At 38.4% G+C, this 288358-nt stretch overlaps 1 protein-coding gene across 1 annotated transcript; it reads left to right on the top strand.

The window, feature by feature from the left end:
* Window positions 1-82825: 82825 nt before the first annotated feature.
* KCTD8 (potassium channel tetramerization domain containing 8) lies at window positions 82826-254371 on the top strand. The gene is made up of 2 exons (XM_081161715.1): window positions 82826-83802; window positions 253020-254371. Exons 1-2 carry the CDS (start codon window positions 82857-82859, stop codon window positions 253478-253480), a joined length of 1407 nt encoding a protein of 468 aa, XP_081017841.1. The 5' UTR covers window positions 82826-82856; the 3' UTR covers window positions 253481-254371.
* The last annotated feature ends 33987 nt before the right edge of the window (window positions 254372-288358 follow it).

The raw sequence follows: 288358 nt of genomic DNA, 5'->3' as shown, positions 1-288358 counted from the left end.
CTTCCTATGTATTATTGAACTTGATTTTGAACATGAGCAGCCTGCCTTACTCTATTACTTGACCAGGAAGGAATTTACAGTCATTAATACAGAGCAATGCAATTTTTAAAAAAAAAGTTGAATATAGGCCTTTGTTTAACCCATTTAGTATATTTTAATTGCATTACTTTATTTGGACACTGTGATATTATTAACCCATTGAAATACTTTCTTCTGAAAATGTATCTTGGTCCTCAACTCTCTCTGTTAGAATACAGGGATTTTTTAGCCCATGGCCATTCTATTTGCTAAGACTATGGAATTTATATAAAAAAACTCGTGACTATTCTATACCAAATTTGTTCTACACCAGATTTTAGTCTGCTTACAATTACAAGTCTGGTTGTGTGACCTTAGGCTCATTCTTTAGACTCTTCTGTATCTAATACTTGTTTCCAAGGCAGTGATCTCATCCAGCGTTAGAGCTTTAGATTCAGCTCTATGCCAATACTCCCACACTTTCTAGGCAATTAAGGGCTGGATAAGTAATGCTGTATCCCCCTGGGTTGAGTGAAGGACCCCAAGGAGAACCCTCTCTGGGAGTATTGCTGAAGAAGCAGGAATTTTCCATGGGAGTTTCTAAATGAAAAGTATCTCGGGCTTTTTGCCATTTTGTGGGAGAACTCACTAAGAATGAAACCAACACAGGGAAATGCATTGGATTAAAGATAGATTTTCGATGGGTTCGTTTGAGCACACAAGCCCAAACATGCAGGCCAAAATTTACCTTCATTTGCTTTAAGCCATTTTAATAAGGTCTCAATTTTTTGCAAAGTCAATGACACAGAAAATACATAAATAATAACAAATGGTAAAAATTTTTTAAATTTCTAATATTATTTCAGATGGTAAAGCATATGCAAAGAAAAACAAAGATGTAAATTCTCTTTGAGAAATAGAATTTAGAATGTTGCTATTTAGTGACCTGTTTTAATCCTCAAACTTTCTATAAGTATCTGTTATGTTTATTGTTAGAAAGGCTGCATGTTCTAATTTTATAAAAACTAGCTTTTCCATATTATGGATCTTGCTATTTCCTCAGCATTATTACTGACAAATATTTTTGTGCTTAAATATGATTTTGCTTGAGAGTTCAATCTAGTAGATTTATCTTTATTGGATGCATAACTTTGAGTTCATTAAAATTTTTTTTTTTTGGCTAATAGCGTTCTTCTAATTCATAAAGACTTTTGTTTCTTATTTTAATTGTGTTTTTAAACATATGGTTCTCACCTCTAAAATTTTAAATGTTCTCTTCTCTTGCCTATGAATTATCTCTTTGCTTGTTTTTTTTTTTTTTTTTAGTGCATATACTTTCCTTGTCTCTTTGCTTTTCAGAATGTGACATCACTAATGTATTTACTTCTAACTATTCCTTTAAGTGCATTGAAAGCAGCATCTTGCGAATATCCATTAACAGCTGTGATGGAAGTGGACAGTCATTGTTATATTCAACTCTACTACTACTGTCTCTGTAAAAACACTATGTTTTTAAGCCTTTGTGTTTTGAAAAAGTTTGCAGAAGACCCAAGCATTATGTGCACTGGCTCTTATTTTAGCTGATACCTATAATTTATCCAAAATTATCATATTAAATTATAACTAAATATTTGAATACATTTTATATATGAATAGAAAGAAACTATATGATTCATTATGAGTTTTGTCCACTACGTAAGTGCTAGAAATTGCAGTGTGTGAGTAGCTAATGCATAAACGTACATGGAGCATTGATAAATCTGAGGCACTTGAATGTTAAAAGGCGATGCAAGCATAGAATTTTTTTTCTAGCATTGGGAAAAGAGTTTTATTTTGATTAGAGGTTATTTTTTAATATTCTTTCAAATACCAGAGGGACCTTCAGCAATAAGAAGAGACACTCTCTCCTTGAATTCTCAAGCAGAGGCTCTAGAATATTTGGCAGAGGCTGAATTGGGAAAGAATAGCATATGGAAATTTTGCCAATCTGCCTATCTGCGTTAAGGTTATAGGACTAGAGCTGAAAAAGTTTCTACATTAAAGTCAGCATGGATCAATTACAGAAGAGACAGAACTCTCTGAGACTTGCATAGAAGCTCTTATAAAGGAAGTAATTAGCCCGGCATGAACCAGTTTAGGAACAGAAGAGGGTTAGTGGGTGGTTGGAAAAAAAAAGAGGTAAAATTAGCAGAAGCAGATCTGGACCAGACCTGGGGCAGAGACAGTCCTGTAGGGACTCCTGACAAAGGATTTCACTCTATCTTAGAGCAGAACGATGATCATTCCCACTAAAACCAGGTACTAGTCTTACTGCTTCTATATTCTTTGTTATTAATTGTCATGCTCAAGACTACGTAATTTATTCCATAACACACGTTCAATTTTTCTCAACTTTTTTGCCCATGTAAATGGAGCTTCAGGGATTGTTAAACTCTACAGGAAGAACTTAAATTCCATTCAATTTAGTAGGACAAATATTTCTTAAGGGCCTGGTAAATGTCAGGCACATGACTCAGTGATAAAGGTGAAAAAGACATCACTTCTCACCTGGAGGCACCCAGACAGCATAATGCGGTACTCTAGGAAGCATGAACTGGGATAATAAAAGGTCACTTTATGTAGGCCTCAGTGCTGCAGGGGACAGGGCTGGGTGACCGCTGAGGCTGGCTGAGGAGCTGATGCTAGAACTGAACATCGAAGAATAAGAGCGTGTTATGGAAATGGTGACGAAGACATGGTTGGGACTGGAGAACGGTGGAGGGTGAAGGAATATTCTAGAATCAGAGAGTGAGGTTAATAGACGCATGTCAAGGTCCTGCTGCTGCTAGTGAACAGGCCACCTCAGCTGCATGGCTTTTGTGACTCTTTCTTAATTTTTAAAGATGAGGAATATTTATTCATCCTGATTCAAGTCTTTATTAATTGCTAATATTAGACATTTTGTTTTTGTTAAAGACATATTTCTTACCCATTGGAAGCCTGGGTTTAGTGTAATATTTATGGTTTGCAATGATTTTTGTGATATAATCGCCTAAAGTTTGAAATATCTGGTTAATGAGTTTTTCTTGATTTTCTGGAGGCATGTGTGTATTGCTATTTTTGTAGTTTTGTATCTTTTTAAAGCTGTGCTTCATATAGCTTACTTAGCCTACTTTACTGTAATGCCTAGAGATATTTGTAAATCAAAATGTGTGTGTTTTAAAATCTTATTGCCTCTTTTTTCAAGTAAAACCACTGGTTAGGCTTGGGAAATAGATACATTTGCAAAAGAAAGGTATTAGAAGCTTAACAAATACAAGTATCCCCTACTCTTCAAAAGTTCGTGTTATGACACGTAATTTAAATGAAAGACCTACCTTGTTAACTGTTTTCACTAACTGAAAGAAATCCAAAGAGGATTTTCACTTTTATATAAAATAAAATAAAAAGGCAAAAAGCAATTACACTCAGCATCTCAGTATCAAGCCAGCATAGCTTTGAACTGGGTCTGTGAGCATCTGTGCTTTATCTGGATTTATTTTGTGCATCCATTTGCAAGATGCATCCTGAAGTATCAGAAAATCCTAAGAGCTCATAGGGTGTTATTCTAAGTGTAAAACTAGATGTAATTGTTTTGGTCATGGTGAAGGAAATCAAGATATTATGTGTGCATTGAATTTTGGGTCTGGGAACACTCACATTTTTTTCCTTATAAATTAGTGCCAGCTGCTTTTTCTTTTTACAACATCTTGGCTTACAAAAGGTTTCAGCTACTCTTGGAGAGCGAGGGTAACTTGTAAACCAATTGCTTAATAATTAAAATGTTTGCTTCTTTTTAATATAATTCTGTGCCTTCAAAAATGTGGAAATACACTCAATACCATATAATGTATTTGCAAAAGCAAGTAGAGCTCATTATAATAGACATAGTAAAAGAGAAAAAAAAACGTGATGGGACATGGAATCAAATTCTATAACCTGGGTATTTCTGTAATGCTACTGAGCCAGAATGTAAAAAAATATACATACTTCTGAGTTTGCCCAAAGCAACGAATCTCTGTCTCAGTTTGTTTTTTGCTAGGCCCTATTTTGCTCTTTCTCTTTGCTCTCTTCTTGTAGCCAGCACTTGGGGAATAGAACCTCAGATGCTGTAGAATTTGAAAGCTTCCTGTGGGTCTCTGCAGATAAAATAATTTTCTCCATGCCACTTAAATGTTAGACTTTATCAGAATGTTAGCCACTGCTTTTACTTCTAACCATTTTTCTAAATGTCTCAGGTTCTGTTTCCTGAAATACTGTAATTTAATTATTTTGGTGCTGTAAGGGTCTGCTTTGATTAGCATTGGTCTGTGATTATTGTATAATTCTTTGGAAGTACATTGAACTTAATTACAAATACATAAATAAGCTTTTTTTTTTTTTGGTGCTATATGTTATTGGGACTTTCTGTCTTTAGTGATGAAGATTTATGCTAAATGATTCCAGATAAAGTGCCTGGATCTATTTCTTCTCTTTGTTCTTTCTATCTACAAATATACAGACAGAAATTAGTTCGTTTATTTTTATAGTTTCCAATCTTTAAGATTAGATTTGCTCTCTTACTCAGCCACTGAACATAACTTCATTGCTTCATTTATCTTTGCAACTATAGCCAAAAGCTCCGAGTGTTTTATTTCCTTACTTTATATGGATTGGGAAGCTTTCAGTGACAATAGGTTAGCTTTATTGACTCTGTTGCCTAAATTAGAATAATTCTCCCATTGCCTCTCCTGTGGACTAGCCAGGGCTATGTGCGAAAGGAGAATGTAATTGTATTTACTTCAAAAGAATGAAACTGTTTTAAATATTTTATTGTAGCCGTGTTTCTTCTTAGTTTTATATGGTTGCTTTACTCTTTTAGAATTATTTAACTTTGTGTTTTGCAAAATGTAAAGACTCCAGCAGAGATTTTTTTTCTTAACCAAAGTCTATTCAACTCATTTTGTCTAGGTATTGGAGAGATTATGTCCACATAAAAATGAATTTCAGCAGACAACTTTGAGGGTGCTGAGAAAAATACCTGAGCAAAAAGCATATTCCAGAATCCTTAAAAGAAATTAGTGATTTTTTTTTAATTACAAAAATATGAAGTATCTTCGTTTTTCACTACTGTGTAAAAAATTGCTCCAAAGCACAATGGTTTAAAATTAAATGTTATTTTTATCTATTACAGTTCTATGGGTTGCTTGGGCCCAACTGGACAGTTCTCACTTAGGGTCTCTCACAAGGTGGGACTGGAGTCACTCAGGCCCTGACTGAGGTAGAATCCAAGTCGGCTCGTTCACAGGCTGGCGGGTGATGCTGGCTGTCAGTTGGTTGCTCAAGACCAGAGCTTCTACCCATGGACTAATCTTGTAGTTAGGGCTTTCACAGCGTAATAGCTGAGTTTCAAGAGGGTAAGACCCAGGAATGAGCATTCCAAGAGGCCCAGGAAGAAACTTAGCTTCAGAAGTTCCCAAACATCACCTCCATAGTGTTTTTTAACTAGTCTGGCAATAGAATCTGGCCTGATTCAAGAAGAGGGGAATTAGGCTCGACCATTTGATGTAGGTGTGACATGTGAGTATGAAGAGTGGAATGGATGGTGGCCATATTTGGGGACAGCCTACCACAGGGGACATCAGTCATGAAAAGACAAATTAATTTTCAACCAGTTCATCAACTGCAGTTATGATCACTGAAGTTTAGCAGTGGTTAGGATTGCCCATTTGCTGATAAATAAAATCGTTTAAAAAAATAAATGTTGCCATTAATTTGTCAATTTACCCTTTGAACAAGTATTTATTACAGACACAAAGTGATAGATTACAGCCTTTTAAAGTCTGTAAGGGAAAAAAGAATAAAAAGCCAAACCCCACCACTCAGAAATATTCACTTGTATCATTTGGCATCTTTTTCTTGTTATATATATAAATATGTTCATGTATATTTATATAATTTTACATCAATATACTCACATAAACATAACCTTTTTTTATGGAAATGACTTATTGTAGGACATATTTCCATGTCAAGAAGTCTGTAGCAATGCTCCACAGAGGGTGTTTTTTGGACCTGGCGGTTTCATGGACAGGTTAGTTCTTGCAGTAGAAAATAAATTATATTAATTTGTTTTCAAACATGTTATAAATTTACACTCTAAGATTGATTGTGATTTTCATAGAAATCTTATTATGTTCTTAATAAAAATGAATGTTCTCCAGTTTCGTGCACGTGCATAAGGACTATCCTGGTCACTTGTTTCAGCTTACATTAAATTGAGTCTAATTCCTGAAGAAATCATTTTCATAGGATTTCATATTAATCTTTACATTTATTAAGATTTATAAGCCTTATCAGTTTATGTGGTATTACAACAGATCAGTGGGTCAAAAGTTGTTTATTGATGGGTGAAAGAAGTAATGGAAATAAAAACAACGAAACTACAATTTAGAACATCATAATTTTAAGTCCAGTAACCCAGGGTGGGGGTGGTGTTGTTTTAAAACTTGGTCAAGTCTCTTTTAGTTCCTGGAAATGTACTTGGGAAAGAGGGCGGGAGGACTCAAAGGAATTGTTCAGAGGGAAGAGGGTAAGAAATCAAGACTTTGGAGGTGGTTCAGTTTCTGGTGATGCAAAGGTCTAGTGAAGTAAAGAGAAAGGTCATTGGGTCTGAGGACAATGTTGGTTATCAGTGAGAATGGTGACAAGTTTGTTATGAAGAGGAACATTCAGGGGCAGGAGATAAAATTCAATTGCTTTAAATAGTTCCTCTAGAACAATGTTAAATAATATTGAAGATAAGGAAAGTAACTGATTTATTCCTAACTATACTAGACATGCTCCTAGATATCGCCCTTAACATGGTGCTAAGTGTTGGTTTAAAATCTATCTTTTTATAATCTATTTAAGGAAATAAATTATTTCTACTTTTTAAAAATTGGGTTCTTTTGACATCTAGCTATAAGTTCACTTGTGTTTTTTTCTCTTGATCTTTTTATATCCACTAATATTTGAAATATATTCTCTCAATATCACTTCCTATTCTTTCTGTCTTACTTTTAGTTGCTTGACTGAAGCAATCTTTTGCTCCCCACCATAAATGAACCCACCTTTCTATGCTCCTTTTCCTTCTTGTGTCATCAATATCTTCTTTAAATTCCATGGGCAATCATAATTACAACCTTGCTTACATGTTCAGTTTTCTTGATCTCTCTCCATCTATCACACCAGTCTGGCCAAACACCAACCCAGCTTAAAGCAGATCTCCACACGCACATGCAACAATATTGATATTAAAAAATAAAAGTGAGAGAAAAATACAGTCTTGGAAAACTAGGCAGTAAGATGCGGCTTTAGAGAATCTCAAAAACAAGCAAAACCAAGCAATTACTGAAGAATTTATTTTTTTTAAAAAAAGAGAATTATAGCAACAAAACTTAAAATTGTGGCTACCTGGTTGAGGGTGAGTAGGTCAAGGAATGAGCTGGGGGAAGAGCATATTATTGGTGATGTCTTAGTTTTTAATTTGAATAATGGCTTCATAAGTGTTTATTTTCCATTATAATTTACATACATCTTACATATTTACATATATAAAGACAAAATAAATAATATGTGCAGTTATAGATTTCAGAAAGCTTTTAAAGAGTTTTGGGATTCATTCCATAGACAATTTAGAATGGGGGTAAAATGATAATATATGTGCTTTCACAATACAGTATTAGTCTATTAACAGTTTGGAAAATAAATTAGAAAGGGTCAGAATGGATGCAGGAAGACTCCAATTGGTTGGTACAGCGCCAGGGAAAACTAGAGAGTGGCACTGAGAATAGACAGAAGTGGCTCCTGTGCTTGCCCTGTTCTAGTTGGAATCGTATTTCTGTTACTAGAATGAAGGACAGCTGCTCATGGTGTCTCATTCTCTCAATACACTGCTATAGTTTGCTTATGAATGTTTCATTTTAAAAATTTGCATCTTTACATAATTAAGTGGTTTATAGTTAGTTTTGTTTGTATTTGTGAGATTTTAATGTTGTTGTATCATCTTATTAATTTTTTTGAAAAGGAAGCATATCTATGATCAGGAACCATTTAAATACTAAATACACATTTTTGAAAGCTTTGAAATACTTCTTTTAGCACTATTTCTAAAGGTAGATATTTGCTCACATACTTAAGTCTTTATGTGTGTTGGAATATTTAATATTTGTCTTCTTAGGTACGGTTGCCATATAGAATACAAAATGTCCCATTAAATTTGAATTTAGCAAAACCAATGAATAATGTCTTAGTATAAATATGTCCCAAATATTGAACAGAAAATATTTATATGAAATGTTGTTTGTTATTTTGAATCAGATTTAAGTCTGTATCCTGTATTTTTTACTTGTTAATTCTGCCTTCCAACCCTATTCTTATATCAATTTTGATATAAATTTAGGCATTATTTTATTTACATTTAGAAAATTTTCATTATGGTGTTGTTAAAAAGAATTCTAATATAAGCAATTCAAGTTTCTTTACTTGTCTAGTTCTTACACTTGGCCCTTTCATATTTTTTAACTCATAAATTAAATCTGTAACTAATTTAACTCTATTCTCTCTTATTCATTAATGAAAGTTTCCAGGGTTGTAAATTTTCTCCTACGCTCAAGGTTAACCATGCACAGCCAATGTGTTTTGATGTCTAATATTCTTCCTATAATCATTTTCTAAATAATTTCAAAGTGAGGTTTATATTCTCTTTGATCCCAATATTATTTTAAGAAAACACATTTTTTCTTAACATTTCTAAGTGGTTGCATTTTGGTTATTCATATCTTTTTTTTAATTTGTAGATTAACTGCACTATAATCAGAGAATGTAGTTTACATTCTACTTTGGAGAATTAACTGACATTTTCTGTGTCCTAATACAGGGTCTATGCTTAACATTTTTTATAAGCAGTTAAAAAAGTATATTCTTTATATGATACAAACTTTTCTTTCTATAGAATTTTACAAACAATCTGTTATTCAGATTTTTATTATTTCTTGGATTATTTTTGCTTACTCGTTTTATCAGAGACTAAAAGACATGTTTCAAATGATCTTATTAGTAGTATGTTTTTCTGCTTCTCGTTTTATTCAGTTTTTCATATATTTCTATCACAAATTGATTTTACCCACCTCAAATACTAGATTTTCCTCACTTTAGCTTAAAAATAGAGATATTTCCACTCTAAGACTGTGAACACTTCCAGGAGGGACACGATACTGTACCTTACTTACCTTTTAATCCCCAGTGCTATCGAGCCTGGAGGCACTGGAGAAAATACTTGGTTCAAGAACTTGGCAGATGCCAGTGTCCTAGGGTTAAAATTATATGGATGAAAAACAGTGCCCTCTGAGGACATAAGACATAAACCATGCTTGCTAGGTGGTAAATTCATTTCTTACATGTAGTACCAGCCACCAGGACATGAACATCTTGCATCAATACCTCCTCTCCAGAAGTCCCCTTTCAAATGTTACAAAAAATTTTATTTCATGGAAATAATTGTACAGATTTATAGTAAACTTTACTGTGAGTAAATTCCTAATCAAATGTTCCAGTTGTCTGGCTTCTAAGGTAGAGGAGGGATGTTCTATTTTAAGAGATATAAAATCAGGATCTCTATCTAATCCTTTTTTATCTATAGCATAGTGTCCCTTTGGAAATTGTTTAAAACAGTTGATATTTTGCCACCATGTAAACATTATTCAATATTTACTGAGCGCGTGACAAAATCTATTTTTAAAAATTTCACATCCTGAGCATATTAAACAGAAAAAAAAAAAAAAAAACCACAGCAGAGCTTTGCCAAATATTAACTGTGATTCCCCTTCCCTTGGACCCCTTACTGAAACTTTGGGGAAAGCATTGTCTTGAGCAATGGATCTATGCTGTTTAACTGAAACCTGCTTAAATTGCTTGCCTGTGAGGTGGAAACAGTAAGTTAGGTTCGCCCGGGAATCAGTGATGAAACTCTTTATCTGGATGAGTGTAACATGCAACGCGCGTCCTGCCATGAAGCCGGGAAAGCTCGCTCACACCTTTCCGAGGCAGGGCCGGTGGACGTGTCCCTTAGGAGCGCGGCGTGTGGCCTGGGACAGTGGCCAGTTCCTGGAGTCTTAACCAGCCTTTGCTCTCTGCCCACAGCGAGCGGCCTGGAGGTGGGCCAGCTATTCCTGACGTGTCCCGCGGCCCTGTGTCTCCCTGAGCGCCCTCTTAGTGGCAGGACGCTTTGTCGTCGTGAAGACAACAGGTTTTCTTAGGAAGGAGAAGGGGTGTTTGGTCGTCATTAGCCGTTTTCCACGGGACCTTCCTCCTCGTGTGAAATAGATCACCGGCGACCTAACCTTCGGTAAGTAACTGTCTACCAGCTGACAGAAAGGGACCGGGACAACTGCTGAGAGGCACCGCCAGGGACCCTGGGAGAGGCGGCGCCGAGGGCTGCAGCCTGTGCTGGACACGCCGTGGGCTGGACACACCGTGGGCTGGACATGCCGTGGGCTGGACACGTACCGTGGGGTGGACACACCGTGGACTGGACACGCCGTGGGCTGGACACGTACCGTGGGCTGGACACGCCGTGGACTGGACACGCCGTGGGCTGGACACGTACCGTGGGCTGGACACGCCGTGGGCTGGACACACCGTGGGCTGGACACGTACCGTGGGGTGGACACGCCGTGGGCTGGACACGTACCGTGGGCTGGACACACCGTGGGCTGGACACGTACCGTGGGCTGGACACACCGTGGGGTGGACACACCGTGGGCTGGACACGTACCGTGGGCTGGACATACCGTGGGCTGGACACACCATGGGCTGGACACGTACCGTGGGGTGGACACACCGTGGGCTGGACACGTACCGTGGGCTGGACACACCGTGGGGTGGACACACCGTGGGCTGGACACGTACCGTGGGCTGGACATACCGTGGGCTGGACACATACCGTGGGCTGGACACACCGTGGACTGGACACACCGTGGGCTGGACATGTACCGTGGGGTGGACACACCGTGGGCTGGACACGTACCGTGGGCTGGACACACCGTGGGCTGGACATGTACCGTGGGCTGGACACACCGTGGGGTGGACACACCGTGGGCTGGACACGCACCATGGGAGTGGAGCGCACCTTGGGCTTCAGCCTCCACGCACCACTGGCCGAGCTCCCCTGTGCCGGGAACAACCTGAGCGGCTGCGCGGCAGCAGGAGGGACAGGGCAGAGCCGGGCCGAGGGCGGCGATCGGGTGAGTGTGGCACAGGCGCGCTGGCCCTTGGGTGGGAAGCAGGCTGGCCGTGCCGGGCAGTCAGTGCGAGCAGAGGCCGCGGCGCAGGTGTGCGGGACGCGCTGCAGTCAGTGCAGCCTTCCTGCCGGCTCCTACACTCCTGACGGCGATACGAGCGAGGGAGGGAAGGAGCCTTCCTGGGGCTGTGTAAGAAAAACGTCAAGTCACTGAAAAGTCAGCGAGTGGGTTATTACGCAAATGCGAGGAGTTACATAGTTATATAGGAGCACAGGAGGGCACTGCCTCAAGGAAACAGTACCCTCCTGTGCAGCTTGAAGGAAGTAGGCACCAGAGGAAGAGAGGAGTCCTGAGGCTGTGGCCACCCACCTGGCACTGTCTTTCTGCTGGATTTAGAACCCCGCCCCTACAGCGCAGATAATTTAACAGGCCCCCAAAGCGGCGCACAGGACATCCCTCAGCCACCACTGCATTCACTCCCCCTTCCCTGTTTCATCTGGATAAAGGTGCTGCAGCCGTCGTTCCAGATGTGCCGCTTTGCAGAGCATGAGATGCGACCCTCTAAGTAGAAGGCTTGCCAATCGCTTTCTCTGGAGGCGCTTTGTCTCGCAGGCAGGGCCATCAAGAGTCAGCTCAGCTCCTCCTTTGAAGGTGCCAGGCCTGGTGTTACCTCATTACTCCTTGCCCCGTCCTCCGTTCAGCTCTGGATATTTTGCCCTGGTTTATTTAAAAAGAAATTTAACAGTTGAAACACATTCTGAGTTTCTGAGTAAGGAAATAGCCTTCAACATGCATACTTTATTTAAATAATATCAAAGCAACATAGAAGAGATTTAAAGAAGTCACCTGCCTCAGCTCTTACCCCACTTTGATCATTTGTCAGATGGTTGCAGTCTGGTAGCCTCTTTTCTTGTTACTGTTTTTAGATAGTCTACAATCTTTCTTGATATTGTTTGGTGTTAATCATCTTCGTGTACAAAATTTTCCATCTGTCCATTCAGTCATTCACTCATTGTTAATTTCTAGTTTTATTGTATTGTATTCAGAAAGTGCTGTTTTTAGCAATTCTACTTTATGGATCTTATCAGTGTTTTCTTTGTGATCTGATAGAAGATTGATCTCTGTGAATGTTTTTTGAGACAAAGGTGTGCTCTTTATTGTTAGAGTGTAAATTTCAATATACATTTATAAAACCTACTGTATTGGTTATTATTGTCCACACCTTTCGTTATTTTCTGTCCACTTGGTCTGTCTTGTGGAATGATCTAAGTTATCCTTATTTATTGATACGACTGACATTTTCTAACTGAATTCTTAATATCATTTTATATTATAAATTTCTATATATATTATGTTATATTTTCTGAAATTTTTAATCTATTTGGAAGTTTTGTGTTTTTGTTCCAGTGGTTACCTTTATATCTACATTTTATACTTAAAAAAAATTTTTTTTTAAATATATCTTTATTGATTTCGAGAGAGGGAGAGAAAGGGAGGGAGAGTTGAAACATCAATGAGAGAGTCATTGACTGGCTGCCTCCTGCATGCCCCCTGCTGGGGATCGAGCCCGCCACCTGGGCATGTGCCCTGCAGGGAATCGGGCGGGAAATCAAACCTCGATCTCCTGGATCCTAGGTTTGTGCTCAACCGCTGAGCCACACCAGCTGGGCACATTTCTATATTTCTTGTGTGATGGTTTGAGGTTATTTTGTGCAATTATAGTTCAAGAATATATTCTATCAGATTAAAAGGCTGCAGTCTCTTTAGTTGACGACTTTTTTCTTTTCTATTTTTGTAAATGTGGAGAGCGTCATTTTCAAAATTTTTGCTTTACTTTTGTTTTGAAAGATTCTAAAAATGTCCTCCTCTTACTTCTTTTACCTTTCATCACGCAGCCTTCAAAGAGAGTCTCTTCTTTCCTTTTTACCTCTGCTGCCCCAGAAGTAGCACCTTTCCCAGACCGCCTCCTTGAATCCTGCGTGCTCACTTACATCCCTTTTCTGTAGTCAGTGTTCCAGGGGCCCAGAACTCTTTTTCAGTATTTTTGTATGTAAGGAAGACTTTCTCTTTCTGGAAGTTGTTTTATATCAATCTTTTACTCTTTGTTTAGCACAGTTTTTCTGGACTTCCCTGCCTCCCTGCAAAGACTTGCATCAGGGACTTGATAAATAGGTATGCTAAAAATTGCTATTTATTTTATTTTATTAGTTTTTATTTTCAGATAATTTTAAGCTTGTTATGCTGAAACAGTAGGAGTTGTGTGGTTTGTTTGCTGGTTTTTGTTTATTTGCACAGTGTGGGGAATGCTAGAGAGATTTGGATTTAGCCAATTATGCAGCTACCTGGAGGTCCTCCATTGTCTCTGTTTCATAGATCAGAAAACCAAGACTCAGATAATTACCCAAACCCAGCTTACATGTCACATGGCCACTAAACCACATATTGCCTCTGAAATTAAAAAAAAAAAAAAAAAGTCTTATTTACAGCAACTGCTCTAGGAAGCAAGATTGGTATGGTAGCACAATAGAATTATCAAAGTGGCCAAACTGTTTAGGGAACAGCTTTAAAATGACTTGTCCAAATTTTAAGGGAGAGTAAGTAAGATCAAAACAGACAGACACACTGTGAAAGCAGGCGATGGGAAATGGATCAGAGAGAAAGCAATTTCAGCAATGACAAAGCGGTGAACGGGTGGTGGGGTTAGAAGGATGCCACTTGTTTCCAGGGAGAGAAATCAGCATAAGAATTAGCTTAAGTACAATTAGGGAGATAAATGTGCACTTTCCTAAAAGCATAAAAGCCAAAGAAAATTAATGGGCTATAACCAACCTTGTGAGTAATCCTCACCATTATTTGCATCTAGAAAATTAAGATTGGGATTTGCTTGGGTACATGTGACCTTGTCCTGAAAATGGCAAGTGTATTTTCAAGGAGTAGTCACTTTCAACTATTTGAAGACTCAGTGAGTGAAGCTGTGTAGAAGACAGATAATTATTACTTAAAGGCTTAGAGGAAGTGGATCTGTGAAAATGCAGAAAGATAAGTGCCTTTAGAAGAACTAAATATTCCCAATGATATATTACATTTCTATGCCTCAGTCGGTTCTGAGAAATGACTGGCAAATCCTACCTGTGGATCTAGGGAGTGCTTAATGTGAGGTCTGAGCTCAGCATGTTTCCCAAGCAATCTTAAGCTTCCAAGATATTAAGAGACTACCAAACCATAAGACCAAATCTGCCTAATGCTGGTCTTGTACGTTTCTGGGAAACAGGCTTAAGGTTTTGATGGTATGGTTACTGGTTCATTACTCTTCTTACTGTTCTCAGGGGGAGTGTGGCCTGGTGGAGGAGGCAGATAGTGGGTAATTCTGTAGCCCTTATGTTTTGGTGCTTTATTTCATGTTAAGAAAATGTTTCTTCTATGCCTGTTTCTCAAATCAAAGAGTGCCCAACTTATAAAGAGCAGGGATGCAAATTTGTTAGTGGAGAAATCTAATTCTTGGGAACACCGGCAACATGTAACATTGCATCCTTACTCCCATGAGGGCACAAGATTTTACTGGGGAGATGTAAAGAAAATGTATTGAAATTAAGGGACAACATTTTCTTGACATTTGTTGTGAAATAAATCATTTACAGAACGTGGTCATCTCCTTCACTTGACTTCATTGTTGATGGCTCTCTCCTTGAAATTCTCCTTGCTTTCATTCTCTCTCTTTTCTCTCCTCTGGAGAAAACGATGTATTCATTTTAATTCTAATGTTTTTATTTTGATAAAATACACATAACACAGTGTTTGTCATTTATCCATTTTTAAGAGTACAGTTCAGTGATATTAAGTATATTCACGTTGTTGTGCAACGCCCACTGCCATCCATTTCCAGAATTCTTTTCATTTTGCAAAGCTGAATATTATCCCATTAAACAATAACGCCCATTTCCCCCTCCTTCTGGCCCTCAGTGAGGACAGCCGACTTTCTATCTATAGTTTTGACTACTCTAGTTATCTTGTATAAGTGGGCCATCCAGTATTTGTCTTTTGGTGACTTATTTCAGTTAGCATAATATCCTCAAGATTCACCCATATTTGTAGCATAAGTCAGAATTTCCTTCCATTTTAAGGCTGAATAATACTCCCGTGTGTGTGTGTGTGTGTGTGTGTGTGTGTGTGTGTGTGTGTTCCATTCTTATTCATTCATTCGTCAATGAACCCTTGGGTTGCTTCCACATTTTAGCAGTTATGAATAATGTTTGTAGAACATGGATGAACAGATCTCTCTCCAGGACATTGTTTTTAATTCTTTTGTGTATACACCCAGAGGTGGAATTGCTGGTTCCTATGGTAATTTTATTTTTAAGTTTTTGAAGAACCGCCATAGTGTTTTCCATGCAACTCGACCACTTTACATCCCCATCATTATTGTATAAGGGGTCCAATTTCTTCACATTCTCATCAACACTAGTTACTTTCTTTTATTTTTGATAGTAGCCAACTTACTGGCTGTGAGGTGGTGTCTCACTGGGGATTTCTTTGCATTTCCCAAATGATTAGTGATGTGTTGAGCATCTTTTCATGTGCTTATTAGTTGTTCACACATCATCTTTGAAGAAAAGTCTCTTCAAGTCCTTTACCCATTTTTTATTGAAGTTGTTTGTTTTTGTTATTGTTGAGTTTTAGGATTTCTCAATATATTCTGTATATTTTCTTTTTCTCTTTTTTTATAAGCATTTTTTCCTACCTCCAATGAATATATCTCTAAGTGTAGTCTGAAAACTGAATCAGAATCACTTGGGATATGTGTTTAGAATATACCTTCTCTGAATCCACCACTCTACCTATTGAATTAGTCACTAGATTAGGGATGGTGCATTTTAGCAAGCTTTCTGAGTGAAACTTCATAAGTATTAAAGTCTGAGAACTATTTCCTTAAATGTTAAACCTTTCTAGGGTTTCTTTCCCAGCTCACTGTTCTCAATTTCATGGTTTAAGTACCAGCTCCTGATACACTGACAGCTTTCAAAGCTATTATATCAGTTCTGACCATTTATTTTCACATAACCAGCAGAGCCAGACACCTCAAAGTCAACACTCACAAAAGTTAACTTACCATCTTTTCTCTCAAACCTGGTCCATCTAGTCCCTGAAGGTGAAAATTTAAAAATAAAAAAACTAAAAATAATCCTTTATTTCCCCTTCTACTTTACCCCTCTCTCCAAACAATTAGTCACTACATTCAACAGATTTTACCTCCGTGTATTTCTCAAACTCTTCTGCTTGTCCATTGACACAGACTAGTCCTGCACCGTGTCCCAGCTGGAAGGCCTTCTCTCTCTTCTTTTAAAACCATTTTCTTTACAGCCCCCCTGTTTGGCTTTTCTAAAAAAGGGCAAAGTATATCAGCTCAGGTCCCAACAGGAAACAATGATCATTTTCTAAATAAGATAATTCCAAGAGAGTTTTTTCACAAATAAACAATTTTCACAGGCTTGCATGTGGAGCAACCAACCACAACAGATGGTATAATAATCCAGTCAGGTGGTTCTCACCTTTAGCTTTCATGGGATGAGGTGAGGGGGTGGTTCCTGGAATATGGAAAAACTAAATGGGTAGAGCTGGCTGATTTGAAAGAAGTAGAGACCTTTGATTAATCAAGGGACACCCCAGACCAAGGCGTGTCCAGGCTACACCAGATAAATACCCTGTTCTCACTCCCCCTCTCCCTCTGATCTCCGACTAGGGCGCCTATAAGCCAAGCCCAGCTGGAAAGCAGAAGGCATGGGAACCCCTCGATGCAGTCTGTGCCCGTCAGTCACCAGGGCAGGGCACAGAATTGAGAAGGGTGGAGAATGGACCTGGAAGACAGTGGAACCATCCAGCACACAGACCTCACAGTGCAGCTTCCACGTGGGCCCCGGCGCTCTCGCCTCCATGGGCCAGCTCAGGCCTTCCCTTCGAGAGGAAATGCTCTCTCCCTCCCTCTAAGCTGTCCCAGGAAACCCCCCTCGGCCACATCCCCCACCAACAGCCCTCTCCCTCTTTCACAGAATCCTGACAGCTAGTTACTGATTCTCAGTATTGTCCGAATCTCTCTATCCTTGATTGTATTACATTGTTTCATTACTACCTATTAATGTGTTTCTGCTCCCAGCCAGACTTAATTCCTTGAATTTAGTTTATAGTCTAATGGCTAAGCCCACTGCCTATTGGTTGAAAGAAAAAATGAATTAGTAATTTCTCCCTGCCTCTTCTCTCGCTACTCACGCGTTAACAGTCAAAGGAATCATTTTCAGATTTCTAACAAATGGTGTGCATCTAAGTACCCCGTCCTGGGGCTGCAGCCAGCATTAATATTGAACTGGTAAGTAATGGCCACTCTTGTTTCCTCTGTAATGGAAATTGATGGAAAGAAGATTCACTGTGGATAATTAGATTGATTTTAGTTTTGCCACTTTAATATCCAGACGGTTCTTGAAAGCGATTGTTGTAATTACAAAGGGGCAAGCTGATAGAGAAAGCCATTTTTTATTTCTCTCTCTCCAATCTAGGCCCACTGTGCTGGGAAAAAGGCTCCTAGTTGTCCTCATGCTCAGCACACCTTCCTTGAGAGGGCAGGTCTCAGAGAGGCTTCCCAGGCTGGGGGGCATTTACCGGCCCATTTGTGATACTTAGACCGGGCAGGGCCCTACTCACTGTAATGCTTTCAGTCAAATAAAGGCCCAGGGAGAAAATGCTGGCACGCACCCCAAGATCAATGGTTTTTCACGATGACAGTGCTTTCGGTGCTATTTAAAATTTTAGTTAGAAACATGGAAGGAAATATCGGCAGAGGAAGAAATTTTCTCCCCCTATCACTCCCCAAGCAATAACCGCCATCATATCTTATTGTAATTATTTGATAAAGTTCCTATTAGAATGTAAGTTCTGCTAAGGGAAGACATCCATTCGACTGGTTGACTGTTATAATGCTAAGTACAGTGAATGGCTTATGTTAGGTGCTCCATACACACTGAGGAATGGCTAAATGAATGAGTAAATAAACCCACTAGCTCCAGTCTCTTGGCTACTGTACAATATGCTGTGAATTGTATATATGACTGTTATGAATAATGTCATTAAATGTTCAAATAATATTATTTTATTATCATGCAGTGCATCTATTCGTGAAGGAAAGTACTATAAGCATTTTACATGCATTAACTCATTGGCTCTCATGATTCTAGAGGTAGGCATTGCCATTCTCACTGGTTTTCAGATGTGTGAACTGGGACTAAAAGTGTTTATTTTCCAAGGTAACATGCTAGTAATTACAGAGCTAATTAATGGGATTCAATGCTCACCGAAAACCAGATTATAATTTGGCTCCTGTATCTAACAGAAAAAGAATGGGTGGTTCATAGACAGGATATCTGTTTACTTCTATTCACACCATTTAGAGTGACAAATACCTTTTGACCTGTCATTTTTGTACTATTTAGAAATACATAGTATTCTATAAACTTAGATTATAAAACATACTTTGTTTTTCTTGAGGCATTAGGGTGGGAATTGTAGCATGAAGAGAACATGCATGGGCATGGAAAGCAGTCATAGGTATAAATTCTGACCTTGACACTTACTATGTAACCTTGGTTAGGTTAACCTTTCTGAGCTTCAACTTCCTCATTTGTTAAAAAGGGGAAGATTCTGATAATTTTTTATAGAATTATAAAGGTTAAATGAGATAAACTTTATCGAAAGTCTGCTGTTACACTGTCACATACTTGCCACTTGATGACTGGAGGCTACTAAGACTACATTGTTTAAGAATGTACTTTGCATTCTGCTGCTTGACACATGGGAGGGAGGCCAGGGCCAGTCCACACTGCTCCTCTCCACTGCGCTTCCCCTGCTTTCTGCTGTCTTTCCCCACGCTTGAGCCATTGAGGATGCTTGGTCCATCTCTATATGAACCAAATCCAAAATATAAAAGTAGGCAAGATCATCCTACTATGCATTACCAAAACCATTTCTTTCTTTCATCTTTTAGGTCATTCAAACAAACAATAACAATAGTAACAAACATTACTTGGAATTAGAGAAAAAGAAGTTCTTCTAAGATCTGGCTGTGTTATATTTATTCCTATTGAACTTTGAAGAAGGGTCTTTTTAAATGGAAAAAAAAAGAATATCAAAGATTAAAGAAGCTTGTTGGGTGTCTCAATGAATGAGAACCAAGATGTATAATTCCATTTGCTATATCATATTTTTAAAGCAAGATCATCACAGAAATAGATTATGTACATAGAATCTAGCATGTATTCTGATGGGCACATTAACTTGATTTTCATTAGGAAGGTATTGGTGAATTGTCTCACAACTAAGTGGTATCATTTTAGGTTATCATGATTTCCCCAGTGCCCCCAAAGAACTACCTAAATCAATATACTTTCTTTAGCTCTTTGCCAGCTTATTAACAGGGTGTAAACTGGGAGATCTAAGCTCAAAATGTAATTTATTTTTCTGTAATAATTTTTTAAAAATGAATGAAAGGGAAATGTGCTTTCTGTTTGTATATGTTGTTATGGACTAAATTATGTCCCCTCAAAATACACGTGTTGAAGCCCTAAGCCTCAATGTGAATGTATTTGGAGATGGGGCCTTAAAAGAGGTGATTAAAGTTAAATGAGATCATAAGAGTGGAGCCCTAATTTGATAAGACTGGCAACCTTATAAGAAGAAGATGAGCTCTCTCTCCCTCTCTCTTTCTGCACACACAAAGGACAGGCCACGTGGAGACATAGTAAGAAGGTGGCTATCTGCAGGAAAGAGAGGCCTCACCGGAAACCAATCCTGCTGGTACCTTGATCTTGGACTTTTAGCCTCCAGACTATAAAAGAGGAAATTTCAGTTGTTTAAGTCACACAGTCTCTGATATATTTTTATGATAGCTTGAGCAGACTAATATATGTATATCTATATCTATATATATATATAAAAGCACCTCTCAGTATAATTTTAGTTAGTATGTATAAATATCAAATACTGTTTTCATAATATCCACTCTAATAGTATATTCTAGAATAATGCATATTTTTTATTTCTCAGAGTCTAAAATATCTTCATTCTGCTTTAAGTTAAAAATGATATTTGGGAGAAAAGTATACATAATTTGATATGCCAGATTGGTTAATATCCTCTATGAATTGTTCATAGAATTACTTCATTACAGTTGTGAATCCATCTAACAGTCAATTAGATGTCTATTTTCATAATTGCCTTATAGCACAATGTTATGTTGATGTTCAATTTCGTCTAGAGCCAGTACATGACTAACACATAGTGGATATCTTCCTAATGGTACATAATTATAATAACTTCAATTTGACACAACATTATCTTTTCATGAATTTATCGCAGAGTATTTATATGAGCTACCTTACTGGAGTTTAGGTAATAAATCCCAATGCATTACAAGGACCAATTTGCTTTCGGGAGTTTTGTCTTTGTCTCTTTGAAGGTAAATACACTGGCGAGCTTCCTAGTAATGTCCAGAAGACAAATGCCAACCATTCTAAGTAGATTTTCCTCATGCTTCTTCAGTATGTGCTTTGTCTAAATGAGGTTACTGCCTTTTAAAGACAGCATTTTAGTCAATGATTGGTAGTGGGCACACATTTGGATAATCAGACAATAACTTTCATTTAGCTGTAGAATTATGCCATAAGCATAACTAGATCCTCCGTCAGACCCTGCACTCTTCAGTCCTCTGTTGCCAAAGCCCTCTGACGTGACCTCTTTTCGAAGTATTGTAGGAGCCGTAGGTTGGGGAATTCTGGAGTAAGAAATCCACAGACAAACCCTGTGTTTGCTCTTTGTTGTTTCTTTGGATTTTACTTCCAATGTGGTAGGTGCCTCTGGCCCCTTCTTGTGCTTATGTCCTAGCGCTGAAAGAACACTTAAATTCCCAAGTGAAAATTCACATCACTTCATGTATATCCGGGACATAAAATGAAAGCATTAAAACTGCAAAAATTCTGCCCAGCTCCAGGAATGTCAGTGATTTGTGGTGTTTCTTTGCGAGCAGCCCAATAACATGTCAGGAACTAAAAATGGAAGTACCTGTTGTCCTTTGGATGACCCTATGTCGTCTCCGAGGGTTTCTCTAATGGTTCTCTTCTCTATTCAGATTCAGCTCCTGTCTGCATGTCAAGACCTGACAGTTAATTTTCTGGACCTATAAAGACCATCTAGGCCCATGTGTTAAGGAAAAGAGCTATTAAGAGGCATTTTGTAGAAGCACAGAATCAGGCAGTGGTTGGAGTTCAGTTTAAAACTGTTTCCAAAGAAAAGGTATAAATAAAATATTATTGCATAGTTTCAGGATGGCAATAAAAATTTTTGTATAAGGATAGCAACCATTTCTTAAGCATTGGCCCTTTGGGGTGGTTTGTAGAGAATTTGAGCTTGAAACTCTAGGTCCTAAGACAAGGGTGAATGAAGGCTTTGGCCTGGGCGCCTCGCTCCCTCACCCGTAGCCCAAAGGCGGCCTGGCCTTTTCAGCATGCCCACTCGGTGTTGGTGCCCTCCAGCAACGAGAGGCTGGCCATGCATCTTGCTTATGCGTTTCAGTGCCAGCGTTTCACCAAGAGTGGAAGCAACAGGTAGTGTGAAATGTGAGATGCTGGCCATCCACTAGCCCGGAAGAAAACGTGTACAAAAAAACTATGCCAAGGAAAATCCGGAGTCTAAACAACATGTCAACCCTCTAACCCATTCTTTCCAACCCTCAAGAAAAGGGACCATTTTAAAATTAATGCTTTATAGTAGGGACCAAAATATGTTTCTGTAAAAGACTAAATAGTAAATATCTTAGGCTTTCTGGGCCATCTGCTCCCTATCATAACTACTAAACTGCCTTTATGGTGCCAGAGCAGCCATCAGTAATACTTCCACAAATGAGCATGGCTATGTTCCAATAAAACTATCTGTGGACACTGAAATTTGAATTTTGTAAGTTTATACATGCACAGGATATTAATCTTCTTTTGACTGTTTTCATTCTGGTCTAGAGAGCAGATAGATGTGTTCCGTATGGTATCAGTTTTTCAGGTGTCCTAACAGGAACCTGAAGAAGCAGGACATATTATCAGTGTGTATATATAAACTATGTGTGTATAATGATATGTATATTTAATATGTATTTATAGAATTGAGCTTTTTGGGTCCCACTCCTTTTTCCCCATTCTTTGTTCTCCACTTTCCTGCTCCATTTATACATCACAAATCTTTTTTTCCGTAGTATCATGGGAAGAGAAAGAGAGCTTATACTTGCTACTTGTCCATCCCTTACCCTCTTTATTACCCCCAGGGACAACTTTGACGATTGGCTGCCTTATCCCATGCTCACTAAGTAAGTTAGTTTAACAAATAAGACATACTGCACAACTTAAATCTTTGTAGAGTAATATGAAAGAAAGTTCAGTAAAGGACAACACAGCTAAACACTCAAAAACTAAATATGACCAGAGAGAACATTGATACTGATTAATAGAATTCTCTGAATGATTAAATTTTACCAAAAAAAAAAATCACAGCCAGTTTTCCCTATTCAGGGGAACCAAATTCATCTAAATTCTCAACTTAATTAACGGGGCTTCCTAAAAGAAGCCAAACAGAATAAATGGTCATTAAATGCTAATTTTGCACAGTTAAAATTACTGCAAATCACATGCAAATCAGAAAACATAATCAGTAAAGGATCTTTGTGCAATTCCTGGAGCCATAATCTGATTTTATTTTATGTTGTATCCAGGGAGTATAGTCTGGACTCTGGGCAGAGAGCAGCCTGTCATCTCAGGGTCTTGGAGTTCACTGTTGTCTGGGTCAGTAGTAGCCTTGGTTGATAATACCTTGGACTAACCAGTAGCAGTGGGGAAAGACACAAGGAGATAGATAGAAGGATGTTTTGAAGTAGAATTAATAACCTTGGTTGGTGAAATGGATGAAAACAAAGCCTTCTCTGAAAGAGAAGTCATGAAATGTAGGTTCAGTAGATGGAAATATGTCACCTTTTTTTTTTGGCATATTACATGTCTATAATGTCACTAAATATATATAAATATATGTAATTATATTTTATCATTTGCTCATTTGTGTTCTTACTTTAAAGCTACTGTTAATATTTGATGTGTGGAGCAAAGAAATCAGTATATGTGTTTATTTATTTTCCCCTTTTTACCCCCATTGATCCCCTCCACCCCGCATCATCCCACCCCCACGCTTTCCCCACACCAATGTCTCTGTCCATGGGTTATGCTTATAAACATATAAGTTCTTTGAGTAATCTCTCCCCACCCACGCCCCCCTCCCTACCTTCCCTCTGAGATCCCTCTGTTCCATGCTTCTATGTCTCTGGACCCATTTTTTTCATCAGTTTATTTTGTTTATTATATTCCACATATAAGTGAGATCATGTGGTACTTGTCTTTCTCTGACAGGCATATTTCACTTAACATAACACTTTCTAGTTCCCTCCATGCTGTGCCAAAGGATAAACGATCCTTTTTTACAGCTGCATAGTATTCCATGGTGTAAATGTGCCATAGCTTTTTTATCCACTCATCTACTGATGGTGCCTGGGCTGTTTCCAGATCTTAGCTATTGTAAACTGTGCTTCTATGAACATAGGGGTGCATAAGTTCTTTGTGATTGGTGTTTTGGGTTCCTTCAGATAGGTTCCTAGAAGTGGGATCACTGGGTCAAATGGCAGGTCAATTTTTAATCTTTTGAGGAAACTCCATACTGCTTTCCACAGTGGCTGCCCCAGTCTGCATTCCCACCAGCAGTGTACTGGGTGCCCTTTTCTCCACACCCTCGCCAGCACATGTTTTTGGTGATTTGTTGATGGAGCCATTCTGACAGGTGTGAAGTGATACCTCACTGTAGTTTTAATTTGCATCTCTCTGATGATTAGCGATGTTGAGCATTTTTTCATGTGTCTCTTGGCCATCTGTATGTCCTCTTTGGAGAAGTGTCTATTCAGGTCCATTGCCCATTTTGTAATTGGATTGTTTGTCTTCCTTTTGTTAAGTTGTATGAGTTCCTTATATATTTTGGATATTAGCCCTTTATCAGGTGTATCTTTGGCAAATATGTTCTCCCATACAGTGGTCTATCTTTGAGAACGTCCTGTGTGCACTTGAGAAGAATGTATATTCTGCAGCTTTGGGTTAGAATGTTCTGCAAATGTCAGTTACATCCATCTGATCTAGTGTGTCATTTAGGGTCACTGTTTCCTTGTTGATTTTTTGTCTGGAAGACCTATCCAGTGAAGTCAGTGGGGTGTTGAAGTCCCCTAGTATGACTGTATTGCTGTCCATCTCTCCCTTAAAGTCCTCTAGAAGTTTTTTTATAAATTTAGGTGCTCCTATATTGGGGGCATAGATGTTTATCAGGGTTATATCCTCTTGTTGGATCGATCCCTTTAGTATTATGTAATGACCTTTCTTGTCTCTGGTTATAGTCTTCATGTTGAAGTCTATTTTGTCCCATATGAGTATTGCTACCCCAGCTTTTTTTTCATTTCCATTTGCATGGAAGATTTTTTTCTATCCCTTCACTCTCATCCTGTGTGAGTCTTTTGTTCTGAGCTGGGTCTCTTGTAGACAGCATATAGTTGGGTCATGTTTTTTTATCCATTCAGCCACCTTATATTTTTTTATTGGGGCATTTAATCCATTTATTTTTAAGGTTGTTGAAAGATACTTATCTACTACCATTTTGTTTCTTTATGCCTATGTTTCTCATTCTCTTTATTTCTACTTCTAATTACAGCAGTCCCTTTAACATTTCCTGTAATGCTGGTTTGTAGTGATAAAGTCTTTTAACCTTTTTTTGTCTGGGAAGCTCTTTATTTCACCATCTATCTTGATTGATAATCTTGCTGGATAGAGTAGTCTTGGTTTCAGATCCTTGTTTTGCATTACCTTGAATAGTTCATGCCATTCCCTTCTGGCCTGTAGAGTTTCTGATGAGAAGTCAGCTGACAGCCTTATGGGGTCTCCTTTGTAGGTAACAGATTGCTTTTCTCTAGCTTCCTTTAAGATTCTCTCTTTGTCTTGAATCTTGGCATTTTAATTATGATGTTTCTGTGCATGGGCCTCTTTGGATTCTTCTTGCTTGATACTCTTTGCCTCCCGAACTTGTGTGCCTTTTTCCTTGACCAGGTTAGGGAAGTTTTCTGCCATTATTTCATCAAACAGGTTCTCTAACCCCTGCTTGCATTCGACCTCCTCTGGCACTCCTATAATATGAATATGTTATGTTTCATGCTGTCCCACAGCTCCCTTAGACTGTCCTCCTGGTTTTTAATTGTTTTTTGTTTTTGGGTCTGTGATTGAGTGATTTTTTTCTACCCTATCTTCTAATTTATGGAACTGATCCTCAGCTTCCTCTAATCTGCTGTTCATTCCTTCCAATGTATTTTTCATTTCTGCTATGTCATTCTTCATTTCTGATTGGTCATTTTTGGGTAGTTTCCATATCTTTTTTCACGCTGTGGAGCATCCTTACAATCAGTATTCTGAACTCTGTGTCTGAGAGATTGCTTATCTTCATTTCATTTAGCTCTTTTTCTGGAGGCTTTTCTTGTTCTTTCATTTGGGGCTTGTTTTTTGGTCTTCCCATTTTGGCTACTTTTTTCCGGTTTGTTTTTAAGTGTTAGGTAGATCTGCTAGGACTCTGAATATTTTTGGAGGGTCTCTGGAACAGACCAATATCAGATGTGGTTTGTGACTATCAACAACCCAAGGCTTGAGGTCTCCATTGCTGGGGCTGGGTGCATTTGGAGAGGGCCAAGATGCACACCAAAGTCTGCTTTTCTAAGGCCCGGGTCCTGAAGCGGAGCAAGCAAAGACTCAAAGCACCCTGAGGTCTGCCTCTGCCTGCAGGCTGATTAATCTGATTCTCTTAATGAGCCTCAGGCTGTAGAAACTCCACAGGGTGGGGCGGCTGGTTGTTATTAGTCTCTTAACAAGCTTCAGGCTGTAAAAACTCTTCTGGGCAGGGCAAGAGGCTTTCCAGCAGGGTAGGGCAATTGCCTCCCGCTCAGGCAAAGGCTGAAAATTGGCTGCCTGTGAAAGCTGTCCCCCACAGTCTGGGGGAATGACTCAGCACAGGAATCTAGACAAGCCTCCCCCGATCTCACTCTCCAGAGCCCACAACCCCAGACTCTCCCAAACACAGCTCCAGTCTACTCCACTCCTCCTCTGTCGGGGCCAAGGTGAGTGGCTTCACAGGAAACGTTGTGTGTTGGCTCTTTAAGAGGTGCCTGCAGTTCCAGCGGCCTCTCCTTGGCCGACAGAAACCCAGAAACCCGGCTGCTTTTCACAGCCAGATGTTGTGTGGGCACCTTTCTCAGTTCTGGTGCTCTTGGCTGCGGAGCCCAGCCTGGGGTTTAGGCCCCAGAGTCCCCAGTGGGAACCCCCCCAGCTGAGGTCTCCCTGCGGACCTTCAGCTGCTGCCTGTGGGGGCCCAGCCTGGGGTTTAGGCCCCAGAGTCCTCAGTGGGAACCCCCCAGCTGAGATCTCCCTCCGGCCCTTCAGCTGCTGCCTGTGGGATCAGCTAGCCCTCTCGAGTCCGCCCTTCCTCCCAGTCTCTGTGCGGCCTCCACTTCTCCTCCTTGGTTATGGGGATGCTCTCCAGCTCGTCTTCAGTTGGTTTTCAGGATGGTTTTTCTGTTTTAGTTGTAAATCCAGATTGGTCCCAGGAGAGTGTGAGTGTAGCTTCCACTCAGTCTGCTGCCACCTTGGATCTCCTGGAAATGTCACCTAATTAAAAATTTTTTAAAAATCAGTAAGTGCTAGGAGAGAATTGATCCCGGTTAAAGTGATGCAAATTTTGTATTTAACAATCTTTAAAAATATTTTTTTTTGTTCTATTTTATTCCTCTAGAGCCACAGCCCCTACTGGGGCAGACCCTCTCCCACCATTACAGCTTTTATTGGCTTTTTCTGTGAGAGCAACTTCTCTTTGTCTCTCCAGATTAGAGATGGCAACAGCTTCTGACTGTTGGGGTCCCTAATGCTTCTCTTTCTCTAGTTGGTGCTGATAACCCTCCCTCACAATCTGTAAATAGTCTCTACATTACAGTGTCTCAGTTACCACTTCTCCGTGTATGGCAACGATCCTGATTAATAAAATGATTCATATTCTTAAAGCATTATTAACTCACCAAGTTTCCCTTGATGTAAGTCTAAAGATAATGGGTTCAAGATTTTAAAATTCATTGTTGACTCTTTTTAGGGGGTTCACTCCATGTTCTCCTCCTTATATATTCCTCCTCTTTTTCCCTTCCCCGAGTGAGGGCTTCTGGACCGGCTATAGTTACGTTCATGCTCTTGTAGCCCTTTCTATGTACTCTACGGAGGTATTTAACCCACCTGTTGGAATTAATCATTTTTGTGCCTCCCTCTTCTTTTTAAAAGTTCCTCTGCCGTATTTATCATTGTATTCCCAGACTTTGAATGGTGCCTAGAACTGGCTTTCAATAAATGTTTAGTGAATGAGTTAATAGCTGGGGATGAGTTGCCCAAGAGTAGACATAATTCTGTGGCTCTATGGTATTTTTAGAAGAGTTGGATCATCTCAGGATAGTATAACATAGTGGTTATAAACATGGGCTTTTTGGCCAGACTATCTTGTTTGGCCATTTGCATTAGTCAGTGACCTTGAAGATTAACCTCTCAGTGCCACAATTTCATTATGTATAAAATGATGATAATAACAATACTTATTTATTAAGGTTGTTGTGTGGATTAAGTGAGTTAAAATATGCAGAGTTCTTAGGATTGTGCCTGGCTACATAAATAATAATTAGGCTACATAAATATTTTCTACTATATTTTCTACTTTTATGGATCTTATATAACATTTACCAGTGAGGAGAGGGTTAAAATATCAAATGTATGGTAAGCAAAGAGGACATTTCAAAACTAATTGCAAACTGGACTTTTGCATCATCAGAATCTCAGTCCCTCCATTAAGAGTTTTAAAAATACATAAAATTGATAATGTGGAATTGTTGGTCAAAAACTTAGTCTATTGTTAGGTTCTTAGAACCCAGCTGTAGGCCTTATCTTTTGCATGGGCAGTGATCACAAGCCACAAGGCGACGATCTTAAAATAACCCCTATGGGCATCCAATCTCAGGTAGCATTGTGTTATATTTACCAGGGGATTTTTTACATGATAGTATAATTTCTTTTCTCTGAGTACTTGGGAGACATCTCACTGGATTTCTCTACTGCAGATGATATTCACTAATTTTCTAGAGACTTTTGAATATTAAAGTAGGAGAATGGACAAGGCTTCTGGATGCTAAGTCCTTCAACTGTAATCACATTCCGAAAACCATTTCTATCATAGTGGGTAGTGGCAAACATTCTGAAGTCAGATTTGAGGGTTTAAATATGCTCTACTTACTAGCTATATGACCATGAACCCATTACATAAATTCTGTTTTGGTTCCTTTAAGTGTAAAATGGAAATAATAATGGTATCTACTTCATAGGGTTCTTATGGGGATTAAGTGAGCTAATCATGTAAAGCTCTTAGAAGAGGGCCTGGCACAAATTAAGTGCTCAGATTGTTCAAATGTTGTCCTTTAAAAAAAATACTCTGAGATAGTTTCACATCAATCATTGCTTTAAAAGAGTAGGCACAACTTATCAGTGGAAAAATAAATTTAGTCATTTTTGTGTGTGTGTGGTGGTATTTAAGTGTAAGATGTGACAAGAATCGAGGGCTACTATATCTGCCTTCAAGGTGACTGTAAATGTGATTTAGATCCGCCTCACAGATCAAAATTCTCCCTAACAATACCTAAGGAGTTATTTTAACTCTGGCATTAAGAGTTCAAAAGGATTAATAGCAAAGAAAGTAGTTCTCTCAAGGAAATGTTCCATATTCTGTTACTTGGTGACAGTGAAATACCCATTTTTAGTCTAGTTAGTTGATTATATCTGTGTGTGTGTGTGTGTGTCCTAGCCAGTAGTGCCTCAGGCAATGTTGTGAACCTAGTTCCGCCTCCTTCACTGAACTGTGCCTACACTGCCCTGTAATCCACCACGCAGGCTTTCAGACCCTCTATTACTCACAGTCATTTTTCAGTGTTAGAGCTGATAGACTGTTAGTATAGAGTTCTCCCTCTGAGACTGCTCAAATTTCAGTCTAAACTATAGAATTTCACCAATTGGACTTAGGGTGTTGTTGTGATTCTGTTTATAATTATCACTGTGCAAAGCCCTGCCACTTACTAGCCTGGTGTCCTTAGGCAAGTCCCTCGCCATCCCTGCTCCTAAAATGAGGGTAATAATGGTACTTAGCTTATAAGGATTGAAAAAATTAATATTTGTTAAACCTCTAGAACATGGTTTTGCATACAGTAGCATTACATTAATATTTGTAAAATAAAAAAACAAAGATAAATAAGACACAGTATAGGTTCTGAAACATTTGTTGGTAGGGAAGTGACAGTGAGCCTTCCAAGTTTGGGGGTGACTTCAGCTTCGTTTGGTTTGTAAGGTACCAAACCGAGGGACTGCTTTGCAGGAAGATCTATAGTGGTTGGTTGAGGGGAGTAACTGTGATCTTAAGCCGTATTTATAGGAAAGTGGATTCTCAGCTGCTAGTATAGACCAAGGAAGCATTTAAGAAGCGATGTAAGTGCTGTGGTGGGCTAAGGAAATTGGCCCTCTGTGCTTTCAGGGCTAAAAAGTTAACACAATACCAGGCATTATAAAAAAGGAATTAGATATAAAACAAAACTTGGGAAAGTCATTTGGCATGCAATTGAAAGACTCATGTTGGTCTAGGCTCCAGTGTCATGATCTTGAGCAAATTATTTAACTTCACTGAATTTTGGTTACTTCATTTGCAAAGTACGTGCTTTTTGGTATATATTTACGTTATAAGATTGTCGTATTCCATGAGAGTGGGTGTTCATGGCTGCATTCACTGTAAAATAAATTAACACACTGTTATTAGTATTCTTATTGTTAATAAGGCCCCCATATTACCATTTTATGGGACAATGACAGTTCATTTATTCTAATTCTCAGTGTACTTTGACAACCCTTGGGAAAAATTAAACCAAACTAGAAAAGATACTGAAAGCCCTCCCTCCTTCTACTACTTTCATTATCAGCCTGTGAAAAGAGTAAAATTAAAATTTTTAAATCAAACATAAGTCATAATAAATTTATTAAAACTTCTAAATAGTCAAAAATTTTTCTACTCTACATTACAGCTTAGGTTGTTGAAGTCTATAGTTCGCTTAACATGACATAACATGAGTATTTTTCTGTTTATTCTAAAAGTAATCTTACAGTATTCTCAGTTATTTTTAAATTTTAGATTTGATAAAGATTAAATTCCACATTTCTCTTTGATTTTGTAAATTTTAATCAATATTTGTGGCTAAAGAATTAGAACAGTTTATTGGAATTGATTATAGGAAATGTGACTCTTACGCAATATTTTGGAGAGGAAAAATAAGACATAGATTGTCAAAGAGGAGGAGAAACATTACAATAGTCCTTGCAAAATAGCCTTCCTCCTAGACAATAGTCCTTGCAAAATAGCCTTCCTCCTAGAAGCTAACACTTACTGAGAATTTACATGGCCAGGTGCTGTTCTAACACATTCTAGATTTAACTCCTTGAATCCTCCTAACAATCTTGTGAGTTAAGTCTACTATTATACCCAGTTCATACGAGAGGAATCCAAGGTAGGGAGAGGTTGAGTGGCTTGCCCAAGATCACACAGCTAGAAAATTGTAGAGGTGGCTATACATAGACTGTAACAAATTTAGTGATATAGATAGTGAGGTCAGTTTAAGAAGGAAATTATTATTAATAATACACCTTAAAAATACATGAAAAGCATTTTCATATGTATATTCTATTTTAAAAAGAAACGTCTGTGGAGCAAGGCACTATGATTTAAATGGAATAGATGAAGAAAATGAACCTCAGCTGAAACTAAATTATCCATGATTACAAGGTAGAAGGCTTAAATGATTCTTTAACTAGAACTGTGGAAAACTGTACTTGGCTACCAAGTTATGAGTGAGGGACTAAAAAAAAGAAAGACACTTTTTTAGCTCTTCCCTTTTCTAGTACAATGTTTCTCTGAGTTTCATTGATGTCAGAATGAAGTTAGACATACTTCTGGAAGCTCTCAAGTTGTCTATCCTAATTTTTAATATTGTTTTCAGCTTGATGATAATAAAATCCTAACATACACATATTCTAGATCATCTGGATGACTGCATTACTATAATCAAATAATGCTGGCGATTTCATTGCCTGTGACTGCCATGATTTTTATGTATGCCCTGAGTGTCATATACGACTAATCTAATCATTGTGCACCAATTAGGAAAAAACAACTGTGCATTTAATACTGAATTGACTCCATGAAAAATAAAAATGACATCATCCTGCATTAGATAAACAAAATAGTTCTTCAGAGAAAATGGTGGAAGATTTGTGCCAACACACAGGACATGGCAGTGCAGGCTTGTTGAACTCAGAAAACAAATGCCGGAGTAATCAGGACCTAATTCATTTTAGGCGTGGCGACCGAAAGTCAGCAACGCAGTCCTTCCCGAGGGCAGTGCAGCATATGGGACAAGTGCATAAACTATGTGGAGCCAGACAACCTGGCCCCGAATCCCAGCCGTGCTACCTATTGGAAGTGTGACTTGGGGAAAGTTTAGTTAACTTGTCTGTGTCTCACTTTTATTCCCGGGAAAATGGGAATGTGATTTCCCTACTTCATGAGGTTGTTGTAAGCCTTACATTCATATATGTGAAGCTCATAGAACAATTTCTACAATATAAAAAACCCTAAATAAGTTTAGAGTGCAATGATTAGGAATAATTACTTTATACTTATTTTAGAACCATTTTATTGAAGTATAATTGACATAGAATAAAGTGCACTCTTAAACATGTGCCTTCTTGCCCCCATTGTAGATTAATCGACCGCACATGCAGGGGTCAGTATACTATTTAAAGTAAGTTTCTGGCCTGGCTCAGCTGGTTGAGAGCCGCCCCACGCGCCGGAAGTTTGCCAGTTCGGTTCCCGGCCAGGGCGCACATGGAAGGCCACCAATCGAGGTGTCTCCCTCTCTCCTTTCCTCTCGCTAAGCATGTCCTGGGTGAGCGTGAAAAAAAGTAAGTCTCTTGTTGGCAAGTTAGTTGGGTTTTGCTTTTTTATCCAATTTGACAGTCTTTGTGTCACCTTACTTAACTTCTTCTGAGATCTTGCATGTCCGGCGCTTAAATTTTTTGCCTCTTTGTACAAGTCCATACATTACCAGGAAAATGCAGCAAATATTGACTTGGAAGTTATAAATAAGTGTTCGTGACTAGACACATTTTCAGATACAGAATCCACAAGTAATGAGACTCAGCTGGACATTTAATGTGGCTACTGATAGGGTAAGATTTAAATCCACCAATCTTTTTCCATTTGTCTGTTCTTTTTTTCTGCCTTCTTTTGTACCTTTCCACTTTATTTTATTTAATATATCTTCTTGGCTTATTAGACAAAATGTTTTTGGGGTTTTTTTCCTTTCTTTTTCTAAGATCTGTTTTTATTGATTTGAGAGAGGGAGGAAAGGAGAGGGAGAGAGAGAAACACTGATGGGCTGCCTCCTGCACCCCCGACTGGGGATCAAGCCTCCACCCGGGCACGAGCCCTGACCGGGAATCGAACCCCCACCTCGCAGTGCACGGGGCGAAGCTCAACCGACTGAGCCGCACAGGCCAGGGCTGTGGGTAAAAATTCTGGTTCTTTTTTTTTTTTTGGACTTAAAAGATGCAACCCCATGGCTTTTTAGCTTCATTGTCTCCATCAAGGAATCTATCACCCTTTTTTTCTTTTCTGTGTGTCATTTTTCTCTGGCTGCTTATAAGACTCTTTTCTTTATTGTTGGTTTTAAGCAATTTTATTATAATATGCATTGCTATAATTATTTTTATGTTTCTCTTGCTTGAGGTTCATTGAGCTTCTTGGCTCTGTGAATTTATAATTTTTATCAAGTTGGAAAATAGTTGGGTATTATTTCTTCCAAAAATATTATCTCTCTCTCCTGGCAATGAAATTTATTCATTTATTAGGCTGCTTGATGTTATCCCACAGCTAACTAATTCTTTATTATTTTTTAAACATCTTTAATTCTGTTTCACTGTGGATGGTTTCTCCTGCTGTCTTCAAATTCACTAACATTTCTTCTGCAGTTTCTAATCTTCTATTCATCCCATAAAGTGTGTTTTTAATTTTAAATAGTGTAGTTTTTATCTTTATAAGTTCCATTTGAGCTTTTTTCTATATCTTTGATGTCTCTTCTAAACATGTTCAATATTTCCTTTTGCTTTTGAACACATGGAATACAGTTATATAACTGCTTTAATATCTTCATTCACTAATTCTACCATTTGTATACTTCCTGGGTTGTTTGTATAACTGTTCTACCTTGTGGTCTTATTTTCTTTCTTTGCTGCATCTTGCTTTTATACATTTTTGTGTTGGACCACAGCAAGCGTAGCCGTGGACTATGCTATCTGATGCCCTGAGAATTATATTATATTCCACTCCAGCTGATAAAATCAGGCGCTATTCATATTTCTGTGTGAGTTCCAGAAATGGTTTCGTCTAATCTTTTGGGTGGTTCTTTTCCCCAGCCTTGGATAATTCCTTCACATGCTTGTGCTGATCAGAATTCCCTAGAAAACTTGAAGTAGATTGTCTCTGGATTTCGGGAGTTCCTCCTTACCAGCTCTTTGCTCTCCAGTATACTTTTCTGCAAACTTCTGCCATCTTTAGTCTACTCAGACTCCAAGTCTGTCTATTAAACTCAGAAAGATGGCCAGGTTCTGCCTGACGTCCCCATCTCTACATTACAGCCTGGAAACTCTCTAGTTGGCCGGCTCGGGCAGTTTCAAAGTTCATTGTGTTTGAGAGAGATCACTCTCCTTCATTGTCTGATTTCTGATTACTTGAGATATGTTCCAGACAGAAGGCTAAATCCTTTCTTATTTACTTTGTTTTGACTAGAAGCAAAAGGACCCTGACACTGTTATAATTTATTGGTTTAATGTTTTTGTTTGCCTTTAGGTTATAATTTTCATTTTCATCTTATAGCTATATAATATATATGAGCATAAAGAATTTATCATTACTTTAATACTTTTGAGAAACATAATGACTGAAGCTCCCCATTGGAGTAGGAGAGGGGAGAGGAAGAATTTTGTGGTTCTTTTTTCCTTTGAGAGAGAGAGGGGAAGGGAGAGGGAGAGAGAGAGAAAAAACAGGCAACACACCGATATGCGAGAGAAATATCTACCATCCACTGGTTGCTTCCCACACGCACCCTGGCCGGGGATCAAACCTGCAACCCGGGCGTGTGCCCCAGTGAAGAATTGAACTGGCGGCCTTTCGGCGCAGGGGACAGTGTTCAACCAAGCGAGCCACACAAGCCAGGGCAGAACTTAATTGTGTTTTAAAAGTTTCCATATATTATTAAAATTGTGAAACACTGTTCCAGCTTGAAGCAGAATATGGACTCAGGGTATTTTAGCCTTGAATGACCTTTTATTTTTAAAATAAGCCCTTTTCTTGAATTTGTTGCTTGCTCTTTGCCTTGTAATGCCTTCCCACACTATTTTATTTCTGTGGCTTTCGTGATACAAGCATAACCTTTTCTCTCTCTGCTGTATACTACCTATAAATCCTAAGAGTTTTCTTGTGGAGGCTGAGCATTGGAAGCACATACCAGATTTAATTTCATTACATTAGGTACGGAAAATTCTGGGATGGTTGATGACACTGAATCAGCACACCTTAGATGAATAATAAACCGTGGAGAGCAAGAAAGCAGAGGAGCCCCAATAAAAGCTCCACCCTTAATTTTTCCATCTCCTGGGTCCCCATCTTTGGAAGGTTGTCATGGCAATGAAAAATGGGGGAAAGGTAGAGAAAATATTTACTCATCAGGACTTAGAATTTTTTGTGTGGAAGTTTCTTTCATTAAGCCTTGCTTAAGATAGAAAATCACCTACTTCCATTAGGGTGGAATATCCAGGCGGCAGCAACTATGTGTATCTTGTTTGTCACTGGTTTCATCAATTAGAACAGTGTCCAGAACAAAAGCTCAAGAAAAATAAGATGAATATCCTAGAAATAACAGTATCAATACAATCTTCAGAAATTAAAAAAAACTATCAAAGTATCCGTGTGTTCTCTAATTACTTTTACTTCCCTACGGGACCAAGGCTAAGGTAAGAGGTGGAAGAGCAGGATCTTAGTATCTGTAAAGCACAGCAGAGGTAACTGATAGATACAGTCATTGGACGCTAGTCCACTATTGCTTCTTCTACTAATTATTGGAAAACCTAGATTCTAACTTCCATGAGCAAACAGATCATATGTATCTTGGTTCTTCCTACATTCTCAGGGCCTAGAACATGTGCAGCACATATATAATTGACACTCACCTAGAAGTGAAAGAGGAATTATTTAAGATATGAGATGATTATGAACCATCCTGTGATTGTGAAGGGAACTTGAAGGAGTTCCTTACTGCCAAGTATCAGGAGAGAACAGTGGAACTGAGGTATAGAATGCATGGATCCAAATACAGCTGTGGTATAACAGGTGAAAGGGTTAATATATAAATAATATGTATATAATGAATATACAGCATATTTTATTATATATGTATTTGAAATATATATAATTTTTGTCCTACCCAACACTTGTTTCTTCATAATTTCATTCATTTTCCTATCAGTTCCTTTAAGTATATTAAATTTAAATCCTGCCCTTTAAGGTATTGATAGAAAAAGTGACCTTGAATAAACCACATGAATTTTTGATTCCTAGGAGTTAGTCACTCCTACTTTCCTCACTAGAATGGAGTGCGTATTAATATTTAAAATGCTCAGTGTGGTATTTGGTGTGGCCAAGAAGCCAGGATGTCTTTGATAGTTGATTACATCCCCATGACAGTCACAGTGAATTGCAAAGCAGAAGACTGCAAACAGAGGGAGAATTTCAGCATAGGAAAGGATACGTGCGAAGCTGTGTTAAATGATAAAGGATGACTTACACGTGGTGGAAAGAATGGGGAGAATGCCTCCATCCCTACTACCTATCATCTATTTGTTCATTCAGCAAATGCCTGAATGCCTACTATGTGCCAGATACTTCTAGAGGTAATTCGTTACATCATCGAACAAGCGATTCCTGCTCTCATTACCTCTCTTTCATTCTGTCAAGAGTGGGGGCAAATAGAAATGAAGATAGAAAATGAATAGTAGAGTCAACCCATTACTCACTCACTCAATAAATGTTATAAGGTGATACAGGTTTTGAGAAAGAAAAATAGTAGAGTAAGGGAGTTAAAGAGATGATGACTGACCGGGCTGCTAATTGCAGTGTTAAATAGGTGAGATTTGATAAAAGACTGGAAGGGGCTGGGAAACTAGCCATGCAGGTGTCTGTGGAGTGGCCTTCAGGGCTGAAAGGACGGCTAAGACCAAAGCCCAAGGCCGAATGCTGCTGGTGCAGCTTGAACAGAGGGAGAAGGGTTGAGAAGAAAAAGAGAAAACAGGGATCCTGACCAGGTGCAGACTCTTAGGCCATTGTATGAACTCTGGGTTTTACTCTTAGGCAAGTGAGGAGCCCTTGCAGGATTTTAAGCAGAGGGAGAGCTGAGCTGATTTGGGCTTTGAAAGCCGACTCTGCTGTGTTGAGAATAGACTTTTGGGTACGTGGGGCACATGTAAGTGCGGAGACATCTTTTAGAAAACCTTTGCAATAAAATGCACAAGAGATAATGGTTTTGACTAGGATGGTAGCAATGCAGACGGAAAAAAAAGATCAGGTTTTAGATATATGCTAAAGGTAGATAAAGCAGAATTTGCAAATACATTGGATGGAGGATGTTAAAAAAGCCAAGCATGCCTCCAAGGTTTTTGGTCTGAGCACTTAAAAGGATGGAGCTTCCGTTAGCCAAAATGGGAAACTGTGCAGGTAAAAAATATTGAATCACTGTTAGTATCTAACTGGTCTGCACATCTCTAGTTTTACCTTCTTTGGTTCCTAATATTTCTAAAATGCAAACCTGGCCACATCCTTAGCTAATTAAAAGATTACTTTGGATCACCATTTATTTTAAGATAAAGTACAAGCTTCTTAACTTGATTTCATTTAGCTTTTGCATATTTGTTCTCCTTATTTTTTCCCCCCATGCTTCCTACCCCTGTCACCACACGGACTATTAACAAGACATACTTTCTTTTCATCTCTAAGACGTCCAACTTCCATCTCTTACTCATCCGCATGTGTCATCTTAGATGTTACTTCTTCAGAGAAGCTATTGTTGTTGAAAACTACAATCCATTCTGCAGATATGCCCAACATTAATGTGGTGCTGTACTAGAAGAGTTTCCACATTGTATCATAATTGCTTGTTTAATTTTTTTTATCATTCACTGTCAGCTTCAGAAGGATGCAGATCTCTCTGTTCCAGTTAGATATTGCTGTGTAACAAACCACCGCAAACATAGAGCCTAATACAGAAAGGATCACTTTTTCTGCTCACAAACATGTAATATAAGCAGTCTCTGTGGGGAAAGTTTATTTCTACTCCATGTGGTCTCAGCAAGCATCTACTTGAATTTGACTCATGCCTGTGATGGGCAAGTTGGTGCTGACTGTAAATTCCTCTCCATGTGGGTCTCTTTGTGAGGTCATTGATTCTAAGAGCAACCTTTCTAAGAGATTTAGGCAGAAACTCTGTCACCTTTCATGATCTAACCTCAGAAGTTATATAGCCTCATCGTCATCATAGTCACACGCTTGCCCAGATTAAGGGGGAGAAAGCATAGACCCCCCAGCTCTCTATGAGACGAACAGCAAAGTCACATTTTCAGATGAGTGTGTAGAATGGGGCTGTTCTTGCAGCCATATGAAATATACAATTTGTTGTCACTGTTGTATCTTCATGTTGGCCATGCAGCAAATTGTCTGGCACATATTAGAGGCTCAATAAATAACTTTGAAATAATTAAAATATCTTTTTTTCAATAGCTTTCTTTTCCACCCACTATAACAAACTTCCCTTCATTATGGATAGCTCAATATGTTCTTTGTATTTTGGCTTTTTTTTTTTTTTTTTTTTAATATCCATAAAGCATACTATTCGCAGGAAGCTGGTCCATGTAACTAACTCTGTTTTTCACCTGGATAGAACCTTTATTTCTTCCACTGGAACCATTTAATCTATAAAATGTTTACAAGGACAAGAGTTTCCAATGTTTCTCAATTTTTCCTTATTAGGATATTGCCATATTTTTTGAAAAATGTTACATAAAACAGAAACTATTATTGTGTTAAGCTGTATAATTTTATGGCAACCAACAGACTTTTCTTTTGCATTTGGCATTCCTATAAAACTCTGGACTAGACATTAAATTTTAGTTATTACAGTAACAAAAGTAACACATAAATTGTTTTGATAAGCGCTTTTCTTCCTGCAAAGCCCAAAATCTTAATTTTTTTCAAGTACTGAATTAAGAGCCTTCTTTGCCATTCCTGGAATGGTAGCTATTATAATTAAAGAAGAGTTACATTAACAAGGTCTCCAGAAAGCATTGTTTCAGGTTTGTGATAATTTCTCCTCATATCTACATCTACACATGTAAATAGATTCTCAACATACCAGAGCAGGATGAAAATTCAGTGCTCGCATTTCCTAAAGGTTTGGAAGATGGGCAATGCCGTTTACTGAATGCAGTGGAACTCTATACTATGTGATTTACAAACGCACAAATCCCTGAGTCCCAGAGGGCTTGTAGCTGGCTCAGAGTTTATCTGATGCTGTAGTCTGTGCTCTTTTTCCTATAAAGAAGTTATTTTTCCCCCAAACCATACTTAAGTGTCCTTAATAATTCTATTTATAGTTGTTTATTTTCACAGAGGAACTAGTCATGTGATACATATATTCCTGATAATTTGTTTTGTGACTTTAGATCTAAAACTTCAATATATGCTAGGAAGATTTTCTCAGTTTCTCGAAGAAAGACAATCCTATTTTATCAATATTTTCATAAGCCCCTTATGCTTCTTTTTACCATACATTTTTGCTTAATATAATAAATAGTATTTTAAAATCTACCTTCTAAGTCAAGCTAAGAGCTAAGGGAAAGAGAAAAGAAAGGAACTAGACCTTCTTTGTAGTTTTCTCCATAACACTCAACACAGTGCCAGGCATGTGTTTCTATGCTCAGCTGAAGTGATATACTTACCTCTTGCAGGGCCAGAATTCATTCCTCGATCCTCTGTTCATTAGCTCAGGCTCCTCTGGAATTAAACTTTATCACCCTTACAGGCTTTATGGGGGTCCTACTTGCTAACCCTAGACTCTGATTAAGGTTCTGTCCGTGTAGCCAGATTTCCCAGGGGGCTTTCCGTCTAAGGTCTTCTGCATCATACTTTCCTTCCTTTTCTCAACCATCAACATCATTTGCATCTTCTACTGTCTTACCCTCGGACCTTCCCTGGTGGTTTGTCCACCGGGGCAGGTCCACCTGGTTTCTCTGTCCCTGCCCCCTTTGATGAGCATCACTTTACCTTCCTTCCAGCTCCTTTTTTGGGACCCGCTAGGGTATAACATGTTATTTTTTATGACAGAAAAACAAACAGAAAGCGGCACAAAACGGATCTCATGTGATGTTAAATCTTATAGGACAGCACTTTCATACAGGTGATCAATAAGTGCATTGAATAAATGCTTTTCCAAGTCTCTAAAAGCTTTCAATAGCAGTCATTTTAGAATCCAAAGGAACAGCTTTAAAAAGTTGAAAATACAAAGTGAAAATAATTTACAGTTGCCCTTCACGTTGCAAAAGTACTTATGAGGTGATTGCTGTTTACCTGTCTCAGAGGGAGAGGTTGGCACCAAACCTTTGTTCAGAAAAAGACCCTCATCTTTGATTGCTTCGCCCAGGATCCCTGTGGTACCGAGGCCCATCGTCTCGAGCAAGTGTGAACCATCTCTGGGGAGACAACACGGCTTGCCAAAGACCCCAACATGCTGAGGTAAGTGGCTGTCCAATGCTAAAAGCTGCCCTTTTGTTTTGCCCTTGAACCAAGCGCTCCAGAGCACTTCTCTCAAGCCCACTGCCAGTTTGGTCAGTCGAGGCTAAGAAGGGTGAGCCAAAGGCTGCCGGGCCTGCTCCAGGGCCTGAATGAGCGCCCCACGGGAACCCTAGGCAGATGGGAGGGACACGCAGTGCCGAGGAGAGAAACGGCTGCCAGCCAGGGGCCATTCTGGTTACAGCAGTAGGAAATGTCATATCCCTGCAAAGACACCCTCTCATCACCTGTCCTGCCCAGAGCTCTAACCTAGCGGGAGCTGATCCTTTATCGCCTGACTGCTTTCTCCTCCTTGGACACGCTCCTCTGGCCTTCGGACTCCTGGTCTGGGACAGGCTCCTCCCTCAGGAGCTTGGCAATGGTGCCTCTGTTCTTCCTTCCTTCAGGGCTCAGCTCAAACGCGACCAGAGAGGTCTACTTTGACTCTGGATCGAAATCACCTTGTGCCCCTTCCCCCTCTCCTCCCCACCATGCTTTCCCTTTCTGTAAACAGTTTAGTATATTACCTGTGCGTTTATTTGTTTATAGTCTATCTCTTCCCACAAGCATTTAAGTTCTATAAGAGCAGAGATTTGGATTTCATTTAATGCAACGTTCTCAGACTATAGAACAGTGGCAGGCATAGAGTAGGTACTCATTACATATTTGTTGAATGGATAAATTTTAAATGTGTTGCCTCATTGCTTTGTTACAATCCACTGTGTTGTTCCAAACTTCCACTCAAGTCTGCTAACCATGCAAATATATGTATTTTTTGGAGGACACATCAAGGAAAAGAGGTGATTTCCTCCTTTAGATGGTACAGAGCAGAGATAAATAAATGGGTTCAAGAGGATGAGACATGAACTGGTTGAAGATTTCTATTAATATTAGAGTTTTTAGCTAGAGGTGACCACAAATATATAAGCTCCCCACCAAACTCATAGAAATCTTTGAAGGTCAGGATACAGGGTAAGGAACTCAGTCTAATTTTATTTAAACTAAAAGATAAGGTGACCTCAATTGACATGTACATTATAATGAATAATACTGGCTGTTCTGTATTATTTGCTTTATGTTCTGTATTATATTATTGTTTATATACATGCTCTATATTATTTGCTTTGGATCACATGGGGCTGAGGCCAGGAGAATCAGTTCGTGAACAGAAGTCCCACTATCATCCATTCTGCTTCTTTATTGCTGGGCTTGTCTAGTTGTTTGTTTTATTATACACATACTTAAAAACAAGAAAATATGAAATATCAAAGACCACTGCCTACTTAATTTCAGTGATGCCATATTCCTTCTGTCAATCAGGTAAAAAACTGTCATTATTCTGCCTCTCCCTCTGTGATGTGACCTTCTTACAGACGCAGAACTCCACAAAGGGATGAGCCCTGCTAGTGGCACATGAGCACTTTCTCTGCTTGAACGACACATGGAATATCCCTGACCCAAGCTGTTCAAGGATGAACCTCCTATCAAGTCAGTCTGTAAGAGAAGTTAATCTTACTCCCCAAAGCTGTATTTTAAATTTCTGCCAATAATTTGTGAGCAATTACCGAGTCATTTGAGGCATTATAAATTCAAACTACTTGGGCTTCATGTGGTTCTCTTTGGAAGAAGGAATTATTTTCACAGTTTTCGCTAAGTTAACGTTTTCTAGCCTCTGAGATACTTTGCACATTAATGAAAATAAGATCTCAGCATGATGACTCCGATGAGGTAGGAAAGGTTATGCTCCTCTCTCAATCCTCGTCAAGCCTTGAAGCTTTTAGTCATGATATTCAAAGAACCGTGATAAACAATTTAAAATAAAAAAAATTAAGCAGCTTACAAATCAGGGAGTTCTTCTAAACTGTTGGAACTTTAATAATAAGTGATCAAAAAATGGGAAATTAAGCTATCACGGGCAATAGCATCTATGAAAAAGACAGAGTCCAGGGCTATAAGTCTATGGATATATTCAAAAGGAGGTTTATTATAAACCTTTACTCAATAGCACTTTGAGGACCATCAGAAGACACTAATTTTTTAAGACCTGTGGATCTCAATATTTATCAAAGCAAAAGTGTGTCAAACCTCTAAAACTTGATATTAAGTCAGCATCAACCATTTCTAGTTCAGACCATAGATGCCCATAAACACTTTTTTCAGTTTAGAATTTGGAGTCAGCTCCAGTGAGTGATTTTTCCTGCTTCCACAAAACCAGAATTTTATTTAGAGGAAAGTGCTTCATGTACCTCTTTAATGTCAAAGGATATATAGAACTTTTGTGTAAGGTCAACACGTAGAAGAAGAGTTGGGAATGGGATGTTCTCATTGGCTATTTTTGTGACTAAGTTAAGTAGTGTAATCTTTAAAAAGAACTCAGTCAGTTCACTGAACACTCTTTATGTAGAAAATGTTATTTCTTGATTTTTGCCTCAAGTGGCTGGCAAACATCTTCCTTGGTAGGTTAGAGTTTAGTGCTTTGTTTTTCTAAGCAAAGATTAGGGCTGATCACATCTTCATCAGAAACAGCGTGGAAAAGCTGGCTGTGAGGCATTGTCGATGGTGCATCAGGCAGGAGTGGTGGGAGGCCATGGAGACATGGACATTACGGTAGCTGGGTAAGAAAAGGGGGGATCAGAGACTCAGTATTCCCATGATGCCACCCTGACCCCAGATGTAGCAAGCTTAGCAATCGGCCACCTCCCCAGTTCCCACATTTCTTTCTCACCTCCTCTGCTTTTCTCCCGGAATCTTTCAATAATCTAATAAAACCCTCAGTGACAGACGTTGAGACCCTTAATGGCCTGAATAAATTGAGAGAACATCTTTAATTAAAACAATCATCAACTTGTTTAGCATCAGTTCCTGATTTTGTTCCCTTTTAGTAACATAAGTGAAATTTTGGCAGAGGGCAAGCTATCCCATTTCTGCATTATTCAGTTTGCTACTTTTCTACATACTGCTACTGGCTTTTTGACAAAATTTTCTCCTCATATTCATTGATTCTGGAAAAAGATTGGACAGAAGAAGGAAAGGAGGTTAAGAAAATATTAAATTTAGTCAGAGGCTTGGGGGAGAAAACCAGACCTGGAAACTACCATTGAGACCTTTAGATGATTTACATGAAAACTTCTTGAAACTGTCTCATGGGACACAAATATCAAGAATCAGAATTGAGCACATTTAGTTTTCCTTGTCATCTTTTTACATATATTCTACTATTACTTAATGAAAGACTCTCAAGATAATCATCCCATCTCCTTACCCCAATAAAATTGTGTGTCTACTATGGGACAAGCTACCCCCCCCTCCACGTGGGCCCTGGTACTGGTGGGCATCACTGCTAAAGAACCCGGTTCACTTTGAGTCATTTTAGACACAGGAAACTGACGGTGATTTCAGGAAGAGGGAAAAATAAACACACCACCAACAAAACCAACAGGAATGCACCTTGAAGTCCCTTGGGTATTCATTGTGGTTATTTATGTCCCGGTAAGTTGCTCCTGGGAAGCAAATGTGACATCTGACAGCAACTCGAACCTTCTGAGGGCCCTCCCTTCTCTGCCTGTGTCTTCCCTGAGAAGGAAGGCCCGTTACCAGGAATTGACGCCGCTTTAGTTCTATTGTTAAGACAGCCTCCAGCTTGGGGACCTTGTCTGGGTACTGATTTATCACTTTGAAGTCTGCAAGTTTCTTTTTTTATTTCTTGTCTCTCAACGTAGTATGATTTTAGCAGGTAATTCCCATGTCCCTTCTAGGGTCTGCTTAATAGTAGACTTTAAAGACAGGCCTGCTCTCCTTTTTATGGCTGGGTGGAATATATGTCCCAACCGTGAGCTTAATCTCACAGTTTGCTGTCAAGTGTGAGGGTTTAGCTGTCCCACCAAATAAAGCCTACAGCTCTCAGAAGGGATTAGAAAGCACAGCGAGCCCTGTCTTCACCTCCATCCCCTGTTGGGGGGACTAAATTGAATTCCTGCTCATCTGAGGAGAAACTTTTTTTCTCATTTTGTCCCTTATTTCAGAGTGTTTCTGTTATCCCTAAAGACAAAAGTTATGAAATTCTAAGGGAGAAAATGAGTATTGTATATTTATTCCTAAACTCCTCTAAGATTTTACTATCTTATCCGACAACAAATATTCTCCGAACACTGCCATGAAAATGAGAAAACTCGTGATCGCTTTCACTATATGTTTTTCCAAGAGAAAGGTATTATGAGTTTTCTCTCACTGTCTAAATTGCAGGATTGAACAAAGAAAAGATAAAACATCAGTGGGTTCTAGATGTCACACACTGTTTAGCACAGATACCTCTGACAAAAAGAAGTGGGCTATGAGAATCTCTAGCTGTTTTAGTCTCCTGCTTCAGGCTGTAAGGAGGATGTGAGCCAGGGTTTTTGCTAATAGTTATTGCACCCTTGCAGTGTGAGAGAGCTTTGCTGGGTGCTAGAGATCAGTATGTGGGAGAAAAGAGATACGGGGCGACAGGAGATGTCATGGTGGAAGGGCCATTGGTTTTTGTGCTCGCACTCTCCCACTTTTTGCCAGATGGCCTTAGGAATATAATCTCCTTATTGATAAAACTGGCACAAGAAAGATTATAAGGAGAATTGTTCTGAAGGTCGTAAATTATTTATATAAAGCACTGTAATATGGTTGGTATTTGGTAAATTGTTACCATTATTATAATAATGGTTCTTGAACCGCAGGAAATTACTATTCACTTAGGGAAGGAGATGACAGATACACAAAAAACAAACACAAACAAAACACTACTGACTTAGTGAAGGTACCGCATGTTATATTCCCAGGAGTGGTAGGAACGCTTCCTCTCAAGTCAGAAGGAGCCACCGAGATTTACCAGTGGGAAAGTCTTTGAAAGAGTGTAGGGGTTTGACTTTAGAACGTCACTAGTGGAGAGTGAGCCTAGAGAAGGAGCTCCGGGAGTTAAATCTATGAAAACAGAAGTAAGAAATTCAGCGTAGCAAGGGGTATGGGTTAAAAAGAGCACAGAAAATCAGCAGCTGCATTTTCGAGGGTTTTCAAGCTCCAGTTTAAACGTGAAGAGCATGGTTTTGCAGGATTGAGTCAGTGTGTACTAAATTCTTGCTATGTCCCTAACAATGACATGGTCCCCTCCCCCTGGAAGTGACAGTCTAGCGGGAAAGTCAACATATAACAAGAAAACAAACAGAAAATGTGTGATGAATAGGATTATTTTATTTTTAAATCTACCTGTCTACCTATCTAGTATATGCTTTGGTACATTTAGAAATAATTGTCAAACATCCACTACAGATGGGTAGGCTAGTAAGGGCTTCTTGAGGAGGCCTGAAAAATAAGAAGGATCCCTCGGGCAAAGCATAAGGAAAAAGACTTTTTGAGGAAAACAGGAAAAAAAATCCCAAATATTTTTACCCCACTCTGTACAGAAAGGCAATAATAATAATAATAAAATAAATAAAATAAAATAGCAACAACAAAAAAAGACAGCCAGAATAGCAAAAACACAAGGCCTGAAACCCTTGCTATTCAAGAATTGTCCCTAGGTGAGTGATATTAGCACCATCTGGGACCTTCCTGGCGAAGCTGAATCCTGGATTTCACTTCCGATCTACTGAACCTGAACAGGAATTTTTAAAAGATGCCCAGGTGATTTATATGCATATTAAACTTGAGGAACAGGCACAACATTAACGTGTGAATCAGGCCCAGCGGAGGCTCAGAGGCTCGGGCTGGACTGATCAGGCCTTCTCCCGGGTGGACGCCCGCGGAGAGCCCCGGCTGAGCGGCTGGGACGAAGGGGTAAGCACAGCGCGGGGCTCCCTGCGCGGCTTCGGCTTGAACGAGGCGACAACAGGGGCAGAGGCAGGAGACGGAGGGGAGTCCAGGGTCAAGAGACCTTGAGAGACCGTTTAAGATGAAAGATTTACATTTGTGTCCATAAAGGTTACATTTAGATGAGAGAGAGAGGAGATGACGAGACTCTAGAGAGAACGTCTGAGGGTCAAGGCCCTTGAGAGTGGGGGACAGGCCAGAAACAACAGGACAAACAGCCTGTCGTGGAAGGACTGACACTGGAGCAAAGGGGAGGGTGCAAGGGACTTGTGCCCTGTAGATTTCTGGATGGGAATCTGAGCAGCTTCTGGCACACTCGTTGTCTTTCATCAACGAAGCATAGGGCATGAATATCAGTGTAAACAAGGGGGAAGCAAGGGTGAGAAGTTAATGAACAATCTGAAGAGAAAATAATGGTTAGATTACCTGATAGTGTAACCAGATGGTGTTCCGAGCCTCTATAAATTAGCAACCCAAATATATAGTGAAATCTGCCTGGTTACATGATTCTTTTTTCTTTTTTTTCTTTCCTAGCTGTGCTTACTTTATGGGCACAGGTGTAGAGAAAGCAGATGGCTGGGTTCACGTAAGGTTGGGGTTAGTAATCAGAAGTTATCGTTTAACACTGCAACGTGTCTAAATTAAGTTTTGGCAACTGCTCCTCTCTATAGAAGTAAGAGGTTATATGCAGATTTTTAGCTCAAATTATAATAACATGGTGCTGATTACTCACTTCCACTGTGCTCAGCTTTTGAATACATTTCCTGCAAACTTCATAGCAACGCTGTGTCTTAGGCATGATCGGCCCCACTTTACGATGAAAACAATACAAAGAGGGCTCGGCGAACCTTACCAAAGAGGGAAATTAAGATCTACTTAACTCTCACCCCCAAAGCCGTGCCATTATAATAATCACATTTTTTTAAAAAAGGAAGAATGAGAAGATTGGGATTTCCTAATTTGTTTTCTTTTTTTCTTTATATTTTGATGTAAAGCAAAAAACTATTGATTTTCATTGTACTTTTTTTTTTTTGGCCAGTGGTGTTATGAAATTGAATGGCAAATGGTGTGTGTTCTCTTTGTAGCTGTATATAATCAGCAAATACATATGCACTCTTGGAGACCTTGCGTCTTATATTTCCTTACTGCTGGGGGAGAAGGCTGAGAGGAAGGTTTAAGCTAAGCACCATGCAGGGAATAGGGTGGGGCTAGTCCTTACAAGTTTTTGAGAAGTCTATAAAGGATTTATCTTAACCTGATACTGGTTTCCTTGTGAAATATGAAGGTGACAGCCCTAAATTTGACTGGTTTTAATTGCAAAAATGTTAAATGATAAAATTTCAAAATAAGTATCAGACCAAAAAAATCAAATAACAAACTCAAATGCATATGGAGGCCTGGAAGGAAACTTAAGGGAACAAAGGGGGTCAGGCAGAAGATCATGCAGGAAAGCATAGAGCCGGAGGTAACTGGGCGGCTCAGTTTAGCCTAATTGATGCCACTCAGGAATTCCAGCGCAATCTTGCTAAATCCTGCTGCTATCCACCAGAAGACAGCCTAAAATGTTGTGAACTGTAAACATATTTAAATGTGTATTGGCAAAATCAAACATACTAGCCAGCATAGTGTTCAAAGATAACATATTAAAAATTTTAAGAGTTTATTTGAGCAAAAATTAATTAGTACCAAATCGGAAGTGGTTAGGAGAGTTCCTCCAACAGGAGCCAGGGGAAAGACGTATAGAGAAAGTGCACAAGTAAAACCAGGAAATTATTTAATTGGCTATATTTTAAAGCCCCTAGCTGTTTGTGATTGGTTGTCTTTAGTGTTTTGATTACATTACCTTGAGGTATTTACAGGCTTAAATTTTGGTTTACTTCTGTAGGCCACCACAGCATTAGAGCCACCTGTCTGATAGCCCTGTTGATTAATTAACTTAACAGTGATTAGGCCTGTGAGCCTCCAGTTTGCCCCTTCTGATAGAGACAGAGATACTTTTAAATCTTTGACAAGGATCACAGATTACCAATTACAATATTAAGAAGCCAGATATCCCTTACTTAAGAAATATGATCTACCAGTTATAATTATAACTAGACATCATTTAATTTTTTTTTTAATTTAGAGAAGTTACCTGAGAGAAGAAACTACCTTCTACCTGATGTAAGAGAATGTAAGAAAGATATGCTTTCTTTGTATAAATCAGGGACTTCTCTTTAATGATTGCATAGGCTAAAAAGCTTCCTTATGAAAGAAAGTAGGAATATCTTTATTCAGCAGTGGTTCTCATTTATGCACCAAGGAGTTCTCAAGCTTAATCAGTTTATCATAATGAACTTCCCAAGGGTAGTCAACAAGAGCATTATAAGCACAGCAGGTAAGTTTTCCAACAATAATAATATTATGCTTCTTTCTGCATAAAGAATAATTTTAGCAGCTTTGTGTTTCAGATGAGTTAAGCTCATAAATACACAAAAGCCACAGTGACAAAAATTGCAGCCTATTAGCTAAGATCCACATGTGATAATGTCTCATTTCATCACAGGAGCACTGCAAATGTGAATAAAGCTCTAATCTAAGTAAATTTCTTGCTATTCCTTAAATATACCTCAAACTTCTGTGACTCCACATTTGACATCAGATGTCTTTCCCCTTAAACTGACCCAGTGTGCCTGCCAAAATACTTTCTCCCTGCCAAGCCCAGGCTCAAAACGGCTTCCTCCCCACCGATCCTCGTGAATGAAGGTCTCAGCTATATGTATATGTATCCACCTCAAATTCAGGTATGCTCAGGTAGATTGGTACAGGTAAGAAATAGGGCCTGGCCGGGCGTGGCTGAGCAGTTGAGCGTCGACTTAGGATCCAGGCGATCAGGGTTCAATTCCCGGTCAGGGCACATGCCCGGGTTTCAGGCTCGATCAATGACTCTCTCATCATTGATGTTTCTATCTCTCTCTCTCTCCCTCGTCTTTCCTCTCTCTGAAATCAATAAAGATATATTTAAAAAAAAAAAAAAAAAGAAATAGGAATTGTAGACGTTCTTTTTGGTAGAATGGAAAGAGTCTCATGGGAGAGAAAAATTGACCAAACAGTAGATTTGAGCACATAGCTAAAACTTCCAAGGAATTTGGAGCAGTGATAATCCTTTAATTTCTCATGTTATGGCCCTGATAGCGATAGGACCTCAACTGACAACCATAAATCGCAAGGGGAATGGGGCAGTCCGTACAGAGGGGTGTGCAGCCCTGAGACTATTGACCTGGGCCAAATTCCCAAGACGAGGTGTAATAAGCAAAAACAATGAATTGAGTAGAGGAGCTTTGGCTTGTGGGCTGTCAGAGCTGCACACCGACAGAGTACGTGGCTGTATGAGAGACATGTGGCCTTAAAAGGGAATTACTAATTGCAGGGAATGCGATCACTTTCATGGTTGCATTGCATTATTTTCTTTTGTTAGACTTGTGGTCAACGCAGACTGACTCAGTGGCAGGCTAATCTTCAGAGCCCATGAATATGCACCTTACATGCGAAGCAGACTGTGCGTGGGACTGTCTACAGGATGGCGGTCCCCCCTCATGCGTGCCCTCAGGTTTTGCTCTCCGTGCAGCAGCTTGAGGAGCCCTGTACAGCGTACATCCGATTCGGTCACTGCCCGCCCTGGGGAGCCAGTGGCGTTTCTTCACGCACAGAGGAAACTCCGACGTCCAGAACTCGGCCTGCAAGACGCTGTGCGAGCTGGCTCCTCAGCTGCCTCCGCAATTCTCCTACTATTGTTTCTTTGGTTCTAGCCTTCCGCCACCCGGCTTTCTTAATATTCTCTGAAGGTGCCATACGTACCCTTCCTCAGGACTTTGGCAGCTGCCGTTCCCTGTGCGCGGAATACTTTTCCCTCTGAGAGCCGTATGGCGTGCTGAGTCACTTCCTCAGGCTTCTTCTCCACCAGTAGCACCACCCTGACTGAAAGAGCATATTTTCATTCGGTTTATCCTTGCCTCCCCCAGCTGTGCTTTCCTTTACAGCACTTGTTGCTATCAACCATCATATATATTTGGTTACTTTCCATCTTCTCTGCTGGGAAAGGCAGACCTTTGTTTTATCATTGCCATGCCTCTTGCATCTCAAACAATGCCTGCCCTGGACTATAAGCAGGCACTCAGTTCATACTTATCATAAATTAATTGTAAACAGGTTAATATTTTTAAAAAGTTTTTCCCCTCCTCTTTAGATATTTTGAATGTAATATCTGAAGGCAAAATTCTAGAGAGTAAGAATAACTTCTAATTGTTCCAAGAAGTATTCTGTTTCTTTACTAATGTGTCTGAAGTGCCTAGAGCAGTGTCTGGAATATAGAAGCCATCCCATAAATATTTGAAGAGTGAATGAATAAAATGGAACCTATATTTTATTTCTGTCTGATGTATAATTAATTCTGCAACCTTTCGAGGCCTTGGTTTTCCTGGATTTAAATTTGATGGGAGGGAATTGAACTTAACTCTCATGAAAAAGTTTTCTACACATAAAACTATGTAATTCTATCCTCTGAAATGACATTTTTAGCAATATTTTATCAGCTGTTTTGGTGTTAGCTGAATGAAACATCCAGATCATTGACCTCCCCAGTCACTAATACCTTCTGTAATTTTGCTCTCTGTAATGGACAAGTAACCACCATGCCCTGAGTGACTTGAACCAGACAGCCCTGAGTGTGTGACCACGATGGTTTCATGGCTCTTTCCTCTCATTCTCATCTGCCTACTCTCAGTATCTCATGTACCTTTAGCTTCATGAATCTTTATATAAGTGTATTCTTGGCACGTGGTTCTGTATCCCCACCGTGCAAACAGGCATATCTTTCCATTTCCCTAGCAATCATGTGTCCCACCGCTGGGACCTGATGATTTTTGTGGGGACAAAGTTGCTTCTTTTTATTAAAATGCATTATAAATAAAGACATCTGAAGCTCTATTTTTCTTCCTTTCTGTTTTCTTTTAAGGATTTTCGGTCACTACCACTATTGGTTTTTGTCCTTTCTCTCTAATCACATCTGTTTTCATTACAGCGTTTTTCTGTTTATTTGGAAGTTAATTTGGATCATCCCTCTCTTCCCAGCATTTGTTTGAAATCCACTGGGTCAAAGTACAAAGCCCTCCGTGAAAGTGTTAGATCCAGTCTTCACATCACCACCGAGCATCTCATTCTCTTATTAGTCACAAAACAAAACTAAAAAACAAATGCTGTCCTTTGACTAGTTCTTCTTAGTTTTCTCATCAGACCTTCTGCTAAATTCTATTCCAAACTTACTGTTGTCCATTGAGAAGGAGAGAAAACCCCCATATTATTCTCTTTCCTAGGGACTTCAACATCAAAAGGGACATAGTTCATGTTTATTTTGCCCTAGTTATCTCCCCTTTATGAACTAAAAGCAGCAGTAATGGTCAGGAGATTGCGTGCCGGCAGCCTTTCCATGTGTCTCTGGTCACACCCAGAAGGAGCATCCCCAACTTGTCAGCTGTCTCATGCTGGCTTGCTTTCCTCTTAGCATCCGCTGTCCTCCTCTCAGGATTATTAAAAAGATTCATTATAGTTGACTGTGTATATGAATCCTCCTTATTGTCACATAGGATGTGAGACCGGTCTGGGAGAGGTCATAACCTTTATTTAACAAAAATAGTTGTGAATTTCTTTCCTTTTTCTCTTCTTATCACATTTTCTACTTTTCAAACTCTGGACTCCGGTTTTAATTCCCCTTCACCACCTTTGAATTTCTTAGACTTTCTGGCTTCCTTCCCAGATCTTGTTTTTCTCTGGAACACTGTATGGTTTCTAGAAAGGCAGAGCCTATGCGAGAGTTCTTCCAGCATCTACGTTCTCCCCAATGCAGGCGCCAACTTGCATCAGTAACAAACATGACTAGCGGCTTCTTCAAGCTGGAAGTTAAGCGTGCTGCTCCCAGAGAAGTCACATGTGGCCTTCCAGGCTCTCAGTTTGAGCGACAGTTTTCCCTAACTTTCTCATGAAATTCCACTGCAAAAACTGCTCCTTTGCCACACATTTTGCTGCTGGGGTTCTTGGCAACCTGACCTGGAGGCCTCCTGCGTATTCTCACAATCCCTCCATCACCCGCAGGTGCTCTGTTATATCGCTGCTTCCCAAACTTGAGGGCACATCAGAATCACCTGGAGGGCTGCAGGACAGTTTCTAAGCCAGTGAGCGCAAGGTGGGACTCAAGAGTTTGCATTTCTAGGAAGCTCCCAGGTGCTATTATGCTGCTGGTGGTTAAAACCGCACCGTAGGAGCCCCTGGATTATGGAAACAGAGCTCATTAGTTTACCAAGCAATCAATGGCGCTGAGTTACAGAGTGTGGGACACTCAGCAGCACTTCTTAATGACCGCTGACGCGGTGGGTACTTTGCTGCCACAGAAGCCTGTCTTCCAGATTTCTCTGAGCATTTGGAGGTAGTTTCTATGACTAGATTCTTAATCTTCCAGTCATCTGACAGTTTTAGTAGGTTTAAAATTTTCTTGTTTAGCTCAGGTACTGATTGTTTAAGAAGCAGAGAGGAGGTAGGTCTATGCCACTGAGGAATGTTCTCAGCCTTTCTAGCCCCTCCACATTTTTGGAGGCTTCTCCAACCCTGGCTGACTGTTTACAGCTATGAAATCAAGCCTCATTCCCTCCACCGAACAGAATAGCGCACTCGCAAACTGACCTCTTATGTTCGTTTCATTTCAAAATACTTTACTCCAGTTTTCCTCCAAACTCCAGCCTTAACTACTGACAGCTTTAGGCATATGTGTAAGTTTGGTGTCTTCAGGAGATGTATTAATACTGGCAAACTCAAGCAGTTTGTATGTAATGTGCCTTCTAGAAAACTGCACAGAGAATTCCATCATGGGCCCAACTCAACTGACAGCCCCAGGACAGCAAGTCCAAGGCTTAGCTAGCAGCCCACCTGAGGGTTCCTTCCAGAAACTACCCAGTGACTATGGCAACACTTTATTAAGAGAGCAAGGTGCGCTTTATGAACTGAAAAAGACAGAAAACAAAAAACAAGCCTTTCAAACAGCATCATCAACTTACATAGTAAAAATAGTAAATCCATATTTTCATAATTCTGTTTATGTCTGTTTTGAATAAACTGAAAGCAGTTTAAAAAAATGAGTGAGTCAACCATAATTAATAAAAGGGTGCCTGTCATCTATTTCCTCCGTTTTGCTTTTACTGCCCTTTTTCGCTAGAGCCATAAATAAAAGTTACAATCCTTGATCGTTTATTATTAGCAAAGATTTTTGCTAAGCAGTTTGTGTATGTAATTATACAACCTTTACAAAAATCCTATGAGACAGATCCTATCCATGTTTTGCAGGTGAGAAATTTGAGACTAAGATGTAGTAACTTGCCTAAGGTCACAAGCTACTAAACAGCAGCAAAATGGGGATTTGTACGGGTCAGACCCCCAACCCAAACCTTTAATCATTTCGCTGTGCATCACAGCAGTGTCCCTGGCCACTCTGTCAATGCTCTGGCTCCACTTCTAGGCTTCCCTAGGATTCTTATATGGCAAGAGCCAAAGCATGTAGCGTGTATTTGGGTCCTCTCTGTGGTAGAAGCCATAGCAGGGAGGAGCCAGGCCATGAAAGGCTCTGGTTGAATTAACAGAGTGCAAGAGATTCAGCAGCAGTTCCCAGTCAGAAAACCCTGACTTCCTGTGTGTTTTGTGGCCGCGGGGCCTGTTTTCCAGATTTCTCTGAGCACGTTGAGGTAGGTCCTAAAGCTGTGTTCTTAATCTTCCTGTAACCAAACAATTCCAGTAGGTCAGCTAAAAATTTTCTTTTTTCCCTGCCACTCCTCTTCCTCTTTTCCCCTAAAACAGAGAAGTGAGTGAATTGTAATAGCTAATAATTTAAAGTATTTTAACCCAATAATATTTTGTTTTCCCTGCCTGTACCTTTATCATTTAACCTACTCTCATTTTGCCTTAATGGTTTTTCTCTGTCTGATTGAAGCCAGAATTATGAGTTTATTTACGTTTCTAGCTGTACATATTTAGAAGTGTTTCACAAAATCTTGATAGGGATCAAGTTTCTAGTTTCCAACAGTGGGATTCAAAGCAACCACAGCCCTTCCTCAATTTCAATAAATATAAAAGGTCAATAAAAATGCAAAATTCAGTATTCACGTCCATGAGCAGAACTAGAATGACCTTTGTTTGTTTGTCAAATTAAAAATGCCTTAAGATTCCGAATCATGTTTTGTAGTTTATTTGCAAATCTCAAAGGGAGAGAGAGCTGTAGTGTACTTCACCCATCCCTGAGGGTGACACGAATGTTGATTTCTTAATAAACTATAAGCATGGTGCAATAATAATGTTGAAAACAACATTGGCCTTCCATTATACAAAGTACTTTCACATATATTATCATTTCAGCATAACCTAATAGGAAATTTAGGAGATAAATTCAGTTTTAGTGCCTGCCAAATTCCTTATCTGGAAAATCATACCTCGGATAAGATGGCTGTGAGGCTTGCATGAGAAAATGAATGTGATATTGCGTAGAACAGTGCCAAACACTTGATGGGTACTTTGTAAATGTGAATCATTAATAAGATTATTCTCTTCTGTCTTTTCCTCCTGCTATTCCATCACCTCCCTGAGGAATTCCCTTTGAGGACCACCACATTTATGCTCATTCCTTAAGGGTCTTTGGGAAATCTATGTTTTACTAACATACTAACATTATTTTGCTGGAGGAGCTATTTGAACATTAGTCACCACTGTAAAGCAGGAAGGGTTTTTTTTAAGGGTATGGCCTCAGTTGTAAAGGTATCACGTCTAAGTACAAATACAAGAAGGTGAAAAAGGGAGGAATTATGAATGACATTGTTAGAAAATGCTGCACAGCTGGAGAAAAGGTCATTTCCTCTAATGTTGTTCTTTGAATTACCTCATTTTCTGATATATTTGTTAGATAAAATCCAGACCCAGTCTTATGTTCATTTCCATTAAAAAAATTTTTGTGAGAGTTTAGCGATAATAGGAAAACTTTTTCCCCATGTAAAGAAGCAAAGTGTTAGATAAGCAAGAAGAAAGTATTTAAATTAAAAATTAAAACCTCAGATTCAATTTACGCTCTTAAAAACTATGGCTTCTCAAACTCGATCATCATAATTGCTGACAGGGCTTAGTTATGGAATAGATGAGTCTTCATGGATGACCTAGCATGGGATAAATCATAAAATGAAATGAGTCCAAAGTCAAATCTAAGTAGGTCTGTGGAACACCTACTTGTTTACTGTGATAGACTGATAAGCACCCAGGGACCAAGAGGAACCCTTTAGAGTGTTATTATCTATGAGATAGTAGCTAATAGATGCTTCCCATGTGTATGCACCTACTATAGGAATTCTGGGTGTGCATCAGAAGGTTAAGAAGATAAAAGGAGACAATCAGTGGTGGGGGGAACACTATGCAGTTTTTCCTCACATGGGCCCTCTCTGCAGTCAGAGGGGTCCCAGATTCACTTAGGTCTGTATGCACAATGAATAGATACCGGGCTGCTAAGAGGTTGGATCAAATCCAACAAAATGTAGAACAAAGATCACTTTATTTTACAAGGTCAACTTAAAAAAGGGACAACTATGAAAAACATACTACAGTGATCATGAATTTTCTGTCATAACTCGCTAAAATGTTAGGGAATGCCACAGACACTTTGTATGTAAATGCACTGATCTCCCTTGACTATTGAGAAACTTCGCTATTATATTCAAATTTCTAGACTTTGTTTTCATACATTGTCCTTGCTGATCTTGTTTATTCTTTAGCGAAGGACACTGGGATAGAAGTACAAAAATTCTGTATAATTCACATTTCTTTTAGTGTGGATTATTCCTAACTTTAGATTTTAAGTCTGTGTATAGAGAAGCCAGGAAACAAACTATGTTAGGAGTCAAAGGCAACTTCGATTAAGATATATATCTTATATAAGTACTTTATATAAATACTCCTGATGACTTCTGTAGTATGTGATTCAGATAACTTTTCTTTTTTCTCTCTTTTTAAGTCAAATCCACATTGAAGGTGAGCTAGCTCACGTGTGGATTTTGAAAGCTTGTCTAGGTGGTTTTATAATTGGACCCTTCCAGGTAGCAGGAGAATTTGCTTTGCCTTCCCATTAAACAGCTGTGTTCCCAGCTGGGCCTGTTTGTTATAAATGAAAATGGCTCTTTAAATATACACTCTCTGCATGACCAAGCTTGGCATTAGAAGCAGCTTCTGGATGATGGATGCCAAAGATAGGCACCAAAGGATGTCAGATTAAAACTCCTGATCGTGGTGTGTTAGATGGCATTATCCGCCGTAATTATACATTTCCATTAAAGCCAAGTGATGTGACCAATGGATCTTTGACGAGTGAATGACTTCCACTCTTTGGATGTTTTTGTAATGTGACTGAGATGAATCCCCATGATATGTCTGTGGAACATAATGAACTGTGAAATATGCAAGAATAGGGGTTGTAGCAATACAGGACACTTGTTGACCCGAATGATGATATTACTTTGCTTCAGGCCATGGGCTTATGGAAGGAGTGATTAATTTCTTCAAATAGTACCCATCAAACATCACAGAATTGAGTGATATTTTCTTATTTCTTTTAGAGCTGTTTGGCTTCACAGTTCACCCTCTTTGCCTTCCTTATTGAAATCAATGGGATGTACAGACTTTCCGCTGAAGTCCCTGCAGCACCTATAATAATTTAATGAAAATTCACAACATTCTATCAGTACAGAAAGGCTAAAAAAAAGGAAGAGGTTGCTCTGGTTTTTTTCTAAGAAGCATTTGCAGTTAGCATCTATGGAAGAGGGTTGGGGAGATGAAGCTACAAAAAGCTATAGAAATATAAACATATATTTTGACTTCCTTAAAAATTGTTTAAATTATTATTTTTAAATTATTTTTTAAAGTTTGATATGTGGGTATCAATGGAATACAACTGAAAGTAACTTTTTCCCACCTGTTTGGAGATATTAACTTGGGGGTATATCCTTAAACCCACTAAAATTAAACAATGTATATGTGTATTTTTAAAAATGGGTATATGTATAGTGAACTTCTCTGGGGAGAAACTTCTTTAGTTTTTGTTGTAATTGTTTTTTAGATTTTCTGTCCGGTGGAAAACCACATCTATTTAGTGTATTTTTCTCTAATTCATTTCAATAACATATTAAATGGAATGAAATATGTTCAACCTGAAATGCGTGCCCTTCCATCTCTACCTCTCGGTCTGTAATCACAATGTACCACATGAAAACCAAAAACCTCCTACTCATTTACTCTTTTTTTCTGATTTCATCAGTTTTCATCATTCATTATTCTGTTTTGCACTATCTGGTGGAATTTTGAGTACTGAGTATACCTAACTGAAATGGAGTGAGACATAATTCAAGTATCCTTTCAATGAATTAAGCAGGCACTGTTTTTGAGCAAGAATTTTTGGGTTAATACCTAATAAGGTAGTTTTTCATGTTTTTTCTTTTGTTATCACAGACATTGTACACATGGATGGTAAAGTTTGAAAATACCTTTATATTTTTTTAAATACCCTCTTTAGGATTTCCATCAAAAACTAAAGTTTACTTAAAATAGAAACTCTAAAACATGAAAAATGTGACTACGTTTCTGTGCATTTAACTTTTAGCATTGAGATCAGGTCCTTAGAGATATGAGCTCATTTTTTTTCTTCCTGGCTTAATCTAGGCAAATAAAATTAGTACTTCTAGTTCAACTTTCAATTCTATTTGCATTAATTGAAATTCTAGTGCACAGCCCTATTTAAAACTTAGCACCTGGATACTTTAGTTAAGACCCTCAAAATGACATTATTGATTTACAATACTTCACCAAAATCATTTAATAATAGAATGTAACATCCTTTACATTTGTCACTAAGATTGGTTCTGCTTATACACAGAAAATAAGATAAAAAAGTGAATTATTCAGTCAAATCTTACCCCTCCCAGCATTTTGAGAAGAGATAGTAAGAAGATTCCACATATGTTTAAGTTAATTCATGTTACTGCATTTAGTCTTCCTTGCATCAGTAATTTATAATTTTGATCATTTGTCATATGCCAGGTAAACACTTTACATGCAGTTTCTCATTTAATTCTCTTCATATATACAAGAGGTAAAGCTATCATGATTTTTATTTCACAGGTGAGGAAACCGAGACTGAGAAGACAAAGCTTTTGCCCAAGACTGCCCAGATGTTGAGTGGTGAGTCCTCCTAGTGACAGTCTACAAGCCCTTACAACATTGTACAGTCTTCCACATTCCTTGGTTCCATGTTATTAAATTTGCTTACTTGCTAAAATTTGCCTACTTGCTGCACTTTTGTGGTAATTTGCCTACATGTGCAGAACATTTGAGCCACCAGATGTGCTCCTTCCCCGCTGAGTGCCCACACTCTGCCATCTTGTTTGAGCTTTCATAGCGTAAGCAAGTATTCTTCTCATGGGCTATTATTTTTGCATTTTTATAATTTTTGCAGGGCATTTCTCTGTTTAAAATGTACCCAAGCAGAACTGCTAAAGTGCTGTCTAGTGTCCCAAAGGGAAAATAGGCTGTGATATGCCTTAAAGAGAAAATATATGTGTTAGATAAGCCTTGTTCAGGCATGAGTTTTAGAGCTGTTTCCTGAGTTCAATGTTAATGAATAAACCATATGTATAAAATAAAGTGTCTCTAAACAGAACACAGATAAAACAAGATTACATATTGATCAGTTGACAAAAAGGAGACCAAAGGCTCGCAGAAACTTAACCCTCTCCTTCTTTTAGGAACACGGTTTCGGGATTGTCAACCGACTGTTCACACGGTATGAAACAAACTGACGTGAAGAGTGGAATCAGGGGTGCTGTCCTTCAATAAGGATCGCTCTTTATTGAAGAGCCAGGAGTTCACATCCATTACTTAACTTCGTTTTCCCCCCAGGCAAGTCCGTTTGTCTCCATTTTTCAGGCGGGGATTTGAGGTCAGGCCGTCCCTCGCTCTGTGCGACTGTGTGGTGCTTGAGTCTTCGAGGGTTTTCACCCTGGGCTATAGTTACGACTCTAGCGTATGCTTTTGCTTCCTATGAATGACCCTCTAATTCTGGCTAGATTGTTTTCCACATTCTCCCATCATCGAGCTTACATTCCTTAATTTAATGTCAGTAAATTTCCGTTCAGTTTGTTTTATAGGAGCTCCTTTAGAGATTAACTTTTAACTAATCTTTTTAGCACTTTTTTTTCCTGAACCTTCAATCCTCTAATAAAATTATGTACTATAAGGCCAAATAAAATCTTCCCCCTGTCAGAAAAATTTAGTTGCCTTGAACAAATAAATGACATTTTTTTCTCACATATGATCTGGTTCACCATGACAGAATGACATTTTTATATCTTCAAAAATAACATGGGAGTATAAGAAAGATATTTTTCATGTGTTAAAGTGTAACAAATAGCCCTGGCTGCAGGGCTCAGCCTTGGTTATTGGAGCATGGTCCTGTACACCGAAAAGTTCTAGTTCAATTCCCAGCTGGGGTGGCAACCAATCGATGTTTCTCTCTTACATAGATGTTTCTCTCTCTCAAAATCAATAAAAACATAGCCTCAGGTGAGGATTAAAAAAGAATAATTAATAAAATTTAGCAAATAAAACTGCATTACAGAAAATTAGTAGCAAACAAATGTTTCCTAATTCTGAACAGTTTTTTTGTAAAGTTAATTATCTCCATCATTATCTCTTTACTCATTCACTAAAAATACACTTATTAGGCACTGAGCACATATAATACATAGGTTACACATATATTTCTTTATGGTAGATAGAAGAGTTAAAAAACAATACCCATATTCAAATGGATCCCTCCTGAAGTATTAGACATTTAAATTAACCCAGGTAAGTGGTATCATTGATCTTTGTAATATAATATCATTTAATTATTTAATTTAGAGAATTTCTGAGCAGGAATACCTAGTTTTATTTTAAAATCGGATTTTTTTGGATCAGTTTATTTCCCCATTTTATTTTCATAGAACTTCTTTTTTTTTTGTTTTTGGTGTAGTCCCATTTGTTTATTTTTTTTTTCTTTGTTAGAACTCCTTTCATTTACTATACCCTTGGAAGAAACCATATTTTCCATCCCTGTAAAAAAACATTAAATTTGTATTTCTTTATATTCACAACCAAAGATTACTAAACCTGAGTACCCTTTTTTTGTTTGCTTGCTTATTTGAATGGCACTATCCTAGAAGGATGTTTCAGCCTATCCTTGGTTTAGGAGAAAATCTCAATTAGATTTTTCATGCATATACATGTTAGAAGGCATCTTCTGAGTACCATCGCTTTCCTTTGTTTGTCGCTCGCCAGTGTCCTGTGATATTCCACGAAGAGCAGGGAGACGGAGGGGTTCTCTCATCAGGACAGGCGTGGAGCAAAATCCTGGGTCACAGTCGGGCACCATCCCTACCAGGGGCCAGCCGACCGTCTGCCGGGAGCTCGTCAGTGAAAGCCCTCCCGGTACACCAGCAGGAAGGGCAGGTAGAGGCTTCCAACACCCAGGCTTTCTAGGGCTTCAGGTCTGGGTGCTAGGTCAGCAGTCTCCCATAAAAGAACAAGTGGGAACTGAATTAGTTCTTTCACTAAACCCCGCCTGTGGAATTGCTCTGCGGGCATCAGCTGCATTTGTGCAGAGGGTCTTGGCAGGAGGGGCACCGGCGCCGGTGCTCTGGACTCGCGCCTCCCGCGCGTATGCGACGGGCCGGCTCTCCCATCCGCTGCTCGGGGAGGCTTATCTCAGCGAGGCAGTGCCGAGGGGGAGCAGAGCCGGGACACTAGGTCAGTGTTAAGGGTGAGAAATCCAGAGGGCTCCTTGGGACCTGCTGGCCTCCACCTCTTCCCCCAGGGGCTCTCAGTGAGAATCTGCTAAGTATTTTAGAAAAGGGTCAGGAGTTCTAAAGAGTGGGTGGGGTAGAGTCAGATAAATACATATATTGTTTATTTATTTAATTTTAAATGAAAACAAATACATCTAGCAGAAAATTCACCATGGGCAACATTCTGTACATTCACAGTGTTGTGAAACCATCACCACTAATCCCAGAACATTTCATCACCTCAGAGGGAAACCTCATTGCCTTAAACGGCCACTCTGCTTCCCCCGCACCTCCCAGCTCCTGACAACAGCCACTAAATTACTTTCTCTCTACTTAGATCTGCTTATTCTGGATATTTTGTACAATGGAAGCATTTTGGCCTCTTGTGTCTGGATTTTTTCTCTCAGCTTAATGTTTCAGGGTTCATCCCTGTTGGAGCATGTAGAACTTCCTTTCTTTTTATGGTAGAAAAAGATTTCATTCTATGGATATCCACCTTTTGCTTATCCATCCATCGGCTGATGGCCGTTGGATTGCTTTCACCTTTTGGCTTTGTGAACAGTGGCGCCCTGAGTATTTCTGTACAAGTTTTTTTTCAAATACCTATGTTTAGTTCTTTGGACTATATACCATGGAGTGAAATTGCTGGGTTATATGGTAATTGTGTGTTTAACTTATTGAGGAACCAAAGCCGTTTCCTCGGTGGCTGCAGCATTTTATATTCCCACTAGCAATGTAGGAGAATTCCAATGTAATTAGTAATTAAGCAAAAGGGAAAATAGCTACGGGTGTGAAACATACCCCAAAATGATACAAGAATATTATGACCTGCCAAATGCCAATAACTGGAAATTCTAAGTAAACAGATGTTTTTGACAACATGATACCCCAAAGTTGACACTGAAACAGAAACTTTTTACAGATTAATAACTACTATGAAATCCTTTTCTCTAAAAATATGGTTTTACAGGTGAGTTCTACCAAACTTGCAAAAAATATGGGTCTATTTTACACAATTTATTTCTTATAGCAAAAAAAAAACCAGCAAAGATGCGCAACTCATATTTTGATGTGAGTGTAACTTTGATGCCTGTGTCAGTCACGGTCACAAAAGGAAGCGACTGGCACACTCACACTGGGGGACTGAGAACATTCCAATGGAGGGGCTCTTCTCAGTGATATGGGCTCCCTTTAGGAAAATCAACAGAGAATAATTTTGCACTCAGGCTTCCAACAATATCACTCTTTGATATTGTTGTAATCACAGCCAATATCACTCTTGGCCTAAAGGGACAATTTGAGAAAATTATTTGCAAAATTCAGAATGGAGCTGGAACCTTTGTTAGAAGAATGCATCCGACTGCAAGCAAATAGAAAGGAAATCGGGGGAGAAAATACCCAGAATTCATTTGTCTCTCACCCTTGAATCTGCTGCCAGAGGAGATCAGTGACAACTGAACCAAAAGCCGGAGAGCAAAGGAGCCCACTGACGCCACCCCTTAGCTGCATTCCGTGATTCTCTGCAAGGAGAAGCACAGAGAATCGGTTCAGAAGGGCAACTGAGCAAATACCCAGCAGAATATCAAACTAGAGGAAGACACTAGGAAAATAAGTGTACAAGCCAATTTCTCTTTTGGGCATAGATGAAAAATTTCTAAATATTAATTAGTCAACAAAATTCAGCAGCATATTTCTAAAAACACACACCATGAATCAAAGAGGATTTATCTCAAGAATGCAAGGACGGTCAGCAGCAGAGAGGGTAGTAACCTAATTTATCACGCTAATGGATGTAGAGGGAACATCACGTGATATCAGTAAACACAGAAAAGGCTTTTGGCAATGTTCAAAATCCGTTTGAATTCTTTAAAAAGCTCTTTAAAAAGGAATTAAAGGAAACTTTCTTATCAGATAAAAATCTATCTTTCCCCATCTCTATTGATACCCACCCCCAACTGCAATATAAAGCAAAATAACAAACACCAAGCATTATATTTAACTTAAAAATCCAGAAATTTCCTTCTAGTACTAGGATTTAGTCAAAACTCTGATATACTACACTGGGAGTTCTAGCCAATTAAAGCCAAAGCAGAAAAGGAAGACGACAAACGTTCAGTACTCATAATTAATTGATCATTTACAAAGAAAACCCTATATAACCAGGAGACAAACTATTAGAACTATTAAGACACTGCAGCAAGATCAATATGTAAAAATCAATAGCATTTCTTTGCAACAGCAATAACAGTTTGAAACTGAAATAGAAAATAGGGTACTATTTACAATCACAATAAAGGCTATAAGGCTTCTGCAAATCAACCACCCAATTCCTGAAATAAGAGTTTACAGATTCACTCCCAGTGTCTGGTTTTGTTTTCCTCCCCACATCTAATTTACCACTCTCTGAAATATTTTCCAAATCTGTTCACTTCTCTTCATCTTCGTTACTGTCACCTTTGTTGAAGCAGCCATCGTGTCTAGATTTCTGCTCAATGAAGTCACCATAGTCAAAATTAATGGGCAGTTGGCAGACTAGGAGATAATATTTGCAACATTAAAAAAATAAACTTATTTTTACTATATAATATGCAGCATGGTGACTATAGTTAATAATACAGTTTGGTGCCTGAGTCCTATCCCAATCTGTTCAGATTCAGTGCTTTGGTGGTTTGGTCTGTGCACTGGAATTTTCAGCAACCCCTCCCCCAGGGGAGCCCAGTGTGTTGCCAAGAAACAAAATTTTCATTTTCGAATAGTTTTATGTTTGCCAAAAGTTGCCAAGATAGTACAGAGGGTTTATATATACCCTGTGGTCACTTCCCCTATTTTTAACGTATTAGTGACTCCTTTGAATGAACCAAAGGATAAAGTATGGACTTCAGTTAGTAATATTAGGTCAACAATTATTGACTGAAGGTCATACTTTATTCAGCTTTCCTTAGTTTTTATCTACTGTCGTTTTTCTGTTCCAGAATACTGAAAATACTCTTACATTAATTCATAATAAAAATTATAAATAAAAAACATGTAGAAGACACTTTATACTCATATAACTGGCAAAACTGAGAACACAGGATAAATCAGTGACTGTTACAGATGACAAGAAATGGGGATCTCACCCTCTACTTTTGAGAGTAAATTAGCAAAGTCCATTTTAGAGAGCAAAGTGGCAGCATTTTAGGAAAATTTAGTAAGTGCCTACTCACTCTGGGACATACATACCTAAGAAACTTATCTTCAGGCACACAAAAGACATTTATGAATCTATTTACTGTAGTATTGTAGAAGTTGGAGGCAGCCTATGTGTTTATCACATATGAATGGGTAAATAACATGTAGTTATGCATAACATAGAATATTAATCAGAAGACAAAACTTAGATTTATATGTAGGAGCATATACTAGATATCAGAAAAAATGTTGCCTGGCAAAAGTAAGGAATAGGCCATAATGTAAAGCACCATGCTATTTATATAATGTTAAATATATAAATTAAAAACAATACTATTTTTTTACATATATACATCAAAATAAATGAATATATAGAAATTGATAAAGACCATGCATTAAGGACACACTCTGGCACTTAAAGGGTAGGGTTCACTTGGATGGAGGGTAAAGAGGAAAGAAAAGTAAATAACAATAAATTTTAAATATGCAGAGCATAATCTACTGATGTTTTGTTATAAACTGAGAAGTAAGATCAACTCAGTTCATGAGAGTCAAAAAAAGCTCTAACAACACCTCAGTCAAGGCCAACCAACCAACCATTGTGACCATCAGCAACAAAGTTGTAAGGTATAAATGAAACCATCTGTCATGTTCAGTTTTAAAATGGCAACAGTTATGTTAATGATTATCATTAATTTAGTAATTCAAATATTTTTGAACTTTCAAAGTATCGTATGGGGCTCAATTGAGTACTATAAAAAGTGCATTTAAATCAAATTTAGGAGTTTTCTAAATAGTTTTATCACATCAGTATGTGAATTAGCATGACATATACAGCATTTCTAAAACTGACATTACAAGCATATACTTTTTATGTCGTTTCTTGTTGTTGCTGCCTTTTTATTTTAAAATTTACATCTCATAGACTAAACTCATCAATTTAAAATCCCTAAGGAAAATCCATTAGTATATATATATTCCACTCAGTTTCTAATACTTGATTTCTTAAATTTGGTATTACATATAGTATCTCTGTCTGTGAACAATAAAAACGATTTTGTAGAAGCTGCTAAAATTTGAACTTACACTCCCTTTTCATTTCCCTTCTCTGTGAAACTTGTCAGATTCAACATTATTGTTAGATTCAAAGCCATTATTAATTTATCATTACCAAGCAGCTTCTACTTTATATGCAAAAGCTTACAGTACTAAAGAGATCTCCTTGATGGACTGGCTTTGCATTCTATTACTACAATAAGATAAAGTCCAAAAACAGGCCAAAAAAGTCACTCAGCATTGATTTTTATTCTATAACTTATACAACCTTCTATAACATTTAAATTTTATTTAAACATGAAATATATTTTTAAATCTGGTTTATTACTATACATAATTTTTCAGGTAATAATAGATCCTAGAGATCTCTTCAGAGTGATATATGGAGATATTCTTCACGACTTTGAACAACCTCAGCATAATGCATCATGTGGATGTACTACTGTGTATTCCACCAGTCCCCAAACAATGAACAATCGGAAGGGGCAGGTGGGCAGGATATCTTTTCTAACTTCCAAGCATTACAGCCCCCTCTTCTGTTGTCTTTGTGAACTATACAAATGTAAGGCCTAGGGATGTTCTCTCTTGAGGCCCTTTTTAACTTTCTGGAACTTTCTTTTCATTTGTATCAGTTGTCTCTGTCCTGCGAATTTTGAAACCTGCTCTAAACAGGTTCCCTTTCCATCCTGAAGGTGGCAACACCAGCCTACTCTCCCTGCTCTGAGCCCCACGGCAGGCCCCAGGCCTCATCTGGAGCTTGGAGAATGTGGAAACCCCCCTCCTTTCTGCCTTTCTCCCAAGGCCTGCTGCTCTTTCCAGGAGGCTCTGTGAGGATTTGGGGATTTTCCTGTTCTTACACCTGTGAGGTGCTCATTACTGCCGTCTGTCACTAACGTTGATGATACGCAGCTGTTCAGCTATAGACTTGGTCACTGGATTTAGGAAATAAAAAAATGACTTGCCAGAGTCAGCCAATAAAAATTCAGGACACCCAGTTAAATTTGAATTTTAGATGAACAAAGTATAATTTTTAGTACAATTATGTCCCATTTAATATTTGGGACACACTTGCACTAAAATTTCTACAAGTTTAACTAACTGTCTTACATTCTATGCAGTAGCCTAATTCAGGTTCTTTTTATCCTCATGGACAGACTCAGGGAGACTTAAAAGCAATTTCACCGCAATGGTCGTCCACGTGGAATTTCTGTATTTTTTGTTTGTTTGATTATTAAATTTTTATGTGGGCTACTTCTGATAGCTACTAAATGATACTTTTTTATTTGTATACCTTTTATTTAGATTAACATTAACTATGTTTCCAAAAGATACAGCTTTCTAATTTTACCTTCCTATAAATATCCAGGGATATTTACAACTAGAGACGTGTTGCTGATTGAATGTTCGTGTCCCCCAAATTCATAAGGCGAGATCCTCACCCCCAGTTGATGGTAGTAGGAAGGAGGGCCTTTGGAAGGTGAGTAGGTCGTGAGAGGGGAGTCCTCTTAAATGGATCAGTGCCCTTCTAAAAGTGGCCCTGAGAGCTCTCTCTCCTCTTCGTCCACCCAGGACACAGAGTGAAAGCCATCTGTGAACCTGGAAGCAGGTCTGCGCTGAATCTCCCAGCACCTTGATCTTGGACTTTCCAGCCTCCAGTTATAATTGTCTGTTGTTTACAAACCGCCCAGTCTATGGTTTTCTGTTATATCAACCCGAACTAAGGCAAGATGCGTCAGTTTTGAACTCATTTAGCTTCTGCTTCATATATATGTGGTCAGGGTATTGATTCTGTTGGTGGTAAGACCTTTTGGTAGGTCACTAATTTACAGTAAAATGCAGCTCATTTAGAAGCGATATTTCCAATTCAATAAATCCTATGATACTTTAAAGGAAGAGTCATGCATGGCCTTGAAAGGAGACAGAGATCTTAAGGTAACTTTTCGAAGAGAAAAAAAGACTCAGTGTCTTTGTGGGAGAGGAGAGCCCCAGTTTTATGAAAGAGCACTAATATCCATTCGTAAATGCTCCGAGGGCAAGGGGATGAGGAGAAGAGGGAGCAGCCTTTCTACTCCGAAGAGGAGAGAAAGATTAGGGGCCCTGAACAAACAGGCAGCAGGCGTGTCAACAGCTGAGAGGACGGGGAGGGGCTTCTAAAGTTCATACTTAATTCTCGGGGTATTAATTGATACACACGCACACACACACACTCAACTGTAAGAGGAAATGTGGACAGAACAAACAAGGCAAGAATCTTCTAGACAAAAAGGGCCAATATTCAGACAAGCTCCGCCACTCTTCAAAAATAACGATCATCTCCCATATTCGGGCGGAATATGAAAGAATATTTGAGAGTAGAACTTAGAAGAATGCTTTTTCTTTATAATTTTTTAAATTTTATTTATCTTTATTGATTTCAGAGAGAGGAAAGGAGAGGGAAGGAGATAGAAACATCAATGATGAGAGAGTCATTGATCGGCTCCCTCCTGCACGCCCCCAACTGGGGATCAAGCCCACAACCCGGGCATGTGCCCTGACCGGGAATCGAACCCTGATCGCCTGCATCCTAGGTCGATGCTAAACCATTGAGCCATGCCCGGCCGGGCTAGAATGCTCTTATACCAGAATACCTGAAGGCTCTAAATCGGACCTTCCTATCTTACAGTTACAGTCAATACAAACAAGAACCAAGATTATAGGCAAGAAGGCCATCCAAGCAACAAACAACAGAAAATGTGAGAAACAACTTCCCATGACCTGGTGTCTGTGATGGAAATGTACCCATTAAGGAGGGCAGAAAATAGTATGATTCGAAGATTTTTGAAGGGAGAAAACAAGGGAAATACGTATGAGACTAATAATATTATAAAGTTTTAACAAAGAAGGAATGAATTTAAAATCATTAAGGTGCATTTCGACTGATTGCCTGCCAGCAACATGCCCTGCCACCCCAGGAGGCCACGCTGAAGAGGACCAGAGGAGGCCAAGGAGTGTTAAGGCACTTGTAGAATGACTTTGACCTAAATCGGCAGCTTGCACTTTTTAATATGTTTATGTACTATGAAAGTAAGCCATACTAACTAACACATACTATTGTATAAATGAGTTTTTTTCTGTAGTTTAAATGTAAGTCTTTTTAACTTTATTTTAATTGTTGACACTATGTCAGATGTCCCAATTTCCTCCCTACCCTTTGCCCACCTCCACCCAGTTCCTGCCTCCCCCACCCCTTCCCTCTAGCCATCACCACACTGTTGTCTCGATGAATTATGTATATACATTCTATGGCCAATCTCTTCACCTTCTTTCATCCAGTTCCCTGACCCCGCCCCCCCCATTCTGACAGCTGTCAATCTGTTCCATGCATCCATGCCTGTTCCTATTTTGTTCCTCAATTTATTTTGTTCATTAAATTTCACATATAAATGAAATCATATGGTATTTGTCTTTCTCTGACTGGCTTATTTCACTTAACATAATACACTCCAGGTCTATTCATGCTGTTTCAAAGGGTAAGAGTTCCTTCTCCTTTATGGCCAAGTAGTGTTCCACTCTGTAAATTAACCGTAGCTTTTCTATCCACTCATTTACGGTGCACATTTGGACTGTGTCCAGATCTTGGCCATTACAAATAATGCTGCTATGAGCATAGGGATGCATATATTCTTTCAAACTGGTGTTTCATGATTCTTAGGATATATTCCCAGAAGTGGGATCAGTGGGTCAAATGGTAGTTCCATTTTTAATTTTTTGAGGAATCTCCTGACATGTTGGCCTACAACTGGAATAGAGAATGCTGAAAATAATTTTCTCTAATAGCTAACAGTGTTTCCTGGTCAGTTTTATTGATAACGTAGGTAGGCTCTAGATATTTTCAAGGTTTTTGCAAAGTTCTTGGTTATTTTTAGACAAAGATAAAAATAAATTATGCCAAACCTTCCTCTTAGGAAGGGGAGAGTTTGCATACAGAAAATAATATTTTGGAATTCTCTAAAGTCTTGCCCTTATTGCCCTGGATTGCCAAAGATAATATTGAAAGAGAAAGGCCATTAAATGCTAAGCAAAAATCAGGTACACTGAAAGTAGAAAGTTGAATTATAAGTGACAAGAGGTAGATCATTAACCATCTAGAGTGTCACTGTAAGAACAAGTTGAAAACCAATCTAAAAGTAATCAAAGTGTATCAGAGGAATGAAGACTACATAGATAAGAAACAGAAACTTGGATTTCATATGTTTTTTGTTTTTGAAAAATATATTTGAAGCATCAGTTTTAAGTGTGATAACAATAGTTTTATAATAATGAATGCATTTATAACAGTAGGTTAAATATTAGAACACACTGATAGCTATGTTCACAGAAAAATATGCAAAAGTTATATAAATTCAGCAAGCATGAGGAGAGCAGAGAGCTTTCTGGCCCGGCACAGTACCCACCAGCCATATGTAGCTTTAAAACATTTGAAATGTGGCTAGTCCAAATTGAGATGTACTGTAAATATAAAATTCAGGATTTCAAAAACTTAGTTTTAAAAAATGTAGAAATCTCAATAATGTTTTATATTGATTATGTGTTAAAATGATAATATTTTGGATACACTGAGCTAAATAATATATATTATTAAAATGGATTTCCCTTGTATGCAGTAGAGACTTTACCCTTGCTCAGAGAGAAATCTGGCCTTTGCATTCAGCTCTTGGGAGATAATCTCTAAGCCTTTGGAATGTCCTGCTTATAAGGGCATCTGTTTATCTGGAAGTCTTGGGCCCCAGCAGTATAGGTCTAATAATGTGATTTATGAAAGGAGCTCTGAATCACATGGTATCAACTCAAATTTGGGAGGGGCTGGAGACTGAGGTGGGTCATGTGGGTAGCTGACCATGTGATTGTGATGCAGCTCCAGTAGAAACTCTGGACAACACATCTCAGGTGAGCTTCCCTGGTTGGCAATACTCTGAGCTTATTGCCACACAATGATACTGGGCAAGTTAGCACCGTCCATGACTCTTGGGAGAAGATACCTGGAAGGTGTGAAACCCTCCTACACTCTGCATCTCTTCCCTTGACTGATTTGAACCTGTATCCTTTTATGTAATAAACCCTAACCATGAGTATAAATCCCTTTTGTGAGTTCTATGAGTTCTAGAAAATTGCTGAAATGGAGAACGGCCTTATAGACCCTGAACTTGCAATTGGTGGTCTTGAGGACCCTCAAGGTCACAGTTGGTATGAGGATGGTCCTGAACTTTGCCCCTATTTCTCTTTACTTTGCTTAATGTGGCTACTAGAAGTTGAAAAACTATACACGTCTCACTTTTGTGATTTACATTGTATTTCTTTTGTACGCCAAGGTAGGATCAGTGTCAAGCAGGAAAAGGTGGAATAAAGTATAAGGTACCACAGTTCAATGTAGAAAATAATTATTTATGTGGCAATTAATAATTTAAGTACATAAACTTGGATTCTAATCGCCTGGGTGGAATACAGTGTTACAGATGTCATGAGTTTTATCCACAAGAGGGGTGTGTACCATCAGTTTCCTGCCTAGAGCCTGTTTGACACTGCTTACAAAACTCTTTGGGAAAGAAGATTGACAGAAATTCTAGATCAGAGTACTTGAATGGAAAACAGTTAATTCAGAAAATACATTATGAATTTTATTTTTTATTTTATTGATAAAACAATTTACATCTTGTCCTTGCACATATTTTCTCTCTCAAATGTTTAAAACATATTTAATATGTTATCTTATTAACCCTGGCCAGGCTCAGGCAGGCATCAGAACAAAATTATTAGCTTGATACAGGACCTAAGTAAGAAGTGTGGGCCAGGAAGCAGAAGCCTGCATCCTAGATTAAGGGGATCAAGATTTGTACTAAGATGTAAGAGTTTAAGTACCAATAGAAGAAACGTGACAGACCATCTAAAATAGTTAGAAGCAGGGAGTAGACTCAAGGAACAAGAAGAACAGAACAGTCAGGAGAATGTTGCCCAAACCTGAAATGATGCATCATTTTCAAGAATATCTGGGTTCTCCTCACACAGAATGTATTGCATAAATATTTATAAGAAGAATTAGAAATGAAATAATAAATAAATGCCAAGTGAGGGGGTATTTACTTCTCTCCTATTAAGAACTGCTATCTAGCTGTCAGATCTTGATATGTGCTGTGTGTGGATTTAAGGTACAGGAAGGGACAAGCTCACACTTATTGATTGCTTAGTGTGTGCTGGGCATAATCATGGGCACATTGACAAAGAAAATTCAAGTAGCAAATGTTAAAATTTCATTTTTACATGGTGATATTGAGACTCCATTCAATAAGTAGTCCAAAGTGAATAATTCAGGAGCTAGACTGATTTTTCCAGTTGTCATGCAACTCTTAGATTGGCGGCAAATCCATGGCTAATAAAGAAATCTAGTTATCTGGATCCCAGACTAGTACACACATTTCCAGACACCATTAATTTCCTATAAGCAGGAGATGTTGTGATATAAGAAAAATGGCTACTTTATATACTATTTGATCTCTAATTCTGGTTCTTTAGGAGCCAAAGGGCAACATAAAACATTTGACTTGGAGTTTAGCTTAGAAATCTAAAGAAACCCTAGTCTATTTGATCCCTAACCTGCTGGAAGGCTGGTTGGGCCATTTCTTGGGCTTTTTGGGTGATACCATTCCTTTCACTCACAGTCCATTTAAGGGGGATTAGTTCTGTCTCTCTGCCAAGGCGAAGCCCGTCATCAGTTTTCCTGATACCATCTTTCTTTACGCTTTGTTCCACTAAACAGCTTCTCTAATGTTCTCATTTTCCCTTAGTGTGCATCCTCTTAGCCTACAGGCATCTTTATTTTTCCTGCCCCAAAGGTCTTTTTTACTTTATTTTATTTATCTTTTAAATATGTTTTTATTGATTTTTTTACAGAGAGAGGAAGGGGGAGAGAGAGACAGAAGCATCTGTGATGGAGAAACATGTATGGGCCGCCTCCTGCACGCCCCCTCCTGGGGACCAAGCCCCAGGCTTGTGCCCCGACCGGGAATCGAACCAGGGGCCTCCCGGTGCTCGGGAGAGTGCTCAGGTCACAGAGCTGCACTGCCGGGGCGAGTTTTAACGCTGCCAGCGTGGGCTCAGTTATTCCCATGGCAGTCAGATGTTGTCTGTTTCTGCCTCCAGCCCTTCTCTTGACCAATCTCTGCCCTTCACCAATCAGCTTTTACTCCCACACTGAAGTAACACAAGCCTGGGTTCAAATCTGGATCCAAACTCTAAGAGTTGTTAGCTGTGTGCTCTTGGGTGACTTGCTTACTAGTCACGAATCTCTAGTCACTATTTTGTCAAACAGGAATAGTAATTTCAACATCCCCTATAGAATTGTTTTCACTGCATTTACTTTATTGTTTGGGCCTTAGCACCTGGGCAGAATAAGCAGATTTGCTAATAAGCTTAATAGGCTATAAAACTTAGATCGGGTATATTATTTGTGCCATCAACCATTATTGTATACTCAAGCTGACTTAAATTTAGAAACATTTAACACATCAATTTGCTTTCCTAAAGGGACCGGTAATTTCTTTTCTCTTGTGGACGGTTTGAGTCATGTAACTGATGACCGTTTGCTTCCTCTGCACCCTAATCTTTACCTGTGGAAATATTTTTCTGTAACAACCTTTCTGAAACAAGTCAGGGCGAGTTTAATTTACTAGGTGGATGAGTAGACAGCAGGTCACTGAGACAGGGTTGTTCTCATTAGTCTTGGTTTTGCTTACGCTGTAATTTAGATTAGAAATGCCACTCTCTGGTCCAGGCCTATGAAAACCAGGCCTTTTAAAGCCGATCTATTGCACCCACTACCTGCTGCTTTTAGCACCTTTTACTCCTCCAACGGGAAGTGCTCTCTCCTTCTGCTCTCACATCACTTTGCATAGTCTTCTATTGAAACATTAACCTTACTCCTCTCTGTAATTCAACCTCTGGTTATTTATGGGTTATTCTAAGTCTTCTTTCCCATGTTGTAAGTTTTTAAAGACAAGGGTGTTTGTTGTGTGTGTTCTGTTTATTTTAGTCACTCACAGTGCACTTAGCAGAGTATGTAATTGATATTCACCAAATACCTGTTGAATTTTATTGAAATTAATTTGGTATGAACATAGATTTTAAAGCTACCTCAAAATTGATTCAAACTTTGTGTATGTCCCAAACATAAATACTATCTTTTAAATTTATTTTTATATTCGGGTGAAAATAACTGTTTCCTTTTATCTGAGCAATTTCCCCAAGAGTGGGCAGAAAATACAAAATTGTTGGTGTCATGGGTGGCCATGTACCAAGCCATATTATATTTGCTGTCTTCCCAATCTTTGAGTAAATAAGGCACATGAGTGCTATGGAGTAAATGAGAGTAATGTGGGTAATGAGAGAAATGAGCATAGTGAGTGCTGCCAGCCGAAGTGCCAGGGCTTTTGTAGGGAAAAGAGTGAACTGAGAACAGAGATTGAAATTGAGACGGTAGAGCTGGTTCCATTACGTGGAAGGATCAGAGGAGGGAACACGGTTGAGAAACTGGGTAACAAGTAGATCTGTAAGTGTCCGCAGATGTGTTTGTGTTTCCTAGGGCAGCACCTGAAGATGAAGAGAGAGGAGGTGCTGAGGGGAAATGCTGGAAGAACGTGGCAGAGGGCACTTCTGGATTAACCGAGCAGAGGCCAACCCGCTGAAGCAGTTTATTCGAGCAGAATAAATGATCAAAATGAAAATAATGGAGATTTTTATTGAAAATGAAGGAAGCGCCTGTCTTTACATATTGGCTTAAGATTTTAGACAGCCATACCATTGAGTTAGTTGCTTGTACATGTGCGTAGCCTCTTTGTGTTCATGTGTCCCCATGGGTCACAGTCAAGTATGCGAAGCCCGTGAAATGTGTGCCACGGCAAAATGCGGTGGCTCTCTTTACAGAACTCTCTCTCTGTAAGTACTATAAAGGGTGTAATGATTCTTGATTCTTACCACTCCTGTGGCATACTGTACCTTTCGGAAATGGCCACAGCAATAATTTTATTTTATTTTTGTTTACATTTTTAATTAAATTTATAGAGGTGACATTGGTTAATAAAATTATATCGATTTTAAGTGTACAACTCTATGGACTGTCATCTGTATATTGCACTGTGTGTTTACCACCCAAAGTCAAATCTTCTTCTGTCACCATATGTTTAACTCCCCTCACCCTCTCTCCCCCCTACAACAATATTTTTAGTCTCACATGCTCTTCCAGAATGTTTCCACTCTCCCTTCAAGCAGTAGAGACTATGTTTCCTCCCCTTAAATCTGGGGGTACCTTTGTGGCTGCCTTGCTTAACAGACAGAGGCCACACTTTGTGACTTCTTAGGTTAGGTTATGAAACATGATACAGCTTCTGCTTGACTGTCTCTTCTTCAAGTCATGTAACTTTGGAGCCCTGAGTCAGGATGATGGAAAGACCACATGCACAAACCACATAGAAAGGAAGAGAGAGAGAGAAAGAAAGCCAAAAGCCCCACTATTCCAGCCCTCAGATGTTTGAGTCTTCCCAGCTCAGGCACCCAGGGAACCCAGCCCAGCCACTGATGATTGTAACCTGCGGGAGACCTGAGCAAGAACCTCCAGCTGAGCCCAGAACCATTGACCAAAGAACTTACACGCGTATGTGCATAACCCATGGGCACAGAGAGCAGTGTGGTGAAGGCCTGGGGGGATGTGAGGGGGGTCAAGGGGAAAAAAGGGGGACATCTTAATACTTTCAACAATGAAGATAAATTTTTTAGAAAGAAAATGATAAAGTGATTGTTGCTTAAGTCACTAAGTTTGAGGGGGGTTGTTTCACAGCAATAGATAATCAGAACAGCATTTCCTGCCCTGGCCAGGGGGCTCAGTTGGTTGGAGTGTCGTCCCACACACCAAAAGGTTGTGGGTTCCATCCCCAGTCAGGGCACATACCTGTGCTGCGGGTTCGATCCCGGGTCAGGCACATCCAAGAGGCAACCGTAGGATGTTTTTCTCTCTCTCTCACACTGATGTTTCTCTCTCTCTCCCTTCCCGTCTCTAAAAATCAATAAAAACATATCCTCTGGTGATGATAAAACAAAACAAAAAAGTACTTTCCAAAATATATTAGGATGTGTCCATTGGACCAGCTAGGAAGGTAAACATAAAAGATACCTGCCCTGGGTCACTTAGCAAATCTGTGTCATTGTTAAGGCTGAGATTATAATTCAGAGTTTCTGTCTCTTGTTCAGACCAGTGGTCCACTCTAGTTATGAGAGTCGAAAACACGCCCTAACATTTATTGACATGAAAATTTATAACACAATTCAATTTAAAGCTAGATTTTTTAAAAAGCTGTTTATTGAACCTGAATGATGTAACATGCTATAATGGGTATTCATTAGCTAAATTTATATATTATATTAGAATGCTCTCCCAGATGGAAGCATTGTGCTTTAATTGTATTTTGAAAGTCTGATTTAACTGATGTACTCTTTAAAGTAGAATCTGGAGGTATACAAATATCAATATTTTCCTATTTTAGCAGCACACAGAAAAATTAAACAGCAGCGCAAATGCCTGTGAGTAGTCTCACTGCTAATTAGTCACACTGGAGATAAACCATTTTCCCATCATCATTTTAAGCTTCCTGTGTGCAGAACACTGAGTTGGAAATAAAACAACCAGAGAATAGTCACTGTTTCCAAAGAGTTTGTTATCTAGGTAGAGACAGAAAACAGACCCACCTGAAGGATAATTCACAACACGTACAAACCAAATATAAACAGGTTGTTCTTTGTATAAGCTATATTTAGTGCTGAGGGAACCAAGAATAAAGTAGTAGACATAAGTTTTTTCTGAAAAATTATAAAGATTTAAGACATTTACATAAGCATGTTTAAAACTCAAGTTCTGAATTATGCATTTCTAAATATTTAAGCCGTTAGTGATACGATGCTAGACGTTGTCCTAGTTACTGAAAACCACTAAGTCGAACCATATGAAACTGCCAAATTTTATTTATTTATTTTTAAAATATATTTTTATTGATTTCAGAGAGAGGAAGGGAGAGGGAGAGAGAGAAACATCAATGATGAGAGAGTCATTGATCAGCTGCCTCCTGCACGCCCCTGACTGGGGATCGAGCCCACAACCCAGGCATGTGCCCTGACTGGGAATCGAACCTCCATCTCCTGGATCCTCAGTCGATGCTCAACCGCTGAACCATGGCCGGTTGGGCAAAATCGCCAAATTTTGAAAGTTTTTACAAAATCAGCTATTTGATATGGTTCTGCTTATCAGTTTGGTGAAGCGACTGTCCCAGGCTCAGACAATTAAGTGCTACCAAGGACCTCAGTCACTTGACATAATGCTCAGTCTTTCATGTAAAAAAAATCCCAATGAAAACAGAAAATTGTACATACATATTTTTTATTTATATCAAACTATCAGCATTCCTATCCATATCCTACATTCATAAATTTTAATAGTAGATTATCTGGGGACATTTATTTTGAAATGTTGTTTGCTTCTTTTTATTTATTATTTTAATTGATTTTTAGAGAGAGAGAGGCAGAGAGAAAGTGAGAGAGAGAGGGAAACACCTATTTGTTGTTCCACTTATTTATGCATTCATTGGCTGCTTCTTGTATGTCCCCTGACCAGAGTGAAAGCCTGCAACCTTGACATATTGGGACGATGCTCTAACCAACAGCTACACAGCCAGGGCCTTGATCGTTTCTTTTTTGATTTAAGATGGTTATCAAGCACTTTACTGACTGCAGACCTTAGACTGAAGGGCTAATTTCACAAAACCAACTCACCCTCTGCTCCCTCTGGAGACAAGGCAAGCGTCATAGGAGTAGTATAACATTTACAATAACACCACTTTGGTTCCATTGTCACTTACTCGAGGAGCATCAAGTGTCTTAAAGTTGTTATTGAAATAATTCCCTGGACAAACATAGTAGATAGGACAAAATGCTTAAAAGTATAGGAAATGATTGAATTCCTGCTGTGATTAAGATTTTATTGATGGAGTCAAACTCATCATTAATAGTGAGTCACTGGTCCAAATAACAAATTAAAAGAAAACTTGTAATCTGGAGTCATTTCCAAGGGAAAATCTGGTTGGTGATCAGGAATTAACATTACCTGGCCTTATATTTTAGATTGTTTTTCCAATCAGTGAAACATATTTTTAATTATAGCACTGAATTGATAATATTTATATTTTGCAAATAAGATGACCAGTTTTAGGCTCCTGGTATATGTTATTGGAAGGGGCTTAGAATCCAATCCAGATCAGAATATCATCCCTACTCTCCAGACTTAAACTTCCCCCCAGGTGCTCTAACATTATGGGAAATTAGGTTGCCTTATGCCCCCAAGTTTTTAGGAGCTAAGCAGTGTTTCAAGGAGATTACCAGTTGGGCAAGATGAAATACTAGACCATCTTTTACTAAACTGTCCTCAACACATATATTCCCACTTGAATCTGATTAACTAAATAACCACCTTCAAATACATGACCTTTGCATAAGATAATATGAAAATGGTTTACAAATGATTTTACTCATAAACATGTGTTGATTACTTTTTATGTGCCAGACATTATATTAAGTGCTCAGATATATTGAATCATAATCTATACAAGCTTTCATTAATTTCTTTGAGTGTTTCATTTCATAGTTTTACCAAGTATCACCCTAACCTTTAATAGTGCTTCTGTAATAATTGTAATACAGAGCAAGAACCCATATAAATTTATATTAAGATATTTAAATTGCTGGAATATGCTGTATAACATACACATCAAGCACTGATATTCTGGGTTTCCTAAATACCTCATTTGCAAAGGTTTCCATTTCATAGCATCATTAAAATTCTCAAAACTGGTATGTAAGACTTTGAGGTGAACTAGTTTTTATATTCTGCTTTCCAACTTTCCCCAGATTCTACAGCAGTTGTTGAATTTGTAATGGTCATTTCCATCTTATATTTAGTCATTTCTACCAATGTTGGCCCTGCAACATTTTACTTCTTACCTTGCAAGAAGCCGTAGCCCCTTGGCTTAGCCTGGTTTTCATGAGAATGAAAAACAAAACTCACCAAATTTCACCATTAAGGAGGTGTGATGGGTGTGGAAGGGAAACTACAGTTTTCCCACTGAGAATATATATTATTTTCATTCTTCTTTTAGAGATTTTCCCTTTTGGGGGGGTGGAGGGGAGAGACTAGAGAGATGCTTCAAGGTCCCCATTCCATATGTTGATTCTATTCAAGTATTGAATTCCAGCCTCCTCTCATTACAAGACCTGTAATAAAATAATTCTCAAAACAAGTAGGTATGTAAGAGTCACAAATGCCTGAGAGCTGTACTATACAAAACAGGAGCCACTAGCCACATCTGGGTACTGAGCACGTGAAGTAGGGCTAGTCCCGCCCTAGCCGGTTTGACTCAGAGGTTAGAGCACCCGCCTGCTGACTAAAGCATCCTGGGTTCGAGTCCAGCCAAGGGCACGTACATCCATTGCAGGCTCGATCCCTGGCCCCTGTCAGGGCATGTGCAGGAGGCAACCAATCGATGTGTCTTTCCCACATCAATGTTTCTCTCTCTTTCTCTCCCCCTTCCACTCTCTCTGAAAAAGCAATGGGAAAAATATCCTCAGGTAAGGATTTAAAAAAGAAAGAAAGAAATATGGCTAGTCCATATTGAGATGTGTTATAAGTGTAAAATACATACTATATTTTGAAGATCTAGTATGAAAAATATCTAGATTATATCATTAATAAATTTTCATATTGATTACATGTTGAAATGATAATATTTTGGATATATTGGGCTAAATGAAATATATTATAAAAATAAGGTGTTACCTATTTTACTTTTTTATTGTGACAGAAAATTTAAAATTAGATATATGATTCACACACTTTTACAGGACAGCAGTGCTCTAAAAATTGCAAAGCTTCTGATATTGAAAAGAATCTCAGGTTTTTCGCTTAGAATTACAAATACTTGAGGGTTTTTTTGGTTTGGTTTTGTTTTTTGTAAAACTTTCAACTGCCTTGTATAAGATAAACAGATACCAGATGAGTTTCTGAAAATTAGAAGTGCAGTTGGCCTTGAACAGAGCAAACTAAAATTTAAACTGAATAAATAAATAAATATAAGGGATAATTAGACCACAGTCTAAAGACTGAACAAAGTTTAAAATAAAGAAAAAAGAACAGGACCAAGGTGAATTACATCAATGAAATTATACCAGTGTCTACGATGATAAAGTGCAACAAAGAGGCCCAACAACGATTACGGACAAGGGAAGAACATGCTGGGGGTGGAGTGGGGATGTTCCTGATGGCGGGGCAGTGTGACCTCAAGCCTTAGGGGTGAGACAATTAGACGGAAGGTAGGTAGAGCTACTATCATCACTCACCAGCTTTGGATCGTGGACCTATCTAGTTAGGATGTGGCTCTGCTCTCAAAAAAAAAAAAAAAAAAAGAATAATGCTGTGAAAGAGGCGTAATAAATATAGTGCACTGCATCAGACCTGGACAGGCCTGTTACTGTGACATCACCACAGTGAGACGTCTGTGGTCTTTACTTAGTCCACCATACCCATGAGGAAACAGGTTCAAGGGGGTAACTTGCTCCTATCACACTGTTACCTTCTAAATCTCAGTTACCTTCTGTGTTCTTCCTCCCCTAATCAAAGAAGGTTTCTGTTCGTAAGTAACTCTCAGCCTAGTAAAGAACTTTTAAATTTACTTTAAGTTACAATTATTTGTTATAACCTGGACTGAATATATCCTTTTTGGTGAGTCGGAAGTGCTTTTAGAGACACACAGGTTTGACCGCGTTCGTTTAAAATGTGTCGGGGAAGTAAAGTGATCTAGTACAGCTTGTAGTGCGAGCAGTTGGTGTCTTGTCTTTGCAGGGCAGCAGATCTCGAAGGGCCCATCTTTGCCATCATATTGGTCTAGGGAACATTAATGGTGGCTTAGAGCACGTGATTCTGATCATAGTATTTGGTGTTGATGACTCAGTCCACCAAAAATGATTGCTTTAATAGTGTCTCTTTCTTGCTTTCCCTTCTCTTTTAGATCTGAGTCGTTTTTGTTTTTTTAATTAAATGTAATGGGATGACTATTGGTTAATAAAATTACGTAGGCTTCAAGTGTACATTTCTGTGATCATATTGGAGGCCTCATATTCATATATACATATGCATTTTTATTATATACCCACTTTATTACAATTTTATGGCCTGTACCATACTTATCAGTAGGAATATTTGCCTTATGATAAGTGGGCTTCATTAGTAGTGGTTTGGGGCATTATTATTTATTCATCTATAAAGGTTATAAAGCCTCTTTTAATTCATTTTCCAGGAACTATTTATTTAAATCCCAAGTGTTTTCTGATTTTAGCTTTTAAATGAAGGGTAAAATCAGTTCTACTTACTAATTTGATTAAGCACTTTATAAACTTGGTGGAGATGATATGCTTAAATAAAAGTATTGGATGAAGATGCTTATCACGAACCTAGTTTTAAGTCCTAGTCCTTTGGCAAATATACTGTGTTCTCTCATTGGTCCATTAGGTTCTCCCTGCCTCAGGTAATACAGCCTCAAAATCGGTGTAACATTTTCTGTGGATGTGGCTTATAAGGAGCAATGAATTATATATAGTTTGTAATGCTCCAAAGAATTGCGTGGTACTTATAATAAAATTTTTATCACAAATCTAGTTGTTGTTGGTATTTGGTGTATTGAAAGAGAAGGAATCCTAAGTAGGCATTAATTTTTTTTTTTGGAAAAACACACATTAATATCTTTTTTTTTTTTTTAACTTTCAATCAATGGGTAAGGTTCATCTACATTATTACGATAATGTCTGAAGAAACTACTTTGTGTCCCAGTATACTCCTTTCACTTTTGCACTTTATAAATGAATGAGTGTTTTTATATTTATGAACACAAAAGGACGGATGGCCTGTTCCGTTCTCCCACACCATGAAGGAGACCTCCCGTGCATTTTCCCGTCGCTTTATGACAAATATTGCTGATCTGCGGGCTGTCATTGTGCTCTGGACAATGGAAATTAAGGTGCGCTTAAATACATAGTGTCTTGATTTGTGACCTGAGCCTTGGGGTTAAAAGACCAATAACACAGGAGCCATTTCTCTTGCTCGAGGGGCTGGGACGGAAGCGCGGAGAGGGACGGAGGGAGGGACGGGGCCGGAGAGGGGAGCCGGAGCCGCCGCCGCCCGGCCTGGCCCTGCCCCCCAGCGGCCCCCAGCGGCCCCCAGCGGCCCCCAGCGGCCCCCAGCGGCCCCCAGCGGCCGAGAGGAGGGGACGCGCGCAGTCGCTCGCCGCAGCCCTTCTCAGTTAGGGGAACTGAAGTCGACCTCCGCCTTAGCAAGGCTGCAGCTGCTTCTGGCGCGCGCCGTTCAATGGGCAATCGTGGCACTGGACTGTAGCCGACCTTCCGACCTTTCGCCCTGCCCTTAAAAAATCCGGGCGGGACACTATCAGGGGCTCGCCCCGCTTTCTTTCGGCGTCACTGCTCTCAGGCCAGCGCAGAACTAAGGGTCAGAAGACTGGCCTCGCCGGTTAGAAGCCCCCCAACCCCCGACTTCAGTGCTCGAGTGAAAACCGAGCACCACCAAGAGCGCGAGTCTTAAGGTGTGAACGGGCGGAGGAGGGAGGGAAGGAGGGAGGGAGGACGGACGGACGGACGGAAGGAGGGCGGGAAAAGAAGACAGACGGCGTCCGCCCCCCGCCTGTCCCAGGTCCCCGCCGCCGCCCCGCGCTCGCGGCGCAGCAGCTCCCCCCGGCGGCCCGCCCCGCCCCGCAGCCCCAGCCCGCCGCCCGCCGCCGGCGCTTATCTCTTTAAGTGACAGCCGCGGCCCGCGTCCCGGCCCCGGGCCTGACGTCAGCGCCGCCTCCCGGGCTGCGCGGGGTAGTTAGCGCCACGGCCCGCGCTCGGGACTCGCGGCGCGCTCGCCGGCCGCCGGGTGGCGAGTCCTCTGCGCTCCCCCCCGCCTCCCGAGGAGGGGCGCGCGGCCGCCGGAGCGCCTCCCGCGGGTCTCCGCGCCACTTCCCGCCGCCGCCCCGCGAGCGGCCGCTCCTCCCCGCGCCGCCGCCGCGGTTCCTGCCGCGCTCCCCCGATGGAGCCCGAGCGCCGCCGCCGCCGCGCGGAGCCCTGAGCCCGGCCGCCCCGGCCGGAGGAACGCGCCGCCCGGCCCGAGGGCGCTCCGCGCGCGCGCCGAGGCCGGGGGCCGCCGGGGAGCAGGGCACCGGCTTCGGGATCGAGGAAGTGCGGCTCCCCCGTGACTCGGCCGGCGGCGGGGCGCACCATGGCTCTGAAGGACACGGGCAGCGTGGGCAGCACCATCCTGCCCATTAGCGAGATGGTCTCCGCGTCCAGCTCGCCCGGGGCGTCGGCGGCCGCGGCCCCCGGGCCCTGCGCGCCCTCGCCCTTCCCGGAGGTGGTGGAGCTGAACGTGGGCGGTCAGGTGTATGTGACCAAGCACTCGACGCTGCTCAGCGTCCCGGACAGCACTCTGGCCAGTATGTTCGCGCCCTGCAGCCCCCGGGGCGGCGCGCGGCGCCGGGGCGAGCTGCCCAGGGACAGCCGCGCGCGCTTCTTCATCGACCGCGACGGCTTCCTCTTCAGGTACGTGCTGGACTACCTGCGGGACAAGCAGCTCGCGCTGCCCGAGCACTTCCCCGAGAAGGAGCGCCTCCTGCGCGAGGCCGAGTACTTCCAGCTCGCCGACCTGGTCAAGCTGCTGTCGCCCAAGGTCACCAAGCAGAACTCGCTCAACGACGAGGGCTGCCAGAGCGACCTGGAGGACAACCTCTCGCAGGGCAGCAGCGACGCGCTCCTCCTGCGGGGGGCGGCGGCCGCGCCCTCGGGGCCCGGGGCGCACGGCGGCGGCGCGGCGGACCGGCGCTCGGGCTTCCTGACGCTGGGCTACCGCGGCTCCTACACCACGGTGCGCGACCACCAGGCGGACGCCAAGTTCCGGCGCGTGGCGCGCATCATGGTGTGCGGGCGCATCGCGCTGGCCAAGGAGGTCTTCGGGGACACGCTCAACGAGAGCCGCGACCCCGACCGCCCGCCCGAGAAGTACACGTCCCGCTTCTACCTCAAGTTCACCTACTTGGAGCAGGCGTTCGACCGCCTGTCCGAGGCCGGCTTCCACATGGTGGCGTGCAACTCGTCGGGCACGGCCGCCTTCGTCAACCAGTACCGCGACGACAAGATCTGGAGCAGCTACACCGAGTACATCTTCTTCCGTAAGTGCCGGCGCCGCCGCGGTCCTCCCCGCCCGGCCGGCCGCCGTCCCGGGGGCGGGCTCACTAACGGGCGCCGCGGGCTCTCCCGCGGGCGCGGGCGCGGGCGCGGGCGCGTGGCGCGCCCGACTCGCGCGTTCTCCTTTCCGAGCCCCCCTTGGTCCCTGGGGGCACGCAGGTCCCGCGCGGTCCTCCTGAACTTTCCTGCTCTCGCCTCTGCCCGCCCTGCGCCCGGGATCGCGGGGCTCCCTTCCCCCGCGGACGGAGGGAGGCAGGGGTCGGGAGAGCCGGCCGGGCGCGGGGCCGCCCCGCCTCTCGGGCTCCTGGGATCGCGTGAGGCGCAGCGTTTCCGGCCCAGGGCGCCCCCAGGCTCCCCCCGTCGGTGCGGACCTGGCGCCGGAGCTGCCCGCGGCCCGTGGTTTCCGACGGCGCAGCCCCAGAAGCCACGGCTGTGCCCCCGGAGCCCGCGGGGGCCGGGGCGTGGGAGCGGCGGGTGGGAAAGCGGGCTCCGTCCCCCCGGGAAACCGCGGACTTCCCCCGACCGCTTGTCAAGTGCAAACTGTTCGGCCGAAGGCGGCGGGAACGGGAGTTCGGACGTCCGAGGGCTGCGGCCAGGGCTGGAGGTTAGGACGGGTCGCGTGTGCGCGCATCTCTCTCTGTTTCTGGGTGTGTGGGGGGGATGTGGAGAGAGAGGTTGTATTTTCCTTCTGGGCATCTCAAGTGCAAAAGTGGGGGGGCTGTTGAGTCCACTTTCCCAGGGGGAATAAATCCCGGGGTACTCTGAACCGGGAATGAGGGCGATTCCGGGAGCCTTGGGCAGGATGCTTTGCGCGGGGCGCCTCAGGAGGGCCCTGTGGGTCAAGTTCAAGAGCTCCACCGAATATCAGGGGGCCTGGGGATGGAGGCGGGGCGGGCTCCGTCCTCAGCGGCGTTTAGACAGACTAGGGAGCTGTTTGGGAAAATGAAAAGCCAGCTGGGATGGCAGCAGGGACATCGTTTGGCAAACGGCTTTTCTTTGGCAAGACGCAGGAAGCTTTGAAATTTGCCAGTAGTGTTAGGGAGAGTACCCCGAACGGCTATGACAGAAACAGATCAGTTTTAATTGTATTTATTTTGGTAATTTACTCACTGTTTGGGAACTAGACACCATTTCGCACTTTATTTTGACTGGAGAAGTGGAAAGGACGTCTCCTTGCACAGGTGCAAGCTTGATTGGAAGGCGCTCCTTGTATATTCCAGGACCCTTGGAGGTAGGGCGACGAAACACAGCAGGCCCCGTCTCAGATTATGTTTTTTAATAGTGCTGGGTTTTCTGAGAAAGCAAAGCATTTCAACAGAGAAGCAAAGAAAGTGTCCGCTGAAGTGGTAGATAAAAATCTAGCTGCCTTAATTATGTCAACGTATTATGACATATTGCACAGTAAAAACACAGATAGAGCCCGGCCGGTGTGGCTCAGCGGTGGAGCATCGCCCTAGGATCCAGGCTATTGCAGTTTGATTCTGGGTCAGGGCACATGCCTGGGTTTCGGGCTCCATCCCTAGTAGGGGGCGTGCAGGAGGCAGCCTATCAGTGTCTCTCATGGTTGATGTTTCTATCTCTCCCTCTCCCACTCCCTCTCCTCTCTCTAAAATCAATAAAAACATTAAAAAAAAGATAGAAAAGCCATCCAAAGGAAGGTAGTGTTTTATTGCTTATATAAAAGAATCTCTTCAATATATATTAAGTAATTAAACTTTTTAGCATTATTCTTTAAATTTTATCCCTTATCAATGGGACCTTTATTAACATTTTAGATCTTAAATGTTTATGTCATTTCAACATGGATATATTTTCAAGCATTTCCAAAGATGACATGAAATGAACTTTTGGCTTTCATGTGGTTAGTGATGTTTGTTAGAGAAGATATAAACATGTGTTCTGCAGTTCAGCTTCTTGCATTTTGGAATCTTTCATAGATGTGATGTTTCTTTTTCCCGTAGAAAGTTGTGGGCCTAAAAATGCTTATTAGTTTGTTTATAAAGAGATAATAACAGCCCTAGCCTGCAGCTCAGTGGGTAGAGCATCGGCCAGAGCACAGAAGCCCAGGTCCTCGTCAGGGCCTGTAATTTATGTGGCTCTCTCACATCAATGTTCCTCTCTCTTCTCTCGCTCAATCTCTCCCCTCCCCTTCCCTGCTACTTTCCCTAGAATCAATGAAAAAAATATCTTCCAGTGAGGATTAAAAACGACAACAAAAAAGAGGTAATAACAGGTTATCTCTAAATTATGGAAAAAAGTCCTTAAAATAGTATATTGAAGTAGGAAACTCAGCCAATTTAACTAATAAGGTAATTTGAGAGATATTTGGAATTAATTCAGAATATTTCACTTCTGGAGCTAGAAGTGTTAACAAAATGAAATAGTCATATTATGAATAACTATTTGCAGAGTACTCACATAACTAATGAGCTCACATAACTAATGAAGTCTAAGATTCATTCATAAAAGTCCCAGAAATCTAAGGAAGCAACCCAAAACTTTCCTCATAATTACCAAGTGGGGGGAAATGCACAATTTCAGATTAAATATTGTCCTTTTGGAGTAGTATTCCAGTTGTTGACCAGTCTTATATAGTTGCCATTTTTAATTTATTATGTAAAGTTGATATTAAATACTGTTATACATACATTTATTTTATGTTTTGTATGGCCTGCAGCATATTTTCACAAATTATTTTGGATGAGATTCCTTTTAATATTGGTAAATGAAAGCACATTGTAAAATATTTGTATTTCCACCTTACTCAGTTTAGGTAATGATGCAAGTATACAGCATGTAATTATCTTATTTAGGGATCTCTATTTAAAATGAATATCAGTGCTATTCATTAAAAACAAAATTATTGTTGGACTTGTTTGTCCACTGTGTTCTGAATGCCCAAGAGAGCCTTATTATCTTTGATTTTCCCTTTTGACACAGTACTTTCAACAAATATTTATTTAGTGTATAACATGCCTCAGTCATTTTAACACCTTTTTAAGTTCAGGGTGCACATGAACTTAGTTTGAAGTTTCTCTAATATTGTAGAATTGTAATTTATACACTTGAATCTCAATTTCTGCTCCTGTCTCCTTCCCTTAGCCCCCTGTATAAACAGGAAGGGAATGGCATATGGTTGAGTAATCACGACACTTGCCATTTGCCAAATGTGTGATATTGGTTAAATTACTTACCTGTTCTATGTCTCAGTTTCCTCACCTAATATATTATAGTACCAATTTAATAGGATTTGAGAGTACACGTAAAGCGCTTAGAACAGTGCTTAACCTATAATAAAAGATTAGCAAAGGTTAGCTGTTAACAAGAGTGCAGACTTGATTATTTCTTGTTGATATTAAATTTCAGTTTTGTTTTATAGCATATGTTTATTTAATTTTAAAGTTAATTGGAAAATTATTTTGCAATTAAGTGATAGAATAATAAAAACTTTCAGAAGTTTGAAACAACTCATTTAATAACCACCTTCTTTCAAGTCACCTAGCTTTGCCCGTCATAGTCCAGTTAGGTTTTTTTGAATCAACTCCAACAGAATTCTTCTCTGATTCAGCGCCAAGAAGGGTTTTAATGCTCTCCACCAGGCCTTGAAACTTTGGCAGTGTTTTCTGACAAACACTGAGCTAGATTCATATCTCCTTAAGTGCTTGTCTCCAAGTCATTGGGTTGTAATGCTAAAGGTTATAGACAGGCTATTAAACATTGAATACCAGCTTCGTTTAGCTCCATGGACACTCTTATCTATTCTCAGTCTTAACTCATTATTTGATGGTTGTTTAGACTCTGCAACATATACTCGTACTATTACACTTCATATTATTCTAATATTTAAGATGGATTGTTCTTTCTTGAAGAAAAACGATTGATTCGGCTTTCTCTTTTTGAGGCGGTGTCTGTGAAGTGCATTTGTGGCTGTTTTTAGCAATGTCTGGGAGACAAAAAATGTTGCCATTATATGACATAGACAATAGATAGTTATTTGCTTGAAATGTGATACACAGACCACCCATACTTAAAACTAGCGTTACATATATCCTTTATTTCTCATAGTCAGTGAGTTTACGGAAACAAAGTACTCGTTTCTTGATCTTCTCTTACAGTGCTTTGAGTTTTGTGCTCCATATGTTGGCTGAGTAAGATGTGGTACCAAAGTACACCTTCCTCTAGGGTTTCCCTTGATATTCTTTAAGTTTGGTATATCCGTTTTTGGTGTGAATTAATGCTATTACTGAACTGGGCTGTGAAATCTAATTTGTCTTACTAGAGTTTTATATCCTTTCTTTCAAGTTCTGATTTAGTTCATCTGGTTGGCTTGAAGAAATCTAGTTGAGTTGAAAAACGTTAAAATAGCTATTCAACAGGTTAGCAGGCCTGTTGCATTAAAAGCTTTGTAAGTAACTTCTTTCAAAGCCAGTTTATTTAGATGAATACCTTTAAAATTAATTATTGTTTTCCAGTCTAAAAATACTTCTACTTGTATCACCAAACACTGTGTTATGGAAAACAACTTTGTTCATCACTTAAAAAAAAACCAAAAGACTTGTTTCTTTTTCTTCTGAAAACTTACTGGTTATTTCTATAATTATAATGTGAAAATTTCTGCAACCACATGGCTGAATGACCTTTGAGTCAATGAAGAATTAGAAAAAGGAATAGACGACTTTTAAAACACCAGGATTCTGATTTCATGTAAATAGTTGTAATGATAAAGCAGACAAAAAAAATGACAAAAATGTTGGAGAACCAAAAGTTTGTAGGCTGTGCTATGACATTGGCTCATAAGCACATTAAGGGCATTAAACTTTTAGTGTGGCATAGTACTGTCTCTAAACTCGATCTTTTTTATAGTGTTAAGCTTCAGCTTTCCCTGCCACCCTTTCTGCAGCTGAATGTTGGTCAACTGCTATGCAGATAATGAAGCTGAAAGACTTAAATGTATCACAAGCCTTATTTGGCAAAGTATTTCTCTTAGAGCTTACAATACTAAAACTCTCCACTTGTGTGTATGTGTGTGTGCAAGAGTGTGTGAGTGTGTCTTTGTTAAAAAGAAAAAAATTCTTTTTGGAAAAAAGAGACATGATCTGCATGAAATTATCATCGATTATTATCTATTCTATTGTCAGAAGTATTAGCTGGCGTTAGTTAAAAAATGTGAAACGATTTTCCACGTGGCATTCAAAAGTAGCCCTTTTTTGAATATGAAAATAACATAGGGAGTAAGGGGAATTTTATAAAAGTAAAATTTTAAAATTTATTACCAATAAATTGCTAATAAAATCTTGATTTATTTCCTTCCAATCTTTTTTCTCTGCATGTATACATGATAAATATTTTTTTAAATTTATGATTTATACTATACAGATGGTTTATATACTGTCTTCATTTTGTATTATACATTTGATAAATTGATACATTTAATAACATTTTCCCCATGACATTAACTTCTTTATTGTCATTTAGGTAATAAAGTAGGATACAAGTTCTATGCCACAGGCAATATCATAAATATTGATGTTGAATACTTTCCCTGTAAGCTTAGGAAACATTTGACTGTTTTCAAAATGCAGAATGTGTAATAAAAAGGACATTTACTCAGTACCTAAATTTGTGATGTACTTTTTGTACATTACTTTCTTTACTATTTGTAACATTCCTTGATTTGGCATTAGTTCCCTGATACTTTGGTTAGGAAACTATGATTTGGAGAGGTGAAGTCACATACCTGGGTCATAGGACCCATATGGAGCTGAGCAAGAGTTTGAATAGTTCCATCTTACTCCTGAGCCCTTCCTCTTAAATATTTTAAAAGAATGCCTATTTAGTGCAGTCAATATGACAAATATATTTCTTTTTTTATGGTTTAATTTATCTTGATTGTTGTAAGTATTACAAATGTCCCCTTTTCCCCCCATTGATCCCCTCCACCCTGCACCCCCCCCTCCCCAGGCCTTCACCACACTATTGTCTGTGTCCATGGTTTATGCATATAAGTTCTTAGGTTAATCCCCCCCCCCCCCCCGCATTCCTCTGAGATTCATCAGTCTGTTCCATGCTTCTGTGTCTCTGGATCTATTTTGTTCATTAGATTCCACATATGAGTAAGATCATGTGGTACTTGTCTTTCTCTGGCTTATTTCACTTAGCATGATACTCTCCAGGTACCAACATGCTGTCTCATAGGGTAAGAGATCCTTCATTTTTTACAGCTGCATAGTATTCCATGGTATAAATGTCCCGGAATATGCTTGATATGATTTCAGTCTTCTTGAACTTGTAGAGACTGGTTTTGTGTCCTAACATGTGGTCTATCTTTGAGAGTGTCCAATGTGCACCTGAGGAGAATGTATGTTCTGCAGCTTTGGGGTGGAATGTTCTGTAAATGTCAATTAAATCCATCTGATCTAGTGTGTCATTTAGGGTCACTGTTTCCTTGTTGATATTTTTTTGTCTGTAAGATCTATCCAGTGAAGTCAGTGGGATGTTAAAGTCCCCTAGTATGACTGTATTGCTGCTCGTCTCTATCTTAAAGTCCTCCAAAACCAAGTTTTTTGTTTTTTGTTGTTTTTTCAGCCTGTGTGAGTCTTTTGTTCTGAGGTGTGTCTCTTATAGACAGCATATATTTGGGTCTTGTTTTCTTACCATTCAGCTACCCTGTGCCTTTTTATTGGAGCATTTAATCCATTTATATTTAAGATTAATATTGATAGGTACTTATCTATTGCCATTTTATTTCTTTATTCCTATGTTTCTTCTCTCTATTTCAACTTCTTATTACAGCAGTCCCTTTAACATTTTTTGCAATGCTGGTTTGGTGGTGATTAACTCCTCTAACCTTTTTTGTCTAAGAAGCTCTTTGTTTCACCATCTATTTTGAATGATAGCCTTGCTGGATAGTCTTGGTTTCAGATCCTTGTTTTGCATTACCTTAAATACTTCATGCCATTCTCTTCTGGCCTGTAGAGTTTCTGACAAGAAATCAACTGACAGCCTTATGGAAGCTCCTTTGTACTTAACAGATTGCTTTTCTCTAGCTGCCTTTAATGTTCTCTTTGTCTTGAATGTTTGACATTTTAATTATGATGTGTCTGGGCGTGGGCCTCTTTGCGTTCTTCTTGCTTGGGACTCTCTGTGCCTCCTGAACTTGTGTGACTTTTTCCTTCACCAGGTTAGGGAAGTTTTCTGTCATCAAACAGGTTCTCTAACCCCTGCTTACTTTTGACCTCCTCTGGCACTCCTATAATACAAATATTGTTAGTTTCATGTTGTCCCACAGCTCCCTTAGACTGTCCTCCTCTTTTTAATTGTTTTTTTCTTTTTGGTTCTTTGATTGAGTAATATTTTCTACCCTGTCTTCTGATTGGCTGATCCAATCTTCAGCCTCCCCTAATCTGCTGTTAATTCCTTCCAATGTATTCTTTATTTCTGCTATGTCATTCTTCATTTCCTTCATAGTTTCCATTTCTTTTCTCATGGTGTTGAGCATCCTTATGATCAATATTCTGAACTGTATATCTGATAGATTGCTTATCTCCATTTCATTTAGCTCTTCTTCTGGAGAATTCGTTTGTTCTTGCATTTGGGGCTTGTTTTTTTGTCTCCCCATTTTGGGTTCCTGTTTGGATTTGTTTCTATGTATTAAGTAGATCTGCTAGGACTCCCAGACTTTTGTTTGGTCATCTCACATTTGGTGCAGGCCAATGTCAGATGCTGTTTGTGACTAGCCCTGGGTACCCTGTTCAAAGCTTTCTGCACTCCACAGCTTATGGTTCCCTCTGCTGGGGCTGGGTGCATTTGGAAAGGACCAAGGTGTGTACCAAGGTCTGCTATTCCAGGCCCCATGTCCTGAAGCAGATCAGGCAGACTCAAAGCACCCAGAAGCTGTTATTCAGTCTCTTAATGAAACTCCACAGGGTGGGGTGAGAGGTTTTCTAACAGGGTGGGGCAATTGCTTTCCCCAGCAGGCAAAAGCTGCTTGGAACTTAAATGTCTGCCTGAGAAAGATGTCCTGCTATAAGGGGGAATGACTCAGCACAGGAATCCAGATGGGTGCCCTCTGAGCTCTACTCCCCCAGCCAGCCCTCCTGGATTCTCCTCACACTGCTCTAGTCCACTCTGCCACCGCCAGAGCCCAAGGTGAGTGGCTGCACACGAAACCTTGTGCCTTGGCTCTTCAAGAGGGGCCTGCATTTTCAAGCATCTCTCCCTGGCAGACAGAAACCCGGTGCTTTCCCAGCCAGATGTTGTGTGGGCACCTTTCTCAGTTCTGGTGCTCTGGGCTGTGGAGCCCAGCCTGGGGTTTAGGCCCAGAGTCCTCAGTGGGAACCCCCACAGCTGAGATATCTCTCTGGACCTCTAGCTGCTGCCTGTGGGAGCCCAGCCACCCCTCTTATGCCTCCACACTTCCCCCCAGTCTCTGTGCGGTCTCCACTTTTCCTCCTTGGTTATGGGAGTGCTGTCCAGCTCATCTTCAGTTGCAATTGATTATTCAGGGTGGTTTTTCTATATTTTAGTTGTAATTCTAGTTTGGTCCTGGGAGAGTGTCAGTGTAACTTCCACTCAGTCCGTCACCATCTTGGAATCTCTAGATAAGTATATTTGAATGTCTGCTGAGCATGTAGGATTTACCTCTAGAAACAAAAAATGGTGATGTGAGCTGTATATGAATGAACCTAATATTTCTTAATCTATGTTCAGTTTTCAGAGTGTCATAAATGTGTTTTTAAATCTTTACTTGATGGAAGGGTTAACCTTTATTGATTAAGGCTATCATATTCCCGACAATTTTAAAATTAAAGAAAATAAACCATTTAACTCAATTTAGCACATTTTTGGGGAAAGAATTAATATCTATAGGTTTGATAAACTGACTTAAGTTTAAACAGTTAAGGTAGTTATATACTCTTCTTACGTAGAAAATTCTTTCTTTACCTTGTGTAATAAAACACATTTTATGTTTTTTTCTTAGAAGATGGCAAAATGAAGAAAATCTTTAAGTTGAAATCCATTGTTATTTATGTATTGTTTATTGGTCGTAAATATTGGTTAATGCCATTGAATGATATACATGGTATAACTAGGTTCAAAACAGTATCAAGTACCTGTTAAGTATTGAGATTGGCTTTGGTAATTTTGAAGCCTTAAAGTAGAGTGGAAAATATATACATTTATATTTATAAGGCAATATATACGTGCACATTGGAAGTACTTGAAAATTAACATTTTTAGATTACTCTTCAATCTATATCTAATTACACATATTTTAAAAGCCTCATTGAAATTAACTTCATGGTGTTTGAATGAGCTTTCAGGACTTAGCAGCCGCAACCCTGCCGGACATGCTGGTGGCATCTCTAATCGAGTGCATTCTTTTAGCAGTAGGAGTCTATATACCCAGAGGTTTTGTGAGGATTCACCTAGAGAGTAATTTTATTCACAGGGTTTCAAAGTCACTCCAACAGGTAAGTTAAATACTTAAGTTCCAAGGGTAATGGTGAAGCTCCGGCTGCTGACTCAGACGTACATGTCCTGTGCCTGTCACCTGTACACTTCTCTTCATTTGTTCCTGCAAGTGAGCATTTCGTGAAGCCTAATTACCCTGCAAGATTTATTGTAGTTTGCACTTTCAAAAACAAACAAACAAAATATATGAAGTATATTATGCTGAACTTTCCTAACCCACTGACTTTTAACATAGCCATGTAATACTGAGCCCATGCTGTGGAATGTTTCTCCATTTAGCCTCTGCATGTATATCTCTTTTTATAGTATACTGGATATAGGGCCTCATTGTATTTTTTAAAATCTGAAATTATCTCTTTTTTTCTTTCTTGATGTATCTTACTTTTTTCCAGCTTTATTGGAATATAATTGACATATAACATTGTATGAGTTTAAGATGTACTACATGATAATTGATGCATTGTGATATGACGACCACTGTGGTGTTAGCTGACACTTCCATCGTGTCATGTAATTACCATTCCTTTTTGTGGTGAAGACATGTAAGATTCACTCTCTCAGCAACTTTCAAATATGTAGTACGGTATTATTAATTGTAATCATTTACAATTAATGATTACAATTGTCATCATTTACAATGCTGTGCATTAGATCCCCAGAGATTATTCATCTTCCAACAGCAAATTGAACTCTGATCAACATCTCTTCATTCCTCTCCCGCTCTCATTCTTGGGTAACCACCCTTCTTACCCTGTTTCCATGAGCTCTACTTTTTTAGATTCTGCATGTAAGTGATATCGCACAATATTTGTCTTTCTCTGTCAGACTTATTTCACTTAGCATAATGCCCTTAATTCCATCCATGTTGTCACAAATGGCAGGATTTCCTTTTTTCTCTTGGCCAAATAATATTACAGGGTGAATATATGTTATATTTATGTGCAACACATTTCTTTCTCTATTCATCCCCTGATGGACACTTATGTTGTTTCCAATGCTGCCTTGAACATAACAGCACGGATATCTCTTTGTGATCCTGTTTTCATTTCCTTTGGATATACAGGGGTGGGCAGAAGTATGGAGAGAGACATGCTGCTTATGATGATTATAACGGCTTTATTAACTCTGTGTTTCATGTTCTCACAACTACATCTGCTTTTGCCCACCCTGTTTGTACCCAAGTGGGATTGCTCGATAATGTAATTATCTCTTTTCATGTTGACCTTTCTCATCAGCTTACTTTCCTTGAGAGTTGGCTCAGGTTTTACTTTTGTGTTCTCGGCCCCTAGTGTAATGTTAGTAGTGTACTAAAAACTCAATAAGTATGTGTTTTTTTGAATGAAAGTGAAAATTAATGAGTGAACCAGAGATGCTGAAGGTTCCATTAAGGTAGTTATTGAGTTGAGATTTAGTTTAACTTCAATTTAAATTGTACTTACTGAGCAATTACTAGACTACAGCTCGGGGCAAGACATGTAAATATGAATGACAGACTTTCCCTTTGAGGTGATCACAGTAGGCTTTATGTCGTAGTGAATTATGTTATAGAGGAGTTATTTAGTGTGCTGGCAAGAACAGAGGAATGGCATGAGAAGTTGTTACACAGGCACCTACAAAGAATGGAAATAAATGAAATGTTGACTAAAATGTGCATAGATTGAAATAATGTTATAAATGAAATTGTTAGAATTATAAGCATATACATGGATTCACACATATAGACACATACACACACTTATTTATAGTTAAATGGTTGGTGGGATAGAAGGGATAAGGGATCCAAAATTAGCAAACTTGTTTTTTTTCAGTGTATGAAAGACGTTGGGCAAATGCTTAGTGCTGCAGTCTGCCCACAAACATGTTTCCAGTGCTTGCATTTCAGAGTCTCAGAGTGTGGAGTGGCTGCTGCCCTGGACGTGGCCAGGCCGTGTTGTGGTGTAAGGTAAGTTCAGGAAGTTTCTGGCTATCCTCGTAGGTACTTGTAAAGGTGAGGATCATTGACTCCATATTGCTATCTCTACCCTTAGTGTTTGAAAAGTACCTTAAAATAAACTTAACATGTATTACTGTTTTATGATCAGTGTTACAAAATCAGCTTCACTTGTACTCATTTACCTTGTGTTAATGTAGTTGTAAAAATAAATGAACTTTGTTGGCAATAAGAAGAGCACATAGTTTCATGATACCTAGTAGGATGCTCATTAGAGCAACATTTATTCACCAGTTAAACTTAGAATGCTATTTCTAACATATTGTAACAATTTTTATTGTTACACTTATATAGGGAAAAGTGTGTTAAGAATAATAAAATAATATCATAAAGAAATATATAGTTTTGACTTAAGGTCACTAGAATATTAAATGATGTAATCATTCAATTGTGCTACTTCCATTTCTTTTCACCAGTTATAATAACAAAAAACCTGAGCAAAATGGAATTCATATATATTGTTCTTTCTCATAATTTTGTATAATTAGACATGTCTGATTTTTAGTACAAACAGACTGGGAAGAGTAGTACTGTGTTTAAGGAGGGACAATACCAGAATCTCCGCCCCTCCCATTCCTAAAGCAAAGCCCTGAACATTGAATGGTTTAATATTTTTTAGTGAGATTCTTTGACAAATTCTGGCTTGAGCTTTGAGATACTGGGAAGATAATTTAATCTCTCTCCTTAAGGGAAAGTGAAGAAAAATACTACACACATCTCAGAGGGTTATGAGGATTAAAAGAAGTAATATATATAAAACTTTTAGAAGAATATTAAACACAGATTAAATGCTTAATATGTACTAGCTGTTGTTATTTATTAACTTAAAGGTCTCAAACTGCACCGCTAATTGCATTGTGATTCTTAGTACCACATTTCTTCTTTTTTTTTTTTTTTTTTGAGGAATTTGATAGCTGTACCTATTCAAAATTGCTCTGGTAGCATTATCTGGTTCCATTGTCATTAATAAAATTATAAAAAAGTTGTTGACCTACTAAATGTAAAAACAATTGTAATTTATTTTTAAGATAAGTTTATTCTAGTCAGATCTTCACTGCTTAGGAAAAAAATTAACTCTAGGTCTAGTGCTGATCAGTCGTCATTTTTGACATGATTAACAAGAATACTGGTATTCAGTGGTTATTGTCTCAAACTCTGGGTTGTATTTAGGCAAACACCTCTTAATCATACTCTATATTATAATTCCTGATGAAGGCTTTTAGCTTTGATTTTCAGCAGTTTTATGTAAGAGAACAAATTGTCACAAGGCCAGGTGGGTTCAAACATTGCTCAGAGTTTGGGCCTTTGGCCAAAAATTTCAGGCTAGATTTTGGATTCAAGTACATATCTCCACAGTTTTAGGAAAACTATGTAAGATTTCAACTCAATCAGCTCCTATTGAAACTACACTGCACATTTGAATATAGGCTTTCTAATTGCTAAGTCTAGGTATTTGAGGAAAGCAGATCTCTAAGGCAAAAGCTGGCAGCCATTCCGAGATAATTCTCGGATATTTTGACCTCTTGGTTGGTGAAAGCTACATCTGGGATGTCTCTTTACAAGTGGGGGGTAAGGATTCTCATGCATATAATTCCAAAGTGAGGGTTTTTTTTAAGCTTAAGGTGTACAGCATATTACTTTGATATATTTATGTATTGTTATATGATTGTTGATAAAGTAATATTTAACACATTACATAATTGTAGTACAATATTATTGTCTATGTTTATTACACTGTGCATTAGATCTCTAAAGCTATAACTACTTGTTACAAACTTGTACCTTTAAACAACATTACTCTTCTTCCCTCCCTTCATCCACTGGTATCCACCATTTTACTCTTTGCTTTGTACAGGTTTAACTTTCTTAGATTCCACAAAGAAGTGATATAATACAGTCCTTGTCTTTGTCTGATTTATTTCACTTAATATAATATGCTCAAGGTCCATTCATATTGTTGCAAATGGCAGGATACCCTCCTTTTTCATGGCTGAATAATAGTCCATTGTGTACATGTACCGCATTTTTTATCCATTCATCCATTGATTGAAATTTGGGTGGATTTCATATCTTGGCTATTGTGAATAATATTGTGATAAACATGAAGAGTGCTTATATCTCTTTGAAATCCTGTTTTCTTTTCCTTTGGGTATATATCCAGAAATGGAATTGCTGAACCATATGGTCATTCTGTTTTTAATTTTTTTGAGGAACCTCTATATTGTTTTTCATAGTGGTTGGACCAATTTACATTCCTACCAACAATGTGTAAGGGTTCCCTTTTTACCACATCCTTGCCAGCACCTGTGGTCTTGTCCTCTTGATAGCAATTCCAACAGATGTGAGGCGATATCTCATTGTGGTTTTGATTTGCATTTCCCTGATGGTTAGTGATGCTGAGCATTTTTCATGTGCCTGCTGGCCATTATGATGTCTTCTTTAGAAAAAATATCTATTTAGTATTTCTGCTTATTTTAATTGGATTATTTGTTTTTGTTATTAAGTTGATTGAGTTCTAATATATTTTGGATATTAACCTCTTATTTAATATATAGTTAGCGAAAATTTTCAACCATGAAATAGCATCATCAACACATGCTCCTGCATAAGATGATGAAATTACCCTTCATGCAAATGAACTTTTACTGGCCTTCCTCACAAAGGGGAGACCCTAAGTCTCATTGGCCCTGCATCCATCTTTGGGTGATGTACAGTTGTGAATGTGATTTCTTGTGGAATGCTCCTCTATGAATTAATATTATAATATGTAAGTTATTTGCCCTCCATGCAGTCAATGAACAAATCAGATAGGAACAGGATGACTTCAGTGAAAGCTTGTTGTCCAAGAATGGGAGAATGGGCCCCACAGAGCACCACAGGTCTTGCAGCAAATTCTGCTGTGCAGACATCTCAAAGACTCCCTTTCCTACCAATAGAATAAATTCGATATTAAACCTGTCTGGCAGCACCTGGTTTTGCTATCAGCAAAACTCCCTTGCCTATTGTGCTTTATGGTCCCATCCGTACCTTCTGGGAGATTCTTATCTGTTAATCGTCCTCCCTGGCACATTGGAGACTGGCATTTGGATGGTGCACCCCATTTGCAGCTGCACAGGTTTCACAACTTGCTTCCTAACTTTGCATGTTCAGTGGCTTGCAGGCTGCTTTAAGGATTAAGTAGTCTATGCTATTGATGGCCAGTTTTGCAATGTCTTTGGCAGAATTGCAGTGGACTTTTGGTTGGTTCCATGAGTGAATTAAGGGCAAAAAACCTTCTCTAATGTAATTTTTATACCTGAAGACTATTCTGTGGCCTCTGTGAATCACTCATTTCCCCCTTTCAAATCTCAAATTAATGTTTAGGTGTATGGTGCCAGCTTTGTCAGCAGGGCGATCGGCCTTGTGTGAAAGAGTTGTACCTCCTGCTAAGGCTGTACTTTTGTGGTTATATTTAGTTGCTGCTGTTTTGTGGGGTTTTTTTGGACTTAAATTTTTGTATTGTGAATATTTTAAACATAAGGAAAAAAAGACAATTGTTCAAAAAACTCCCATATAGTCATCTCCTAGATCCTGGATTCAACAGTAATTAAAATATAACTTCATCTTTTTTTTTCTCTCTAAAGCATTTTAAGCATCTCCAAAATATTATGTTATTTGAAATCTGCATACCTTGGTATAGACAAAAAATAGATAGTTGGGGGTTTTTTTTGGATAGTTTTTATATCAACACCATTCCATTATCAACTTAACTAGACAAATAATAATTTTGGCAATATCTGATATATAATCCATAATCATATTTCATAGATTGTATCAAAAGTATTTTTTATAGTAGTTTCTTTTTTAAAGTCAGGGCTGTATAGTTTAATTTTATGTGCATGTCTCTTAATATAGGATAGCTGCTCCCCCCCCGCCCCAAGTTGTGAAATCATGGATATTTTATATATTTGAGCATTTCAGTCAATGACAGTTATTATTTTGGATGCTCAAGCAGTTCAGTCATTGACCAGCTAGAGACTCTGTGCTCTTTGGACACAGCCCATTAAGTCCTTGGTACATTACTTGCTGCTATGTAGCCACAACCTTTAGCTGCTTGGGTTTGTGGTATAGAAATAGCTGGATTTGTTAGCTACCTAAATTTCCAAATTATAGGACTCTCCTTCACGTTCTCTTATAAGCTTCAGACAAAGAGATTAAAGAGTGCCTCCTTTGTAAGAGCTGTGTTCTCTTCTTCTTTTTTTTTAAAAAAAATGTTTTTATTGATTTCAGAGGGAGAGGGAGAGAGAGAGAGAAACATCAATGATGAGAGTCACTGATTGGCAGCCTCCTGCACGCCCCCTCCTGGGGATCGAGTCCACAACCTGGGCATGTGCCCTGACCGGGAATTGAACCGTGACCTCTTGGTTCATAGGTCAACCCTTAACCACTGAGCCACTCCAGCTGGGCCTCTTCTACCTTTTTTGACAGTTTGTTGGGTGGGTCTTTCTCCCATATTAGACTTTGCTGAAAGAGGCAGGAAGCAAACAGTACACACTAATATTCTGAAATTCCCTGGCATTTTATCTCATGCTATAGCTTTAGTTGGCATGTGTCTACCTTCTAATGTACAACAGATTTTAATTTGACCAAATGGTCACTGTCATATAATAGTTGTTGCCAGTTTTCCCATCTGTAATATCGTTATCCTGAGGCCAACCTCCTGACTGCCTCCCTGCTACATTAAACCAGTTCCATATTTTAGGTTTTGTTATTGCAGAAAGGAGCCACATTCTCTAGTCCAAGTTCTATTTCTTAGTTACATAAAACCAAATGTGCTCTACTTAGTTTAAGTTGAAGAGATTAATTAAGAATATACGTAGCTTATAGAATCAAAGGAAGGATTAAAGAAACAGACTCTAGACTGAGCTCATAAGACTTCACTAGAGAACTGCTACTGGAGTAGTTGCTGCCTTTGCCACCCTCAGGGAACTCAGAATGAAGAATCTGCCGGCACAGCACAGGCCACTGCCCTGCAGCAGCCTCCCTGACACTGAGTGACAGTCTGTGGGAGGACAACTGAGTGTTGGAACGTGGATCATACCCAGAAGCCCAGTTCAATGGAAGCAGGACATTTAGTTTTCAGTTATCAAGTCTCTTCATGCTAGTATACAGCAGGCCCACTCATTGTATCCTGCACACCCTGTATCTCATTTGAATTTGAGAAGAACATTTGAAAGATGATAATTTTTATTAAAATACCTCTAAATGTATTAATATTCACACACATCTCATTTTTGCAAAGACATCGTTGCATAACTCCCTTTGTGGGTTTTCCTTTATATACTAATGCATGTCTAATAGAAATGAGACTAGTAATTTTAATCTTATCATTTCAGTGCAAGTTATCACCTAGGAAAAAGTACAGGAAGTGAGACCACAGCTTGGATGTAAGAAATACCTAAGGGATAGTATTTATATGGTGGAAGTATTTAGTTCTAAAAGGTAGAGTTTTAGGATAAATGAATGTCTGCTAAATTGTTAGACTGTAGTAGTAGTAATGCTATATATAGTGTACATGGATTCTGGCAAAGGTTAGAGGAAATCAGAGGATTTTGGTAAACCTTTTGCTTCTGGCACTTTCTAGTTATTGATGCCATGAAAGTCACTCAAATACTTAGGGATTATTTCCCCATCTCTCACTTGAAGAATGATCTGAGCACATGAGATGATACCTGCCAGGTGTTTGTTTTTAGCGCCTCAGTTGAATTGTATGGTGTAAATTAAACAAGTAGTAACATCACATAAATTGTTTTGGGGTAAGATATGAGGAAGAAGCTGATTAAGGAGCTTTCTCACTTTCTTGTAGCAGGTAAGATGCAAGCTGAGGTTCTGCCCCAGCTATCTGCCAGAAGAACAACTGTTGCCTGACATTGAAATGTGAATTTAAGTTTGTGAAGTGTGAGATGTAGTAATAATGCCTGCACATTGTAATAAATATTCCCATAAAAACTCATGAATGATAGCAATTACTAGTGACTTCAACTCCCCAGCGAAATTCACTCTGAAACCTGATGCAGACCTTTTGGCCAGTTGAGTTAAGGGGATGCTTTTGTAATAGCTCCGCTCTCTCCTTCCTGTGGAGTGGAGTCTTGCCCTCTGTCTGACACTCAGTGACTCTTTCCTGATGGAAGTAGTGAAGGGAGGTATGTACTAGATAGGTTTTTAAAACGAAATTGAAACTCATGATTCTTCAGTTAGAGAGGTTGATGTTTTTAAATTTTTATTTACCCTCCGTGCCTCACCCAGTGAAGCCTCACACTGTGTCTGGCACCAGATTGTCACCTAGCAAATGTTTATTGATTTTCATTTGGGAAGCTGTGTGATGGGTGAGTAGAGACATATCATGACTGGGTTTAAAGAGGAGAGCTCTGGAGTAAACCAGGGCTACCTTCATATCATAACCCTTTAGCTCATAACTGTGTGACTTTGGGTTAGTCATTTATTATCTCCAAACCTTGGCTTCATTTTTTGTAAAATGACTGGAATGATAGTATATATTTCAGAAGGTGCTTTGAGGATTAAATCACACAATGTCCATAAAACACTTGGCACAGTAACTTATTCAAAGTCCAGGCTTTCTAAAGTTAATTGTTTTATCAATTTATAAAGAACAATGGCATACAGAGGAGGTGTTTAATGCCTGATTTAAATGGAGGGTTCAGGGAAGGCGTTTGGGAAAAGGTGACGTTGCAGGTTATGGACAGAACTTTGGGCATCCCACGTGAGTGCTTGGGAGCTTTGCCAGGCATGGCTTGTTAGGGACTAGTTTGGTTTGGCTGGATATCAGAGAATGTGTTGAAGGAAAAAATCTGGAAATGTAGGCAGAAGAAAGCTGATATAGTACATTTTATACCAGGCAAAGGATTTTAAACCAGGAAGGGACATGACCAAATATGCTTATTCAGGAAGCAATGATGGCAGCAGGGAGCTGGGGAAACGGAAGTTACTTGGTTAGTTGGTGGCTATTGGAAAGGTTCAGGCCAGAGATGAGCAAACGTGCTCTAGTAGAGGCAGGGAGAAAGAGAGAAGGCCTAGTGCTTTGTAGGCAATATAATCAATTAAACTTTGGGAGAAAAGAGAGTTAAACCATCTCCCAGCTTTGATTCATTTATTCCCTTTACCAGGAGGCTACCTTGGGAAAAAGAAAAGAAGGGAGGCAACCTGGTCTAATTTCCTTGTCAACTGGCTCTCTAAATGAATAGATGAATGCTGGTTCTAGGAAGAGAAGGCCTCTTCTAGTAAAGGCTTTCACGCGATGACCTTGGCTGGAGGATGGCTTATAGTAAACAAGTACAGAATCTATAAGCCTTGGCTCCCTGGAGGATGCCATGAAAGCTGCTCATTTCTCTGGGTATATAAAATGTAGAAGTTTTGTAACTTACATGTGCTTTTCTGTGCGTAGAGCCCCATAAAACCTCCCTTGGGCTCTTCATCAATCATTCTAGGCCAGAAAGTGAATATCCTATGTGGAAAAGAAGGACCTGGAGAGCCATGTGGGATGTCCCAGACCACTCTTTGTTTCATTTATGCCTCCATTCTTTACATTATGAGTGAAACTTTTGATACTCTGATGGCTTTTCCATGGAAGTCTGCTTTGATGATCTGATTTTGTGTCTTAGCTCAAACTTTGTGACCTGTTGGATGTAGGAGAGAGGGAGAGAGATATAGAGGATGACTCCAGAGTTGGTGATGGTCTTATCTGAGATGGGGCATACTGGAGAGGTCGGACCCTGCCTCTGTCTGTAAGGAGAAGATAGTAAGGTCAGTGCTAAATCTGTTAAATTTGAGGTATCTGTGTAACTTTCAGGTGGAGATGTCTCAAATGTCGGTACTGGAGATCAAATGAATAATCAGGGAGTTTGGAGAGGTAGAAGACTGTGTTGAGCCTGCTGAATGAGTAGATAAAGAGAAGCCTGGGAATCATATTGGGAAAGGGCAGTTGGGCATTGGAAGTATCAGAAGAGAGAGGTGGTTGTGCAATGTATGGGGAAAATAAGTTTTAAGCACAAAGAAGTGAGCTTTAAGCACATCAGTGTAATGCTGCAGAGGGTTGCCCATAAATTAAGACTGGAAACATCAATTAGATTGACCAATGAAGAGCTCATTAGTGATTGTAGAAATTATTAAAGAAAAGTATAAGTTTATAGTGGTAATAAGTTGCATGACTAGAATATAGTCTCTGGTGTGGATACAGAAGTGGAGAGGGTGGATAATAGGATTATCCAGGCTTGTGGATTCTTAGTGTGGGTGCTATGAACAGAGCAGAGCTCATTAAAGATGCTGATGAAAGAGCAGTGGATGCAACCAGTTGCTTGTTCCAGGTTGGGTAAAGAAATCCATAAGCTATGCTGGACTAAAGAACTTGTAGTAGTATCACCTAGGATGTTGGTTAAAATAGAATATTTGTTCCCTGCTGACTTAGAGTCTCTGGGGGATGGGGCTTGAGAATATTCTGTTTAAAGCAGCTTTTCAGATTAATGTTTAAGACCCTGTTTAATTATAAACAACCAAGTTCTGTGAAAAATTATGGTCTTGGTAAACTATTAAGTAAAAAAAACAGAACAGAGATCTGTATGCATAGAATGCTGTTAATTATATTTAAAAAGATGCAAGTCAATGTTTATACATTAAAAAGGCTGGAAAGAAATGCACTTAGTTATTTCTATGTTGAAGGATTTTAAATAACTTTCATTATTTTTTGCAAATCTTTAAATCACAGCTTATATTTGTTTTATAATTTAAAATATATATAGTTATTAAAATCAGTAACTAATAAATGATATATTTCTATATGCTGGATTACAGATACAGATATAGAGAGATAAGATAGTGCCTTAAAGAGAATGTTTTGATAAGGGGAGAAGAAAGGAAAAAACAGGTTCAGAGGGTATGATATCTGAGAGGAACACAGAGGAAAAGCAGAGCTTTGTGAAAAACAAATTCCATGTACTTCATAATTCTGCCATCCTCTAACACCCTAGAGACTACAGATGTTCAAATAAAATTACAGGTCACTTTGTAGAGTCAGTACAGTCATGTAGTGGGGACATCAGTCTGAAAAGAGCCTGAAATCATGAATCCAGCTGTGTTAGAAAAATCCCAGAGGCTATCTTAGAGAAATGGCTGAAACCGGGCTTAGATTACTAGTCACCTAGGAGTATATCTTTCTAAAGCTATCCTGATAAAAATTGGGTACAGGAAATCAGGATATTCTTTGTAAGACTTAAACTAGATAATTTGCTTTTTTGCATTGAGTTTTTTTACGAGGCTTGTATTATACGCAGCACTGTCAGAGCCAACTGATTGGGTCAAATGCGTAGATGTCTACTGAATAATCATTATAGGCTAGACTCTTTAAAGAGGGATATCAAGATGTATATCTATCATACTTAACTTCAGAGAGCTTACAATGTAGGAAGGGAGACAAAAAAATGAGATCTCTATTCTGAAGATAAGGGCAAATATTAAAGACATGGAAGCAAAGGAAGACACAAAGGAAGGAGATTATAGCAAGAAAGGCCCCTGGGAGGTGACTGCAAGAATCTGGGCATGAGGTGGCCCTAGCTTGAACTGAGCTGATGGTAATGAGAATGGAAAACAGGAGATGGACACGAGACACATTGTGAAGAAACAGTCCCTAGGGCTGTGGACTGAGTACAAGAGAGACAGGGAGGTGGAGTCTCAAGATGACTCCAGCGCTTCAGTGCGTGACATAGAGAGGCAGCCACGGGTATGGAGGGGGTGAGAGGAGGACCTGGCGTAGGGGCAGGGGGAGTGATGAGTCAGTTTGTTACGTCCAGTAGGTCATGTCGTCCTAGTCATATCCGTGGGAATTTGTACTTCTCTCTCCCGAGCATGCCTTCACGGGAAGAGGGTTACCAATAAACATTTTAAATGGCTAGATCACCAGGGGGCGACACAAAGGCTGCAGATGAGGCCAATGTTCACTCCAGATATTTTTCTGGTCGCTAACTCAGGACAACAAAGATAAGCCATATGCCACATTCACATAGTCTCTCCACCTCCCAAACTGTTAATTAACAATCTCCTGGGTCATAGTGTTCTTTCCTATCCGCTGTGTGATCACTCTCTATGACCACTTTCAGTTCAGCCGCCTTCATCTGTGCATGGCCCTCGCCTGATTTATTTAGGTTACAGCTTTATTATGGTAGCGACTCTCCTGGAAAAACCCTGAACACTCCTATTCCTCTTATTTTCCCCCCACTCCCTTTCGTGGCTGTGAGTGGACCCAACTAGCAGCTTTCCCCTGCTGTAACCAAACAGCCTAGAACTGCTGGAGAAAGTCACACTACAGAACAGATCATTTCCACTAAAAACCCATGCACACCAGCCTTAAATAGACATTCACCACCGCCTGGGAATGCTCTGTGCTTCTGTAGTAAGCTCTTCTTCTCTTCACAATACAGTCTTATTATAACTATTTTTAAACCTCCAGTTGCCTCACCTATTCCTTACCTCAGTCTCGGCAAATGTCTTTGCCTCTTTCTTTACAGAAAAGAATGGAAGCCGCTACGTTTATTCATCTCCCTGCCCATTCATCTTCCCGCTGCCAGTCTACAAACCTGTGCACAACTGAGCCCGTCTTATCTTCCTTCCCTTCTGTTACAATAACAGAGGAACTGTTTCTTCTGGTCTAGGAAGGCTCTTCTGCTCTATGCTCTGGGTCCTGGCACTCCCATCTTATTAAGAATATTACATTTATGCTTATTATTTTTAGTTTTTGGCATTCAACCTCTCTCTGAACTGTATCCCTCCCATTAGCTTTCAAATTTGCTAGAGTTCTTTCCATTAGAACAACAATGAAATGCCCCCAAAGTCATTCCTTTTCTTTATCCAGTTACCCTCTTACGCAGCTGAATTCTTTGAAGGTCTCCCTTATCTCTTCAAACAACTGAACTTATTGAAAGAATGGTCTGCATGTTGATGTCAGTATTTCCTTGTTTTCACTTTATGCTTACATCTCAGCATACTCCAGTGTGGCTTTTGGTCCTGAGCACATCTTAAAAACAGCCCCTTCTCAGGTCTCCAGTGTTTTCCATCTACTAGTAAAACCAGTAGGTATCTTTATTTCCTCACTTATTTCTACCCCTTATCAGCATTTGCCATTGTTGAGCCTTGAAACACACACTCTCTTGGCTCCTGTGCATCTGGTGGTTCAGCTTGTGCCTAACTAGAGGCCAAAGTCTAATGTGTAATTCTCTATCCCAGCCTGTACCAAAATGTGAACCAGTGTCCCATCAGAAGGAAGGGGGGATTTTTCTATTCATCCACTCATAAGGGACACTTTTAGGTTTTTAATTTTATGACACAATGGTATGCTCATCTCTTTGGCTCTTCCTTTTGTTTCCTTTGTGGGTTTATCATTCTCTACCTAGCATTTAAATATTACAGTACCTTGTTTTGTTCTGTCTCCCATCTCATCATTCCCAAGCTGCTCAGAGATCTTATCACCATCGCCGATCACTTAAATGCCAATGACTCCCAAATTTAGGCCCATAGCGTAGACTTCTGCTTTGAGTGACATACCTACCCAGCTCCTATTTGGAGTTTCTGTGTTAATAGGTGAGCAACATGTCTGATTTATTATGTCCAAATTCACAAGTGCAAAATTCCTAATAATCTTCCCACTCCTACCAACACCCTTTTCTGTTTCAGTGTTGTTTCAGTAAATGGCCATCTTCTAGATTCTGATGCACACACTGGAAACCTAGTAATCTTCCTTGACACACTCCTTTACTTGTGTTTTCTTTTAGAGTTGAAGGGAGTTGTAGGCATTGGCTCATTTAGAAGTGTTTAATCTGAGTGAATCCTTTGACGTTTGACCCCCAAATTTCTGTGCGTAATCTCTGAGCTTTTTCTTTTAGTAGAGAAGATCCCTAGTATTCGTGAGACTCTCAAAAGGGCCTATAATCCAAATATTATATATGTATATGTTCCAATAATCAGTGTTTTGCTTAACTTCTTCATTCATGAATGAGGAAACTGAAGCCCAGAGAAATTTGCCAGGGTCACAATACTGGCTGGAGCCATAGTGGAAACTGGCTTTTAGGCTCCTGAATTCCAGGCCTCTACTTTTTTCCCCCCTGAAGGCATTCAGTGGTCAAAATCAAATTATTTTCAGTGAGATTATCACCTCTTATCACAAATGAAACTGCACTGACTTAGTAATGTAAGTCTGAAGGTACTTATTCTTTGCTGTGCTTGAGCTTGTTGGAAAATTCTGTTTTTAATGTACTTCAAATTCAAACAGGTTATGCTTATATGCAAAATAAAAAACATCTGATGTTTTTATCAAATTTTATATTTATATTTTTAAAATTTGTGATAGGCCCTGGCTGGGTGGCTCGGTTGTAGCGTAGTCCCATATAACAAAAGGTTGAGGGATCCTTCCTGGTCAGGGTACATACCTAGGTTTCGAGTTCGATCCCTGGTCGAGCATGTAGTGGAGGTAACTGATCAATGCTTCTTTCTCACATCTCTCTCTCTCTCTTTCTATGTCAATGATTCTTCACAACAATGTTTAGGAGAAGCAAGAGCAGGGTCACTCCCGCAATTATCCTCTGATACCCTGCCTAGCCATGCTCTTGGTGTTATAATCCCACCTCAGTTTTTTCTCAGTTTTTATGTTGGTTCTTCAGATCTATGGTTCTTTCTGTCTTTTGTTGTAAAGTTGAATTTTTGGAGAAGCAGCAGCAGCAGCTAGTTTGCCATCTGGTCGGTAACCAGTAGAAGCTACTGGTTATTTTCTATTCATTGATTCATTCAACATTAAAAACTGTTGGTTAAGCAATGACAACGTCTACAGTAGTTGCAAGTGCTGAGGATTAAGTGGTAAAAAAGACACAATAAACCCTTGCCTGTTAGAACTCACACTTGTACTGATCAAAAAAAATATTTCCAAGCCAAATTGAAATATCTCTTTATATTTTATAAATACAAAGCTAACTGATTAGTCAGACTTAATTTAATGTCAGCATTGTTATGTGGTAATCCGTGTTAAGAGAAGTAGAAGACTGGCGGACTGTAGGATCTGCTTCATTGCCTTTTGTCCTTTCAAATATAGACAGACCAAAATGAGTAAATCACACTTAATTGTGAAAATAATCGATGGTAAGTGGGAACTTTCTTTTAAAGAAATTTTTCAGAATCAGAATGTTTAGGCTAACTGGGTGTATTAGTTTGCTAGGGCTGTTGTAAGAAAGTACCACAGACTGGGTGGCTAAACAACAGGAATTTATTGTTGATTTGAGATCAAGGTGTTGGGAGGGTTGGCTTCTTCTAAGGACTCTCCTTGTCTTTTGGTGTCTTCATATGGACTTCCCTCTCGTATGTATGTGTTTTCTTCTTCTGATACGAACACCATTCGTACCAGATTAGGGCCCGCCCTAATGATCTCATTAAACTATAATCGCCTCTTTAAAGACCCTCTCTCCAAATATAGTCACTTTGAGGGACTGGGGGTTAAGACATCATCATTTGGATTTGAGGGAGTGGGGCACAGTTCAGTTCATAACAATGGGAATTGTGAAACAATGAAGTGTTTCTTTTATTTATTTCTCTTTTATTTGTTTTCAATTACAGTTTATATTCAATATTATTTTAGATTAGTTTCAGGTGTACAGCATAGTGGTTAGACAATCATATATTTTGCAAAGTGTTCCTTCTGTTATTTCCAGTAGCTATTTGGCACCATACATAGTTATTACAATATTTTTGACTATATTTCCTATGTTGTGCTTTACATCCCCATAACTATTATTATAACTTAGTATTATTATAACAAGTTTTACTGGGAGATGATCTCTATGACTAAATTAGCAGAATTATATATTATTTCCATGTTAACTTTGGAGTTGACTTTTTGGGGTATTTTAAGTGATATGACTATGTGGTCAGTTTTTCAGGGATAAAGTCTGAAGCAATTGCTAAACTTATTTTTGGTGGACAAACCTGATGTGTAGAGGGAAAACCTTCACATGGCAATATCAAACACGATTGCTTTCAATTGATATTTCTCAAACAGTGTTTAGGGGTCTTTACCACTTGTAAATGTTATTCTGTTCTGAATTTCCCATTCTTCTGCATTACTTTTTGCCTTTAAGTGTAGAGGTGAAATTGACACAGAAGAGAGAATGGCTGTGTACATTGTGTGTATATGTGGGAGTCTATCAAATTATGTAGGAAAGCAGGGTCATTTAGTAGAAAGGGCCCTGAGAATGCTGGGCTGGGAGTAACACCACTAGGTGAGACTCTAGGAGCTGCTACTATGTATAAAGACAAATGTAGGCAAGTGGCCACATTGAGGGATGACCAGAGGAAGAGTTGGGGGAGTTGATGGGAGACCCAAGATAGTCTGCTTATGGCCATAAATATATATATATCTTTAGAAAATATTGGCCAATCCTTATTGATTTAACAATGTCTCCCTAGACCTGAAGAGTAGACAATGTTTAGTGCATAAAATCAAACTAAAACCCACTTGACTGGGTTAAAGATGGATAATGTTGGGTAAAATCTATAGAAACTATCTTCTCAATACTACATTATTAGGTATAATTCAATATATAATGATATCATTTATATATTGTTTTTACCATCAGCATCTGAAAATATGCCAGTTCTCTCTGAATGAATGCTATTATTAAATCAAGCTGCACACATTATTCAGAAGTCTTGTTAAATAGCTGTGGAAGAAATTTAACTTCAGGATAAAACTTCATAATGTATAGAAGGTGCATGTGTTTGCTGATTACAATACTCATCTTTTTTTTTATGTTCTAAGCAGCTCACCTTCTGTTCATAGCTCAGGGCGGTTAAAAAAGCTCATATTTCTTCTTCATTGTACATCCAAGTAAACAATAATTTCATGATACATTTATTACTTACTTTTTTTGCCGGCTAACTTTCTAGTCTCCATTTGTCTTTAGAATCCTGGGTGTGCCTTTAGAGGGAGATGAAGTTCATTGTCTCTTGTGGATCATTCTCTGGACCAAGAACTGTTTCTGAGCTTAAATTAACAGAGGAATTGGGTCACATTTTATTAAGCAGACAGGCTTGTAGACATTCTCTGGAAACACAGCTGTGTCAGTTAATGAACTGCAGAGAAGCTCTTATTTCACTGATGTCTTGACAATTCACAGAATAATTAACAGCAGGGCTGTTTTACTAATGGAATATTTTGTGTTTGGTGTGTTATGATTGTTTACTTCAAAGATTGCTAAAGATTGGGAAAGCATGTCCCTGCTCTGTGTAATGGGTGTTCACTGAAGACACAATATAAGGGTGTCAACTTTACTAATTTAGGTCAGGGGTTCTCAACTTCAGTACTGTGGACATTTTGGGTCCAATAATGCTTTGTTATGGGGGTTGAGCTGTGTAAGATGTTTAGTACTATTTCTGGCCTCTATCCGATAGATACCTGTAGCACACCCATCTTGTCTCTTTTGTCCAGTTGTGACAACCAAAAATGTCCCCAGATATTCCAAAATGTCTGGGGGTTCTGGTGGCAAAATTGCCCTAGTTGAGAGCCACCAACTTAGATCAATATTAAAATTTACCCTGGAAACTGAAGCAATCACATTTATCATTGGTAAAATAAGGTTGTGGAAGGGTCAGTCTCTTACCCCAAAACAACAACAGCAATCACTGCTGACTTTGGGCTCAGGGGATGGAAAGGAATATTTGCTGGATATAAACCAAATGCTAGGTAATATCCTAGGCCCTGGATGTTATTTCATTTACTCCTCCTAATAGCCCCATGAAGAGAACATTGTGGCTGTCATTCTACTACCATGAGAATTGAGGTTCAGTGTGATTAAGCTACCTCCCCAGGGTCAAACATCTGATAGGTGGTGCGGTTGGGAAGAAACCTAGCCAGACCCATCCCTAAACCTATTTGTTTTTGCCTAATTCCACTGTACCCTTAAAACATCTTGTTCTCTAAGTTTCACTATTAATGTCAATGATAAAATGGTTCTAAGCATTTAGTATTCTGCTTTAATTATTACATATATTAATACAATTATTAGCTCTATTTTAAATGTGATATGGTTTTGTTTTAAATGAACACAGTAAAAGTTTTGGGGAGAGCTCCTTTAAACTACATCGACCCTGCAAAGAATTCTAATATAGTCTTTCTTGGCTATGAGGTTGCTTCTGTCTTCTTTCCCATGCCCACATACCCAAACTGAACAGCACGCTGATACAAGTATCTCAAAAGTATTCACTCCAACAATTGATAATGGAGAAAAAAAATCTCGTATTACCAACACATTATTTTTTAAATGATAAGACCTTTCAAATAACAAAGTTTCATAGGTTTAAATTTAGTACTTTTTATTATTGTTTTCTTGGAGAAAAGGATCCGATCGAGAACCAAATGGCTAATAAGCAGGTAGAAAAATTAAGGAGAGGTAAAATTCTAAGTTAATGAATGTCAGGTTTGAGATTTCTATGTCATCACTAAGGAATGTAGTGTATTACATTAAGAACAGACATTAAGAAAGATACTGCTAAGTAACAAAAATAAGAATGAATGGCATATATTTTAGGAACAGCTAATTAATTCTCATGCTCAGATCATACAATTGCTGTTAAGCACAGAATAATTTAAATAAAGAAAAAAAAAAAGAGATCCATAGTTAAAATTGGAAACCATAAGCATTATCATGAACAGGCCATTGTGACTTTTTTTCTGTATTATAAAAATTCTGGGCTTTCTCCCAATAGTTGCTACATCAAACATTGAAACATCTGAAACAGATGTTGCATGTTTTTTTCATAATTTACAAGGATTTTATCTGTCACAAAAGGTAGGCAAGGGGTAGGGAGTTATGCAGTACCCTTGTCATGCATATGTTGGGACTATACTTTTGCGAATCTATTTGGATAGGTGCTCTCAAAGCCTAGGTTTCAGAAATTTATTCCATTCTTTGGAAGAAAGTATATAGTATATGTCACACTCCGTAAGTATCATGAAACTAGAGGGTGTGAAGAAACATTTTGCTTTCAGGAAAACTCACTTAATGCTGTCTCAGTTTTCTGAACTAAACAAAACATAATAAAATGACAAAAATTAGAAAACAACAATTTTAAAAACACCTCTACAAACGGATTCCACAAGTTTCTTACCTTTCTGTTGGAAATTAATTACTTTCTTCTATAGAGCAGCTTAATATCTGTCTCTGGATGAGGGTCATTCTAGGGACTGAACAGATCCTATTCTGTTTTAAACTATCAATTGTAATTCCTTTAGGGTCCTCATTTTCCGGCTTTCCTAATTAACTTCCCGACAGGCTTATAATCCTTCCCTACATCTCTTTAATATTATTTGAATTGCTCTGTTAGGAATTGTTATTTTATTTCATGAGAGAGATCTTGTCAGGATTTTCCTGGTCTTTTCTCCGAATGCCTGGGGAGATGCCTGCGGAGGATGTGAACTCACCTGTAGCTACAGCTCCCAGGGGACTTACCCTTTCTCACCAGCACACAGTCTCCAGCAACTGACCGGACATCTAGCCCGGGGCTGGCAAACCATGACCTGTAGTGAATTTTTTGTAAATAAACTTCTACTGGGACACATCCATGCTCATTCATTTCCCTACTAGCTATCTCCATTTCTAACTTAGCTGAGTAGTTGTGGCCCAGTCTGTGTGGCCCCCAAAGCTAAACATTTACTATCAGTCCCTATGTAAAAACGTTTGCTGATCCTTGATTTCTTCTTGCCAGCGGCTGGATGTAATTTGGCTAATTAAAATGAAATCACTGCTCACCTCTTGTCTCTTCTTCCAGGCACCTGACTCTCCTTTGGTTTGGGCCAGTTGGTTGCCCTGTGACCTTAGGTGTCCAGTAAGTTCAGGTTGTCAACCTGCTGTTTGTTCATTGCTATAGACTGAATGTTTATGTCCTGCCTAAATTCATGTGGTAAAGCCTAATGCCCAATGTATGGTATTTGAAGGTGGCGGCTTTGGGAAGTGATTAGATCATGAAGGGGGAGCCCTCATGAATGGGATGAGCCCCAGAGGGCTCCTTTACCCCTTCTGCCACATGAGGTCGCAGTGAAAAGAGGGCTGTCTTTGAACAGGGAAGCAGGATCTGACTGGACACTGAATCTGCCAGAGCCCTGATCTTGGACTTCCCAGCCTCCAGAACTATGCGAGATAATAGAACTACGTCTGTTGTTTATAAGCCACCCAGTTGGTGGTATTCTGTTATAGCAGCCCCTTAGTTCTTAGAGAACTAAGACATCCATCGTTTTTTGTTTAAAGTTGGCGGGAAGTTCTTTCAACTCTGTGCATCCCCAAGTGATACCCCAAAGTCTCCATTCCTCCCTCCTCCCCTTACAATCTATCTGCTAAAGAATCTAGGTAATGTGGTAAATTTACACAAAACAAGATGTTGTTTTGTGTAAAATTAAAATAATATGGTGACTTGCTTTTCTGGACGCTTCTTCCTAGCTTGGTTCCCGAACTCTGCTTTTTTCTGGGCTTTCTCATTTCTTCCTCCCTTTTGTCTCTATCCTGCTGTATACAGATCATGCCACACCCAGCAGTTTTTCCTCTGTATGGAGTCCTTTTCAGAAAGGTGGCTTGGAAGGTTTCCTTTTAGAAGTCACATGCAGATTCATAGTATTCATTTTCACCACTTTGCAGATCAGGAGACCAAGGCTTGAAGAAGTTAAGTACCACCCTGGTTCCTGTGGTTCAGTTGGTTGAGTGTCATTCCATGCACCAAAATGTCACCGTTGGTTTCCAGGTCAGGGCACATGCCCTGGTTGTGGGCTCGATCCCCAGTAGTAGGCAAGCAGGAGGCAGCCAATCGATGTTTCTCTCTCTCCCTCTCCCTTCCTCTCTCTCAAAGATTAATAAAAACATATTTTAAAAAAAGAGGTTGAGTATGATTTGCTCAAGGTAACACACTAGTAATCAGGAAGATGGAATTCTAACAAAAACGTGGGCTTCGAAGAATATGCTTGATCACTGTAATACACTTGTAGCTGCTCAGCAAGACCTGTTTTAATCCCTTCCTCTCTTCTGGGTTTTCTCACCCACTGCTTTAATCTCTAGGAGCTTCTAAAAATAACCTCCTGATCCTCCCCCAGCTCCCTCCACGCCAGCTGAGGCTGACGTTGATCTCATCCATTGCTTCACCAGTTGACTACAGAACAAAAAATGTTAAAACCTCTCTGATAAGTTCCAACTGGTCAGAAAAGCATGTGAATGGGCAATATTTCAGTTCACGTTTTATTGCCATAGAAGAGCTTTCACCTGTCCCACTATGGATTCTTGCTTGTTTTTCACCCTGTTTTTGGTGGCTGCACATTAGAAATGATTTGTTATAGGCACATCCATCTATTCACTTTCTGTAGTGTTGCTCTTTAGTTTCACCCTTGGTTTGTTTGTTTGTTTGTTTAATTAACTACATACTTTTCAGAGAGAGTGGAAGGGAGAGAGAGAGAAAAACATCCATGTAAAAGAGACACATTGATTGGTTGCCTCCCATACACCCCAGCCTGGGGCCAGGGATCAAACCGGCAACCGAGGTACACACCCTTGGGAGCGTTCAGTCCACAGGCCGATGCTCTAATCACTGAGCCAAACTGGCTAGGACACCCTTGTTTTTTGCCCATGCTGCCATCTCTTCATATAATGTCGTCTCTTTCCGTTGCCATTCTTTAAGGCCAGGTGCTTAGGTGGCCTGTTGTGGGAAAGCTTTAGTAGTTTCCTTCAATGCTGAGTAAGAATTTATGGTTCCTTACTGGGCCTCACACAGCCGTGAGAAAAGATCTGTATTGTAGCATGTATCAGAGTGTGTTGAGGTGAGTTATCTGTGCATCTGTCTGTTCTGCTAGACTCCGAGTTTACTGAGAAACGGGGACATGTCTTCCTCATCTTTGTAATCCCAGAGCCTCCACATTACTTGGAACACAGAACTTAAGTCAGTTCTGTTAGATGAACCCAATCAGAATCAGCGGGATTATGTAGCTATTATAAGACAACTTTTAGCTTCTTGGTTAGAAAACAAATTCTTAATTGCATACTTATTTTGTCTTTCTGTTATTACTTATCTAATAACATATATTCAAAACTATACTTTCATAAGCATGGATAAACAGGCAGAGAGCATTTTGTTTTTCTATATTTGTCCCCAAATTAACCTTCTATCTTGCATGACAGTTCTCTGAGAATTATCTGAGTGTGAATAATATTTCTTCATGTAGCTCATCATGCCCAGCAAAATTAAATATTTTAATTAACATTTGTAATCAGCTTTTCCTGTTCTCGGGTCTAGTGGTTTATATTCATTTAAACAAATTGAATTTTAGAGATAAACACTGCTTTTTTAAAGCCTAATTCAGATTGATTTTATCTTCTCGAACCTCACATACTTCATCAACTTACATTTCCATCATTCATTTACTTACTCATTTAACAAATTACGTATTGAAAGCTAATAGTTGTCATCTCTGGATAGGTCTAGAATTTGCCCAAGTCAGGGATGATGGGTCTCTCTGGAAAAGATTGTGCTTTTATTTTTTAAAATCACAATGAGACAAGAGATTAGCAAAGAACATATGCATAGGCCATGGACACAGACAACAGAGTGGTGAAGGCCAAGGGGAGGAACGTTGGGGACGGGGTGGAGGCGGGCACTCATTTTGTCAGGATGCATCTCTGCAAATAGACTTGGGTTTCTCAGGAGATGCTTTTTCCTTTTGGCTCATTTTTATAATAGAGTTCACAACCCAGAGCACTTTCTTCCTATTTCATATCCTACAAGCCAATTTGGTCATTAGACATTTTCATTGTGAGCGCAGAAGCTGATCAAAGGGAATTGCATTGTTTTGTGCACAGTGGTACCTTGGTTTTCAAACATAATCTGTTTTGGAAGGCTGTTCGAATTCTGAAATGTTGGAAAACCAAGGTACAACTGTACTTTTTATCCGAGCTGCTGAAAAACCCAGTGAGGTCTCCTGACCAAGCAGAGTATACCTTTCCACTAACTAGTGTACTCTTTCTTTTGGTCAATGCTAAGCTAAGAAAATCCAACCAATCTTGTTTTTCTTCAGTGCTCTTTTTTAGTACTCTATGAAGTCCAGCCTATTAGTTCCCTGTTGCTGCTCTAACAAATGACCACAAACTTAGTGGCTTCGAACGGCATACATCTGACTGTTGTGGAGGTCAGAAGTCTGAAATGGGTTTCAGTGGCTAAAATCCAGGTGTCAGCAGGGCTGTGTTTTTTTTGGAGGCTCTAGGGTACAGTCTGTTTCTTGCCTTTTCTGGCTTTAAGAAGCTGCCTGTATTTCTTGGTTCCCGGCCCTCTTCCCTCTTCATGGCCCGCTGAGTAACACTGCACACCAGTCTCTGTCTCTGCCTCTCTGGCTCCTGTCTGATTCTCCTGATGGTCTCTTTCACTTGCAGTGACCCTTGTGATTACATTGGGTCTGTCTGGAAAATGCTTGATTCCCCCCATCTCAAGATCCTTAACTTAATCATATTTGTAAAATCTCTTTTTCCATGTAAGGTAACATATTCACAGGTTCTGGGGATTTTGGGGGTGGACATTTTGAGGGGTGGTTATCCTGCCTACATCAACCACCTAGATAGTCTTTCTGTGGGTGTGGTAATACTGTTGATTACGTAATAGCATCTTTCACATTTTACCAGGATGCGATTAGACTCCAGACTGCTCTTTAAGTACTGATTTGGGAGAAATGTAGTTGTTTTTTTAAATTTATCTTTATTGTTGAAAGTACAGATGTCCCCTCTTTTCCCCCATTGATCCCCTCCACCCTGCATCTACCCCCCTTGCCTTCCCCACACTATTGTCTGTGTCCATGGGTTATGCATATATGCATATAAGTTCTTTGATTAATCCCCCCTCCCCCTGCCTTCCCTCTGAGATTCATCAGTCTGTTCCATGCTCCTATGTCTCTGTATCTATTTTGTTCATCAGTTTATTTTGTGTTTTAGACAGATTAACAGCTCCTCTTACCCCTTCTGTGTTAAATTTACTGGTTTAACTCTTAAAGGCTAATGCTTTATTCAAGTTCAAGTGCTTCTTTTACTTACCAACTAGAAGTCACAAAGATGTAGGTAATATATTTTAGAGGTTTCCCTCTATAGGGCTGAGTTTTATCTTTTAAAGTTGAAAGTTTCATTTGCCTGTGAAATTTACTTCCATAGAACTGCTCATTTTCTAAGGATGATAATTCAGTTAGATGTTACTGCAGATTATGTAGGAATTTCTTAAATTTTGACAAATACTTTAATCTGTCTCCTCATTTAGATGTGCTCATGCTTTTCATTGTCAGTTTAGGTAAATTATGCAATGGATTTTTTTGAATGCCTTTCATATGTGGATGCAATATATTTGAATTGACTTGATGTGATATAATAGGTACTGTGCTGTATTAAACAGCAAACTATAAACACAGTAAGCATCTTTTACCTGGGAGTGACTTCTCGTACGCATACAATATAAATTCATTTCATAGACCCTGAACTAATGAATAAATTGCAATAGCAGGGAAGCATTTTCATGACAAAGTGAAGATAGCTAGGAGAAAAGGCTCAGAAGAAAGAAAATAAATATGTTTTTGTGCTTTGGGCCAGCCCTTTGAATAAATATAAATGATCTACATTGAATTGCAAGCAAATAGCTTTATATTATATTAAATAATTTAATTAATTGACAATATGGCTAGAAAAATTATAGCATTAATTTTAAATTGCATTTTGAGTGTCATTGTAGTAAGTGCTCTTCTCCCCCATTCCATTATCTACTTGGACACTGTTCTGTCTGATTACTCTTAAAATTTATAGTGTTGGGCCAAGCTTTGCTTACTAAGTTTATTAAAGAAAATCAAATCTTCTACAAATCCCTTTCACAGAAGGCTAACTTTCAAAGATGTATGGCCCTATGCTGTCTTCTTATAAATGTATTGCTTTTAGAAGTTATACTAACTCCTTTGAGCCATGAAGCTAATGCACAGAATGTTATGGATACTATGTTTGAGAGATTATAACTTGGGAACCCATTTATAGTAGCTGTTCTTTCTTCACTAGAATAATACTTTGGCAGTGACTGGAGTTCTCTGAGAAAACTCAAGGGGTCAACAAAATGTTGGTGGCTGGAGGTGACTGGAGAGAGTTTTGGTAGCATGAGGTCGCTAGTGTAGTAATATATCTCAGTTGCTTCCTTGTATGCTATGTATTTAGTCACCATAATAATTTTGTAATGTAGGAGCTGGTAGCCCTATTTTCCAGAGGAGAAAACTGAATTTCAGACTGATGTTAAATTAATTACTTTAGATGAGGTTTTTTTGAAATGAAATTTATTGGGGTGATATTGGTTAATATGCTTATATATATTCAAGTGTACAATCTATGGTACATCATCTGCATATTGTATTGTGTGCTCACCACTCAAAGTCAAGTCTTCTTCTGTCACCATATATTTTATCTCCTTTAGTCTTTACTATTGCCCCCACCCCTCCCTCTGGTAAACACCATACTATTTTCTGTGCCTATGAGTGTTTGTTTGGTTTTCTTGTTTGTTCATTTTTTGCTTTCAGTTTTATATCCTACACATGAGTGAAATCATATGGTTCTTAACTAGAAAAGTTTTTTTTTTTTAAATTAATATAAACAAGTAGATCTCTTCTCTGTTGACCACATGATTATCTGCTCTCAAGTCTCTTTCCAAATTATTTACTCTGTCTGATTGTTACCCAGTGCTTTACTCTAAGTATTCTGGATTTCATTCCACATTCAAGGTATCGGAATTTTCTCTCCTGGTAACCCATACCTATTAGTTGTCTAGGACTACTGTAGCAATGTACCACAAACTGCGTGGCTTAAAACAACAGAAGTGTACTGTTTCACAGTCCTGGAGAAGTATCTGCAGGACCATGCTCCCTCTGAGACTGCACGGAGCCCTTCATGGCTTCTTCCTAATTTCCAGTGGTGGCTGTCGGCCCTTGGTAGCCTTTAGCCTGCAACTGCAGCACTCCAGTCTCTGCCTCTGTCATCACATTGTGTTCTCCTTGTGTGTCCGTGTGTCTTCACATGGCATTCTCCTTCCTGTGCCTCTCTCCTCTCTTCTTGTAAGGGCACCAGTCATATCAGAGTAAGGCCCTAGCCCACTCCAGTACGACCTCATCTTAACTAATTACATTGTAACAACCCTATTTCCAAATAAGGTAATTTTTTGGAGGCCTGCAAGGATTTCGACATACCTTCTTTGGGGGATACAATTCAACCCATAACACCATATGTATCATATTTGGAGAAACACAGGGTTATTTTATAAATTGTGTATTTTGACATTACTTTCTCAGATATCAGAGGATGTCACAAATAACGATTGTATAAAAATAATTATTGTACTTTTTATAAATGTTCCTTCAAGTTTGTTTCAAGAAAGACAAGTTTTTCAAGATGCTCTAAGAAAAATTGAGTGTTATTAAATAATTGTGGGATATTCTGAATGTTTTTCTATATTTTATATACCCCAGTGCCCCTTAGGGTTTTAAAGTCACTGAGACGTCCTATGTAAAATCAATTGAATCTGATTCCCCAAATAGGTTTGATGTTGGAAACTCTTTATCATGTAACAATTTTTATTTTGCACAACTATTGTGGGAAATGCTGAATTAGAAGGTCACAACATCAGTATATTGTCCCTTTTCATTAAGAACATGGGCTGATTACTTAACCTTTGTAACCTCAGTTTTCTCAACTGTAAAATGAGAATTATAATTGTAGTTCTATTATAAAAATTATTGAGACTCCTAAATGAGATGAAACATGCAAAGAGCAGGATGCCAAAAGGGCTTGATACATGTTTATTATTTTTTTGACTAGTATTATTATAGAAGAGATTTGTCACTAGGCATTAATCCAGAGTGATGTCAAGATACATCAAATAAGAGTGCCATACTTACTAAACTGAACACAATTTTTATACAGGACAAAGAGATCATATATTTTATTCTGTAAGTATTTAAGCCCTTTAGCTGTTTTACAGCAAATTCAGGAAACAAAGGAAAAAGGTTTTATTAGAATCAGTTCAATGGGTATAATGAGAGGGAATGGTGCAGTACATTTTAGAAGTAGTTTTGTGGAGCATGATGAAATTAAGAAGCTTTCTCATTAAGAATACTAGTCATTTTATTGTTCTTTTAATAAAATGATGCCCTGGAGCAACTAAAATGTATAAGCTGAGAGAACTTCTACTAAAAGCCCCAGAATACTTTGCTTTGGGATTTTGTGTTTACTTCTGTGGTCCTTCATGTCAGACAATCAGTTGACTTTTCCCCCCCCCCTGTTTCCCAGGTGCTTTATTTGATCACTTATTCCAGCCCTTGCTCTTTTAAAATATACAACAAACTGGAAAACTGATAATGAAGGTTATTCAGTTGTCCCTAAAATTATAAAAATGGCTGGAAGATTATTTTTTCCTGCAGATTCTTGAGCATGTGTTCCACATGGTTAAGGTTGCTAGCTCAGTGGAGAACATGTTACTGTATGTCCCATGAAATGATTATTTTTCTGTAAGCTAAAGATAGCTCCCAGATTGCCACTTTACCATCACTTGTTAGTCTCTAAATGCCCCTCTTTCCCTATCAGTTCCTCACAATTTCTCCAAACGGGCACCAACCTGGGTCCCTCCACCCTTCTTTCAGGTAGACGGCTAGAGTCAGAAGCTTGACTTCCTGCCTATTTCAGGAGGCAAACTGCTTTCTCAGCACAGTTCTGTCTTAGAAGAGCTGCAGGCTATGCTTGGGGTTGCCCTTGGATATGAAAAATGTCACTCTATTCTTTGTCAGTCATTTTACTTAGAAAAATTATAATGCCAAAAGGATGGTTAGAGATTTTCCATTCAGGTAGGCCTTCCTGAATTCAAAAGCCTTCACATTCATTTCTCAACTTTAAAATATATTAAGCTCTGCCTGGCTGTTTGTGGATACACCATTTGAGGACTTATTATTTTTTATTTATTTTGTTAATGAATTCTAGTTAAATGCAGCATGTAGACCAGGTATATACTATCAATTTTCAAAGAGCTCATAATACATAGACTGTAAAGGCAGCAATAAAAATACACCACGGAGATTTCCTTTTTGTTTAATAAATATTTAGGGATCCTTTAGTGAGTCAAGGTCATAATTTTAACAACTACTTTATGATTCTATTTAGAAATATGGGTAAACGTTTAATAGACTGCCAAGTAAAATCACGTGTTCATGCTTATATTTTACATACACTGTTTAATTGATCTTTCATTGGCATATGAGTTTGGTTTATTATACGCTCTATTGTAGATGACGAAGGATTTAACTTGTCCTTCACAGTAGATAGATGAGACGTCTGGGATTTGATTTCAAAGTTGCCTGAAACCTCAGAGTATCTATTTCCTACTCTACTACACTGCTTCTGGTGACACAAAGACAAAGGAAAAATCAGAAATGAGGTGTAATCAGATTGACTGTTATGAAGTATGAGAACTCGGCAGGAGGTGAGAAAGTAGAAAAACAGTCCTTGTGCAGTGTGCGGGGTGTGGGATAGAAAATGAGAAAATAAGAGAACTAGGGTTCTTTGCAGGAATTGTAGAGAATATTCTGATTATAATGGTAGTGTTCAATAGCAGAAACATTTAGGTAGTGCTAGCTTCAATAACAGGCTGGAAAGCATAACATTGTTTCAGGAGGTAATAAAAAATTATTGAAGGATTTGATCTAGGGTGATAGAGTGTCATGATGGAAGCAATGAATTAAAAAAAACCCTGATAACTATATCAGTGTAATTGGAAAGTGGTAGGCTGTGAAGCATTAAAATGAATTAGGAGTTTTTATAGTAAATGAGATGAGAATGATGAGAATTTAGAGTAGGTTAATAAAATAGGAGATTTTTGAAGGCAGGATCTTTGGAACTTGTTTTGGGGGTGAAAGAGATGAATGCCAGAATCAAATTTGTGTTTTAAATAATTGGAAGAATTGTGATAATATGGACTGAAGTGAGGACAATGTAAAGCAGTCCATTTCTTGAAGAAGAAAAAGCACTACATTTAGAGAGAACTGTGGTGTGATGGTTGGACAGCGATGTGGATTTGTCCAGTGGGCTGTGGCACAGATGGAACTGAGCTCGTGTTGGCTGAGAATTACGGAGGAAAATTTGTCATCGATATGCATTTAACACCCAAGATTTGTGTCCTTATGTTTATTTAGTTGTCATGCTTAATTAAAACATTTAACTACCCAACTTGAGCTCTTAAAATTAACCTGAGAACAGAAACATTTGTAAATACAATATGTAAATTTGTGTGTAAAAATAATGTGACAAGAAGCACAGATGGGATCTTCACTGGAACCATGAATACTTTCCCCCCCAAATTTCTCTCTCTCTCTCTCCCCCATTTGGTGAAGCTGTCATTCCCGTACTTAATTATGCTCTTCAATCCTTTCCATAGATTTGGTATTTTATGGATCTTATTTGAGTTAAGAGAAGAGCCATATATTTTAATGCATAAAGTTATGCTTTGAAGTTGACTGTGCAAGCTGCACTTAACTCACAAAAGATATCTGCTGTGTACTCTGGATGTCGCGCTGACTCCTGAAGACTTGTCCCTTTTCTGCCTTCACCTCAGGACTGATGTCACTGTGCACCCACTTCCCCTCCGTGGGTGCTGGCCCAGTGCGGAAAGAGAGGGTGCCCGAGCAGCATGGAGAAAGCAGAGTTGTCTCAATCTGCAGGGGACGTGAAATGGTTTCCCAGGGCTATAACCTCACAAAGATGCAAAATGCAAATAAACGCTGATCTGGAAGAAAGCAAAGCTGCCAGAATAGTCATGGCAGTCTTTCTTCTAGCACGGCCACCCATGTTTTCCACTCTTGCCCACGTCCCTGCAACCAACACTTGCTAGAAGAATATCTCAGAATATAAAGACGCTCTCTGAGGTGAGGAAAACCATAGTAATTCTCATTCTCTGAAGAAAACAAGACCTTCCAAATACTCAGAGGGGTGGTTGATCTGGTCCCTTGACACAAAGCTGAACACTGACCACCATTTCACATTCAGGTTTTTATCTTGGATTAAGATGAAAATGGATAACATGTTTTTCTTGGTGCTTAAGCTAGTCGAATAGCGTTCCAGAGGAGAAAACAGAAGAAAATGAGGAATGTCACTAACTCACTCTGGTCTTGCCCTCTTCCACTCTTCTGTGATTTTAAGGACCTGGCTGATCAGATCTTTGACTCTTGCTAAGAGCACATTTTGAAAGTGATTTTTTTTTTTTTTTTTTTTTTTAAACCTAAGACCATGTATGGCTGTTAAAAATTCTTTTTTCTTTTTTTGGTTGGAACAAAAGCTGGCATATTTGGTCATGAATATTAGATCCCAGAAGATAGGAATCCAGATCTAAATTAAGAAGCCTCATGAAATTTAAATTTAGAACAATAAAATTGCACTTATCTACTTTGAACTGTAATTTCTTTAGGCTTTTCAAAGCAGCTTTGTCCTAAGAAACCCAAAATACTTTACTTCAAACGTTGCCAAGTAAAGGTGAACTGTGATTATTATGAAACAAGAGAGGCATTTAGCACCTGGAAGTCTGATCTAAATTTTCTCAACATTTCAGGGAATGTTCAAAGTGAGATTGCTTGACATGCTTCATTACTTTTATGTGACTTCAAACATGAAATTAAATGTAAAATGATAGAATCTTGAATGAGTGTGAGTTAGAGATTTCTTGAAATGCAAAACGTGAGTATTTTATAAATTAGATTCCCAATATGTCTTATTATTCCTTGGGGATTCTGTCCAGCAGGCCAGCTCTTGAGGTCATTAGCTTATTTCCCCTTCTGGATTCTCCCTCCTGAGGCAAAACTTGGATCAGACTGAGGGGCATGCTGATGTTCTAGGAGAAGCCCTGTATGTGCAAGATTTACAAAGTAGTGTCCCATTAAAAAATGATGTATACATTTTAATAGAGAAATATAAAGTGTCATACTTAGTTGTCCTTTTGGCAAGGTCAGACTCTTGTAGATAGGGTTGGTGTCACTAGACAAAATTTCCCTGATTGATATTTAAAAATTTTTCCACATATGACCTTTATATATAGAAATGGGAACAAGATATGAAATGTAATATGAACACAGAGAAGAATGTAGTGTCTGGACTTTAAGGAGAGTTGAATATTAGGATAAAAAGCCAACTTCTTTTTGGCCTTCTAGGAAACAGTTTTAACAGATGACATTTTAAAGAAGACCATTTCTTTTCAAAAATAGAGATAATCTTGTATCAAAATGGAAACTACATGTGTTTCAATTTCAAAATAATTCTGATTTTAGAGATTTATCTGTTGAATCTTGATACTTTATAAAACATCGAATTTGTGAGCTAGGAGTGGATCCTGCTTTTGTAGGGACTAAATCCAATACAATATAGGGGCAGGCAGCTCACCTGGAGGGATACAAAACAAATTATTAATACAAAATTAGTACAGATAAACTCATCTTTCACATGAGGAGATAAACTGCAACAAATGCATATTGAAAAAATATGACAACTTCCAGAAACATCCCAAAATCCATAAAAACTATACTTTTAAAAAATTATTAATTGCCTACTAAATTTACTTTTTTCACTACATCTTAGTTTGTGTACTCTTAGCGTCTCCTGTGGGCTGAGTTGTGTTCCCCTTGAATCAATATGTTGAGACCCTAACCTTATGTATCTCAGAATGAAGATGGGCTTTTAAAGGGGAAATTAAGTTAAAATGAGGCCTTCAGGATGGGCCCTAATACAGTCTGACTGACATCCTTCTAAGAAAAGATCAGGACACAGGAAGGGACACCAGGGATGTGTGCTCCGAGTGAGAGGCTGCCACCTGCCAGCCAAGGAGAGAGGCCTGAGGCCAAACCAAACCTGCTGACACCTTGATTTTGAACTTCTAACCTCTAGACTAGGAGAAAATAAAATTCTGCTCTTTAAGCCACTCAGTCTGTGGTATTTTGTTATGGCAGCTCCAGCAAACCAATACAGTTTCTCTATCTTCTATCTATTAAAATTATTTTGTAATATTTTCTCTAGAATAGAAAGGTAATTCAGCCTTTTCTCTTAGAGTGATTGAAATATATATTTTATTATTAGGATGAATAAGCCAGGTGTCTTTACACATAGATGTGTTTGCTTTATGATCAGCAAAGAATGTATGATACATTCTATTTTGCTCACCTCCACCCCCTCCAAAATTATGCACTTATAATTACACATGCTGCATTGTTGAATATCTTGACAAGAGATAAATTCGGTTTTAAGCACGTGTTGATGAATTTTCCATTTTCAATTTTATATTACAGTGTTTGATAAATGAAAGAATTTCCCAATCTTGTTTTTCAGTCTGACTACCCGGTCCTGGGTTCCTAAGGACACATTTATATCATGGTCTAATCTTTCATCTACGCCTTTGTGTTACAAAGCTGAGTATATTGTGCCAGTGGATAGTAGAAGTGTTCTTGGAAGCCATTTGTACACCTGGATGGCTCATATAATAGAAGCTACTTAAGATCATGTCAGTCCACCCAACTACATGTATTCCTAATTCAGCCTCCCTTAGATTCCTGAAGTGCCTACAAACACTCCAGTGCCAGCTGACATGGGAAGAAGACAGCAGTTATAACCAGTTGCAGTTAAAATATCTTTTGCAGCCTGGCCGGCCATGGCTCAGCGGTTGAGTGTTGACCCAGGATCCAGGCGATCGGGGTTCGATTCCCGGTCGGGGCACATGCCCGGGTTGCGGGCTGCAGCTGATCAATGACCCTCTCATCCCTCTCCCTCTCTTTTCCTCTCTCTGAAATCAATAAAGATATATTTAAAAACAATAAATAAAATATCTTTTGCAAATTTTATGAAAATCTAAATGTATGTATAGTGCTAAGGCTTCTTGGGCCAAGGAGGGAGCTTTGAAGCTTAAGCTTCCAGGTAATCCAGCTTCTGAGACTCAGGTGGTTTGCCTGAATCACACAGTTGGTTAATGGGGGGACTGTGGTAGTTCTCTTTCCCTGTGTAGTTTTCTTTCAGTTTCTTTTTTAAAGCATGGAGTGATGCATTTTTATTTTTTCTAACATAGTTAAGTGGGATATGGCAGCCAATTTCGATTAAATACTCATTAAATACTGATATTCTTTTGAAGACTTAATCTAATGCCAAGAGGAATATTTGTCTTAATATTTGTCTTGGAATATTTGCATTAATAATTTACTGTTTACATTACTCTGTTGAGCTAAGGTTTTCTGGGCTTAAAAGAGAAAATAAGCATTTGAGGTTGAAAAGCTTGAATTCAGATGACACGAGAATGAAAAGTCAAATAGCAGCAAGATGAAAACCTAAGAAGTAAAAGTGTAACTCCCTGAACTGTCCTTTGTGTTGTTGCTTGTCTCCAGAAGAGCTGTGTGGTCATTTTATATCATTATTATTATTATTTGCTATATAGTCATTCAAATACCAGGTTTACTTTACCTTTGTGAATTCATTTTCTGCTCTAGAATATACAATTTTATACTAAAATTTAGGATTATAAAAAATATATAGGGGCTTGAAATAATTAAGCAAATGTCTGTTGGACTCCCTTGCACTTCATCCTGTATTTCAGTTTGTGAAACTTCGTGGCCCTTTGTGTACAGTTATTTGGGGAGAGGTGTGTTTTCTTTAGTAACATGGAAAATATGATTTCTTTTTTCAATACCATAATAACATTGCAGTTTCTGGATGGATCAGTGTAAGCATTTTGAGACTTAGAGTATTGAGAAGGTGGGAATTAGAGGAAATGCCTAGTAATTGCTTCCAATAATTTAAGATTTAGTGTCCTCTGTCCCTTGTTAAACATTCTACAGGTGTTGACTCACTTCATCTGAAAAACAATGACAACATAAGTAGTATTTCCATCTCCGTTTCACAGATGGGGAGACCAAGGCTCAGAGAGGTAAAGCAACTCGTCCAAAGGTGCCTAAACCCAGGTGTTTTTGACTTCAGAGCCCATATACCTAACCTTTGACCTATACCGCCCCTTTGTCTTTGACGGCCCGTCAGCTACGGCTATAAGCAGATGCACACCAGAGAAATGCACTAAAAACAAGCCAGGATGAACACTCGTCATTCCAGAGAGTTCTAAGGGGTTCAGTCTTCTGGTGTGGTGATTTAGAATAAAAGCATTGAAAGTAGGAATTGTAAAAAGTACTCAGCACCTATCGCACTTACTTATCAGAGCTAACTGTATCTTAAGAAACACATGATCAAAACAAAATCATATAAAATTTATCCATTGAGCTGAAATAGAATAGCCACAGAGTGAGTTCCCCTGAGTTTGGTTGAGCTTGCAGAAATGAAGGTGCTAGAACAGTTTGTGATGGTCATGTGTCCCCCTTCTCCCAGGTCCGGGCATGGGAACAGCTAGAAGCGGTAGAAACTAGGAGACAGGAATGTCGTGATTTTTGACCCACCTTCACTGTCTGTTGAAGTGGTGGGAAAGTAGATGAAATTCTTTGTTTCAAAAGATTTTTAAATGTCTTATGTCTGATTCAAACACTCAACAGATGCTATCGAGTAGGCAATATAGGCCTTTATTTTAACATTTGAAGAAACTTTATAAAAACTTACTATCACAAATTAAATATGACAAATTTGAGCCTGTTTTGTCTTTTCTTCTAGTAATAAAATAATGCAGATTTACTCTGAACAGTCGAGTTGATATATTCATAGCAAATTATCTCGTTTCCTTACCTAAGTATTGTAAGGTCTCTTTTTATCACAGAAAAGTAATGCTGGGTTAAAGAGTGAGGGTGGGAAGTTGTTTCAGAGCCCATCTGAAAATGTGATGAGTTGGCTTAACTATTAAATTTATATGTATTTTCAATACCAGCTAGCGTGGATGCTCTATAAAAGACTTATCCCCATAACAGTTGAAGAGAGATACACATCCTTCCACTTAAGTGTGGGCCTTTTTCTTCTGTTGTGTGATTCGTCCCATCCAACCGTAGTGAGACCCTTATTCTGACTAGATTGCTTTAAAATCATCTTGTGAGGATGTCTGTGCTATTTCATAGAACACTTTCTCCCTGAGTCCCCAAGCCAGACACTCACTGTTTCTATATTAGATACACTCTATCCTGCTGGGGGACCATCACCTGAGAACTGTACTAGCTTTTTCTAATCCTTTAAATATGGCCATTGGTCTTCTCTTTCCAAATATGGCCATTGGTCTTCTCTTTCCTTGAGCCTTTGCCCAGGGCATCTCTTCCACCTTCAATTCAGCTCTCATCCCCCTCTGTCTCCTCTGTGGTCTTGCTTGTATCCACAGTCTCTCGCTTTCCTACTGGCTCTTTTGCCTCTACTTGCAGCCAAACTAACATCTCTACATGCCAACGATTTTTTTTCTGCGATTACTTCCATCTGATTGGTGTCTCTTCATTGCTTCACTTGCAAAACCCAGTTTCCTGAATCCTTTTACTAATCACTTATCTTTTACTTCTCTACAATGTGGTTTCTGCCTTTTCAGTGTTTCATTGCAAATGTCCCATGGGTACATGGAGTGACCTCCACGATGTGACCGCAGGGTTTGGCTGTATGGATCGACTCTCTTCTCCCCACCTGCCACTCTCTTCTCTTTAGGCTTCTGTGACATAGCTCTGTATCAGTGACCTGCTTAATGCACAAACTTGGGGGTTCCTTTTCCTTCTCTGTACCAAGTGTATGAGGGCTCTCTTAAAAAGTTTTATCATCAAATCTCTTTTCTCATGTTTACTGACTTAAAATTAAATCCAACCTCTGTACTGTGATTTGGTCCTGGTTCACTTTCTGACCTCAACTTATACTTCTCTTCTTTGGCATCAATATGCTGCGGTCACTCTGGCCTTCCCTCTGTTCCAAGAGCCACATGTGGTCTTTCCTCCACATGTGCTTACTAAATGCGGTACCTGGCTCTCTCCATGTTTGGCTGTTTCTTCGGGTGTCAGTTTAAGTGACTGCCTTATACAGAATAGGTCTGCTGTCTTGCTGCCCAGTGAAATCACCTGTAAAATGAGCTTGTACAAGATGTCCTCTAGAGTTCATTCTGGATCGTTAATTCTCTGAAAGACTTAAATGACCGAAGATGATAGGGTTGAAAGGCCACTATAATGGCCATCTAGCAAATTACCTTCAAGTATCCCCTTCATCAACTCTGTGTTCCCCGCAGCTAGAATATAGTTGATGCACAGTGGGTGCTTAATGAATAAATCAGTTGTTAGACTAAATCAGACTTAGGATAAGTCACTTCTCTTTGGACTTCATCTTTAATGTTTATGATTTAGTTTTGCTGCTTTAATTTCTTGTGAGAAGGAACATAGAGAATCTCCTCCTTTCAGGACAAAAGGTAGCAAGGGTTAAAGAAGACATATTAACTTTAGGTAACTGGGCACCAACTCTGAATCCTTGATTTAATGGGCTGCAGTGGTTGACTTTGTACACTTACTTCCAAGGAATAACTTTTAGGCAATAAGAAAAGCAGATGAAAGGCTTTGATCTCTAAAGGCAGAGAGCTGTATAAATTCCAGTTATTTACCTGAAATATGTCATTATAAAGATTTTCTTATGACTTTCATATAAAATGAAATACATTTCTGAGTTTCATTCTCTGAACCCGAGTATAAATATTTTAATTTTCTATCAATGATTTTCCTACAGGAACATGGCTGTGAAACGTGTCCTTTGTATTAAAAAAAAAAAATACACATAAGCAAAAGGTAATTTAGTCTCTCTTTTTAAATGTTGACTTAACTGTAATTCATTGTGCTTGAACTGCTTTGTAACCACAAACAAATTAATTCCATTTGTTAGATACTATAATTGTAATAAGTTGTGCTTGAACAGTTCAAAATTCTTGTAACATATAGTAAGAACATTTGCCAGTACATTTTAGTTTTAACACATTAGTCACAATAAATCCTAATTTCTTTTTTCTAAAGAATTACTAAATTCCTTTTCTAAGAAAAAGATACAACCTCATTAATAAAAAATGGATAAGCAATAGAGAAACATTCAAGAATAATAATAAAAGTTATTCAAATAGTAACCACCCAGAAAATACTATTACCAAAGTTATATAGTTGACATTCTAGTCATCTCTTTATGGAAGACTTGACTCTAGTGGCTCAGTTGGTTGGGGTTCGTCCCCATGCACCAAAGGGTTGCCGATTCAATTCCCAGGCAGAGCACATTCCTAGGTTGCACACTTGATCCCCAGTGGAGGGCATGCAAGAGGCAGCCGATTGATGTTGTGCTCTCACATCCATGTTTCTCTCTCTTCCTCTTTCTCTAAAAATCAATAAACTATTCTTTTTTTAAAAAAAAAAAAAAGACTTGACTCCTTAACTTCATTTTAAACCATGAACATAAACTATTTACCAACTAATTATTATCTGCAGTGTGTATGTATATAGGTTTATCTGTGTATGTGTGTGTGGGTGCAGACACTACACATACACATATACTTTCTATCTACAGATATATGAGTGTGCATAAATATATGTGCAATATTATCAATGTTTGTGCATATAAACATTAAAGAAATGGGCTTAATATTTGCTATTTATGGTCAAGGTATTTATATATCAGTAAAATTATTTTTCTAATAGGCATGTGACCTATAAAAGGGACTATTGACTCAATATTTCTGTGGTCTCTTTTTCTAGAAATGAATTCACTTAGATTTGGCACAATATTTTATGTCCAATTAATAGTAATTCATAAGCTGGCTAACAGAACTGGAAAAACTATGGCTTAAACAAATTAAGTGTTTTGTTTTTTAATATTCATGTACAGGGTCTAGAGGGAGGTACCTAGAAATGTTATTGAGGCCCTACTGTATTCCCAGAAGCCAGACTCTTCCTAGTTTTCTAAGCCTCTCAGAGTATGATCCTTCTCATGTTTGCAAATTGGCTGCTAGAGTTCAGCTGCCCAGTTTTCATTTCAAGCTATAAGTAAGAGGGAGATAAAGGGAAAATGGGACACGCCAGCTGAACTGGTGCTTCTCTTTTTAGGAGCTTTCTTAACTTGTTCCGAAATTCCCATTTCCATTGCATGAGCTTGAAATGTGTCCTAAAGCCATTCCTGGGTGCTAGGGAAAGGTGCTTTCCTTAGTAAAGAAGTGGAAGAAAGACACCAAGTATGCAAGTAGTAGACTCGGATATTTGCCTAGTGGGTTGGGGCGCACAAAAGTGGACTTCATTTTATTTCCTTAGATGTTAATGAAATTGTTCTTTGTGTGTTAATTTCTTTGGAAATTTCATATTATGAGCAGAGCCATGAAAAAGTTGGTGAGATTGTTTTAGATTTTTGTGACCTGATTTTTAGGATAAAGAAAATTGCAAGCATCTCTTTTAACCTGACACATTTAAAAACCCTCCCTTGTAGTTCTTCCGGCAAACACTGTAGCCGGGTCACACATCGGCCCTTTAGCTCTTCCTTCTGTCTTTTCTATAGAGCCTGGGAAGCTGAACACCCCCTTTCACCACCTTTGCCGGTAGGGCTGGAAAGCTCACACAGTTCTAGCTACCAGGCGTTGGAAAACTTTGGCTAGGCCTGTGCCCAGGAAAGCTTTAGTTTCTGATTAAAAGGGGAAAACAAGGGGTGGGGACATGTCTTCTTTCTTTTTCTTGCTGTAAGCACAACTATAATGCCTGAAACCTGAGCAGCCCTCTTGAGAACAGGAAGGACCATGCATGAAGGAAAAGCCTAGATAACCACAGAGTTAACCCCTATATCAACTCTAAATGACTTGTTAATTTGAGAAAATGTTTGTCAGTGTAAGTAAGTTTTTCCATTATTTGTAGGTAAACTCCTGCCCAGTTTATGGAGTATCCATTTCTTTACCACATCAAACTAAGGTTTTTTTGTTTGAGACGCTGGCCTGGTTTAGAATTATAGTCAAAGCCCCTAGAAGGAATGCTTCCTCTCTCTGTACCATGCATGCAATAGCAAAAAAGCATGTGTGCAAGTTATCTGACTTGAGCTCAGTGTGGTTTTATGTTGAGTTTGAAGCCAGGATTTGATCTTGAGGAATTACATTTAAAATAGGAATAATAGAGCTACCTGTTCAGGACCCCTCTTGCTGCGGCAGGAGCTTTTGTCTCTTCATCATTAAACTTTCACTTTCCCTTAAAAATAAATAAATAAAATAGAAATAATAATGACTGCATCATGAGGTTTTGTGACACTAAATGCAATAATATGGGAATACATATTGCACAAACATTGGCTTTTTCTTGACGTACTTGCAAAAAAAGACCAAAGGAGTTCTTTTTTTTTCTTTCTGAGTTTTAAGTTTTTTTTTGAGACATGATATTTCTGCTGGGATCATGGAATTTGGCAGCTCAAAGAAAAACAGTACTTAAATCTCACTCCTCTGAATTGTGTACTTGGGGTAGTTACTGGATCTTTCTGACTCTGTTTTCCCTGTTTCCTTGCCTGTATTAAAGGGCATAATAGCCCTTACTCTCGACTAAATGAAATGATGCATGTGAAAACTAGTTCTTGATGTGCAATCAGTAGACGTTATTTTCTGATTCATTTGAGTTTGCTACTCATAATTATATTTCAGAGTGAATGTCTCATATTTTGAGATAAATATTACTTTGATACTTTTTAGTGACCTAAGAAAAAGTAAACTGACAGTAACTAAACATACAGAATGGTTAGAAAATATCATGTCCTCTTGAACTCTTATGTTCTCATTGATAAAATGATACTACATATTATCAAATTCAAAGTAATTGGAAAGTTATAAATAATATTAATACTGGCATACTAAATACCATTTACTTTTTGCATTAAATTCATAATACACTCTAATATTCTGACAGTTGCCATTCAGAAACATCATTGCTCATGCACAGTAGTCTAAAAAAATGCTCATTTGAAGTTTATGCCTGGATTTTTAAAAAATTGAGTTTAATATCTATAAAATTAGGTAGGTAGATAGTATTTTTATGTATATTTTCCAGACTGATCTTTAGTGGCTGCTCTGTTTTGAAAATATAGTACATTAACATTATTGCTGTAATTTTAATTTCCTATTTTCTGTTTAGTTACCTATTTTTAGCCCCACTGGTTTGTGAATAACTGTAGTATAGTTTTAGAAATTTTTGACATTAATTTTCTCTAAGGATTATGTTATTTGCAAGACCAAATCTGTGTTCTTTCTTTAACTTTTTTTTTTAACCCTAGAAAAATAGCATAACCTTTGTTTTTGTCCCTATTATGTCTCCTTTACTGAAACCTGGTCCTACATTTGAGGAGCCAGCAAAACTATAGTTTGCTGTGATAATACTCCTGAAAATACCATACTCATCTAAGGCCTTGGAACTGTCCTCACTACAATCAGCACTTGTATGTGGCAGGAGTACAGTGCATCCCTGCTCTCGTCACAATATTGCATCTTTCCCACATCCTGTGGCACAGTATTTCCAGCAGGAATTGGGATTCGGTGTCATCACTTTCCCAGCTATGACTTAGCCCTGATCGGATTCTTGCTTTGTAGGCTGGGAGGAAAGGCTTCTTTGTCCGTATCTGTTCTGACAATCTGATATATTCCGGTTTATCTCATGAATATCATTGGGTGATATTTTTGGCACTTCATAAAAATAGATGTTTTTCAGCTGTACAGCACTATAGTTTATAATAAACTTTATATTGCAGTGTTCAAAGGAAGGAATTACGATGACTCGAGACCGTTCCTGTCCGGAAGCCAAATCTCACCATTTTTACCCTTCTTGTGTAGCCTGGGAGGGAAGTTGCACTCACCATTTGGGATTAACTCACCTGGCTATTCTTAGCTTCAGAAGTTTTTTGTTGTGTTTTTTTTTAATCATCAGCATGATCAAAAATACTTATTAAGCATCTTTTTATAGTACTTTTAAGAGTGAATCAGCCGCTAACCTTTAGATGCTCACAAATGTTGGCAGAGAAAACCAAGGTGCTCTGGAGCAATTCAATCTTCACAAGCACACTCCAGCCGTTGAACTAAGGTTTGACTTTGGTGTTGTGAGTAATCTGACTCAATGATAGTTGAAACTGTAATGACAACTAAAATCTCAACCCACCAGTTCAACTTGTGGGTTGTGTTTTTTTTTAGGATTTAAAAGATATATTCAACAAATATGTTATTTAATATACATTTAGTGCCTTGTTTTGCATAGAGCCAGGGTCATCATCATAGGAGGTTGCTCTAATACTTACGGCACCAGAGAGGGTCACGTGGTACACCCACTCAGAAGGCCAACTCTCTCTCCTTCCACAAATCTTAATGTCCTTTCTCAGCATCAACTTAAGGGAGAGAGCGGCTTATATTTAAATTTTAGTAAAAACCTATAGGACCAATTCTATGAGTTAATGAAATGAGCACCAGTCTAAATAATGAGATCTGTGTGGTTTAAGGGAAGGTAAATAGGGCTGCTTGACTAAACATTTGTTTTTAACCTGTCTGCCAAAGTTTCTGAAATTTTCACTATTGGCAAGACTGTAAGAGTCTTCTTTTTCGGCTCACGCTGAATTTTGGCATAGGCCTTGAAATTTAGACTACACCTGCTGTTTGGCTTTAGCTTCAGGCTCAGGTTTTGGAAGACTGACTTGCTAAATGCCATATCTGTGTCATTTTTGGCAACCTTGAACTTGTGTGGGATCATAAAGATTACCATCATATGATAGTACATCTAATCAGTGTAATGGTAATGCAAAGTATAGCATTTGCGTTGATTTTAAAAGCCTGAAATTTGTTTCATTACTTAAAATGTTTAATTGTGGCAAAACACATATAACAAAATTTATTATCTTAGTCATTAAGTATACAGTTCAGTAATGTTAAGTATACTCACACCTTAGTGCAACTCCCGTTGTTGTGCGTCTGCCATAACAAAATACCGTAGACCAAGGGGCTTATCAAACACCAGACATTTATTTCACGCAGTTCTGGAGGCTGGGAAATCCAAGATCAAGCAGCAGGCAGATAGATTCAGAGTCTGGTGAGGAGCCACTTTCTGATTCAAGACCAATTTTGTGCTCTGTCCTCGCGTGGAGGAGGGGGCAGGGTTGTTCTCTTGGTGCCTCTTTTAGAAGGACACTAACCCGTTCAAGAGGGCTCCACCCACAGGACCTAGTCACCTCCCGAAGGCCCCACTGCCTAGCCTAACACTGTCACACTGAGCATCAGCTTTCAACATATGCATTTTGGGAGAACATAAACCTTTAGACCACGGAAGCAACCGATCTTAGAACTTTTCATCTTGCAAGACTGAAACTCTGTACCCGTTAGACAACTGTTTATTCCCCTTGCCCATAACCTCTAGCAGCCACCATTCTACTTTTGTCTGTATGAATTTGACTATTCTAGGTTCCTCTTGTAAATGGAATCATACAGTATTTGTCTTTTTTGAATGCTTTCTTTCACTCAGCATTATGTCCTCAAAGTTCACCCATGTTGTAGCGTGAGTAGGAAATTTCTTCCTGTTTTAGGTGGAATAACCTCCCATTTAGGTTGAATAATATACCACATTTTGTTTATTCATCCATCTGTGGGTGGACACTTGGGTTGCTTCTACATTTTATTTTGATGACAGATGCTTTTTTAAAACATTTTTTGTATTGATTTTAGTGAGAGGAAAGGGGAGGGGGAGGGAGGGAGAGGGGGAGAGAGAGGGAGAGAGAGGGAAACATAGATCCGTTGCCTTCTTACACCCTGACCAGGGATCAAACATGCAATCTGGGTATGTCACCTGACCAGAAATCAAGCCTGCCACCTCTTGGTGTACAGGATGACACTCCAACCAACTGAGCCATACCAGCCAGGGCAGCTTCCCCATTTTTAGCTGTTATGAATAACGCTGCTCTGAATCTGGGTATAAAAATATCTCTTTGAGACACTGCTTTCAATTCTTTGGGTGAACACCCAGAAGTGGAATTGTGGCATCATATGGTAATCTTATTTTTAATTTTTTGAGACTACTGCCAAATTATTTTCCATAACTACAGCATCATTTTTCATTTTAACCTAATAGTACACAAGGTTCCGATTTTTTTACATCCTTGTTAATGCTTGTTATTTTCTGTTTTTTGTTTGTTTGGTTTTTGTTTTTAAGTAGCAGACATATTCATGGGCGTAATGTGGTAATTTATAGTTATTTTGAATTACATCTTTCTAATGATTAGTGATATTGAGTATTTTTTTCTTGTGCTTGTTGGCTATTTGTATTTCTTCTTTGGAGAAAAGCCTGTTCAAGTCCTTTGCTCATTTTTTATCAGGTTGTTTATTGTTGGATAGTTATAGAAGTTTCGTATTTATTCTGTGTATTAACCCCTTCTCGCATGTACAGTATGCGAACATTTCCTTCCATTCTGTAGGTTGCTTTTTCATTCTTCTGATGTGTCCTTGATGTATAATGGGCTGTGTGAAGTTTCACAATGTCTAATCTAAGGATTTTATAATAATTTGAAGTACTGACTGGATGTCTGAAATGTGAGAGAGGGAGGGAGAAAGAGTATGAGAGAGGGAAATGGGGTAAGGCCTGGGAAAGAAGGAAGGAGCGGGAAACGTGGAAAGAATGAGATGGGAGAAAAAAACTGGTCAGTGATTTCCCCCCCCCACTCACTTATTCAACATATATTTAGTAACTGTTTGGTGCCAGGAATCCTCTTAGTCCTGGGAAAATACTGATGATTAAGTAATAGCAAAAAACCCCCCAAAACTAAATTTGTATAGGACTTACTATGAGTCAAGTCCCAGAATAAATACTTTAAAAATATTAAATTATTTCTCTTCATAACATCCTGTGAGACAGATAGGTATTGTTATGGTCCGTGTTTTACAAATGCAGAAACTGAGGCATTAACAGACTAGGAGCGTATGGTCACTGAGTCGCAGAGCCTGGATCTGATCCCAGGAAGTCCTGCTCTGGAGCCCTTGCTCTTAATGACGACACTGTACAGACTCTTCTTGAGGGTCTATAATCCATGAGCCCTATAAGGACATGAAGAAAAGGGACAATTAATAGACATTCTTTGGGATGGTAAGCATGGGGAGATAAAGGAACAAACAGGAAAGACTTCTTTCCCAAGGTTCCAGAGTTGGGAAGGGATTCATTCCAGAGAAGGTGAGATTTATAGCTGCTGATGGCTAATTGAAGTTCAGCCAAGTGAGGGCAGGAAGAAGAAAGCCCAAGGAAGGGTGAACCCCACTAGGAAAGGTAAAGATTTTGCATTTAGGTTATATAAAAGAAACTATTTGTAACAGCTGCATCATTCTATATTATTGAATAGAACATTTCCCTCCATATTTTACATGAGCTGCTAAAAGCTATCATGTGGATTTCAAAAGCCATTGATACAGCTGGGATTTTAATTATAGTTGTGCTGTAATAAAAGATAATGAGCTATATCTCTGTGCTAAGCATGCAACTTGTAATAGTGTCTCAGGTTTCTAAAAAATTGAAGCAGTGTCTCTGAAATGCGGCCTGATTTTGAGAAGTATAAATTAAGACACAAATCTGTGCCTGTAAAGACATCCTATTATTGGCTTTAAGACCTTTCCTTTCTAACATAGTGAACGATGTTTATTAATCAGAATTTGCTGGATTTTGAATTGGGTTTGTGAGTAAAGTGACTGAAGGGAAAAATAGGCAGGTTTCTATAGAAATAAATAATAAAAAAATGAATAAACAGTAGCTGTTTCCTCTTTCTTCTTGAATGTTTTGCCTCCCTTCCTTCCCCTTGAAATTCCACCTGTTTCTGGTAGCACTTCCTTCATAAAGCTGCCGTGATCTCTATCTCCTTGCCTCTAGGTTGACCCTTTGCCTTCCTCCACACCTGTGCCCACACCCTCACTAATAGCTGTAGCATCACCAGTGCATCTTCCTCATAATCTCACATAGTTCTTAGTACATCTGTTTGTATTTATTCTGAACCGCAAGCCCCTTGATGATAGGGATTGTATTATATTCAGTCTAATGGATTTCATGACACACTGTGCTTATTAAAAGACTGAATCACCTAATACCATTCAACTATTATCTGGTGGGAAATAATGCTATTTTAACTAGAAAAAGCAAATGCATGGCTCCCCAAGAACACAACGATTTATCTTATCAGGATTGGCTTTGGAAAAGCAGAATGTAACTTGAAGCTCCACACAAGTAATCTGAAGCAGAGACTGAGAGAATCGGGCAGGAAAACAAGGGTAACTCAGAAACAAGATTTCAAAAGGGGGCAAAGCCTGTTCAAAGAATAAGCAGAGGAAGAAAGCCGACTCATCTGAGCCACCAACAAGGGAGACACACTCACTCCATTTCACTCCAATAAAGACCTTGTGATGCAGGTTCTGTTACTCATTTACAGTGGAGATGCTAAGGCCCAGGAGTGTTGCAACTCAGAGTAATACTAACTAGAGAGAACCACTCAGTAGTCTGGAATTTATTTTCAAGCTTGTTCGTAGGAGTATGTTTCAGGTTTGGGGTCACAGAATATATAGTTTGTATTCTCCTTTCTTCATATAGTGTTTGTTGGGAGCAAACTCCAGTGTCCTCAATATCCTTTGAAAATATACTCTCAGTGACTGTCTATATTCCATTCCTTTATCAGTCCATGCACTCATCAACCACTTATTGAACATGGCTGTGTGCCAAGCAATGTACTGTATGTACTCCAGGGATACGGAACCCAATAGACAAAGTTCCTGCCTTCACGTAAAATATTTCAAAGATATAGTTTCTGTGACCAATCCTATTGGTTGGCCAACAGCTTTTATTTCCATCTTCTTCTCTCTACTTCCAGGAATTAAGGTTGGAAAAGAAATGCTTTCTATACTTCCAGCTAGGTTTGGTTGGCAGTGTAACCCTGTTTGGCCTGTGGAATTTAAGTAGAAGTTTTCTGCTGGATTTGTGGTACAGTTTTGCTCTATTGATAAAAAGGACTGAAATATGGGAGAACATTTAACTCTTATTTGCTTAAGTCTGTATTAGTTAGATTTCCTGTTATTTGTAGCCACACAGAGTCCTAATGTTACCTATTATTTAGCCAACCAGCTATTTTGGTGCCTTTATTTTACATTTTTTTCAATTTTAAATTATGCTAGAATGAATAATATCATATTTAAAGTTTTAAGCCCTCCTGTAAGTATTCTGATAATATAAATTTCTAGATGTATAATTACTGGATATAAGGGTGTGACTTTGGATGCGTTTGGCCATATTTTTATATTGACAACTTGAAACATTTTATAAACTCAAATATATGAGAACGCCCAATTCAGATGACTGGTACTTCTTAAAAGCTATACATTTTCAACTCATAATTTTCAACTCATTATGTCCTTTAAAGGACTATAAAACTAGATTTGAGTTCTGAAATACCTAGGTAATTTTTAACCCAGAAAATGTGATGAGAATTTGTGTAAATTCCAGGAAAATTCCAGCCAATTGGTATGGTATGTTTACTTAAAAAACAAAAACAAAAACAAACAAACAAAAAACACCTGCAAGTAATCAGAAAAGAAATGCCAGTAAAAGCAAATGTGCTCCTCTGTTATAATCTCTTATTCCTTTTATTAAAAAATAATGGTTATCAAATAAGTTCGGCAAAACTGAAAAGACTTCACCTGTTTAAGTGCAATTCAATTTCTATCTCTTGCACATAAAATGTGTACTTCCAGCTAGCAGGTTGGAATGGCTGTTTTCTTTTAAACATACTCTTTTTTCATTTTGAACTATGGAGCATATATTGAACTGGTAATTATACTCAGCTCTCCTATATAGAAAGGGGAAAAAAAAGCCACCTTTCCTTTGAGAATGGTTTTCTAGAACACTAAAAATGACCTAGGTAGAAGTACAGATAACTCTTAAAGGAGCTTAAATAAAATTCAATAAAAAGGAAAAACTAAACAAAACTCTCCAATCAATTACAGAAGGCTATGCTAAGGGAATACTTCTTCTTCAGTGTATTTCTTTTCCAGTACAGAGTCCTTTTATGCCAGTAAGGGCTCTAAATTTTCCTCCTAACTATAAAGGAATATTTTCATTCTCTGTCTTCTTTATACTGGTGTATATTCAGCTACTACTTGAAAAGAGTCCTGGGTGAAGGAAACCTGGATGACCAGCTTACATGTAACTTTGCAAAATCAGGACAGAAGGAGCTGAGCAGTGTCTCTACTGATGACTCACTGAAGTACAGTCAAGTGTAAAATCAAGTTAGAAATGCCCCAGTCCAGATACCAAAATATGCCAGAAGGTGAGATTTCTAGAAAGTGTGCTCTCTTAACTTTAATCCTTTCTCAAAATATCATTGCCCTTCCTATTTTATTACAATATGGGTTATAGTTGCTTTCTCTGAAACAAGTGATTTGGAAAATACTGAGGGGTAAATGTAAGTCTAGCAGGGTTTATAGTTGCCTTGAGCTTACCTCTTTATCTTATAATTTACATAACAGCTTTTCTCCTCAAAAAACCTGTTTCCGGTCTGGATGCCAAAATTTGTATTTATCTTTCTACTGCTGACTAATGCCAGTGTCAAGGGATCTAAAGCACAGCGTGTTCTGTTGGTGTTTATAGGGGTTCTTCATATAGTAAATGTGTAGCTCCACTTAATCCCACCAAAAATAATTCTGTGCCTGGGCATCCTGCTGTGAGTTTAGTGTCACTGAGTTTCAGCATCATTGGCTGGATTCCAGAGTATGGCTCATGCAGAATCTGATTTGCCTTCAGAAAGATATGAACCAGACACTGATGAAACTGGTCAAGAAGCTAAGTCTGTGAAATCCTGGTTTTATCCTTAATCTCAAAGATTGGGCATGACTGCCCATATCAGAGGATTTCAGCTCAATGCCATCTTGGTAAAGCAACCAAAAGATTTTCTGAAGAAAAATATTTTTTCCCCTACTCTGTCAGTTCATTTTTTTTTTTTTTTTAGATTCCTATCATAGTTTAAAGCAGCAATCTACAGTGATAGCTTTAAAGATTATATAAAATCATGAATATCTTTGGATGGTTGATGGTTTTTATGGTGCCATTTGCTGCATTTTATACATTCAATTGCTGGGAAAATATTTAAAAGATCATCTGCCTAGATCATCAAACTTACAGTTTTCTGTAGCCACCTTAGAGATTTTCAATAATACCAATTTAGTTAATTGAATAGATGGGGGCATTAGTTCTAATTTCAAGTATGCTGAGCCCCTCCCCCCCCAATAAAGATGAAGATTGAGAGAAAATACCTTATACTCTCATTTTACTGGTAGTTAAAATATTTTTATAAGGTCAGTGATAGCCTCTTCATACACAGATTCCAGTGTAAACGTTGCAGTCTGATGTGCTAAACTAGAACCAACAATGGAGAATGAACCTCTAAGAATTCTATTCGCTTTGAGATTGATTTACTAATTCATGTATTTATTAAGTGAATGATTTATTGAGTTCAGACTGTGTACTGGCATTGGAACAGTAAGAAAAAATAGACATGTTCCCTGTACTCTTGGAGGTTATTGTGAAGTAGGGGAGACAGGTATTAATAAAATTTATCAGAAATTTCAGCTGTCCTAAGAACAACCAAAAAAGAGGGTACTTGTAATGCTATGTGATTGCATAACAGGGGATTTCACCCAGTCAGGGAGGTCAGTGAGGGCTTCCCTGAGTACCCGACACTGCCGTGTGGACTAGGAGGACTTGAGGAGGCCCTCCTTGGAGTAGTAGAGGAGACGAGGAAGGTCCAAAGAGCCTGTGGCAGAAGGGAGTCCCGCAAGTCTGGGACTGAGGGAAGACAGGTGGAGCTGGAGTGCAATGAATGCGGCTCGCCTGAGGCTGGAAGGTTATTAATAGTCACTCCAGTAGGGCCTTAATGCGCTTTACCTTCATCGTAAGAGCAACTGGGATTCATTAAAGGGTAGAACACATTTAACATGATAAAATTCCTATTCTAAAGGAAGAATTGGGGAGAGGGGAGGGTATACCCGTCGTGGGGTTAGGGCTTTCTAGGATTTTACAAATGGCAGAAGGGTAGTAGGAGGAAGACTGGGTTACTTAATCAGGTTTCCAGAAACGGGTAATGATTGTTTGTAATTCCAAATCCTGTTCGTGTGAATTATTGATACAGCAGTTGTTGCCATGATGACTGTTAGTCAGTGAGATAGGCTAAACCATATGGCCTCATGGTCTCCAGTTGTGTTTGTTGGCTTCTTTGCTTGCCTACTTCTTTTAATTATTTTAATAGAACCTATATGTTGTTTAGGGATACACAAAGGACTATTCAGAAGTTGGTGCCACATCTTCTTTATCTGGTTATCCATCAAAGGACATTTAGGTGATTTCTGTATCTTGGCTATTGTCAGTAATGCTGCTGTGAATGTAAGTTTACATATAGCACACAGTAGAGTATACACATGTTGTATTATAGAGCTGTACTGCTAAAATTTATGTAATGTTTTCAACTACTGTTACCCTAATAAATTTAATAAAGATGCTATTTAATAAATCTTCACGTCTGAAAAAATGAAAAAGAAAGTTGGTGCAAAATTATAGGTGTGCCTAGAAGAGAAATTCTGTTTCCTATGTCTCCCCTATCTGCCCTTGTCTTTTTTTTTTTTTTTTTTAATATATTTTATTGATTTCAGAGAGAGGAAGGGAGAGGGAGAGAGAGATAGAAACATTAATGATGAGAGAGTCATTGATCGGCTGCCTCCTGCACGCCCCCCATTGGGGATCAAGCTCCCAACCCCAGCATGTGCCCTGACCAGAATCAAACCGCGATCTCCTGGATCCTAGGTCGATGCTCAACCACTGAGCCATGCCAGCCTGGCTGCCCTGGTCCCTCTTGAAGCTTCTCATATTACAGAACCTGTGATCTATGTCTTGCTGGTTTTCGGTGAACTTCACTCGCCGATGCTGGAAGCAGAGAGATTTTAGCTAAACGCTCTGGCCCCTGATCCGTGCTCCTGGCGACTAGCTGTAGTCTCAGTGTTAACAGGTGCAGGGATACATCAAAGACACGTTTTTTCAATGTGTTCCCTTAACCTTGGAATAAATAGTTCGTAAGCTTTGATATGACTTACAATGGAATAAAAACACCTAAGAGTTTCAGTTCCTTAATGCTTCTCTTCTAATAGTTCTGTGTTTTGATACCATGGTGACAGGCATCAAATCAAATAGAATTAATGATGCTTCCAGTTGATTTGAAAAAGAAATGTATTTTTAATTCCTCTAGCTTCTTGTTTAAAGTACCACCTTTCATACAAATTCCTTTCCAGCATAAATGAGTAGAAAATATCAACTTTAAGAATTATTTTAATTCACATCACATCGCGCTTATTTTTGCCTAACTTTACCAGGTTATTTTAACCCAAATTATAGAAATATTTTTAAAAGTAAAGCATATGGCTTAAATATTATAAATGCATCTTATAATACTTTCGGCATTTAGAGAATGTTTGGAGTTGCTGAGCTATTTCTTAGTATTAAAATAGCTGCTATTTCTTATTCATTTATTTACTTATTTTCTTTTTGTCCTCAACTGGGTTAGAGTTTTAAAGAATCCTTTTGTCACCTTTAACACAGGCAAAACTAGCCGCTTGGAGTTATCCTGGTGTTCTCTTTACAATTCAGTAAAGAAACTCTGTACGTAGATTCTTTGTGCTCATATTTGAAATATTTCTTTTCTATTACTTTTCTACTGCATTTATTGTGGGTTTCCATTTAATCTTACCTGAACTTTTTTTTTTTTTTTAAAGTCTTTATTGATTTCAGAGAGGGGAAGGGCGAGGGAGAGAGAGAGACATCAATGATGAGAGACATTGATCGGCTGCCTCCTGCACGCCCCCGACTGGGGATCGAGCCCACAACCCGGGCCTGTGCCCTGACCGGGAATCGAACCCCTACCGCCTGGATCCTAGGTCGAAGCTCATCCACTGCACCATGCCAGCCAGGCTGAACTGTTTTTTTGTAATAACTTCATGATATCCCTGACTTCAGTCTTTTCTTTCACTGTTTGCCCTACGCTCTACACAGTATTTGATCTTCCACAAATGCCACACTGCTCATATTGTGGTAACTGTTCTACATTGTAGTGTAGAAACAGTATGGGTTTGGGAATAAATACCACTTACTATCTCTGATTCTGGACACACTTTCTAATCTCTCTAAGGTTCAGCGCCCTTAGCTGTAAAGTGGAGCCTTATTAGCAATCTCACAAAAGTTGGGATTATGATTAAATTAATATAATTCTTGTTCTCTTAATACTGCTCATCTGCCTAAAGAGTAAATTCCAAAATTTTAAACTTGGGATACAAAATCAATCAAAATTTGGGCTCAGACAACTCTGAACACTTAACACACCTGTAGGTGCCAGCATTTTAGCCAAAGCCCATTCAGAGATCTCCTACCCTGTCCTTGGCTTCTCTGTTCCTGTACCTCCACCTCTATTTATATTCTGCTGCCTAAAATTTCTTTCTTTTACCATTCAGTGAAATGCTGCCACCTCGTTGAAGCCAACTGATTGACATCTCCAAATTCCAAGTCTATGACATTGCCAAATTTAATCAAATGTAGCCATCCTAAAGTGACCTTTTTCCTGCTGCTCTTTGTAGGGCACTGATTTTGCTATCTTATGGCACTTAACAGTTACTGTTTTGAGTGATAGTTACCTGTGTAAAGGTCTTTTCTAAGAGATCATAAGGTACTCAACATCAAGGCCAATGTTATGCCCCTACATGCTTATGGCTCTTAGAACTGTATTTGACCAAAAGAAAGTTTTCATTAACTGTTTGGTGAATTAAGGTATCATTTACTTTTTAATATTCATAATTATCCTATTATTTCAGGACTATCTCTCATACAGATAATTTTTTCCTTATTAAACTATTAAAATCTGATATATTTCTGTTTTTCCTATGTTGGCTCAGGAGGACTTGTTTGACCACTCAGCAGTGCAGCGTACATACGTGTCACTCTGAGTATCGGTATTACTGTTTTCTAGAAAATTAGCTCAAATTGACTAATAGTAAAAAATGTTCTCTAAAGTATCAGATCTGAGGCATTGTTAATTAATACTTTATATATATATATATATATATATATATATATATATATATATATATATATATTTAAATTTAGGTTATTTCTGACCCCAAACATCTGAACACATACAGCTCTATTGCATTGCTAAGTGAGTGTGTTTTTGTGCAGAAGATCATGTAAAACGCTGCCCAAAATAATGGTTAATATCTCATTATATACCATAAGGCTAAGAAAAGCTTCTTAATCTGTCTAGTACTTTTACATATTTTTAGGCACGTTTTACCTAAACCTTTTCTGACAGGAAGATCACTCTTCTAGTCTTAATTATCCCAAGGAAAGGTGATTTCGTAGCCTCCCTTATAAACTAAGGATCTTCACAAATGACTGTGGTAAATGAACCCTAGAGCTATTGCAGTGACAGATGAACTGTGTCGGTGAAAACTCTGAATGAGGGAAATCAAGGAAGAAAATCTCACCTTGTTTGGGATTAGGGAAGCATGAGGCATAGGTGAAGGCTGGTAATGATGCCTCTCAGGGAAATTCTGCTTTGAGGCAGAGAATGAAGGAGAAAATGAACTGTGATGGAAGGGGAGGGGAAAAGCGCATTTGTGAATTAACTAAAGAAGAAATATTGGAAATTAAATGGAAAAAAGCCATGTGGAAAGAAATACTATTCCCATAAGTAAGTGAAATAGAAAAGGCACAGAAGGGTGCCCAAATAGGAGGCTTCCTACATTGCGTCTTTAAGAGATATTTAATGTCTGTTGATCTGAAGTTTAAAAACTATGAGCTGTGAATATATATTGTCTAGTTAATCTTTAAAGGAAAACATTTTAAACCTGTAAATAGTAAATTTTTATGATGGCTTTCCTCAAAGGATTCCTCAAAGATTTCTCCATTTTCACTTTGGTTAGTTTTTAACAAATGAATTAAATATAAGGACTGCCTCTGATTCCATTTTCTTGATGCTCCTGGCTGTTTGAAAAAACAAATAAACATTGGATTCATTTAATAAAGAAAACACTTGTTAGTTGTTCTACCTCTCCAGACTCCCAGCAGATGTGAGGATAATTAAAATCATCCATTAGTATAACTGTTGTTTTCCTTCTGGCAGCTTCAGTTCTACTTTTATTCTGCATCAAAGTTTACTTTAAGAATTTTATGACATGGTCCGTGAAAGATAACTCTGTGGCATTGATGGGAAGTGAGCTGCCTGCACTAAGTGTGCAAAGCATACCAGGAAGCAGGGTCTTTAACAGTTTCTTTTATCTTTCCTTTTAGGGCAGGTGTACAGAAGGTAAATAAAAATGTCGTAGTTTCTTAGAGAATTTGAATGGTGTGTATGAAGCATCTGGATAATGTGCCTTTTCATTATATTACTTTTATAACACATGTTCCATATATTCCTTTTTATTATAAAATATTTTATTAAAATAAGGCCAGGTATCCATAAAGTAAATAAAAATTTTGTAGTTTCTTAGAGAATTTGGATGGTGTATATGAAATAATCTAGATAACCTATTTTTGCATTTTATTACATTTATAATTTATATATTCTATATTTTCTTTTTGGAATAAAATATTTTATTAAAACATAAAAGAAAATATGTCAGTGTTGGATTGCTGTTAACTTCCATCTACTGAAAAAATTCACTGAAACATTCCCAGTCCCCTGTGTCACAGGGAAAATAGGTTTGCTCCTGAGAACTGTGGGTGTTTCTGGGTCTGTATCCCCAGTGTAATCATCAACTCTCCTATTAGCCTCGCTGAAATAATTCATTCATTCTTTTTTTTTTTTTTTTTTTTTTTTTAAAGTCACTTGTGTATATCTATTTACTCTGCAACACCAAATGGCAGAATAAAAATTCCTGGTTTGGGTAAGTGGCAATGTCTGAAAAATATTTAGGGGAGAACTACATGCAATTTTTAAATAATAGATCATTTACGTGGGTTTCAGCCTTGCCTTATCTGGTCTCAATCTGATCAAGGTTGGATTTATTCAGAATGATCTTTGGTCCTAGAAATATTATCAAAGCTTAGAGAAAAAATAACTTTTCTATCTGGGCTTATACTTTGAATTAATCCTCAAAAGCAGCAAGACTGAAATAAGAGTTCAGTAACTACAGAAATCAATGGTATTTGCATAAATGAGTTAGTTATGTTGGGTGTTTTGAATTTTATGTTACTTCAGTACAGGAGAATGTACATATAGACACAGTTCCTCTAGTATTTTCTTTATATTTTATTTTGTTCTCAGTCTCTGAGCTATACTTATAGTCCAGTCTACAAATAATCAATGACTTGGATGATCAATACATTTTGTAAATGATATATTCAAAACTTAATTCATTTTGTTTCTGTGACAAACTTTATCCTGCCATTCATGTCAATAAAATATCAATAGGGTAAGAAAGTTTGGTGATTTTATAAGCTAAGGAAAGCCAATTGGTAAGAAATTTAGGTGATTTTTATAAGCTAAGAAAAGCCAGTTAATAAGAGCAGGGACAGTGTATTAAAATGTTGCTAAATACATGAATCTAGGCAAAAAATGAAAACAAAACACTTATATAAAAAAATTACAATCTATTTTATTAATATACATGGGACTTTGAGATTTTAAAAAATTACTATTTGGAGAGTAACATTTCTCATTTTATTTATTTTTCATTTTTCATTTTGAATTTTTATTGCTATGGCATATATTCAGAAAAGTCTATAAAGCAAAATTATATGCTTTGTGTAACTATTGCAAAGCCAATACCTGTACAGCCACCTCCAGGACAGGATATATAGATCTTTGCCCTCTCAATCACCAAATTAATGTTGCTGCTGCCTTTGTTACTTATTTAATGGTACTAAATATTCTTGCTTTTTTATAGTTTTAACTCCAAGGTGTGCATCCCCAACTATGTTCAGTTCACCACTTTTTAAAGAAGTAGAATGATGCAATCTTCATCCTGACATGCCTAGCTTCTTTCCCTCAACATGATGTTTGTGATTATTTAGTAGAGATGTTGCATGTAGCTGCACCTTTTCCCCCCCATTTTCTTTGCTTTATGGTATATACTATGTGGCTATTTTACAATTTTTAAGTCCGTTTTACCACTCATGGACGTTTGAGTTGTTTCTAGTTTTTATCTTTATATCTCTTGGGTGCATACTTAGTTGTGCAACTGCTAGGAATGTGTATTTTTCAGCTTTAGTAGATAACGCTGAACTGCTTCCCAAGCTGGTATAACTCTGCACTGCCATCTCCAACTTGGTATTTCCCCATTAACTTCTCCTTAGCAGCCTCTGGTATTTGTCAGCTTTTTAAATTCTAGCCACTCTGATCGGTGTGTTTTAGTATCTTAGCGTACTTTTAATTTGCTCACCTGACTTGTTAGGTTGAGTTACATTTGGCCATTTGTGAAGTATAGTTTAAATTTCTTGCTGTAATTTTTATTGAGTTATTTTTTCTTTTTCTATTGATTTGTGAGTGACACACAAAGGGCATAAATATCCTGTGTTGGTTATGTTTTTTGTGAGTATGTTCTCCCAGTGAGTGGTTTACCTTTTAATTCTCTTAATGCTATCTGTGAGGAACATAAATAACTCATTTTTATGCGGTCCAATTAATCAGTCTTTTTCTTCACGGTTATGCTTACTGTGTTCTGTGTAAGAAACCTTTTACTGCCCTGTCATAAAGACTCTTTTGTATATTGTATTCTAGAAGCTTTTTTGTTTTGCCTTTTACATTTTGCTTTAGAGTTTACCTGGAATTGATTTTTATGTATTTTGCTCAATAGATGTCAAATTATTTTATTCCATGTGGATACTGAATTTCCCTAGAATTATTTATTGAAAATGTTCTTTCCCCTCTGTATAAAGTGCCAACTTTGTTTAAAAATTGTCCTCATGCGCATGAATCTGGTGAGAAACTGTCCATTCTGTCTCATCTGTTCACTTCTCTGTCCTCGTGCCAGTGCCCGTGGTCCTAACATTTGTCTTTTTGTAATAGGCGCCGCCCTCCCGCAGGGCAGGCCTTTGCCTTGGTCTTCCCCAGGGCCGTCTTAGCTGTCCTCGGCTCTTCGCACTTCCTGAGATGCATCTTCCCACCAGTGCTATACACAGTGGGAAGGAGCAGCATCTAATTCTTCAAAAGAAAACGGGGTGCTCTTAAGAGGGGGGGTTGAATGTTGGAGAGCAAACAAAGTGGAAAGCTCCCTGGATGAAGAATGGTGCTCTTTGAGGCAGCCTTCGCCGTTACGGGGCAACACTGAAGTCACTTTATCAATTCTTTGAGATTCTACTGCTCTACTTACTTTTATCTCTTTTTTTCTGAAGTGATTTTTTTTTTCATTTTAAGAAGACTACATAGCTTTAAATTTATTTTCTTTTTAAATTTTTATGCTGGTAGTATTGCATGAAACAAGAAGTGAAAGCTTTGAAGTTTCTTCTACCGCTACAGTAATCTTTCCTCGATGCTGGTTCCACCTATTTGTCTAAGTTTGGCCTCCTGAAACAGGAGAATGTGCGTCTCTCTACTTCTTTCCACACAACACTGCAGGTGGTTGACCAATAGTGGTCATGGCCTTCTTAAGTGGTGTTTTTTTTTCTGTCTTATGTATCATGTATTTTTAGTTGTTAAATATTTCTAGTACAGGCAAGATATCTTTAAAAGAGAAAATGAAATTGTTTAACATACTTTCATAGTAGCATTTGTAGGACATTTGTGGAATTTGATTTTATTACTAAAATTCAGGACAGAACTGAATAGACCGGCTTGACATTCTGCATTGTTTCAGATGTTACTGAATTTTTACCTCAGTCTGAATACTTGTCAGTAGATTGCATATACACACATATGCAATATAAAGGAATGTGATTTTGTCATTAAAATATTTTGTATCTAGGTTTCTGAAATAATGAAAGTGGTCATGATAACTCTCCTTTTGATAAAATAAAAGCCAAAGAAAGCATTGTGTTAATTTGTACAATTACTGCATTGAAAGGTTTTTAAGGTGCCTGTGTCAATATGTGCATCACCGTATTAAATGGAAGTGCCATTTCAAGGCCATGTGCATGTAATCTAGTTCCCATGCAAACAGTGATAAATATCGTCAACTCTTCTAAGTGGGAAAGAGGTTTTTATTGAGAAGACAGCACAGCAATAGAACACACAAAAATAACTTAAACCCGTGATTATGTCTTTGAGATACATTTCTCAGTGTTGTCCTCCTAAGTTGTGTAATTTATAAGAAAATACTCATAATCTATAACTTCAGAAATAGATTACTGTTTTTAAGCAGTAATGCATATTTGTACGGGTAGGTATAGCCTTCACCAATGAGTGCTTGTTATTCCGCAGCTTGAGTGTTCTAAAAACTAGTTCACCCATTCTGCTTCTTATGAGTATATAGGTCTTTTCATCATTTCTAACAAATATATTGCAGAAACTTTTTTGTAAATATTTCTCTAATAGATTCCTTGAACTGGAATTACTGGGTTCAAATTATTTGATTTAAACTTTTGATGCACAGTATAAAATTGTTCTCTAATGACATTGTGACTCCAACTCACACAGGGCATGTTGTTTTGGGCACTAGTGATCTCACATTCTCTCCAACACTGAGTAAAAGTCACAATCTAATAGTCAAAATCATTCTATTTTGGGAAAATCAATAGTCAAAAAATGACATCTTGTTTTAATTAATTTTCTTTTTTTTGTTTTGTTAAAGAGATTGTAATTTGGGACCATTTCAATATCTTTTCTTGGGAATACCCTCATTTTTATTTGGGTTATTTGTCTTTTTATTATTGAATTATTGGAACCCTTCAAAAATTAGGGTTTGTTATGCTTTGCCTATTATATATGATACACGTATCTTATTCCAGTGTGGTATTTGTTCTTCAACTTTGTTTATGGCTATATTTCTTACAGAAGACCTTTTTCCCCCTTATTTTTAATCTACTGATCTTTTAATAGTTTATGGTTTTCTGTCACATTTAGGGCAGCTTCTTCCACCCCAAGACTATAAACTGTTATTCTATATTTCTGTTATTGATACTATTTTTAACTGGATGTCAAAATAGAAATAAATGGAATATAATAATTGCTAATACATATTATGGGTGCTTACTATGTGGCAGGAAATGTCCTAAGATCCTTACACACACTAATCTATTTGATCTTCAAAGCTATCTGACCTGTTCAGTAAAGCATAATTAATCAGTCACTAAAATACAGATAGGTATACTTAAGAATGAAATTTGAGTATCTCTTTGTTTCCAGTGCTCTATTGCATTCTGTGGGGAATGTGGTAGAACTTTAAGTGCTTCTTTCTTTTACATGAAAAGTAGAACTAAGAAAGTTGTATAGTAACTTGAGAAAGTAAGCAAAGCAAATTACTAGATCAAACAATCAGACAGCAAATTGTGTCCTTGGTGATAAAATCCATAGGTTATATGGAATGAAGGTTTTGATTGTGGTTACCCTCTTTGCCTCCCAGTGAAACATCAAAAATGTGTTGAATCAAAGGGGAGCTTTGGGGGAACAGAAGTCACTGTATTTGTGATTTTAAAAAAACTCAAATAAGAAAAAAATATGATACTTTCATCTAATACATCACGGCACTTAGGGATTATCTGAAATAATCACTTTATCTTTGCAAAGAAGAAAAAGAGATTCCTAGAGGAAAGTGATGTGCGCACGCCCCTTGGTAGCGGTTCTGGGACAAGCGCTCAGTCCGGTAGCTCCTAAACCAGTGGACTTCCCACGGCCCCTTGTTTTCCTGCCGCATATTGTTCATGCGGCAATGACCTTGATAGAAATAATTTTTGAACTGCTAATTAAGCAGTGACCCTACCTTAAAATTTTAAGCAACATGCTAACGGTCTTATAAATAACAAGACGTGTGTAGCTTCTAGAGAAGCGGGGGAAAGAGCCTGGCCTTGAGAAGTCCTTCCTCTATGGATTTGGTAGAAATTTCCAACTCAGTTTCATCTTTTATATTCAGATACATGACTAGCATTCAAGGTTACCACAGAAACTATTCCTGGCAGTATTTATTTCTGCTCTTCTGTTGTTGTTGTGTTGTTGTTGTTTTTAGTATACTGTGAACCAGAAAAGACACACAGCAGAGATGAAATTCAGAACATCTAATTGAAGACTGTAAATGTAGACAGGACCTTAAAGCTTATGCTTGATATAATTATTCCTTAACTTCCACATTTTCTTTTATTTTGATGGTGCTTATTTTGAGTGCATTTACTCAAATGAAAGGTGCGGTGTAAAAAATACTCTCTCTACTTTCCCATATATACATAATGTGGTTTTTCTTCTCCACTTGTAGGTAAGTTACAGAATATCTAACATTATATGTGCTACTCCCTTCACATCCTCTGACGGGTACACTCACTTCTGGCGACAACTTTGAGCAGTCTCCACGGATTTTAACTTAATGCCCTTGTTCCTTTTTGTTGGCGAATTAGCTTTAGGAGGGAATCTTCCACCATTAAATAGTGATGTTGACTGACCCTACTCAACCCAACATATTCTTGTAACACATTTCGGCTATTTGGTCTTTTGTATTGATAGCCAGTGTAGCTATTTTAGAAAATACCTGTGCCTTGGATTAATCTTAATCAAGAGAAGAAGAATGCTTCATTCATTTGTTCATTCATTGGTTCATTCATTCATCAGATTTACTTCTCTGTGCTGGTTATGAGGGAGGAGAGGGGAGAGCAGGAGAAAGGGTTAGACGGAGGAAAGGACAAGGGCTGAGTCCACAGGATGTCTCTGAAGCCAGGCTGCCTGAGTTCCACCGCTTTACCAGTGTTACATTTGTCAAACTACCCTCGTTTCTCAGTTTCCTCATCTTTAAATAGACGACAGAATGGCATGGTAGAAAGTTAATTCATGTAATGTAAATGTTAACTCTTTTTATACCTTTGTTTTGAAGATTTGTTTTTGGTTTTAAATGTCTTTTTGGCAATAACTGCCTTTAAGTTGAGTTTTGTGAAACATGACATCTTACAAAGGAAGATTGTCTACAAGCCATGTATTTTATACACATTTTATACAGGTGTATAAAATTGTCTACATTTTATACTGCTCAGAGTTTTCAAAATATTATCCTAAACATGGAATTATTGAGTCTAATGACAATTTTATGTCATAGCCATCATGGGCATTGATGTTCTTATACAGAAAAGCCTCCTTTAGAGTTACACAAACCACAAGTACCTAAGACAGCAATGAAATGTGCATCACAAATTCTAATACACTGCTCTTTTAAATATATTTTTACTTATTTTAGACAGAGAGGAAAGGAGAGCGTTAGAGGGACAGAAACATCGATGAGAGAGACATCAACCAGCTGCCTCCTGCATGCCCCTTACCGGGGATCAAGCCTACAACCGGGGCATGTGCCCTGACTGGGAATTGAACCAGGGACCTCTTGGTTCATGGGCGGATGCTCAACCACTGAGCCACTGGCCGGGCTGCTCTTTTTATTTGATACTAACTTGCCTAGGATCTAGGCACCTGACAGGAGGTAGAGAAAATGGGGATTTAAGAATATGTTAAGAGATCTATAGATGCAAAATCTATATTTTGGAAAATTGATGCTTAGTGATTTCTTTTTTCTTTTGCAGTAACAAAAAAAAAAAATGATGCAAAGAAATGTAAGGAAAAAGTCTACATCTGTTATTATTAACTCACAGCAAACTGCTTGGTACCTTACCATCCTAATAAATTTTAGGTAAAGTAGATAGAAGGTTAAAGGTGAGCGAGGGACCATAAAAACACTTTTGATGCAAAGTTAGACATTCTTAAGCTGTCATCAAATCTCTGAAACTTATGAAACATCCAGAGTAAGCTAGAAGGAAATACCCAACTAAGGCATGAGAGCAAAGCCAGTATGGGACGAAGAAGTTCTCTACAGTAATCTGCACACATAGGGCTGAGCGGGTGTGTTCATGTGTGAGTGAGCATTTTGTAAGTTATTGATGATAATACTCAGATTTTGTATTTCTTTAACTTTTGCTATAAATTGTATTATTTTCTATACTTCTGTGAATTTTCTTTAATGATTATTTTTAACTTTTTCAGTAGCTTTGTGCATTTATTAAATATTTTAAGCAACTACACTGTGCCATATGGAATACAAAGAAGAGTAAATCCCATAGTTGGAGCTTGATATTACAGAGTGGGAAAGAGTTCTAATCTGGATTTCTCAATTGATTGTGTCCATGCCCCCGGTATACAAACCAAATAATTCTCTCTAAGATACTGGATGGTAATTTATTCTAGTTCTGTAAGCACTCTATTTGTATAAGAGTCATATTCTGACAATCCTGACAGACAAAACAAATTCACTGAGAAATAAATGGAAACAATTTCTCAATGGAAACCAATTGCAAAGTCCATATAGGATTATAATAGCATTTGAACCACCCATAATGGCAGAGAATATTTTTAAATTATGTGCACAGTTGTGTTGCCTAGTTAATAAATTTGACATCACAAAATATTCCAATATTAGATTTATTGGAAGCTGAAGCACTGTATTATGGTTCCTAACAAGGCTGAAGACAGAAGAAGCAACATGCCAAGCAATAAAGTAAATTTCTTCATCAATCTCATTAACTCCAGAGGCATGATCTTATAACTGCATAGTTTAGTAATCAATATGTATAATGACTATATTATTAAGAGAAAGGCTAAAGTATATTTTGGTATTCCTGATTTAAAAAACAAAGGAAAGCATATATATATTTCAAGAATTTTCTCCCTATTTTTTAATTAATTATTTAAGGATTTAAAAAAATTATTTATTGACTTTAGAGAGAGAGAGAAAGAGAGAGACAGAGAGATCAGTTAGTTGCTCCACTTATTTATCCATTCACTGGTTGCCTTGTGTGTGTGCCCTGACCCAGTATCAAACTTGAAACCTTGGTGTATGGGCATAGCACTCTAATCAACTGAGCTACCCAGCTAGGGCAACATTAGTAATTTTTAAAATAATGTTTTGTTGAATAAAGGGATAAACTTTATCTGAAAACAATTTCCAACCTAACTATCAGCTTTTGAGTAGATCTTTGCTAAATGTTTTGCAAAGCTGCTACCCTCATGGAGCTTATAATATATCTATGATACTGTAAGGATGTGCTAAGTAAATCAACACAGCATAGTGCTTTCAAGTAGTGTAACCTTAGACAACTTATTTGTCATCCCTGTGCCTTTGTTTCCCCATTTTTAAAGTAGGGATAATAATAGTACTCACCCAATAGGACTTTATGAAGCTCAAATAAAATAATTTTCCCAAACACTTAGCGAAGTGGCACATACTAAGTGTTCAATAAGTTAATAAAATAAGAGTGTATTATAATTTTTCAAAAGAAGGAGTTTATACCTTTAGGCTTCAAGAAAAATATGGTTTCTGAGATGACAGGTAGAGAAGGCAAGGAGTCTGTTCCAGGTGGGAGAGCCAAGGTTTGCTGATGGGATATTGTGTCGCATTTAAGGAAAAGTCATCCAGTTTCATTGGTATGAACAGTAAGCATGAAGGAACATGATTAAACTAGATGGAAATGTTGGGGTCAGGGAGTGGAAGGGCTGTTAAACTATTTCTAAGGGGGTTCTAGTTAATTTAGAAATTACAGAGCAAAACAAAACAAAACCCAAACCACACAGATATGATTAAACCTGGAAGCTGATATGATTAAAATTTTATCTTAGAAAATGAATATATTTGTTTGTCTAAAAAAGAGATTGGAGCCCAGCCGGGCGTGGCTCAGCGTTGAGCATCGACCTAGGATCCAGGAGATCGGGGTTAGATTCCCAGTCAGGGCACATGCCCGGGTTGCGGGCTGCAGCCTATCATTGACTGTCTCATCATTGATGTTTCTATCTCTCTTTCTCTCCCTCTCCTTTCCTCTCTCTGAAGTCAATAAAGATATATTTAAAAAAAAAGAGAGATTGGAGGAAGAGAGACCTGTTGTATGTTATTGCAAAAAACAACAAAAACACACACACAAAAAAAACACATAAAGAGTAGATTGGTGATAATGACTCGGAAACACGGAGTTAAGTTAGGAAAGTGCCTTTTGTTTCATTGAGTATCTTCTAGATTTTTTTAAATGTTGGTTGCAGAGTGACCAATAAAAATGCTTGGAATAAAGCAAGTTTTCCAACCAGGAGAGCGTGCTGAATTCTGGGTAGCTGTGTTTCAGTAAACAACTAGGACACTGGATGCAATAGGTTAAACAACTGCTTTTAAAGGCTGAACAATGGGAAATTCAAGACTGTGACCACAGAGAAAAGAGAAGAAAAATTGGGATAGCTCTGTGATCACCCCGTGTTTTTTTTTCTTGCAAACATTTTTCTGACCTCAGTGCAAGAAAGAATAGCCAAGACGGAGTCCAGTGGTCCCTCTGAGCTGAGATCGCCAGACCTCCTTGGAACTTATGGTCCATGAGCACACAATTTGAAAATCAGTGACATGTATAGTTTTGCAGCACTTTACATTATGTTTCTTTCCCCCCTGAAGAAATATAGCAGAAACCATATGGCAGAAATCTAACTTAGTTTTAATACTAACTAAATGGATCTGTTTGGGTACCTTTAATGTACATAAGTGCTCTGTAAAAACTATATATATGTAAAATATATATATATCTGTATTGATTTCAAGGAGAGGAAGGGAGAGGGAGAGAGAGAGAAACATCAATGACTAGAGAGTCATTGATCGGCCGCCTCCTGCACCCGCTGAGGGGATGGAGCCCGCACCTGGGCCTGTGCCCCAACCGGGAATTGAACTGCAACCTGGATCCTAGGTCGATGCCCAACCTCTGAGCCACGCCCAGCTGGGCCAGAAGTGCTCTTTTTAATAATGAAAAATTGAACTAATTTCAGCTTTGTGGTGAAAATATCAGATTACCTGACCGTAATGTTTTTTGGAACACCCCTTACCCACGCACGCCCCAGTTACTTACTGGCAGCGGGGAGTTGTTCGCAGCGCCTCTGATGAAACTGAAAAACACCAAGTTCGTGTCCGTATTAAACTTGCATTCTCTGGAAAGAGACAAAAATGAAACAATTTAAAGAGCTGATATGTAAATTATGATAATTATAAGTAATTATCAGTATGTGAAAACAAAGCACAGTAATGGAATAGAATCAATGGGGGGAAATTCTGTTTTAGATTGGGGATCAGGGAAGCTGGGGGGCTGTATCTGTAGAAAGATCTGAAGGAAACAGATACGGCCTGAGTCCGAAGTCACCCTGCAGGTGTTCCAGGAAGCCACCATTGGCAAACGTGATCACTGTCATAGTCAAGTAATGGGGACAGAGGTTGGATTGCAGTGGATAGGTGGAGAGATGAGGAAGAGAATAGGTACTGACAGTTCTTTCAAGGACTTTGGCTGAATAAAGGCAGAAAATAAATATTCGTTAAATAAACGATGGAAAGGATGGTCTGTTTTTTCCTGATTCATTGTAATGCTGTTTTACATTGATGGCATTTCATAGATTTGTGGCTATCATTTTTTTTCTAAACCATGAACATTTTTATTCATTTTGCCAAAGTATATCTTTTGTGGAACCGTCACACTTAAACATATATCCTAAGAACATCATTAAATAATCTCACAAAGTTGTTAGCTTTCATAGCACCAGATGATGTTATGTTGAAATATTTATTGATGATCTACTATTGTAAATGCTGTGCTGGAAGCTCCAGTATTTATGTTTATACTTAAATACATACATACACCGAACTTGACCTCATGATTGGCTTATTCTAGGAATAAATGAAAACAAACAGGTGCAGAAATACAAAGAGCACATGGAAGTCCATGAATATTCCCCCAAAATGGTTTGTTTTGATTGGCTTCTGTTTTAGTCTTAATGATGGATTAACATCCGCCTGGGGCAATCAGAGGGTTTGGACTGTAAGACTTCAGGAGGATGGGTAGGATTTTAGTAGGTACTGGGAGAATGGGATGGTGCCAGAAAGATGTTGAAAAAGGGTCGGAGGTAAGGCATGGGCAGGAAAGTGTGAGACATATTCAAGGCGTGGTGAATGATCTGATTGGATATACGCCGAGGAGAAAGAAGTAGGAAAGGGAATTAAAATGTATTAAGTGCATTTTTTGTGTCCTAAAATTATCTCAATAATTTTATCTAAATAAAACTGATTTCCTCTTATTTTATTAAAGAGGAAATCAAAAAAGTTATGTACCTAGTAAGTGGTGGATGAAGTTAGCATTTCAGAGCTTATCTCTCGGGCTCTGAAGTTGTCTTTTCTATTGCAGTTTATTGTATCTTAGAGAAATGCAGAAAGAGTGATTGGGCCCAGATACCCAGATCCACCTCTACATGGCTAATTTATATATACATTTGGCCCTTCAGGGTATCACATATTGGAGTTCAAGCAACTGTAGGTCAGAAACAGTATTTTCGATCTGCAGCTGTAGAGGGATAGCATAAGTTCTATTCTGGTTTTTCACTGTGCAAGCAGCCCCACCTTGTTCAGTGGTCAACTGTACATAATAAATAATAATATTAAAGTATGGGAGGCTTTTTGAATAGGCATTGGTACGATCAGAAATGTGCTTTGGAAAATTAACTGGGTGGCTGTGTCTAGAACTGTTTGTTATGGAGAAGTCAGGGTAGAACACACCAGACATAAGGCTGCTGTAGCCACGACCGGGGAAGGTATTAAGAGGATGGCAGCTGTGGAGGTGTGCCACTCGGCTCTCCCTTCCAGAAGGAACCTGCTGTTCAGCTGGAAATTGTACAGTTAGTAGACAGATTCCTACTGCTAGTGCTTTCGGGATCCATACTGGCTTTTGATCCAAAGCCATGCTTTTTTCTGAGCAGTTCTTTAGCAATAACTGAGCATGTCAGGGGTTCTGGTGCCTGACCATTTCTGCCCAATGTGGGGCTCCTGTAGCAGGAGCTCCTTGTTCCACAGCTTCCCCCTGAGTTAGCCAGTACTATCAGATCTTTGCTGTGGTTTGAGTTGCTGCCTGTCAAATCCTGCTTCTCTTCTCCCCTCAACTCCTTTCCTTATTTATTTATTGAATTTATTGGGGTGACAATGGTTAATAAAATTATATAGGTTTCAGGTGTACAATTTTATAATACATAATCTATATGTTACATTGTGTGTTCACCACCCAAGTCAAGTCTTCTCCCATCACCAGTTACCCCCCCTTTACCCTCTCCTGTCTTCCCCCACTCCCATTTTCTCTCTGGGAATCACCATACTGTTTTCTGTGTATGAAATTTTTTTTTGCTTAATCCCATCACCTTTCCCACCCAGCCCCTCAACCCCCTCCCCTCTGACCCATGTAATTTCACTTATATGTGGAATCTAATGAACAAAATAAACTAGCAAAAAATAGCAACAGACTCATAGACACAGAGAACCGACTGACAGCTACAACTCCTTTTCTTAAACATATTGCAGATCTGTATCCAGTCTGAAGGCTTTCCCTCCCCAACCTTTCTTCTTCCCCTTTTGTCTGCCACAGACATTACTCCTAACAAATCACAGGTGCTCTTCACTCCATCTCAAAAATGTTTGTCCTGGGATAATTGAAGGGTGAAAATCAAAAAGTGAAGACAGATGGCAGAGCTGTTGCTGGATGATGATGATGAGGGTGCTAATGCTAATGATAACATCGACTTTAGCACCACTTAAGTTTTTTATAGTCTCATCCAGAAATACAGTTTATAAATGTGCAGTTTCTAGAACCGACAATGCATCTAAAGAGGTAGAATCTATGAAAGAGAACAAGTCAGAAAAAAAGGAGGCTGAGGGGTGTAAGAGGAGGACTTTGCCAACAGATAGAGGAGAGTTTCAGTGAGGAGGGAATCGATACCTTGAATTCTGCAAAGCTGTCAAAGAGGGTGAACACAGCACAAAGGTCATGTTACCTTTTTTTGTGTGTGTGTTTGAAATGTGACTTTGTTCTTCAATATGATCATAAATGACCATGAGCATCAAGGACCAAGACAGGTTAAAAATCTCCTGGAATCTTGCGTCTAGAACTTAATGATGTCAGAAACCCTGAGTAAACATCGCTTGCCCCCTAAAGCAATAGATATATCTGTTTTTATGAGTAATTTTGATAAGGAATTAATATGAGAATCATAACCAACTACAGTTAGGACACACAGATCTTCATTATTAGAATGAATACCATTATCACAAGAATAGGAACTGTGTAGGTAGGCACATGCATTTAGTTTGCCTTTGTGTATGTGATTCTGGCCAGTTTGTATTCATTTCTCCCCTGGTAGAAGCCTAAATGGTTTACACTGATATTTTCTAGAGTGTGACTTTCAGATTCATGTTACATATGCCATCTGCACTATTATACTTACTTAAAACTGTGTTAAGAAAGGGAAAGTAGAAAAATAGGGTTTTGAATAATGGCTTTACTTGTCTAATATTTAGCCCAATTAACTGTGTCATTTCCTTCGGTGATTTTCACAGCTGATCCACAGTCTTTACCATGCAAAGTCGTGTGCTCTTTTTTATGTGGTACAATTATTTTAATTATGGTCTTAACTCTGCCCTTCTATGTTATTTGAAGCTAGACATACTCATTAGGAAGGAATAGTTTATTTCCAAGTAAAATTGGCTATAATTCCTATAACCTGCTGTGTGTATTCAGAGAATAGTTCTCCAACTGTGATTTTAATATTACATTATTTATCGTGCAGGAGACTTGCCGACTTATTTCAAGTGAAAGGCCAAGATTATGCCTTACAGGGATAATAATGGCATTTTTTGTATAAAAGTATTGATCTCATTATTTCTTTAATGGTACTAGGAGGAACATGTGGCTGCCTGTATTACCATTAGCATGATTCTGGTTTATACATATAATATTATTATATTTAAAACTAATTTTAAAAAACTTATAGCCGACAATACAATATATAGATGATGTATTATCAAATTGTGCACCTGAAACCTATATAATTTTATTAACCAATGCCACCCCAATAAATTAAAAAAAAAAGATTTAATAATGTTCCTAACAGAAACAGACTCATAAATACAGAAAACAGACTGATGGTTACCAGAGGGGAGGGGGTTTGAGGCACTTGGTGAAAAAGTTAAAGGGATTTGTAAAGTATATGATTGTTTAACCACTGTGCTGTACACTTGAAACTAATACAGTATAATATTGAATGTAAACTGTAATTGAAAACTATAAAATTTTTTTTTAATTATAAAAAAAGAAAAAGTGCAGATACCCTGTGGGACATCTTTAAGGACCTAAAAAATTTGTGACTTCTGAGTTTTAGGCTGTAGAAATTTTTTAAAAACCTGCAGTGTGTTTAACAAAAAGAAGAAAGAAAAGATTTGACAGTGTTCCAATTTCTACTTCCTGTGAATTTTTCTTCCTGATCTTAAAAGCCCGTTTCTGCATCACCACTTGGGCTCCATGTTATCTGGTTGCCAAAGAAGCACAGAGAAGCTCTTGTGCAAAAAGTGGACAGGAGAGGAGGTCTGCAATCTTTAGTCCCTGTTTGCTTTAATTGTCTGTGCTGGGAAAGGCTTGATTTCAGAGCCCCGTTCTCAAGACTGTTAGAGCTAGTGAAAGACCAGTGTCCCTGGCTGGTGTTACACAGTCACAGTGCAACGAATACAGAGATTGTCATTATCTGTTGCCCGTCTGCTGAGAAGCTCCCCTGGATTTGTAACATAAAAGCAGTGTTCTCTATTTCAAATTAATTCCGTTAAAAAAGGCATTTTGAACAAGGAAAGAAATCTTAGTGTAGACTATTGCTAAAGAATGCAACTTCGCTATTTTTAGAGTTTAAATGAAATTACTGGATCTCACAGGACTTGCTTTAATGAATAGATCATAATTTGCTATTAGCACATTCGGTAATTAGGGATTCTGAAACTTTTGAGAATGTCTGTAAATAGTCTCTTTCTTTAAGTAATTTTAAGCATCCTTCCCACAATCTTATTTACGATATCATATCATAATGCAGAAAGCTTACTTGAGGAAAGGAAAACAGGAGCTTACTTGCTGTTTAAGCACTGTATTAAAAATTCTGAATTAGGAGAGTGAAAAGGAAATCTGAGGTTTTTGCCACAGCGGAGCAGACACTATTGATGCCTTACTCTCACGCCTCCTTATTTGTATGTGCTAATAGAGGGGCCCTTAATGCTTAATGAACAAAACTGGTAAATACTCCAGCTGCTTTACTCCACAATCTCTCAGAGGTCCTGGGTGGGACTGAGCCCCAATTGTCCCCCCTGAAGCCCTCTCATTAACACACCTTATAATGGGCTCTTTTCCTTCCCTCTGCCAGGGACCTGTCCCACCAGGACTGCTTCCTGGGGTCGCCTCCCAATTCAACTACTTGAACTCAAGTCTTTTTTATAGGGCTTGCTTTGGAGGGGACCCAACCTAAGACAGTTTGAAATAGGGGAGTCAGCATCATCGTTTTAGGTTACTTTTACCTCAGGTACCAATTACCTATAAAAATGATGCTGCATTTATGGAATGCATGAAAAGTAATTTTATTCACTATATTGACATTATTAACCTACAACAAAGAGCGAGTTTACTGCAAATTAAAGAAAACTATACTGCAAACTGTAAACAAAAAACTATCTTGTGGATCAGAACTTATATAATTAGGAAGTTTCTCTAATTTAATAGAACCCCCCGATCACCCACACTCTCCCTTTTCTGCTTTATTTTTTATCCATAACACTTATCACTCTACCATACCATATAATTTAGTTAAGTTTATTGTTTGTCTTCCTCCCTGAGAAGTATGTCTTATTTTTTTACTTTTAATCCTCACCTGAGGACACTTGTCCATTGCTTTTCAGAGACAATAGGGGGAGAGAGAGGGAAAGGGAAACACCGAGGTGAGAGAGCGATTGGCTGCCTCCTGCTCGGAGATCAAGCATGAAGCCGAGGTACATATGCCCTTTACTGGAATGGAACCCGAGACCCTTCAGGGTGCAGGCTGATGCTCTAACTGCTGAGCCAAACTGGCCAGGGCTCAGAAGTATTCTTGTTTGTTGTAATCCCATGCCTAGATTAAAGCCTGACCCGTAGTAGGCTCCCACTAAATATTAGTGGAGCGAATGAATGAATGAATGAATGAATAAAATCTTTTTAGATAGTAGCCAAATTGTAATTAGAAAACTGCTTGGTGGGCATGAAATCAGATTAGAGAAAATACAATTTTTAAAGTATAAATGGTATAGATTCTTTTATTTTTTTACAAAAAAAAACTTTATTTCAAAGATTTGAAATTTTAAAAATTCTTATAGCTTAAAGGCTTTATATAAAGTTCTTTAACTGATCATGAATGTCAGAGTGTGGATAACACTGATATATCTTTATCTAACATAATTTTTCTCATTTTAATTATACTAAGGGCATATACAAAAATTGTGACATAAAATACCTTACTTATTAATGATTTAGTAGGCTTTAACTAAGCATGTTTAGTTGAAAAAGCTATGGAATACTGCATTAAACAAGGACGATTAACAGGAGCAAGCAAAGGGATGGCTCCATGGAACTGTTATTCCAGGATCAAATCTTGAGGATGGAGGCTGGAAGGTCTCCACTGACTGATGGCCTTCTGCTTGGTGTCTTTAGCAGTGCATTCTGAACCTAGTGCTTTAGTTCCCACTGATGAGCACATAGAAAAGGCTGAGCCACTTGCCATCCTCTTTGCTTTATACAGCCATTGTTGATATACCAGAACTGGCTTGAGCCGTCTGTGGTTCTTTGACCAGAGGAATTTAGTTGGCCCTTTCATTCATTAGATGTGCCGAATGCTGAAGTTACCATATTTAATAAGGCCTGATTAAAGCTTTGATATAATGTGAACAATTGCTCATTTCTACTGGTTGGCATGACATTCATTTTAAGAAGGGCTAGAATTATATCTTTATTCACAGCCCCTGAGCATCAGCCTTTATTTGAGACCTGCCAGCATGACATGGCCATACTCAATGCTGTGGACCATGGTATCATCCAGGATGATGTGTCCTGGAGAAGCTAAACCTGAAATGTGATACACTGGGCTTATTTTTCCATTTCCTGCCCACCTCATGAGGGATTCAGTCCAAGTCTTAGTAATTTTGTTCTTTCCTTCCAAATATGTACTTTACTTTTTGTGTTTACGGACTTATAAAACCAAAGTTACAAGGCCCATCCCTATTACTAAACATGAGAGGTCTGTTGCTTTTAAGTAAAAGGATGAGTGTTTTGTTAGGAAGAATATCAGCTCTATAAGAGCCCTAATTTATGGTGATTTGGAGCCTTACACGTTTCTCTTTGTGCCACTGCTACAGCCATCTGTGTTCCAATATCCAGTTTCTTTCATGCAGCCACGAGGTGAGGTAACACTTGTACCTGTAAATATTTTTGCTTTGAGCCATTTTCATTCTTTCTCTGGAATTTGACTTCTGTCACTAAAAATGGCCTCTGGCCATATATTCATTAACAAGTCCAATCATGTGATATACTTGCTCTGGGTTGTTAATAAGCCATCAGAAGGAAACTGGTGAATTGATTAGTGTCTGGACTTCAGGTGTAGAGAAAGCCTGTGACTGGTTGAATTTGTCACTTGTATTAGCATCATTAAGGAGGTTTTGGAGTTAGATGCTAAAGTATCTACAGAATGTACGAATATGGGGATATGAAATATACCCGCTCCTGTAGTTTGCTGCAAGTTATCTTCAATAAATATCTTTGGAATTAGAACCAGAGCCTCTGGTTATAGGAATCAACTATGACCTTGTGCAGAATGATCTTGTATTCCTGAAGTCATTTTGACAAATCCAACCCTTTGAGTTATATAAATCTGTAATAGTTGTTTGAAATGAGCTTAACAACTACTGTAGAATTCCCAAGTGGTGTCTGTCAAACAAGAAAGAACTGAGGCTGCAAAGCAAACCAAGAGTTTATTTAAGATCTTAGGAATTCAAGTTCTAGAGACACATTTCTGGAGGAAACTAAAATGTGCTCCAAGGTGGCAGGGAGGAGAAAGATGGAGTTCATAAAGCAAAAAACCAGGCTTATATAAGTTGTTTTGAAAGAACTGTAATTGCTGTAGGCAAAAATAACTAAAGTTAGTCTATATAGGATAGGTTATTATGCCAGTTGCTAGGTTGGAGTTCAGCAACATAAGCCTCACTCCGAGAACTGCAACAGGATATAGCCATCTGTGGTTGGCACAGTCTAAAGGTTCATGCTCCATCCAGGTGTGGAGGAGCATAAGGCCAACTTCCCAGTGGTCTCAGGCTCCAGTTTAGAGCCCCTTGACATTAGTGGCTCCATTTCAGAGGTTTCTGTTCACAGGTTCTGTTGAGAACTGAGCCTACTCAGCTATTCAAATGCAGATCTAGCTAGTTTCCATACCTTTCCTTCAATAAGGTAGAAACGTGTTAATAGTAAAGCATAGCCACTGAACTCAAGTCGATTGACATCTCATCCATTAGGATATAAGCAACTCAAATTTTTAAAATGATTCTATTTTTTATTGACTTTCCCTTGGCTCCCAGTAGTAAGCCTTTTGAATACATTTTTTAAATCTTTATTTGCGATACACGATTGCTAAAAAGTCTATTTTTTTCTCATCTAGATAATCTATATATCGGTTTTAATTTATGTAATACATATTGTGTGTTCTCCCCGGTACTTGGCTTTTTGGAGAATCTTGTACTTGAGAATACAGTCTAGTTGAGGTGATAAGAAACAATGAGATGCCAAAGCAAAAAGCAAAACAAAAACCCAACACCAAAACCAAACAAGCAAAAAACCTCCCACAAAACCCTTGTTGACTTAAAAATGAAATAATAAGGTCTTTAGCTAGCCAAAATAAGTTTATTTTGGAATAGCAGAGGAATTGCTGTTCAGGACAAGCAAACTATGATGAACCATAAGCAAATCCAAGGAAAAACAGGAAATTCAGTTTTTATTAGGTTATAGGAGAACACTGAGGAGGGGTGTTGCAGGCTTTCATTGGCTGCAAGTGGTGGGCAGCTTGCTGCTGCTGAGTCAGAAGGAGTTTCTTCCTGGTGAGGTCTGCAAGCTGTGGTGAGTAATAGGCTTTATAAGAGCTCTCCCTTCCTGGTTTTCAGACTCCATTTGATTTAGGTTCCATTTGTTCATTTTTACACCTTCTTGAACAGGCAAAGTATACTTATGTTTGGGATATAATAAAAAGGTTCAGCTTGATCAATATGCACACTAGACATGAGATTTTTGGTTTTTACAGTAAATCGAACTGATGCCAATGTTAAGTGCTCCCTATAGCACTTAACATTCTGTAACTACTGTATGGCAAACTAGGGGTATGTAAATGGTCATTTAGCTATTTAGCTAGCTGGGACCCTGGTCTGTGTGTATATATATTGTAGACATCAATAGAGAAGTATATTATCACCAGTAAGGGATTTACAAAGAAGAGACAAAATGAAGGACCTCATCTGAGCTACTTGCCTGAGCATTTGACAGGTATCCATTCTTTCTTTCTGCATAAAATATTCTTGACTTCAGTCCCTCTTCTTATTTTTTATTTTTTCAATTGCCGTTGACATTCAATATTATTTTATATTTGTTTCAGGTGTAAAGCATGGTGTTCAGACAAGTATGTAATTTATGAAGTGATCCCCTTGATAATCCAACCACATTTTGTTTAAACTATTTATATCAGTTGAATATAGCTCCAGAATTTATCACTTAATGGTCAGTTCTCTGTTTTATTTTCTATAAGTTTATCTAGAGAGTACTTTTCAAACTATTTCCTTAGGGCATTTTATTCCAATCTGCAAAGAACATGTTTGAAAAAATTTCCAATTTTCTTTACTATGTTGGAATCTGATATTCATTCCTCTTTTACATTTATTATTCATGAAAATTGTTTATATTAAATGTAGAGGATTTTGAATAAGTTAAAAATAATTTCTATGGTAAATTAAAAGGTAAAGGCTAATTTATTTTTCTTAGTACTTAATAAAATATTCTCAAACTAAATGCTGAATTACTGGAAATGAACAAAACAGTAAGTTCTAGAAATACCTAATAAAGAAAGTAGAAACTAAGCTTTTCAGGCTTGAGAAACATGCTGAAGTAGTTCAATTATAGTGCACCCTAAAAGGTACAGGGAAGGCAGTGAGGTTGGCTTTTGGGTCTTGATGAAAGAACACACACCAGGCAGAAGAGAAGAATGTGACTGAGGCTGAATTAAGAACAGCGGGGAGAAGGCTCTGGCGGGTACTCAGTTAGTCACAGGGGTGGGGACCGTCCAGCCGGAGAGCCATTTTGGTCTGGCCCTGCCAAGGCAACTGCAGGTGGGACTCAAAATTCAGTAAATCTAGGAGTTTTTTTCATAGCTAATTTTTAAGTTGATAATTTTGTATTGCCCACAAGGTATGATAAATATCCAAATGGCCTTTGGCAGAGAAAAGCATTGTCCTGATATGCCAAGGTTGTAGGCTCAATCCCCGGCCAGGGCACATACAAGAATCAACCAATGCATGCAGAAATAAGTGGAACAACAAATCGATGTTTCTCTCTCTCTCTCTCTTTCTAAAACAAAATCTTTCAAAAGAAGAACAGTGAGGAGGAGGGGAGACATTCAGCTCCTTTCTTCCCTGCTATCTCAAGAATTGGGCATTGCTAGTGGAAGTGGGAAGTTTATAGCATTGTTTCCAAACTGTGGCCCAAAGAGCACCCTCCTTTCACATTTTGTGAGAATTCCTTAATATTAAAATTCTGTGTTTTTAATTGAATGATGCTTTTTGGGAAAATTACTCTGGGTAGATTCTCAATCCGTGCTCGGCCATTATGTCAGAATACCAGATTCAACGCCTGTATTTGCATATTGTAGCACTACTTTAATTTTGTAGCCTATAAAAAGGAGAGGGGAGACTTAAGGTGGGAAGGATGCGTGTGAACTAAAAACCAAGTACTAATATCATGGGATTCTGTGCAAATGAAGACTCCATAGTAGTTTGAACAAAGACAAATAGAACTAGTTCAGTAGTCAGCGCATAACCATACTGAATTCAAAAGACCCTATAATGTGGTGGCCATTTCCGTTGTCAGGTAGTAAATACTGATTTAATTCAGCATGACAACATTATCTGTTTCTTTATATTGATGTAAATATTTATAGTTTATAATATAAACTATGTTTATGTTTTATATATTTTGATTTTATAGTTGCCAGAGACCTAAAAGCTTTATAGGAGCACACCTCATTACATGATGTAGATTTTGTATTATTAAGATATGATTCACATACAGTTAAATTTATAGATCTTGTATATACAATTTAATGGGTTCTGACAAATACATATGTTTGTAATATACATCCCGATTAAAATATGGAATATATCACACAAGAAAATTCCATCCTGCTTTCCCTGTCAGTCCTCACCATCACTCCATCTCCAAGGCAAGCGCTCTTCTAATTTTTTTTTTTATCACCATAGATTAGTTTTGCCTGTTTTGGGACTTCTTTTAATGGGATTATACAGTACAGACTCTTTCATTTTCATTTTCTTTTGTTCAGCATATTTATCCATGTTCTTGCATTATAGGTTTAATTCTTTTAATTTTTAAGACACTTTTTTAGAACAGTTTTAGGTTCACAGCAAAATTGAGGGACGGTACAAAGATATCCCACATAGTTCCTATCCCCACACATGTATAGATAGCCTCCCCCATTATCAATGTTCCCCACCAGAGTGATATATTTGTTACAGTTGATGAACCCACAGTGACACATCATTGTCGCCCAAAACCCATACTTTACATTAGGGTTAACTTTTGGTGTTGTGCATTCTGCAGGATTGGACAAAGGTACAACGGCATGTATCCATCATTAGGTTATCATGCAGCGTGTTTTCGCTGCCCTAAAAATCCTGTTTGCCTCTAATTCATCCCTCCCTGCACCATCCAACTCCTGGCAGCCACTGACCTTTTTACTGTCTCCATGAAGTTTTTCTTTTTCTAGAATGTCATATAGCTAGAAACATATAGTATGTAGCCTTTCAGACTGGCTTCTTTGACTTAGTTATATGCATTTAAGTTTCCTCTATGTCTTTTTATGGTTTGATAGCTCATTTCTTTTTAGTACTGATGATATTTCATTATCTGAGTATACCACAGTTTACCCATTCATCTACTGCAGGGCATCTTGGTGGCTTCAGAGTTCTGGCAGCTATGAATAAAACTGCAGTAGATATCCATGTGTAGGTTTTTGTGTGGACGTGTTTCCAATCCCTTCAGGTAAATACCAAAGAGGGCAATTGCTGGATTGTATGGTAAGAACATATTTACTTTTGTACTAAATTAGCAAGCTGTCTTCCAACGTTGTTATAGCACTGTGCATTTCCACCATCAGTGAATGAGATTTCAGGTTCCTCCACATCCTCTCCAGCGTTTGGTATTGTCAGTGTTCCAGATCTGGGCACATCTGTCTTTTCCTAACTATTGAGATTTCTTTTTTAAGAGAAAGTCTAATACAGTGAGAAAGAGCTTTCCCCTCTTTCATTCATTCTTGCCTTGCCTACTTCATTAGTGATGAAAACAAGCGAGATAATGAAATACTGTGTGAAAGTGCTTTGTAAGAAGTAAAATAGTCCATAAGTAGAATAACAATTGAAGGCACTCAAGACAATAATTATGTATTGAATACTTATATGCTGTATGTGTCTATTGAGAATGAAAACATTGAATAATAACCCATTATTTTCTGTGTTGAAAACTGAAATTTGTAGATTTGGGATTAATAACTTTGAGAAGTGGAGATACTTGATTTGAAACAACGTTTAGGATATTTGTAGAACAGCTACATTCAACAGATAAGGGCTCTGGACCATCTTCTCTCGTTTTCATTGCAGCAGGGCAGATCCGCTGTCATCTCTTAGAAACATATTGAAATTCTGTATAGACTGTGACTGAAAAAAAGAGGCCAACTGCTAAGAAGACCAGTGGGGAAAACACTGACTGATGTGTTGCAACTCCTTCTAGGACAGTTAAGAACACTGAAATTTAGAGGATGGGTGACTTCCCTGAGATTGTGTAGCTAGAAAATAATTGAATGGTTGATGAAATACAGGGATGCTGAGTACTTTTTAGCATATTGCATTAAACTTTATGCCTGCTGGAGTGATGATCTGAGAAAACTTGGTGTATTAATTGAGGATATCTATTAGTTCCTGTGGGGTAACTATATAATAATTTCTTATCATTTGTGCCTTATTTCAGGTTTTTTTAAAAATTGGTTTTAGAATGATATAGTTATTTGTATGGTCTCTCTTTCTCTCTCTGTGTGTATGTATGTATATGTATATATACACACATATGTATAGTTGTATACAGTTACATAGTTTTATATATATATATATATATACACACATATATATGTGTGTGTGTGTGTATATATATATATACACGGGTGGGCAAAAGTAGATTTACAATAAGTATGTGAAAGTTTATTCTTACAATACTACTTATTAATTATTGTATTATTTATTTGTATTATAACTATAAAACTACTTTGGCCCACCCTGTATATATGACATGCAACTTAGGTAAATTACTGTCATATTCAAAATCAACAAGGTCAGTGGTGAATTCTTTACTCAAAAATGGCAATGACCTTGTCTGTAGATTGATGTGAATTCACATTGTGTCACATTTATCTTACAAAGAACAATGTGTTTATTCCATCGTTAAGACTCTATATATAGTCTAGGTTTTTTCCCACTGAGTCCAAATTCTTTTATAATAGGATAAAAAATATTATATTGAGTGAACACATTTTTCTAAAAGAAAATAATTTTATAACACGATGATTGTTGAAGTGTATAGGAGCTAATTTTATTCCTATCATCATTGAATTAAAATGTCCTCAACTGTGGGTGTGCCTGGGTGTAATTAATACTTCAGTCCTTATTTTTTTCTTGACATTATTACAAGATGTAATATTAAAAATATGTATTTAAGGCCTGACAATTAGAGCTATTCTTTTCATCAAAAATCTGCCAAACTGAGATGAAAAAGCTACAAAATATAAATATTATTCATATTTTATTTTTCTCTGGACTTTCTTTAGAAGTCATGTGAAGCTGTCATGTCTTCTGTCATTTTACAGTGTACCTGGAATATAGAACGATTTCTCCATTGATGAAAAATATTCAACGTGTATAGTCACAAAAAGTAAAAGTTATCCTGTCTTATCATGAAGCATCTGTTATGCCTTAATGACATGGGATGGGAATGGAGCTGGAGGGGCGGCGTGCCTCCTCTTGCTCTGGGGAAATTCTTTGTGCCAAAGCCCTCCTTTCTGACTCAAACAGAAAAGTGATGGGAGCTCTGATTCAGCACAATCGACACGTGTCTCTGTCATCCTTGAGGCCATCGTCATCATCACAGCCAACCCTGGTATGAAATTGTGTACATTTACTGTGTCCCACGTGCCTTGCATATAGTTCCTCATTTAATTTTTATGGGAACCTTATTGCTGGCCATTTTTTAAAAAATACCTAACACAGAGACATAGTCACTAAGGCTCAGAGAAGTCAGGTGATTTCACTCAGGTTCACACCTTTGGTAACTGTCAGTCTCCGATTTATACTCAGGTCTCTCTGAATTTGTATTCTAATCTCTTTCCGTAATGCACACCACCATTAATTACTTGCTTTTCCTCATAAAATCTAATACAGAGGTGGACGGGAGCTCCTGCAAAATAGGTAACATCCCGGGATACTGAGAACTATGAATAAGAAAGCTAATGACAACTGAACTACAAAGCTAAATCCGAGAGATCCAAACTCTCTAAAAATGCATGAAGTAAGGAGAGAAACTGACGTGCTGGAGAAGGGCAGAGCTGAATAAAACATGAGAAGGATCCAGTGACAGTGCCGTGGCAAGGTAAGGGCGCCATTGGCCCGAGGTTTTCAGGTTAATAGTCAGTGCGGGTAAAATTTTTATAAGTGAAATGTTCTCCTGAGGCATGACCCAAATTTGTAAATCTTACAGGAAATTCTAACAGCGTATTATTGACGGCTGGGAGACTAACCAAAAGACCCACTTACCTGCTGCGGCTCAGACATCTCTAACCTGAGACGGGAGATTTTTTTGTTACACTGGACAAGAGAATGACAAGAGAAAAAGCCGACAGGCTCACATGCATTTTTATCTCTTGATTTGTTGGGCCTTTTCTACATAGAACATAAAGTGGAGGCCGTGGCCAGATCGCGAGGTTCTGAGACATGAGGTTTCATGAGACATTTCTCATGGTACTCAGGCAAAATTCCAGCAGTATCGACACGCTGTCATACTCAGTTTTTTCCTGTAATATAAAATCTGCGAGGTCAACTTTAAATTTTATATGGAAAAGCTTTTTCCAACGTACATAGAAGGCGATTTATTTGAATTATTAAAAATGATTTCCAGATTTAGTGCATGCTACTCCTTGAATGTTTCCCTGTATGTCTTGTGCAAAACATGGTAACGATATTAATTACATTTTTAAATCTATCTTCCTTTTTCTCTGTCACCGCCTGCCCATGTGGGCAGTAAGACATTGAGAAACAAAAATTAGTGATTGGACTCTTTTGCAACTGAAAAAAATCATTCTGATAGACTATTATTAATATTGCACTTAGAACAGGTGCTCTACACTCTCAGCTCCCTTTTGGTTTTCATTAAATAAATGTGTATAATTGCTATCATCTAGTACAAAGGTTTGCGTTGGGTGTCATGTTTTAATCTGCACAGAGCAAGCTCAGGGTTAGTTGTATCTCTGATTAGAATTAAGAACATGAGAATAATGGGTGTGTCGCATTTTATAGAACTTTACAGGTTACAAACTACAGTTGACCCTTGGAAAATATGGGTTGGGGCACCAACCCCTGCATAGTCAAAAATCCGATTGTAACTTTGGACGCCCCAGTCCATCCCTCAGTCTCCGTGGGGGATTGTTTTCAAAACCTCTGGATACCACAGTCCGTGGATTCTCAAGTCCGTTATGTAAAATGGCATAGAACAATGCATGAAGTCAGCCCCCTGGACCCATGGATTCCCAACCATGAAGTGCAAGCACTGTTTTCAGTCTGTGGTTGGTTGAATCCTTGGATGGGAAACCTGGGATATGAGGGCTGACTGTATATTTACTGGAAAAAAACACCTGCATATAAGTGGACCCACATTTTTCACACCCATATTGTTCAAGCATTAACCATACTTTCATAGTCATTAAACTTCATTCTTTCAACACTTTTCAAAGTTTAATGTGCATGACAGTCATTTGAGGGTTTTGATAAAATGTCAGGTCTGATTCAGCCAGTCTTGGCTGGGGCCTGGGAGCCTGCATTTCTTACAAGGTCCTGGTTGATACCGGTGTTGCTGCCTCATTTCTAGGAATGAAGCACCTTTCCCGCCTGTTCCCCCTTTTTGCACATGAGGCAACTGAGGGGCTCACTCACTGTGACCTGGTGATGCCCGGCCACGAGGTCACTGAAAGTGTGCTTACAGAGAGACCCTCTGAAAAGAAGCAGGAGAGAAAGGAATAGAAACCTATTAAAAAGAGTGTAAAATGGGAGAAGAAACTTGAAAAAAAAAATTTTTAATTGATTGATTTGCCAGAAAGAGAGAGAGAGGAGGGCATCAATTTGTTGTCCCACTGAGTTATACATTCATTGTTTGTGCCCCCACCAGGGATGGAACCCACAACCTTGGTGGATCAGGATGACGCTCTAGCCAAGTGAGCTACCCAGCCAGGGCCAGAAGAAACTTTTTTCTCCCAAAGTTTTCAGAATTCTAAGAAACTTAATTTTTTCCAGAAATGCAACTGATTTGTAAATGATCATTTTTTCATATCTTAACAAGTTATTTTTAAATAGAACAGATTTTAGAAGAAAAAAATAGGTTATTTCTATCTAAAAAAATGTAGAAAATATATTCTTCATAATATTGAAACCCATTAACCAGTTCAAGACACTAAGGTAATATTTAATTCTTATGTCATGTTTCAGTAGGAACATCCTGTTACTTGTGGAACCTAACTATAGCCCCCAGATTTAGCAGATCGTAAGAGAGATGTTTAGCGCCAGTATGTAGGTGAAAAAGCAAAACCCTGGGAGGATTCGTGACTTGTGCAATATGTCAGCTAAGCGACGACAGCATGGGGACTAGAACTCAGTTCTCCTTTTCTCTGTACTCTTCTTAGCTGCAAGGGAGTGACAGGAAAACTCAGTCTCCCCTGATAGTCAATAATGAAGTAAACCTCAGAGCTCTCTAAAGATTAATAGATTTTCCAAAGTAACTTGTGGGTAGTTAAGATTCAATAAAAGCTGGAACCATTTTTCCTAGCTCAGTGCAGCCACATCAATTATTTGTTGAAGCTTAAAAGCAATTCTCTGGATGACAGTGATTATTAACAGCTCAACTCTCATGGTCTTTGCTAGTGCAAAATAGTTAATAGCTTTGTGCCCCCCAATGGAAAATCATCTAAAATTATTTTTATTGAGTGTTTACTATGTGCACTAATATCTGTACATTTGGCGCATGCCCTACATGTATAGAGTGAAAATTGCCTTAAGCTGAGAGAAGATACATGTGGTAGAGCCGAATCATTGGGATTGCCAAAGAGTATATATTCACAGGGTAGTCATGCAATTCTCTGCTGTGCAGAGACCTCTTCCTAGTTCAAATGCATTTGCTGGAGTCAGAAACAAAACATTTAGTTGCTATTAGGGAAGATCCTTTAAAAATAAGTCAGTTCTAACATGGCTGCCATTGCCATCAATACGTTGAACAGCTATGTGGTTTATTTTTATGCACACTGTCTTCTGCAAGCAATAACTCTAATTATTATGTGTTTGTATTTGAAAATGGATACAAAGCCAGTTAAATATTAGTAAAGGACAGGATGGGGGCTAGAACTTGTACTTGATGTGAGACAGGGACACTACTTTCTTTTAAAAGAAGTACCCCTGAAGGAGTGTATAAATTCCCAATGTGCTTTGAAAATTAATATTTTAAAACTTTCTTAAAATGCCCATTTTGGGTTATGAATTGCTAAGAATAGTGTCTGGCACAAAGCAAGTGCTCAGGAAATGATGCTCTTTGTAGTGATTCATTAAATCTTCACAACAGCTCTATGAGTTAGGAACCAGTTTATTTTATCCGCTCCCCCAACCCCCTCACCCCCAGTTCAACAGATGAGGGTACTGAGGAATAAACATGTTGAGTTCTTGGCCCGAGATCAGAGCTAGGCAGTGGTGAAGCGAGCATGTGAACACACAAAGTTTATCTCCAATGACTTGGTACTCTTAATTCCTACCCTCTGTAAACATTTAAATAAAGTAATAATTACAGTAATATTAACTGTAATGATAAGTAACTTTATTTCAGATGCCTGTGTTCTTTGCACGCCGTGATTATTTCACTATATCCTTAGGGTTTGCTCTCAGTTCCAATATTTATAAAGTCTGGCAACCAGAGCTACTGATGAGAACATTATGCAGACATTCTTTAGTACCCCATGTATTAATTAGCAAATATTTTATTTGCCAGAAAAATGCAAAGCAGAGTCCTATAATTATAAGTAAATAGAGATGGTGAGGCTGAAGTTAACATGCTTAATATTTACTTGGGAAATAAATTGGTTTCCAAGACTAATATGCATGAAAAACTGAGATATTAAAACTGGCTTTAATTTTAAGTTGTTTTCAGATGAGTTGCCCAAACTGTTAGAGGTAAATCACAGCAAAAATTGTGTTTGCAGTTTTACTTCATATGGACTTTGAACTTTCTTGCTACAAAAATAGGAAAGTCTTTTGACCCTTGACTTTTTATGCTTTATTTGTTTGAACGGCATCTTATTTTATCACATATTAAGAACCATATATTTTGGCCAAGAGCCCATTAGAGGAACAAATCTTCCTTGAAAATGTTCTGAAACAGGCTTCATTTTCATCCCTGTGTGATTTTATTTCCAAACCGAAAGCCAACTGGAGCGTGTCCGAAGCAGCTGATGAGTAGGTGAAGTAATGGCTCCTTACATAACAAGATTAGTTTCTCATTTGGAAGAATAAAGGGCCGGGGAGTCCGAGGTGGCTGATTTCACTGTCGGAGTACCTGTCGCTCGTGCCTGGGAGCCTTTCTGGAACGCAGCTCGGCCCGGCCGGGGCTCAGCTGGCTGGAGCGCCCTCCCGAGCCAGAAAGGCCGCGGGGTCGCTTCCCGGCCTGGGCGCTTAAGTTGCAGGCTAGGTCCCCACTGAGCCCGGAAGGGAGGCGACCGATCGACGTCTCTCTCCCATCCATCTTTCTCTTTCTCTCTCTCTCAGATCAATTTAAAAAAATCCTTAGGTGGGGATTAAAAAAGAAATAAGCAAAACTGAATAAAAGGTTCAGATATTAGGAAGACAGGAGTATCGGTCATGGCAACACATAGTAAATAACAAGGAGGGAGAAAGCAAACAGACAAACAACTTGTGCATGAAGCAGAGGAAGAAAGACACAATCTGTTTATACAAATAAAAAAAGATGGGAAAAAAATTATGCTTATACTCTATACAAACTGTTCACACAAATGCAGTGGAGAGTGGAGGCAATTATCTTGATAATTCAGGCCCCAAACCCTGCGGGGAAGTAAAATAAATGGAAATAGAGCTGAGGCTTTTTAAAAAATATATATATTAAGGGCTTTAATCACATTCACTAAATCAAACTGTTTTACTCATAATTCTAAATCCATAGGGATTCAAGGCATATTGCAAAAAATAGAATCCTGGTTTTTAGAAAAAATTAATCCAGAGGGTATAGACAGCCACCAGCGTATACATGCACACGCGCGAACACGCACACACACACACACGCACACACACAGTGATGTGTAATCATAGCGTGATTAGTGCTGGCCTACTGTGCACAAAGGTGACAGTGACCCAAAATCTGAAGGGGCGCATGTTAAAAATGTACAGAAGGCCCATCACACATACTCAGTTTGTTTAACGAGTGAGGCAAACCAGCAAAAGCCAAAGCAGAACAGAGCTGTGAACACACGAGAGGCCGCAGCGGCACACGGGATAAGCTTTCGGACTGAACGCTGTAGAGCACATCTCGGATCTGGCCATTCGCACAGTGGCTGTATCGCTCACTTGTTCTCCCTTTATATCCAGAGACTCTGTTTTGAGAAGTTATGCATTGAATCTAGATTTCTCCCACCTCACTGCTCTTTGAAGGAGATGAAAAGTCTGTCTGGTATCTGTACAGATTTCTTCCTGCTCTGATTTGAATTTCTTGTGCCATATAACATGCATTATTTTATCTCCTGAAAATTAGGGATATGAGGATATACCCCTTAGGTGGGACTGTGTGCATATTTTTTCTAAGTATGGAGCGAGAGCAAAGCTAAGCAAGCTGCTGTTAACATTGGCAGGCTTGGGACAAGAATATATACTATATGTATGAATGTTTAAAGTTATATATCAAATTAGCAACTTATTAAATAAAACACTCTTTGTCTTCATACCTTGACCAATATATTTTCTTAAAAACCTGGAAGGCCAGTTTAAATTTGGAATTCTTGGATGTCTCAGAGCTCATCGTCTAGAATATGGAAGTATTAGGAGAGCTAGCCCTTAGTCCCTGACCTGAATTTCTTATGCGAGTCTTTTCACTTTGGATTCCTCCTGTCTTTTCCAGGCCCTTACACACACACACACACACACACACTATCCCGTATTACACATCCAAACTCCCTCCTGCCACCCTCCAAATACACACACACACACACACACACACACACACACACACTATCCCGTATTACACATCCAAACTCCCTCCTGCCACCCTCCAAATAAGCTGCTGTGGCTAGATATCTGCACTGGGTATATTCAAACAGACAATTGTATTTCAGGTTCTTTTGCCCAGAATTGTAGAAATGTAAAGGTAAATAACACTTAGGAAGTATTTCCTAAGACTGTTCATTTCACCTTACTTTTTCTCATGACCATATAATCTAATTTTTAAACAATTGGCTTGGCAGATACATCCCTGGATAAAGCAAATGAAGTTTAGGGATGTCAAGTGAGTTGCCTAAAATCACAGTTAGTAATTGTAAAGCCTACCTAAATTGGAACATTCAGATTCAAAATCCTTATTCTTAAAAAGAGAATAAATTGGTAGTGTATTGGTGAATTACTTAAGCAACCAAATGTTCAGAAATTTAAAAAATTCTTAAGTAATGAAAGTAATACATTTATTGAAAGTCTCCAAGGAAAATCCAATGTCAATATTGTGACTTTAGCAGGGGAATTTTTATTGCTAAAATACTGTTAAGAACAATTACACAGCCTAAGAGGCAACTGAACAAGAAGTTGATCAAACAAACTTTGAAAGATATGGTGAATATTTATTGGTCAACTTTAGATTGCAAACTAGGTACAGCCTATTACATACATTCTTTGTCAATATTTTATGACTATGCTGAAATATCTCAGGAGGACTTGGAAAAAAATGGAAATGAAATTGCTTTCTGAGAGTTAAACTGTGAAGTCAGCACATAATATATCAGATCAGAGATATGCAAAGTTGCCTTAGAGAGAAAGATTAGCTTCCTGAATTGCAAGCCTAAACTTAATCTAATTGAATATATTAAAATATCAAATGAAAGAATATGTCCATCAGAAAGAAGTTAGAAAACGAAGTATAGAAAAGAGAAGGTCCCAGAATTAAGAGTTGACTCTGTCAATCCAAGTTCGGTCAGGGGAAATCATGCCTTTTCAACAAAGTGAATATGCCTATTTCATTGCAAAGGCCATTCCTGAAGTGGATACGACCACATCAGGCTGTCTTACCCTGCCATCAAATATTTATTTTATCAAATTATCTCTCTTTGTTCTAACTCTGCAGGCCTTCTTCTGATATTTTGTTTCCTGTGTATAGCAGTCTATGTGGCTGCTGCTGCTGCTGATTTGTTGTTATATATTAATCAAGAGGCATTCTCGTGTGTATATGAGACTGTTAATTCTCTGCCCAGCCTTCTTTTTTATTAACAAGACCTTGATATTTTTGTAATATTTCCAGCTTAAGCAAATAAACAAAAACAACATTTTACAGCCTATCTTACAGGATGTTAAGGCTGGGAAAACAGAAAAACTGGAAGACCTCAGGACAGTGGTAATGTGGGATTGTTACACCTCTCCCAAACTACTTACCTCTGAACATTTGTTATGTGGGAAACAAAGCAACTGTCCCCTCTGGATAAGCCACTCCAGAATCTCTGTTGCCTGCACCCAAGTGCAATCCCAAACTACACGGCAAATCTTACAATCAGCCTTTGGAAGACTTGTCATAAAGCTAACGATGTCAGATTAATGAAGTCAAGAAATGGTAATCAAGTGTATACTCTGCGTAAGCTTCTTGGAGGACAGTTATTTATAAAACACTGTTCCCTGTTTTAATTGTTTATATGGTAAAAATGGGGGTTAAAGAGAAGACAGTGAGAATAATTGAGTATAAGTAAAACTGGTATTATGATAAATGATCTGAAGGAAATAAACAGAGTGAAGTGATGGGCAAAAAAGGGCAGGAGGTATTTACCGAGGGTGGCTGGGGAAAGCTGCTGTGAACGAATAGCACTTGTGGAACAACATGGAGCAAGGGGAGCATGAGCACCGCAAGGAACAGAGTCTAGGCATGTGGAACAGCGTGCGCAAGTGCTCCTGCGAATGCCCTTTGTTGAGGGCTCCCAGTGTCGTTATCGGGCTTCTCTTGTCTCTCTAATCGTGTTGTCCTTTTGCTTACCTTCTTAAAATGTCTTAAAGCAAGCGAAGTATATTAGCAAAGAGAAGGTATTGATAGGCTTTTTGTTTTGAACCAGGAATCATCAGTGATTTTGTTTCATTTCCCTCTCTTCCGTTCATCCAGTAACCACGGCACAGGGATTTATAGATTCATTAACATCGTCTCCATTTTCTCAAACCCGACCACTGCTTGACTGTCATGCGTCCTAGTCTTTCAATTTCAAAACCTTTCCTGAGAATGAATTCCAGCAGTCTTCTAGGGCTATAATTATGCTTCCAAAATAAAAATGCTTTATTTGGTGAGTTCTGTTTTTCAGTGATTTTCTCTACACTACCAAAACATATACAGCCTTATTTCACAATATTTACAGGAGAAAAAGTAGCAATGACTAGGCATAGCTATATATCTAAATCATAACATGTCTTGTAATTTAAGACAGTGCCAGAAACTAAAGTGAGATTTCTATAGAAGAAAATTCTGAAATATTCCTTTCTGAGTGCACTTGAGAAAACACACACGTAGGTGCAAATAAAAAATTTCCTCCAGATCAAGGGTTCCCAAACTTCCAAAATGGGGTTATTTTCTTTATGTGAAATTGTGTCTAAAAGGATGGATAGAAAGTGTAGGAGGGGATAAAGCAACTTCCTCCAGGATTTGATGATGTTCTGTGGGAACAGGGCATAGGACTGTTACCTCTACTGGTCCCCTTCCCAAAGGAATTTCATCGAGACACAGGGAGCATACGAAGAACACGAAATTAACCATAGAAGCACCTGTGCTTTTCAAATTTCAGACTTATCACTTTTTGGCATGTGTATCCCTTTGCAAGTTACTGTTCTGAGATTTAATTTTCTCATCTCTGAGAGGAATTGAACAGTAAGTCTTCAACACGGTGTGACAATTTAATTAGATAACTCATTTGCACAGCTACATGAAGATGGATCATGACACAGAAGTGCTTTATCTCCATTACTTTATTTATTTTTTAAAAATGTCTTTATTGATTTCAGAGAGAGGAAGGGAGAGAGAGAGAAACATCAATGATGAGAGAGTGATTGATTGGCTGCCTCCTGCACGCCCCCGACTGGGAATGGAGCCCACAACCCGGGCATGTGCCCTGACCGGGAATCGAACCCCGATCGCCTGGACCCTAGGTCGACGCTCAACTGCTGAGCCACGCCCGGCTGGGCTCAAACTTCAGTCTTAAAGGCCGGAGAGGGTGGGGTATAAGTCATGCTTTATACATCTGTGTAAAATTTAAACACTACTTTGTAGGTGCATCAAATGCATGTAAAAGCTCTGTATTCGTATAGTAGTTATGTCTTTTCTATTGGCATTTCCCCCCCCAAGTTTTATCTTAGATATGTTTCATTTACTATTGCATTAAAAAAAGTGAATGACTAAAAGGAGAAAAAAATAACATCGACATTAATTATAGGTCTTCATTGTAACCTAAAATGTAGCAGATTAGATCTTAGTGGTTTAAGTCCAGACTTGAATGTCCTTTCTATCCACAGATGCAGTTAGGAAGTCTATTCAGTTCAGTGCAATAGTCTATCCAGGTGAGTTACCTGGAACCCCCAGCATTTCTTGGGAAGCTAAATGTGTTTTGAGAGACAAAGATATTTAAAATGCTCCCTCTACTCTCCGGAGCTCCCAAAGAGCTACATCATTTGAAAAAAAGTTTTGAGAACATTTTTTAAGGTTTAAAAACTGCAAAATTTGAAAATATACCTCTCCCTACACTTATGTTTTATCTAACTTTTTAAAAATCATCCAACAAGACCCCTAAAACTCCAAAGTGAATATGGGTTCTGGAATTGATAGGGGAAGGGCACCCGTAGGAAGTCACTATCATCCTGTATTTCTGACAGGTGTCTGCACAAACAGGGGTGCGCAGTTTGCGTGCGGCCCCCGGCCTCCGTCGGTTGCTTTAGTTATTTAGTCCAATTTGCTGTTCTCTGTGATAATGATACGGAGTCAGATGATGACATGAAGAACCCAACAGGAATACAAATACAGCTTTCAACTTTTAAAATTCAATTTAGGGGCTGAGAGCTGCAAATACATTAATTTGGCCTCTCGTTTTGCAGATCCTGAGTCGCTTTCGTGACCACTATCCATACGGTAAAGCACATTTATCATCCCCTCCCTCTGGCTTTGTCTGGAGCTGCTGCGCTTTGCTGAATGTCACACAGTGTGTGTAATGCCACCGACTGTGCCCTTTGCAGTGCCAGGGATCGTGGCCAGGGCAGTTCATTCCAGATCCGGCCAGTCCAAAGGAAGGGTGTGTAGCTGAAGGAAAAGGAGACGTTTCCTTTATTTGGCCTTGGCGGCCAAACGTACACAAGAGATTAGCCCACCCTCTTCCTCCCGGTGGCAGCCAGCCGGGCATAAACGGGACACAGCGCTCCCCAGGGGAACAAAGCCGCCCCTGGCCAGTCTTATCGCAACCAGGACAATAGCGGCTCTCAGCCGACGGGTCAGACATTAGTCAACTATCACGGCATCTGTTGTGACCACGCTGTATCATGTTCACGTCCTGGGGCCCTGGCCGGGAGAAGGTGGCCAGAAAGCCCGAGTGTTTCCACTCTCCCCGCAGTGTGTTCACCTAGGTCTCCGCATGGAGCCACAGCTTCTCTATCTGACTCGCAAAGGGGATGGTGTTCCCACATTGCGATGGGCTTACCGCGGTGGGAGTTGTTGACCCTTGGATTTCAAAATGCAACCTCCTTATAATAAGGTTAGAGCGGAGAACACTGTGCCATATGTAAATATGGTTCGGAGTTTAATGAGAATTTTCGTTTTCATCGGACTGCGTTGGATGGAACAGATAGACATATCTCTACCTTTGTAGTAAAAGGAGCTTCTCTTAGTCCCACAGAACATGCTTTGGAGACTGAAGGCAACTCTAGGTAAGAGAGGAAAGTAATGGAGAGAGAGTGAGATTATTGCAGACACTGTCTTTGTCATTTAAACTGTGGATATGAAATAATGTTGAAAAATTTGGAAGAGAAAAAGTGGTGGGAGAAAGAGAATATTAGAACTAAAGGTTGTTTATGTGTCTGATTCTAAGAGATTGGTAGGAACATGATTTGTGGAAGAGCTTGAGGGCCTAACTGTGTCTGTAAAGATGAGATCTTATTCTTTACCTTGAAGGGTATCATCAAGCCTGAAATGCAGACCTATAGTAAAATAATACAAGGGAGCGAGAACTGGGGGGTATGCATATGGCTCCACTTACACGTGGAATCTAAAGATCAACATAAATGAACAAACAAAACAGGAACAGGCTCCGAAATACAGAGAACAGACTGATGTTTGCTCAAAGGCAGGGGTTTGGGGAACTGGGTGAAAATGGTGCCGGGATTGAGAAGTACAGATTGGTGGGCACAAAATAGTCACACGGAGGTAAAAATACAGCGTAGGGAATAGTCAATGATATTGTAATAACTACGTATGGTGCCAGGTGGGTACTAGAAATATCAAGAGGAACATTGTGTAAAGTATATGATTGTCTAACCACTATGCTGGACACCTGAAACGAATACAAAATAATATTGACTGTCAACTGTAATTGAGAAAATTTAATATTTTTTTAAAAGACAAAAAAGGGGGGGAAAACAAAAAGAAACGGGGTAGGGTATAGAATTTTGTGCAAGATGATGTAGAACAATTCTGCGTTGCAGAACTGGTGGTGTGAGCTATACTTCCAGTCAGTGGGAAGGAAATGGGTTTATCTCGGCTAATCTGTTCTACTGAATTCAGAAAATAGTTGACTTGTCTATTATAACTACATATGCATACACACACAAGCAAAAATAAATTCCTTACAGCATCAAGACCGATCACACCAAAAGATTTTCAGAAATTAAGGTAGGATTTGTAATTGAAACATATCTTAATCACATCTACAGTGTCAGCACATTGATGGGAACTAATTATGTTGGGCTGCTCGGGTTTTCTCGTTAATTTTATCACCCTTCCTTGTAGTGCAACACTTTGTTTCCAAGAAACATTTTGTAGTTTAAATTTTTATGGTAAGATAGAAAGCCTCTGATAGTGAAGTAATGTGCTTCCGCCTCCCCCTGAAAGTAATTAACCAGCAAATCATTGGTTTAGACCAGATTAGGAGACATTAGACCTTAGTTTGTTGAATAGTTGTTAAAAATTTGTATTTTTATTCTCAATTTTAATATTTTGGTTATTTCACAAAACATTCTGTGACCTTTTTTATTGCAGCACTAAAAACTGTCCAGTTCAACACCACTTTATTACACTTAGTGTTTGTTGGTCTAGAATTATGTACTAAAGTTATTTCTATATTCAAAGCTAGATTATTCACAAAGTATCCATCGTACAAGCAGTATCTATACTATCAATCCACTTACTTCATTGGAGTACATATAATTAAGTTTCAAACTAATGTCTAAAATGTCAACTGTTTCTAAGTGGTACGTAGAAACAAAAACAATTATAGTTCTCCTCAGTTGGATATAATATACTAACATCAGGCCCTACACTTTTAAAGAACGTACAATTAATTTTTTCCTGTTTTTCTTTTTAAGTCCTCTCCAAGGACTTGTAAGTCTCAAAATGATATAAATCTTATGATCAGATTGCCTCCAAAGATTCACTACTCTGTTGGGCAACTGTTCTTCACATTATTTTTATTTTATAGATTCAATTATTGCATAACTATATTTAAAAAATCAAGTGTTGAGAATTGGGGAAAGATTATGGTCTAATGAAACCTAGCATCTGACTTTTTGAAAGTCATAATTAGCTCCATTTTATCTCAGCTATACAATTCTAATAATACGTGTTGTTGAATATTTTATGAGTAAGGTAAAGTAAATATAGCCGAAAGATCTTACTGGATTCCCAGACTGTGAGTGCTCAGAATAATACAATTTTTAATGTATACGTCTTCCAAAGAGACTTAAAATTCTGTAAGATATTACTTTTCAGTTATAACTAAGATAGTTTTGAAATTGAAATTCATTTAGTTCAAACAGCTGCCTTTAAATGTGAGATTTAATTCTTCAATTTGATCTGTCCAAGGCGAGTCAAGGAAATGCACCTTGTTTGCCTGACCTGTATCAGTTAAGATCATTATTCAATACAGTTTTGTTCTCTAGGATTAAGGTGCTGTTTCGGGGCAAACTCTGGGCATTTCTAATTTATTTCTATACTGTGAAACGTACGTGACAGCGATTCAACGTTTATTTCTTCATATTTCATTCAAATGTTTTTAGTGTCTTAGTGAATTCTTTGTTAGTATGCATTTTTGTAGTTGATTATTGCATTACTTTATTTTTAAATTACTATCTCTGTTTATTTTTATCTTTAAAAGTACTCTGTAAGGGACAGGACTTAAGCGTTAAATAAAATGTGTGCATAGACGTAAGCATATTTGTTCTTATTTATTCACTTTCAAATTTATTTTTAGGACACAAAGTTTCCTTTAATTATAGTTTGTGAGGAAAGGGACACCACACTTCTGCCCAGTTAGGAAAAGCACTTTGATCAGCACAGAGGCCTGTTTTCACACTCGCCGGGCCGTGGATCCGCTCCTTTCCGCGGGTCCCCACCGGGCGCCGCCCTGGGCCGAGCGGCTGGCGCTTCAGCCGACCGCAGGCCTTTCCTTTGGCTCCCTTCTTTCTCTGACCACTTTCCTTCCCAGCTTCAGGAACTGTCTCAGCTCTTCGAGGGCTTAACATGCTCAACATGTGCATTAATTCTCTTGGCAAGAATCTTGCCCGTAACTTGTTTGTTCACAACAATGCCCACCACATGCTGGGGGACATTACAGACTCTTCCAGTTTTGCCATGGTGACGCATGTGGGGCACTCCTCTGTGAACAGTGCCATTCCCTTGATGTCCACACCATCGCCTTTCTTGTGGATGCACATGGATGTGGCCAAAGGAACAACTCGATGTTTCCTAAAAGGCCCGGGGAAGTTTACTTACGACTCCCCTGCCAGCTCGTGACTAGTACCCAACCTGTAAACCAGGAGCGTGAGATTAGGTCATCTTCTCAATGAACTTTCTGCATATGGAACAGGTTCTGTTTTTTTACAGAGACCGAAATGGTTTTGAAAAAATTTGATCTCTACATGGACACAGCTTTAGCGCTGAAGGAGCACTTGTTGACTGATTATATTACACTAATGTATCAGTTTGAGTGTTTAGTTACCATATCCAGGGTTGTTACCATAACATATACTTAAATGTTATTCCTTCACCTTGACCCATGGAAGGTTTTATTTAACTTTTAAATGTATAATGCTGCATAGAATGGGAAAATGTTGCATCTACGTATAATAGTAATTGAATATTTGAAAAGTAGACAAGGGATGTATTTCAGCACATTTCCGTAAGCCATGGGGACTGGAACAGGGGCTGCATTCTCATGGTTGTAAGTTGCTTAAGGATATGATATTGCCTTTTGTGATCAACAGATCTGTCTTTGGTCTGGGTCTCTTTAAAATAGGCATTGAACTTATATACTGTTTTAATTTTATGGATTTTTGAATAGAGATTGCATTTGGTACATAGATTTATGAGCTTTAAGACTATGCATTTAAAAAAGTTTTGAACACATGGGAGCCTATTTAGTGATAATTTGTACTTTGCTCATCACACTAGTTGCTATACAGAAAACCACAGGCTGATACGCAGTTTGAATCGGGGTGTTTTCTCTTGTGCTTTGAAACTTAATTATGCAATTAATTGGAAAATAAATTACAATGGAAGTATCTTGTGTTAAAATCAGTGGTCTATTTTTTTTTAAAATAAAGGTTCACACTGTTTTTGTAATCTGACATCGATGACATTATATCGAACTTCAATGAATATTTTTGTCTTATTTGACAAAACTATTAACACACGCATCTCATGCTGTGCTACTTTTTAAAAATGATATTTCTCTTCATGTTTTTTGTTAGGGTTTTATTAGAGATAGCCAAACCATCTCCAATGCACGTTTAAAGTAAAGCTCTGGAACTAAGGCAGTGGTGAGAATACAGCCTAATTTAGTGATCCGGCCAAAATATGGATATGGTACTTCTAAGGTTGTATATATATATAATTTTAAATATTACACTACACTATATGCATAGGTTATATTTGTCTATTATAATTCTCAGGTCTTTCTTTTTTTACATAAACTCTCATTCATCTAAGTCTTCTTATATGTGGATATGATTTTTTAATCTAGAATAGAAGGTGTGTCACAGGAGCAAAACATAAGTCTTTGGAGTCAAACAGGCCAGAATTTCAGGCCTATTCTGCATAATTTCTTTCCCCTTCATTTTTTATTACCTGTAAAATAAGGTTAGTAACAATTGCCTCATTGGCTTAAAAAAGCTAGAACTCTGAACAGCACATAGGTCTTGAGCCAGGTGCTAACCAATGTCACCCTAATAAATTCAAAAAAATTTTTTTTAGTTAAAAAAAAGTGAAAGTGATTCATTTGTTTTGTTAGTTATTGTATATGACAGTCGTCTCCCTTGTTGCAGTCAGATTGCAAAGTCGGTTATATCTGCATCACTTACTAGAGTATCTCAAGTAAGTTTTCATTTAAAAAAAAGATGGCAATACAGAAAAGAATCTTCTCATAAAATGCATGAATGTGATCTTTTTTTTTTGGATAGCATGATTGGAATTAGATTCATTTTGGACGGTTCTTTACATTTATTATTATCTTATAATACTAGCAATAAAAATCATGAAACAGAAGCTATGTCTCTAATAAATACCAGACCTTTGGAGGACTATAATCTCTCCTAATTTGCACACAAATGGGAAGGCTTAATTACAATGCAAAAGAATTTCTTACACATCCCTATACGTCATTTTAGACAACTCTGAATTTTCATCACATATTAAAAATAGATGAGTCTGTTATTTTTCAGAATTGCCCACTCCCTCTCTTTTGCCGGAAGAAAGGAGCACACAGTGGTTTGCTGCCTCATGTCAAGCTCTTATTGGGAATATCCTGGAATCCCCTTCTGTGAGAATGCTGCCCATGACAGCAGACCTGCTGGTCAGCAAACCAGGACGACATGCCCGCTCTCGGAAGGGAAACAGGGACGAGCTTTCCTTTGAAAGCGAGACCGAGAAACCCCTGCGGACATCTGTTCCAGCGTTAGATAAGGGCTTTGTGGGGCTTATCTTTAGGTGACCCAGCGTTAGCTGTTTAATATTGTTTTTCACACTTTCCTGTTTCCCATAAATTTTTGCAAGCGTGTGTTCAGTTCTAGCTGGGGAAAGATCACACCTAACTAATGCACGTTAAACTGAATTTTATCAACGTTTGTTTCTAACCCAGGTGCATGGCAATTTCTAAAGAACCTTAGAATAATAACTAAGATTTTATTGCCATTGAACACTTGGAATTAATTCTTTTTACAGCTATATGTACTTCACGATGTTTTCGCCTTTGTCGGCTGCCCATTTACATGAGGTAAAATGACTTTTTCAAAAGACCATTCTCTTATTACCTTACTGCTGTTATTTAATATTTTAGTAATATTTATTTCATGTCTAACTTTTATGTTGTGTTCTGTTGTTCTGGATCCAAGGAGGGTTATTCAAACAAGAAATGTTTTCACCTCTCTTTAAGGAGGGAACATTTGCCATGTGGATACAGACCCAGTGGGTGTGAACTTGAAACTTCTTAATACTTTTGTTGGTTGAGGGAGTTGTTTTCACATTGCCACTGCTAGGGTGACTTTTGGGAAGCAAGTTTTAGGGAGGTTCTCCAGGGAGCCGTTTCCTATTGTTGCTGCGAGGCTGTGAGCTCTTCCCTGAGGTGATTTAATACATATTTACACCTTATTGCTGCTTAAACAGGAAATGTAGGTAAAGCCAGTGGGGGTGGTGATGCTTTTCCCTCTTTTCTCACTAATTCATCTGAGTTAACTTTATTTTACTACAGAATAAAGCAGAGTGCAAGTCATTAGGCGGAGGGAGATCTCTGAGGACAAGCAGAGAATTTGTCACTTATGTTTGTGGGGACCAAAAACTCTTTACCTCAGTGGAACTAGAAGGACACTGAAAATCCCCATCTGAGCACAGAGAAGGAGCGACCGTGGACCCAGGGCCTTTTTTTGCCCTGACCACCTTAGTGTGTGTTGCCTGTATAGACGTCTTGTAAATATTTCCACTGTAACTCTCACACTCCACAGCAGACGCTGTGCGCCTTGCGAAGGGAAAGAAATAACCAAGATGCTTCTGGGCTGTGCTGAGCTCAGCCTGGTGAGTGGCAGGCCCGGGCACTTGTTGCAATATGTGCAGAAAAAGGATGCTAAACCCACCGTGTGCGTTAAGAGCCAGGACTGGCAGCTAATGAGATTGGTTTAGTCACAAGATCAGAAAAATGAGGGGAAGTTTACTGTTTGCTTTTCCAACGAAGAAAAATTTAAATTCTCTTAAATAATGTGTCTAGATTTTTAAATGTTTATTTATAATCTTTATTTGCACCATGCATCAATTAAAAAACAGGATCTTAGCATTCTTCCTTCTGCTGCAGAATTGCTCTTTTCTTTTTTTAACCCTCACCTGAGGATATTTTTTCCATTGCTTTTCAGAGAGAGTGGAAGGGCGGGGGGAGAGAGAGAGAGAGAGAAACATCGATGTGGGAGAGACACTTCAACTGGCCGCCTCCCAACCAGGGCCAGGGATTGTGCCTGCAACCGAGGCACGTCCCCTTGGCCAAAATCAAACCTGGGACCCTTCAGTCCTCAGGCCAGCGCTCTAGCCACTGAGCCAACCCTGCCAGGGCAAAATTGCTTTTAATAACAAATATGATAGGATACAAATTGGAAATATTTAAACCAAGGAAAACCATTATTGATGGTAAGGAATTAAGGGAAAGTAGGTAGAGAAGTCTGAATTATCTAGGGACTCAGAACTTTTTAATTACCTACCAAATGACCAGGCTTATTTTACAGAAGAGAAACTGTTAAAATTAAATTACTATAAGTGCATCACCAATATTAATAACTGTATATCCAAATAAAAGAAAAGTAATACTTAAATGAAAATGTAAAGAATGTCAATACACATGGATACAAATAAAATATATATTTATCTGCAATATTTTAAAAATTTAAGTTTTTTCTTTGCTTTTCTTCCCTTCCCCAGAAACTGTTCATTAAATGCTGAGGATGACATCTAAGGTCCTTAAAGGAGGGCTCTCTTGGGCCTCACATTTAAGAACTGTTGCTCTCAGGGCCAAATTTAAAATTGCCAGCATCTTAGTTCTAGAAGGCCTATCAGAGGACATGTGCGTCACCCTCTAGTTTTTCTGTCTTTGTTAGCCTTTTATCTCCTCTTGTCCTAGGGCATTTTGTTTGAACTTCTCCCTAGTTCTGTAGTGTTTTAATTGAGTTCTCCTTGGCCTGAAGAGTCATTGCATATGCTCCAGGATGTTATGAGAAAAAAAGTGGGACTTAAAACATAGAGGGTGCTGGCTGCTCATTCTGCTGTTTAACCAGTCACCCCCACTTTCCTCTCTTCTGCATACTGGGCTCTGCATGAGATTCACTTAGGAAAGCAAGCCCACCTTTTAAAAATGTAAGTTTGAAAATCCATGCACATGAAAGAGGTTGGGGCGGGGGAGGGCGCGGATAAAACAAAACCATGGTTCATTTTATTTTGTGTGAATTTTACCTCTGCTCTGCCCAGTGGCCCCTCCAAACACAGTGTGAGCCCAGAGAGAGGTGGCCCAAGACCTTGGCTGGGACCTTCCCTCCCTTCCCCTCAGGAGTCTTGCAGGCCACAGGTGCAGCTCTGCACTGTCCCGGCCCCAGAGCTCAAGCCTGTGGGCTAGACAGTCACCTTCTGTTTTCGGTGCACCCCTTCCCTCTACCCCATTCATTTAAGCCCCAAAGGTACTTAAAAATTAAAAATTAAAAAAGAAAAGAAAATCCATGCACAAATTGATGCGTAGGATGTTATGCAGAATCAGCATTCTTCAGTTCCATTAATAATGATGTTGGGTGAGAACACAAGTGAAACCTTTGGGGATAAGTTGTCAAGAACATCAGACGTCATCAGGAATTTTTTTTCATGGATAGGTGCTGTATGTCACACTAAGCCAATTCTTCTATAAATCAAAAAACCAGATCATCTCACCAGTTGCTATGGTGCTGGAGGGTGAAAAGGAAATGGATTGAACTAAATGGCATGAGAAAAGAATAGATTTTCTCTTATTTCAATGAGAAAATTTGATTTTGATTTATAAAAGCTTTAGTCAGAACATGGTCTTGTATCCCAGTCTTGTCGGCGCTTTGATGGCTCCTCAGGTAGCAGTGGACAAGTAAGTCTTATAAAATCTGCTAAGTTACTAAGAGCCCAACCAGCTTCCATCTTTCCTGCGTTGCCACAGGACTCTAGGAATCCAGATGGCCTAAGGGGAGGGATGTCCAGGAAGGAGTAATGTAATTGTTTATTTTTCCTCCTTTATATTTACATGGAACTTACATGTGCCAAGTTATTTCTGTCATTTAGCCCCACGACATGATATCTTTTACATAATAATTTTTGAATGTCAATTTCACTAAAACCTTGCCAGCCACGAGCATTATCCTTTGTCAAAAATAATTTTTAAGTAAAAAAGCATGGCATTGCATTAACTTAAAATTTAATGATTAGCCGTGTTCATGAAGATTGTTGAACGAATGAATAAATGGACTTGCCTCTGAATGCAATAATCTTTTTATACATTTCTGATAAGGAATGCTTCCTTTTGGTTGGTTTTCCACAGGCTGTTTGACAATGTTTTTATGCTGGAGCTTATTCCTCTAACTCCAAAATGCTGAAAGAATTTTCAAGTAACTGTGCTTCAATATTTTTAACAGTTCCATTTTTGACCTGGGTCGAAAAGATCATTGAGTTGTCTTTTTCTTTTTCTTGTATCATCAAACAATTGATTAAATACTATCAACAGACTTAAAACATTGGATTCCAAGGAAAAAAAAAACCAAGCCTGGAAACCGAGGTTATGAAGTAATAAATATCATTTTCTTTTCCTTGACATTTTCTTATATGAATCAGATATCTTTATCCACTGTGTGCTGCTTCTAGCAATTGCACCTTTACAATATCCCAGCTCAAATGTAGAGCTACTTATGATTGTTTGCCCCGATCAAACATAAGGCGAGATGCAGAACTGAGTTCAGAATCCTGGCAGCAATAAAGGTTAATATTCTTCAGAAAGTAGGGGGATAAAATAATCTAGTTTTAAATTTGGACAAGCTGAACTTTTCTTTTGGAAATAACCTGAGCTCAGTAATTTGGTAGATTATACTTGATAATTTGACCAAATTGGAAAAGGCCATCAACTAAGTAGAAAAAAACCTGTTAAAATAATTTTTAAAAGAAACACATCATATGGAAAAAAATCAAACTACAAAACAGAGGTGTTAGTTTCCATAATAATTCTGTGCTTAAAGTTTCTTTCTCTTTTGACTCTGGTTTCTAAACTAGCTGAAAATGCATTTATATTTTCTTTGGGGTATTTTATCAATATCTCTTAATGATCTACAACAATAATCCAGTCTCTTAACAATTAGAGATTTGTCTACAAGGAGTCTTGAAAAGGACTTCAACCATAGGAGATACAGAAAAATATTTCTCTTAGACCCTATGTAAACATATAGCAGAACTCAGTCGAACCTCTTTAGAATTAAAAATTATAATTAAAATTTTTGTTTGGAAATGACTGGTATTTCTGAGATAAATTTAATCCTGTAGAAAATTCTGTAGTAATTAGGAAAATGTAGGCTTTTTCAGGTTGAAGAGTTATTAATGGAGGCTAAATCTTACTTGATACATCTTGAATTTTCTACCCCAACATACGTAATTCTAGTGACTTGTCACTAAAGAAAAATATACATCATCATCTAATTGCATTTCAATGATAGATAAGTAGGACCAGGGTTGTCCTGTCTAAGAGTAATTATACCAGTTTTGTATTTTGACTTATGTTTAGTTTTTCATATACTTTGGTCTGTGATTACTATACCAGGATGATTATGTTAATATATTGTGAGAGTATTGGCACTGAAGTGTAGAGTCCCATATAATGTTAATTCTATTATACTATGTTAATATAATATTAATATACAATATATAACTATATTGATATATATGTATATAATATTGTGTATATAATATTGTATATATGTATGTATGAATATGAAACACAATATAGAGAGCTTTTTACATATATCAATTTTTTTAAAGTTCACAACAGTCTGTGAGATAGTGTCCCCATTTTATTATATTTTTTAAAGCTTTTTTATTGATTTTTAGAGAGAGAGGAAATGAGAAGGAGAGAGAGAGAAACATTGATGTGAGAGTGAGCCATCCATCCACTGCCTCCTGCATGCCCCCTACCAGGGTCTGAGCCTGCAAACCTGGCATGTGCCCTGACAGTGAATCAAACCAGCAGCCTTTCAGTGCATGGGACAACACCCAACCAACTGAGCCACACTGGCCAGGGTGTATCCCCTTTATACAGATGGGAATTCTGAAGATATTCACATAACAATAAATAAGACCAAAATTAAAATATAGATTTTAAGCAATATTTTTATGTATACTTTGTTTGTATAAAAATTGATATATACTCATAAGAAAAATTAAAATAAGAATTAAAATCTGAATTTCCAACAATAATCATTACCCACCTTCTCTGAATATGTTCCATATCTACACCTGTAAATATCCATATGGGCAGAAAGGAAGTGGGGAAGTTAGCTTGTCAGAAAGACATGAGTTTTGAAAATGTGATGATGTAATACATTTTTATATAAAGATAGAAAATATTAATTTAATTTTTACTTTAGTGTCACTGAAACAAAGGGAACAGAAGTAAAACAGAAGGAATTATTGAACTTGAATTTTTCCTCATTAAAAATGTTACCTCCTAAATTAAAAAAAATAGTCATGCCCATAAGTGTTTGGCATCATGTTTTTGACTGTTTCAGCTATGCAAAGTATCCCCTGACTCCCTGGTAGGAAAGAAAACAAAATTATTACCTTACAAAACCCACAGTTGCTTAATTTTCATGTTGAAATAGATTCAGTAATCACCATTAGATATTTTTGATTTATCACTATTTTTCATCATTGAGCTATTTTGATTAATTTCTTGGTTGTCTAGATTACATTGTCAGTTTGTATGTATGTGTGTTTTAAAGAAAAGCTTCCATGGGCTAAGTTACCTATCCTCTTGCACAGTGGCCAGTGTCTCTTGATTATAGATGAAGGAACCCTTGGCTGAGTGTACAATTCCTGATTTATACTTTCAGATTAGATCTGTGCCGTCATTTCTCAACTGTATGCCAATGTTAATTATGTGCAAGTCCTAAGTGCCTTTTACATTGAAAAGGATTAGAAATTTTTCCTAATTTGCTTTAACATTTTCTTTTAGCAGATGACTTTGAAAATACAAAGGACATTTAGCCTGGAGAAAGAAAATTATATATGTCTAACTGAAGTGCTATTAGCAGGAAGGCAACTCGTGTTTATCTTGTTTAATTAAGGCCAGGTGTCCTTTTCCATGCTTTCATAGTATTCTGTGATTTTTCTTATATAGGATTTGTGAGGTTGTTTTATAATCATTTGATAAATACCAGTCATTCCCAAACACATTTTTAATTATAATTTTTAATTCTAAAGTGGATCAACTGATTTCAAATGATTGTTTCAGCTGATATATGAGGTTGTTTTATAATCATCACATACAAGTCTAGGCTGTGAATTCCTTGAGTTCAGAAACATAATAAGCACCCAATAATGTTTTGATTTTTGGATTTGGAGTTAGGTTTATCTTCTGTTGACCTGTAGTTGCTGCCATGAATACTGTATTGAGAGTGATTCTGAGGTCACTGCTGGCTCAGCAAGAGTGGGTACATCGATCAGTTAGCGATGTCTGCTCTGAGCCTAAAAATTAAAAGTGGTGCCAAAGTGACAAATATTATTCACCCTAGATTGGATGCTATTTATTTACCCCCAGTGGCAGAATCAGGACTATCAGATAAATACTCCAGGAGGTAGATTTTGGCTCAATATAGCCATCAGTACTTTAATAATTAAATAAGTTTAAAAAATGATTTCAGTGCTAGAGTCCCCCATATAGGTGACTTTCCCTTCCCTAGAATTTTTAGCACCTAAGTTAGCAAAATATTTGAAGAATTTTGAACATTACAGACACTTTCTGTGCCATGATACTAAACTTATAGAAAGTAGTTTATCAATATTACCAAGGCATGTTAAGGAATTAATTTTAAAGCAGAGCATTGTTTTAGATATATGAAATAATATTTAAAATATCAATTTATATCGAACTTATGCAAGTTTTTATGGTTTAAATCTATATAACCTTTAAATGAGAATAAGTGGTTTTGTGGTTATATGTTTGAAGATGCCACAAAACTATAATAAATGAGTATCCCCTAACTTAGTGAAAATAATATTACCATCTACCAGGTTTCTTAAGCTAAGAATCCAGTAGTTACATGATATCCATCAACAACCCTGAAGTCTCTACCCCAGTTAGAAATCTGCCCTCTTCTTTCTATATCCACTGTTCCTGCCATCTCTCCCCGTCTACATAAATGCTTCTTATTCGATGCCTCTTTTTTTACCCTCGCTCCTGTACCATTGTCCTCCAGCCAGGAGCAGAGACATCTTCCTTAAAACACAGGTCAGATCATGGCACTTTCCTCCTTGAAATACTCTAATAGCTTCCTATCACAGTAGCATAAAATTTGCCAAGCTTCTTATCTTTACCTCAAAAGCTCTCCAGGAATCTCTCTCTTGCCTCTCCCTCTGATATCACGCACATGCCCAGCCTCACTGGACTTGGTATCAGGTAGGGACTATTGCATTATTGTAAGTGATGAGAAGCAAGGGAGGAAGCATTGGAGATGAGAAGCAGTCCGTTATGAGTGCATTTTGAAGGCAGAACCAGTAGCAATTCCTGGCAGAGATTTTATGACAGAAAGGGGATTTAAGGATGACTCCAAGGTTTTTAACCTGAGCAGCTGGAAGCATAGAGATGCCATCAATTAAAATGGGAGAGACTCCGTTTGGGGTCTATGTGGAAGAAAAAAATCAGGAGTTTCGTTTTGGAGATGTTGAATTTGAGATGTCTAAGAGCTGGATATATGAACCTGGAGTTGAGAAGAGAAGTCTGGGCTGAGATAAAATTCTGTGAGCTGCTGGAATGTCCCTGACACTCGCAGTCATAAGATTTCCTGCATTTGCCAAGGGAAGGAATGTGGGTGAAGATGAGAAGCCAGACAGTGAGCTGGAGAGCACCAGCACGCTAAGATGTTCTGGAAAACGAGAAGGAATCAGTAAAGAAGCCTGAGAAGGAATGACCAGTGAGAGAAGAGGAAAATCAGGAGAATGCCGTGTTTAAAAAAGTCTAGTAGAGAACGTGTAATAAGAAATAGGAAAGACTGGCCATGTCAAATGCTGCTAACTTGTCAAATTAGATGAAGGCTGAGAACTGACCGTTGGATTTGGTAACAAGCGGGGGCTTGATGATCTTGACAGGAGCAGTTTTGGTGGAAAAATGGAAATTCAAGTCTGAGTGGGTTAGGAGAGAACAGGAGGAAAGGAATTAGAGGCAGAAGATACAAACATCTCTTTGAAGGAATTTTGAAACTGCCCAGGTAGGAGAGTGGCGCGGGTATGGCTGGAGCAGGCAATGGAGTGACGTGTTTGTCTTGTTTTTTAGATGGAAGAGTTTACATCATGATTGTATTGTTGTTGTGTTGATGGGAAGGTACCTGTAGAAAGCAAAAGGTCGATGCTATGGAAGAGAGATAACAAATGCAGGAGCAAGGCGGGTGCGAATAGGATCTACTGTGCAGGCCGGGAGCCCGGCTGCGGACAGGCCTGAGCGGCTCCTTCCAGAAGGCGAGGCCCGGGCGCAGCCCGCAGCGGGCGGGGGGCACGGTGTGCAATTCAGGGGACGTGCGTCCAGTTTTCTTCAGGGGAGGCACAGAGAGCAAAGCCGCTTCCTGGAGGAAAGTCTCGATTTTGTCTTCTGTAAAGAGGATTTCAGGGAGGGTTAAATGAGAAAGAAGAGGCAATATTTTGCAAACTGATGTCCACCCTATAGCTATGAATAATATTTTTCTGATGATTATCTCTGTGATCATAGATTTTAGATGGAAAATTTAAAGTATTGTGATACTCATTCATCGCTCTAAATTAACAAATGTCAAAATATCTTAAATTATAAAACCTAGGTGTGAAATGATTCACCGGTGGAAAAATTGCTCTTTGCAATGGGCTCTAGAAAATGCTCTCACACTAAAAATATCTTTTACTCTCAAAATCAAGAAAAAGACAAGTATATGGCCTCACTCATATGGGAAGTCTAATGAACAAAATAAACGGATGAACAAAATAGCTGCAGAGACATGGAAGCATGAAAGAGACTTATGAATGAGTGGGAAGGTGGGGTGGGTGCGGAGAGATTAACCTGAGAATTTACACGCATAACCCCTGGGCACAGGGAATAGTGTGGTGAGGGCCTGGGCAGGGGCGGGGCGGGGCGGGGCAGGAGGGATCAAATGAGGGAAAAAGGAGACATCTGTAATATTTTCAACGATAAAGATAAATTTAAAAGAAGACAGAATTCTAACAAGTGCTCATGGACCCTTGTTTCTAACCATCTGGCATTACTGCCTTGCTAGAAACAGAAAATGATCACTCTTTTCTTTAATAAAGATTTTAAAATTAATTTGTCTCTTGGTATATATGTGAAGTTTAGTGTAGTCAGAAATATATTTACTTTTTCCTTGGTTTCCGTAGATCTTTTTTAAGTTTATGCAGTTTGCTTAAAGAAAATTATTATTATTAATCAGTATTCATATAATTAAAAAAATAAAAGCCCTCTACTTCAGTGTGCTGTGATTAAAATGTTCACCTCATTTAGGATATATGGCCTGTTCATTCTTCTATTTGAATGTCTCATGATTGACTTTCTGAGTTTTAAAAATCAAAACTGAAGACATTGTGATGACTCCGGTACTGAAAATTTCTTTGAGTTTTTGCATACTTACGCCTGAGAAGCAGGGATGTCACTGATAGGCACTGCCTCGTTTTGATTTGTGTGACAGACAATGGTTGTCTTTAATTTTTCACTTTACTGAAGAGAAAACTAAAGAACATAAAGGCAAAAGACATATTTTTTCTTATAAATAACTGAACACATTTTAACTGTCTGATAAAAAACAAATGCTGTTTTATTTGCTTGAAATTATTCTTTATTCTTTTCTTAGTGCTACTTTCACTTGTATAGTCGGAAATCTCAAAGAACCACAATTTATCAAGTTTTTAAAAATATTGTGACTCAGAATCACTATGCAATTCTAAAGAATGTCATAGTAGGTGTTTCTTTTACTGTGGCTTCAATATTTAGTAGTTTATTCCACTTTGATTCTTTAAATATTGTTAACTCTTGCTTATTTGTAATAGCACATCAATCTTGGGAGCTTACCACAGTTTCTCAACCTTTCCAGGTGAGTTCACGTTTCCTATGGGGAACGAAGAACACCCCTAGGACTCTAGATATTTGTTAAGTGATTAGGTGCTTCGCTGGGTGCGTGGGAACTTAGAAGAATTAAGCGGTGGTACCATGAACCATAGGTGGCTAAGCAAGCCAGCTTTCCTGCACTGTTTTGGAATTCCCTCTCATTCCTTTTAGATCATTTGCCAGCGTGCTATTAATCCTCAGGGCCACTCTCTGGGGACATCCTCTGGGGGATGAATATTTCAGATGTGCTAGGCCAGCCTCTTTATTATACAGATGGGGAGCGTAAGCCCCCAAAAGTATGAATGTGTGCTGCTGACTGTTTTATTGGAAAGGATCGCTCTCCTTATTGATCGTGTTTTAATACCAACCCTGTGGTATTAAATTTCTCCAGTCTTGGTGCAAAGTTTCTTTATAGTTGCTCTCAATCTTTTCTCTTCTGGCACAATTTTAAGACTAATTTCTACTAGGATTCTGGTCTAATTAAATGATAGTGGAAAAGCATTTTCCATCATTACTGTTGGAGCAGAAACCGTAAATCACCACAGGTACAAATTGGGAACTCTGTCTCAGTATCATTAGGCAGAAGAAAGCACACGGAAAACTCGAATCAGTCAAACCCCAGTATTTAATGAGTGTACACATCAGTTTGTTCAGAGCAGTGCCCAGGGGAAGTAGATGGACTCAGGTATGCCTGCAACTCGAGCTTTTTACAGTTTAATATGTGGAAGAGAGAGAACAGAATACATATTCCTTCTCTAAATAGAAAATATGTACACTTTATGAAATGACGATTATTGAGTTGGATTCTATATGAAAAATAGACCCATAAATTTAACTCTGTTGCAATCAATAAATACTCACCAACCAGGACTATGAATATAATTGGCATTGGTTAATGCAGGTGCCGATAACTAGAGACAGTTTCACAAACTGAACTGAAGCTAGCAGAATTCTGAGGGTGGTGGGGCATGTTGTATAGTGGAAATAACATCAGACTGGCCACCTCCTGGTGTAAATCCTTGCTAGTCCTGATTAAGCTGTGCTACTTTAGGCAAATTACTTAACTTCTTTTAGCCATATTTTTTAAACAACACAGTTGGATTAGGTAATTTTGAATCTCATGACTCTGAAACTCTATCATTCTTATAACAATGATAATTTTCTTGGAGAGATTAAAAAAAAAATCACGTCTACTCTAAGCTACCTCTGGAAATACCATCTCACTTTTCACAGTACTCCTAGTGGAACACTGAAACCACACTTTCTTTTTCTCTCAATTTAAACTCATACTGAAATGATGGACATAAACCAAAGGAACCCAAGAAGAAAACCATGGGCACTGTCTCAGAAGTAGACAGCGAGAATTTCATCTAGATTTCGTAGGTGCTATGGGATCATAATGGAAGGAGTGTATGTAGCATGGAGAAACTTTTAGAGAGTGCAAAGAGAGGACCATCAGTGTTATTCTGGGCAGCCGGGAGGAGAACTGCATGGAAGGAAAGGCATCTGTCTCCCTCCACAACTTGAATCCCTGGGGTAGTCTCCCTAGTGTAGCTGTGAGGGAGGACATAAAATGGAAGCTTGGACTCCTTCCTCACTCTAGAGCATCCTGTTTATTTTTTTGATCCTTAGTAGTGAGATTATTAATTGCCATCAATGAAGTTTGAATCTCTGGATGGTCTTGACAGTAAATCACCTCAGTGAAAAAAAAGTTGAGTGGGGAGAGGGGAAGATAACCCCAATTGCTTTAAAACCTGAACTAATCTTCTGAGAGAAGATTACACCTTTCAAGTGATCGTCTCATTCCCATGTTCCTTTTTTAGGATATGTTTCCCATTTTTCTGTACCCATTATTTAAGGAGCAGTATAAAGTCTTTATTCTGTCTCATACATAGAAGCTTTATTGTTTGAGCAAGATCTTCCAATATAAACTTTTATTCCGAGCTCTCATCAAGATATATTTTCTTAGTAATTAACCTCATCTTCTAAAAGCCATTCTGGGTAATAAAAAGGACTTTAGAGCTTTTTATATATGTAGATCACCTTAATCAGCACGAATGATAAAGAAGCATTAATAGATGGCAATGGACCACATTCCAATATCTAACTTGGTTAAACTCAACTCCAAAGGCAGGAGAGTAGATATTTTTGCTTTATAACAAGTTGCCTGGCCAATGTAATCCTGATTTGAGACCATCTTAGAAAATAGGATACCATTTATTAAGGGATATGCCTCCGAATCCAGACCTTAAACTCTTACCATAATGAACAAGTAATTTTCATCCAAATTCCTGGCCGAGGAATGACTATATAAATATCAATGTGATATAGTTAAGTTCTGATACTTAGAGCCAATCCAACTTGATAATGTAACATGGTAGAATAGTGAGAGAGATCAGAACGCTAGCTCACAAGAGCTAAGATTTAACTTCAGTATGACTTTGTAATGACCGTTTTGTCTGACATGGAGCTTTATAATTTGTTGGCTCAGGGAAAAGATGGAAGGCTTTAGTGATTATGGAGATTAAAAATTAAAAATATTAAATTAATTGGAATATCTTGGGGAGGGCATAGAGAAAAGGATGAGATGTCTCTGAAAAATACCTAACATCATTCAAAAGAATAGCACTACACCCGGCTGGTGTGGCTCAGTGCCTGCGCCTCAACTAGGATCCAGGAGGTTGAGGTTTGATTCCCGGTCAGGGCACAGGCCCAGGCTGCGGGCTCGATCCCCAGCAGGGGGCGTGCAGGAGGCAGCCCATCGGTGACTCTCCCTTATCATTGATGTTTCTCTCTCTCCCTCTCCCTCTGAAATCAATAAAAATGTTTTTTTAAAAAATAGAGTAACACTACTTTCTTAGACTTTCCTGAGGCTAGAAGGTGAATTCTCCTTAAATTACTTCTGGGAGGGACTAAAATGTTTGAAATAATTTATTAAGCCTATGAGATATCTCTGTCTAAAACTAGTATTATAAAATCTTTGTCACTGTCTCTAAATTTTGGCCAAGCATCCAATTTTATAAAGCAATCTCTGGAGTGAAATTTAAGGAATACGGGGAGTTTTGAAACTGGCAGATAGGTCAGGTAGGGCTTAATAATCTTATTTCAAATTAGAAGAGTAAGCTAAATAAGACTTCTTTTTCTGTTGTTGCCTACGTAAATGATTTCAAATAACAGAAAACTTATACAAAGGAATAGAAGGTTTTAGATGGCAATAATCTATGTTTTCTCCTCACACTTTAGTATGGTTTTCAATAAACATAACTGGAAAACAGGATGGAGATTCCCCCCAAAATTAAGAATGGAACCATCATAGGATCCAGCTATTCCACCTCTGGGTATTTATCTAAAGAATATGAAAACATTCATTTGAAAAGATATATGCACTCTTATGTCCATTGCCGCATTATTTACAATAACCAAGATATAGAAACAACCTAAGTGTCCACCAATGCCTGAATGGATAAAGAAGATATCATATATATATTTATACAATATAATAGTACTCAGACACATAAAAAGATGAAATCTTGCCATCTGTGACAACATGGATTGATCTTGAGGGTATTATGCTAAGTGAAATAGGTCAGTTAGAGAAAGACAAATACTGTCTGTTTTCACTCATATGTGGAATATAAAAGCAGAACCAAACAACAGTGAACCCGACAGAAACAAAACGAAACTAAAACTCATAGCGGCAGACAACAGATTGGTGGTTACCAGAGGAGAAAGGGGGGAGGGAGGCGGTGGAGGGAGGCAAAGTGGGTAAAGGCGGTCAGTTGTATGGTGACAGAAAGTAGACTTTTGGTGGTGAGCATGTTATAGTACATACAGATGTTGAATTATAATGTTGTACACCTGAAACTTATAATGTTATAAACAAATGTTAGCTCCATAAAAACCAAGTAAATAGACATAACTAAGAGAATCCAACTTAACATCTCGTCATTTTGACAAGATAATTATTAACTATATCACCATAGCACATTTGGATTATTATTGATAATTTTTATCATTTTGCAAACATCTAGATTATTTGAATTAACTAATAATGTTAGGCTTGTCTTGTCACACGTATTTTTCTTTTAACCATACGCTTTCTTAAAATACACACTTTCCAAGGGAATTACTCAGTTTTTCACTGGGAAAAATTAAGAAATGACATGTGTGAAATATCCTGGCAATTCAGTTTACAAGCTGCTTTTCTGAGTTCAAGAGGGGCGACTTATTTTTTCTGAACTCTTCATTTTTTTCACATGGTTCAATGATTGGAATGAGAGACATTTTCAACCTTTATAAGACCTTTAATTCATATTCCAAACCTTTGCACTCTTTCAGTCATGAAATATTCATTAAGGTCTTACGATGCCAACATTGAAAATGTCTTAGCAGTTTTCTATGAGTAAACGTTTATGGGGAAGCCTGTTAGAATACGTGTGACCAAAGTACACACATGTTTTTCTTCTGCTACACATTGGCTGCTAGCAGTGCAAGCTTTTAAATCCAAATGGACAGCCAGCATTACGAATCTTTTTACCTGCATAATGGCAGTGTGGAGAAAATGATGAGTTACATAGGCCACAGGGAAAGAGTGTTACCTTCTGAATATTTATAAACATTTGATTTTTTAAAAATTGGGAAACATTTATTTTAAGGAAAAAGCCATTAAAGAAATGAAGTGTCTTATAACATTTGGAATTCTTTAAGCAGATTTGTGCTTTTCCTGTTGTTCTTCTAGTTCCCAATTTTGTTGTTAGCTACCTAATACTTCAAGCCATTTAAGACATTTTGTGGTTCTTAATATGAGGTGTGGCTCATACATGAGGAATAATCTTATGAAGAGCAATCTTCACTCTTCCTGCTTTCAGAAATATCAACAGCCCTGACTCTACTGAATATTAGCAGTGAGAAAATGAATTTGAGCTCTTGTATTTAAAAAGGTTTTGAGTCTGTGTTTGTGGCATTGCAGTAATAACTAGATTTCAGCAGTTGCAAAGGTCTGTTCCTACTTGAGAGCAGAAACCCAGCCTGTCTCCCCCATCTTTGTGCACCCAGAGCCAGATGCTGTGACTGATGCATGAGTAACATGAAAATAGACCTGTCAAATTAGTGTATGACTCAAAATTTACAATGCTATAGTCTGTGCTTCTATTAAGACAATTCATATACACCCTCCATGAAGAATGTGAGCTTTTGGTAACATGAACTCTTTAAGAATTTTTAAACCATTAAAAATTCTGATTATCTGAAAGATTATTCTATATAGATGATCATTTTACAAATAACATAAGCACATGAGATGCACTATTCTACTCATATTTTCAACATCTGATCATTTAAAGTTCTCCAAGTTTAAGACTGCCTCATAGACATGAGTATGAAAGATGGGAAACATTTATGCTGATTCCATAATACATCCTAGAAGTAGCTTTAATATTTTTTTAAGTTTGGTTCATGTGTTCATCATTTGTCCTTCTGGAAAAGCCTATGGGCAAATATTCCTGTTGCTAACTTTTGGGGGGTTTGTTTTGAAGCTTCTGGAGATTCATTCTGTGTGTATCTATTAGAGTGAATCATATGAAACATTCAATATTTGACAGGTATTGGTGAAAACAGCAGTTACTTTGGCTCAGCCTAACATATATTTATGTTAATAATATTGTAGGTATTTATCGATGGGCCATTACTCCTTACAGGCACTTAGTGTGTATCTTCTCTATTTATACCGACAAAACCCTCTGAGGTATAGATAATCACATTGTCTTCATTTGATACAGGAATTAACAGGGTCACACACTCAGTAAACCATGGCACTGGAATTTGAATATTAGAATTTGGAATCCAAACCTGTAGACTTAATCATTATGCTCATCTGTCCACCAAAGTGAAACAACTATTAGCAAGTTAATTATCTAGTGTACTCGGTATATGCCTATCACGACAGATTACAATTCATTAGGTTGACTATTTCTTCTAGAGGATTTCAGTTCTATGTAAATATTGATTGAAGATGAACTCCAAATGGAAGGGCTTTGAAACGCATTATTATTCTGACAGGCAATGATGGTTATAATGAATTAAGATTTTAATTAATAATCAAAGTGTAAGCACTTGTATAACTTGCTGTTATTCTTTATGGATTTTCGCTTCCGTTTGGCTCCTAAGTTTATGCCTTTCTGTGGTATGTGGAGAGGGTACATGGTGTGCAGGCATCATTATTATTCCTATCACTTTAGTTAGAATACATATAGGCAATAGTGAGGTTCATTATTTTTACACTTTTAAAGTATAAAAATGAAAATACGAATGAAAGAAAAAAGGTTAGGGGGTGCATGTTGGTAAAAAAAAAGAATGATATTCTGAGAATAGGTGGATTTAAAAGAGAAACTCTTCTTATTCAAAGGTAGTACACATTTGAAGATGAAATTCTAATAATCTTGACATGGAAATCACCTGGAACACATAAACATTAATGTAAATACAAACACATTTCTTATAAAACAAAGTTATTGTTGAGAATAAACGTTTCAACAAGCTGTGCTTTCAGAGGTGTCTCCTTATGTGGAATACTCTGCTTACATTTTTTGGAACAATATTATCCCAGATCATTTGTTAATCCCAAGCATTAGGACATAATAACTATGTGAAAATTTCCAATAAATGTCCAATACTGCTTCTAGGACTTTATAATTTAATACAGATACTCTGATGGGGCTAGACAAGTACCCTAATATGAAGGAAATAAGAAAATGTGACTTATAAGAGTTCTCATAATAGTTTAGATTTTATATTGATTAAGTAATAAAAAGACTAAGTACTGAACTGTGGTTCAAACACTCAAGCAAGCTTTGAATAAGTTTCAATTTTGAGTTTAAGAGTAAAAAGGAGTGACTATTATTTTAGGTCTAATTATAATTTTAATAATAGTTAATATTTACTGAGCATTTAAAATATGCTAGATACTATTTAAATCACCTTACCCTTTTTAATTCATTTCATCTTTATAACACCATTTGAGGTAGAATATGAATTATTCCAGTTTTATAGATGAGAACATTTAGGCAAAAGAAGGTAGACTAGTTTCTCTGAATTATTAAGTCCTTGGGCGCTGTCAAATGTGGCTGCATATCCCAGGATTTGGAAAGAGATGACAATTGTCATATTGTCAGGGACAGAGAGCCTTTTTTGTACCTCTCCCCTTAACATGTTCTATTTTTTTCTATGAAGAGCTTATCAGTGCCTGACATTATGTCTTATATAACTTACATAATTTTGTTGTTATCAATCTTCCTCCCTGCCAGGTAAGCCCATGAAGATGAACAATTCCTGATTTACTCAATGCTGAATCTCCAGGGCCTAGAACATAGTAGATGTTCAGTTCATATGTGTTGAATAGATTATGATTATCACTTCCATATTTCCCCCTGCATTTCTAATTAATTCAAAATATTTTCTAATTTTATCCTATTTTTTTTACCATAACCATCCCTATTATTTATTTAATAATGTTTTGGCATTTTCACATAATATATTTATTTCCATTTAATGATCTCTCCTTTTGCTTACAACCAAGGTAGTTTTTTCAAGGTTTCAAATGCTAGTAATTCATTCAGTTCCTTTTCTGGCTGCTTTCCTAATCCCTAAATAACTTGTGGAAAGCTGAAGTACATGTAAAAATTGAGTCTTCCTGTCAAATTTATACCTAGGATATAGAATTGAGCATATAATCATATGTTCAAAAATCTTACAATTGAAATAAATATTTAAGGATTTTGGAGGGTGAGAGAAATGGAAAAACTCAGTATACTTCAAAGAACAGATTCTCAAAGAAAAAGGTGCCCTTAGATATTTTTGCTCCTACCAAAATTTTCTAGCCTGAATGGCTTCAAGCAGTCCACAAAAGCGTTGATATAATTCAGGCAGCGTCTATGGAGGGAAAAGTAATGCACAGGGAAAGGACTGGAAACAGAAGTGTGGTCAATTTCTCTTTACTTCTGAATTTGCTTTAGAAAGAACAATTTGACTGTACAGATGATAAGAAATTAGAAGAAAAATACATTCCATCTCCAGAGGTTTGGGAGAATGAGGGGGCCTGACTTTGGGGGATGGCTTCGGTGCTCGGATGTAAGAGGATGAACTGAATAAATCTTACAGTTACTTTCTGCTCTATTGAATCTCTGTTTCTATAATCCCATGGCCATTTCTACTTGGAAAGGGAAGTAGAAGCTCTGTTTGCTAGATTTAAAGTGGTAGTGTGACATGTTTACACTAGGTTTAATATAGGCACCTGCTGGCGAGAGTTGAGGAACGCATCATTTCCTGGTGGTGCAGGAAAGAATCATGTACTTACCGACTCTCTACCTATCCTGCTACATGTAGATCAGTTTGCACAAGGAAAATAGGTAGATAGGTAGATAAATAGATAATAGATAGATAAATAGATAGATGATAGATAAAACAGGCAAAACGAAACCAAAGAATCTCCTTTGTAAAAAACAAATAAACAAAATTCCTGGAGGCACTATCCCAGACCCAGTACAGAATCTTTAGCTGAAAGTTTCAATGACATCAGTAGTGGGAATTTTGAAAGGGCTGTTTTGCTGTCCAAAAAATTTCCTAACTCACTTTATTAATTGTGGAAACCATAAATTTAGAAGTTATTGGCTTTAAATGACACAATAATAGTTAACATTTGTGAGCGCTTACTATGTGTCAGGTATTTCACACCAACTTTATTGTAGGGATCATTACTATTCCCATTTTAGATGAAGAAACTGAGACACGCGGCAGTTAAGTAACTTGCTTAAGATCACACAATATGTAAGTGGTGGAACCGTATTGAAACCCAAGCACTGTAGCAAGATATTCCACATTTTAAGTTATTTGACTAGTATGTCCACGTAGGTGTCGAAGACTATTCTTATAATCAATTTAGATTAAAGGAGTTGAAACCACCATGAAGATGGAGCCAGGTATTATCCAGGGAAATGTATTAAATATTCTGTTTGGGTTTCATGAATTTTTAGTGTTTCAACTCCCAATTTGAATCTTCTTGTATTGAGTATTCCAGATATTCCCTTAAACTTAAAACCTTGAAATGAATTAGAAAAATACCATTGTAATATATTCGTGTCCATGAGTTATGACTTACCACTCCTCTGAGCATCCAGTTTCTTTGAGGGCAAGGAGTTTCTAACTTATTTTTTGTTACCCCTTTAGTTTCTGAAAACAGCACTTTCTACCCAACAGGTAATTCAAAATATATTACATTTAGCTGAAAGGAACTAGGGAACTGCAAGGAACTTAGGAAGGCACAATTTAGTAACATACCTGTCTTCCTGTTAAAGATGAGTTTGCCCATGGACATCAACAGCCTGTCTAGCTACTTAGATCTTTGAAAAATGGGAATTCAGGTCAATGGATGAAGACTATCTTGTCAGTGGGATTTTCTTTTCTTTATGTAGAGGTGAAGAGGGGTAGTAGAGGCCTTGTCCATTACTCACAACTCATTTTTAAAACCTGGATTAGACTGCTTTGCCTCTTCACCCACCTATCATATAGGCAGAGAGCAGTTGGCATTGAGGACATCAAGGTGTCTGTTAAGGAGAAGTGGAATAACACACAGTAGAAATCGAAAGACAGCTACATAGGAGTGACTGTAGCTAAAAGTGGAGCTTCTATTAAGATTTTAGTCTCAATAGGGACATGGGAACAGATAATTAGAAAGGAAAATATTGCCATTTGGTCAGCTTTAGGAAAATTTTTTTCTATGTATATTTCAATTAACTGTCCAGTTAAATATGCATGACCTCATGACAGTGCCTCAGGGGCAGTTCTAGCCTCTGCCTAGGCCCCCAGGCCTTAAGAGAATATTTTCAATTTTTAAATAAGACCTCAAAAAGACCTTGGTGGATATTTTTGATGGATTTATCCAAAGTGACTTTTTAAATCATTTCAATTTTTTTAAACGGTTTAAATTTTCCACAGATTTTAATCTTCCCTGTTGTCTATTGAAAAATTTCTGGGTCACATTTTAAGTGTGTTTTTTAACTTTCTCTTGTAATATCAAATATTTACAGAAAAATGTACACAGAGAAACTGATAGATTTTCACAAACACCCTCATATAACAATCACTCAGCCTAAGGAACAGACATTAGCAGCACCCAAACACACCTCTTTTGCTCCCATGTGGGCTCTATGCTGCTCCCCGGGGGTAGCCACTATCCAAATTTCTATAACCATAGACTTTTATTTTTATTTTTAAATTTTATGTAAATTAGATCATACAGCACTTACTGTTATGTGTGGAACTTCTATCTGTCAACGTGGTTTGTGACGTGATCCATGTTATTTCACGCTCTTACAGATGGCTCATCCAGACTGCTACATAGACTCCTACTGTGTGACTATTCCACAATTTATCATTCTACTCTTCTTGGTAGGCCACTGGTTTCTAGCTTTTGGCATTACAAATAGTGTAGCAATGAATATTTTAGTACCTTTTTAATAAATATATCCCCTGATTAGGGGAGACTGAAGGAAGAAATAGTTGTTCCATTGGGTACATTTTATATTACTCCTCTGTAACAAGTTACCACAAACTTAGTAACTTAAAACAACACGAGTTTATTATCTCTAGTTTTGGAGGTCAGGTGCTGCAAATGGACCTATTGCTGGTTCCTTGAGGAAGGTGTGGGGTAGTTGGGGATTGAGGAGGTTTTCAGTCTTTGGGACTTCGGTAAGTTTTAGCACCCACAACAAACAGAAGGAATGACATAGGTTCTGCTAGAGTTGAGCTGTTGGGGCATCAAAGTCTTCATTAGCCAAGAAAGGCTGTAGATAGCTTACTGTACTTACTGTAGTCACTATGCTTACACCCAATTTAAGTTTTTAATTTTACTCTGCAACATGAAAATTAGTTCTGGGATTGTGAATCCCCTAGGACACTGGTGGAAACAAGTTCAAAATTGCTTAGAGGGATCCCCCCCACCCAAATGATAAATATCCTTACATAAAGATAACAAGAACACATAAATGTGAGCCCAAACTATTATGTGTCCAATGGTGACAGAGTAAATGATACCAGACTTTCCCCTCTGCCATAACAGCTGCAAAACTGGACAAGGTATTTAACAAAACTGTCGTTGGGCGTTGGACAATAGGCAGAGAGGCTGAGATTCTTGAATAGGAAAAACAGATGAAGTGAACCTCGTATTTGCCTAAGGCTCTCCTGGGTGAGTACTTTCCTCCCCACAGTGCAGGTAAGAAACACCCAAGCTGAGAGGTGACCTATGTGGCCTAGAAGATATAGATCAAAGCTCAGGGCTGCTGAAGTGTCTGAAATTTGCAGAAAAGTGCTAGAGAATATAAACTTTGCACTGGGAGGAATTAGACGTCCATGTTGATCTTCACTGCAAACCTTTGGCCAAGGGTTGGGCTGTGCATGTGCAGCGTAAGACTCTATAAGATCTAACAGAAACTGGATGCTGTGCACTGAGAATTGGATGCAGGTCTCTTAGGCTGAGGGGAGTCCTCAGCATCTTGATTCTATGTTTTCCTATCAGGACCTGCGTTTGATTTTTCCCCGCTAAGACCAAGACTTACTTAAAAATATTTGGCTGGGAGAGATTAGAAATTAGACAGAGGGGTTTTTGTTTTGTTTTGTTTTTCAAGTCCTCGCTTGGAATATGTCTTCATTCTGCTTGGTAACTGACCAGTTTCTTATTCGGTCCATCTTTCTCTGGGCCTGAGCATGTGCAGCAGAAGGAACCCAGTGAGAATTTTCAGTATCCTGCAGGGAAGTCTTCTTAGCCAAGTCACAGGTTTATTAGATCCGCTTCTCATTTTTACTATTATTGTAGGGGACACTGTTGCCACATTTTCCAGCACTGCTCACCTCACGCTATCTTCTCCCCCCCGCAATACAGTGTCTTCCCCGGCTGCCACTGTGCCCTAATCCCTAAAGCCCTTCCAGCTTCCGCCCCTGCCCGTAGCACATATTTCAGGGTTTTGTTACATAGTCACATCCCGCTTGCAGGGCCAATTTCTGTTTTCGTAACTTATCGTGATGTAACAAAAACTCCAAAACTCAATGGCTAAACACAAAAAATTGTCATTTCTTATCTCATGAACCTCTGGTTTGACCAGGTAATTATTGCACTCGGGTGCACTCGGGGCTGCGATCAGAAGGCAGATAAGTCTAAAACAGCAGGGTGGCTGCATCCACCTGCCTCCAGGGCACTGAGAGAGGACCAACAGGGCCCGTGCCCCTCGGTGCACCCATTTGGGCTCACCGGGAGGGTGGCTTCTTTACATGGCGCCTGGACTCCAAGAGTGAGAACTGGAAGCTGTGAGCTCTCGTAAAGGCTAGATCCAGAGCTGGGATGGTATCACTCCTACCGTGTTCTGTTGGGCTCTGTAGGGCAAAACCAGCCCAGATTTAAAGAAGATACAAATTCCACCATAGGTAAGGTAGTGACAATAATTTATGGCCATTTTTAATCCACCAGAGACAAATTCTTTCAAAATAACAATTTATTAAAGCTGAAGGAATATGAATAACCTATATCTACTTAAAAAAATTAATTTCTAATAAACAAACCTTCCTATGAAGAAACCCTTGGACCTTGATGGTTTCACTGGTAAGTTTTATGAAACAAGGAATAGAGAAGATGAACAAAACCAAACTCATTCTTCAAAAAGGCTAACGGACTAGAAAACCTCCAGCAAGATGGAACAAGAACAGAGGAGAAGAGTTACTTAAGAAACACGAGAATGTTAAAAATAAAAGCACACAATGCTTTATCATGCATAATCTTATTTCGGTGCTTGTGTAACTTTCACAGTCAGATTCAAGAAAAGAATGAACTATCTGAAACATCTTGTAGCCTCTGAATGAACAGGATCGGTGCATTAAATGCCCCCCCCATCCAAAGCTAAACACTCGCCTGAGGAGGTTTTAAAGGTCAGTTTATGATAAACCTTCACAGGGTCATTCCCTATGATATGCAAGCTATTTCAGAAAGCAAGGGCGCGCCTGTTCTCAGCTAGTGAGGCTGCTAGATAACCGAATAAAGAATGTAAGTACCTTTTATGAAAAGAGAACTGTAGGTCATGTCATGTGTGGCTATAGATGTAAAAATATTAAATAAAATATCAGCCCTTCAATCCAGGAGTATACTCTAAAACAGTACACTAGGACAAGGTAGAATTTATTTCAGCAGTTAAGACGGGTTTAACGTTAGAAAAAATCTGTTATTGAAATTCTCTACCGTAAACAATAAAGGGGAAAGAACCTCTCAGCACATGCAAGAAAGCATTTAAAAGTTCTACAACTAATCATGATTTCAAAAGAAACAAAAAATCTTAGCAAATTAAGAACAGACCAGAATGTTTTAGCTCCATGAAGAATATCTTCCAAAACCTACAACACATATCACACTTAGTGGAGAAATGCTATAGACATCTTATTTTAAAGGACAGATAAGATAAGGAAGCCTACTGTCACAAAATCTATAGTTTTCCTAAATGCTAGCAATAAGTAATTAGAAAATCTAATTTTAAATAGATATTGTTTCCAGTACCAACAAAAGCAAGGTGCTTAAGAATAAATCTAACAAAAGTCGTGTGGACATTTTATGGGAAAATATATTAAATCTCGAAGAAAGACATAAAAGAGACACAACCAGAATGCGAGATTTGCCACGCTCTTGCCTGCAAAGACTCGCTGAGATAAAGATGTCAGTTCTCCCTAAATGAATCTGTGTTTCCCACCTGCTCTCAGTCCACCGGTTGGTCTTTGTTTTTTGCGTTTGTCTTCACAGCTGTCTGTGGGGAGGGTATTTCCAGGGGAGGGCCTGGGGGTAAAGGTGAGAGAGATACTGAGAAGGGCTGTGACGTGAGGAATTAGAGGCAGCAAGAACCGATGGCTCCTGAAAAAGAATAAAACTGGAAAATTGGGAAAGAGAAAACTAAAGTGGATCCAAGCCAAGGAGGGGTTTGGATTTTCATAGTGGGAGACACTGAAGTCTCCTTCTCTGGAAAGAAGGATCTTTGTGGGGGAAATTGGATAAGGCCAGTGGAGCAGTTTCCTTGAAGACACGGAAATGCTGATGGAGAGGAAAACAGGGTAAAATGCACGAGTTCGGTTGTGTGCAGTGTTGTACTCAGGCCCAGGGACTTCAAACTAGGAGACAGGATCATTTGCCAGGAACGAAATGCATCTGAGGTTGGCTTATCTTGAGGGTTGTTGCCAAGGGCTGGGTTCTATTTCCAAGTAGTTTTACCCAATGAACCGCTAGGATAGATTAGAAGGCCTTTCTATGTGACAGATATAATTACTTTGTCCAGATGTTTCCATGAATTGGAATCTGTTACAACTTTGCACCAGCAATATTGGGGGCCAGGCATTACATGCTTCTTTCTGATGCAAACTGGTAAGTAATTGGTTTTTGTTTGTTTGTTGCTTTTTGTTTTTGTTTTTTGCTTGTTCTAGTGTTTACGATCTTCTCACAGTTAAAAAAAATTATAAAAAGCTAAAATATTGGAAGCACATGTAAAAAGGGCTGGGAGGATTACACAAGTTATATACTGTGTTCTGAATCCTTAAATTATTCCAAGCGTTTTTAATCTATCTGGAGGTATCTTAGTTTTAGAAAACTAATTCCAGAATGTTTCATAAGAGTCAGCAGATTTTCCTGCCATCAGTCTTCTACTTGATTTATTGCTTGATCAGAAAAAATACTAATTAAGTTGACTTTAGTGCTGGCATATGGTTATTGGAATATTGACATTTTAATACCAATTAGACTACACACTTAATCTCATGTTCTTGATAGTCTCCTTGATCACTTTATTGAATTATCAGAATAATCTTATCTTCCCCTTCTACTTATATCATAAAAATAATTTTCTTTTTAAATAAAATTAAAGTAAAAATTCACATACCATCAATATCTGCTGTAAAAGCCATAACACTATGAAAACCTACCTGTGTGTTAACCCAGACCCTATATATATTGTTAGCTAGTGTAACGGTTAATTGTTTCTTTGACAGATCCATTTTCTGAGGTTGCCAAACATAAATAGATACCTACATTTTGATAGTTAGCTACCAATCTTAGCCTCTTTTGCATATTATTTTGAGTATAATATATCGTATATTTTTTAGTCATGTTATAATTATACTAATTAAATATATATATATATATATATATATTTTTTTTTTTTAAACATTCCGAGGATTCTTAGTTTCATTTACAATCTCCCTGCTCCCTTCCCTTCTCTGGAAAAACAGCAGCTCTAATGTCCCCCATTTTATTGCCCTCAGCCATAATACTCCACTTTGGACATGTTTTATAGAGTTTTGAAAGCCACAAATTCAAAAGTTTGTACTTTTTTGCCACTTTAGGGAATTGCTACAGGGAAGAGGGAAAGGTTGGGTATGTTTATTTTACTCTGAGAAAACGTGGGAAAAAGCGTGGGTCCTCAAAAAGTTTTCTGCAATCAAATCTCAGATTCACAAGAAGTCGCAGGTTCTAGAAATATCTTCGTGTTTGAATTAAGATATGAGAATGAAGCCTAGAGAAAGGGCGTTTGAACCTGGCTGGAAACCGGGAGCTGACGTGTCAGTAACCGAATGTGCACCTTTGGCCCAGCGTGTCCTGGCACCGGGCTCCCAGATTTGGGCAGCGGAGCCGCAGGCTGCCCGCTCAGGCTTGAATTCAGGAGACGTGAGTGATTTGAGCGCGTCCCGAGGGTGCTTGGGCAGCTTGGTCCCATCTTAGCCCTTCCTGGGACTGGCCGGGGCGAGGGGAATGGAGAGAAACCCTCTTCTGAAATCCGTTACTGACCCGCAGGGGGAGGTACAAGGTTTGGAAGGGTGACCTGGGGCCTGTTGTTCACGCCACGTGGCAGTAACGGGTTGGAGGGACGCAGGAGCGTAGCAAGGTCACAGGCAGGAGCGTGCCTCCCAGCGCCCGTCCTCCTTTCCTTCTTCTGCGGCCTAATGACAAGGCAGCTGTGAGGCTGTGGAAATAGATTTAGGTTTTTCATTCCGGCAGTGTCACGTCGTATCAGTTGATGACCCTTCGTCGGGTTCATTAACACCTGGTGAGTCACATTTTTTTAATCCCGACTTGTAAGACGAAAGGTTGTTGTCAAGACCAGATGGTTTCTGAAGGCACTGGAATCAGATTCTTGACCAGACCAGGTAAAAGGACCGATGACTGGGACCCAGGAGGGCCGCTCGGCCAGGCCTCACCTTCGTGAAGACCCTGCTTTCGGACGTCGGGAGCTCTCTCCCAAAGGCTTCGCGCAGACAGTGTCCAGAAGTGGAGGCGTCCGTGGGAGATAGTCCTCTTACCCCTGTACACTCGGGCTCCGTGGTGCTGTGCCGTAAGTTTGTAGTTTTTATTAATAACAAAATTATCCTCAAATACAAAAATCGTAACCATCCTTGAGGCAGCAACAGGACCCGCTTGTCGGAATACATAGGTTTTGATTTATTAAATGTAAAACGACGCAGCTTTTTTACTGCTGCTTTAGCATCTCCCCATGTTTGCTCTGCTGGGACCTACACACGCAGTTGCCTCTCTTGGCTTTAAAGCTGTCAGCTCCCCACTATCTTCTTTGTTTCTGTCTTTCTCTGTGGCTCCCTTTGTGGTTCAACCAAGTTCATATCCATACTCTCTCTTCACTTACTTCTCAGTTGCTTTTGGATGAGTTACTTAACTTCTTTGTGCTTTGATATCCTCATGTGCAAAATGGGGTGAAAATCAAACGTATCACCAAAAGGTTGATATGAAAATTAAATAGCATAATGCAGTTACAACATTTAAAATAATATCTTGCACATAGTAAGATACTATTTTAAATGTCTGTTGTATTAAATACAGGTTTTGCTTCAGAGTAGAGAGTGGCCTGGAGACTGTAAAAGCTGAGCCGGGGGGAAGAGCAGACAGGCATTCTGTACTCTCTCCTTCGCATAACTCAGCAAGTGTTTATCACCGAGTTACTTTACATGGAATAAATGCACGCGCACTCAATTCGTTAATGACTACATACACACAAACGTACGTATTGTCTTGTTTATTGTTGTATCAAATACAACCTCCTAATTGTCTTTCAAAATTATGATATAACATTCACAAGATAAATTTTATTTTTCAGTCACTTAGAGCCCTACATTTTTTTTTTAACTTTTATGAAATACACCAGTGTTATAACCGTGATTTAGTTTTGTTTTTCCTAGATAAAGAAAGAAAATGCATGTAAAACTCATAACCAGTGCTTGGCACCTAAGCCTAGCAGGAAGTAACTGAAATAGGGACTAGGGATTTCCTAATTGACAAAATGAGGATACGGCCACACTGAGCTTTGAAATGGAGCTGGGGAAGGGTTGGTACGGAGGAAACTACAGGAAAATGAAGTGTGGATTTTGTCTCAAGAGAGATGGTGTTTCTGCCTGAGATTGTGAAGAAAGGAACAGAAGGGGAAGACCTTGTTGCATGTCTTCATTTGAATGGCTTCTGACAGGTGGTTACATAAAATCGAAATTACTGTTTATTTCACTGCAGTTGAACAATAGCCTCGGGGGCTATGTGGACTCTGCACATCCCCAAATACATTATTTTGACCATGGCCAGCTGATCTTTAGAATTGTAATAACGTCAGGCTTAGAAGAGTTTTAAAAGCTGCTGCAGGGATGCATCTCTCTCTGGGTTCCGGGAGATACGTGATTCCTGTTCCAGCCCCTAGAAGGACAAACAAATCGTTCATCAACACAAACAAGAATGAAATCCTGCAGCTGATAATAATTCTCATTCACGGGTGCAGTTGAAGGCATACGTTAAAAACTTGCCGGGAGCTGTACAAGGCGGTGATGAAAGTGTGTGTGGGGCTGCACAAGCTGCCGCTGGCAGTCACGGCCCTCAGATCTCACTTTAATGTCTGCAAAGTAGGGGACTAGGGAGAGGAGTTGCCAGCAACTGCAGGATAAGACAAATGTGAACAGTGAAGGCTGTGGGTCTCTTAAAAGCAAATCATGTAAAACTCACTCAGCTGCTGTTTTGCTAGAGGAACACCATCAGTGGCAGCTGAGAAACAATAGTTATACCTCAGTTTCAGTAAATCATCTGTTAGTGTCTCGGGCAGTTTTACAGGTTGATTTAAACAGGCTTCAAAGTGAACCTGCTTCCCACAGTGCAGACAGGCTGTGGAGTCGTCATAAATGGCACCATGAGACGTTCTAGTGGTTTCTACAGGAGTTAGTATTAAGCTGTACCCCCAATTTCTTTATTACTACATCCGTATGGGGAGGTAATTAGCATGAAAGGAAGAAGAGAGCTTACCAAATATTAAAGAGAAACCGGGTAGCAAGGTTAGAGGCCGGGCTCTTTGGAAAATGTGGAGGCCCAGTCTGAGAGATGAAAGTGCAAGCCCATCAGAAGAACAAGGCACACCTCTCATTGTGGGACAAGAGGAGACCAAGAAAAACGTGACACAAGATCGCAGTAGAGTAGCTTTCCATTGTATATGTATATCAAGTCTTCTTTGTTCAGTCATCCGTCGAGGGACACGTAGGTTGTTTCCATGTCTCGAAGAATTTGGCGTAGATGCCCAGAAGAGGGATTACAGTCATACAGAAGATGAAAGCTTGCCATTTGTGACAACATAGATGATTCCTAAGAGCATCATGCTAAGTGACATAAGTCAGATAGAAAAAGTCAAGAACCCTGTGATGTCACTCATATGTGGGATGTAGGGCAGAAAGCAGCAGGTGAACCAAGACAAGCAAACTCATGGTCACAGACAGCAGTAGGGAGGTTAGCAGAGGGGAAGGGGGAGGGGAGGGCGCAGACTTAGGTAAAGGGGGCCAAACATATAGTGAAGGAAGCAGACCAGATGAGCACGTACATGATGTGTTATAAAACTGTACACGTGAACCACATAATGTTATTAATCAACATACCCCAACAAATTTAGTTTAAAAAGACAGGAGAGATTAAGTAATGAAAATGATAAATTTCTTTTCATGAAATTCCAATTAGCAAAGTTATACTTCCCTTGATAAAATACCCCTGAAGTGTTAAATGGACAGAGGATTCTTTCTCCACCCAAAGGGCTGCAGAATCCACACCATTCATGAAGCCAGCCCAGACTTTTCCATACCAGAACATATACCAGAATCAATAACCTAGGCTATGGAGTCAGGGAAGTTTCCCTGAAGAAGAGAAGCTTAAACTGAAATAGGAATCGTGAGGAACAGTTAACTATGGTAAGGGTGGAGAGAACATTCCAAGTAGCCCTAACAGCACATGCAAAGGCCCTGTGACAGAAGGATGAGTTCGAGGATAGGGAACAGAGAGAGTGAAGGGGATTGTGGTACAAGATGAATCTTGAGTGGGAGAAAAGGCCAGAGCTCTGATCCTGTCAAAGATTTCACACTTCATCTTGAGAGCAAGAGAAGGTATTGGAAGGTATGGATTTTGTTTGTTTTCCTTTATTTCTTGGTATTGCTTTGAATAGAATGCTTGGAGAGGGAGTGGTGACAGGAGCAGAACTGAGTGTTATGTGCACATGACTGGAAACTGTGAAATTTGGACCTCAGCTGCTCCATCGGTTTCTGCATAATCTCTCAGCAGCGTTTCTCCCTTCCAGCACCTGAGGTTTATGTCATGAGTCATCCACTCCTGTGATGGGCTGACTCAACCCAAGTGGGCAAATTAGAGGTACACGAAGTGCATGTGCTCCGGGTTAAATAGAGAATCAGGAAAGAGAGATCTCATGTTATTTCATTCTTCAATAGAGCGGTTGCTGAGCTTCTTTTCAGGATGGAGTAATGAAGATCATCATTTCCCTCTCCTTCTAAGTTGCAAACCAGTTGAAATGATGTATTTGTTAGACGGACGGATCAATATGTTTGCTTTACTATTGGTAAACCTGAGTTGGAGAATACAGTTAACATCTAGGTCACAACTGTGACCTGATGGTGCCATGAATTAATTGTACTCATCCATAGCTACAGGCCACCCCACCTCCCCAAAACAACCTGTAGAGTCAGAGGGTGTTCTAATAAACTCAACCCATAGATAAACAGCAACTCTTCCTTGTCTGGCAGAGGAAAATGGGAAGGGGAGGAGAGTGGGAGATGGACTCTCTAGGACCATTCACCTGTCAGATGTCCTCTGTCCCTGAGGCGTGAAGAGAGAGGCACAAAAGATCCTTCCTGTATTGTTTCTCCCAGGAGTACAGTGGAAATTCCTTCCCCATTAGAGAAACAAATGTGAATAAAATTCTACCCTCCACCCCAGCTATAAAACTGCATTTTCATTTTTATTTTTATTTTTTGTTTTATTTTGTTTCTTCAGCATTTTCCAAGGGATCTGGCTCTTTCTACTTGTCCTCCGAGTAGACATGCATCCCTATCAGTCAGTGTGTAAATAAATCTCAGGCAAATTTAAACACAGCTTCCCTGGTGGAGAAGAGTAATTATTATTATTTTTTATACAACTTCAACATTATATGTATACATATGTAAGAATTAAATATAATCAACTCACATTTATCAAAACCATCAGAGGGATGGCAGGAGATAACTATTTCTTCCAAAATGGAACTCCTTTTAAAGGGATGCACTTAGTTTCAAAGTGTATCTTTTTGATACTTTTTGAATACATACATTAAAAATTGCATCTTCCTCTCCCAGATTCCTTTTTGAGGGAGCGCCACACCCCTGTCCACCGGGTGGCCAGAAACCATGAAGCCAACCTAGGCTGCCCCCTTCACCGCAGCCTCCAGACGCCAGGAGGCTGCCCTTCCTGCAGGCCGCGGGCCTGGCTCACTGCGCTCCAGCTCCTGCGGGGCCCAGGCAGCGGGGGGCTCTGCAGGACAGCGGGCGCCCCGGGGATGAGGTCGGGCACTGATTCCCTGGCCCCCACTGCGGGTGGGCAGCGGCTGTGTTCCCCCCCGCAGCTCTCCCCCCAGCTGCAGTCACTCTTCCCAGGTTGGGGTAGCTGTGCTCTCTGCTTACCCTTCAGGTGTGGAGACCCCATAGCTTCCCCCTCTGTTGCAGGCCCTGTAGTGCTTCAGCATCCCTTGTTTGGTTCCTTTATTTCCACTCACCCTTTGTCAGTAGTGCCTTTAGTAACTTCTGTTCCAGAACTATCTGTCTCCTGTTACAGCCTTGACTGGTACAGGAAGTCATTGAAGTAAAGCTGAACTATGTGTAAAATTAAAACCTAGAATATTTATGGCATTATGGCATGTTTTGGGGAAGAACTGATTCATCAGACTCTGGATAAAGCAAAAGGGGCCACACAATTGAGAGATGTGTACTACTATGTCTCTTTTAAACTCTGTGTACTATTTAAAATATTATAATCACAAATAAAATACTAAATAAACAGTTTTATTGATTGACTGGAAGCTGTGTGGTCCATTCCCTGCTTAGGGATTGGATTTCACCCAAGCCGTTCTCAGTGTATCTTAGTTTAGGACATTCCGGAAAGTATCGTGACACATAAGGATGTGAATCTCAGTTTTGCCTCTTGCTTTCTGGGTGCCTTTGGACTGGATATTTAATTCACTGAAGCCTCAGGTTTCTCAGCTACAAAAGGTTTTCAGGGTTGAGTGAGATATTGTGTATAGAAAATTTAGCACAGTGCTCGACAAGTTTTAAATGCTCAGTCATATTTCTGTTCTTATTAATAGTGTATTGTTATCATCATTATCATTGTCACTCCTCACCATTGGTCAGTGCTGATTCATGTTTTGATTTACCAATTTTATGCTCTTGATTAGAGTTAGACAACAAGCAAATGTCACCTTCTTCCTAACAGTTTTTATGTATTATTTATGCTTTACACTGTTGCTTCAGCCTAAGCTCCTCTATCAATCCTATCCTCAAAAGAAATGTCAATTAGAAATGAGCCCGAGTCTGCCCTTTCTAGAATATTACTTTAAAAAAATGGTTTTTTCCCTGTGCAAGAGTGATAATTTCAGTAGTGAAGTCCTCGCTGTTGTTAGCTTCCCATAGGAAAGGACAGGTCTCTGTCATATTCCCGCTATTTTCCAGCAGGGCCTGGCGTGTAGTAAGTAGACTATTACCTGTTCATTGACTGAAAGGAGGCAGGGAGGGTGAGCAGAGGAGTGGCTTTCTGTCCTGCCCTCTCCCTGAGAGGCAAAGCGGAGAGATGCCAGGCAGCCTGGTCACACCCTGGTCTGCCCATGACCAGCGCTGACTACCCCTCGATAACTTTCACCGTCCAGTGGGCGCCTGTGAATATTACTCGAGAAAAGGTTAGGTCTAGATTTTCTCTATCCATCCTAAAGAGCCTTTTCATCAGCTCCCGCCTTTGATACCCAACTACCCAAGGACACCACCTGAGACCATCCTCACTGTCATCTCCAGGATTCTCTGGGAGATTAGCTTTTACTACTTGGGCAAATGGGGCCAGCTCTGCCCTGAGGGGTTTTCCTTCACCCTCTAGAGCAGATTGGAGCCTCACATTCTCTCCTGCCATCCCACCGCCTGTGTGCTCATGCCTAGATACTAAGGACACTTGATTTTAATTGCCTATTTTTTTATATTTTATACATGCTCCCTAAGAGTAGAAACCATGTCTGTTGTCGGTCATAGCGCCACCATAACCCAGTTGCCCAGCATCACTTTCCTAATCTTTAAAATTCAGATGTTGATAAGAGTGACTCTCTCCTGGGTTGTTTTGAGGATTAAATAATGCTTATACACGAGAGGCTTACAATAGAGTGGGGCACATGGTGAGTGCTATGCACAAGCATTAGCTGTATTATTAAATAACTTAATCTTATAAAGTTGATAGCATTTTCTGCCTGGCCAGGCATGGCTCAGCGGTTGAGTGTCCACCTAGGATCCAGGTGGTCTGGGTTCGATTCCCGGTCAGGGCACAGGCCCGGGTTGCGGGCTCGATCAGTGACTCTCTCATCATTGATGTTTCTGTCTCTCTCTCTCCCTCTCCTTTCCTCTCTCTGAAATCAGTAAAGATATATTTAAAAAATAAATAAATAAAGTTGATAGCATTTTAAACCTCATTTTGCAGAAGAGAAAACTGAGGCATGTCTTTAACAAGGTCATGCGGCTAATAGGAAATAATATATAAATGATTGAGAAATATTTTAAACCACCCAATTTACAGACTGACTGTTCCTTTATTGAAATGCTCTACATTGTGTTTATGTCAGTAATACACATTTTAAAAGAAACCCTGATTATTAAAAAAATAGTTAAAATTCTTAGGGACTATATAAAGTGAGCTTTTTCAGAGAATAGAATTCTTCTGGCAAATTTTAGTCTTAATCTAAATGTCTAAAACCTGTGTATTCTCCTGAGATACAGAATTTATACACAAAATAAGACAAGGACAGAGCACCGTAGTGTACCTGATAGGTCCATGTGACAGCAGCCTTGGCTCCTGTCCTTCACTTCACTGTATTGGACCTGAGGCAATGGTATTTGCTACATTAAAGGAAATTTAATCTTAAGGAAATCAGGAACTGACAGATTCAAATGCTATACAGACTGCTGAAGTGGTAAACAGACCCGTGGAACTGGGACACCACACAGCCATGAGACGAATTAGGAAGCTGCGCCAAAAAAGGTAATTTATATTTGAGACTATTGGATTCACAGAAACACTCTGAATTGAAATTAACGATTTAAAAACCGGTAAAATAATTGATCTTTAATAAAATATTTTATGGCTTTGGAAAATTCTGAAAAGGCAGAAAATATTAAAGCAATTTAAAAAGCTTATAAAATAAAGAACCCAGTCCGACCGGGCGTGGCTCAGCAGTTGAACGTCAACCTAGGATCCAGGCGATCGGGGTTTGATTTCCCCTCAGGGCACATGCCCGGGTTTCCGGCTCGATCCCCAGCAGGGGGCGTGCAGGAGGCCACCGATCAATGACTCTCTCATCATTGGTGTTTCTATCTCTCTCTCCCTCTCCTTTCCTCTCTCTGAAATCAATAAAGATATATTTAAAAAATAAAAATAAAAAAAATAAAGAACCCAGATCAAAATAGTGTAAAGAAAAAAACAAAATGGATAGTAAGGAAAACACACATTTCTATTTTGCTCTCTCTAAAAAGTGTTTCACAAGATTACCACCTATGCTGATTTGCTTGTTTCTAGAAAAGAGCAAAGCAAAAAATTAAAAACCAAACCAACAAAAACATTAGCTAAATTAGTGTCCTATAAATTTTTAATCTAACTTTTGCATTTATTGAACAGTGCATTATATAGCTTAAAAGGTCAACTAGTACTATAAGATTTGTCACAAAAAACAAAACAAGTTTCCTGTATTATCTTCGACTTCCCCACTCCCAATTTTTGCTCCTCAGAGCCAGCCAACCATTTTCTATTTATTTCATCATCTACCTCTATGTTTCTAGATAAATATTTAATATTATTCTATTTAAATATTTAGTTAAATCAAATAGGTACAAATAATATAATGAACCTACATTCCAACGTTAGAAATAAAACACACCAGTCACAGTTGCACTGCCCTTTCCCCAACACTATCCTACATGTGTTGTTTATTTTTATTAACCCATCATTGTAACAGCTCAGTCTATTTATTTGTCATCAGATTTTAGAGGGTAAAATGAATACAAAGTTGTTTCTCCTGTTATAGAAGGGTAAGCACTGCTGAGTTCCTTTTTTTCTGTAAATTAAGTGGCCCCCGTGGTGGTCCACTTGACTCTCTTGCCATGCACCGACTTGAAAACGGAGGTGTGCTAACGACCCTTACAGCCCCGTCAGTCAGTCAGGGTCCATGCTAAGGAGACTGGCCTTATATGGGTCAGGGCGACGGAAGGGGGGTTTGAGTCTCTGCTGCACTGCTGAATTTTTGGACAGCTCCCCATAACCACTCCACTCATTAATAAAGGAGGGTGAGATTTTGGCTCTGGGAAAAAGAAAGACAAGATCTTGAGAAATTAGAAAGAAAGATACTGGAGAATGTTTGAGCAATGTTTGAGCAAATTATTTCTGAAAGTGCTGCTTCTGGATCCCTTAACACCTAAGTGATCACATAAGACTCATTGGGGTATTTTCTATTTTCAAAATATAAGTCACATTTCAGATCTATTGAATCAGAATCTCAATGGTTAGGGCCTAGAAATTTGCATTTTATCCAGAACACCTTCTCCTCAGATGATTAGGAGTTTGGAAACTAGTGAGAGTGACAATATTATTCAATTCTGAACTGTTTAATACTTCATTATGCACACACCCAAAGATTGAGGATATTTTGATTTTGGCCATTGACTTTTAGAGCTGCCAATCTGATTTCATTTCTGGAGTCACTGCCTAGAATCAACATGGTCACAACTTGCTTTTCCATCAGATAGACACACAGAAACAGAGAGTCAAAGAAAAAGAGAGAGAGAGAGAGAGAGAGAGAGAGAGAGGGAGGGAGAGAGAGGGAGAGAGGGAGGGAGAGAAAGGGAAAGGGAAAGGGAAAGGGAAAGGGAAAGGGAAAGGGAAAGGGAAAGGAAGGGAAATGAAAGAGGGTTGATTTATTCTAGGAAAAATTCTTTATGAGATGTTGAAATTAAAAACATATGTAGTTAATTTTTTGAGTATGTCTTTCTGATACACAAAGAACATTGAAAATTTTCCATCAGTGGGATTCAAATTGGATTTTAGTGCCTCTAACATGATTCTGAAAATATTTAAACTACATATTCAAAGATAACATTCCATTTGGGAATATAGCCATATGTAGTACCTCAAATAAATGAACTAAAAACCAAGATTTAAGCATCAATCAAGTCAATACTGGTAAATGTCCTAGGTAATTTTATACAAATTTTATTATAGATAAATCCCATTTTGTAGTTGAATGCTTTGCATCAGCATTTCCAGGCTTACAGTGCTTGCTAATTGTAGTGTTCTGAATTAATTTTCCATAAATACCACTTAATGTGTTATAGCATTGATTGAAGCAAATATAGAAAGACCTGAAAATCAGAGATAGGGCCTGTGTGAGGGGAAAGGGGGTGAGATATATGATCTTTTCCTCGCCCACATATGAAACAAGTCTCATGGCAGCTGCAGGATAACTGGGATTATTGGCTGGCAACCAACTCTTGGCGCAGGTGTTTGGAATCCAAAATAATCACCTAAATGTGCGTGTCTGAGTTTGTCATTACCATTTAGTGCCTCTGCTGCCCAGCGGAGGGGCACTAAACAAACACAGAGAATCAGGCCCCAATTTATAAATTTGCAAGCAAAATCTAATTTCTCAGGGCATTTGCTTGGAACTACCTAGCACAGATGGCCAGATGGCTCAGAAACTACCGTCTTTTCCATTCATTATGCTTGAGAGTCTGGATACTTCCAACTGGTAGCTGAAAATGGGATGTTCTAATAAGATCTCTAAATCCTGAAGACAAGCTTTGAATATTAAGAGATTTTAACGGCAAAGCCGAACTGTTTGGCTCAAGACTTCCTCCCTGAGAAAGAATATTCAAGAGGTAAGCAGCATATTAATCCTAAACTTGGGGCACCCGCCGAGAGGCCCCAAGACATCCTGCATTCTCCTGTAGATTTCTGCCAGTCATTGGATCTCTTTGCATCATTAGATAACTTTTATTTTCAAGAAATACTTCAGGAGTAGTTAATTTGTAAACTCTAGTGAAGCCCCTTTTAAATGCTTCTTGAGACAGCTTTGTAATCCAGATAACGAGAGATGGTGAAATCAGTACTAAGTAGTACCGTTCATTTGGAAATAACTATATGATTCATAATCATATTATTTATATCAATTTTACAATTATGACCACAAATTATACATTTTATATTTGTATTGTTTCATTTGCTTTAAGTTGGTAAGTTTATTTAAATAACTTAATTTCTATAGTCTCTTTACCTATACGGTTAAGTCCTTGTGGGCTGAGAACATGGCCTTACTCACCTTTTATCAACTATTGCAAATAATACTATATCTTGCATATCTTTAGTAATAATTATAATAGCAGCAGACATTTATATAGCATTGACCATGTGCTGGGAGTAGTTCTAAATACTTAATGTACAATTATTCAATCATTATGACAATGTAATGCCATGGGTATAGATATTACCTCCATCTTGCAGATGTGGAAACCAAATAACGAAGAGGTTATTCAGTGAGTCCTAGGTCAGAGTTATAAAATGATAAGGTTCAGATTTAAATCCAATAACCTTGGCTTCAGAATCTGTGTATTTTAAATCCAAAAATCGGCAAGAAGCTCAAAAATATTTGATGATTTATCTGAGTAACTTTTCTACTTCATATCAGTGAAGAGGACTGATGGTTGTTTCAACAAGTGTTTATTGAGACCATATGAGGTAGGAGTCACTATGCTGGGCACAGAGGGACTAAAGCAGTAAACAAATGAGACGAATACCTGTCCTCATGCAGCTTATGTTTTAAGGAGGGACACAGATGACAAAGATGCTAAGCGGGCAATGGTGGGGCTTTAGATTTGTTGGCCAGGGAAGACCTCTTGGAGGAGGTGGCAGTGAAAAGAAAAAATAAAGAGAAAAACCCAGACATGCAAAGAGCAGAAAAACGTATTGTCTCACAGTTCTGGAGGCCAGAAGTCCCAAACCAGGGCGTCAGCAGGACCATGCCCCCTCTGAATCCTGTAGGGGAAAGACTCTTTCCTTTTCTACCCTTTGCTTGCCCCAGATGTTTCTTGGCTTATGGCTGCATCATTCCAGTTTCTGCTCCATCTTTACAAGACATCCTCCTGTGTGTTTTCACATCTTTTTTCGTCTTTGCAAGTCTATCTCTGTGCCTGAAATTTTTCTTTTTATAATGACACCAGTCATTAGAATATAACCTACTCTAATGACTTTATTTTAATTTGTAATGATCCTATTTCCAAGTAAGGTGACGATGTGAAGTCCTGGTGGTTATCTCCTTTTTCGGCTGGGGCAGGGTGGGGGGAGCACAGTTCAACCCCTAACAGTTAGTTTCTGGAATTGTGTAGCCACACCCACTCTAAAAGGATCCGGCATTAGTACTAGGAACTATCTACGAATCTCACCCTCACCTCAGGGATATTGTCCTTCAGGAAACACCCACTGATTCCATTTCCTCCTGCATCATCCAAACGTCAGTCTTGATGTTAGGCAGAGAGGAAAAATTCTGGATGCTTTGCTCATGAAGACCATTTTCTGAACAACAGATTCAAAACTCGAAAACTCTTGAAATCTGGCACAAGGATGTGTTACTCGTCACCACAGTGAATACAAGACTATTGTGAGTAATGTAAGGCCAGTGAAGGATATTGTCAAAAAAGTATAAAGAGAAATTAAGGGGAAAAAAACCTCAGTTTCTCTCTCCTAGACATATATGTGCAGCTGTGGAGAAGGGACAAGTTATTCCTGCAGGTCACACAAAATCAAGGTTGCAGTTCTCGAACGATGCACGCAGTTTCAGTAGTCATTGTCATTTCCAGTTTGTCCCTGCAGGTTCTAGTTTGTCTTTGCTTTTGTTCACATTCAGCTTTCGTTCATGACTTCCAGTCTTCATGATTCCATAGCGACTTCAGGCTCAACCCTGCAAAAAGAGGGAGTCCCATCAGCTCCCACACTGGCACAAGGGCTAACCCATTTTAAGTTGCTATAGAATCATGAAGACTGGAAGTCACAAGGAAAGCATAGTGTAGAGCTCACAGATCCAAGGTTATGAATTTGGAATATAAAGCCAAGACCCATCTCCTCTGACACACACACATGATCAAGGCCAGTGAGGCAGTTCTGCACAGAAACTTTTATGACTTTTAGGATGAACCTTTCTAGCTTAGACACTGAAAGCAGCAACTCTCTACTCAATGTCTATTCATTTTCCTATGTTCCAACTCAGCAACAGTAGCCAAATAGAGATAATACGATATTCCATGTTTCTTACCTTTTGAAACTAGTTTGGAAGGCTCTTACACACTTCTGAGTTGGTGCTAATGTTTTATTGTTGCTTCCATAAGTATTCCTCTTCTAGCCAACAAAATTTTCTTACATACAAAGCAATCCTTATACTCCCCTAGTCCCACCCTTAATTTCTGGTCTGTCACTGCAGCAGGCTGCATCATTTTGCTCCAGGTGTCTTAGAGGTTCTTGGGGAAATGATATTTTGGGTGATTGGACCTGATATCTATGAATTTAAAAAGTCACTTTAATTTAATAAAAATAAGAAAACCAAGTTGTGAAATTACAAGCTGTATATTCTGATAGTCTTTATAACATGTTAAATATCTCTATTGTCATAAACTCTCATTTAGAATTGCCACTCAGAAAATTAGTGGCAGAGATAATTTTCACAAGGACTAATTTCCTGTTCTGTGCTATTTTCTTTTATTCAGAGTCTCTCTATATTAAACTTCAAAGTGCCTTCTGGCTACAATGAATGTTAAAGTTGCCTCTTTCTGCACTATATGATATTATCAGCCTTTGAGTATACTTTTAAGCTTCTAATGAGACATGACACCCTACAGGGAACCTGCTTCTGGTTTTATATTCAAAGACTCATCAGTTTGGGCAGACACTCTGCTCTTCTTACATTTGTGGGCTCTTTTCTTTAAGGAGAACTAGACAGATTAATATCAGTTACTAATTTCCAAAATTCTCTTTTGTATTATATAATTCTGAATTCATTAAATCTCTGTATAAGGTTAATGAAGCATTTCAAATTGGGAAGGTAACCATATCCTCAAAATAGGCCTTTGCTAAAATTCATGATCAATTCCATGCAGCATTTTATGTTACTTTTCTACTAATTCTGAATTAAGCATAAACTCATCAACCTCCTATTTAAATATCAATGAAAATATATAAATGTGAAATTTAAATGTCTTAGTCTCAATTAATATTAACAGAAGTGTTTCCATATAAACATAAACTATTTAAAAGAATGTTATTGAAATTTAATAAACTGAAGAAATCTATTCTTTAACATAAATTTTATTTAAAATTGAATTATACTCATCTATATTTTTAATTGAAAAAAATAAAACAAATTTTTTTTGGTTGTGACATTTTATTTTTATTTGATAAATGGTTTGCTATCTATTTAACTTTATTCTGGCAAAATACTAAGCTGTATATCATTGCTTGTATTACTCTATGTACAGGTCACTAAAATGCATGATTTCCCTTTTAAGCAGAATTGAGAAGAACTTTATATGGAGAATATAGCATTTTTTTGTATACTTGAGACATTGCCTCAAGCAGAAAGAGAAGAGAGACAGAGTAAAGAGTGGGACTTAAAGAGTTTACACGGATCATATTGAGTCATAAACAATTAGTGAATAAGTTGGTCAAAAGGAAATGAATTCTCTGAGACATTCAAACGATAAAGGAACAAAGGTATAAGGGCAGGCTAGTTGCCTTAACCTCAGGGATTTTCCAGTCTAGATATGTAATCAAAATTGATATGCATTAAAAATAAATGACATATACAAATGTACATAAAGTAAGTGATGATGAACTGGTAGTTCAGATTATACTACACTTTGGGTTCAAAGGAGCCAATAATAATGGAATTCATTCATGAGAGTCATTTTTAGTATGGTAACAAGTAGAAGAAACATTGGAATTAGAATTAGAAATCATAAGTAATAATGCCAATTCTGCCACTTTTGACCTGTATTACTTTAGAAAAGTGCATAATCTTTCTGACTTTTAGTTTCCTAATCTGTAAGATGAGGTAGTTAAAGGACTTCTTTGTTACAGTATTAAATCCCAACATATATTCTAAAGAATAATGTTTCTACAAGCAAATCACTGATAAACTACCACAAACAATGTTTAAAGACTTGTGCTTCCAGGGAAATCCCCAAAGGTAAAAAGAAAAGAGCAAAGATGAAGAACAAGAAAAAATGGAGAAGGGAATTTGATTATTGTCTATAAGCCAACTGTAGGTGAAACCTGTATGGGGCAAACACCAGTAAGGGAGCTAAAATAACAGAATAGATAGGAAGGCTAAGCCTGCATTATCACAAGGTAGAGATGCCAACCTGATATTCTGCATTAGTCTAGGGCTATTAAAGGGATGAATATCAAATTTGGGGCAAGTTTGACCCAACCAGAAGGGAACCCAAAATTTTTTTGCAAGAAAGTAATCTAAATTTAAGTCCCAAAGATTCTCATACATTAACCTAAACCAAGTATGGAGCCACACAAAAAAATAGTCATCTTACAAGTATATGAGACACCAATGGTGAGAATTAATGTAAAAAGTAATATTTAATGCATACACACTTCACATTTTATAATTATTAAATTCAGAAGATAAATATGCATAAATATTTAAAGAGTAAATTTAAAATCAGAAAGGAACAAGAAATTGCCGAAAACTAACCGACAAAGAGCAAAGTAGAATGCTTAGAAATAAAATTAGGACAAAGTATAGCTTAGAAATGAAAGTAGAACTTTTAGAAATCAGAAACATAATAACAGAAACACTCAATATATGAGTTATCTGTAGCAATTTAGACATAAATAAAACAAGATGAGGGTGGAAAATGGCCCACAATGCAGCTTTTAGGTAAAAAGGAGATAGAAATTATGAAAGAGTTTGTGAGACATGGAGAGTAGAGTGGAAAATCCTATCAATAAAAAAAGTAACAGAGAGACAATACTTGAAAAACAATGATGGAAATTATTTTTAATAGATTAAACCTGTAAGTTCAGCCCAAAGTTTAAGAAGTTATATAAGAATGAATAAACAAAATAAATACCTATCATGCTGTAGAGAAACTACAAAACAAAAAAACAACAACAGAGGAATACGAGAGAGAGAAAGAGAGAGAAAAAAAGAGAGAGAATATGAATGGGAGAGAGATAAGATATACAGGGTTTAGCCAACTTTTTCTGAAAAGGACACCAAAGTAACTTTTAGGCTTTGTGTGTCAGTAGGATTATAGTCTCAAGTTCTTCTTTTTTAATGCTTTAAAACTATAAAACCTATTCTAGCTTGAGGGCCATACAAGAATAAGACAGAGGCTGTGAGCTGTAGTTTCCCAACCTTTGCTAAAAGGACCCAGGAAAAAAAAAAAGATCAACCTAATGCAACAAGACTCCTCTACAGCTACAATGAAAGTCAGTTGACATTGGACAAATACATTTAAATTACTAAGATAAAAATACAGTCCAGCCATAAATATGTCGTCAGTAAAATTATTTTTTTTGCAATAACAAATATTAAAAAATAGATAAGCAAAAGCAGAAAATTTGCTACCAACAGACCCTCAAAAATATTCTATAAAAGAAATATTTTAAGAAGAAAGTAAACCACTCTAGCTAAAAAGCACAAGAACATGGAAATTTGTTCACCTGTACAAAAAATGATACATGTTCCAAAATTAATAATGGTAATGTCTAAATTGTGAAATTACAAAAACATTAAAAATAAAACAGAAGTCAATGCTGGCCAACAATAGCATATAAGTAGAGAGGGTGAGTCAAAGTTTAATTTTCTAGTTACTTGTTTTTCTCAAGAGGGTGGCCAAAACTTAAGCTTGAAAATTAAAGATATTAAGTACTTATGGTAAGTTTTTATACCATTAAAAGAATGAAACAGTTTATAACTCCTAAATTAGTTGAAGAAAACAACATAAAACCAGAATAAAAGTATAATTAAAAATTTCAGTCAATAAAAAAAAGAAAAGGGGAAAAGTAGAGGAAAAGGAAATTTAGACAAAATAAAAATTCAAAAGTAAGATGTTAGTAATCCCAATAAATATAAATGGAACAAAATTTTTAGCTGAAATTCATAGATTTTCAAATGAGATTAAAATATGAAAATCTAACCAAACACTGTTTATAAGTTATATGTAAGTCATAAGAAAATATAAATTTTGTAAGTAAAATAATGAAAAAAAATACCAGGTGAAGCCTAGTCAAAAGAAAGCTGTGGAGCCTGGGCCGGTGTGGTTCAGTTGGCTGAGCATCATCCTGTGCACCACTAGGTCACCAGTTCAAGGTTCAGTTCCCAGTCAGAACACATATCCAAGTTATCGCTCGATCCTCAAGACGGGGTGTGCAGGAGGCAGCCAATAGTTGTTTCTATCTCTCCTTCTCCCTTCATTCCTCTGAAATCAAAAAAAATTTTAAAAAGAAAATTGTGGGATTTCTTTTTAATTAAACGTTTTATTTTGAAGTTATTTTAGATTTATATGCAATTGCAAGAATAGTACAAAGGGGTCCTGTGCACCCTTCACTCTTTTTCTTCCAATGATAACACATTTTATAATTATAGTTCAATATCACAACTTTGAAATTGACATTTATATAATCCATTGACCTTATTCAGATTTCACTGGTTTTACATGCACTCATTTTGTGTGTATTTATTTCTATGCAATTTCACCACATCTGTTGATTTGTGTAACCAACACCACAGTCAAGATACAGAACTGTTTCTTCACCACAAATATCCCTCACTCTATGTTTTGATAACCACACCCTAACCTCCATCTGTAACTTCTGACAACCACAAGTCTGTTCTCTGTCTCTATAATTTTGTCATTTTAAGGATCCTATATAAATAGAATGAGAAATAAAATTTTAAGGCAATCAATATATTACATATAAACAGGAACACTATAAAATTATAAAAATGTAAGCTTACCAGGAAGATATAAATATTATAAAAAATACAACAAAAATGTAATCATAAAATAATTTATTTTATAATTATGAATAGTACAAAATATATAAATAACATGGGCAATTTGGCAGATTAGTAAAATAATGGGTTTTTTTATTTCCTTTTTTAATTATATATGTCAAGTGGACAAAAATAATTAGTAAATAAACAAAAAGTGAAAAGATGTGCATTGTGTTAAAAAGTTGAATTACCCCTGCTTGTACTCAACAAAAGTTGTGCATGTCTTGCTCAGGAGGCATTAGTCAGAATGTTCACAAAGCCACTGTCCATAAATGCAAAAAATTGGAAACTGCCTTAGTAGTGTCCACTGATGGAAGAATTGATGGCGTATTTTTACACAAGGGCAGTGTATTGCCCTGTGAAAATGAACTACAGCAATTCACAGTAACATAGATACATCTTAAAATACAACGTTGGATTGAAAATAACTAATGAATTATGACAGCATTTTCAGAGAACTCAAATATAAGGAAACCCAAACCAAGTGTGTATATATGTGTTCATAAACTATTTTTTAAACTAGTAAAAGGTTTTCCAAAACTATTTTTAAAAACAAGCTAAGTTAATGAGAAATTAAAGATAACAGCTATCTTTGGGGGGTGGGATACACAAGAGAATGACATCAGAGAGAAGTCACAGGTCAAGTTGTACTTGTTAAGGTTGACAGTGTAATCACAGTTGTGTGGCCACATGTTTATTACCATCATACGAATGTTACATGTGTTTTTGTATGTATGAAATAACATAATAAATTTTTAGATGAACAAAATGAGCCTAATAAAACTCTCATTCTTAAAGTGGTATTTTAAGAATATACAGTGCTAATGAAAGGGGAAATCTTTGTCAAATATATTATTGTTTATGAACATTAAGCAAAACCAGAATGCAAGCATTTCTGCCTCTGGATGACTGGTGAATTTTCTCCCTGTTACAGTCCCAACTGCCTGTGTGGTTTGTTCCGTGGTTAGTTCCACATCGGTGACAGTGACTCTGCCCACCTCCCGAGAGCCAGCTTCCCTGCTTCCCTCTCTCACCCTGAAGTGGGAGCCTCCCAGGAGCTACACTGCTTAGTGTTCGGCTGCAGGCCCGGCCTCCAAGCAGGTCTTAGGAGAGGAGAGCGTCCCCTCCTTCCTGCCCCCCATCTGAGAAGGGGCCATGCCCGTCTCCACATTCCTACGAGAAATTGATTTTATTCCCATCTTCCAGCATTTGTTTATCAGATTTAACTGAGATTTTGTGCAGGTTTTTTCAGTAATTTTTTTTTTCTAATGTGATGATGAAAACCAATCATGGAGAGCTGCTCTTTGAGGCAGACAGTAATGATGGAATCACAGTGAAAGAACCGCTCATTTGTACAGCAAACTGCTTTGTAATTTCCGAATCACTTAAATATATATCCCCACTTAATAAGACTTCTCTCGGTTATTTTATGAAAACATTTCCAGATTACCTTCTTGTTCCTTTCAAAACAAAACAACTGTGATTGATAGGAGGTAACTATATAAGATAGAGAAATGCATTTTAGCATTTTTTTTCATTGCCACAGTCTCCCCAGAGAATTAGAGAACTGGAAAGGCTCAGTACTGTGATCTCCTGATTTTATAAAACTCTCTTTTTTCTTTTAATTGTGGTGAGAACAGAAAACATTGGATCTACCCTCGTAACAAAATGTTAAGTGTACAATACAGGTTGGTAACTCCTCCCGGCTCTGTAGAGGGGACCTTTAGACCTTCCTCATCTTACACGACTCAGACTGTCCCCCTGAACAGCAACGCCCCATTCCCAAAGCTCCCAAAGGACTTAGAGTCACTAAAGACATTTATTCTGTTTTAGAGACGGGGGGAAACTCTGGGAAAGCATTGCGAAGCAGAGGTAAGAGGTAGCTGCTTCTGATCAGCTGTTACAATATTTATACAATATCAAGAAGAAATATGGTGGAGAGGGTCAATGAGAGAAAAAGGGGACATCTGTAATACTTTCAACAATAAAGATAAATTTTAAAAAATGTATGTTGGGCATTTAAGTAGATGTCAACCTGAGTTCAGATAGATTAACTTGCCTTCTGGTCTCTGTTCTAACTCTGCTTTTTATGATACTGTTCCTCCGATCTGGAGCTCAGAGCAGCTTTCACCTCTTGGAGTTGTTTAGCCAGAACTCATAATCCCCTTTGGTCTCTTCTGTAGCCATCCAACTTTACATCTTTACTACCTAATCGGTCCAGGCTCTTTAATGTGTCTCTGCTTATATATATATGGGGGGGGGCTTTTCTTTCACAATATTATGTTTTATTTTACACATGGTGAAAGAAAGACAAAGGAGACCTTTCTCAGGTGTGTAAAATAAAATGTCTACTGACTTGAAGAGTGAACTCAAACAGCTGAAAATCATATTTGAACCTGCTGTTCCCCGGTGGGCATCTTGCTTTCCACAGGAACCCCGGATCTCACATTCTTTTATGAAGTTCTCTGGCCTATCACATCTCTATTTTCTGTTTCTCGTCGCAAGAGAAGCCATTTTAAAGCAAACCCTGCTGTGTGCGCATAATAAAACCCTTCAGAAAAGCCCCATTTTAACAGATCATTAAATTTATTGCTTGTGAGGGGGTAAAAATCCAAGATTCCAGAACAAACACATTTTTTTGCCGTAATTTTTCTATTAGGATACTTAAACAGAAAGTGAACGCCATTTATAAGATAGCAAACCCTCAAATAAAAACCACATGCAAGGAAATTAAATACCTCTTAATAAACAACAAAAAAATAAATTTCCATTATTTTTTAGAGGTTTACATAGTTTAAAGACCAACCTTCAACTGGTTTGTAATTTTCTGTCTTGACATCAGTTATCAAGTCAGAGCTGACAAGCGCTGCAGAAATAATGTACCCTCCCTGTCTTATTTCTAAGTCCTGATATGATGGTGCAGACTTTGCTTTACTGGTAGTTGCAGTAGTTGTAAGTGAGGGGAGATTCCAACTGAGTTTTATGAGGACAATCAAATGGAAGGGCAGGGCGGTGTATCAGTGGGAGTTGGGAGGCGCAGGGCTTCAGTAACTGCAGACCAATTATTCTACTCCTAGACAAGGTCTTTTTTCCTTTAGGATAAAATATTTGCATACATTGCAGTTTGGGAGCATACCAAACTTATTTAGGGTTCTTTTGCAATTTTCAATATGATTTTTATCTTGTGGGCTGATACAATGACTCTAATTAGGGAATGCTTTATGTTTTGGAAGTAGTGATACAAGGTGGAGGTACAATATTCAAAGGCTGCTTATTAAGATGCATTCTGGTGGCTGCACAGTTCTCTGAAGGTCCCTGTCACTGTGCTTCCAGCTAATTACTTCCCCTGCTAGCTGGTCCTTCACAGTGCCGGCCGGGATACGGGGGCAAATTTGAGAGGTGCCACCAATTGGTATTGACTCAGTAAAACCACTGTAAAAATAATTACCAATAATGCCTTTGGTTGAACGCTGAATGCAATTACTGTGTCAGAACTATGGTAATGATCAGAACTCTGTTCGCAGAGAGAAAAGAAGCAAACAGTACAGGGATCATCGCTGGGCTATCGAGACATTCTACTTTCTAAGAAAGCTAAGTGCAACCTCTTCTTCAAGGCTGTGCTCAAAGACTAAAACTCTACCAAATGAAAATATGAAGTCCCTTTTTTTAAAATGTTTTTTAAAAATATTAAAGGTACTAACATGTATAGAGCTTTTTTCTTTCTCTTTCACCTTGTCATGGTGTTTTTATTTTCTATTTAATGCTGTTCTCAGTAAAGAAAAATTTAAATTATTATCGTGAATTTTACTGTTTATATTGTGCAATGCCAGTTTTAAGAGCAAATATAAAAGCATTAAATTGGTATGTGGAATCACCAAAATTACACAATTGGAGCTCCCTTACGCATACATGTAGGTATATGCATTACATTCTTACTAGAAGAGTAAAAATATTACACAAAACTGACAGTGTTTTTATTCCCTCTCTTTTATGCATGCATTCTACCAATATCTCTCCCTTCACCTTACTGATGAGTGAAGGACTGAAGAAAAAAACCACACCTATGGATTCCCCTACCTTTCCCTTCTTTCTATGTCATCATTTTTCTCATAATGATGAGTGAGAAAGGACAGGGTAGAGTATTGTTGCTTCTACATTCCAGCAAGTTCTGGTGGGGACAGAGAACCTGGGCTCTGGGAGCTGCCAGTAGCCCTCACTGGCCTACAGCCTTACTCACTGTCAATGCAAGATGCTAGCACTTGCTTTGATTGTCACTGAGCTCTTATAATCCGGGACATCCACATGCTATATAGATAGAGGAGCAAGGAGCTGGGACCCTCACCTCTGCTTACATACAAGGGTGGTCAAAAGTAGGTTTACAGTTGTGAGTATGCGAAGCACAGTTTACCCTTGTATTATTATGTATTAATTATTGTATTATTTGTATTACGACTGCAAACCTACCTTTGCCCACCCCTGTATATGTTCCCTTGTCCTATTGGACTTCACTCTCAATACACAAGTTCAAAGAGTAAATTATTGTTTTAAGACAGTCACGGCAAAGCATTAAGCCAAACATGAGGTCTGTCTGAGCGTGGGACCCTGTGCAACTGCACAGATTGTAAACCCATGAAATCTCCCCTGTCCCTTGGTTGGGCAGAACACTTTTATTCTTTAGAGCCACACCCAACCCTACCCCCCCTTCACCTACCGCAGAGATCCAGAATTACCTGAGATCCAGAATTACCAACTTCTTCACCCACTGAAGGAGTTATCCCCAGGAAAGTACTTGATTCTCTTTAGAGAGCCGCTGGTCTTTTGTCCTGAGATCTGAGCCTCCGCTGCCTTCTGTTTAGTGAAATGGACCAGCCCAGCCATATAAACAACACCCAGGTCTTCTGACAGAGTGACCCAAGATTCCTTCTTTCTCTTTTATTAGTTAACTCTGGGCTTTGAGTTCTACTAGATCATTCTTTTTTATTTTTTCCTGTGTGTGTGTGAAACTAATGTGTTCTCTACTCTTCTTTAAATTGATTCCATCTGCTTTTTGTCACCCAGAATTTCCCCAATATCTGTTCTGTTCGTGGCACTTGTCTTGTTTTCTAGCAAAGGCCAGGATTTAGTCCATTCATTCTTCCTCTCTGCCCACACCCGTTAGGTTTTGTAAGAGATTAAGAAATACAAAAATTGGCCTGACATTTTGATTCAACTGCCTCCATTTCCTTTCCTGTCCCTTCTGGACTATATCACACTAGAGTAGGATATGCTGTGCAGTCTGGTTTCTTTATTCTTGGTGATTTTCTAAAAATACGCAGTACTAATAAAAGTGATGTGAATTTTATTCATTTCCCTTGTAACTGCTTTGAGTTCTCTGGAATGCACTGTGTTAAAAGGTAATATTTTTAGTAGAATATATATTACCAAAAATTAAATTATAAACAATCTTTTTCATATTGATAAAGTAGTTAAAGCATAGAGCAATTTAGACACATAATACTGAAGATTTTTATTATAAAGTTTTTTTCTAGTTATATGTATAAAAATTGATAGAACAAAACCAATAAAAAACAGCCATTCTTATTTTCTTTCTGATCTACAAAATCAGAATCGTCTGTCTTCTATATAATCTTTGGCTTTGACCTTGCAGTTTGCTGGCAAAATAGTTCAGTCTATTAAAGGTATATGGAGCAGCCAGCCATTCAAGCAAAGGAGTTCTGAGTCTTCAGTCACTGGTGAAACGTCTTTTCTTTTTTATTTCTCTAATGCCAATAGGCAATCACAATCACAATTGGATTAAAATCAGTTATAATGTAAATCATAAGTCTCAATTAATTAATGATCATTATATAGTATAATCCTTGTAACTGAGTAATAGTAGCTCTAGTTTAGTTCCTTGTTATGGAAATTTTTGCCCTGAAACTAGTGCATGTATTTGAATTTTTTATTCCAATTGTATGTAATTTGTTTAAGTTTTGTAAAGTGAACAAAAGCTGACCACCCCAGATTACTTTCACTGAACTACATAAAGTCAAAGCAGACTATTCATTTCTGTGCCTCCTGCGCCCTCAGGACCTCCTGCAGAGTCATTCAACATGCATCATACTGGAAACATAGTCTAATCCTAATGCTTTATACAGTAAACAGTTGTCTACTCCAAGCTTTTAATGAATAACCATTGATATACACTGTAATTAAACATGGGTTTCCAAATGCATCCCCAGTGCAAGGGCTTCCTTTACATAGCCATTTTGATTGATCCACGTAAAAGGTGTTTCCAGTTCATCTTTATGATCTTGTAATGGTTTCATTAGCACCACGTCCCAATTTATTGTTTGCTTTTAATCTTTGAGGTTTTAATGTCAGAAGAGGAGACTGATGTTACTGCTGCTTTTGAAATATTAGGTTCAGACGAAATGGCACCATAAAGTGACATGAACAGTTCAAGGCATGGCAACCCTGGCGGGACCTGCTCATTAATCAATTAGACTGTGAAACCTCAAGTAAAACTGCCTGACCTCAGGTCAGAACCTTTCCTGATCAAGGGCTGCCCATCACTGAAAGGTTCAGTCTTGAAGGTGCCCTACTGTGCAGCTACAATTCTGATATCTTAGGAATTATATCTTTGGAATTATGAGTCCAACGATAATTCTCTCATCTTTTCTGTTTCTTCTCTGCTGTAATTCTACATCATCTTATATATTTTTCTAATTACTTTTACTCTGTAGATTTTATAGTAGGATTTACATCTTAAATATATAATTTTTCTTTAAACCATGTTTGTGTCTTGACCTGTACCTATCCAATCAATCTAAGAGGATTTTGGTGTGTGTTTTTTAATTTTTAAATCCACAAAAAAAGACATTGTAGAAAATACTGCCACATAAGCATTTGAAATGGGAAAATCTTAGGTCTGATAAATTGAGGTTGCTTGGCTAATAGCCTGTGGACACAGACAATAGTAAGGTGAAGGACTGGGGTGGGGCCAGGGGCTGGGTGGAGGGGGACAGGGGAGCAAATGGGGGGCATCTGTAATACTGTCAACAATATATATATAAATTTTTAGAAGTTAAGTGATTTGGTTCTAATTATAGTCACAAGTTACTGAGTTAGAAAGCACAGTCCACATTTTCATATGTTTAACCTTTTCAATTTATTTTTGTAAAAGTAGCCAGAGATGGTATAAAATAATCCTCTATTGCAAATGTTCTAAGGCAGTTCTAACACTGAGGTACAGTTGAGCACTTTTATCCCCAAATTTTTATAGATATGCATCTCGGTTTAATTTTATCAGGGATTAAAATTCATGATTAATCTTAGCTCTGGTTCAGCATTTCAGAGAAGGCGGCTTAAACACCATGATCAGGGTTTTTGAGGCAGTGTCTCTCAGAGCTTAACTCACATAAACTCTGAAGTCTGACAGACCTACCTTTGAATCTGTCTCTTCCAGATGTGACCTGTCAAGTTACATCACCTTTCTAAGCCTCGGTTTCCTCATGTGTCACATAGGCATCGTAGGCACTAGACTTTGTAAAGTTATTGTGAGAGCTAAATGTGCTGCTACGCATATTGCACTTAGCATGGTCCCTGGCCCATAGTAAGTGTTCAATAAATGTTCCTTATTACAACCTGGTACTCACTTGGTAAAAATATGAGCTAAGTAAAACTGTCTTGGTTGCATTACTACATTTGTGTCTCTAAACTCATCTCCTGTAACTAGTGGCTACACAGAAAAAGATGACACAAAGTGACACGTTGCCCTGGGATGGTGTGAAACACTTATTTTACTAAAAAAATCTTGATTTCTGTATTTAACCACTTACATAATAAAGTATATAATGTGTGTGTGTGTGTGTGTGTGTGTGCGTGTGTGTTCTTATTCTAGGGCTATAATAGTGCCTTCGCCAACCTGGTCACAGGTTCTAAGGCAAGGACAGGGGCACATGTCCCTGTAAGTAGAATAAAAGTCAATCCCCAGGATTTCTTAAATTATATATTTTTATTATAATGATTTGCTCGCAAATACACAGATTATATTTTTTGTGCCTGACTCACTCGAACTTTTCCCAGCTTTTCTGACCATTAACTTAAAATGTGCATAAAAATGTAAGTTTATGCATTAAGCACTAAGTGTTAGAGTTCTCCCATGACAAATACAACTAACACGTCATTCAGCTTGCTTCAGGAAGAGAGGTTTCTGTTATATTTCAATGTCATTTGCACCTAATAAAATATCTAAACATGTTTGTGAAAAGAATTTTTCTGATGAAATTAATATTTTATTTGTTCTAAATACCTGCCTAACAGGTGAAGCTGGCCAGAGGGCCTACTGAGACAGACCCCAAACATGTGAGAACTCCCTTTCAGCTCTCACTCTCTTCTACTGGAGTTGGGGCTAGGAGACTTAGTCGCCTGCAGCCACATCTGAGAGCTTTTTGGCCAGGCATGTAAAGGCTTTCTCTTTTTTCCCCCATCAACAGTTCAAAGTATCCCGGGGGGTTTCTGTTATTGAACTACCCAGATTACTTGCATCCCAACCCTCATTCTTGCCCCAGGCTATGGGGCTGGATTGGAAAGGTTTTATGATTGGACCAGTTTAGGCTATAAAGTGACTCCTGTAGCCTAGGGCTTGGGGTTTGTTACATAAGATAGATAGTGGCATCAAGTATATTCTCACACACATACCAGCCAATAAAGAATTTACTCCATGTATATCATAAGTATGGTACAAAATGGAAATCAACCTATCATTTGCATAGGTGGAGAACTGAAGACAAGAATTCATGTGGCATTTAGGATAATGTATCTCCAATTTGGCTTGAATGGAGGGTGGAAGGAATAGAAAATGAGTCTTAAGAGTTTAAAATGGGACTATGCCATGGAAAGCTTTGTTTATGGGGCTAAGAGATTTGAATAAGTTTCTGAAAGCCATTAACATTTTCTGAGAACAGGTACTATAATAAGAGCCATGTTTCATGATATGTAACTGGGCTCTTAGTATAGATAGTAGGAGATAGTGATTAGAGATAAAAAGATCTCTAGAAGGCCATTGCAACAGAGCCAGTTGGAGGTTAGAAAGCCATTGCAATGGATTCAGTAAGAGTTACTGAAGATCATAACCATGAGGGTGAAAACTGATGATGAGGGAAATGATTGAGACACTGTCAAAGAACACTTAAGATTGGGTAGCTGTTCATATGAGGAGGGGAGCAATAGAGAGGTAGGAATAGGAACAGTGAAAATGACTCTAAGATTTCAAATCTGTTGATTAATAATTGTGGTGCTTTTATAAATAGAAAACATGAAAGGAGGAACTGTTTTATAGGGAAAAGAATAGGCAGTAATTTTTTGGAATATGGTATTTGAAGTTTAGAAAATGTCCAGAAAGCAGTAAAATCATGAGGCTTGGAACTTCAAGGAATGACCAGGTGCTAGACATGTGGGTGGAATCAGTTATAGATAAAAGACAGTTCTATGATTACATATATATAAAATGTGTGTGTGTGTGTGTGTGTGTGAGTGTGTCTTTGTAGAACTAGAGAGAAGTGCATGTTCTAGAGAAGTGCATTCTTAATAACTATGTCTAGTTATTAAGAATAATATTGTGTTCACTTATTTAAGGTGGCATAACCCAACATCTACCAAGGAGCAGACATTAGACTAAATAAACTTGTTTTAGTTTCCAGTGGCTGCTGTAACAAATGGTGCTAAAACAACAGAGATGTATTTGCTTCCAGTTCTGGAGGCCCAAAGTCCTAAGTCACTTTTGCTGGCTGAAATCATTGTGTCAACAGGACCACACTGCATCCAGAGGCTCTAGGAGAAACTCTGTCACTTGCCTGTTCAGCTTCGGTGGTTGCCGACATTCCTTGATTTGTAGCTGCGTCACTCCAGGGGACTCTGTGGTCACATTGCTTCTTCTTCCTCTCTGTGTATCAAATCTCCCTCCAACTTCCTCTTACAAGGATACTTTTGGTTGATTGGGGTCCAACCAGTAAATCCAGAATAATTTCAAGATCTAAAAATCCCTAATTACCTGCAAATACTTTGTCATAGAAGGCGACATTATAGTTTTCAGGGATCATGACCTGATATATTTTCTGAGGCCACTACTGCAAGACTCCTCCTCATTACATAACTTTACTTAAAGCAACTCTAGGAGGGAGGGTCCACATTTTCATTCCCTCTTAAGCAGAATAGGAAAAGGAGTCTAACGAACGCCTTTGGCATCGTTAGTAGGTGTCAGAACTTCACTTCAAGCACAGTTTTGCTGTTTGCAAAGGCTGAACATGTGTTCAAATGGTCACTCAACATGAGATTATACTCTGCTGTGAGCATATAGGTTTCTATTTGGTACTCACTGTAGTGACTGTGCCCCGAGCTGCCTCCATAATGGGCCCACTTTTGTAAATCTCAAAGTGAAAAGAGGTGGCACTCACGTTAAGTAGTCTGACAGCTATAAAAAGTGGCATCTTGCTGACCTTGTTGGGAGCACTTGAAAACATTTATTGGTAGGCAGGCACTCAAGAGCTGAAGAGATCTGACAAATAATAGTCCCCTCAACTATGACTTTCTGCCTGCAATTGCTGCTGCTCCTTGAACCCCAGAGTATTAGCCTGTTTTGTGTGTGTCTGTGTGTGTCTTTTGCCTCCTTACCATCTCTGCATCCCTGTTGTCAACAAGCCTTTTTCTCAGGCCTAAGACAGCTGCTTAGTATTTTGTAATAGGCAACAATAATTTACAACCAGCATGGTTTTATGTTCACATAAATTTGTTCTACACAGCACATCATAAGTGCACCCCTAATTTGTATTTACAGAACGCTTTTTTTTCCCCCTCCCAGAGCCATCACTCATGTTGTAGATACAAATTCTCATTAATCTTTGCCGAGCACCATGTAGGTTTTCTGATTCACAGTTTATGGATGTGCAACAGGTACGAGTAGGTTTATGTTCACAAATTTGAAAAACAGAAAAATTATCCCTTTCATATAATATGTGCCTGTAAAAGGGTGGTCATTAGAAAGTCTGTGGCAAAACAAACACACACACACACACAAAACCTCTGACAATATCAATAATAATCAGTGGTAGATTTGGGAGTGGAAACTTGGGAATGAGCACATCTTCATTCCAGGGTTTAAAAGGGGCCTGAGCATCTGTATGGAGTTTTGTGGGGTTTTTTGTCTGTTTCTTTGTTTTGTTTTTAAACACACCAAAAAAAGGGTGAATGCGCCACAGAATCCTGGCTCCCATGAGTGAAATGTGGAGATCAGGTTTAAATGTTGACCACTTGCAAGGAGTCTGTAACCATTTTGCATGTGCTAAGGCTTCTGAAAAGACAAGTGAACACCTAATACTTTTTCTACTAGAAATATTTAGGCACAAGTATCAGGTAGTCACTTAATCACGTAAAGTAATCAGATAGTCGTGCAAGTGATGTGAAATTCTTCAGCAGATGAAATAAAATTGTTTTCATCATTATTTATGGTTCCCACATATTTTTTTATTTCATTTTAATAACCTCAAAGGGATAATATTAGGACCTTCCCGAAATAATATTGTCACTAACTAGATTGACTGTGAGGTGCTTATAGATCACTGCAGAAGGCTCGTCTTCTCTCTCACTTTCTTGTTTTGTTTTGTTTTTTGTCCGCTTCTTTGTTTGCTTTCATTATACCCTGTAAGCTTAGTTATACTTGGGTTTATCTTTTTTGGTTCAAACAAAACAAACCACAAAAGAATTTCTTTGGGCCTAAAACAATTGCCTATGTGCTTAGACAGTCTTTAGTATATAACGCTAATTTCATTTAACGCAGTCAGTTACAGAATTGTTATGAGCCTCGTCTGGGAGGAGGTACTCCAGGAAATACAAAGATTAAAAATCCCCTCTATTCCATGGTGACTCGTGTAATCTGTATGCGTGTTTGTGTGTTTGTTTTATGGAGCAAAACACAGGGATGTAAGTTAAATTTAGTACAGAAATAACTATTATTAGACAAAATAAGCTTGATACTTTGAGATAGACTCAGACAAACTGCTATGGGTCATTAAGAGCATGAGAACTCACAAGAAATCACATCCAATGTAGGAATGAAAGAGTTTATATTGCAAGCGCCATGCAGAGCAGGCTTCGAAGGGCATGGAGGCAGGAAGAAATACAATCCAGATGGAGGGAAACAAGCAGAGGTAGAGCAAGGCATTCACCAGAAACAACAAGTGCATTTTGGCTGCTCTGTGGGGAATGCTGCAAGATGGGCTGTGGTGATAAAAGCCTGAGGACCGTCCTCAATGCCAAATGCGGCCTTCAAATTTCCTTTTGTGTGCAGAGGAACTCTTTAGAAGGGTTTTGTACAAGGGAGAGACTTGGAGGAATTAGACTGCAGGGATGTTTATTTGGCAGTGGTGTGGAGAATATTTTGAAATGAGACTAAATTGGAGTCAGAAACTGTTTAAGAGACACAGCAAGAAATAATGAGAAATTTCTTATAACTTGTGAACCTGGGAACAGAAGTGAAGGGCTAGATTCAAGAGCCACTGCAAGGTTAGAATTAACAAGACCTGGAAAGTAATTGGAAATAAAAGATGAATCCATTGGGTAGCCAAAGGTGACCTTGGATGTCCTCTACAGAAATAACTAACAGGAAGACACAGATGTTTAGAATGGGAGGAAGGTGATAAGATTACTTTTGAAAGCCTCCCCCATTATATGTTCCATTAAATGTATATTCTCTCGCATTTTTTACTAATGCTACATTTGCTCATTCCCTTTGTTAGTGTCTTTCACTCAGTGCAACAACAAATCAGCATCCTGAACTTTGTGATCAAGGAAACACAAGACCCAGTCTCTGCCCTCATTGAAATGATAACCTTTTTGAGGAAGAGAGGACACCAGATGTGTGACTTTGGGATGGACTTCTGCGTGGGCATGAGGGGAACAGTCTTACTGCTCGGTGCTCATTTAGCTGAAACTTAGTAACAACAGGTAGTGAATACTAAGTACCAAGTGAATGATAGTCAGTCGTAGATACTACAGGATGCACAGGAGTGGCGATCATTCCATTATTTTGGTTAAGCAATTACGATGATCTAAGCTTCATAATAGGCTAGAAAAACGTAGTTTCTGCCTTCAAGGCACTTACAGTTTAGGGCTGGGAGGCACATGTAAATAAATAAGTGCAATAAAAAGTGCACAAGTTCAAGGAAAATCAGAAGAGTGTGTTAGTGACCCATCATGTCAAAGTGAAAAAAGGAATACCACCATTTCTCTTTTTTAAAGTTACATTTCTTTACCTTTCCTTTCTCTGTCATTTCCCTTCATTCATACAAGTGGTTATGTAATAGTAGTAGAGACTATATAAAAATTAATTTTTATTTAGTCAATAGCCTTTTTATTCTAAGATGAATGCACTTTCTGTATGACTTTTAAATTACAATTTACTATGAAAATTTAACTGATAAATTAAAAATGATTTTAGTTCTCAGCTCACTCCAAACATAATTTCCTCCTGTTCCCTTCTTCATGTCCTATTCAAATCTCAGTTACAGCTGCATTCCTGTGCTTATCACCCTAAGCCTGCACTACCGGACATGAGGAAGAGTGTGTGTGTGTGTGTGTCTGTGTGTGTGTCCTTGCTCTCGTAACCAACACTAGGCCTGGTATATACTAGGTGCTCAGCAAATATTTATCTAACAAAAATGGAGTTTTTTCCCCTTTTGACTCAAGTGCTTAAAACTCAAAGGCATGTAGTGCTACTGTTTAAGACAGATTGATTCATCCTGTTCAAGTGCCACATAAACATTCACACACTACGGAGTTTAGTTTTCTTAAAGGTAATTTCCCTTCTAAGAATTGTGCCTGTTGCAGAAATATTTTACATGTCTGGTCTTTTTTATCATCACTAGGCAGGTAAAAAATTAAAATACAAGGTTTTCTCAAATGTGCAGTTGTTCACGTAGACTTTACTTGGAAATGCCTGTATAGCCAAGAAACAACATGGAAATACAATGCTGAAGCTGCCACACCCACAGCTACCTAGAGCCACATGTCTTTCTTTAAAGATGAAAATATTAACAATTAATTTCTGTTCTACACTATCCACTTAAAAGACATAGGAAATCTATTATTCCCTCCTTTTTATGTCAATGTAATATAACCCAGTGGAATTCATCGAAAGCTCTGTTTTACCCAATTTTACAAATTTTAGTCCATTGTCTTTTGATTTGCTTTATGTTGTTTAATGTAATGTTTTACTATGGCTTTTAATTCACATGTTTTAATAACTTAAAAAGAGCTTTTGTGTTTTATTTTCTCAAATAAGTTCCCTTTAGTACATGAAAATGTAATGCTTACTATCCTCTCAAATCTATTATAGAGAACTTTACAACAAAATTGCTTTGATAGCAAAATTGCTTTGACATTACCTCCTTTCTTATTATAGCCGTGTGACAGTATTACTATTCTTATTTTATTTTTAATAGATAAAAAACTGAGGCTGAAAATAGGTATTTTCAGCCTGCAATTCGTATGTTCATAAGCACCAAGTAGGGAACCAGAATTAAGCCGGAAGTATTTGTATTGCTCGTTCAGTCCTCTCAATATTTAGATAAACGTGCCACACGGTGGCCAAATAGCACTGGATCTTTATGCTGAATAGTAACAATTAACATTTTGAGCATTTTCACATGCAAGGCACTTCCTAAGGACTTTATATGTGTTGGCTCATGTAATCTTTGCCACAACTCTATGAAGTTTACACTTAAGGAAATCGAGGCCCAAAGAACATAAGTAATTTGCCCAAAAAATCACACCTAAGGAGCCGCTGGCCTAGGATCGGAGCCCAGCCGGTCGCTCTGTCTTGCTTCCAGCATCGTTCCTACCGCGGTCCTTGCTCACAGGAACAGATTTAATGCAACCATTGTGAGTCCAATGATGTCTCCTAGGACTGTTCTTCCTGTCAATGAACTTTAAAAAGTTATCCTTGAACCTGTAATTCTGTGAAGTACTTTAGTAGAAATCGAATTTGTTTCTCCATTCTAAGAGGTAATTTCTTTAATGGTAACTCTTTAATGTTTTATATTTACTATCTGATTAGAATTTTACTGCCTGGAAAATCCCTTCCTATGTGTTATATAATTTAGAACTGAAGAACTTTGTCACATTAATGAACTTAGAGGCCAGTCCCAAAATGTTAACCAACAAGGGCCAAATATTAGAGAGGTTACATGACCAGTATAAATGTACTTGGTAAGTGTCTGAGCCAAGCTCACACCCAGATCTTCCAAGGCTCTTTCCTCACCGAGGAAAAATATGAACATAATAAATGAGTATTACGTGTGTGTGCATGCTTGCTTGTACTGACTGTGCTTTAAAAATTAATTGTGGAGCAGCAGGACCTAGGCAGCTGGCTTGCAGGCCTCCCAGGTAAGGCTATAATTCTCCCTTAAAAAAAGACTATCAACTCTTGCATGAAAATTTTAGTCTATATCATGGCAAACAGCCAAGTGAAAAGTAGAAGACTTAATTATGCAAATGCTTTTTTGAAAGTTTCTAGGTGTACGTATAAATAATTAACTCCTTTTACAATTTAAATCTTAAATAGGTATGAGATTTGCTCATTCACTGATTTTTTTGTTTAACATTTAGTGATGATTTTCTTTATGTGGTGGAGGAAAACCCAGCTGACAAAACCACCAAATCACTTTTTTTTCCCTTATACTAAGTCTGCTTGGTGCTCTGACTCAGAGGGCAAACTGATTTTAAGAAGATCATTTAGGTATACATTTGATTCTGTTACTAGCTGAAGAGACACAGAAGTTTCTGGAAATCAAGCTTCCTTGTATATGCAAGAATTAGTGTTATTAAAATAATGATTTATGTTGTGCATAAGGATTCCAAGTGGCTTTGGATCATGAATGGAATGATATAAATTTAAAGTTTTAAATTATCCCTGGAAGCCTACAATTAGCAGGCATCCACAAGAAAACTAAGCAACTAGAGAAATCATTATTTCCTTTGAATTAATGTGTTTTAAATTTTGTCATAAAAGCACATAAATAATTTTATTATTGTATCTTAGTTCCAATTTGAATCCATTAAATTACCAGTAATGATTGAAAGTGTTTTTAATCAAATAGCAATAATAATACATAATTTCTTACAGATTATCAAAAGTTTTGACATAAAAGGAGATTACTTGTTGCACCTACTGGTTTATACAGAAAACTATCACAGTATTCTACACACTGAAAGTGTGGACAAAATGAAGTTAAGCATTTTCCTTAAGTCATAATAGAGACATCTGAACCTGTTTGCTTTCCTGATTGGGAGTCCACCTTGCCTAAAATAGCTTATGAAATAGGAGTGAAAATAAATCATATATTTGTTAATTCTTGTTAATATCTGTACCTATTCTAAATTCTTTTTAAGAAAATAGAAGAAGCTGTTTAGATCATAGTAATTTCAGGTTCCCACCTCTGTTTTTTCATAGCATTTAAAGTCTACAGTGGAAGATATTCATATTTGCCCATGCATTTGAAACACTTAATGTTATAAAGCATCATAAAATAGCCTATGAGTGTCACCAGAGCATCTGCTGTGTGCCTCTTCCAGATCCTAGCGCAGAGCATGGCACATAGTGGTGCACAATACAGTTCTGTTGGCTGAACAGATGAATGTCTTCTCAAAGAAATCTTTCTTGATCTTACACTAGAAGCACAATTTATTTCCATCGCACATGTGTTGCATTCTATTGTCTTGGGGAATTTCTGCAGTGTGTGTGTGTGTGTGTGTGTGTGTGTGTGTGTGTGTGTTGGGTGCAGAGGCTTATTTCCAGGAATAAATTGCAATGCCATTAGGCATAATAACTGTATATAATTTATTTAGCTAAAGCATGGGATTTATAACTCTGTATTCTCCCTAGAGGATGTCATTAAGCCTTTCCTCACAGTAAATACAAACAAAATGAAGGATTTGTTTTTGTGTCGCCTGGTACAGTTGAGCCCTGAAAGGTTTGAGCTGCACAGGTCCACTTACACACATATTTTTTTCAATAAGTAGAAAAAATACTGAAAATATATTTGCCTTTCCTTATGATTTTCTTAATAACATTTTCTTTCCTATAGCTTACTTCATATGGTAAGAATACAGTATGTAATACATATAACATACAAAATATGTGTTAACCAATGGTGTTATCAGTAAGACTTCTGGTAAACAGTAGCTATTAGCAGTTAAGTTTGGAGGGTCAAAAGTTGTACATGGATTTTTGACTGTGTGTGGGGTGCCCCAAACCCCCACATTACTCAAGGGTCAACTGCGTCCTGTTTCTGTGCTGTCTTCCACTCCAATGTTATTTTTCTGCCTGGACATCTCTATTTAACATTCTACCCCCATGCCTATTAACATAAAATGATTTCTCATTACTCATTTATCCTTCAATGTAAATTGGTTTTCTCAGGTATTTGCAGTTTAATCTCTTAGTCGTTATTGGGAATGAAAGTTGTAGATTTTTCTTTAGGGATTTCTGGTTAAAGCAATGCAGAGAATTGGCAGAAAGGGTAAAAAACACTTGTTTATAACCCGTGTCATACGAGTCCTGTGGCAGACACAAAGTCCCTAGAGATGGGCCTGAACATCTGCACATTTAAAACAGTGACAGTGATCTACTCTGATTGTTCTGAATTGCTTTGCTAGATCCTTTGTATGGTATTTCATTTAATCGCAAAATAACCCAGCGAGGAAAGTCCAACTACCCATTTTGCAGATAACGGGATTGAAACTGAGAGGGGTTAAGTATCTCTCTCAAGGTCGTAAGGTTATTTGCTAGGAAGCTAGAATTTGATTCCAGGTCAGGACCTTTTTCAATATTATTGCCACTAAAATTTGGTATCACTAAAAACGGATCCTAGCCCAGCCGGAGCAGTGGTTGAGCGTCCACCCGTGAGCCAGGAGGCCGCGGTTCAGTTCCCGGTCAGGGCACAGGCCCGGGTTGCGGGCTCCATCCCCAGCAGGGGGCGGGCAGGAGGCAGCCGATCAATGACTCTCTCATCGCTGATGTTTCTCTCTCTCTCCCTCTCCCTTCCTCTCTCAGAAATCAATAAAATGGTATCTTTTAAGACTAACTGATCCTACAAGTAGCATACCCCTAGTCATCGGAGAGGATGGTTGGGGACCAGTGAGGGCTCGGGAAGAAAGGAAAAGCATATTGAACTGGGCGATTTGAAGACAGTTGGATCCTGACAGCGTACGTCAGTGCGGCCAACACGCTCGCGCCAGCTGCGGTGATGTGGTTAACACCTGTGGGCCCGAAGGCCTGAGCCTCGGTTTAGTGGCATCTGGGAGGGAGGGCGGCAGAGGGAGGCAGAGGGGAGGGAAAGTCGAGGAGGTGGCTTCGAGAGTCGCCCACCAGGGCTGTGCCTGTGGTCCAGGGAGGCAACCAGATCACAGAAAGCCTGGGGGAGGAGAGGAGGCATAGTCTTGCCAGTCTTTGTCATTGATTGAATCCAACTGAAAGCCAGAAAGCAAGGGGCCCTAAGGACATAGTTTGTGCCCACCCACCAAAAGGGACAAAGGGGGATTCAGAATGCCTCAGGAAAGTCAGCAGCAATAGTGCTGACTTCCCCCACCCCTCAGGCTCACCCCCATTCTCCTTCAGTAAATGACTGGCCTGGCCGAGACAGAAAAACAGCTGCTGCTTTTGTTTTCTTCAATCCATTGTTGCAAATACTTCTGGAATGTACTAGTGCATGTTAGTACTAAGCATTCATACGTATCAAGACCTGTTTTACGTTTACTATATTGCAGACAGAGCAGGTATGAAATAATGGTTAGGCCTTCCCTCAAATAGGTACATATTCTTTAATAAGGTGGGGCTGTTTTGGTTTTGGTTGGTTTAATTGGGGTATAGTTTACATACAGAAAAACTCACCCATTTTAGCTATGTAATTTTGTCAGTTTTCACAAATGTATACAATCCTGTAACTAACACGATAGTCAACATACAGGATATTTCCATCATTCCAAAAAGTTCCAAAGCTTTTTAAACCTTTAATCCAACCCAACTGAATTTTTCCTATCAACTTTTGTTTCTTCTGATTTTAAGTAGGAAAATTGATGTTAGCACCCAAATAGTAAGTCGCACATAGTAGGTGCTTTTCGTGAAAAGTATTTTTGTTGGTTGGTTTTCCTACCCTTCTGAGTGATATAAACTATACATATTGGTTATGAACTCATTGCATAAATAATAGGCTGAGGAAAGGCTCATAATTTTGGCTGCACATTGAAGTCACCTGGATCTATTAAATGACCCAGTGGCCAGGTGGCATCTCATTAAAGCAGGATGCCTTGGATTGAGACCAAAGCATCAATAATCTAAACATTCAGAATAATTCCGTATGTGGTTCAGGTTGAGACCCTATGAATTAGACCCAATTTTTTTGATCAACTCTGGCTGCACAGTAGAATCCCTGGGCAATTGCTTAAAAATACTGATGCGTTTTCCCCCATCCTGATTTATATAACTTGCTCATAAAAGTTGACCAAAGAAAAAAAATGAGATTTGGGTAACTTAATATTTCTGAATGGTTAGGCTTCAGTTAATCAAGGTTTTATTATAGTTCTGGGTATGTGGTAGTGTTCAATAAATGTTAAATAGATGTCCTAATCTCACAGCAGAGTCGAGGGGAATAAAATATGCTCTCTCTTGAAATAAACTGTTTGTGTGTTTGAAATAATTATCTGGGCAACCTCTCACTTTCTGAAAATTGTCCTCCTAGGTAATTTACTTCAAATGGTAAGCCTTATATTTTAAGAGAACACTATATTTCAGCTATATTTTTTTCACTATAATATTAGGCACATATATATCTTACAGCACTTGCTTAATTCTCCCCAAGGAAATACAGAGGAAATAAGATTAAAAGACTGAGGATAAGATTTAAACCATCCACCCCCTTGGAAGCATAAGTGATGCTACGGCACCTCTGGGCCTGGAGAATACTGCTACTGTGTAAAACTGAGCAATGGTGCTTTCTGCTTACATGGCAAAATATATACAGAATGAAAACCTAATGTCAGTAACTAGAACAGAAAAAACTAAGGGTCTAATGAAACAGTTACGGAATTGGCAAAATATTTACATATGCTATCGTTTGCAGATTTTAGGAAATAGTAACTAACAAAAATCTTTTAAACATAAAGTTATTGATGGCCCATTATGGCAGAAAGGCTCATTAGGCAAGCCTCCCAAACTTTACGTTATAAATAATTAACCAGCATGCTGTGTATTTTAATGTAGACTAACGGCACTAGGTATTGTATTTAATCCCTCAACAAACAGCATTTTTCTTAATATAAATGTTCCTGGTTTAAAACAAAACAAAAAATTATAAATTTCAGTTAGTTATAAAGTTCAATTAAAGCATTAGATCATTGATGCTTTGACCCCAATCCCTTCCCACTTCTTATTCAATTGTTCTACTCTTTTCTCTCCTTTTTAGGGCCACCTCAGAAAGTGGTGTCACCCAAACAAGAACATGAAGACAGGAAACATGAGAAAGTCACAGACAAAGGAAGTGAGAGCGGGACGTCCTGTAACGAGCTCTCCACTTCCAGCTGTGACAGCCATTCAGAGGCGAGCACCCCCCAGGACAACCCACCTAACGCCCAGCAGGCCACGGCTCCCCAGCCCAACACCCTAACACTGGATCGCCCTTCCAAAAAGGCGCCCGTGCAGTGGATGCCCCCCCCAGACAAACGCAGAAACAGTGAACTCTTTCAGACACTCATCAGCAAGTCCCGGGAAACGAATCTTTCCAAAAAGAAAGTCTGTGAGAAGCTCAGTGTAGAAGAAGAAATGAAGAAGTGTATTCAGGATTTTAAAAAAATCCACATTCCAGATTATTTCCCCGAGCGCAAACGCCAGTGGCAATCTGAACTGCTACAGAAGTATGGGTTATAGTAATTCTCGCCTTCCTGCAGTATTTCGATGACATCCAATGTTTACTACAGTGTCACTACCTGGCTGTGTCTTGACAATGGTCAGTGTGATTCTTGCTGCTCTTCTGTTTTGTGAACAGTGGATGTGGGACAGTATTTTCTTTCATTCTTTTTTTTTTTTTGCTGTTGTTGTTTTTGGAAATATTTAAAAACAGAAAACCAATAAATGTTGAATCAAAATGGTGTGTCTGATTCAAACCATTTTTCAAGAATGAAAGTAAAATGTGCATGACCAGGAAGCTTAGAATCTTGATTTTTGAACTGTGGTCAGCTGGATACGTGTCTCATTTTGTAACTCGCTAAAAATAAATCATCCTATCACTACAACTAAAATGATAATATGGACGAAGCAACATCAAGTAAAATGTTAGATGATGGTTTTGGGACCCGAATCCAAAACTGTTTAAATGTTAATGCAATAAAACAAGTATTATTTTTGCATGAGCACAATATTACAAATAAATCACAAGATGTGGGGAAGATCTGTTTGTTGCTTGGAAAGAAAACATATTACAAAAATGTAAAGAAAATAGTGTTTCAGGCAAAGCCTATAAATGTAAGCTGTGTAGGAGACTGAGTTTTGTTTGTTCTAGACCTGTGATTTTTTTGTGTATGTGTATGGTGTTCTGTATGTTAAGATGGTGTAAATATGCTTTATACTATTGTGTTATGGCACTGACATTCATCTATTAATGCTAGTCATGATTATTTCTGTGAAACAAGTCCTTACATCAGGCTGTGAAAATTGGTATAATGATGCTCTGAAAGATCCTACTATCATATTAATCAAAATAATGGAGGGAAATGATAAAGAGCTTTATGTATTTATTAAAAAAGGAAAATATATTAGAATTCCTTGACTTCTATTGACTCTTCTTTAAAAAATATTCAATGTTTACATTGTCTTCAGTTTTTCTTTAAAATCCCAAGCTAGAGAATCATCTGCTCAAAGTTAATGTTGAAAAATTAGAGGTTTAGTACAATTCAGAATGGAGCTAGAGTCGTGTCCTGATAGCCTTGGTATTGATTAATAAACCCTTAGCCCACAAGAGAAAAATACTTCATCTGAGAATGCACTAAAATTTTATTTTAGCTGACAATCAGATTGAAAGCCTGTCCAGAAACAATTGGGAAGTCACTTCTTACAAATTAAGAGACAAAAATGTCAACAGCAAGCTTAAAGGTCAGCCTGAATGATAAAAAATTTCTTCCTGGTTGCACATGTAGAAACATGTTTTCTTATCATAAGCCACACAATTTTTGCCTTACCATCTCCACCGAAAGAAATGCATAATATCATGAAATTTCATTTAAAAAAATAGGCCGAGAAAGGGTAAAAATATCTTCAAGAATTCTAGATCTCAGCCTCCTCTGTGGTTAGTTGGACTAGAAGCTGAGAAGCCCTGTGGATAATAGAGGGAGATAAGCATTATTAACTCAAAATTTTAAAATGTATATTCATTTTTGGATGTATTTTTAGATTTCTCATTCTACTAATATGTAAAATACCATCAACAATAGAATATTTATAAAAAACACCCAAATATATGACTTACTTTGAATTACCAATTAAGCTTTAAGGAAAGAGCTACTCTCAATATCTGCATTTCATTTTGGGAAGGTTGGCAGCCCCACCACGGATTGATGTAGCTGCAACACACTGGTTAAATGGATAGAGCTTGGTGGTTCAGTTGCCACAGTTCAAATACCACCCCTACCCTTTACGACCTGTGTGATTTTAGGGATACGGGGATAATAATATAGAGAAAATTTAAATTTTCTCTAGGTGATTGAAGTAAAGCATCACCACCATTTCTGGAAATGTAGAGAAAAGGAGAGGTGGTAGTCTTAGCAGAATCCAGGAACCAGGATTATCAGGTGGGGAATTTGGAGGAGAGAGAAATAGGCTCTCCAGTAAGAACTATAGCCCCTAAGGAGTCACAGTTCACTCTCAAAGATGCCCCAGAATTAAAGAGAGAGGGGGAAAATTATCTTAGCTTCTCACGTTCCAATTTCCCACCAATGCTTTCCATTTTCCCAGTATCAGTGGAAGCCTGTTGGCAAACGAGCCTAGGAAATGTAACTTGTAGAGGTGATCCCCTTCTGATACAAAGCCCAGCAGTGAAGGGTAGTGAATGGCTCTGAAAAATATCTCATACCCTGCTCTGTTTTTCCCCAACACAAAACTTCAAATAGAATCAGTCACAAGAATTTGGTCAATTAGGAATATTTCAGATTTTTCTCATCACTACATCATAAGAGAAGTGATGCCAGTAAGAATATTTATCCTTACAGTCCTCAGTAAATTAGGGCCATTTCGATAATGACCTATTGAGCACTTACCATAAACCTAGCATTTGACTCAAAGATTAACAACATATTCAAGAAATGCAAATTACGAGCTGTTGCACTTGGGAAGAAGCTTATGTGGTCTGATTTTCCTCAAGCCACTATGCTTTCACCAAAGGCTAGGCACTGGTTGCCCCAACTGGAATTACAAGGGGATCAAAGGAGACAGAATGGGGACTCTTTCTTATCACCCCTTAAGAAGACTCCAAAATATAAAGATCGGTCGTGGTAGAACTGGTTCATAAAATTCCTTTTCCAAAGGATCAGGAGATAAAATATGGACAGTCACCAAAAGTCAAAAGAGCTGGAAGCAGGCACTGAAGTTGAGTATATATGGGGAATAAATATATTGTGGAGCTCACATGGCATACCTGTTGTCTGATACACAGTTGACAGTCTATAATCTGATGTGTTACTGTTGTTAGTTCTAGAGGAAGCATACGGAGTAGTAACTAAGATGGACAAAGGAAATAGACGTTAACTGTGGGATTTTCAATTTTAGAAAGATGGAGTAGATGTCCTTACTTTTCCACTAAGTGTAACTCAAATCCTTAGACATTATATATAAACACACTTAAGAGGTTCTTAAAGGCTGAGAGAAGGAAGGCCAGGAACATTGGGACCCAAAGGACTACACTATGGTGAGTTTCTGGGGTTTTCTTTTGCCTCACCTGTTCCAGTCTTGGAGCTGAAGAAGCTGGTTACCCATAAACACTAACGGGCACAGACAAAAGAAGCCCCAACAAAATCCTGCTCTCTGTAGCCGAAGGACCAGGAAAGGGGCAGCCAAGCAACCTCGCAAGACGGAAAACATTTAGATAATAACTGCTCTGCTGTGCCAGGTTTCAGGTAGGTCGACGCAATTATATCACATAATCTTTTTAAGGCTCCTCACTTTTTTAAAGAGAAGTTTTCGGTTGAAAGCAAAATTGAGAAGGTACAGAGATTTCCTATATACACCCTCCCCACACATGCATGACCTCTTTCATGACCAACATTCCCCACCAGAATGGTGTATTTGTTACAACTGATGAACCCACATTGACCATCATTATCACCCAAAGTTCATAAATTACATTATTGTTTATTCTTGATGATGTACAGTCTGTGGATCTGGACAAATGTGTAATGCCAAGTCCATCATAATGGTATTATACAAAGCGTATCCGCTGCCCTAAACATCTCTGGTTCTGCTTATTTACACCTGCTTCCCCCAACTATTGGCAAAGACTGATCGTTATACTATCTCCATAGTTTTACCTTTTCCAGAATATTATATAGTCAGAATCATACAGTACATAGCCTTTTCAAAATGGCTTTTTTCCACTTAACAGTATGCATTCAAGGTTCCTCCAGGCCTTGTCATGGCTGAATAACTCGTTTGTTTTCAGTGTTGAATAATATTTCATTGTCTCGGTACAGAACAGCTTATTCATTCATCTATTGAAGGACAACTTGGTTGCTTCCGAGTTATCGCAACTAGGAATAAAGCTGCTATAAACATCCATGTACAGGTTTTTGTGTGGACATAAGTGTTCAGCTCCTTTGGGTAAATACCAAGGAATGTGATTGCTGAATCACATGGGGAGAGCATGTTTAGTTTTGTAAGGAATTGCCAGACTGTCTTCCCAAGCAAATTAATAATCCCATTAAAGTCCTTTGTGTTGACGGTATTTATCTCTCTCTTGCTGGCAAAAAAACCTTAGGGGAGACCTCAGGGGAGGATCTCAATAGAATATTCATCAGCTTCCCAGGTGTGCCTTTTCAGGGTCATGGTTTCAGCTGGATGGGCTGGCGCCAGGGCAGGGGGCGTCAGTAGTCAATGCATCTGGTCTGGAGGTCAGCCTTGGAGTTGCTTGTCTGGGCCTGGAGCTGAAATACAACTGAGGCCTAGATGCTATCTCCAGGAAAGAAAGGTCAGGCTGTCTAAACCCCAGGACCAGTGTGATACTCTAGGGGAGGAGAGGTCACCCTGGGGGCGAGGCCCTTGTTTTCCCAGTTTTGCCCATGGGTAGGCACCGGGGGCTTTGCGCCCTGGTCACCTTCAGTACTCGCTGTAAATTGCTCTCTCAGTTTGCTGAGCTGTTTCCCTATTCCACTTGTCCTGGCTTACTCGCCCGTCTGAAAATCATACAGTATGTGGTGTATTGCATGGGCCTTTTTACATTTAGCATGATGTTTTCAAAGTTTGTGAATGTTGTATCATGAACCAGTACTTCATTTCTTTTGAAGCTGAATAATATTCTATTGTATGGATGTAGGACATTTTGTTTATCCATTCATCAGCTGATGGACATTTGGGTTGTTTCTGCTCTTTGCTATTACAGCTAATGCTGCTATTAACTTTTGCTTATGGCCCGGCCGGGCGTGGCTCAGCGGTTGAGCGTCGACCTAGGATCCAGGTGATCGGGGTTCGATTCCCGGTCAGGGCACATGCCCGGGTTGTGGGCTGCAGCCGATCAATGACTCTCTCATCATTGATGTTTCTATCTCTCTCTCCCTCTCCTTTCCTCTCTCTGAAATCAATAAAAATATATTTTTTAAAAAAAAACAAAAACATTTGCTTACAAGTTTTTGAGTAAACGTATGTTTTAAATTTTCCTGAATATATCTTTAGTGCAATTACTAAGTCCTGTGCTAACTGTGTTTATCCTTTTGAGAACTACCAAATTCTTTTTGAAAAATGATTGCAACATGTATAATCCTACAAGCAATCTATGAGGGCTCCCAATGTCCACATCGTCAACTGTACCTATTGTCTGTCTTTTTTATTATAGTCACCTAGTAATTGTGAAATGGTAGTTCATTGTGGTTTTGATTTATATTTAATGATTAATGATGTTGAACCCTGGTTTATAAGCTTATTGGCCATTTCTGTATCTTCAGAAAAATACTTATTCAAATCCTTTGTTCATTTTTAAATTGAATTGTTTTTATTGTTAAGTTGTAAGAGTGTTTAATTACATTCTGGATATTAGAGCCCTATCAGATAAAGGATTTGCAAATATTTGTACTAAGTGTTTGGACCAGTAAGTTTCCTAGTCCTTGCCAAGAGGCTTTGTATGCATGTCCAGGCTGCCCTTCAGCACTCACACAGATTATTACCCCATTTTGCCTTCACCTACTGCTGGGCAGACCCTGAAGGTCAGCCAGCGGCGAGTGCTGGGATTGCACACAGCCCTACACACGCATGTGGCCTTGCAGTTTCCCAGAAGTATGTTGTTTGTTCAGATCCCTCATGGACATCTCATTCCCCAATTTATCCTTTTAATTGCTTTGGTCAGTTTGTTCTTCATGGCAGCAGTTATCATTGTCTCCAGTAGCTGCAATAATAAACAATTACCACTGATTATTTTCAACAACTCCCTCAGGAAAGGAACATTCACACTGGGAGAGGCCTGAGTCGGGTCAAATAAAAACAAGTCTTGCCAGTCGGATTTTCTAGGACACTGGGGGATTGCGCTTTGGAGGAACTCCAGCCACGTTTTATTGCCTCCAGAAGATGCTAAGCTGCTGGTTTAGACTCAGAGGGTTTTTGGTTTTCAAGGCCACCACAAGACTAGGAGGCCTGGGACTAGGGTACCTTTGAATGCGCATACACATTTATTTATTTACTTATTTATTTACTGAGATTCAGTAAAGTCCTGAATAAAGATTCTCCAATTGATGCAAGTCTTTGGTTAATTTCCAGAGTCTGTAAAAAGTTGATTTTGACCATTTTTCCCCCCAGTGTTCTCATTGCTCTTCTGGCAGAGAGGAGTTTTGGAGGTTCTTACCCAACCATTCCTTCTCAGTCAGTGTTTTTGAAACTGATGTGATCTTAATGCTTGCCCTTTTCTAAGGAACATTTTTAACAAATGGGAAATCATATTTTCAATGCATAGAAAATCTGTGCTCATCCCATGGCTTTGTGTACAGTCTTATGGGGCCATTCCCTCCACTGTCTTCTCAGGAGCCCCTATTTAAATTCAACATAATTTGACTCCTAAGGAACTGAGGCCACAAGAACAACCGTTTTCCTCTTTAGTTATATTCTTGCTTCTTTATTTTATCACTCTGAGATGATATTGTAATCCTATGATGAATTATGCACCATGCAAAATAAGACTTCAGTAAAATAACATAAAGAGTCTGTGATATGTTGAAAGTTGTATTTTTCATAACTGAAAATACTGGCAGTTCTGATATTATGATAATAAAAACACTGATTGTGGTGTCCAGATTTCCTTTCCTGGACAAAGAATGATAGTGATCAGCAAAAAAATGTCTTTTTCATAACTGCCTCCATTGTTCTAGAGTTTCCTGCATTCTGAACAGCATAATAACCACTTCCCTCCCTACCTAGAAATCATGAGCCTGCATGACAGAGGCCAGGCTCAGCACTGTCACGCTCAGGAATAAATCCAATCGCTTCCAAAGAGCTCCTGTCTTAGTCCTGATTAGCTCAGGCTGCAGCGAAAAGTTTGCTGTTTAGAATACTCTCCTTTCTCAAGACACTTGTCCGTGGAGGCGTTATTCAGCTTGGAAAGTTCCATGAAGGAAACAAAATCACCGGTCGCCAGTGAAGTGCAGGTTCAAAGCGCTGGTTTATGGGCGAGAGCCTGGTTCACCTTGAGCAGGATGTGCATAGATATATGCAGACCGGCTTGTAACAAAACAAGGTAATATAATGTCCTTTTGCAACCTTTTAACTTTAAATGGTCTTTTTCAATTTAAAGCCCATCAAAATGGTATTATAGCACAGTAATAAACCCTAATTCCAATTAAACCCTTAGCATGTTTGACAGGCTGCCTTCTCACTTCCCTTCATTACTTCAACAACCTCAGACTTCTCCTGTTTGATGTAAAGACAATACAAAAGCAGAGGTAGAGCAATCATTTCATAATGGCATAGAAATGCTCATAAATAGTATTAGCAATATTGGGGCATAAAATTCTGAATCTGCCCATACACAAAACACAATTAAATGAATCCATTCTCAAACTAGTATCTTCCTAATAGTAAATAAATTATCACTGAAAATGCAATTTCTTTCCACCTGGGGCCATAAAGAAAATGAAGTGTGTCATAAAAGAATTATTTTATATTATGCAGTCTTTCTGTTAACAATCATCACTGCAGTCCTACATAAAGAATACTTATAGTCTCCAGGAAATGTGTAGGTCGTTATTCCTAGGACTGAAAAAACAAAACAAATAAAGCAGCATTAAATTATTTAATGCTGGAAATGTTTAACTGAAAACCTTAACCTGCCTTATTTTTTTTTTCAGAGCAGAGCTTCTTAGATTCTTCAGTCTGATCATGGAAATCACCTAGAATGGAGAGCAGACAGGATCTATCTTCAAATTAGGGTGAATTTTCCATCTCACATCTGCTGTTGCCAATGTCTAGATACTGAAATAAATGCATCTATAGCACAATTAAAGACATGGGTGAAATGTTGATTCTAAGGAGTCAAAGTTTCCTGTATTGCTATTGTGGATCTTTTCACTATATCCATCACCCTGTCTCTCTGTCTGTTCCTTACTTACAAAATATCATATTTTATGTGTAAATAGTCATTCCACAAATCGTCATTAATGTAGAAATACCTCCATAGGATGATATTATGCACTTGTCACATTTATTTTTTTAACTGAGCAATTTAGAAAAAGCCAATTGGAACCCTAGCTAGACAACCATTAGTTCTTTATTCATATCTATACCCACCATTTTATTTGCACATTGGTTCATTCATTCATTATTGATTAGTTTTGGTTTTTATTTTTATTTTTTTATTTGACTACCAAATTAGACATTGGTGGTAGAGTCATGAGTAAGGAAGGCATGGTGGCCTCATGCAGTTTACCATCAATAAATAACTGTAGGTCTAAAGAAAGCAAACAAAACAGAAGCACAGATGCCCTGGGAGCACATGTGTGTCTCCAGTGACCGGGGAGAAAGAGAGAGGTCTCCCACAGGACATCTGTCTGGCATTTAAGAAGTAGTAGGAGTTTTCCAGACAGAAAGTGAAAGGGATAACACAATGCCTTTGAAGAGAGAGGCTTGCAGGAATGGGATCCAGAATAAAATCCAGAAGGCAGAATGCAGAAAGCTGAAGCTGTAGAAGTCAGCAGAGACCTGAGCCTTTTAAGCCATGTCAAAGGCTATAGATTTTCCCCCAAATCAATGGGAAGCCAATGAAAGCTTGGACATGAGAGTACATGGACAAAAAGTTTTTAGACCATCGCTGTGCTTACAGAGGAAGGAAGATAAGAATTTGTGTATGACCAGTTGGAATTCGATCACAATAATCCAAGGGCAGAGATTCTCTACTCAAACAAGGTGGTAAACACTGAGTATGAAGAAAAGTTAAGTAATTGGAAGGACCCAGGACTGATAGGAATATATTATTTTCTTAGGATATCCTGGTACATCCGATACAATGCCTCTGATGGGTTTAACCCTTTTTTAAGCCTTTTATAACCATTATAAAAACTTTTTAGTGAGGATTAAAACTGTAAGTAAAAAGAGCAGCAGATGTAAATGGAATTCCAGCTCAGTTATTCACTACCTCCTGGCAAGTCACTTAAAGTTTTGGAATTAGTTCTTCCTTGGCTATAGAGTGGAGAGCCACACTATCTAGCAGATAACACATGCAGAAAGTACTTTAAAAACTGCAAGTAGAGATAACACTGTTATTAGCAGAAAGTAAATTCAAGTAGGTTAGCATGAATAATTATGCACCTGAAGGAAGAGAGCAGCTGAGGGATGGGGAGTCAGCTATTCTGAAAGAGACGCTTGAGGATGGGAAGATGCGTAGTCAGTCCATTACACCTTCTAAGTCAGAGCCTGTCGAGTGTTTCACCTGTTTTCACATCAAGCACCTGCGGAAACTTCATTCCTCTGTATAAAGCAGTTTAGAGGCTAGGTTTGTAAATGTGATACCAATGTCTCTTTCTATTCATATTTTGTGAACAACACATTGCCTTTCCCCCCTTTGAGGACCACCTGACAGCTGACCTAGAGCTGTCCAGCTGCTGTATCTATGACATATATATCATTTATATCATATATCTCCAGGGCCAGAAAATTGCATGTCTAGTGGATCGAGTGTCCCAATGTTAGTGCACATATTTCTCATATTTTTGCTTAGTGGAAACGTTCACATATATTTGATAATGGCAAATATACATATTAAATGATTCCACAGTTTCCTGGCATGAGTCCATGTTCTTGAGTTCCCAGTTAAGAAACAACCTTAATAACTCTGGATTGACTTTGAATTTTTATTTAAATCACTCTTTACTGAACGAATTATTTTAAATGGCTGTATGCACCATCCTCTTATTATTTGAGAAGATGAGGCCACTGGAATGTTTCTCTGGATTCCACTAATTAATCCTTTGGATAGATCTTAAAAGTAGCCGTCCTTAGATATAAAATGTCAGGTTGTGCATAGATAGCTACTCTTTATTTTATTGCCCAAAACTTTTATCTCTCCTCTTGGAGCTTTGTGCATTTGCTTTGGCTAGCATTTCTACAAATCACCGGCGAAAGGCAGATATGCCTTTGATTCTAATGCACCAGTTAATGTCACTAGAGGACTTTTTAAAGGACTTTTTCCATGTGGTTTGCTTTTGCTTCCCTGCTGGACTTAGCTACATTATTCATGGTCACCTATAGTCCACCTGGCAACACTCCTTTCCTTTTGTTAGCGCTACATACATGAGAACATCACCAAGCCTGATGATGTCTGACTAACATCTTCCAGTGCAAAAAAACAACTACTGGAAGCTGTTGGGTGCAATCCCACTCCCTTGTCTCCTGACCACCCCTACTTCAGTGGCAAGTTGCTCGGACAGCAGTGCCAATAAATCTGCTCCCCTTTGTTCTGAGATGGCTTGTTCTTAAATGTGATTTCAGGTTTATTCCCAGACAACCATAGCTATTTAGTTTCTATAGAACTTTTCTCTAGATAATCAGAACTGAATAGAGCTGAATCTGTCTCTGCAAATGGTAGTATGTAGATTAATAAAAATCCTGGGGCATGTATTATGGCAATGTTTCATTAGCTTACATCCCTAAGGAATTTGAGGTGTTGATTAACTGGGCTAATTTAAGTGCCCTTTTCTTTTTAGACTTTATTGCTAGCATGTGTGTGAGTTTTGTGGGGTTTTTTTAAGAAGTTTTAAGAAACTATTTTCTGCCTTAACAAGTGTATTAGAATATGATTGACACACTTTCTCGTGAATGAGGATCTGCTCCAGCTTCGACACTCTTTTCAACTTCACCTACTCCTATAATCTATGCACACAGGCTAGGACTGTCAGTTGCTCATTTCTGGGCCACCCAACAATATTGAAAGGTATGATTAACTTGCTATAATTTCTCCCTATAATTGTTAATTAAGAGGTTACCATAAAAGTCTTTTATACAGTTGTCATTTTACTCTCTTTTTCCATAAGCACACAATGAACCCTGCATCTTTCATCCATGAAGAACCAAAGTACTTTCATTATGTTTTGTGTGGCATGGTTCAAGGGGCATGCGAAGGACCACGCTGCCATAATAGGTCAATATTCACCTATTCTGGTACCAGGGTCTAGAATTTTCCCACTAGGAATTCATTCTTGTATCTTTTAATTTTATTAGTTTTCTTTAATCTTTAAATGTGTAAATAATTCTAGAGTAGAAAAAGGGAGTTGAATTGTTTTACAATAAGGCATGGGTGGCCTGGGTCAATTTCATCCTCAAGAGAAGGGGCAGTTAGAACATTGGAGACATGTTACAGGGGTTGAGGGCTGAAATGGAGAAAACGGAGAAATAGGAGCTGAAGTGCCCCTAAAGGACACTTGGTCTATTCTATAGTGTTTCCTGGTGCCACTCTGATTTTAACTCCCCATCACCTTTCCATAGACAAGTGCCTCTTACTTGGACCCAATGACAGCAGCCCAAGTCTACATTCAAGTCCAAAAAAATCAAGAAAAAGTCCCAATGAGAGAGCTTGGCCTCAGCCATATTTAGTTTTTTCTGTATAATCTCCAGTCCAGCCAGTGAAGATTTAATAGCTTCTTCAGTTCATCTTAATGTTGAGGACAATGAAGGCCAGCGTTGCCCTTGTTTCGGTTCAGAGCGTTAGTTACAGATGGAGTATGCCGTGTGGGAGGCCTGCACCCCAACTGCTGTTGTTCAAGAGTCCCCTGTACATTTACAGCTTGAATCACTGGGCAAGAGCGTCCTCAAACATTCCCGCTGGGCAGGCTGAGAGAGCATCTTGGACATTTGCCACAAGACATATTTTCTTCAACTGTGAACAGACAGACTCAGCAAATTTCCTATGAGTCCAAGTGACAGCGTAACTCACGCCTCTTCATTCCATTTCCAGGAAGCAGTCTATATAATTTATCACATCCTTCACTGTCAGGAAAAAAGTTTGTTTGCTTGCAACTCTATATCTCTGTTAGCAAATGGAAGACTCCCACTTCTTCATGAACCAAATGAAAAAAGGAAAAGATGTAACTAGACATTGTTGTCACTTTGGATATTAAAGAAGGAAGCAAGTCACTGCAAAGGAAATAACAGTGTCTAGGGTGTGTACTTGGCACTTGAGTGTGGGTAGTTTGCTTGGGTTTTTGTCATTGTTTAAAAGAGAACTCCCTGGAAGAGTTCTGAAAAAATAGTTAGTAATATTTGATCGTTACTTAATACTATCACAAATAGAAACTAAAGAACTTTGATGAAAAGATGTCCAAATTGAAGTCTGCTGCATGGATAAGTGAACATTCAGTGCCTTATTAGAAACTAATTAGTGTGAGGTCTTATCAGGACAAGAATATCTTCCCTGATCTTAGGGGGAAAAAATCCTAAAATTATCATGTGCTAAATAAGTGTATTCATTGCACATTCCTTTCACCAACTCTATTTATTATCTTTCAGTATTTTCAGCCAAACAAATTGTATTCTACTATGTATCAGAAATTTACATGACTTCCTTATATTCCTACCGCATAATCAGTTTCATCTTTAGGGAGTTAATCATTAGTAATTTAGTCGCAGAGTATTTCTAAGGACATTTATGATCACTCATAAGGTAAAACCACTTGCTTTTTTCTCAGAAAACCTATGAAATGCTCTCCTAGTTTCACATACTTTGGAGAAATTCAAGTCCAAATAGCCACAGACAGGGTATTAATCTCAACATTATTGGATTTCTATGTTAATTTTTCTGTGTATGCATATAATACTGTCATTAGTCTAGGAGAACCACAGAGCTGACATTTTGCTGGTTTCATTGACAATTGATCAGGGCTGAATGATCACTCGGATGGCCTCTGCAAAAAGACAACACATATTCTCCTGATATAAGACCTTTCGTGGCTCCCCCATTGCTTCCTGATTGAAGTTGTCCTCTGGCAAGACACAGCAGTTTTATGAGCCACTATGGCCTCTTGTCCTTTCTCAGCTCTCACATTTATCACTTTATATACCTTACACTATAGCAAAACAGGATCCATCATCATTTCCCAAATAACCCCTGGTTTTCTAACTATTATTGCTTACTACTTTACCACCTGGAATTTCTTCCTGCACCCATAAAGGGATAACTGTTCCTTCAACCTTTCCTCAAATTCTGCCTCCTTGTTGACAAAGCAAGGCCTAATTTGTCCCTAATGTGAATGCCCACAGAATGTGGTCTGCACCTCTATTAATTACAGATCCATAATGCTTTATGGTAAGTCATTTATGCATTTCTCTCATTTTTATCCTGATATGTAATGTTTTTAAAAGTCCAGAATAAGCTTCTTTATCAATTCTATATCCACGTAGCACCCACTGTGGGCATCCATAGTTTTATATATTTATATTTGACATAATAAAAAAGTTAATAAACTGAAGCGAGGAATGAACAAGATGGAACTCAGAAGATGAATATCTGCAAGAGAAAGTGAAAAACAAAAGCCAAAGAAGCAACTATATGTTGCTACCACTGAAGACCTAGTTCACAGTATCAGAAATTCATTTGAGTTTGGAAGAAGCCTAAGGTTAAATAAATTTAAATAGGTCCAATCCACAGTTATTGAGTTCCTACTATGTGCACATCTTTCCAGACTTTTATGTTTATATAAATATCTATGGATGCATCCATATACATGCTTCTGTATTTTAATTTTACTAAACCGAAATCACATATATATTAGTTTGCAACTTACTTTTCTTTCTTTTTCTTTTTTTCTTTTTTTTTTTTTAGCAATTTAATGGATATCTCTCCACATTCACATTAGTAAATAAAGAGCTTCCTGTTATTCTTAATGACACTATCATATTCCATACGTTGTGGTCCATAATAGGTCACTGTTGAACATTTAGCTTGCCTTCAGATTTATCGTTAGAGATATGACTGATATGCATATGCTTATGTGTATATAAAAATATTAGCAAATTTTATTTATTTGAGATCGTTTCTTAGATGTGGAATTTCTGGACAATGGGTGTCTAAAATTACAATTTAAATATATTATACTAAATTAATTTCCATGGGAGCTGTTATTGTGATTAATTGTATCTGTTTCTCTACTGCTGATCAGTTTTTGATATTGTTAATATTTTACATTTTGTTTCTAATCTGATAGTAAATATATTTCATAACATTTTAGTTTGCATGTCAATTAAAATTTGTCTTTAACGTGGTAGCTCTCATCGTATATATTTCCATTTCCTTCTTTTCCCCAAGCCATAGATAATATTCTATCTCAGCAGTTATTTCTTTAATATTTTGGCAGTGTCTATGTAAGTCATTATGACCTCTTGCTTAATATACAAATAAAGAAATAATGCATTTACATAATTAGTTAGTGACATAATAATTTCATTTTGTCCATCTTGTCTTCAAAGAGATGGTGGAGGCGGGAGAAGTTTCTTATTTTGTATTTTTCTCATTTACATAATTCTGTGTATATGATTTCTATAAAATATGAGGCTTATTTTCTAGCTTAGACAATGATCTCTTGGAATATCATTATTTCTATCCCAACCGTTTTGCCCTAAATGGTCAAGAGGTATAGGAAAATAAATAATTGATAAAATATCACTTCCAAGATGTAATCCATGTACATGTTTAAAACATACATTATATTTGTAATTTGTATATTTTGTATGACCTGTTTTTTTTTGTAAATTGTTTGTTATTATCAGTTTTGTTGCAATTTTTAATTATACATATGTTCTCCAATATAAATATCTACTGTTGTTTCAATAGCATCACACATTTTAGATAGTGTGATTTTATCTCTGGTATTTATGCACAAACAAGTTAAATGTAGACAACCACATTCTATATCACTAACACTCTCCATTTAATTTTATTTTAACCTGCCTTCTTTCTTGCTTTGCATCTCAACCTTCTTGTGTCTAAGGAATTTTAAATGAAATCCTATTTATCATCATGTGCTTGGTTTCACATACTTTTGTTAACACCATCATTATTAGACTTAATTTTGTATGTATAAAATAATAAAAAAATATTCTGTGAACACTACCCATTAAAACTAGCACTGTACCTCTATTATCTTTTATTCTTTAAAAATTATCTAATGAAAATTCCTAAGACTGTTGGTATTGTTCCTCTCTTCTGCTACAGCTCATAGATCTTAGTTTTTAGAGTTACTTTTACTGACTGTGAATGTAGAGAGGATAATTTTTATGAGAAGAATCAAGGTTGCTTCCTGGGATGACAGCAAACCTCTGTCATGGGCCGCCCGCAGGTGGGAGGGATGCTGGTGCCAGCGGCCCAGATTCCTGGTTATATCCATGCAATTTTAAAATTACAGTCATGGTTAAAATGTGAAAAATCTAGTAGACAATAAGTTGTTTTATAAGCACAATGTTAAATAATTGATAACATGTTTTAATAACATTTTCTTTAAATTTTAATAATGTTTTAATAACACACTTTAATACTATGTTCTCTTTAATAATATGTTTCTCATAAAAATTTTATATTTTCTCTCCTTTGGATCGTATACATATCCTATGTTACCAAAATTTATCAAGCAAGACTAAATCATGTTTTGTTTGTTTGTTTTTCATTTTATTTTTTGTTTAAAATATTACAGATGTTCTTTTTTCTCCCCAATGACCCATTCCACCCGTCCCATCCCCCTCCCCAGTCCCTCTCCCCACCAATGTCCGTGTCCTTGGGTTGTGCATATATGTTTTATCTAAAATAATTATACACTAGTCATTAGTACCTTAAACTACATTAAACAAGTATAAAAAGCTGGAGGGGAAAATGTTCCCAGTGGGAGCTGTTATACTCAAATTTTTGTTAGAAAATGTGGATTATGTAATAAAATGTCAAGAAATTTCCAAATGCTTCTGACCTCAAAATGTGAATTTAAAAAAACCCCAAAAGTCAGAACCTATCTTTGAGAAGAAAATCTTCAATTACCTAGAGCTGATAAGTACAGAAAGTCTCTACCTACCTTTTCTATTTCAACCTGACCTTTTTTTTTCTTAAAGGGATTTTTGTCTTCTGTGAAAATATGCCTAAACTCTTATCTTCACATCATATGTAACATACAAATAAAAAATTATATTTTAATCAGTTAGACTTTTATTTTTGTTCTTCTAAAAACTAGAAATTTTTATGGTTTGCACGTTACATTGTTAAAATTTCTGTTTATTTTAATTAATTTCTGCCATTACTAATTTTATTATGTAATTTAAATGATGTATTTGGGTATTTCCCAGGGTGCTGTATTTCCTTTGTCTTGCCTTTACCTAAGCTGAAAGTTCTTCTATTTTAATCATTGTTAATGTTGATCTTGTAGCCAATGGTGGGATGTTACATCAGAGAACTGTCTAGTCCAAAACCGGGTTATAGAGCATGTTATCAAAATAAATTGTATTAATTAAGGAATTTGCAAATATGAACTTAGTACCTACATGTCTACCACAAAACCAACTCTCTTAGCCTCCCCAGCAGGCTTTCTACCTTTAGAAAACTCTGGATGAGAAATTGTAGTCTTCAAGGACACCTAGTGTTCAAGGACACTTGCAATCTCCTCCGCTAGGCCTTTACACCACTTTCCCAGGAATTCTCTCCTTGCCTATTTTAATAGAGGCACAAAAGGAGTATGGCTTCCACAGGTCAATATTCAGCCAAAGAAAGAAAGAGTGATCTCTCCTTGCCAGTATCCCAAATATTATTAGTGATTCTCTTCAAGCCCTCATCACATACATCTGCCTCAGGGAGAAGAAAAAGATGGAAGAGAACAGGTTGTCTTCATGATGCTGTATTTCTCCAAGGACTCAACTTCTCCTTTGTAGTCCTGCTTTTAGGTCAACTGCCTGGGTTGGGGGTGAAGAGGAAGTGTTTTCCCTATTCCCATGTAGCCCAGAAAGCACTCAGTGCTTGGAATGTGGGAATAGTTAAAGCTTATTATCATCAGATGTTAGACTTCATTGAAATTGTGGTACTAGAGGGAAAATCCACTTACCTCCTGTTATAGATAGGACCACCATCTTCTATGCGTCTTCAGGATCCTCAGTGTCACAAGTACCTGACTCATAACTTTGTCATTTAAGACTCATGGCCATGGCTATACTTCCTAGAAGTGTGTTTTAATAGTATTTACTGCAGGTGCTTTGGGGAACTTCCACTACTTTCAGCCTAGCATGGTGGTAGGCATCTAAGATATCTGAGAAGACAAAGGTTCTGCTTAGAGAAATGCTGCAAAAACAGGCCTAGCCTCCCTGAATATTCCATGAGTTTTAGCCTACCTGGTTCCTACTGGCCACAATCTTCCTAACAGTAGCATTCAATAACCATGCATATTCTTAAAAAGATTATTTATTTCTCTAATTCAGAAATTTCTGGATATAAACATTTCAACCTTAGCAAAGAATTTAATTCTTTATTATGTCATAAACACTGATTTCCCTCCCTCCCTCTCTCTCTCCTCCCTCCCTACTTTCTTCTCTCTCCCCTTCCTTCCTTCCTTCCTTCCTTCCTTCCTTCCTTCCTTCCTTCCTTCCTTCCTTCCTTCCTTCCTTCCTTCCTTCCTTCCTTCCTTCCTTCCAAACTGGCCTTTTTGTTTTGCAGAAAATCTGGTGCCCAGGTTGTAATAAGCTCCTCTGTGGTTTTCATTTTGTTATTACATGGTTCATGGACCAGAGAAAAGTGAAGTCTGATAATAAAATAATTTTAGAAGACCCTGTCTTAAGGTGCTTAACTGAATATGGACTATAAAATAAAGCCTAGAAAACAATACCTCTGCCACATTTATCTTTTGCTCCGATTGGTGGTTGTGGTATTGGGGAGTTCCCTCGTTAAACTGTTCAAAATTTATTCTCTACACATGATATTCTAAACATTACACAGACTTTACTAATGATGTTATCCTTGCTCATTAGAATTTAATATGCTTAGGCAATGAATTGTAAAATCCAGTACAAAATAATCATTTAAGGGCCAAGAGAGATAAAGAAAGGGCAGTAATAAAGCATTACTGAGACCAGAGCAAAGAAAACCATGGCATCATTTTATATTATAGGATGACAGGCAGAATCGAGAATGTGAGAGGGGAAGTCAGTAAAATTTACAAAACACTAGATAAAAAGAAATTGCTGAGAAAATACAGTACAATGGACAAAGTATGAGTGGGATAAAAAGGTAAATGCAAAAGAAAATTATTTAAGGTTCAGGAAATGCTAAGAAAGGCCAAAAAGTGAGAGAAAAGTAAACAAAACACAAATAGTAGAAAGACTAGAGAGGAAAAACAGAAGGAAAAAGGAGTGAAAGAAGAGAGGAAATAGTGAATTTATCAAATCAAAGGTGTTTTAATCAGATACAAGTGGAATGAATGCTATAATAGCCAATCCCTTTTATTTGGATTCATATCAAAAGTAAATGTTTCACTGCACTTGACGCCATTTCACAAGGGGAAAATAAACAAAATGAAAACTATTCAAAACTATGCTTTCTATGAAGAAAACATTTGCTTTCATCTTTTCTGATTCCCCAATATTTTGTTTGTGTGCATGCAGAGTGTGTGTGTGTAAGTCTATTCATAGATTCAAGGCTGTTCCCACTGGGAATGTCCACTTATGTCTTTATATTTTACAAAACGATTATTTATTTGGAATTTTCTCAGGGAATTAACATAGAAGAAGACCAAAAAATTAATATTCATTTCAGTTACACAAGATGAGGTTTTGAAAAGAGGGGCCTGCTTGATTTGAAACAATTAAGTGATTAATTAATTTTCCCAATAGAGTGAAGCCACTGCTATTAAAATTAAAATTTGTTTTATTAAGAAATGGCTGTTTGTAACCTCTATAATATTAATAACCAAATGCAAAAGGAAATCAAGAGAGAAAATAGCCCACAGGAGACAAAGAAACCATTTATTTTCCAGAAGGCTGAGATCTAGATCTTAACTTATTTCACAAATACAGTATAATATCTCTATAATGACAGAAACAAAGCAAGTTTAGAAATGGCCAGAGAAAATGTTGCAGAGGTTTTATGATTAGCTATAGGATGCATTTAAGTTGTTTGTTGCATAATTAACACTCGCTAATGACTTAGGGTTAATGTGATTAATAGGCCATTCTCTCAGCAAATTTGTTTTCTGAGCTGCAGAAGGAAACACAGCCTCCGTGGTGAAAAAAATAATTAAGGCAAGAACCATGACTATGTAAAGAATGAAAGCAAAACCTGTCAAAATAGCTCTAGAGCAAGTCCAAGAGGAGCCCAGCTCTCTATGTGGATGTTGCCTCTGACAAGAAACAGGGGTGAGAAAAGCTTTGCCCACTCTCACTGGAGATTTTAATTTATTTCAACAGAAGCACTTCCAAGATCACTGATTTTTTAAATGTGCCCAGAGCTGAGCCCTTAGGAGCATTTTCCAAATAAGACCGTGTCACTTTTCTCTTTGCCAAATCTGTTTATTATTGAATTCACACAATGCACTCATCCCTCTGGCCTCAGGACAGACTTTTCTTTTAAGTCATTAGGAAGAATCCTAGCTATCTGTCTTACCCCTGGAAATTGTAAGGAAGGTAAATACACACATGTAGACACAAAAGCCTATACTGTCCAAGAAAAAGGTACTTGTAGAACCAAATGGACCCCTCCTGGTGCTAATGCAGATGATGCCTGTGGAGTGGCACTTTGTTTGCCATCAGCAGTTGCAAAGAAAAGGGGTGCAGATTTGAATTCTGCCTCTCGGGCACCTGGGTCCTCTATGAATTATTGAATGTGGGCTGAGATGAGGAGAAGCAATCGGCCAAATCCTTTCCTTTGCCTTTCCTGGGAACCAGCTGCGGCAGCCCCACCACAGGGCTGCCTGTTTTCATTGGCCAAGTGGCAGTGGCTTTGGGCAGAAGGAAGAACCATGAAAACAGAAACAAAGCAAGTTCAGAAATGGCCCCAGAAAGTGTTGCAGAGGTTTTATGGTTAGCTATAAGATGCATTTAAGTTGTTTGTTATGTAATTAACACTCGCTAATGACTTAGGCTTAATGTGATTAATAGGCCAAACTATTCTCAGAATAGTTTCAGGGAATGAGTTTCTGTCTGTTGGTTCAGCATAGATCAGGTCATTGAGCCTCACACTAATGTTAGTTTTCTCCCATCTCTATATGTGTCATTGGCTCAACAGAGACTTTTAAAACTCCATCAGTACAAAGGAAATTAATCAAATAAAGCAAACTATTGGTTTGAGTAAATCATACTACTCATTCATAAACATTTGAAAAATGAACAGCTACCAGGCCAAGGCAAGCAGCTCAGAGATCCAGCCCACTGTGCTTGCCTATTCCCTGGGGACCTGTTGAGGGCTCGTCTAAATCCTATGTCAAAGGGAAACGGGAAGAAGAGGAAGATGGGAGCCTCAAAGTTCTTTGGTACCAGTTCTGAAATCAGGGCCAGATGAAGTACAGGGATGTCTTGTATTATGGGCGAGGTTGTGTCTCTGCACTTCATATGTCATTAGTGCTGGGGGTGTATGTTAGCAGATGGAAAATTACAAATAGAAAACATCAGGGATAACGGAGGGGGGATTGTGGCTAAACGGACCTAATGTAATTCTTGCTGAAGGCAGGTCAGGGTGATCAGACACCCCCTGGGGAATGATAGACAATGGGAAACCCTATCAGACATCCAGGTGATCAGATGTCAAGGTTGGAGGATTCAGGCTAAACTAACTTAGCAGGATGCAGGATTATTGATAAAATTGGACAATGAAAAGATAAACACAAAAGCACAAAAGTCACGGTCTAACTTTTTTAAAAAGTTGGGAGCTTAAGTAGAGTTTCACAAAGGAGACAATCTTTGTCTGCCTAATCCAATGTGACTGGAGAACATGGATAGTGACAGAGGGAAGGCCAGTTGAAGATACAGCAAGAATCTTCACCATCTATAAGCCAAGGAGAGAGGCCTCAGAAGAAACCAACTCTGCTGACTCCTTGATCTTGGACTTCCAGATCTGTGAGAAAATAAATTTCTATGGTTTAAGCTACTCAGTACTCTATTCGAGCAGCCCTAATAAGCTAATACACCTTGTAATGCCAAACTCCATGTGGAAACTATACATCTGCAATGACCAGACACTAGGTTTCACAGACAGTTATTTCATCATCAGGATAAAATTTCATTCATTGGTACTGTGGGTGGGGGAATGTATGTAAAGGGCTAAATGTGCCACAGAGTGAGTTAAGACAACAGACATTGAAAGAACAGGCAACACTGATTTGGAGATACAGGAATACAGGAATTTAGGGTTTAGATAAGACCCAAAACTTTTATAAGTCCAGTTTGGGTCCATAAATTGAGCTAGGTCTTAGCAGTGCCACAGGACAAGTTGACTGAAGAAAAATGAGAGGATTAACAGGTGGGAAGGCATGCATTATTTGCAGCAAATTAAGGATGAATTTACCCTTCCTGTCAAGTACATTTTATTCTAAAGACAGTAAAAGAATACCTTAGTATTTAGAAGAAATTCAGTGCCCTGTTTCTGTTTGCTGATTCCTTTGTTTGTTTGCTGCTGCCTGGCTCCTCCAGGACACCGATTCACTTACCAGTATTTATCTCTGGTAAGTTCTATTTTCTTCTCTCCTCTGTACGTGCTTGGGGCTCTCTTAAGACCACGTGGGAGTAACTCATGGTGTGAATCACTAAAGAAAAGGGGGGACGAACCAATTCTGAGTGCTGCGTCCTGCTCCCTCCTCTATCCTGCCATGCCCATAAGAGTCTGAGTTTGGGAACATTTAGCACAGCACTTTCTCTTTAACCTTGACTGTGCCAAAAAATTAGAAATGTGCTCTTTTATTTAATACCCTAGTTGGGACAAAGGGAAAGGTTTTTAATTTAAACACACCTCAGTTTCAATCTAGTTTTGCTTCTTTCTAGCTGTGTGAACTTGAGAACATTATATAATGTTTCTGAGTCTCAGTTTTCTCATCTATAAAACACACTTTATTGCATTGCTCTGAGGGTTATGTGAGGTGATGTACAGAAAATACTCAGTACTGTCCTCGGCGGACAGCAAGATGGGCAAATCTCAGAGGATATTGGTTGTGACCATGAACATGATGAAGAGGACAGGATATGCTAGGGCCCCCCTTTTGTAGATATAAATATTAAAGCTCAGGAGCCTTACATAATTTGTCCAAGGTCACACAATCAGTAGGTTATGTTACCGGAATTCTAACCTGTCTGCTGCTTAACCACTTTGCTGTCTTGCCTCTTATTTCATGGCTGTTGAGGACCCACTACGTAGTATGGATGATGTTTATATGTTGTACCTTATCCCCCTAAACACTTTGACCACTGATGTTAAGAGATTTATCACACTTTTATTCTTTTTTTTAAATTTATCTTTATTGTTGAAAGTTTTACAGATGTCCCATTTTCCCCCCAATTGACCCCCTCCACTTCACTCCCACCCCCTCCCCAGTCCTTCACCCCATAATTGACTGTGTCCATGGGTTATGCATATATGCATATAACTTCTTTGGTTAATCTCTTCCCACCCTCCACCCCCCTTCCCTCTTTTCTCTGAAATATAATCGTCTGTTGCATGAGTCAATGTCTCTGGATCTATTTAGTTCATCCGATTCTTTTGTTCATTAGCTTCTTCTTAAAGAAGACCCTTCAATATTCCTGTAGTGCTGGTCTGGTGGTGATGAACTCCTTTAGCTTTTTCTTATCTGTGAAGCTCTTTATTTGACCTTCAATTCTAAATGACAGCTTTGCTGGGTAGAGCAATCTTGGTTGTAGTTTCATGATTTTCATCACTTTGAATATTTCTTGCCACTCCCTTCTGGCCTGCAAAGTTTCTATTGAGAAATCAGCTGACAGTCGTATGGGTGCTCCCTTGTAGGTAACTAACTGCGTTTCTCTTTCTGCTTTTAAGATTCTCTCTTTGTCTTTAACCTTTGGCATTTTAATGATGATGTGTCTTGCTGTGGGCCTCTTTGGGTTCCTCTTGTTTGGGACCCTCTGTGCTTCCTGGACTTGTAAGTCGATTTCTTTCCCCAGGTAGGGGAAGTTTTCTGTAATTATTTTTTCAAATAGGTTTTCAATTTCTTTCTCTCTTTCTTCCCCTTTCTGGCACCACATTAATACAAATGTTGGGCCTCTTGAAGTTTTCCCAGAGGCTCCTTATACTATCTTCATATTTCTGGATTCTTTTTACTTTTTGCTCTTCTGATTGGATGTTTTTTGCTTCCTCATGTTCCAAATTGCTGATTTGATTCTCAGCATCCTCTACTCTACTGTTGATTCCATGTAAATTATTCTTCATTTCAGTTCCTGTAGCCTTCATTTCAAATTGGTACTTTTTTATGTTATCAATTTTCTCAGTTATTTTTGTAATAATATCCTTGAGTATCCTTATAACCAAAATTCTGAACTCTGTATCTGTTAGCTTGCTTGGATCTATTTCATTTAGTTCCTCTTCTAGAGATTTCTTCTGTTCTTTCCTTTGTGACATGTTTCTTTGCCTCCACATTTTGGCTGCTTCCAGGTGTTTGTTTCTATGTATTAGGGAGAGCTGCTATGTCTCCTGGAATTTGTGTAGTAGGTGTCCTGTAGGGTCCAGTGGCTCAGCCTCCCCAGTCACCTGAGCTGGGCCTTCTAGGTGCTCCCCTGTGTGGGCTGTGTGCACTGTCCTGCTGTAGTTGAGCCTTGGTTGCTGTTGGCGTCCCTGGGAGGAACTGACCCCCAGGGCAATCGGCTGTGAGGAGCAGCTGCAACTACAGCCAAAGAGCTGCTGTGCTGGAGACACCCCTATGGAACAGGATTTACATCAGTGGGGTTTTGGTGTTCACCAAGTGCGCCCCTTGAGTGTGTCACTCATGAATGTGGTAGGGTTGTAATCCAGCGTGGTCGAGTCTGACCACCAGGTGCACTGTCTCTGGGGCCTCCCGGGAGGTGCAAAGTCAGCCTGTGCCAGTGCCTTGCCCAGGGCCCCCCAGCATGAGCTACACGCAAACCGTAGTTGGCTGCTACTTGTGCTGGGCTTGGAGGTGCCCAGGAGAGGCCAAGCTATGAGCCACTGCAGGCTGCCGCTAGTGCCAGGCCTGGGCCACTTATCAAGCTGTATGGGGCCCGCTGCTGCTTGTTTGAGAGATTTTAGGAAAGTCCTAAGCATGTGGCTCGAGAGGCCACTTGCGCAGAAAAGCCCCTGGAAATGGCCTGGATGAGCTGCAGGTGGGGGGGCGGGGCCTCCGGGAATCACGGGGCGGGGCCAAAGGTGCGAGTCAGGTGCTGGCGACTCAAATATGGTGCCTGCCTGCCGGCTGTGTGAGGGGCGGACTCGCCAAGGAGCCATGGCCTCCGCCAGCTCCTCTGCCCGGGAGGAAGCCGCCCTTCGCCTCTCGCCCGGATCTCAGGCAGGTTAGTTCCCCCCCGAGGGTCCCGGGTCCTTTCAGGCTGCTGCCCGGCGCTGGGCCCAGAGGGAGCGTCCGAGTGAGTCCGTGCCGGGCCCTTTAGAGGAGCTGCTGGGGCTCCCGCAGCCTCCGCGACCCTCAGGGACAGTCCCCGCTGGTTTCACAGCCCAGAGTTGTGGGGACGTCTTTCCTGGCCCTAGAGCCCTGAACTGGGGGCGTGTTGGGGGGCTGGGACCCCTCGCCGTTCCGGGAAACCCCCACGGCCGAGATTCCCTCCTGGGTGTAACCCGCACCACCAGGTGTGGGCCCGAGGCGCCGTCTCCCAGATCCAGCCCCTCCCCCCCGCCCGCGTCTCCGCCCCTCCTCCCGGTCTCGGTGCTTCCTCAGCTCCCTGGTTGCGGGGCTTCTGTGCAGCCGGATCTCAGGAGGCTCTGAGCGACGGTGGGTCTGTGTTTAGTTGTGATTGTGATGTGGCTGCAGGAGGCGGCGGGGACGTGGTTACCTGCGCCGCCAGCTTGATTCCTCTCCACTTTTATTCTTTACTGTAAATTATCACGATCATTTTTTAAGAAAGCTATGCAATCATTTTTGTTTCACATTACTTATTCACTTTTGCTTTTATGTTTTAAATATTAAAAACATAAAAATTCTAACACTATTGTAACAAGTGAATTAAAGAAAGGCAACTGAATTAAAACTAACTCAGGAGGGAGGTGGCACAGTCTGGGCGGGCTGAGCATCACTGAAGGCCATCACTTCCCTCGACGGCACCATGAGTTAGAGAAGCTCTAACCCAAGGCTTAAAATAGATGTGTGTTGTTTTATTTTATTTTTTTGTTCTTTAATGAAGTATGGAAAAAATCATTACTTTATATTGACATCATATGACGTTTATAAACTGAAATTTAAGAAGAATTACTTTGAGTGCAATAATACATCTGGTGCCAATTACTGATGAGAGTCTTCATTTAGTATCAAATTGGGGGTCACATGCATAGCAAAAATATTGAACTCAGGGCTGAACAGGTTTTTAGATAAATTAGCAAATAAAAAACAGATTTTTTTCAGTTGTCTTAATGAAATAGGGAGAAAAAGTTGGGGAAATATTGGGTCTAAATAATCTAGACACTTTGTGTCTCTATGTGGAGTACTCTTTCATATGTTGTCTCATTTAAAGGGGTATAGCAAAGTGAAAATGACATTTTTATGTAAAAATTATCTTGATACTATTCAAATTTATTTAAATAACAATGCAGAGGCAAATTCCAATACTTTATTATTAGTAATAGTTAACCTGCAAATCTCCACCATAACGTATGTGTCACCAGTATATCAAGAGTCAGTGGGAGAGAAATAGTGGGAAATAAAAAGCATTTATGCATGTGAACATATAACCTCTAGGTGTCCTGGAAGACGTGTATAAGGCACAGTGCAGATACCGGTGTGGGGTGGTCATTGCTCTCAAAGACACTCACGGGAGGCTGTAAGGAGGAAGTAACCTCGCATTTCGGTCCTGAAAGAAAAGATGCATACCAAGTAGATGTTTGGGGGTACCAGGTGGAGTGGGATGTCAAAAGATCCTCCTGGGAAGGTAAGCAAAGACACTGAGAGACACCAAAGTAGCATGGTGCACTTGGGAATCTCCAAATAGGTAGGGCTACTCCTTTAGGGATGTGTGGGAAAGTGCTGTGGAAGTTAAATTTAGCTGGGTCATTATTCCTGGGAGACAAATCTCTGGAGGTCTCTAGTGTTTCTGCACACCTTGCAAACAAAGGAACCGAGATATTTTGTTGCAGGCTATCTTGTCAAAGGTGTTATCAAATAGACTTGGAGCAGAGATAAGATTTGTTCAGGGCCCAGGATAATAAAGATAATATCTTTCTCCAGAGCAAAGGTTTGGCAGGTTAGCTTGCAACCCATTATAAAAGCTTGATTTGTCTAATCTTGGGGTTCTTTAGGTGTGGTACAAATTCACCGTGAGTGCAACAGCCTTCTGGACCCACATCAGTATTGTTTCCATGGGACTAGAGGAGGAGGGGAAACCGTTATGCATAGGAAACACACTGCTTTCTGTGCCACAAGTAATAAAATTCTTTATCTCTGACCCAGAAGTTTCATGCCTCCTTCCACAATCTGTGAAACTATGGTAGACTAACTTGTTAGCTTGTAAGTAGGGTAAAATCTCAGACCCTTCACAGTTCTTAACAATTATGGTATCATGTATTTATACACCTGTTCCACAAATATTTTTAAAAGGTCTTTATGATCTCATTAGTATTCTAGCCTTTAATAATAGAACACTTAAGTAAAAAATTAAATAATTTAATCAGTTAAATTCTCACTAATTTTATTCTCTAGTGGCATCAGATGGGGGCACGTCAGTGGGGACACCTCAATAAGTAAGATATGTAATATGTTACATAGTGGTTAGAGCTTTAAAGTAAGGGCAATGGGTAGAGAGTTTCAGTACCATGATCAAGAAATAATAACTTGCAATTTTAAATAGGATCCTTAGGGAAGGCCCGACTGAGAAGGCAATATTTGAATAAAGACCTTGAAAAGTTAAGGAAAACTTTGAAAGGCCATTTGACAGTTTCTTAGAAAACTGTTACCATACTGCTACTATACCACCTAGCATTTGCACTCCTCATTTGTACAATTGAGTTGAAAACTTACATCTACACAGTAGCCTACAAACAAATGTTTATAGGAATTTTATAGTTGCTCAAACTTGGGAGCAACAAAGATGTCTTGCAATAGACAAACTGATACATCCACTTTTATATTATTGATAAAAGAAAATATGCTATCAAACCACAAAAAGACATGGAGGAAACTTAACTGCATATTGGTAAGTGCAAAAGTTAATCTACACAATTTATATGTATACTATAATTCCAAGTATATGACATCTGGAAAAGGTAAAATCATGGAGTCAGTAAAAAGATAAGTGGTTGTCAAAAGTTCAGGAAGAAAGAGGAATGAATATATGGGGTACAGGAGACTATAATATTGTAATGGTGGATTCATGTCCTTATACATTTTTCAAAACCCATAGAATTTAGACAGACTAGCCCTAATGTAAATATGTCAATGGTGGGTTTTAATTTAAAATACAGTATCAATATTATTTATCAATTATAACAAATGTACCACACCAATGCAAGATGCTAAGAATCAGGGAAAGCAAGGTGGAGGTGTTAAGTAGATGTATATATATTCTATTCAATTTTTATGTAACCCTAAAACTGCTTCAAAAGTTAAAGTCTATTAAAATTATTCTTGCCTGGCCAGGCGTAGCTCAACAGTTGAGCGTCGACCTAGGATCCAGGCGATCGGGGTTCGATTCCCGGTCGGGGCGCATGCCCGGGTTGCGGGCTCGATCAATGACTCTCTTATCATTGGTGTTTCTATCTCTCTTTCTCCCTCTCCTTTCCTCTCTCTGAAATCAATAAAGATATATTAAAAAATTTTCTTTAAAGTTAAGGAAAAATTCATTTGAACAGATAGGACAAGAGAGTTTTAGTCAGAGGGAAAAGAAAATGCAAGGGCCTCGAAGCAGGAACATTGCCAATGTGTCAAGGAGTGAGAAGGGCACTGTGACTGGAACAAGCGTAGGAGGGAAGGGCTGGCAGCAAATGAGGCCAGAGCCTTAATGGTACATTATGTAGGTGGATACGGAGACTTTGGCTTTTCCGGGTGAGATGGGGAGCCATTAAAGGTTTTTAGTAGAAAAGTGACATAGTCTGGGTTAAATTTTAAGTGGATCGTGTTCTCTTCATTGTTGAATATGTCACAGTGGATAACAAGGCTGCAAGCAGGTAAGCTGGTTAAAAGCCTATTGAATGGTCCTGAAGGAAACTGATGTGTCCTTGGACCAGGATTTTTTGACCTGAGCAACTGGAAGTGTAGAGTAAAAGTTTACAGAGGAAGAAGATGTAAAGATGGCACATTGGAGAGCAAGAGAAGAAATTATGTGTTGATTGTGTTAAACTTGAGACACCTAATAGGCATCACAGTGGAGATACTGAGTAGGGAATTATACATTCAACTCTAGGAAGAGAAATTGAATATATGATTAAATTTGTATTTTAGGAAGATCACTCTGACCACATGACACAGTACAGGTTGGAATGGTGGAGGCTCTTGGAGGAGTCCTATTGAGAGGTATGAGAAAAGCCTGGAAGAGTGAATTACAAGAAAAAAGAGTGGATATTAGAGAGGCTAAGAAAGGAGAAACACTAGGATTTTGTCATTGATTACATATGAGGCATTAACATGGAATAAGCGTCCTAGAATCATTGTCAGTTTCTGACTAAGGGGACTGGATAAATAATGACTGAAGCAAGAAATAAAGGAAAGACAGAATTGAGGGGAAGGATAAGTTAATTTTCAGCACACTGAATTTAGGGCTCTGTGGGAACTAAAGTGAGGGCAAAGACGAGGGAGAACTCCAGGATGACCTGCGGGTCCCCACGCTGGGTAACTTGGCAAATGGCAATATTTTATCACCTGAGATCAGAAACATATACGAATGATAAAGTTTGGAGGTAAATATGATAAGCTAAATTGTTAAAAAGATGGAGTCTAGATACCTACAAGTAAAAAATAATTCTGTATCAGGTTCAGAAGAGTACATAACAGAAACTTCCCCCAAAGATAGAAGAAATTTCCTTCTCCCTTGTGGTAAAGAAACATGAAGGTTGGTAGTCCAGGTATAAGGGAGATTCCTAAGTCAACTCAGATGTACCTGGATTATGTTTCTTTACTGGAAAGTCTTATATATTTTTCATTGTGTGTTCAAAAGCAATTAAAGAGAGGTAAAGTTTCCAAGGCAAGTGTATAAATAAGTATGTGCGTATATATAAATTTCCTTATTAGATAATGTATAATTTTATACAGATTTTCTAAGTTTGAAGACTTAGCCTATGTATACTCACAAGTTTTATAGAAAGAAATCAGTTTTTCTCTCTTATAACAGAAAATGCCTAACTAAACTTATTTTTATGGCGAGAGATTGGTAGTGTAATACTTTTCTACTGACTAGACAGCTATTATTTCTATACATATAAAAGCTAAATTTTTTATGCAACCTAAAAGACATGATCTGAAACTCTGAAGTATTCATAAAAACCTAATTTATAATACATTATCTCTATTCTTTCAAAGCAACACATACTCACTACTCTCAGTCTGTTGGAATTTGTAATACTATTTCAACTATAATCACATCTATAAACAAATTTTGGCATATGTTGTACTTCATGAAATGACCATATTTTAATAGTAGCTGTAAAAAATAAAAATTAATTCTATTTATGAAAGTTGTAAGAATATATAGATTAAGATTCAAGGTTAACAGAATACATATAATAACTAAAAAATTATCCGACCATGAAATTAAAATAACAAATATGTTTTGTATTAATTGCATCAACATTATTTAAGAAGTTGTCACTTAGAAATGAAATTGCCTAATGGAAGAATTTATTTAGAGTAATTGGAGATATTTATAAAATGAAAAACAACAACTAAAGCATTTAGAATTTGTTGGAAACCAACAAGAAAATTACAATTCATTTTAAGGCAAAAGTATTCATCCATTCATCCATTTATTAATTTACTCATTTATCCATTTATTTAACACACATTTGAGTGCCTCCTTTATACCACATATTGGGGCTGTGGATAGCAGCACCCACTTAATGGGCATTTGGAAATTTGACTTGGAGTCTTGCAAATATTTGATTGGAGTCATAAATGCAAAATATTTTCTAATGTTAAAAACATTTCACAGAAAGAAGAATTATCCCACCCAAAATGTTGTTAATAGCACTAACATTGAGAAACATTGTGGGTACACAGTACTTCAAAGGATCCTGTTTGAAACTTCAAGGACTCATAGCTTAATAAAAGAGATATAAAAATAGACCAAAGTGTGTTATCCTATATGGCAAGTACTCTTATGGAGCCATTCATAGGCTATTACAGGAGCCCAGCCCAGCAAAGAAGGAAAAGGGGCATGGGCGCTTTCTCAGGAAGGCAATCCATGAAGAACCATGAGGATCAGCCAGGTGGAAAAGACAGGTATTTTAGGCAGGAGATGTGCAGTAACAAAGCCAGGGAGTTGTGGAAGAGAATTGTGTGTTAGGAAATTGGAAGTGGTTGGTTGACTTTTCATAGGTAAATGCAAAATGGGATGGGGAGGCCTGAAAAGACAGAGTAAAGGTCATGAAGTGACTTATGTGTCACGGAAAGTCTTTAAGAGGTTGTAAGTGGGAAAGTGGTATGATTGGTTTGAAATTCTCAGCAGGCAACATTGTGGAGGCTAGATTTTAGAAGGCAAATATTAGAGAAGGGGGGGCCAGTTAAGAGGCTGAGGTGGTAATTCAGTGAGGAACCATAGGGCCTTAACTAAAGCAATTGCAGAGAAGGCGTGAAGGGAAGGGATTTGTGAAAACAGCATAGTTTTCGCGCCTTATGCCCCTGTACTAACATAAAACCAAATATAACGAAGCAACGCTTTCTCAAGGACATTTGGAAGACCTAGACTCCCTGAATATATATTTTACCGTTTCTTGTCTGAAATACTTTTAACATCAGGTGAGTAAATATATCTCAGAAGATCTGATTGGAATAGAAACCTATTGACTTGAATGAGGGCAGTATATCAGGTTTAGCTAGTAGAAATAGGAAGTATTAAGTTGTGAATTTATGGGAACACGTACAGATTGCCACAACTTTATGAAATATCAGGGCAAGATAAAAGGAGAACACTATAGAATATTTGCATTTTGGTGATTACAAAAGTGGGATGAGCCAAGAACAAAGTGATAATTTAAGCAAATGATAGAGCAAATCTAATGGAGCCCAAACACAGGGAAATCTACATTGAATACACATTGAAGGATTTTTTAAATTTATTTTTAAATTTTTTTATTCTTTGTTATATTTCAACAAAGAATATGATGATTCTGAGATGGCCTTGGACTGGATCAATGGAAATGTATGGGGACTAAGTTTTGTGAACTTTTTGAGACATGCAGACCTATTGAGTTGCTATGGCTTGACAATCATTAGAGTAAATAAATTAAGGATCTATGTTGTGACACCTAACTTGTACCATGTTGTTAGGAAATGGAAGAACAACCTAAAAGACACTATGTAGGGTAATCAACCATTTAAACATAACTTGGAGGAAGAAAGAAGTTAAATTAAATTTATAATCAAATGTAAATCACTAGCATCAGAATCTTTCTTGAGAACATATTTTGAAAATGGAAGTGAAATAACCACGATGGTGAGAAAGAAAGAAGAAAGAAAGAGAAAGAAAAAAATAAATTAATTCTGGATTCAATTTTCACCTATATAATATCCATGGATTACTGCTTGTGAGAGAGAAATCTTAAATTATTAGATAGAGCTTTGATAGTAAGTTTTAGTTTAGATTTACTGAGACGTAAAATGTAGCAGTAATGTGAACATGACAGAGATATTTGTGTGGTTATTTTATATTACATGTAGAACCAGAGAGTTTTTAATAAATAAAAGTAGACATTTAATAATATTTTATAAAAACATTTTAGTATTTTTGAAACTCCAAAAATGATTGTTTAAGTCTTGGTAAGTCATAGTTTATATAATATATATATTTCATGCTTATTTCATATTTACATGAAAAGATTTCCCACATTATTTTCTGTGAGAAGTCAGACAATATCTCCAGTTATTTTCTCACCTTTCAAAACAGTCTTATATTTGTAACCATTATAAAACTTAAATTAAAGAAACAACTGTGTATTTTTATACATGAGTAATCAGCAGTCATTTCAACATATCAACTAAAATAGATGTCAAGGCAGCAAATATGGAATTGGCTGATAAAATTGTACAGAAAATTTTCTCTTTTTCACTCTTTAAATAAAATGTCTTTCAACATATTCCTTATTTTCCATGGTTTTTCAAAGATTGTTAGAATAGCTTTTGCAATTTCATCCATTGAACAATTGAGCTTTAAGATCTCTTCTGGGGATCTGGGACTGCATACTTAAATTTATGTTAAATGTCTGGGTACTCCTGCTATACTATTTCTTAACTGAGGTTTAATTTCCTTTTAATGATGTTTACTTTAGAATTTCCTATATTAAAATCAATCTCCTTGGTTAAGGATTCTAAGCTTCAATGGACCTCCCTTCTTTCTACTCACAGTACAGTAACTCAGAAAGTCGTCTTCTCATTTTTTTCATTTTTAAAAAATGTATCTTGAATTTTCTTCTCATTTTTATAAAATGCTAGGTAGCCAAAAATATTAGTGCCAAGTGGAAGCTCTATAAATCATTGGCACAATGTTGGTTTTCATATCTTGGACACTGTTTTATGATATTATCCTTTTATTGTTCAGTCTTGGCTATGTATCTCATAACTTCTTTATATGTTCTCCGTAAACCTGTGCTCCTCAGAAAAGCTCACTTAACAGCCACATTTATCTACCAGTCAACTTCTTTTTATGCCTTATTTGGATCATCAGCATTCCTTTAATTACATTTTTTAAAGTGTCCTCTATTCCTTTTTAAAATTCTTGCTTAAAATACTAACCAAAACGGGAATTTCCCTACATTCTCTTTAGCTCAACTAAACTTTAAACAGCCTTCTTTTCTCTTTTCTTTTTTTTTTATATTCTGAGTGGACCCCTGACCTCCTTTTTCCGGGAGCATTTACTTTAGGACCCTTGTAATTGGAAGTTCTTTTTCTGCCTCTTTGAGATGTAAATCTTAAAAATACCTTTGCCAGTTTATAGCCCAGGGATGTCTTTCTCAAGGACCAGGAAACTTTTTGAAATGTAATCATCATGGAAGATACAGCTCATCTCCAAGTTTCTGTGGGAAGGTAGGAGACTAACTTCAGGGGGCGCCTTGTTCCAAGCCCTGGAACTGACATTTTATCTAAGTTTACTTTTCCTGTGGGTAAAGGCACGTAAGTATAAATAGCCTACAATCTATTCCACCCCAGGTGTTAAAACTCTCCAGCTCTTTGTATCTGAAGTGTTGGGTTCAGACTGAGTCCTGGCCTCTCTTCCCTATCGCAATAGCCTTGAATAAAATCTTCCTTGCTTGGTTAATTTTATCCAGTGCCATTTTTACTTTGACAATATCTTACTGATTTTTTTTTTTGTACTTTATCTTTATTGTTGAAAGTATTACAAATGTCCCCTATTTTCCGCATTGACCTCCTCCACCCTGTACCTCTCCCCCGAGGCCTTCACCCCATTATTGTCTGTGTCCATGGGTTATGCATATATGCATATAAATTCTTAAAAATTAATAAATCACATTCTTTAATTCTTAAATGGATGGACTAAATCTCTGACTGAAACCGGACACAACGGGTCCAGGCTCCTGTTGTTACTTCAGCCAATTAAGCAGAGAAAAGATCGAATCATTTGGGCATTTATTCCATTTTTGCCTGCAAATGGGGGAGCAGTGGGATTTGCCCACATAAAATGTGCTTTGCCTTCCCCTATGACCTGGCTAGTTATATAGTGAGGGCTGCAGGCAAGGGAGAAGGGCAGGCGAGTGGTGAGGACGGCTGCAGGGTCTGTGGTCCCTGTGTCTCCTTCCAGGATCTTGGAAGTCTGATAACAAGGTAGCTAATTTTCAGTGGTGTTAAAACCCAGTTCTGCCAGTTCCTGGCACCTGAGAATGGTTGGCGTTCCTGGTGGGGGTGGTCAGGCTCCGGGCCCAGCAACCAAATCAAAGCGCATCCTGCCCTCTTTTTGTTCTCAAAATGCATTTTCTTTTCTGAGCAACAGACCCATCCAGGTCCCAAGGTATCTCATCTTTTTCAGCTGTTTTTCTTCTTGCAGCACAGTTTCCCAGGGTCTGTAGGAAAACTTCTTATCTATGGTTAGTAAGGTGAATAATCATTAAACAGCTATTAGGTGCTTTCCTCCTTTCACAGTCATGGTTAACAGAGTATGAGCCACATCTCTGCCCCCAACATGATTCTTCTCGGACTCCCTGTTTTCCTGTTATAAAATTATAGTAATAATTTTTTCATGATTTATCCCCTTTCTGTTTCCCTTCCCCCACCTCCCCTTCTTCCTCCCTCTCTCCCTCTCTCCTTTGGACAAAGAATATTAAGTCATATAATATTCTTTGCTTCAAATTGTACTATTAAAGCAATTATAGGCTTGGATGTAAAGTTCTTTTAAAAATCTACTTTAGTTATTTGCAGTATTGATCATCTTAGAATTAAAATAATAATTCCTACTGTAACCACATAGAAACTTCAGTTCTTTAATCTGCCCTTTTCCGCTTTCTTTCCTTTGGCCACACCCGCCACCCTGACTGGGCTGCTCTTTCACCACCTCAATCATTAGGCCCTCAGAACAATGAGGTTCTGATCAACATCAAATAATTATAGGAATGCAGCCTCAGGTCTGTTGACCCCAGAGACAGAGTTTCCTTCCAACTAGAGATAATCTCGGCCTCAGTTGTGTTTCAGCTCCAAGCCCAGAAAAGCGAGGAAACCAGATGAAGCCATGACTGACATCAGGACCAGTTGCACTGATCAACTACCCTCTACCCTGGCACCAACCGATCCATATAGACCA

This window comes from Miniopterus schreibersii (genome assembly GCF_964146895.1).
Source record: "Miniopterus schreibersii genome assembly, chromosome: 1".
Lineage (NCBI taxonomy): Eukaryota > Metazoa > Chordata > Mammalia > Chiroptera > Miniopteridae > Miniopterus > Miniopterus schreibersii.
The sequence above is the reverse complement of the archived record's forward strand: the minus strand, read 5'-3'. Positions and strand labels throughout refer to the sequence as shown.

Coding starts and splice junctions, on each gene's coding strand:
- KCTD8 (XM_081161715.1), top strand. CDS start 82,857: ATGGCTCTGAAGGACACGGGCAGCGTGGGCAGCACCATCCTGCCCATT. Junction 83,803..253,019: donor CACCGAGTACATCTTCTTCC/GTAAGTGCCGGC, acceptor TCTCCTTTTTAG/GGCCACCTCAGAAAGTGGTG.